The sequence below is a fragment of the Urocitellus parryii genome, chromosome 7, assembly GCF_045843805.1.
Source record: "Urocitellus parryii isolate mUroPar1 chromosome 7, mUroPar1.hap1, whole genome shotgun sequence".
NCBI lineage: Eukaryota > Metazoa > Chordata > Mammalia > Rodentia > Sciuridae > Urocitellus > Urocitellus parryii.
In genome coordinates, this window is record NC_135537.1 from 6,910,967 (window position 1) to 7,199,324 (window position 288,358).

At 43.7% G+C, this 288,358-nt stretch overlaps 1 protein-coding gene across 1 annotated transcript; it reads right to left on the bottom strand.

Moving 5' to 3' along the window:
* Positions 1 to 49,482: 49,482 nt before the first annotated feature.
* Positions 49,483 to 215,265, bottom strand: Khdrbs3 (KH RNA binding domain containing, signal transduction associated 3). The gene is made up of 9 exons (XM_026407458.2): positions 215,118 to 215,265; positions 165,361 to 165,479; positions 135,756 to 135,872; positions 129,559 to 129,705; positions 119,112 to 119,251; positions 112,690 to 112,885; positions 92,449 to 92,531; positions 51,517 to 51,575; positions 49,483 to 49,725 (listed from the first exon to the last, which is right to left on the bottom strand). Exons 1-9 carry the CDS (start codon positions 215,203 to 215,205, stop codon positions 49,634 to 49,636), a joined length of 1,041 nt encoding a protein of 346 aa, XP_026263243.1. The 5' UTR covers positions 215,206 to 215,265; the 3' UTR covers positions 49,483 to 49,633.
* Positions 215,266 to 288,358: the final 73,093 nt, after the last annotated feature.

Sequence of the window (288,358 nt, forward strand, 5' to 3'; positions counted from 1 at the left end):
TGTTACAGCAGCCCGAGAAGCTAAGACAGGGGAAAGAACGACTTCCCTGGGAAAATGCAGGCGCTGCCCCATCCTTGAAGACACGAAGGCCAGCATCACCAGTGGCCTCTCCCATATGATGCCAGAAGAGCCACGTCACCACTGCTTCCCCTGAACCCATGAGAAACCACTAGATAAACCCAAGTTGGGGACAGTGTGTGGAATGCCTGACTGCTGCTCTTCAAAAGCCCCAGGTTGTGGAAATGAAGGATGGCCCAGAAATTGCCAGAAACTGGAAGGACCGACAGAGGCATGATGACCAAACCAGTGTGGGGACAGAAGAGGGACATCAGTGGACAAGCTATCCAGCTCTGAATGAAACCTGTAGTTGGTAAGAGAGTTGCATCAATGTCAGTTTTTCAGATGGACAGATGGGCCATGGCTATGTAGGATGTCCACAGGGAGAGCAGCCAGGGAAGGGCAGATGGAAGTCTGCACCGTCATTTCAACTTTTCCATAAACTTAAACTTATTTCAAAATAAGTTGTTTTTCCCCAACATCAAAAGCTTCCTCTTGCACTGAGAATATAGCCAAAACTCCTAACCATGGCCCACATCTCCCCTGCCTCCTTTGTGCAGCTCCATGTACCCACCCGCAGTGTCACACGGAAGCCCTGTTCTTCAGACAGCGAAGCCGGTTCCCACACGAGGATCCCATGCTGTCTGATCCTTCCAACCCACGTGCTCACCCTCCAGATTTCAGGAGGACTGGTGCATTTCTCTTATTCAATCTGAATGCTTTCACCTGTATCATTTCATTGTCCATTGCTAAGACAAAATTCCTGAAGCAGGGTAATGTGTAAAGAAAAGAAATTTTCAGCTCAGTTTTAGACATTGGAGAGTCAGGTGCTGATATCTTCTCAGCTCTGCTGAGGCCCTCCTTGGCTGTACCACATGGAGAAAGGAATCCTGTGGAAGCATGTGTGGGAGGAAGAGATCAGTAGTGAGGCAGAAAACCAAAAAGGGCAAACAGTCTCATTCTCCTAACACCTTAGTGTCTCAAGAACTGACTAGCATCCCACAAGAACCATCTCCATCTCTCCCAAGGGCAGCAAACCCTGTGGCCTTAAAGTTTCCACCACCACAGAAGCATCAGGCTTCCAACACATGAGCCCCTGGGGGACACACTCAAGCCATATGCACACCACAGCACTGATTCCTGCACCACTCAGCCATTCTGTGTCCCATCAACCAATTTTAATTGCCTGGGTCATATGAGTTCCTGACTCCATGCTGGTGAACTCATCAATTATTCATCTCTCTTCCCTAGAACACAAACTTGATAGTGACAGGGATATTCTCTAACTGGTCCACATTGGTCTCTCCATCAGTGAAGAAGGTATATGGTTCATAGTAGGGGAGCAACAAATAACTTTCGAGTGGGTGAAAACATGATTGATTCTGGGGAGCCTATAGGCTCTCTGAGACCACACTCTCATCTGCAAAGAAAGGCAGTGAAGATTTTTACTTCCAGGACTTCTTTTATGACTGACCAGTACAAAACATGGCAAAACCCAAAGCATAGAGCCAGCACACCCTTGGCCCGCTCCTTTTGCCAGTCCAGACAGGAGACAGTCGGCTGAGGATAATAAGGAGAGCTGAGACCAATGATCTCAGAGCACAGCAGACAGCAGAGGCTTCTCGTGCAGGATTGGAGCAGTCAGAAGCCTGTGTAGAGAAAAACAGGGCTCTCCTGGAAGAGAACCCCAGAAAATTGCCAAGGTGTCAGACAGAATGCAGGAGACCCACGTGGAAGTGCCAATCATCAAGGACATGCTGACTCTAGCAGTGGTCCCGGTATCACTTACTCACGACCCACAACACAGATCCTGGGGTTCTAGTCACATTTTCATCCCAGGGCGCAGGGAAGAGGATGGGAGAGAACAAGGGAGATTCCCTAGCAGAATCCAGTCCTTGGCAGGAGAACTTCAGGAAGCCTATCGCAGGACTTCCGCTCTGTCTCCTTGGCTGAACCTAGTCACATGGCCTAACCCGACCCAGGGTAGCTGCAAAATGGAATCTCCTAACAGGCCATCACTCCCTTTAACAAAATGAGGATTTTATGATTCTGTTGTTAGGGAAGAACTGACATGTGTGAGTGACCAGCAGCCTCTGTCCCGGGCAGCTTCTGCCCAGGCAGATCTTGCCAGTTGTCATCCTGCCTCTGATGAGCAGGGCCAAAGATGACCAGGACCCAGGCAGAAGGAAGAAATGCACCAGGGCTTGGCAGGGCCTGAGCCGGGGAGAGGGGACCAGCACAGGAGTCCAGGGCCTAAGAGGGGCCATCATCTGGGCAAAGGAGGTCTGTGCAGGACCCCAGCGGGGCTGAGCTGCAGGCTGATGGACAGACAGGCCTGTGTGGCAGCAGCGTGCTGGCTGAAACCGCTTATTAGAAAAGGGGACTAGGATTTATGTATGATGTGTCAAAATGCTTTCTACTGTCATGTACAACTAACTAGAGCAAATTAGAAGAAGAACTGTGAAAAAAAAAGAATGAGAGAAAAGCGGCCAGGGAAACAGCAACCCTGAGCACAGGCTAGCAGCCTGGAGCCCCAACACAGTGACCCCACAGCTAGAGGACGCGCATCCCATCAAGAGCTGGGGACAGCTCCAGCCCTAGGCCCAGCACAGGGGCAGAGTGGCCTGAGCCCGGAGAGCCACTATGCCAGGGACAGAAAGCAGCATGCATTACACTCCAGCACTTTCAAACAGAGTTCCCTCCATTTTGAAATAAGCTAACCATAAGCACAGCTGAGCCAGGCAGATGCCACTAAGTGTCCGGTCCCTAAAGGGAATCCAAGCATCAGAAACCTGGATGCCAAGAAATGCGTGGCTCAGACTCCTCCTGCTGTCCGCCTGCTCCATCTTGGTCTGGCCATGGTTTCTGTGTCCCTGGGTCGTACCTACTGCCTCCCAGCTGCCCTGCCTGCCTCGTCCTCACCCACCAGGTGATCTCCAACTGAGGCCCTAAAGCCAAGGGTACTGCAACTCCTGGGAGCTTGTCAGAGATGCCAGGGAATCTCCAGCTGAAACGCCACACTGTCCCCAGCTGTTTTCAAATGCAGCATGACCCTAACCCAGCCAACCACGCTGTCTCCACAGCTTCAAGGGCTGGAGCCCAGACACCTGCACAAGACCCCCAGCCCGTGCACCTGCTCTCAGTCGCTCCTCCCGCCACTCCTCCTGACAGTGGGCTGCTGACCATTGCTGCCTGTCTCCACACTGGGGCCCTCATTCACTCAGCTGGATGGATTCATTCCTCCCACAAAGATGCTCTGGGCTCAGAGTGCGATGTCCCTCCTCATGGACCTTAGACTCTGCACGGGAAGACACACGTTGATTGATTCATTATGCAAATGCTGTGAAGGTGTTCTGGGTGAGAAGAACACGCTTCCAGGCCCCTCAGCCCAGGATAAACCTCTGCTGAGGGGTGTAAGAGGAAGCCGGCAGAATAGACACGGGCCAGGCAGAGGACGGCATGCACGAAGGACTGATGGAAAAAGTCAAGGAAGCACAGAGGGGTGTGGCCCGGGAGGCTCTCTTGGTCACCCTGTGAGGCCTCAGAGGCCACAGAAGAAATCCAGCCTGAGAGATTCAGTTGCTTCCCAGAGGCCCCACGCCCAGTTTTCCCATCTTCGACATGACTGGACTAAGGTTTCTGAAATGCGTCTTTCCAGGGAAGTCCCTTGGCTCTCCACCCCTCACGGAGGAGACTCCAAGTGCCCTGGGAGATATCTCTGGGTTTCCCAGTGGTGTCTACAAAATAGCAGCCATTGCACCTGTCACTTGGGTGAAAATATGGCCATATCTCTGGAATTGATTTACTACCAGAGACAGGGGCATTAATCCAGCTGAAAATTCTCTCTGCTGGGACAAGAGGTGGTAAATTTCAGCTTGCTGGCTGCAGCTCTGATTCAGCATGAAATATGGTGCTTATGCTGTGTGTGTTTTAATAAAGGGAATTCTCCCTCAGATTCTTAATTGACAATCACATTTTCTCATCTAAAAACCGCACCAGATGATGAGATCATAAAAACCTGAAGCAAAGAAATGCCTCTTCCCTGCCCTTATTGACACTTCAAAACACAGAGTTAATTGAGTGAGCCCTTTCGCCTATAGTCAGGACATTCCTGTGTTTTTTTTCTGTATCAAAAAGAAATTAACTCAGCCAGAATAATTTATTGAGCACTTATTAAATCCAAGGTTGCTTTGTAAGAATGAATAATAATAATGATAGCCATTATTAGTAGTATGATGATTACCACTATAATTTATTCAGTTCCTACAATGCCCAGATCATGTCATTCAGCTTGCTCCTCTAAATTCTGAACCCTGAAGTCAGAGTATTGTTATCCTCTACTTATTGATGGTGACCCCTGTGCTCAGAAGGGGTCAGTGGTTCATCATGATTATACAATCAGATTTGAACCCAACTCTATGTTTTCCACTAGGTTCACATAAATTAGACAGATTTCAAATTTGACACATTGACTGATATGCTAAGGTGCCATGGGCATGGTGGGAAGTCCTGGCCTCACCTCAGATGGTTCTGCACCCACAAACCCACTACTGCTACCAGATTTCAGGGAAGATTTGGTAAAGCTTCTGCCTGAAGTCCCCTCTCTACTCTTGTCATTTTATGTGTCAGCTTGACTGGGTTAAGGGGTCCCCAGGTTGCTGCTAAAACATTTTTCTGAGTATGTCCATGGAGGTGTTTATCGAAGAGATTCACACCCGGATCAGTAGACTCCACAAAGCAGAGCACCCTGGAGGCCACCCTGGAGGAAGGGTCTTCTCGGGACAGTTTCAACCCACTCACCTCCGGGGGTGGCCATTGCCATGGATGGGACTTCACACGCCCTTGCTGCACCAATGACAGGGATCAGCTGCTCTGGATTCAAGGCTTTCTCCTCTCCCAGAACTGTGGAGGGAGGTGGGCACAAACCATCAGTGCCCCAGCCCACCAGGAACAAGTGTCAAGCTCTCCAAGGGGCCCCCTTACAGACCCTCTAACTAGGGTTGAGGGGAAGGGGAAGGAATCCCTCCTCTTCTTCCCTTTATTCTGGAAGTGGGTGGAGATGCCAGAGAATCCCCATTGCTGGCCAAATGCTGGCGTGCACCCCCCTCCCTCCCTGTCCTCTCTGCCTCAGCTTTTCCTGCTTTATCATCTGTCTCTGGAATTCTTAGGCAAGTCTGAGCTGAGGGTGCGGTTACAGGTTGAATTGTGTCCCCCGAAGGACACACTGACTCTGCAATGCTCAGTCTCTCAGAACATGGAAATAGGGTCTTTTCATGGGAAATCAAGTTAGAATTGAATCATTGAGGCAGGTCTTTATCCAATAGGACGGATGTCCTTTCCAAGAGGATTCAGACACAGACATGCACAAAAGAAAGAAGCCACCTATGGGTGGGAGGGTGGAGGGAGGCGTCCACAGGCCCAGGAAGGCCAAGGATCACCAGCAAGCCAGCGGGAGCTGTCGGGAAGCAAGGAAGGACCTTCCCAGGACTCGAGGGCAGTTTGGTTTGGACCTCTAACCTCCTGACCTGGTGTGGCCAGGCCCTTCTGTCTTAAGCCACTCGGTTGGGGCACCTGCTGCACCAGCCCAGGAAGCTGGTGCAGGCCACAAAAGCAGTTTTAAGGGCCCTCCTCCTTAGCTCCAAGCGTCTGGTATGTCATCTCTGTCTGGAATTTGGAAATGCCAGCCACCATTGGGATTCCAGACCGTTGGGACATTTTGTTATCTATCAATCCATTCAAAATAGATTTGTCTGCTGGATATTGAGATAGATGCCAGGACACACAGGGAACAAAGGACACAGTCTTGTCCTTGTGAAGCTCACGATTTCTTAGGAAGGCAGACTCTGAACCATAAGTAAAGGGGCCTCGCCTAGTCCAGGGTTGGGGGACAGTCTGAAGTAGGCAATGTCATTTCCTTCTTCCTCTGTCCTCAGCATGGGGGTCCAGCAGCTCATGGTCACCTCTGTGCAGGTGGAGACATCTACACCTGCCTGAAGACCAGGGCTGGGAGGGGGCTGAGAGGAGAATGGAGTGGGCCCCAGCCCAGGGACTCTGCCTCATTGGCTCAGGCTTCCTACACATCACACAGGTGGGTGGATTACGCCCTGGAAGTCTATGTCTCACAGATCTGGGGACTGGAAATCGGAGGTCAGGGAGCCCGTGTGGTCAGGACCTAGAGGGTTTTACACGTGGCTGTGCTGTGCCTCATGTGGCAGAGGACAGAGACGGGAAGAAGCCCTCCCAGCCCTGCATAAGGGCACACCTCTCACCGAGAGGGCGCTACCCCCAGACCTCGTCTCCTCCCAATGGCACCATCTCCAAACACCAGCCCACAAGGGGTAGGGCTTCGGCACAACTGGGGCACAGTCAGTCCAGTGCAGTTCACTCTGAGACAGCCCGCAGCTCACATACCCCAGCTTTCCAGTCCCGAGGGGGGGCTCCCCCATCCACGGCCCAGGTGCTTCTGCCTAGCGGGGAAGACCACTCCCTGACATCCACTCAGCTTGGGAGAAGGGGGAAACGGAGAGCAGGGACGGAGATGGGCAGGAGGCCCTCGGGGCCTCAGCTCCTCTCTCTGAAACTTCTCGGGCAGACATTGTCCACTCACCTGCCCAGAAGGATGTGCGGCTGGCTCTGTCACCCATCGGGTATGACAACAAAATAGTGACAGGTGCTGGCATAGGCAGGTGCCAGGCTTGGAAATGCTTGGGGACAGCCCTGGTGAGCGAAGATGCACAGGCCACAGGTGCAAGCAGGGTCCTGGACAAAGCTTGGGGACAAGGGAGTTGGTAATAACCACAGCCCCCCAGGAGCTTGGCAGAGAGCATGAGCCGTGCCAAGTTCATAAAGACTATATTACATTCAATCTTCAGGCGATCAAGCCAGCCCATCATGTCCTAGGTGCCAGGGGACCCAGGACTGACGAAACCTCCCACCCAACAGAGCAGACATCCCAGAGGGTCACAGCCAATATGTGGCCAACACACACAAGGCGGGCTTTTGAAGCCTGTTAGGCAGTCGTAAGTGACATGGTGAAGTGCTGAGTGGCATGAGGGGACTTGAGGTGCTGGGGGCACAGGGGGCAGTCTTGCACTGGGTTGGGGGCGTCTCAGGGAAGGGGAGTTGAAGCTGCATGCAAATGTGGGGGAAAGTGCTCCAGGCAGAGAAGACACGAGTGAGGAGGAAATCATTTTCCCAATTCACAAATGAGCAGGCTGGTGCCAGGGACACAGAGCCACTTCTCCCATGTCTCACTAGCTCGTAAGTGGCAGAGCTGCTTGCTGAACATAGGAGAGTTCTGGCCTCCTCCTGAAACACCATGTCAGAGTCTTTGGGCTCCAAATTCACTCTCATAACTCTAAAAGTTGCCATCCACTGTTCCATAGGACTAGGTGGCAGACGGCAGGAGACTCGTCCAGCCCAGGTCTGACTTACGAGCTGTCTGAGGTTACTTCACAGCTCAGCTTCCTCTCCCATGAAGTGTTGGGGGAGATGCCAGCGAGTGCAGCTGTCGTCCAGGGCAACCAGACGACAAGGCAAGATCAGGAAAAGAAAACGATACCCACTGCTCTGCAGAGGACGACGTTGGACTATCAGAAGGGACAAATGTCCACAGCACATGGCATTACACGGTCCACAGTGTGAGCACAGCAACCGTTAGCTTTCACCCAAGTTTTTTTTCTCTTCTTTCTTTTTTCTAATTTTTTTGGGGGGGCGGCGTACCAGGGATTCAGCCACCAAGTCACATCCCCAGCCCTATTTTGTTTTATATTTAGAGACAGAGTCTCACGGAGTTGCTTAGTGCCTCACCATTGCTGAGTCTGGCTTTGAACTCACGATCCTCCTGCCTCAGCCTCCTGAGCCACTGGGATTACAGGTGTGCACCACCGTGCCCAGCCCCAAGTTTTCTTCTAAAAGTTCCATGATCAACACTGAAACTGACAAGCCAGGACACTGTGGGGGATCCCGAACAGACCCCAGAGTCTGCCCCCCACTTTCAGTACCACATTCCACAGATGCTGCCGATTTCAAAAAGGAGAGAGGGAGAGGAGCAAGAGGGAAACCCAGCCCCTCACTGCTTTCCCTCAGCAGCCAGCCCAGGAGGAGAGAATCAAGCAATCCATCAAGGAGGAAATTAGAACACCGAAGTCGGGAATTGAAAATGAAACCGAGACTGACAAGAAAGCAGATGAAGTATGAAAAGAATCTCTCTTTTTTATGCATTTATACATGAGAACATCAAAACTATCACTTCTGAAAGAGGCCACATTTCCATTTGCACAGTAGCTGCAGGACTAAAAGTCAGGGATGAAAGGTCACTAGGGCACCAATGATGAGACCTGAGCCCCTCTGCAGGTATGTCTGTGTGCACGCATACACACACACACACACACACACACACACACACACACACACACACAGTGATGGCCTGATTCCTGGGCTCCTCTGTGGCCCTCTGGTTTTCTGTTCCCGCTCCTCACTGCATCCTCTGTGGGCTCTTCCAACACACAGGTCTGGCCCGTCCGTCTCAGGACGACAGGCAGCTGTTAGCCCTCCATTGTCCCAAGGACAGTATGGGACCTGCACTTGGCCTCCTCTCCAGCACCCTCCCCTGGCTCCTTTCTGCTCATCCGTGTGACCCACTCCAGCTCCCATCCTCCTCCCTCCCTCCCTCCTCAGTACCTTCCCTGTGCTGTCCTTCCTTCATTTACACAGCAAGTATTTATTGAGTGACCTCTGTGCACCTGGCCCATGGGGGCCTGTTTGCAGGGAGCCTGGGGTGAGAAGCTGAGGCCCTGTCAGGGAGAGGAGGGCAGCCATGCATGGGAACAGGCTGGGGAGTCACAGCCACAGAGGCTCTGAGGGCATCTGGGGGTGGCAACTGACATGGGGGAGGCTTTGCATGCAGAAGGGCTGATCCAATAGATGACATGTTTCAGGGTGGAAGCCAGAGTTCTCATAATCAGAGAAGGACTCACAAGCACAGGTGTGACAGCTAGAATAAGCCCTCTGTGGACTGGAAAGGGACACATCAGCACACATCTGACACACTCAGTTAGAGACAGAAGCAAATTTACAAACATGCCACCACACTTCATCAACCCTGAGCACCCTGCACCCTGACTTGGCTTCCAGAACATTCTCTTTTCTTTGACAATTGACTGTCTCTAGGGCTGAGACATAAAACACTTGTGCCAGAGACCAGGCAGTGATGGAAGGATGATAGGGACACGTCCAAAAGGCACAGAATCCTACATAAAGGGGCTTTCTGGCCAGGTCAGAGAGACCAGCACTTTCAGACCAGTGTTGACCACATGCCCCCAAATCTACACTCACCAATTGTTATGGGGTAGACTGCTCAGAAAACGTACCAAGTCCATTGTGTCCAAATTGGAGGGTCTTTATTGAGCTGGCCTACCGTCAACTACTCCCAACAGAACCCTTGACTGTCTCTGCAAGAACAGCCCAGTGCCTGAGCATTTCAGGGTCTTTAAAGGCAAAAACTGCAAAACCCACATCTGGGTTGGCATAGCTGCAAGCAAGCAGGGGTCCAGAAGCTGAATTGAGCAGTTAGTGAGACAATGCAGTGGGCACATTGGTATTTCCCACGGGACTTTCCAGGTTGGCATAGCAGCAAGCAAACAGAAGGAAAGTGGGTCAGAATGACCCTAGCTGAGTCTAAGTTATAGAATGGCTACTAACATTGGAACATCAATCTCTGATAGGGTACATTGCCCAAGAAAAATGGGAACCAAAGAGAGAACACTTTTACATTGTATCAGAATTGCCATTTTGTGTGGCCAAACATACTATGCTAAGCAACCATTGATAGGTCCAGAGAGGGGTGTTCCCATAGGAGAGGCTTTTCTTATATGACATGGAGTCTCCAGGTAAAATGGAATCTGTTTGGTCATGGCCCATACAGCCTGGCTCATAACACAATGAACGAAAGAACTCACTGGGGCTTCTCCAGGAAGACCACGGTTTGCCTCTGCCTCTCTGCTTGCAAAGGGAAAGAGGTTTCACAGTGGAGCATCTATGCAGGACGCACGACTTTACTCAAAGGCGATGGCGGACACGTTGAAGCTCCCAACACAGCATCGCCTCAGGGATACTGCTGCCCAAAGTCCGTGGCCTAGATGTGACCTTGGAGAAACACCAAGGAAACCTCAGGCCACAGGGAGGGGTATCCCACAGAAGGTGTGGCCTGACACTCTGAAGAGTGACAAGGCCACCAATGTCTGGGAAAGAAGGAATCTCAAGGGACATGGCACTGAAGCATGGGTGACCCCTTTTCTACCAGGATGTACTGGGATGATAAAACCAAGGGGGCACCAGGGCCCACCAGCTGGTTTTGATGGGTGTGCCGTGACTCTGCAGGGGAAGGTCCTTGTTCGTAGGGAGTACATGCCCCAGTGCGCACAGGTGGTGACTCTCATCTAGGACAGACCCCCACATGGTTCCAGAAGTGCACCCTGGACGCTCAACCTTCTGTGAACTTGCAGGTGTGGATTAGAAGAAGCCTGAAGAGCTGCACCGATGGGCTGGGCAGAGCCTGGTGGGAGGTGAGGCCAGAAGTGCAGCTGGCAGTGTGACTGGGAAGTCTGAGATGCCACTGTGGGCCAGCTGCTCCCTCAGCTTCCTAGGGCCCCAGGAAGTACACCAGCTCTGAGTCCCAGAGGCCCAAGGCCCGAGAAGGCCACCTGGTGAGTCATCAGGGACAGCATGGGCATGGGCACACCAAGGAGCCTTCTTTCAGGGCCACACGGCTGCTCGCCTCCCTTACAGTGACTCCAGCCAGCCTCACCTCCCCAGATCTCGTGTGCTTGGAGCTCTGGGATGGCCCCCTACAACTGTCCACTTTCCCTTCCCTTCATCTTCCCTCCCTTCCTCCTTCCACTCCTTCCCACCCTGATCAATTCATTCATTCATTCATGCCCCAAGTGGTCATGCCAGGATGGCATTAGGTGCTGAGCCACAATGATGACCAGGGACCTCCCTGTCTTCAAGGCCCATGGGAAAGCTAGAGGCCGAAAATGAATGCAAAGTAACCTTGAGAGCACCAGAGAGAAGGATGTGGAGACAAGAGGGCACATGATAGAGAACCGACTTGGTCAGGAAGGATAACAGCAGAACTCCCGAGGAGAGGAAGACTTCAGTGAGTAAACTGAGCTCAGAGGATTTCAAGTGAAACCTTTTCAAGCCCTAAACATGAACTGGTCAGGAGCAGGCTGGGCTGCTATAACAAAAAGGCCAAGTCAAGCAAGGGTGTGTTCTCTCTTGTACTGGAGGTGAGTGGTCTAAGTCATTGTTCAGCTCCACATAGAATTCCAGGGCCCAGAGACCATCCCTCCTGTTGCTTTGTCTTTTTTCCCACTATTGTCATCACTCCTCTGGTGGGAGATAGTTCACTATGTCCCACCTGAGTCCCAGCTGGAGGACAGAGGTCTCAGAAGGCAAGCAATTTCCTTTTTTAAAGAAAATTGTGTACCCCAGTGGTCACACAGTCCGGTCATGCCCACTGGCTGTGCTTTGTCCTGTGGCCCATGGGAAATGAGGCTCAAGGTGGGGACCGTGGGGTTCTGTGAGTCTGGTTGCTGGTCTGTTTCCAGGAGGCAGGAGGAAGGTTACACCAAGAGAGGCCTGTGTCCTGCTAGGAGGCACCCTACCCTGCAGCCAGGCCTGTCAGCAGATGGTAGCTCACATGGGGTTGGTGGCTGCTCTGAGAACAGGAGTAGCAGGAGGGAAGAAGAGTGGCAGATGGCAGCAATGGAGACAGAGCTCCAGCCCCAGGTCCCTGAGGAGTATAGGAACACCTGTCACCTACATCCTCCTTCCTCCACCCCACCATGAAGAGACGCCATGGGCTGGGAGCCAGACAGCCTGGGCTCCCACCCTTTCCACGCCCTACCCACCTGACCCTGGGTCAGGAACCTCATCTCTCTGAGACCAGTTGGGTCATCGTGAGATGGGGCAGAAGCATCTCCCTCCCTGGTCTGCAGAGCACCACCTGCCATGACCCGGGGACACCATAGCAGCTGGTAAACACCATCCAAGCTGATGAACACCTGTGGGCCTGTCTGCTCACTGCAGCGAGCCTGGGGACCGACTTCTGTCTCTTCTCTCTCTAACATGGGCCCTACATTGTGTTTTTGCTTTTTTGTTAGTAAATTTTTTTGTCTGGGGATCTCACCATCTCACCCAATCCTCACCTTCCTCCTGCCATTCACATAGGGCTTTATGCCCTGCTATGCCATGTGCTTCCCTGGTCAAAGGCACCAGCCTGGCTTGGAAGCTTGGTAGATAGATAGGCAGGGTCTCAGGCCTGCCCAGACCTCCTGGTTCAGAATCCTCATGGTGACAAGAGCCCTGTGATCAGGGGCACGCTGACATTGGAGAAGCCTGCACCGTTTACAGCTGCCCTTCCCTGTCACTTCATAAACACTCCCACTCCCAGGGGTAGCAGTTGTCATTACCATTTTAAGGCTGGGGAAGAGTCAACGAAGTCCAAGGGGTGGAACAGGGACTCAGATCTGGGACTCCTGCCTGTCAACCAGGCCCCTGGCCCACCTTGGCCTGCCCTTCCCTCTTGGTGGTTCAGAAAGCTCTGCTGTGGACCCATCTGTGTCCCAATCCACCTCCTAGGGCCCCTGAGACATACTTATCACTTTGGGTCATCTGGTTTCTACCTCAAACTAGGTCACCAGGGGGAACAGAGACATTAAAGAGGCCAGCAAGGAAATAATTGCCAGGCAGAGAGAATGGGTAATTGCCAGGTGACTGACATGTGTGGAGAGCAGGAGCTATGGAGATTGGCTAATTGATCTTCTTGAGACGGTTAAAAAAACAACATCTCCACATGTAGCAATGATTGCTAGGATTTGCCATCCCAAGGGGAAGCCAAATGAGGTGCAGAAGTACAGGGCGTCCTCCTCCACGCCCAGCGGTGCAGCGGGAGGCTCAGGAAAAGGCTCAGGTGCTTCATTCAACCCTGTGAAAGTGCTTGCTCATTCCGAGTCCCACCTCTTTTTCTATAAAATATGTTTAGTGATACAAATGTCAGGTCCTTTGCCCATTTTTGACTGAATGGTTTTATTTTACTTTCATTTTTGCTATTGAGTTGCCTGAGTTCCTTATGAACTTTGCTCATTGCAGCTTTTATCCCATAACAGCTAAGATATGGAAACAACCAAACGTCCATTAACAAATGGTTAAGGGAACCGTGGTGTATGTTCAACAGAATATCATTCATCACAAAGAAATCAAAAAAGAATACCCTGCCATTTGTGACAACACAGATGAACCCGGGAGACCTTGCATTAAGGGTAACGACGTTGACACAGAAAGATAGGATGGTGTTCGCAGGTGGAATCAGAAGTAGTGAGACCTGTAGAGACAGAACAGGAGGGAGGGAGCCAGGGCTGGGGAGGAAGTTGGAGGATTCTGGTCAAAGGGTGTGAGCTGGCCCTTGTGAGGTGAATAGGCTCTGAGATCAGGAGTGCAGCTCTGTGACCATAGTTGGTGACATTGTATTGTGTAAACACATTTCTCTGGAAGAGTAGATTTTAAGGGTCTCACCAAAACCAAGGTACCTAGGCGAGCTCATGGACACCTTAATAGTGATTAATTAGTAATTAGTGATTGATTGGTAATTAATAGCTTCACAATGTTTCCATAGATCGGAACACATTGTACACCTTAGATATACAGAGTTTTTTGGTCTATTTTATTGCAATAAAGCTGGAGATGTTTACAAATTAAAAAATCACAAATATCATAGGAAAGTAGAAGCGTCAGACTACAGGCTGTGGGCACTGTTGCAGGGTGGGACGGCCCCTCCGCTCCTCTGTGGCCCTCTGTCTGTTTGCTCATGAGCAGAGGTGATGAAGAGCACAGTGGGGGAGATGAGTCCAGCGAGGAATAGCTTGCTGATAGGGACCACGCAAGAGTCCAGCTTCTCCATGAACCCCCCCTGGCTTCTCACACACTAGCCCCACTTACCCGCCGTCTTTCTTCTGCTGCTGGGGGGCTGGCTGCATCCAGACCCCGGCTCACCGTCACCATACCACTCACCTCCTCCTGCTGCCCAGTCCTTCTTGCTGTCCCTACTCCTGGGACATGACCTCCAGAGCACTCCCTGATAAAACTCCTGCATGCTCACTTCCACTCTAGATCTGCTTCCTCGAGAGCTGCCCTGCAGTCCCCACATGTCTCTCTGAGATGCTGACTGTTGCCCCCTCTGTCCTGCAGCCCCTGGCTGTGGCTCCCCTTCCTTGGGTGGTCCTGTACTCTTCTGACAGCCTCGTTAGCAAGCAGTTACGATTTATCAGAAGCCCTGCTAGTTTCAGTAAAAAAAAAGCACAGATGTTGTTCTTGTCACCATGAAGCTTTCAGATCAGCACAGGAAACAAACATTAATCAAGTACTCACACGTAAAGTATCTTAGTTTGAATCATACGAAAATGCCAATAGCAGGTCCACACTTTTGTTTTGTTCAAGCTAAAAATCATAAATTATAATAAAGCCCCAATATTGACTTCCCCAGCATAAGCAAAAACCAATACCGAGACTTCACCCCATTCATTATGAACACAGGTGCCCAATGCTCAATCCCAAGTCCTACTTTGTTTTGTTGTTGTTGTTGTTGTTTCACTTTTACCCTTGCCACTTTTTTAAAAAATAAAGTCACATGTCCCTAGGAAACCTGAATGGAACATTGACTCTCCCTTTGCTTACCCACATCCCATATATTGCGACCAACACTGAGATTAAAATTGAAAAGACAACTTGGAAATTCAAACCAGAGCTGAGCAAAAGAGGAAATAAATAAATCCCAGACGGTGCCCGGTGGCTCCTGCTGGTGGGACTTTCTCCTGACACTAACAACTAGCTTTTGAAGGCTTTTCTCTCGGCCTGCCCCCGCCCTGCTCCAGCGTCAACCAGCTTAAGGATGACGCAGGGAAACCCTTGCTGACACAAGCAGGTGGGACTCTGTGGGGGCCAGTCCAGGGCCAAAGTAGCTTTCTAACCAAGACAAGCGATTGCAGAGTTCTCAGGGGACCACCCATGGCACGCTTGGGTGGGGAGACGTGGGCATTCCCAGGATTTGTACCACAACAGGCTGGATGAATGGACTAGGCGGCCGCTGACTGGCTGTGGGATTCTTGGGAGAACAGCTGGTTCTCTTCCAGGATGGGCTTGTGCATCCTGGTCTGTGAACACTTTCCAAGTGTTTGCCAAAATTCTGGTACCCTCCAAGACAGAGAGGCCTCAGAATCCAAGGAATTGAGCTCATCTGGGGCCTCAGAGGAGCTGATGATGTGTCCTAGACCTTAAGTTCCTGTGGCGTGGGGCAGGTCCTGACATAGATAGAGGCAGGGAACACAGGCTGGGCCTCTGCTGTGGTCTTTCCCCCTAGCAGACCTGAGAGCGCTTCCCTCTTCATGATTTCCCTTGAATGTGACTAAAACATTCATCATGCCTCTGGTGAGACGGATGCCATGGAGCAAGAAGGAGCAAGGAGACTGAATCCCCAATCCTGCCTGTGACCAGAGTGACTGTCACCAAACCCCAAGAGAGACCTGCCAGGAGCTATGGAAGCCACAGTTACTTTTACTTCCTTTCTTAGATACATGCATCATGGCTTACTCACCCAATGAAGATTAAAAGAGGGTACAGAAGAGACGACGATGGTAGGACAGTGAAACAGGAAAACTCAGGTGAGACCCAGGAACGAATGGTTGAGCCAAAGAAGCCAGTGAACGAAGGATCCATCTAGGATGGTCACATTTATGTAAAGCTTTTAAAAGGCAAAATCAGGCCGTATATTGTTGGGAGATGTATGAACAAGTTATAGGAAGTACAGAGTAAAGGAAGGAGGTGTTTCTCGTGGGCACCTGTGCACATTCACACACTCATGATCAAAGCCTCCTCTGGGCAGAAGGCATGTGGTGTGAACTGGACGGGCAGGCAAGAGCTTGGTAGCCAGGATCACTCCATCATGAGTCTGGGAAGGAGGAGGAGAATGAGCCACTCAAAACCACCACCAAAACTCCTAGTTCCCTTCTGTTCTTCTCAAGCATGTCAGGAGTTACTGGAGCAAAACACACTGATCTTCCTTGGGATTAACTGGGAGTCCTCCTCCCTCTTCCTGTGGCAGTCCGACTTCTAAGATGGCCAAGGTGCCTGCTTCTGTACACACCCTGAGGTTCTCCTGGTACCAAGCAAAGCCGGGCTATTTCCAGTTTGTGACACGCTGTGCAATTGTGGGTATGATTGTCCCGGACTGCTCATGTTGGCTTTTAAATGCTGTTCACAGGTTGGCATTAACCTGCTGACCATCATATTTTTAACTTTTTAAAGTAAAACAAGGCCTTTGTGAAGGTCTGACTTAAGTAACTACAGAAATGTCAGAACTCGATGAGTGCTTGGGCCTGGTAGGTGATGTTATGCACAGGCTCAGTCGTGTTTGTCCAGCACCTACCACTTGCTAGACACCATCAGGGGCATGGGGAAATCTCAGTGAACCCAAAAGACAAGGTTCTGCTCCTCTAAGAGCCAACGGGCAATGGGAGAGAGAGAAGTACCTCCAGAGGGAATGCAGGACATTAATACCAGAGAAGGACCAGCACAAGGGACCCCAAGGCTTGAAATAGCCGCAGTGGTGTGAAGGGAAAGTTTACAGAGAACTGGGGAAGGCTGTGAGGAATGGCATTTAGAGGGGGCTTAGCTTTGGCAAAGGCCAAGAGGTGCAAAGATTTCAGTGTTCGGGGAACTACACGTATGCAGGTTGGTAGGCCTGAAACTCAAGGTAGAAGATACCAGTGAGACCAGCTCAGGAAGAAGAGTCACCTATGAAATGCACTGTGGCTAAGTTAACTATGTCTCCTAGAATAAGGGTCAGCAAAATTTTTCTGTAAAATAGTACACTAGTCCCCTCTTATCCACAGGGGATATGTCCCAAGACCTTAACAAAGGCCTGAAAATGCAGTTAGTCCTGAACCCTACATCCACAGCCATGCTCTACATAGCCATGTTTTTGTTCAGCAATGGACCACACACACAATCGTGGTCCTTTAAGATTAGGTCCCCTGATGAAGTTGTAGCCGTCTTGGTTTATGTCATGTGTCCATGATGTTCTCACAAGGACAGAATCACCTAATAACACTTCTCAGAACATATCCCTGTCATTAAGCAATGTGTGGCTATACTACGTTTTTTCTTATATGTACACACCTATGAAATCATACATTAGCCACAATAAGATATTAGCAATAGCTAATGATAAAATAGAACAATTACAATGGTATATGTAATAAAATTGCCAGCATCACCTCTCTTAAACTGAGATGTTCACTAAGTGATTACTGGGCAGATAGCAAATACAGAGTGGATGTACTGGAGAAAGGGATGAGCCACATCCTGGGTGGGATGGAATGGGATAGCAGAAGATGTCATCATGTTACTCAGAAAGGTGCACAATTCAGCACTTAAGAATTGTTCATTTCTGGAATTTTCCAATTAGTATTTTCAAACTGCTGTTACCACATGTAACTGAAACTGTGAAAGCAAAACTGGATAAAGGTGGACGACTATAATATTTCAAGATAGTACGTACTTTAGGTTTTTCAGCCTCCAGGGACTTGGTCTCAGCCACTGAGCTGGCAACAGGAAGGAAGATACTGACAGTAGGTGGACAAACAGCTGTGGCTGTGGGGCCCACACACTCCATCGGGCACCATGTGGACCAGCTCAAGGCAGGCCATTGTTTGCTGACCTCTATTCTAGAAGAGTCAAATTGTTTGAGAGCTTTGTATTCTCTAAGCGGCCCCAATTTGTGGCAATGAGAGGCCATTTACCTGAACATGCTGCAAGCAGTTCGAGATTTTACGGTGATCTTCAATTGTGATGACTGCAATTACCCGAGGGCAACTCCACCTTGCCCGGCTGGACTTTCGTTGTCACAGGGACGATGGAGTCTCACTGGACAGAGCAGACCATCAGACGTTGGGGCCAGAGCAGTATAGGCACCGTCCAGTCTCATCTATTTTAAAGATGAGGAAATGGGGATCCAGATAGGTGAAAGGACAACCCTTAGGTGAAAGAACCGGCATGGCCCACACAAGGTGCCATCCAAGCTTGTGCTAGTAGAATGCCCACCTGGTGCCAGGGCCCGGGATAGGCGCTGTAGAAACATCATTTCAACCCATATCCCAGGCATGGCCTCTCATTGAGGCCTTAGAGAGGGGACCTCAAGGGCACTCGGGGTTCTGAGACTGTATTGACCATGTCATTGATCATCCTAGTTCTGACATTTCCTGGGTGTGTGACCCTCTGTAAGGCACTGAACCTCTCTCAGCCTGATGCCCTTCCTCTGTGACCTGGGGATAATGGCATCTGTCATGCACTCTTGCTCTGATAGTTAAAGAAGGTCATTGCACAAGTCTCTTCTGCTGAGCATGACACCCTGGAATCAGTCACCCAGAGATGGAGCCTAGCCATGGCCTTGCTGGCTCTCCAGCACCATGATAGTCGCAGCACCTTCCATGCAGGATGGATCGACAACTGGAGATCCTAGGAATCGCCCACTGTTGATGGAGGCCTTCAGGAGCTCAAACTCCATCTGAGTCAAGTGATTTAAGAAGACTCTGTTCACCCATGAGAGTCTTCAGAGCACACCCAATGAATGTCGGCCTGGCTCAGGAGTCCCCACACTTGACTGTTCTGTAAGATTGCACCCACAGGGGGTGCCTGTGTGGTGTGGGCCTCGGTGCCTGTCCATTGGTATCAGCTGGAGCTGGAGCTCAGCCTGGAAGGACTTCACTCACCTCTCTTGGGCTAGCTTGGAGCAGCTCCAAGTTGCCTTCCATGTGCTGAGAGTTTTGCAAACATTATCCCCCATGGTCCTCGTCATCTGCTGAGGGTCAGTGTGGTGATTGAGGTTAGATGTCAACTTGGCTGGATTAAGGGACACTGAGATAGCTGGTAAAGCCACACTTGTGAGGGTGTCTTTGCAGCTATTTCCAGGAGAGATTGACTGTGAGTTAGTGGTACCTGGGGAAGACCTGACTCCCCCCAGTCAATCTGCTGGGGGCCCAGAAGGAACAAAGACAGAAGGAGGTGAATTCTCGGTCTCTTTCTTCCTAAGTGGTGACTTCTCCTCTCCTGCTGGACTTCAGAACTCCGGCCTCTCCAGAGTTTGAGCTCTGGGATTCAGACCAGTGGTCCCCAGCTTCCCAGGCCTCCAGGCTTTAACTAGAGTTTCGCCTCCCTGGTTCTGAGGCCTGTGGGCTTGGATGGAGCTGAGCTCCCTTTCCTTGGTTCTCATGCTCTGGATGGCCTCTCACGGGACTTCTCAGCCTCCACATCTCACTAGCAATTCCCCCCAAATCCCCTCTCATCCAGCCATCAGATCTATCTATAAAACCATCTTTCTCTCTCCCTCTACTCAGTCCCATCAGAGAGGCCCAGCAACTTGCCCTGTGTTATAATGAACACCACCGAGGCCAGCTTTGCAGGCAGGAAGCCAGACCCAGACACAGGCCTCTTCCCAGAGGAACTCTCAGCTGATGGGAGAAATAGACAGCTGAGGGGCTCCTGTCATCACAATGGAGCAAACTGGAACTGAGGAGAGACCCCGCTCCACCTGTGGGTTCAAGAGACCTTCCTGGAGCAGGAGGCGCTGGGCTATACCCTGGAGAGAAAGGGGTTGGCCTGGTGCCTCATATCTGTGCTTCCATTGCCTCGTCCCTGTAATGTGCTGGTAATACCACCTGCTTCAGGGGACTGTCACAATGACTAAGTGCTCTGAGACCGCAGAAGGGTCAGTACATGCTCACTGTTCCTGGAGAGTGGTGGCACAGTCAAATGAAGTAGGGCAGAGCCAGGCGCCTGAGTAGGTGGTTCATCCTGCCTGGGGAAAAGGTATGAGGTGGGTTTCCGGCAGGCACTGGAGGAAGGGAGGCCATTCCCACTCACAGGCACATCTACCGCAGTGTCCCCGAGCTCAAGTCTTTCCCCCTCCACCAGGGGACCATGGCTGGCCAGCATACCATGGCCGTGTTTGTGCCTGAACACCACCCTGCCAGAGGCAGGTAGGTGCATAGCTGCTGGATGTGGAGTGACCCAGGGATCCTCCCCATCACTCAGTCGGAATCTTCACCTTAGGCTCTAGAAAGCCTCCCTTGTACAGATGCCCCGTGCGGGTGGGTCTTTGTGGTCAGCATCTCACTGAGCCTCAAGAACCTCCAGACCCCGCGCCGCCCCCAGCTCGGAGCTGCAGGCCTGGTCATCCTTCATCATTACGGCCTGGTTGTCCTGCCCTCGAGACCCTGCCCGGGAAGCTTCTGAACGGAGCCAGACTCCGACTCCTGGATCGATTCCACAGCCTTGCCTGTACTTTCTAATCAGAGCAACACTGCCTGACACCAAGTCCAACTCTCTTAAAACACCTGGGGCTTTCTGAAAGGTGTGCAGATGATGATGAATCGGGGCTTGGGCCCAGCCTAATCAAGCCCATGCGTCTTCATAACCTAGGAACGGAGCAGTGGCTGCAGAGAGATCGGGGCAGGAGCGTGGCTGTTGTGAGATGCAGGTCCATCTGTTCTGCTCTGTGCTGAGCTCACAGTTTGGAATTTGGTGAGGAGTTTCCTGCACAGGTCCCAGTACATAACCAGGCAGGAGGGCGGGACCACTGGAGTGTTGCGGGGAGGGGACCTGAGTGTGACTCTGGGCTCCCCTTTGCCAACTTTGAGACCATGGCTATCTTTCACATGAAAAGGGTGATAGAGATTGTGCTTAACCCATAAAAAAATCAGGATCGAGTGAGGTAATCAAGGACAGCCCTTAGCTCAGCACCTGGCTGGCAGTCAGGACTGAACAAGTTTAATCTGAGAAAGAAAACAAAAGTGTAGTGCCCACACAGCCCTGTGGCACATGCCATCTTGAGTCCCATGTCCCCTGTTCAGGTGTCCATTTGAAAATAAACAACAGTAAATATTGATGGTTGTAGTTATCATAGATCATGTGTTTCCAACAAAATAATTATGATTGCCATGTTACATGTACACAAATGCTTATTGGTAAAGTCAACCTGAAGCCCTGACATGGTTCCTGGGGCACATGTGGGCACCGCCTGCATCTGGGAGCCTCATTCACCTGGCCACTGTGTGTGGGAAGAATGTCTGTGAGTTCCACTCCCAAGTTCATGCCAAGTGTCCAGCTGAGCTGTTGTGGAGGGCCCTGGGGTATGTGGCCTTGTTGCACTTCTGTTTGGGGGAGGCTAGAAGCCACTTTGTGACATAAGTACCAGCAGTTTGTCTCAGTGCCAAGCACTGCTGACCTTGTCCACTTCTGAGCGGGTGCCCAGCCCCACCACTCTGCTGCTATTTTGGAGAGGGGGCAGCTCTCCATGGGAACATGCAGAACTTATCTGCAGAAAAACCTGCAGGAATTGTCCTTTATGGGCAAATTCTCATTTTTCTCTCCTCTTCTTACTCTCCAAGCTCCTTTTAAAAAATCCCAGGAGGCGACTTCAGTGTGAAGGTGGGAAAGGGAGCTGCCGTGGGTGTCAGCATACTGCTGAGGCAGGTTTTGAGACCTTTCCTCTTGCAAGAATCAAGCGCTGGCAGAGCCCTGAGCCTTATTTGAAGTCCAGCCTTACTTTACAGGTGAGGAAACTGAGGCTTGGAAGTGAGGGAACTTCTCCAATATCACACTTCTATTTAGCACCTGATACACCAGGCTGCTCGGCCCTTCTTTCTCTCTCCCTATTTTCTCTCCCCTCTGTTTGTGCTGAGTGGGCACAAAGGTAACCCACTGTCTGCCAGTATCCATACCCATCTTCCAATGCTTTCAGAATCTTGATGCTAGATCTGCGGCCTCAGCATCCCCTGGGGTTTATCAGGCCTGCGGATGCTCAGCTCCTCCCCTGACCCACTAAATCTGAAGCTCTGGATGGCCCAGAAATCCCTGATTCCAAGCTCAGATAATGCTGCCTCAGGGAGGGCTTGAGAACCACTCCTGACAAGGGTTCTTGGGTTTCCACTGCAGCTGTGCCAGATGTGTCCTGGCACCTTCTCGGCATGTCTGCCTGGGGTGTGTTCAAAGTCCGCAGTGTGGAGGGGCTTAGGCTCCTGCAGCCAGGGGTACGGGATCCCACTGCACATGCCCTCTCCGTGGTGGGGTGCCATCTGCCAGGTTCATAGCAGCAGCTCAGGGACATGTCTGTACTGTTCTTTTTCTGTCCACAACTATTGGGCGGCAGACAGGCGATGGCCGTAGGTGCTGTGGACTTCTTCTAACCATGGGAATGGGACCCATCTGCTGAAGTGCCAAGGGCTGGAGAGCAGAAAGTAGAAGATGCTGAGGTTCCTCGCGTGCGGTGGGACTGCCGCACCACCGAGCGCATTCTGGACCCTGGAAACCCACTTCACCTTGGCTCTGCTGTGAAATGCTGGGAGTTCCCTGAACTCCATGGCTCCATCTCCTCATCTGCACCCTGGAGCTGTGAGCAGCTCCTTCCTAGACAGTTGCTCTGAGGATTAAAAGCAGTGATTAGACCTGGGATGCTCCGCCCCGGCTGGGCTTAGTTGGTGCCTGCAAGGGCTTGTCATTGAGACTGGCAGGCCATCTCGGGACCAGAGACCCCCCAGGTCCAGAACTAGGAGACAATAGAAGATTAGCTTGTCTAAATCGATTGCTCAGGGTTCTGCAAGGCTAAAAGGCACAACATGTGTCCCCAGTTCTTAAAGGAGCCTATTCCAACTATGAAAGGATGACGGCAGCTCCTTCCAGGTGCCTTCTGAGCTGTAGGTTTTGAAGTTACTGTTGGGTGTTCATCTTCCAGGAGGCGGGGCCCTGAGCTGCCCGTTAAACTGGGGCTGACCTGGCCTTCTGAGGTCGCAAGGCAGAGTGCAGTCAGCAGGGCAGGCTCCTTGTGGGCAGAAGCCTGTCCAGGGGCACAGTGGCCATCCTCCAATTGAGGGGCTGCAGAGAGATGGACGAGACCCTAGCCTCACGAGAAGGACTGTGGGATGAGAGCTCCAAGGAGACAGGTTCAGGTTTTCTGCTCGTGACACTCAAAAGGCCTAGTCTAAAATAGAGGGGGTATGGGCAGAGACCTGGGCCCTGTAGAGGAACTGGCATGGGCTGCCAATCTCTGGGCACCAGCAGTATGGAAGCACTGGCCTCAGCGGCCAGTCCAGCCTGCGGAGGCTAGTGAGGGGGTCTGCAGACCTGGGAGGGAGCTACAGCCATGTAGGAGGAGGTGAGCCAGGTAGGAGCAGGTGAAGGTAGAGGACAGTGGCCAGGAGGGAGGGGGACCTGCATGCCCAGAGGACCTCCCAATCAATGGACTCAACCAGGAGGCCTAGAGGTCAGCTTTCCAGGGAGCATGCTGAGCCAAGGAGGGTGGGGGGTATCTCCAGGGCAGAAGGAGCATAGCTAACATGTAGGATCAGTGGGGCAAGACCCTCAGGGATGGATGGTTCTGTGGTTTGAGAAAAGCAAGTTCCCTGCCACCGGGGGTCTTGGTGCAGACTGGAGGGGCACATCAAAGGGTGCCACTGGGGGATTCCCAGCCCAGTAGGATGGATTCTCAAGTTAATGGAATCATATAGGAGACTTTTGAAGATTCCAGATGGCTGGGCCTTAGCCCAGACCTACTGAATCGGAGCCTTCCAGGCAGAACCCAGGTCTGTGCCAGCTCCTGGGGTGACGGGATGGAACACTGGGCCAGAGACTGGGTGAGGGCTTTGGTTGAAGCACAAGCCCTGCCCAGGGCCAGGAAAGTGGAGTTCCCAGTCTGCCATGCCAAGGCTTGGGAAAGGTCGTAGGCTTAGACCCCCATCCCTCTCCTTCAGAAAGAGGGTTCTCCACTCACCCCAAGCCGTCAAGTGTGGAAGGAACCAGCCGAGTGTCTGGCACCAGGAGCAACATCTGCCCACCACTTCCCTAACCCGGCCTCTGGGCTCAAGCCTGCTCTGACCCTTACTCGCTGTGGCCAATGTGCTGCCCACCCTCTCTGCCTCATTTTCTCATCCATTACTTGGCGGTGTGTAAGGTCATCCAGCCTGCAGGCTGGAGCTCCCACGATGTCATTCTGTAGAACATTCAGACCAACACAGGGAGGGGTGTCGGCTAGTGTGGCTGCTGCTGTCCCCACAGCCCCCTGAGCAGAAGGAGCACAGGCAGAACTCCACACACCAGGACAACCAAGGGCCTGCAGATAGCAAAGCTGGAACATACTTTGAGGGTCAGAGGGAGATTGTTGCCTTCAAATCCTGGGATGATTGTCCGGTGGAAGGGATGAGCAAAGGTCGGGGTGAGAGCAACAGGAAAGCAATTTGGGGGGCAAAATGAGATGCACTCATTGTCCTCCATCCCTGCTTCTCCTTGTCCCCGCCTTGCCTCCAGCCACACACGTGAGGTGCAGGCCAACACCTGGCCAAATGCACACCCCACACTCCAACTGCCACAGCCCAGCAGAGGAAGGCAGAACCCAGAGAGCCCTTGCCCAGTCGGCCTCCGTCTTGACACTGTTCAACTGTCCTGCCCGAGCTGCACAAGAGGGACCGAGCACCTGGGGGAGATGGTCATCTCCCCGTCCACAGACTAGAGAAGGCCTCTGTGGTGCTGGTTTAGAGAGGGGACACTATGGCCACTCTGAGGGAGAGGCTGTGGCTGGAGATGGACAGCGTTCCCTGCACCTCTCAGGTCCTCATCCCGTGATGGCAAGCAGCCCTGTGCCACAGGTCCAGAGAGCCCCACCTATTCCTCGCCTTGGGGCCCTTCATCCCATCTTCATGGCTTTCTAGGGTCGATATCTTCCCTTGGCCACATGCCCAAGACCCACTGAAGGGCCATTCCTCAGGGGGCTTCTCCTCACCACTCCCCACCCTTCCTCCTCCATATAACCAGACACTCATGCCCTCCCTCCTGGGCTCAGGATTAAAGCCTGCACTTGGGAACAGCTCTCCAGTGGCCAGCGTGCCCAGGGGTGCTGGGAGGAGGAGGCCTTGGGCACCCTGCACTCCCCACGTGGCTCCACCAAACAAAGAGCCACTGGGACAAAAGAGCCATCTGCTCTTGCTCAGAGCCCTGTGGGTGACACTCCTGACACCATTCTCCATCACGGTAACAAGGTCAATCAATCTGCAAACTTCTATATGAAAACTGCGGACAGTCACACATGTTCTGGGACATGTGCTCCCCACAGCCCTTTGTGGCAACAGCTGGGGACCGCTGGACCAAACATTTCCCACGTTCTTCGTGAGCCCACCTTAAGCAACCCACGCTGCAGACGAGGACACCCTGCAGAGTGGAGAAGGAGGCGCTGAGCTTGGGTCCCACCTGTCAGCTGCAGCCCAGGCGCCTGACTGCCTTCCCCTCCGGCTTCAGCTCCAGGCACCTCGCAGCTAAACGAGCAGCTCAGAGGCAGGAACAACTTCAGACCAAGTGCTGGGTGCATAGATATTTTTTCAGCTTTAAAGTGATCTTTATTTTGTGCAGGTTTTTTCCTGCTCCTTTTATATGTGTTTTAATATTGCAAGATTTCTCAAAGCCTTTCTAAGGGTAGACAGACTATAAATGATAAATGAATAAACACATAAATAAATAAGGATGATGTAAACATCTTTTCCAAAGAGATTTTTCATTCCTTCATGGTGTCAGGCCCTCAAGGCAAATGTTATGCTCATCTTCTGGCCCCAACCATGCCTCCCTCCCAGGTCATTGCTCACCCAGTGTGCAATAAGCACCTACTATGTGCTGGTGTGCCAGGCCCTGGGACACACTGGCACCCAGAGACAGCAGGAGACAGGGGAGATGGGAGGGAGACTTTGCGTCTGTGATGAACCCTCACCTGATGGTGTTGGGGCCATCAGTGACCCCTGGAGTCAGGCTTTAATGATGTCCCATTTGGCAATAGTGACTTTCCAAGTTCAAAGCAAAGCCTATAGCATCTCCTAATTTCAAGCAGGGAAAGAACCTTCCAGAACAAATCTTCCAGAAAGTTGGTAGAACTGTACCTGAGAGAACATCAGAGAAGGGAGACCCTGTGGTCACAAGCCTGATGTGACCCACAAGCAGGAAGAGACCACAAGTGGGCTTGTCTAGTACTTGGCCGACTACTCTTTGCAGCCAGGAAGCCCAGTCTTTCCCAGAGTGGCCTGGTTTCACCAGTTTTTCACATTGGTCAGATTTTCTTAGGAGAAAGTGTTAGAAAACTGCTGGCCTTGCACAGCTAGCACGAGAGGCAGGAATCCCTGCCCTGCCAGAGGGCACATCTGGCTCCTGCTTAACTCTAAGGTGGTCAGGAATTGGTACAAAACCCTCAGCTTGCCCCATCCAAGCTCAGAGTTGATGGAGGACTCAGAAGCCAGTTGCATGGAGACCCGGATGGCTCCTTCTTTCACTTGCCTTCCTCCCAGTAAAATACTATTTCATGCAGATTACTCCATGGAAAGATTACGTTGTCCAGCCTCCCTTGCAGCCAGGAGTGGTTGTTAAGTATTGGCCAAGAAGATCTAAATGAAAATATTACGCTAGACTTCTAAGTGGGTTGCAAGAGGAGCTGATTTTGCTGGGTGGGTACCACATTTGACCTTCACAATGCCAGCAAGCAATGTGGAAGCAACTTTAGCAGCCATCTGGGCCTGTGAGGGGACTTTCAAGATGAAATCCTGCATTTTAAGTGATAACAGGGAGGCTCGGTGACTGAGGCCCTGTGGACTCATGACACCAGTCCTATGGTATCTGACATATTTGTGGACATCCTTTATGAGAGAAACAAATTTAGATCATAATTACTTGGGATTTTCTGCCACATGCAACTAAGTCTGTCCTCGTTGGTAGGCATGCTTAAAAGGACATGTGACTTTCTCAGGTATGTGGTTAAAAGAGCTTGTTAACACTCTTGCCTTCCCCATGACCCACGTTCAGAGCTTGAGACAGCCACTCCTTGCAAGGACCGCTTGCTCTTCCAGGTCACAGCTTCCCTTGCATCCTGACTGGAAAGGGAAGAAAAGACAGAGGGCTCCAGCTGAGAGTGCAGAAGGGACCTTCTCCTGGGGTTCCAGGAGGACACTGTGTTCCACTGTGACTTGGGTCTGTCCCTGGTGAGGGACTGACTCATTCAGACCCTGGACAACCCTGACCGCAGTCAGGCTGTTCCTCATCCTGAGCTGGAGAATCTCGGTCCAGGGGGTGATGCCCAGGAGCTCCACCCACATCTGCACAGAACCGTGCTCTCTCCTGTTAGAGGGTCTGAGGAGGCTTCAGAACCAAGGGAGAGCCTGGATCATAGGACTGTCCAGTCAAACATAGTGCTTCCTACTAAATCTGAGTTTTAGATAAACCGTGAATAATGTTTTTATACAATATGTCCCAAATATTGCAAAGGACATATTTATACTCAAAGACTTATTTGCTGCCTAGCTGAAATTCAAATTAAGCTGGGCATCCTATATTTTTATTTCTAAATCTGGCAATCCTAGCCTGGAGGCCCTGGATATCCACTCCCAGATGAGCTGTACTCATTGTTGAGAAAGAGTGTGAGGCCAAGTGAAGGCAGAAGTGGCTTATCTGGGGCCTCCACCTGGGAGGCCCTCCCCTCCCTGCACTTATTCTCTGGGCTAGTTCTACCTGGGCCTTGCTCAGCAATCCGTGGCCTCCACCAAGCTTTCCCTGTGGACTCAAGCCCACAGGGGTCCCTGATGTGCCCTGTTGTTGCCTCCAGTGCATGAGTGCCCCTGACATCAGCCCTGACCCAGGGTTGGAGGGGAGAACTGGGCTGAGCTCCTCAGTCTTCACTCTCCAGCAAAAGTGATTGGCTGGGAACCTGGCATGTGACCCAGAGCTGCCCAATCAGAATGGACCTCGAAGTGGGCTGGAGAAGATGTCCAGATGGCACCCTGGAAGGACACAGCTGTCTTGAGGCCTTGGGGGGACAGCCATTTCAGGAATGGCGCCTGCCTCCAGGGACCAGATCCAAGACAAAAAGCTAGCTTTATTCTCTGCACTTTTCTGCTTACTTGAATCAATAATTCCCCTCTGGCAGCAAGCCAGCTTGTTCTGGGTTGTTCGAACAGTAGCAAACAAAAGACAATTGACCTCTATTAATGTTGATCTTCTTCTCCTGTTCTTCGTCCCTACTCTGTCCTTAGTTACTTCGGGAAAGGGAGAGAGAAGGGAAATTGCATGGAATGGGATGGTGATCCTCAGGGTTATACAAAATTACATACAAGAGGAAGTGAGGGGTAAGGAAAGAATAATACAAGTGGAAGAAGTGTTTTACAGTAAAGGGGGTTGAGAGAGAAGAGGGGAGGGGAGGGGAGGGGAGGGGGGATAGTAGAGGATAGGATAGAGAGCAGAATTCATCAGACACTAGAATGGCAATATGTAAATCAATGGAAATGTAACTGATGTAACTGATGTGATTCAGCAATCTGTATACGGGGTAAAAATGGGAGTTCATAACCCTTTTGAATCAAACTGTGAAATATATCAAAATAGATGTAATGTTTTGAACTACCAACAATAAAAAAAAAAAGACAATTGACCGATACAAATCTAAAAAACTGGGGCCGAAACTGAAGGAGGTAAGAAAATCTGCCCCTCCCCACCATAGGCACCATGCTGGGTTTGTTGTCAGCCCCTAAAGACTCTGGCTCCCCTGCCTGGTTCAGGGCTGGCTCCCGCCCGGGTGCCTCCACTTCAGCCTCACCGCAGCTCTCACTGGTCCCACAGACCAGGAAACAACAGTGAGCGCACTGCCCAGCCCCAGCCTGTGTGCCAGGACCAAGGCTGAGCATCTGCTGCTTGTGGTCTCCCTTGATCCTCACTCTGACTCTGCATTTGCTGCTATTCCATCTGCTCTACAGATGAGGACATGGAGGTCCCCAGTCATGACAGCACCGTCCAAGCACCCTGGCTAGCCCGGAGCTGAAGTGGGACTGGAGCCTGAGCAGTCCAGCTCTAGGGCCTGTGCTCATCCTCAGAAGGGGTCCGTGTTCGGGTGCCAGGGCTGGCTAGGACAGTGGCAGAGGCTGTTGGCTGGAAGGCAAAGAGAACTCACTCTAGAAGCTGGGTCAGACCCTGGCCCCGACCCACACTTGCCTGGGAAGGAAGAGGCGGCTCACCCACCTCTCCTCATCCCAGTGTGTTGCTGACCACCGGCTTTCCCTGGGCCAGCAGCACGCTGTATGGGGAAGAGGCCGAGGGCTGTCAGGAGCTAGGGCTGATGCTGCCCATGCTCAGGAGAAGGGAAGGTGGGCAATGAGTGGGCAGTACTACAGCCAGCCAGCAGTTTGACTGTCTTATAGCAGTGCCTATGGCAGTCCTTTCCAGGGATGAGAAGGCTGTGGTTTCTGGGTCTGGGGTCTCTTCCTGGGCTTTCTGAACTGACTATTGCTGGACAAAGGGTCCCTCCATATTGTGGGGAACATGCACCTACTGCCTGGGGCTGGGGCTCTGGCAACCAAGGGAGTCGGATAAAATGATAAAAGTTCACCAACTTCTATAGGGTTCAGGAGAACCTGATGCCTCCCTGGCTTCTGTCCTCCAGCTCGCCCAGCAGACAACTTCCACGTGGCCTGGGACAGCGGGACAGCCCTGAGCCGCAGGTTCTGATGAACGCATCTCTGGCAGGCCTGCGCTAAGGGCCTTCCTGGAGTGCCTCTGAGACCTGGGTCCCGTGCCGTCATGGCCCAGACTGAACCCCAAGGGCCCTTGGCTCCCAGCAGGGTTCAGCTCTAACTCCTGGCAAGGTGGTGTGGTGCTCCTGGACTTCCTCCCGGGGACTCCCCTTACCTTCTTACTACTGTGAGTCTCTGCCTGTGCGCACTGCCTGCCCATCTCCCTTTTTCCACCTGACATGGCTCCTGCTGTGTCCCTAGCCTCCCTCTTCCTTGCTCACTCTCCTTAGAGAAGCTCAAGCTCAGAACTTGCCTCCAGGAAGCCTCCTAGGCCCTACGCTCCTGCCCTGCCCCAGGCCGGTGGGTCCTCCTGTGGGCTCTTCTCTGCACTTGGAAGGATCTAACTGGTGAAGACCAAGCTTTACTGTCAGTCCTTTGTACCTTGGCTGATAGAATGCTCCAGGGCCCATTTAAGTGAGGCAAAGCACAAAAAAGAAGAAAATTAAAAATGATAAAAATCCACCAACTTCTATGAATTCAATTAAGTAACTAACAGGAACGCTACATGTCTCTGGAGAGGTCCAGAGATGGTATGTTTTCTTCACTCACAATGTAAAATGTTGTTAGAATTCAAGGGAAATGAAAAATAAATCACTCGCTTCTTCCTGCCATTCACCTCCTGTTGAATCTTCTCTTAAGCAACTTTAGGAATCACCATGAAATGCAAGTCAGGAAATCAACAGAGAGGTTGTGTAATGAACATCTGCCTTCCAGCTAGTTGGCAAAGCCAGGAAGTTTAAAGCAGGACAGACTAACTCCTGAACTTGAACTCTCCCTCTCACACCAAAGGTCTGCCTGTGTGGTCTCAGATGGGTGTATTATCTTCCGATTGCTGCTATAACAAATCACCACATGCCTAGTGACTTAAAGAAAGTGATTGTGTCTTAAAGTTCTGCAGGCTAGACATTCACACGGGTCTCATTATCTAGGATCATGGTGTTGGTGGGTTCCGCTGCTTCCTGAGGCTCTGGGGAGGTTCGTTTCCCAGCCTTTGCCAGCTTCCAGAGGCTGCCGCGTTTCCTGGCTGTGGCCTTCCTTCATCACAGCACACCACTGCAGCCCCGGATCTGCCCTTGTGTCTCTGCTCTGCACTGGACTCCATTGCCTTCCTCTTATGGCGACCCCTGTTTATAACCCTGGCTCACAAAGATAATCCCAAATGACTTCTCCATGGAAAAATCCTTAATTCATCTATATCTGCAAAATCCCTTTTGCTGTGAAAGCAAAATATTGCAGCTTCTAGAGATTATGACATGGACAACTTTAGGGGGCATTATTCTGTCTACGATGGCTTGTGTTCACCTGAAAGCAGATCCTAAGACAAGGACTGGGAAACACACAGTCGATGTGGGAGGTGTTGGCTGGATGTCTGGCCAGAGAAGCTGGGGGTGCACGAGGCAGGAGCAACGCAGAGACAAGGTGTGTTCACTAGCCGTGTCTGCTGGGGGTGCCTGGGCTCAGCTCTCTGGGTCCTTCTGAGAAACTGGGTAATCATGCTTCTGAATTTTTGCAGCAAAAGGCAAGGGACATGATGAACTCTCCTAGCAGCTGCCATCCCTTCTTGGCTGAGAACTTCTCCTGGGGTATCCACCGCGGGCCCTCTGCTGAGCCTCCAAGCTCGTGGTGTAAAGGGGTCATCTAAGGGACCCTCTGGGGACCTCAAGTGACTGAGGGATGTTCTGGTGGGGTCCTTGAAGTGCCTGTTAGGTTGGTGCTGGGGTGACTGAGCCTGAAGAGGTCCAGCGAGTGCTGGGAAAGGTGAGGGAGGGGAGCTGGAACTGCAGAGATGACGTGGAGAGGGGAAGGAGCCCTGCCTGTTTCCCTGCCCCCCGCCGGCTCCAAGCCCTTCGGCTGAGTGGTCCCGAGACTCCCAGAGTCCACAGGCCATCAGTTTGGATGGGTTCATAGCAATCCCTCCAGTTTCCACCAGACGACGGGACTCAGGGTGGACCTGGCTCACCCAGGCCTTTCGTAGAAGCTGTTCAGTGTCATTAACCACAGACCATGGAGGGCGCACTGATGAGCCCAGGTGCCGGAAAAGATAAACCAGGCAAGAAATCCTCATGAAGGCCTTTTCGCTCGCACTGGTTGAAGTGGGTTGTGGACATCCTGGTAGCCACCCAGGCTCCCCCAAGCATGTGGCTTTGTCCTCCTGGCCTCTGCCCACTGGCAGAGAGGAAAGATGGCACATCTTCCTGAAGTGCCTTGTCATAGGCACCTGTCACTTCCCCTCACTGGCCATGGTGACAAGTTCCAGGGACAGGACACATAATGCAGCCCATCAGGAATAAGAGGGTCCCAGGAGGTGAAGCAGCACCCATCCCAGCCTGGGGCCACACAGTGGGGCCTCCAGTCTCCATTCACTCTCCCAGGGATCTTGGACTGGCCATTAACATCTCAGAAGGTTGGGTCCCTCAGGAATCAAACATGACCACGTTTAGGCCACTAGGGTTACTGTGGGTCACACCTAAGGCCTATGCCGTGTGTGCAGCAGGTGGCCAGCTCAGCACCTGCCCTCAGCAGGTGTCCAAGGAGACTAGGTCCCTTTCTGCTCCTCATGGATCTGTCCTGGTCTCTGTGTATCCTGCTGGGATGGAAGTGACCAGTTTCTTTCCTCTTTTATGGCTACATTTACTGCAATTTTGACAAAACTGGGCAAATAGCTTTTGTGCAGAGACGTTTTCAAAATGGCCATAGGAAAGGAGACAGACCGGGGCTGCCACCCCACAACACGCCTCCATTAGCTGATTTTCTCCAACTCTACACTCAAGGCCAAGTGCTCCAGAGGCAGGAGGCTGAGGCCCTGCTATCTCCTCTGCCCCGCCCCTCCTCTGGTCCCCCAGGATGGCTCCATCTATTTCTGTGAAGCGTCTATTTACAAAGCAGGTCACAAACAGAGCGCTGCCATCTAAAGATAGAAAGTCATTTCAGAGCAAACGTCCGCACTTGCCCTGCGGCTGCTAGGCTGCCGTCCCCGCTCCCTTCCTGCTTCTCTGCACTCCACCAGGTCTCTTCTGCCTCGACTGCCTGCAGCTCGAGGGGACCCAGGGCCACTTTTCAGAGACAGGTCTGGACCACAGGTAGTGCCTCCTACCCTGGCCTGCGCACGTGAGGGCCCGCGCCTGCCCTGCCCAGGTTCCTTTCTTTCCTTCCACACACCCTGCTAGGTCACTGCTAATATTCCAACTTTTCAGTTGAGAAGACTGAGGCTAGAGGGCCACGGGGCTGGCCCCAAATCACAGAGGCAGGATGTTAGAGCCAGTGGGGTGGCAGTGGCAGGCTTAACACATGATGGCACTCTGTGTCACATCCACCAGAGCATCTCCTCCTGCCCTGTCCTGTACAGCCAGTCCTGAGGTGCTGCCCAGTGGCTCCTGTACTGAGATGTGACACCCACATACTAGCACCTGCAGGGCACTGCTCTTAGCAGAAGGAGGTCTGAATGCCTGGGAGATGGAAGACAGGCCATCCCGAATGCATGCGTGCCACCACACTGTGGCTCCAGGCCTCATCTTGCCTCTCTCTTCACAGTTTCCCGCCCAGGCTCTTCCCCACCAATAACATCTGAGCACCACCTGAGTTCTGGAGTGCCCCACTGCAGGCCCAGCTATTCCCAGGTTCATGGTGAATCCTGGACCCAGGTGGAGGCAGTGCTCTGCAAGTGGTTCAAAGAACCATCCTGCTGTGGTAGTCAAAAGACTCTGGGGTGTGACTTCTTGCTAGTTGTCCCTCCACCTTCGTGCTGCAAGACAGAAAGCATAGAGCAAGGCCTCACTGCTTGGGCCCAAGCAAATGGAAATACAAATGTGGCCCAAAAGCTCCCAGGAAATTAGTGAAGTAGATTCGGTGGAGGGTAATAAAGGACAGCAGGGCACCTGCAAGATGCCACCAGCAGACCAGCTCATGCAGAAAACAGTCCTCCGGTGCAGATTATCTGCTTTATCAGGAGAAGACATAAATCCAGTTGTTTGTGTGGGGTTTTGGGCAATCAGTGAAAATAAGCTAAAGCACACTGTGGGCCGAAGGAAACAAGTCTTTCACACGTGGAAGGAGAAAAATAGACACCTTGTTTAATACTGTTTAATGAAAAAGGAAACTTCTTTCTAAAGTAGCTACAATTTGACCTCAATTGTTCGGTATAATAGATTGGTAGGAAAAGGCCCTGAGGGAAACAACTATCCTGTAACGTGGCTGCACTCCTTGGTTCAGATGGAGGCATTCAGGATGGAAGGAAACAGCTTGTTTCAACTAAGCCTGCGTGGTCCAAGGGGTGATGCCTGCAGCAGGTTTTCCAATTTGAAATAGCTGGTGGTGCCCATTGGGAATGCTGGACCCTCACAATCTGGAGTGTCCCAGTGCAGCGCCCTGCCCAGAATTCAAGTGGCTTCGCCCTGACCTTCACAGCCAGCACCGCATCCCCAGCATCCCCCTGGCCGTGCCGCCCTGCCCTCCTCTCTTTTGAAGGCGTGTGCTCTGTGACTGTCTTTCCATAGCACACACAGGGGTGGCTCCTGTCCAAACAGGGGGTCCGGGGCAGTCCCTTGTCTGCACACTGTTCAGTTACAAAAATGAGTTGACCCTGGGCTTGGACACTGGTCTCCCCTTGACCCTGTGGGATGCTTCCTGGGGCATGGTTTTAGAAGTTGGGGTGGAAAGTTAATTAGCAGATCAGTGTTTGGTTTGAGATGGTCCCGGGTTTTGTTCGGCTGAAACATCCTATTAGAGTGGAAATCTAAATGCTCTTTCTTTGATTTCTGGTTTTGGGAAAGAGTGTGTGTGTGTGATTTTTTCTGCTCCAGCTTCTGCCCTGCTGAGTCTGCCCAGCTCAGAGCAGGTGCTCCAGCAGCAGTTGGTGAACAGAGAAGCACAGTGGTGCCATCCCGTCTGTCCACACTGGCCATCTGAGAGTCTCTCCAGTGTTCTAGAGTCATTAGCAAGGCACGCCCCTTTTATAGATGAAAAAAATGAGCTCAGAGATGGAACTTCCGCATTGCTTAGCTGATGCAGAATGAAAGTTGAAAACAACCTGGCTCTGCAGAACCAGGGGATAGAACACCAGGGGCCAAGACATACTCGGTGTTGGAATCTAAGGCAGAAGAGCTCTTGGGGTGGCCAGTGGCTCCTATTGATTAGAGGAGCCTGGCAAACAGCAGAAGAGGAGGTAGGCATCCTGGGAAAAAGAAAGGCAGAAAGAGGGCCAGGCCCGGGGAGTCAGGGCTCACAGCCAGCAGGAGGAAAGATGGAGAGCAGAAGGACTCCTAGCCAAAGCCCAGCAGAATTCGAGCCTCAGGGAAGGCTGGGAGTCCCATGGTGTGCAGTGGCCAAGGCTGCCCCAGCCATACCAACGAAGGCAGGTGGCCATGGGGCAGACTCTGGGCTACACCTGCTGGAGGGGGGAAAGGCTGCTGAGCAGCCCAGATCACAGAGGGAGGGCGGGTTCTGGGGACAGCGTTCAACCCAGGAAGCCACCTTGCTGTGGAGGAGGCAGTACAGGGCGGGGTGTGTGTGGGGCCTATGGGCTACTTCCACAAGAGAGGAGCATGGGATACGGAAAGCCACCTCTGAGGGATACAGGGGTTTTTCCAAAAGGACAAGAGTCCTGGGCAAGCCAAAGGGATCCATGCACACAGTAGGGTGAGGAGGGAGACAGCCCCTCTGCAGAACGGCAGCCAGAGGCCCTCTGCCCACCCTGCCTCCTGGACAGACAGTGGCTTCCACAGCAGCCACCACAGCGCCAGGGAGCAGATCTCCCCTTGCAGCCCTGTGTGTTTGCTGGGTCTACAAAAACCCTGACCACAAAGATGGAGCTACTAAAATGTACATGGCTTAGAAGTGGCTTTGGAGAAACCCCTGGCAGTGTGGCATACAGATGCCCAACGTGTTTTTATCTTATGTATGTACCTATTTTATTTCTCCACTCCTATTTGTCTATTATCCCCATAGAATCCAAACACAAATAATGCCTCCAAACAGATCAGACTTCCACTTCCAATGTCCAACAGCAGATGTCTGGGCTTGGCTGGCAAGCTCACTATCTTGTCCTGGCATCCTAAGCAGCCCCCTGTGCTGGCCGTGGGCATGTGGGAGCTTGAAAGGGATTCAGAGCAGTCCAAGCATCACCCATCCCCAAAGCTTCAACGTTTTCTGTTCTAAAATGATCTGAATGATCCAGGGAACATAGGAATCATTTCTGTTGTCAAAATAGCTGCTTCTATTAAAAGAGTACTTCTTTGTGCTCTAAAAATGCATCTAGTCTGCATGGCTGTTGACACCCCAAAAGAGTGCACGGTGCTCCTCCTGGTCCCGGCTCCACCTCACCTCCGCGGCCAGCCCTGGGGCCTTCGGGGAGGGAGCTTCGCCTGAGTCTGTTTTGCCTTCTTCAAGTTCAGGCCTACCCAGTGTGGTTCTAGGGGGATGCTCCTGCTTCAGTGGGGTTTGGAAGGAGCTTATCAATACAAATCCTTTCTGCTTACACACCCTGCAGCCAGCTCTCCCTACCTGGGCCAGGGGAGGGACCTGCCGAACAGATGCTGAGGCTCCTGTGGGGCATACGGCCGACTCCACATGCTTGGCTGGGGCAGGGTGGACAAGCAAGGCAAGCACCTCAGGGCAGAGGAACAGCCCTCTAGACGGTGGGGAGCAGGGAGGAAGGCGCACCTCTAAGGGTCCAAGGAACGCGGACTGCAGTGGACCCGGCATGTGTTGTGACAGGAGCAGGCTGTTTGCACAGGCGAGTCCAGCGGGACTGGAATGCAGGTGCCCAGGGGAGCAGCAGAGGGAGAGGGAGATGATCCAGAGGGAAGGGCCTGCAGGGCTGACTAGGGGGCTCGAACAGGACCCTGGAGGCAACTAGACAGCAGCAAAGGGGTGCGAGTGGGTGAAGGGTGGCTCCTCAGGGAGTTCACTCCATCGCAGGGCGAAGGAAAGTGCAGCCAGGTTGAGAGGGGCTGGGAACCGAGGAGCCTCCGCAAGGATGCTTCTGCCGCAGCCACCCGCAGAAAGGTCTGAGCTCCCCCTGAAACACGAGGGGCAGGAGGTCATGATGGGAAGACCCAGGGTCAGTGGAGCGGGGGACTGCGCAGGGGCGGAGTGGCTGCACTGAAGATGGGTGGGAGAAGAGGTGCCCGAGGGTGGCAGAGCAAGAGCACTGAGGTCGCCACGTCAGGCCCCATCTGAAGGCCTGGGACATTGCCACGTCCCTAGGATGTGGCTCCGTCACCCACATTTGTAGGTGAGGGCTCTAAGGCACAGAGGCATGGAGGACCCTCCTGCCCTCCAGGAAGAGCCCCCAGGGCTGTGCTTCTCCTGCTCCTGGCAGAAGTGAGGGAAGGCACTTCTGCAGCCAGGATGTGAAAGTCTGTGCCTTCTGCCTTGTGTCCCCCACTCGCGGACTCGCTCTTACACCAGTGGCTCTAGGGAGGCCACTGTCCTGCTGTGAGGACGGTCAGGGGGGTTGGATTTGGAGAAGCCCTTGAGGCAAGGTGTGGAGAGCTGTGGCAGCTGCCATGGGGGTGAGCCCTGTAGATGCACCCCGCCCTGGGCCAGACGGCAGCCCCACTGACAGCCCGACTCCGCCCCTGAGACTGGCCAGGCCCAGGCCTTAAGGAAGTGGACGCCGTAACAAACCTTCATTCTCTTAACTGTGGAGGTCTGCCATCACTGTCACATGGCATTGGTGGCTCACACACCAGGCACGAGCCTTCAGGGGACCAGTGACGCCAGAGCTGCCCTGGGAAACACCGTCTCTGTGACCTCCAGGAGCTACAGTGAGGAGCACATTTTGAGGATGAGCATTTGGGGGCCAGGGCAGGACAGTGAGAGTGAGCGGCCGGGGGCTGCAGGGCACTGACAATACACATTTGTTTAGGTGCTGTCTGTGGGCAGGTGGGTGGGGACAGGTGGGCCTTCAGGGAAGCCCTCAGAAGCCCCGGTGCGGGCTGCCAGAACACGTGCACTGCAATTCACACGGGGAGGAGCTGCGGGGCCGCAAAGCACGGCTCTGCCAGAGCCCCTGCGTACTCAGAGCAGCCTGGCCACTCTGCAGAAGACTGGTCACGCTGAGGCCAGAATCCTTAGGTTGCAGTAAGGAGACAATCTCTTGGTGTGGTAGCAACAATAATTCCACAACTTCACGAAGGCGTCACCTTGAACGTGGCTGTAGAGTCTGATATAGTTAAATAGACACTGAAAAAAGTCTTCAGCTACTATTTTTAAAACTATTTGAGTCTCTCAGATCCTTTAAGTCCAAATACGGGAGTGGTTATTTTCAGCCTGTGGAGATTGAAAACTGTTAATAAGAAGGAGAGAGGATGTCAAGGAGGAACCCTGGTGCTCTTGGACCGACCGAAATCAACTTAGCCAGGAAGCCGGGCTCAGACGCGACTCAGAGGCTCTTTCCATAGTTTTCTTCTGGCTGAACAACTCCTCACCCACCCTCAGCTGCAGGTGGTGGACTGTGTGTTCCTGCAGCTATTCAAAGAGCACTTGCCAGGGTGGAGGCCCTGAGCTGAGAGCTGGGGATGCAGTTGCCTAAGGCAGTTTGTCTTGAAGGCTGCTGTGGCCCGGATGTCGATATCCCTTCAAAACTCATTTCCTGGAGCCCAGTACTCAGGGAGACAGCAGCAAGAGGAGGACCCCCTTGGTAGTGGGGTTCCTGTTATAATGAGATGCAAGAGGAGGTTCCCCTTCACTATGTGAGGACACAGAAGGGGCTGTTTAGGAAGCACAGAACCCCCAGACACCACATCTGCAGTTCTCTTGATTCTGGACTTTGCAGTCTCCTAGAAGGTGAACAATAATAAATAAATTACCAGTTGATGATGATTCTGTCATCTTAGAACCAGAGGATGCACACAGACTGTGAAGGTCAGTGGTGGGACAGAGAAGAAAAACAAGAAAACCAGTGATCAGCAGCAATGTATGATGGTGTGGGCCTGTGGCAGGCCCAGGTAAGCGTGTGACTCCAACGCATGGATGTCCTCATGGGCTGGGTGTGGGTTAGAGCTTCTGGGGGTGTCATAAAGGATGACATGAATTCCCTGGAAATTTGGAGTGTTCCAAGATAGTGATGGGGCTTTGGGTGGGTCACAGGTACACAGAGACTGATTCCTCCAGCTTTGGGTGCATCCCTGCCGGGCTGGAGAGCCTTGGCCCCCCTCCACGTAACCGAGCAAGCTGTGAGTGTATCTTCATTCCGTGTGTGGCTTGTCCTGACTGGCTCAAAGGATGCATGTAAGAGGTACCTAGGAAGATGCAGTCTATGTGAAGAGCTATGCAGAGCTCCTGGGCCCTAAGGAATGTTCTGGCTAAGTGGAGAGGCAGGACTTTCATATCCACTTGGTGGCAATGACACCCACTGTGGTGGTAGTGAAGCTAGTGGGGAGCTGGGATGCAGGTGCTCCACTGCTCCCCTCTGGGGCTGGCTCAGGGAGGCTGAGTGGAGACAGGATTTTTATCTACCACTGCTCAGCTATACGCAGGCTACTAGGCCTTCACTGTGCCTGTGGAGTCAGGGCAGTATCAGCAGAGGCTCCTGAAGCCAGAGCAGCCCTGCTCAGCAGTAACGAGGGACCTCCTCACCAGCAACAGTGTCAAAAGAGCCCAGGGTGGAACCAGAACCAGCTTCCCCCTAATCCACACCCCAACAGCAACAGGCTGCACCTCCTTTCCCTTGCTGAAGCAATGCCTAAGGAGACTAGCTAAAACAGGTTTCCCTTAAGGGCAAGGAGACCTGCTGGCACAGAACATGCCCATCTGCTGACCTCTGTCCCATGCACCCACCTCTTGCACCTCCCCTTGCTGTGTGGGCCCCACACTCAGTTCTGCAGCCTCCTCTAAAACTTTGCAGAGCAGGACCTTGGGAGAGCTGGCTGAACAGCTCTTCTCAACCCCTTCTCCACTCTGCTCCAATCCTTCACTCTAGAGGTCAGTCAAGGCCACCAGCCATCTCAGTCCTTGCTCACTCGACCCACTTACAGCAGAGGATTACATCCTTCCCCCTAGACACCCTTCCCTCAGGAGCCTCCTCCCAGGGCACTCCCTTGGTCTTGTCCTCACCCTGTGGCAGCTCCTACTTGGTGTCCTGTTTCGGTTCCCCTTCATCTCACTGGCTTGGGAGTGCTGTAACATCCCAGGGGTATGTTCTCTGATCTCCACACTCACAGTATAACTTCAAAGGACATCAACATTCTAATGGCTCTCGGACTTCTATCTCCCATTGAGAAATCACCCTGCAGATGTGTACCTCCCACTTGATGTATCACCGGCTTCCCATCATCTTTTCTGCTCAGGAAGAGGCAATTCTATATTTTAAGTGGCTCTGGAATAAAACCTCTGCATCACCCTGGATTCCTACCCCTCTGGGCCTCTTAACAGGTCTCTCCCCCTTGCTCCACCACAGCCTCTTCTCATGCCACTGCCAGTGATCCTGGGTCATGTTGCTCTTCAGTCTAGCTCCTCCATCCCTCAGCAGCGGCCACAAAATCCCCAGAGCGCTGGGCTGCAGCCAGCATGTCCACTCCCTTTTACTCTTCTTGGTCCCTGCTCATCCACCCCTCCTGCACCGGCTGCTTTGCTGTTTCTCAAGCTCCTGAGCACGCTGCTACCTCAGGACCTCAGCACTTGCCAGGGTCTGGACTCAGCTCACTTCTCCACTCTTTAAGGTTCCTGCTAAAAATGTCACCTTATACCACCTCCGTTAGGTTTGTCCTGATGCTCTCCATGCCTTTGAGGCTGATGGCCTTTCCTACCACAGGCATGTACGTGTCCCCAGGAGGGACTCCCTCTGGGTGCTCAGTTTTCCCTCTCCTATGCAAGACAGCCCCCAACAGAAGAGAGGTTCTTGAAAAATGTGTGTTTAATGCATGAAGTCATGTGGGCAGTAAAATAAGGGGCCAAATCCAGGTATGAAGAGTGAGATGGAGGGGACAGACAGTTGGTGCACTGGCCCTTCAAGTCCAGGGGCTTTCTCATAGGCTGATACTATTTCAGTGACTGGGCAGGTGAAAAGGTGTCATTCACAACAGTCCATCCCTAAAGTTCCTTTTCATTAAAAGTTAATCCAAGCAAAAGGGGCACTGTGTGCTCTCACAGCCCTCCTGAGCCAGCCCTCTCCGTCTGCTCACTGCAGGCAGCGACGGTGCCCCTTCCAACAGGCAGCCTTCCCAGGAGAAGAACTGCACCTCTGGCAAATCTCAGGGTGCAGACTGCAGGGGCAGCGAGCTGCTTTCTGGATGCATCATGAGACAATAAGAGAAAGACCATTCCAAGTGGTCTTGTGGTTAACCAACGGTAGCCATGTGGTTCACTGTAAAAGGGAAAGCTTTGAGGAGCCAGGTCTTTGAGGCAAGAAAGTGACAATGTACCAATGCGCAAGTCTGTTCTCAAAATTCCAAGATCAGGCAGCATGTTGAGTGAGCCTCCAGCAAGAGAAATCAAGCTGATTCTCTGGGGTGCACTGAATTAAAACCACAACCCACCAGTGAATGCCCAAAGCTCATACAGAGTGACTCCATCCACAGGGAATGCGACCTGTGTGTCCCTAACAAACCAGAGAGGCTTGGAAACCAGGCTCCTCTCTGACCCCGCCACTCTGCTTCCCACAGCAGCCTCTGTAATGAACCTTTCATGTGACAGGAGATTTTGGCCAAATGCTTTCATATTTATTGGCTCATAACTGAGATGGACAAATGGTTTTCAAGTCTGGAGTCTGTGTGGCCTCCCGCCTCGGGCAGTGGGTGGCGGCTATTCACAGCTCTCCCGAGCGAGCGCGAGGCTGCGCTGTGTTGGAACGACAAGACGGCTTTCTGTGTTTACATGAAAGCAGGAGAGACTTCCGAGGGCAGCCTTTATTAACTACTATACAAATCATTCTTTTCTTTTGGTTCTGAGGAGACCACAAAATAGGATTTCCTTTCCTTTTTTTTTTTTTTTAAAAAAAAAAAAAACCAGCCCTTACAAATTAAAAAGCTTACTATTTCATTAAAAACATCTAATAGGACACATATTTGTGCAAAAATCATAATAAATCAGGACGATTTTCAAGTTTCCAAGTGGATTCATTTACTGAGTAGGCACGGTGGTGAGTTGACTATTCTTAAACAGTCCAGAAATAGAAGGGAAGCTCCTGAAAGAGAGAAAACAAAATGTATTTGTAAACATCGAAAAACTACTAATAATTATATGCTGTCTAGAAACTGCAGAATTTAGGCAGAGCAATTAGGTAAGGAGAAATTTAACATTATTTCTGCTAAATTTGGGAAACAGTGCAAAACAGAATCATTGGAACTAAGGACACAGAACACATGTTCACAGTGAGTACCAGTGGGTGACCCACAGCACGGTGATGAGCACACCACTCTCCATGTGACGCATGGGGCCTGACTTGGGACAGCAATGCCTGTCACATGGAAACTCAGATATTAAAGTATGAAATAAATTCTCCTGAGTCCACCTTGCCCTCCCATCACTGTTATCTGTCAAGAGGCTAAACTTTCAGGCATGTATAAAAATCTTTCATTAACTGACACTGGAAGACTTATTTTTATGTACCATACAAAGCAAAATTCCATTATTTTGCAAACCACGTGGCAATCAGAAGATCAATCCCCCCACATGGAGAAGTGTCCCTGCTAGGCTTGCTTCCAGCCTGTTCCCAGACACCACACTGGGGGCCCACAGAAAGCTCGGCCTGCAGCCACCTGTCGCAGTGTTCACGGCTCCCAGAACCAGCCCCTTCCTGTCTCTCCAGATGCACATCCCTCCCTCAGTCTCCTGAACTTGTAGTCCAGCAACTGTTTCCAGGTGCCAAGCACTGCCATTCCATGTCCTGGTCACCACCCCATAGCCCCACAGCCCGTCAGTCATGTCTAGTGTTTTTCTCTTCCCTGGCTGCTGGAAAGATGGTAACTTCCAAAACACCATTCCGGTTTCATCTTGCCCTTCCTCAGACCAGGCCCATCCCCTTCCCCTGCACCATCTCTGCCTCATCTAGCCTTCTATTTCTGCAAAGATACCATGAACATCTTGGGTCCACATGCAGAAAGCAGCAGTACTGCTAGGAAGAATCAGATGTGAACTGATACTTTAAAGACTAAAACCTTAAAAAGTCAAACCCCTAGTATAGTAAATCTATTGATCCTTAATTAATCAATGGATATTTCTTGAATGGCTTGTGGCTCTGTTCTTTAAGGTTTATAAAATGTAACCGACTCCTTTGTGACCTTACTGAGGGAGGAAGGACAACTCACAGCTAGCAGCTCAAAATCAGGCAGTCCCCAATTGAGTGCTGTCAGTCAGTAAATGCAGGCAGAGACAGGAGGCTATTTTGACTGAGGAGAGAGGGCAGACCTTTGAGAACCAGCAGGATTTAGATAAGCAGAAATGAAGAAAAGGTGACAAAGATACTGTGGAGGGCAGTGCCAGTGGGGGTCTCCTCCGTCTCCTTCACCTGGTGCATCCAGAGCTCAGCAGGAAGCCGGCCCCTACAGAGGCCAGTCTTCCCAACACCCCTGCTGACCCCTGTGTGCTCACCCCTGGTGAACAGGCCCAGGAGAGGCGTGGGCCAGGAAGAGTGGGGGCTTGAGCTCTTCCTGTGAGACACGCAGAACAGGGCCTGTGCTGCACCTCACACCCTGCCTCTCCTGCTCAGTCACACAGGCACCGGGCCCGCCCCATGCCAGATGTAGTGGACCCAGTTCTGAGCAGAGGAGTTTTCTGATGGCCATAAGTACTGAGCACTGTAAAAGACATACATGCTTTGCCTACCCATAGACCATTTCTGAAAAGGAAGGAAAAAAAAAAAAAAGACATGAACAGCCAGCTGTGGGTGTCTGGAGGTGAGCGGGGATTAAAAGCAATTTTTCTTGGTTTAAAACCTCTTCTGGAGGTTTTGAATTTCAAACACATGCATTACCTTAAAAAAGGGCATATTTTGGTTTTCTCCTTTTTCTATTGAGAAAGTCAATGGTTACAGAAGTAAATATGTCATTTCCACTAAGAAAGGAAACTAATCCCAAGAAGTACCCACTATTAGTGTTTTAGGAATTTCAGGTCCACTTTTTCACTCCTTCCCTCCTCCAGGAGCACTTGGTCAGCACTGTGTGTGTGTGTGTGTGTGTGTGTGTGTGTGTGTGTGTGTGATGCAAGGATTTGAAGGTCAAAATAAATGAGATATGTTTGCTTCCTGTAGGAATAAGATAATCAAGTAGAGCGGAGGTCTAGTCCAGCACAACGCTGCCCTGGGTACCTCACGAGGCTCATCTCTCCATCTCCCTGTTTTGAGTGTCAGACACCAGAACTATTAGGTAGCAGACACATAGATCCTGCCAGTAGTGGTCAAATGTCACATGCATAATAGAACTTAATAACCTGTGACACAGTAAGGCCAAAGACGTCCCAGTCCATTTCTTTGTACCACAGGACACTGTGTCACCTCACAGAGTGACCTTCTTCACCACTTTGATTGCTGTTTCACTCTCTACTTACAGTCACATGATAAGGTATGTTTATATTATATTATATAAAAGTTCTGATGAGGGGAGAAGAGGGAATGGAGCCAGTGACAGGACCCTTGGGGTTGAAGTCGTACAGCTCTCTGAGGGTCCTTGATTTGGGACTCCATGTGGAGACAAGGGGCCAGGGAGGGGCTTCTGAGTGAGGGATGTTTCAAGTTTCAATTGCAAGTGTGGATGGGCCAAATGACTAGCCAGACCCAGAGAGGACAGGTAAGGCCCAGGATGCCTGGCACGGAGTGCTGTGCCGAGCCTTCCTTGGGGGCAGGCCTGGGTCACAGGGAGGAGTCCCGGAGAGGCAGGCAGCAAGCGCACACAGGGCCTCCACCCAGAGCCCAGGTCTGTGAGCCACGTCCTGAACACCACTGAGGCTCATCACATGAAGAGCCAATAAACAACGTCGTCAGTAGTGCATGCCAATCACTGAAACGGACAGCTGAGGTTCTCGACACAGGAGCTGATTCAGAATCAACCTCAACTGGACAGGGGTTTCCATTAGATGAGGGAGGGTGAAATTCAGATTGGAAAATGACCCACAGCCTTTTCCAGTCAAAGATAGAAACAGTGAAGAAGGAAACACGTTAATTTACATAAAATGATGGATTTATTCCTTTTTATTCCCCAAACACTGATCAGCTATATAAACAGTATATAGTATTTGCCTAGAAAGAAAGTAACATTTTATTATTTATATTCATCACATATATTCTATAAAATGACTTATAGTGTGGTTAACTTTTAATTCTATGATTTTTCTTTCAATCATCAGTTCTATATGGGACCTGTCTCCATACAGTGACCAGCACATCTAACTTTGAGGTGAAATGGGGGAGTGAGACTTCTGAACTGTAACAATGGCCACAGGCTGTGTCAGTCAACTGCATGCTGCCATCAGGAATCGCACTGGTCATGTGACCACGTCTTCTCCCTGGGAGGGTGGAAGAGTTAGGGCCCCTGCCTTTGTCTCTCAAGTCACTCACTGACAGGTGGGCTGTAGGTCCACTAACCAAAGTAACTGATGGGTTTGCACTCAGTCTAAGGGGGCACTGCCTCTGCCTGCAGGAATAGAGCAGGGCAAGCTTCAAGGCACAGGGAACATTATTACACAAGGCAACGGCCGCATGTTATTTAAGCTTCTTAGCAGGACCTGTGAGACCCTTCACTATGTGTCCCTTGTCGACCCAGTTACAGCATCTTACTGTCTCTATCTAGTATAACTGAAGTTCCCTAGATGACCATGTTTTAATTCCAAAAATATTTATGGAGAGCAACAAATTAAAGCGAACACCTTTATTTGTGTTGTCAGGCATGCTTCTAATTTTCACAGCAATGCTGAAGTAGGTGCCACCTCTGTGCCCATTCTATGGCTGGGAAAATTGCAGTTCAGGGAGGTGGAGTCACCCAGGCTACAAAGCCAATGACTGACAGCTGGAATGTGAATGCTCCATGTGGTCATCTTCTCTCCCTGGATTCTAATACTCTGCTTGGCACCTTCTGGACCTCTAACCACCCTGCCTGGGGTATGCTTCCCTTTTCCATGCACCTACAGAGCACCAAATATGTACCCGTCACAGCCCTGTGGACTGGACGCCTCCCTCCTACATGTTTCATGGCAGACTGTGGCACCTTCAAGGACAGGAACCAGGACTTACTAACTGTACTCCTACTACCTGCAGCAGGGCAGAGACTCAGCAAATGTTCTCAGTGAGTGCTGACGCACTGATCTGACTCAGAACTCCTTGAGCACAAACAAAAACCTAAGTTAAACCAAAGACTCTCCATGAAGGGACCTGGGCAGCTGCAGGGCAGGGGCAGAGAGGGGCGGTTATCAGTCATGATGTCAGCTGATGCAATGTGTGAGAGACTCCCAGGGATGCCAGCTATCGGGAGTGAAAGCACCTCCTCTTAAGAAGCTTTGAACAGGGGCCAGTGCAGCCAGACCCCACAGTGGAGTTCGAGCACTCTGGGTCAAGGCAGACAAATCTCAGCTCCCCTAGTCACCAGGTATGAGGGCTGTAAGAGTGGTTTCACCTTTGAAGGTTACACCTGGGAAGAGAGGGCACCAGGCTGAGGATCCCTTCAGGTCGGGGTAGTTTCTATGAGCAAAGGAATAGGGTTTGTTAGTCCATCACCTCCATGAGGTCGTGAATAGAGGGTCCCATTTCTTGTACATCTATGTATTGCCAATGCCTCCTTTGGTATTGAATTCATATTTAATTTAATAATTGCTGTCATATGATAAAAAATGGATTTGGGGTGGGAAGCAATGGCAAGGAGAGAGAAGGGGACTTGGGAGGAATTCTATGTTCCCCTAGGGACCCGAGAGGACTGGCTCCCACAGAGGGTCTTCCTGCGGCAGAAATCAGGCAAGGCAAAAGTCTTTTCTAAATCAGAGGAGACTGTCACAGGAGAGCAGGAGGGAGGGCTCCTACTCCACAGTGCTTGGGACCTTCCTGGGCTGATGACAGGCTGAGGAAGCAGGGAAGTCTTCTAAAAACCGAGAATAAGCACAGAGATGTATGATGGGCACTGGCCCTCTGCCTATCTCTAATTCCTGATTTACGAAACCGACATTCATGGAACAACAGAGGTGGCAATAAGAGAGGATCAGATCAGTCCTGGCTGGCTCAATGGGTGGAGGAAGGGCTCATGAGCCAAGGAATGAAGGTGGCCTCCAGAGGTAAGAACAGGGCACTGATGCTATTTTGATTGCAGTCAGGATTATATTTCTGACCCACAGATCTCTAAGATGTATTTTCACTGTACAAAACACAAAAAAGATGCCTCCATTTAATATTTGATAAAAGTCGATTCCTAAAGCAACATGAAGAACAATAAAAACTACCCTTCCCGGGCTCAGGAGATGTGGCACAGGCTGCATTCCCTTTCTGTGCAAGGAGAGAAGTCCAAACCCAACAAGGACAATGACTGACTTCTTGTGGTCTAAGAGAATGATGAAGAGGATTACTTTCATTTGAAAGTTCATCTAATTGTTTCAGTTAAATTTGGCCCATATATTTCTCATTTATATCAAATATGTGAATCCCATCTGGCAAGTGACCTTGAGCTGCATCATTTCAAGTCACACAGCTCTCACATTATCACCTCACTTAGACTTATAAGGATGATGGGAGATGCAAGCGCCCTTCCTACTGCACTGATGCAGAATCTAGCAAGATTTGCCCAGAGTCACGCAGGAGGAATCACAGAGCCCAAAAAGCAACACTTAGAAAGCAAAACTGTCAACAAGATCAGGGGCTGCACAGTGTTTTTGATGGTTCAGAACCAAGCAAGAATATCTGACAAAACCAAATTAATAATCCCTTTCCTTTATCAACCTTTCCTTTACTATCTCTGGATTCTGTTAAAGAATTTTGAAATAATTTTATGAAGCACCTTTTATAACACTCATGCTATGAAAGTGATACATTTTTTTGCAAAATTCAGAAGCATAAAAAGAATCATACTTTCATGAGACTAGGATAATTATTGACAAAAACTTCCTGCAGATCTGATTTTTTTGCATGTGCGTATATATGTACAAAAATAAAATTGGGATCATATTATACACTAGGTTAGAAAAATAGCTTCTGTACAACTTAATAATATGGAAAACCTTTTCATGTTATTGGCCAGTCTGCTATGTTTACTGAAGAAATTGATCTGCATATCTAAATACTGTGAGGGCCTGAGCCTCCAGTCTCCTTAGCCTATAACACAGCTTCCTGGGCCTGACTGGTTTAGATGCGGGCAGCTTCTTTTCTGGCCTGCAGAGTCAATCTGCTAGGTCCCTGGTGTGGCAGTGGGAACCAGCATGGGGAAGACCGCCCTTCCCTGCAGCTCGGGATCACGCTGCCAAGGACTCTTACCTCGGTTTGCTCCAGGTCATGACGGGTTCCTCTGATATTCCAAGGCAGCTGATATTTCCTAACAAAAGAAAAGATCTTTTTACTCAAAATAAAGAGAAGAAAACCTCTTGAAAATAAAAATTAACATTTTATATAATCTACAAACAAAAACTTAAGCCAAATGATTTAAAGAATAACTTTATAAATCTGTCAGTTTTAAGAATGCCCTCAACTACTAACCAAATAATGTATTACAATAACTAGTTATGAGGTTTTACATTTATTTAATAGGGAATAATTGGCCCCAATTAAACTGACTAAACTAAGGCTTTTTAGATTACTAAAACAAATTAAACTTTTTAAAATGAGAATTTAGGTGATCTTAAAGCCTTTCTAAAATGGATACTGAAACTTGCTAAGTTGTAATCTCCCTGGTTTTATTAGTTATATTAAGATAAATTAAGTGAGATTAAAATCTTATTTGATTTATTTACCTTTGAAAATGAAGACCGTTTAAGGGTTACACATCCTCAGCCTTGGCGAGTGGACCTCAATTAGTCCAGTCAGAATGTCTTTAAAAGCTTTGTGCTTATTGCTTCCAGCATGGAGCGAGGTGTTCATTAAGGAACCAAAAGTTTCATAAAAAATCCAAAGTTGCACTAGTGAAAAAACGCTCAACAAGATGAAAACTGATCACATCTTTTCCAGAAAATCCAGTAGTTATTTTAAAACCAGTTTTTAAACAAGATTTGGTTTTGCGTAGTTTTAACGTGCCACTCAAGCAGCTTGATACCATTTGGACTCTTTAAACAGCATTTAGATCTACGGTGAGCATATAATGGTACATTTAATTTTATACCATTTTTTAAAGTAAGTTGTACAATATTTAGTGTGACCCTTTTATGACAAGCATTGTTAAAGGAATTCTTTCCCTGTTTACAACTATTTATGAAGGCCTTTTTAAATAAGAAAAACATGAAATTGTTAGCTCACACACACGAAATTTCTTTCAAAAGTTTATTTAGTATCAAGCAAGAGGAGACTTTGCTTAACACTACAGAACATTTCAAGACTTGAGTTACAAAAGAATACCACATTATTTGCACTTATAATTGGCTTCCCTTTTTACGCATGTTGGCAAGAGAAAAAAAAAAACTAGCATATGGCTAAAAGATAAAATAACTAAATTCTATGGAAACCTTTAAAATGAAAGGTGAGGCTTATGTTAAAAGAATGGATTAACATATTTAGTAAACCTATTTGTTTTAACACTAGTTAATCAAAGTTATTTTTTTTCCTTTTGATGACCTATTTTTTTTTCATATACAGACTGGAAATAACAAAATTTTACATGTCTTTTTTTTCCTGCCCAAGTTGATGTTTCAACAAAGTAGTTTTAAGTTCCATCCATTCATATTTTAAGCATTTGATTTATTTAAAAAGGGATTGTTCATAGAAAAAAATTACTTTGAACAGTATACAGGATGGGTGGAGATTGGCTATTTCACAACATCAGACAGTACAATCAGTATCTGCCATATGGCTGGTCTCTGTAGATGCCCTTCGCTGTCCTCGATGAAGGTGCCTTGTGTCTTGAGTTAGTCCACTCCTCTTGCCCTGTAATCGGGAAGATGAGTCACAATTAGTCACTGCCATGGACCTAGTGGCCTCATCTGTCAGAATGTGACTTTGCCCTAAACCAGTGGCAGATGTCACAATCAAGAGACACACTTCTGAGGCACCCATAGAAGCAGCGCCAGGGTCTCGCCTTAGGAAAACCACACACACTGGAAAACAAGCATCTCGCTAGAAAACCAGCACCTGGGGAGGAAAAGGGCTTGCACCTGATCTGCCCACCGCCTCGGCAACCACAACCACAGCTCACAAACCATGCAAGACGCGACTGCCCTTGGCCGAACACGGAGACATCTATGAGCGGGAAACAGAGGGGTGAGGATCACTGGAGCTTCTTTTAACAGTGAAAATGAAGAGAGAGATCACAGATAATGTGTGAAAACAGAAGGAGAAAAACTGGAGAATGAAATGGGAGCAGGAAGATTGAGGGAGAGAAAGGGAGTCTCGCTCCTCTTTGGCCCTTTCATAGAAAGACTGAAGGAAAGCTGCCCTGGTAGGAGGTAGGCCTCCAGAGGACCCCTGGGCTCAGAACAGGCCCGACACCCACAAAACCCCACTCACTCGTGGATAACCAAAGACATTCTATGATCTTTTCTCTTGGAAATAAACACCTGTTCCTCCTCGGGATTCTCAGCACATTATCTACAGGCCTTTGGCATCAAACAGTTAACTTCCTGCTGCAACACACAGCCATTTAAAAGCCATGTGTCCACAGAGACCAATTTAAAAAGCTGTGAAAGAAAAATGCTTAAAATGACCTCTTCTTTTGATAGGAACATGCAATCAACGTCATTCCCCCAAGCTAACTCGCATCAATTTAAGTAGACAGCAGTCAGCAAGCTAATGTATTTCTCTTAAGTGTTTGTTACAAATAAGAAGGAAAAAAAGGAAAAGAAAGAAAGAGAAAGGAAAAAAAACCAAAAGAGGCCCAGATGCGGTGACCACAGCTCTGGGCAGGTGACACAACAAAACCTACTTCAAAAGGAACACTGGAAATGGCTTTTCAGTTACGTTCAGAGAAATGTCATAACATCCATTAGCCAGGATTTTGACTCACCTGCACCGGTACAGCTTCTCAGAGCCCTGCAGCCGAGAAAGCCCGGCTTCTCTGATCTCTTTGCCCTGCTGCAAAGGCGCTTCTTACTATCATTTTGTTGCTGCCACCAATTCTTTTAATTAAACCTGTCATCTTTCTGCATATTGAGTCTTAGGACAAGAATTCCCCAGCAGCTCTACTAGCTCCCACTGAATTAGAAGGACTTGAGGAGTTTCCCTACAAGCTTGATAACTCTCATCTCTCCTTCCTGGACCAGAGCTTTTGTAACCTTTAGGAACAACTCCCAGTGGGATTTTTTGAGGCCTTGAACTAGGAATGAATGAAAACATACAGATGGGGTGGGAGAGTTACTTTAGAGATGCAGCCTCAGCGGCTTCATTTCAAGAAGCAAAAGACACTTCCAAAAGACCCACAACACCAAATGTCCACAGTTCAGTTCACTACTCTATGGAACCGGATCAGCACGTGGCTATGGACCCTACAGAAATCTAAGCTCAGAATCTGAATTCATGCAACTTTCTGTAAGTCTTTAGTTCTCTTTAAATGTCACATTTAAATGCGAAAGGAGCCTCTGAAAATAGATATGCACAGAGGAACTGTGAGGAGGCCCTGGTTCCACAGTCAAGACAAGTCCGGATTCATGCCCGAGTTATGATCTCCAAGGCCTTGATAGCCACCTGCCCTATCTCTATACTGCTCCCCTGGCCCTTACTCACCATAGGAATCATAGGTCTCCTCACTGAGTCCGTGTCCATAATCATAGTAATCAGCACCACTGCACAAACAAAAGAAAACACAGTTAGCACAAAATGATCTGGCAGCTTTAAGTCATGTCCAATGAAGTATCCTAAAAACTAATAAAGACCAGGGCTGAAAAGTAAAAGAAATTCCCCCTGAGATGACAGTCCTAGGACAGAGCTTAGGATTATCAAAGGTCCCTCTCTTAATTCCCAAATTTTAATATCCAATAAAAGTGTTTGGCATTTTAACTATGATATCTGGTCAATCAACACAGAGTGTATGCGAAACCAGAGGTGGTACTTGCCCTGGAAGTGTTGGGGTCTGCAGCAAATAGGCTGCCTGGGTTGTGTGGACAGCTCTGGTCCCCTGTGCTAGGTGCTGTGGGGGTGGGGCAGGCAGCCAGCACCTCTTATCTCCAACAGATGAGAGCTCCAGTTTTTCTTTGACCCTTAGTTTCCTACTCTACAACTTGCTGCTGTGTGAATTGTGGGCACTTCCCTTTGTAAGATATTACAAACAAGGACCAAGATTAAATGTTTTATTTCATCAGTGCTATTATATTATCATCAGAATGGTGGACAAAAGGTGCCTGGTGTCAATGACTATGTGCAGTAGGACAGCAACATGGTCATGAATCTGCCGTCACACAGGCTGAGGATCTGTTCCAAGTACAGGAAAATCTACGTTCTGATCTACGATGTCCCTGAGCTAGCAAGAGGGAGAGCGCCTGCCACCACTGCCATTCTGTGTATGCAAAAACACATACACAAAGCTGAAGTACCATAAGCATCTGGGTATCTGAGGAAGAGCTTCCAATCACATCTCCAGGCTTCACTCTTTTCTACTCAGTTTTGTAGGAAAACAATCATTTCTACCGTTTCAGCTTCAAAATAACAAATAAGGAGTATTCAACATGGAAAGTAACCCGGTTGTTTCACACCTGGGACAGCTAGGTTAGGAAGATGCACTCCATGCCGACTTCTCCTGGGCAGTGTGGGAGCATCCCAGCCCCAGACGATCTCCATCCATCTCACAGCTAGGATATTCCTCCACTGGAAGGCTGGGCACCCAGCCCAGGATCTCACTGAGAACAGGACACCAAGTCTACTTGATGACAAACACCCTGACCCTGGGTTGAACCTAACCTGCTGCTGCCTCATGCTTCCTTTCTCAGGTAAACGACTGATTTCCAATTCCGACCACCATGTACGGTATGGGACTCCTACCAGTGAGTGGGGATCAGCCCTCCCACATAATGGTCTTCTGCCAGCAGGACTCTCCTCCTGTCCTCCAGGCTGTCTCCTGCTTGGACTTTGGCCCACTGCTACCTGCAGAGAAGCCTCCCGGTCAGGGCTGGCCGGCGCCCATGACAGCAGGCTTTCCCTCTTTCTCAGCCCCCAAGCCTGCCACAGGCCCTTCCAGGCATGTGTGGAGGAATGGTGCACAGAGAAGGGGCTCTTCCTCCGTTCCAATGTGCCCTGGGCAGCGGCTTAGAGAAAGCAGTGCTGGGGCAAGTTCTGAAAGGCCAGGAGGGTTTAGGTGAAGAGAGGCCAAGGCGAAGGAGGGAGAGAGGCAGTGCCGCAAGGGCTGGCTAGGCAGAAGCAAGAGTACGCACAGAAAGCAGAGGCTGGAAACAGGCTGAAGTATCTGTGTGTCTGAGTAGTTCTATCAAACAGAGCTAGTAAGCTGACAGAGTGCCTAGTCCTGAATAGTCCTGGCACAGTGTGCTTCCTCCAGGTGCAGAGCACAGGGCGCACCTTGTTATCCTGGTTCAGCTGCATCCTTACAAGTGAATTAAGTACACACAACGTAACACACTACAAAGTCCTACTTCTCCCTAAGCGAAGCTGGCTGGAATGTGCCACTGGCTCTTTAATACTGCCCAGGCATGGAAGAGTCACCGCTACCACTGATTATCATACTAAGTGGCAATGTGCAATTTTTCCACAGAGCCACATGTAGCTACAGAATTTTTTTTTTTTAAAAATGGTCTTTGAATTGAGGGTGGCATTCCCAGAAAATTCAGAAGCGAGGAGGGGAGTGTGAGAGGACCTGGCCTGCACCACCACGCCCACCGCCTCTACTGGACAGACCCTCACTCCATCTACAAGCAGGGATTGGTCTGTGTGTGGAAAAATGACAGAGGTGAACGAGGACATGAACTTGAGAGTTATTTTTGAGGTCAAACTGCCAGGACTTGCTGACCAAATAAATATTAGGATGAAAAAGACTTCAAGGCTTTTTATTGCAACAGATGATCAAACACAACGTCCTTAAGTGAGAAGAGAATGATGGGGGACTGTGGGCCCGTTGCAGCATTCATTCACTGACTTCACGAGAACATCTGTTCTCACACACTCAGCCCTGAGGCTCAGGCACACGGCTCCCACAGCTCGGGAAGGAGCCCCTGCCTTGTGCCGGACCTGTGCCGGAGGGGCCTGCTGTTCACTGGGGCGGACAACATATGAGATGTCCTACTGTCCTCTGCTCTGCCCTGTCACTCTTCCAGAAGTTTCTTCTTTGCTCCTCTGGGGCTCATGCTCAGGGCAGAAGTCAGAGCCCAACAGTATCGCCTGATTACAGCAACTTGTATCAGTTCTCACTGGCCCCAAATCCCTCCTCTCCCTTTCTGTGGTCCTAATTTTCTTTAGGGATAGGAAACACAAGTGAGAAAAAAGGGTCTCACTAAAAAAAGAGCAGAAAAATTTTTTTCAGACATCTCTAGCAATTAGAGAAATGCCTATCAAAACTACTCTAAGGTTTCACCTCACTCCCGTCAAGAGTGGCGATCATCAGGAATACAGGCAACAATAAAGTTGGTGAGGATGTGGGGAAAAAGGCACACTCATACATTGCTGGTGGGACTGAAAATTGGTGCAAACATTATGGAAAGCAGTATGGAGATTCCTCAGAAAACTTAGAATGGAACCACCATTTGACCCAGCTATCCCACTCCTTGGGACTTAAAAACAGCACACTACAAGAACACAGCCACATCAATGTCTATAGCAGCTCAATCCACAATAGCTAGACTATGGAACCAACACAGACATCCCTCAATAGGCGAATGGATACAGAAAATGTAGTATATATACTCAATGGAATATCACTCAGCATTGAAGAAGAGTGAATTTATGGCATTTGTAAATGGTTAAAGTTGGAGAATATCATGCTAAGCGAAATATGCCAATCCCACAAAACCAGAGGCCAAATGTTTTCTCTAATATGCAGATGCTAATTGACAATAGGGTAGGGGGGCACCAGGGAAGAATAGCATTACCTTACATTAGGTAGAGGGAAATGATGTGAGGGGAAGGGAGGAGATGTGGGGATAGGAAAGAGTGGAATGAAACAGACAATATTATTGTATGTATATATGTGACTGCATGACCAATGTGATTCTGCAACATGTACATTCAGAAAAATGAGAAATTATATCCCTTCTATGTATGACATATCAAAGTGCATAAACGCATTCTACCGTTATGTATAACAAAAAATAAATAAAAAAGATAATCCAACAACAACAACAATATGGTTTTCCTACATAAGACACCATAGCCTTAAACATGAGGATGCTTTTATAGAGTATTTTTCTTGTCCTGAAAACAGAAATTCAGATTCTGTCCAGTCTTTTGATACAATGTTGATGGTAAACATCAGTCAAGACACCTGAGTCCAAGCTCCAGCCTCTGCAGGACCACCTGGGGAAGGTGGCTCCTGCTCACCAGGTCCTGTGTGTACACATCCAGGTGAGGGGCCATCTAGATGCCCCCACCCTCTAACAGCTCCAGCATCCTGCATGGCTCACCCATAGCATCTGTTACTAAAGTAGTCAAATAACATCTAGTATTGTTGAAAATAAATTGGCTCATGCTTTTTAGAAACCCAATACTAAATTAAATAAAGCTTGGTATTATTTCCAAAGGTCAGAATAACATCATAAATAGCACCTTTGGCAAAGAAAACTGATATGCTTGAGAATTTTATCTCTGTTGCAGGTTTGAGAATAACCTCTTCATAAAGCTGAAAAGAACTTCCTTTACTAAGTTCTCAACTGTTTAACCTGGAACTACAAAAGCACGTTATAGAGATCAATAATCAGAAGTGTCTAACAATAACTTGTGGACATAACTAAGCCTCCTTTAATAAATGAAGTAAGCAGTAGTGAACATCTGCATACACTGGAAATTTGTCTGTGAAATGCTTTACCAGAGCTCAGCATAAAAAAGTGGGGGAGGCGAAGCAGGCTTTCTGATGAACAGGAAGATAAAAGGTGGTGTAATTTGGTCTAGCAATGGTTCGGTGATAAGACAATCTTAGTTTTGACAAGTGAAAACTTGAAACTGACATTTGCTATCATTTCACCCAGTTTCTGATTATTTATTGCAAGACTGTCATCAAGCCAAGAAGCTGGGAGCAGCTGAGCCCCATTCTCCCACCTGTCAGTTCCATCTGAATTGCTTCCACAGCATTTCATTTCCTGCACCTCAAATGTCTATTAACCAAAGATGTGTCCTATTTCCCAAGGATAAGCTAAAAACCCAAGCTATGGCAAAGGAGAAAAAAACTCTAAAAATCTCTCCATTAAAGGGTATCCTTACAATAGTATGAATAGGTAACAGAAAGTGAGGCTGAATGCTCCTCAACTCTATCAAAAGGGACTGAGGGGCAGCCCCTCCCTCAGGAGGTCAAGGGTGGCCTTCTCTTACATGTGCTATGGCCATACCCCAAGCTTTTCTTCCTCCTTCCACATATCTGACGTGATCAGGGGTCAGGGGAAGCCTGAGGGCTCGGCACGATGGCAGGCTGCAGTGGCTCTTGATTCTATCAACCTGAATTAAGAAACAGCCCTGAGCATTAGAAGATGATGTGTCCCTCTGATCCTCTCCTGCAAGGAGTCAGGTACAAGCTGTAGCACTGGGAGTAAGCCCACATCTCCCGAGGCCTTGTCCCTCTATCCAGGGAGGAAGCAGGAAGACCACAAACTGAGCACGAATCCCCTCCTCCCAAGATCACCCCTTCAGAAAGTCAACAAGAAACTGCTGACAGTGACCTCCATCTACCCAACCTCTCTGCACCTCCCCACCAACTTCTACTTGAAAGCCAGCGGAACCAACCTCACCAAGCGCCTCACTCCCATTCATGTCAGTTCAGGGGCTCCTGACCATCAGGTCACTTCCCTGCAGCGTGCCTGCAGTTCTCCACATCCCCTGGCTATCCTTATCCTCTGCCCAACTCTGCAACTTCTTCCTCCATGCCTCTGAAATGTATGGCTCCTTAATGTCCAATCCTTATATTCCGTCTCTGAAATCTTCTTGGTCAATGGAAACTTGATTTACCTCTAGTGACCACTCTTCCTGGCAGCCCTATCTAGGTCTCCGCCTCCCAAACCAAAAGTACCTCGGGGCCTAGAGGAGGGTGAGCAGTCTCCTCACTAAGCCCTCCCCTCCTCCCACCCATGTACACCACCACCACTTCCAGAGCACCAAGACGCGTGCCTCCGGCAATACCTAACTGTCAATCTGCCAACAGCAGCACCATCCTGAGTCTAGAGAGTTTGGCATATGGCAGACGATCCTTCCAGCAGGCAGGCCTCTTAACCCCAGGTACTCTTCTTGTTCACTGATCTTGCTTCCTGTTTCCATCTGTTCCCACAGTATACCCTAGGATCATATCATCAACAAAAACTTGAATTTTCAATTTCATGTATGTTACTTCCTGTGATTTTTCTTTTAGTTTCTAATATTATTTTGTTCTTTCAAATCCATTGCAATCTCATCCTTACTCCTCCCCTTAATCTTCCTATCCCTTGTCAAGGTAACCAATCCCGAGTGCTCAGGGCACAGGACTACTTGGAAATTTTAAGACAGACAGGATGACTCCTTTTGACACGTGGCCTCCGGGACAGTCCAGCGCTTGGCTTCCTTTCCTTGTCACTGGCTTCCTGAATCAGTCCATCTGCTCATTCCTCTTCTCCCTGGAGTCGGAGTGTTCCAGAGTTTAGACCCTGGAGCTTTTTCCTTCGTTATTCACAACACAAATTCCTTGGTGTTGTAACAAATCTTTTGACTTGAAATAAACCTAAACAGCACAAACTCCAAATGTATGGCTTCTGTATTAGGTATTTCTCCTGAGCTTTACATTCATGTTCTAACTGCCTACTTAATATCTCAACTTCTAAGTCTAACAAACAGCTCAAATTTAACAAGGCCAAAACTATACTGAGCCTCTGACCTTATCCCTAAGTCTGCTCCACTCAAGTCTTCCTACATTTCAGTTGACAACAAATTTATCTTGTGTGCTGAGGGCACCAAGTTTGTAGTCATTCTTATTACCAGCTGTTATCTTTGCCAGGAACACTTTAACCTGCAAATATATGCACGGCTAACTTCACCTTTCTCACCTGTGTTCCAAAGATGCTATTTCAGCAAGGTCTGCTTGGATGAAACAGTCCCCTACCCTGGTGATCCTGATCCACTGCATGTGCCTCCTTCCAAACACACCATACATCCGTGTATGATGTGTATTCTCTAAGGCAGGGGTTTGTGTCTGTTGCTTTCACAGATACACCTCAACTCCCTCAGAACAGCCTGGAGTACAACAGACACACTCAGTAAACACTTGTTTAGTACACTGACTGGAATACAACATAATTGTTGAAAAACTATGCACCTGTCTCAATTTAGAAAAGACAAAATATTAGTGGGCCAAGTTGAACAAGGGGCATCTCCTTCTCCTCCAATTCTCAATGGACTAAGATGGGAGGGCTGAAAGGCAGTTACTTTTGGAATGCTGCATAGACTTAAAATAAAAAAGCATAATGAAGTCCTGAGCTAAAGTTCCATCATGTGTTCAGCAAATATTTCTGGGTTCTTACTATGTGCAAAAAATACTGTGTTGGAAAGTGCAGATGCAGAAAAAAATATGGTGTTGATCTCTGGTATCAAGAATCCACTGAAGGTGTGCAAACACCCTTCAGTAGGACAGATGAAGGCATCAGCGCAGAGGCATGCCCAGCACCCAGGTGTGCCTGGGGTCAGAGTCTGATTCTGCTGGGAGGCAGGAAGAAGGTATGAGGGAGGAAGATTTCTAACCAAGGTGACCAGAGTAGTTGAGCAAATGAAAGAGGACAGCCATTGAGAGGTAAATGGGTCAGACTGCAAAGTGTCTTGTGAACTCTTAAAGAAGGCACATTACTAACTCGGCTGACACACAGAAGGCACTAGTATATTACTAACTCGTCTGACACACAGAAGCCACTAGTATATAGTTCACAAATATACCTATAGTTCATAACTATAACATCTTAATAATGCAAACATTTCATATGCAAGAATTTCATTTAACCTGAGGACAATTCTATTAAGTGGATATTATTCCAGCTCCTTTACACACAAGAAAACAAAGCCCTCAGAGGTTTGAGGACTCTCCATAGATGAACTCTCCATAGATTGGACCAAGGTTATAAGGACAATCAGGCCTGTTTAACACCCAAACCAGGCTGCCTCCTCACTGGAATGTTAAGGAGTCAGAGGATTATCTTTTTTTTTGTTTGTTTGATCCTGGGGATTTAACCCAGGGGTCCTCTACCACTGAGCCATTCCCATCTCTTTTTGAGATGGGGTCTTGCTAAGCCTCCCGAATGGCTGGGATCACAGGGGTGTGGCACCATGTCAGGTGCATTTATCCTCTTGACGAGAAAGCTGGGCAATCTGTTCCCAGCACTGGTCTCCTCTCACCTCCCCTGTCCTCCCCAGTATACCACTGGGTGGGAGATGCACCCACGGCAGTCCCACCTCTTCTGGCAGAAACTAATGCCCTTTCAGTGTGATTGATGAACTCTCTTTCTTTAGTTTATGAATGTCTCTGTAAAAGTCCTCTCTCCTCCCTGAGTTAGCTTTGTGTTCCTGTTCTAGTAATCCAGTGGCTCCTGTCTGGAGTTCCGGCTCCGCCTTCCCCATGCTCCTCTGTCCCTCCCTCCCAGCTCCCCATCCACAGCCAAGTTCCCAACTGGTTGGGCCTTTATAGGTGCTCTGTCTTCTCATCCATCTGGAGGATGGCTTCTTTTGTAGTCTGTCATTTATTTCTGCTTTTAGAATCTTCTGTGAGGTCTGTTCACTCGAGGTATCAATTTTTTAAACACTTTGTAAATTCTGGATATATATTAATTCTTGCTCATGAGATTCTCATCTGCTTGTCTGTGGATGCTACCCCTTGTTTTAAATGCCTTTTCTGGTGGCTATGGTCAGGGACAGGGTACACCACTGGGTGGGAGATGTTAGTAACGTGTCTGTATTTGGGGCTCCTGGCTCCCCCTCGAGGGCGGTGCCCTGTGAGGTGTGGCCCTGCGTGGCCACAGCTCTCTTCTGGGCACACTCTGCCTGCACTGCCCCAGGGGCAGCTCTTCACTGGCCGGGAGCAGGACGCCCCGGGCCATGACACTGGGGTGTGGCCACCTGTGTGAAGCTGTCTTCCCTCAACTACACTGTGGCTGTGGCTGCGGCACCCTCCTCCTGAAGAGGCTTCGTCTGATTCTGTTTGCTCATCGATCTGGTTTTACCTGCTTCCCTTTTCTCAGGGATCTTTCTCACTTTTCCCTGATACTCCAGAGATTTCAAGGAGGCTGGGTGGAGCACCTCAGCCCTTTCCTGCAGCTCCTCACCCAGGAGTTCCGGCCTGGCAGTCCGCAGAGGTGGCTGCGCTTCCCAGGCACAGGGAGCAGCCCTCTGTCAGGAGATGCACCTGGGAACTCCATAACTGGGGCAGAGAAGTCAGTGACGGCTTCAGGGCGTCAAAGGACAGGCTGAGCTTTGCCAGGTGCTAAGGCAGTAGGTGGAAGTCAGTGCCCACCGACCATTCCCCAAACCCTGGGGCCCTGAAGGATTTCTCTACACCTGCTCTGCCTGTGCTCTGTGGAACGCCACAGCCTAGATGACAGCACATCTGCTACAGCGGGGTGTACTGAGTACTTTAAGTCCACTCCTGAGACTGAGAGATTCCGTTCAAAGTAGGACTGCTCACAGACAATGCACCTGGTCATCTAAGAGCCTGGGGTGGAGGGGTACAAGACTAATGTTTTCATGTCTGCTAACACTGCATCCATCCTGCACCCAGGGATCAGGGAGTGATTTCAGCTTTCAAGTCTTATTGTTTAAGAAATTCATTTTATAAAGCTACCGTTCTGCCATAGAGATTCCTCTGATGAATTCTAATGCCATTAGGGACACCTGCGAGGAGGAGGTGACAATATCGACATTTTAATAGGGGTGGACGACTTTGAGGGGCTCAAGACTTCAGATGACCACTGACGACAAATGTGAAGAGAACTGGAATGAGAAGAGGGGCCTAGGGAGGCGGCTGAGTTGCTGCCCTCTCATGACAAGACTTAACGGACCAGGAGTAGCTTCTTATGGATAAAAAAGCAAAGGGAATGGTTTCCCGAATTCAGTCCTGGTGAAGATGCTTTGAACACCGCTGAAATGGCAACAAAGGTCTTAGGATATCACAGAAACTTAATTCATAGAGCAGCAGGCGAGTTTAGGAATATTAATTCCAATTTGGGGAGACATTCTACTATGGTTAGGCCATCAAACAGCATCATGTGATACAGAGCACTCTTTCAAGAAGACTTCAAGTCTTATTACTCAAGAAATCCATTTTGTAAGGCTATGGCTGCCACAGGTAAGGTGCTGCTTCTTGTGGATGCAAACTGCATGCTGTCTCATTTGAAGAGACTGCCACAGCTACCCCGCCCCTCAGCAACCACCACCCTGGGCAGCCAGCAGCTTCCACCAGCTGAAAGATTATGACTTACTGATGGTTCAAATGATCGTCAGCATTTTTTAGCAATAAAGTATTTTTAATTAAGGAATGTATGTTGCTTTTTTAGGCACGATGCTACTGCACACTGAATAGAGTACACTATAGTGTAAACATAACTTTTATATGCCCGGGAAACCAAAAGTCTGAATGATCTGCTTTATTGAAGTATTCATGTTACTGGGATACTATGGAACTAAATCCACAGTTATCTCCAAGGTACGCCTATAACTGGAATATTTAAATATTTTTCTATTTAAAAGGTTTGTACTCCAACCTGGAGATCCCTGTCTTTATTAGGCACAGGCAGGGTGGTCTGAAATTCCAGTTACAGAACTTTCAAACTGGCACTGAGAGCCTGGCTGTAACTGTGAGGTGCCATTTGGTTAGAACACCCATCATAAAGGCATCCAGGGACAGGGTGAGAGAAGAAAACCTGTAAAATAATTATGCCATGTTTCTTAAGCTATAAAATAAGATTTGGTCAAAGGAATATATGAAAAGTAGGGTCTAAAACAATAAGGAATTATATCCACTCTCCACTCAATTAATCAGAAATTAACAGAAATTCTAGTTCACTGCAGGACAGGACATGTAAAGGAATTCTCTGTATTTTCCTCTTTATTTTGCTGTGAATTGAAAATTCTACAAATGCAAAGTCTTTAAAAATTATAACTAAAAATATATCCCTCATTTTTTTCAGAAATAAAATAATTTTAAAATGACAGATGAGAAACACGTCCTTTCCTTTCTCATTTATAAATTAGTAACTGAAAAATGATAATATATTTAAATAATTAATAGCCACCTTGTTTTGTAAAACTAAGGAGTATTAAAATCTGAATTTTATTATAGCATTATTATTAGTTTTCCTGTATATGTTTCTCTAAGGGAAGTATACTTGCCTCTTAGGTTCTATGATAAGAGAAAGTGAGCACACACAGGGGGTCCCCCCGTACCTGTGGGGTGGGTTTTGAGGCTCCCATCAGATGCTTGGACTGCGGTTAGTTCCAAACCCTGTGGTATACCCTTTCCTGCTTAACTGACCACCATTATCATGACCTGTGGCCACCTCTCATACAGTTTGGGATGCAGCTGCAAAAGTAACAGGGATCTCTATCTCCGGGACAGTTTCATGGTAGGAGGCACAGTCCTGCTGGGGTTCAGCAAGCTCAGCAGGTGCATTTTTTTTCCTCATTACTTTTGAACTCTCACCTTTTCACTAAAAGGAGCTGCTTTATGTCTTCTCTAGGGCATATCCTGCCTTCTCTAGGCAAGCATCACTACTCTCACATTTCAGGGTCATTTTCGGGTACCAAAAGCGTCACTGGGACACAAGGAGAGAGGATCTGATAACAGAGACAGCCACAAAGTGACATCAGCATGGACAGTGCGGAGGCACCAGGCAAAGGTGCCGGAGGAGACAGGGCTGCATGGCTGGACCACACACAGCAGTGCACAATTTGAAATGCATAAATTGTTCTTTTATGCAATTTTTCATTCAAAATTTTCAGACCATGGCTGATAGCAGGTAAGTAAAAATGCATAAAGACAAACTGTGTACACACACAAGCACACATACGTACCTAGGCACACATATCCTCATGACTCTGAAGTAGATCTTATAATTCCCATTTCACAAATGAGAAAAAGAAACTCCCTGGCAGTGAGCTTCCTAACACCCAGGGAAAGGGAAGCACAGTCCGCTCTCCTCCACACGCCCGCCCTGTGGGGCTCTGGTGACAATGGCACGTGCTCTGCACCAGATATGCCTCATCCTCCGCGACACAGCACCTGGAGGCTCCCCATCTCATGGAGGCCACCTCTTAGCAGCCTGAGTCCCGAAACACATGGGCCCCTGCTGCCCAAATCAGTGTCTGCCCACTGCTACCTGATCACAGCCAGGATCTCGCCACGATGCTGCCTTTCCCAGGTCTCACTCGAGACCTTTCCAAAACCTTCCCCAAAGCCGTCATCTGGGTAGGTGCACTGCAGTGTGACATCAGAAGCCTGACGGGGGTGGGGGGGGGGACAGGAGGACACAGTGCTCTATGGGGGATAGCACCTGTTCTCACAGCACTTCCAGGACTCAGGTGCAGATACTGCGTGGGCTCATGTGGTCCAGGCCTTCCAAAGGGCCTATTTCAGCCAGCCCTCTGCCCCCTGGCACTTCAAACAGATGACTCTCCTTTCACATGCCATCTGTTTCAACGGCTGTGGGAGGATCAGGTAAGACTATATACGAAAGCATTTTATGAACAGAATCCATTATGATCATAGACACCCAGTAGAGCTAATGATCAAGAGCCTGGAGTTTGGATTAAAGGTCAATTAGTCTGGAGTCCTCTCCTTTCTTTTTAAAGCAGTGTAATTTGGGTAGGCAGTTAAATCTTGAGTTCCATCTTCCAGAAGTGTCTCAGATATAAGTGGGGATCAATAAAAAAAGTAAAAGAAGGGATAAATAAATGAAGTATGCGGCTTACAGTTACTGCTCGATGAGTAATTCCTGTAGCTATGTCTTCTGAGATAGGGTGATGAGGAATGAGTGATAATTCAATGAGTTCACATACACATAACACTTTCATTGGCCTATTCTCAACTCTATTGTTAGTATTTTGCAAAACCCAATTTTAGATGTTAATAATCACTTCGTCCATAAAGTGTTTTAAATGTGGACACAGGTTGGCCAGAGAGCTGGAGACTCATTGGCCTTTTACAATTTTTCTTTTCCTCTCTACTATAAATCGCTTCTAAATTTTACCTCAGTGACAAAGTGCAGAACTTACTGGTACTTTGCTTCATCAGAGGGAAGAAATTCATCTTGAGAGGTCATGTGGCCCATCTGCTGGCCTTCAGGCTACACTGTCTTGAGTTCAGGGTCATGTGTAACTTGGGAGATTTAATACATCACGTGACAGTTATCCATGTCTCTCATGAGTCATGTATTTTGCTAAGTATTCCACACAAATTATCATTCATATTTAAAACAAATGTGCAATGTAGCTATTACATCTATTTATAAACATAGGTTGAAAAACTCCTTTCTACCACATAAGAAGAGAGAAACTCTATCCTCTTACATTATCTTTTGTGAGATGATCATGGCAGGAACTTACCCACCCCCTCTTCATTCAATACTGTTCAACTGGTATTTGTAAAGTACCTACGAGGTGGCCTTGGGAGTGTGGTCTTTGTGATGAAACATGATGGGTCTTGTGTGCAAGTCAGCCCAGAGGAACCAGCGAATGGAATACGATGATGCTGAGGATCTGGAATTCACGGAACCCAGAAGTGGGCTGCCTGGATCAGTTTTAGGGGACAGGGAGAGGTTTCTTGGAGGAAGAGAAGTCTAAAATAACAACTAAAAGAAAAACCAAGGTGAAAGAGAAAAGCACTCAGTCTGATGTGGCAAAAAGGAACGAGCTAATAAAAGACAGAAAATGATTCTAAAGGCGGCTGTGGAGTGAGGACAAAAGCCGACTCACTCTGACTTCCTACCAGAGATTCTTTCCACCTCCTTTTCACTATCATCTAATTTAACTATCCGTAGCTATAATCTCAGACTAAGAAGAGATATGGTCTGGGTACTTTTCAAAAAGCCATATAATTCAGAGAGACAAAAGGAGATCACTGGAACCAATATATCTCATAATCAGGATCTAAGAAAAAAAATAGAGAACCTTCTGAAGTTGGGAATGTTCTCCTCCTTATGTGGGTGTACACATGTGGGTGTATGTGTATGTAAAGATGCTGAACTATTTGTTTCAAAGAGGTGTGAATATCTTTCCTGTATGTACATTGTATTTTAGTAAAATAAAAAAAACCCACAACAACCCTATTTTATATGTAACAGGGGAGAACAAGCAACAGCTATTTGTTGCCTATTTAACAGGCACTTTCTCCTTCTTCCTACCAACAGATCCCTGACAAGATGGGGAGGGTGCCAGTGATAACACATTAATCCAGAACACTCTGTTTCTTAGCCTGTTTTGCAGACTAGATAGTCAATGAGACATAGGAAAATTAAGGAGTGAACTTCCAGGAAATTTCCTAGCAGAAGATCAGGCATGGAGGAGGTGCGGCTTTCCACTCTTCCTCTTCCCTCCAACCTGAACTCCAACTCAGCAATGAGAGCACTAGCCAGTGTGATTGAGAAGAGCCTGAACAGAGAGGGGCAGGAGAAGCTGGGACTCTAGGATCCACCCAGAGTCGTCACACTGGCCCAGAGCTGCTTATAATGCTGCAGGAAAGAAATACAGGCTTCTGACTTGACTGATTTTAGGTTAACTCAGCATTTAACCCAGTCCTAAAAGACAAGATACTGCACTGTGAGCTAAGAGTGCTGGGTATCACTGTATTTTTCTGATGGAGACCTCTAACCATGCTTCCTTATTGGAACAAAAAATAGCTGTCCTGCTACTACTTCCCATCAAAAGGTTGCAATGGTTCTACATACTTAAAAAAAACAAAACTATGCATTTTTATTAAATTCCGAGAAAACCCAGAGTAAACAGAAAGGAATGTTGTATTTACAAAAACCTCCCTAGTGCACAATGTGCCTTTCTTCTTCCTCCAGTCACATGGTCACCCGTGCAAAGCAGTCTTGGGGATGCTCGGCGTGTGGGCTTCACAGTGCCTGTCATGGTGTGGCCTGTGCTGTACACACCTGCCATGCCTGCCTCCCTCCCTCGTATACTCACCTTCGCCTAAGCAGGCTTCCCCATCTCACTGTGACCTCTGAGAAGACAGACGGGACAGAATTAGCAGTCAAAGGGAGCAGACCTTGGAGCCACGCACACCTCAGCACATACTCTGGGCTACCTTAGGCAAAGCTGAGTCCATGTTCTCATCTGCAAAACTGTTTTAAAATAACATCTTTCTTAGGACTGCTGTCAGGCTTCAGTGAAACTGTGTGGGTGTGCTACCTCTGCATATCCAGCTTGTATTCGAGAACAGCTATTGATGATGGCATTAAGAGTAGAAGTCCCCAGCAGGATCATTGATGCCACCCATTCCATTCTGCCAACATTCAGTATTTGCCTAAAGAGTAAGGGCTCCCATTAGTGGCACTCGCCTAGCAAAATACAGCAAGAGCTTCCTTGTGTTTACACAGTACTCTGCAATTTCACAGAATCCCAGGAAGGTGGGCAACACTCTGTCTACTCCAATCAAGGTTTCACAGGGGTAACTAGCTTCTCAAGGTCACCAAACAAATAACAGAGCTGGGATTTAAGTCCAGACCTGGCTTTTGGTTCAAGCGTCATTATTTCTTCTATGATTGTCTGTTATTTTCAACGATAAATCAATTTCTCAGAAACTCTATCCTAAATAAGATTTCTTATATGGAAAGATATCCACTGATTATAACTTATTTTTTCTGGCAAAGGATGATTTCATTGTCATTAGACACCACAATTAAGTTTACTAAGAATTTCTTGCACAAAGTGTTGACACTGCATATTAGAATTTTCAGGTGGGACAATGAGAAGACATGATGGCATAGACGGGTCTTGTGGAAAGTCCTAAAGTTGGGAAAGGGACGGAGGAGGCTTGGATGTTGTTCTGAATGAGTTTCAGGAGAAATAAATACAACTCAAGTCCAAAAAGTATAAAAACATTTTGGGGGAGAGAAGGTCAAGCTTAACTGAGCCTGTGTACTTGTCTGTCTGGTTTGTTTCCCGAGTCCAACTGAGCTGGGTGCCAAGGAACCTATGCTGGCCACGCTGGAGTCTCTGGCTCTTCCAATAGCTTCAGAAATGATCTGTTGGTGTTTTATGAGCTGTTTTGCAGCATTTCATCGAATCACTCATTAATCTTGAATTTGGTTTTATAGCCAATCCTTCCATCTGCTATACTGAAGTACCTTTTGGAGATTTATGATAAATACATGCATTTGATATTTGGTTTCAAGGTCATATCTATTATTCTTTAAGAGATCATTGATTGTGATCTATAATATTTACATATGTGAAATAAGTCTGGAAGAAAGCCTCATGAATTTTTTTTTTTTAAAGGGAATGTCAGGATCCTCATAAGAAAATTTTAGGCAAGCAAATACTTTTCAATAATTCTGTGGAATCTTGTGGCAAACTAACTTGTTCCAATTTGCATATCTAATTATTCAGGCCCACTCTTCAAATACACAGAATTAAAATAATTTTAACTTGACTACCCGTAGCATTGTATTTAAATTCCTCAAGAAATCGAGACAAGAATATCTATGATACGAAGTAAAGCTCTGCCTCTCCATATTTACTCCACAAGCATCTTCTGAGCTCTCTATCTGTCAGCACTGGGCCAGGCGTGGTGAACAGATTCGAAGGAGATGGACATCTATCAAAGACTCACTTCAATATAAAAATGCAGTGGTAAAGGGAAATTGTTTGGCATTATGAAACCATGATCATATAGGAAAAATCGTTTTGGCTTCATTATGGAGAAATGATAGGGAAGAGTTCAAGTGGAAGCAGGGTAGGCAGCCAGTGGGCTCCTGGGGCTCAGAGCAGGATGGCGCGAGCTTCGACCGGCATGTGGTCCCGGGTACGAGAGCACACTGGTTTATAAGAAGCAGACAATTGTGTGGACCTCTTGGGCATGGTGTTTAGGCCCACCACACAAATGGCCTCTGCTGATCCTTCTCTAGACACTGCTTGCACCTTCTTCTGAAGCATGCCAGGGTGATGCCGTCTGTCACGTCAAGCCCTCCACAGGAACACTGCACATGCTGTCTGTGTTTCTGGTTTGCCTGGTAAAATGGTCACTATCATTTGATAGTTTATCTATCTATATTAGAAGTACCTCAGTGTCTGCATCACTGTGTTCTGTTAACTCTGGAAAGCAGCAGAGCATTCCCATTTTGCTCATCTTTATTAAGATTATGTTGAATATTCTAGGTCCTCTGAATTTCCAAATATTTTAGAACCAGCTTGTCATTTTCTAATCAACAATAACAGTACCACCACCATCAAAAAGCAGGCTGAAATCTGATTGGAAATATGATTTTACAGATCATTCAGCGGGAGAACTGATGTTTTAACAATATTGAATCTTCTAATGCAAAAACATGGGCTGTCTCCACTTAGTTGCCACACTGTTCTCCATATGCAATGTCTTAACAGTTGTCCGTCCAGAGGAGTTGCACTTCTTTTGTTAAAATTATCCCTAGCAATCTTTATATTTTGTGAGTGGGATGTAAAACAGTATATCCACTTTGGAAAACAGTTGGGCACTTCTTAAAAAAGGGAAATTCAAGTTTACCATTTGATCCAGCAATTCAAATTCCTAGTCATCTACAGGCATGTCCACACAGAGGCGCGCACAGACATTCATAGCAGCATTATGCAGTAAGAGCTAAGAAGCAGAGACAAGCCCAATGCCCACTGTCCAAAAGTGGTACATCCCAAACAGAGTCACGCAGCAGTGAAGGCTCCGTGCTGCTGAGGGAATGAGCCCCAAGGACCAGGCCAAATGGGACGCACCTCAAGCAAAAGACCATGTGGTGTGAGTGCATGCCTATGCCCAAAGGCGTCTAGAAGAGGAGACTTCCAGAAACAAAGGGGGCTAAGCCTTGCTTAGGGCAGTGGCTAGGAAAAGGGAGCCAACAGGAGGGATGAAATGTCCCCAAAGAAAATCATGTAAGTTGCACAACTCTGTCATTCACTAAAGGTCCCTAAAGATTTAATTTAAATGAATTTCATGGTATTTTTTTTTTAAATCCTTAAGTATTTTTTTTTTTTATGTCTTTCAATGCTATTTACATGAACTCTTTCAAAGATTTTCTTCCAGGTATTAATTGCTAAAATATAGAAAAAACTGACTTTCATACTGACTGTGTATTAGTAACTGTTAACTTATTGCAGTAATTTTTCAGTAGATCCTTTAGGATTTTTTTTTTTTTTTTTGAGGTGGGATCTTTTTCTGTTGTTGTTCTTTTCGGGACACATGACATTAGACTGTATTTGACATATCATACATACATGAAGTGTGAGTATTCCATTAGGATCCCATTCTTAGGGTGAATTCTCAGTTCTGGGAACATAAGCACAGGGTCTCCTGTCCCCTTCTCTGCCTGTGCCTCTGGCTTCGTCCTGCTCACCTTGCTGCACTGATTGTGTTTCTCAGAGTGATGCTTAATGTAGGTGGTACGGGCAAAGACTGCCTGCTCCCACTCCTGGCAGAAAGGCGCGCAATGCTTTAGGCAATACGAACAAGCTGGACGTTTTTCATAGTTTCTGTATTTTCTTGTAGCTGCCTTTTATCAAATGGAGAAAAATTGCCCTATTAATCAGTTTGCTCGGATTTCTGATTGTTAATCTACATTGCTTTATCAAATGTTTTTCTCCTTCAAATGAGCATGTGATTACTTAATGTGGTGAACTGCATTAACTTTCTTGTAATGTAAATCCTTTCATTAATGAGGCAAACTGTACCTGATAATGATGACTTATACTTGTCACACGTCACTGCATTGGATCTGATACTTTGGTGGAGTTCTGTGTCTGTGGCTGTCAGAGATACTGCTCTGGAGGTCTATGGCTGTCTCCTGGCCACATCTGGGTCGTGACGGCCCTGTCAAGGAGTCAGGGAGTGTCTCCCTCCTCTATTTCATCAAGGACGGTGTGATGCTGCCGCCAGCCACCAACAAAGACGTCCGATCTGCAGTTTTCTTCAGCCAAAGGAGTCTTCTTTCTACTTCCACTTCATCCTGGATGTTAAATTGCGCAGGTTTTCCATTCCTTCTCATGAAGGTTTTCATGAACAACTGAACAATGCCTTTAAAGGAACTAGCTGACGTCTTCTCAGTTGACAGTTACACAGGCACAGAGATGTTCACAGCATTCTCTGTCACATCTACTTGGAAGAGGTATCTGCAGTGATGCTGATATTGATAATCTGAACGTTTTCTTTTTTGATTAGTCTTATTCAATTTATCAATTATAATTGTGTGTTAAAATGAATCATGTGTTAAAATGAATTTTGCTTTAATGAATTTCTTTCCTGTTACTTTTCTATTTCATTAACTTCTAGTCCTATCTTTATTATCTTGTTTCTGCTACTGACTGGCTTAACTTGATCTGCCATGGAACTTAAGATGGAAAAGCAGACTCATGATCGTATGTCTCCCTCTTTCCCACTGAATGCTGAAATTTCCCTTCTACGCACTGCGTGGCTGTATCCTACAGAGTCAGACATTCGTTCTTACACCACCACTCAGTAAGCAAAATACTTTCTAACTTTCCTTGGGATTAATTGTTTGACACATGGATCATTTAATAGTGCATTCCTTAAACATGAGATTTTCTACAAGTATCACTAGTTTCAAATTTAGTCTGATGTAGTCAAAGATCATAGTCTGTACTATTACTATTATGTGAAGTCTGTTCATTTCTTTAGTTTTTATCTAATAGTTTTTCCCTGTTCTAGGATGTCCAAGGACACCACAGAGCTGATGGGAGCTCTGGAGGAAGGCTTTAGAGAAAGCAGCCTGTCCCTCAGAATACATCAGCAGAATGTCACCAAGGGGAAGTGCCAGTGCTGAGGTAAGCCTGCCCTGGCTGAGGTTCTGCTTGTCAGCCTTCTCCCCTGTAGAGATGTTTGCTTTTTCCTATTTAAAATACTATATTCCTTGAAAGGAGAAATGCGCCAATTCCTCAAAGTGAGAAAAATTCAAAATAGTTTCTCCAGCTGGGTGTGGGGCACATACCTGTGATCTCAGAAAATCAGGAGGCTGAGACAGGAGGATCACAAGTTTGAGGCAAGATTCAGCAACTTAATGAGGCCCTAAGCAACTTAAAAAATAAAAAAAAAACAAAACTCAGTAGTAAAGTACTCCTGGGTTCAATCCCCAGTAACCCTCCAAAAAATTTATGCAGGATACTCCTTGAGGGAATAAGTAAATTATTTGGAATTCTTCTGCATGAGAGATTTGTCAGAACCCCTCTATTTATTTACTGAAGTGTTTATCTTTATCAGAATTTCATGGATATTTATTTTGTAAACTGCATTATAATCAATAGGCCAGAATCTCCAAAAGACAGAAACCCCAAGTGCCATAATCCCAAATGTTGAAATCCTAAAAGATTAAAATCTCTAATGTCTGAATTCTCCCAAAGTCTAAAGAGTCTTCAAGGATCGAAATCCCAAATCTACAATTGTGGAAAAAAAATTGAAAGTATTCTTTAAAAGACATTTATTTGCATTTTTATAGGAGGATTTGAGAAACAAATAAAAATCGACGAACACTGGGTTTACAGGAAGACAGGTGATGAGAACACACATATTTTTTGCAACACTCAACTACATTAACACTTGCATGGGTGTAATACGCATTAGCAGGTGAACCATAACAGAATGAAATATGTAAAAAGCAAAATGTTTGGACACATCTCTCCATGGTTAGTAACACAGTTGGTAACATAGCCTTATAACTGCAGTTACAGGTGGAGCACAATGGGCACCCTAAGTCCTTCAAAAAGATGGAATAAAATGTGTGATGGGCCATCGCTGCAAATGCAGCTGCCCGAAATTCCGCAAGTACAAACTACAAAAAGGACATCTCTTCATTTTTGGAGGAGGTTTCCATGTTTTACGTACGCCCACAGCACTTGCTCATGAAGGCAGCGCTGTCGCAGTGCACTTTCCCAGAGCATGTTTGCAAACAATGCAGAGAGTGAATGAGAACTCTCTGAAGGTCCTTGTGGGATGGAAATGACGTGAAGATGAAGCACAGGGCACAGTGAGTTACACGATCTAATGCTGACAACTCAAAACAGTGGGAAAAAGTGAAAAACAAAACTCTGTGGAGGAGAAAAAACATATGAAACGGTATCACAGGGATGGAGTATGGGTGCTGCACAGAGTGGGCCCCAGTATGGGTTTCATGGCCAGTAAGTATTTTTGAGGTACTGCATCATGATGAGGATTATTGGTTTTTCTTTTTCTTTGAGGGCATGGCTTTCTTCAGAGAATACATTCATATTCTCTTTCTAGGTGGCATGCTCCTTTTGAAATTCTTCTAAAATTCAAACTGAACTGACATGAGCTCTTCCCATCTTCTGTGCTGAGCTTCTGGCCCAAATGCAGTCCCTTGCAGGCCTCTGCGTGTTTCTCATTCCACTGTGCACATCACTAACTTGTCCACCTACAAACTGCAGGGGCTTCCTCAGCCAATACAGCTCCTGGACTTCATCGGCTGGAATGTCGGTGCAGACAGATAATGATTCTCTGCTGAAAGCCCTGGGCTGAATGGACAAAACAGACTTAACTGGTAACAACTTGAAACTCATTTTTAGATTGATCACACCTAATTCTAAATCCATCATTATAGTTTGGGGATTCAAGTGAAATCCATTTTTGGGGGGAAAGTCCAGTAAATCTTCAAATAAACATTTACAGGGTATTTTTTCCAGTCATTAATATATAAGTAAGAGAACAAGTTCTAGAATTTTCAGAACCAACAAGTATGTGGTTTATATAATTTGGCAGTTATGAAACTATCGTGAGTGCTGAGAGTGAAGCATGGGAAATAACAGTGAAGCACAGAAGTTTTCCTATGTTGTAGCAAATATGAAAAGTCTGTGCTCTCAGACAGCCAGCTCTCTAGCCAGGATTAGTTCACTACCTAATGAGGAACCTACCTCAGCAAGTGTCTGTTTCAGAAGGTCTCCCAGCTGGGCTGAATTCTTATTATTCTCTCATCAAGGCTGCTTTCTGAAGACAAGCTCAGTGCTACCAACACACAACTGAATCAAATGACCACTGTCCTCCAAACAGAAAATGCTGGCCATTTCTAGCCCTCTTACCCAGTCTTTCGGGAACACAGTAGGTGGAATTCAGTTTCCAGGATTTTATCATTCAGGACTGTGCTTTTGTTGAGACGGTAACACTTGGGATGATGGACTCTGGACTGGTACTGATGATCAAGAACTGCTGCTGCTGCTACTCCAAAGTTCTGGTTGTGGCCACTGGGAGCCCTTTAGGTTGGCTCGATGCGGAGGTGACATGCCCTCAGCATTTGTTTCTTTCCTTAGCACTGATCTCTGCCACCAGGAGAGGCCTCAGGCTCATCTCGTCCATTCCCGACTCCCTGGGACCAGCCACCCTCTACTGACAGCAGGGTCAGAGGCCGCAGCCTGGGCTCCGGGTGCTTCCTTGTTATTTTGATCCTCAGATATTTGCCGAGACTCGTTTTCCTGCCGAGCTCTTACCCACGTGATGAACACTCGACACACACTCCTCTTTTCTTGAGTGCAGAGGTCTACTGCCATTAGGTCAAAGGACTCCTGGTGCCTTTCAACATCTCTATGCTTATGGTTTGTTATTTCTTTTCTATGCTCACTTGTTGATCACTTCTATTAACCTCTGACAGAGAGGTCTTAAAAAATTAACTATTACTGTGAATTTGTCTATATTGCATCTTTTGCTCTTCCTCTTACTCAATTTTGTGGTTATAAGTACACACACATTTTATCAATCTGGTTTTAGTTACTAATAACACAATACCACAGCCTGGGAGAGGGATAAATGAAGTTTATTTTGGCTCACAATTCTGTCCAAAGATGAGGGGATACCACTGGATGGCATACACCACTGCACCCAGCCAAGTATCTATCTTCTAAACAATACGTAGTTAGATGGTTCTTTCCTTTTATTCAGTTTGACAGAATTTGCTTTTCAATTTTGGTTTTTACTCCACTGATTACTGATACATTTTTATCCAAGTCTACTGTCTTAATATTAGATCTCTAATGCTCTACACTGCTCTGTCTTGTTCTATTTCTCTTTCTGTTCTTATTTTTTGCTGAGGGTAAGCTGAATAATTTTTTAGAGTTTTATTTTTGATTTAATTATTTTTTTCAGTGCTGGGAATCAAACCCAGAGCCTCATGCACATCAAGCAAGGACTCAACCACTGAGCCACATTCCCAGCTAGTATTTTATTTTTGTCTCTTCTATTGACTTTTTTAGTTATTCTCTATTTTTTTCAGAGTTTACTCTAAAAGTTATAATGTGTACCTTTAACTTATTCTATCTTCAATACATGTTTATTATTATTATTTTTTGCTACTGAGGATTGAAGCCAGGGGCAGTCTTTCACTGGGCTAAATCCCTAACCCTTTTCATTTTTGGTTTTGAGACAGGGTCTCACTAAGTTGCCTAGGTTGGCACTGAACTTGCGATTCCCCTGCCTCTGCCTCCAGGGTTGCCAGGAATTCAGCCATGTGCCCTGCACCCAGCTTGTCTTCAATGCATGTTTAAATGCTAAAAAAACAAACACTGCAAGAATTTTCAACAGTATGCTGTCAATTACCCCATCTCTACTGCCTTACCCGGCCTTCCTCTGCTACCTTGATATCAATACTACTCTATGAATTCCACATAAATCACTATCACTTTTACTTTCAACAGATAATAATCTGTAGAGGTTTAAATATAAATAAATGCATATGAGCACTTCCTAAAAAGGTCTCATGTCTTCTGTGCTTACTTCACCAGGTGTTCTTCACCTGGGACGAGCCTCCACCTTGTATCACTCCCTGGCAGAGCAGGGCAGCTGGATGTGCACCTCCTTTCAACCTTTGATTCATTTTCTTCTTTGAAAGATATTTTTTCCACATAAAATTCTAAGATGACAAGTGTTTCCAGTGTCTGCTGGCCTCAATGCTCTGAGACAGAAGCCCCCTGTCCTTCTTATTACCCTTCTGCATGGAGCACCTCTGCTTCCATTAGGTGCTCTCAGGGTTCTCTTTCTAGGTGTTTTTCTTTTAAAGCAGTTGGCATATGTTGGGCCTCGGTATATATATTTTTTTGTATTCATTCTATTTAGGAATCTGAGATTTGTGAATTTGTTTTAATTTTGGAAAATGGTCATGTATTTCTTCTATTCCAAGATTTCTCCCTTCTTACCATGGGACTTCAACGACACAAGCTATGACTATTTTATATTGTCTCGAGGTGCTCACACACAGTGTTCCCTTTTCTCTTGCTGTATCTTTTTGGATAATTTCTGTTTGTCTGTTTTTTTCATTACTTCCTCTACTGCACACAATCTGCTAAGAAGTCCATATGCAATAATTATTCATCTCTGATATTATGATTTGTTCACCTCTAGCACTTGGCTCTTTTAAATTCATTTTTTATTCAACATTACAGTTATACATAGTAGTTGGGTTCATTTGGACAAAACCACACATGTGGAATTTGAGTCCCATCCCCATTTCTTCTCCTTATTCTGATTTCTCTATCCATCTTCCTTTCACTCATTTATTTTTGAATGGTCATTTCCACATATAATAAAATTCCCTGCAGTATATTCATATATGCATATTAAACGACTTCGCTGAATTCATTCCATATCTTCTCCTCTCCCCAGTCCCTCTTCCTTGTTCTTGGTCTCCTCCTGCTATACTGGACCTTCCCTAACTTTGTGGTATCTGATCCCACCATTCTTTCCCTTATTTTGCTCTAGCTTCCACATAAGAGAAAAAACATTCAGCCCTTGATGTTCTAAGTCTGATTTGTTTTACATAGCATTATGTTCTCCATTCTATCCATTTACTGACAAATGCCATAATTTCATTCTTCTTCATGGCTGAATAAAACTCCATTGTGCATACATACCACATTTTCTGAATCTTTTCACCTATTGGTGGCATTGGGGCTGATTCCAGAACTTGGTTATGGTGAATCACGCTGCCATAAACATTAAAGTGGCTGTATCACTATATAATGCTGATTTTCACCATTTGGATAAATACCAAGGAGCTGGGTCATATGATGGGTGGCTCCATTCCTAGCTTTATGAGTAATCTCCATACCACTTTCCAAAGTGGTTTTACTAATTTGCAGTTCAATAAAAAATGTATGAATCCACCTTGTCACCCACATCCTATTATTAGTTGTGTTCTTAATAACTGCCATTCTAACTGGAATAAAATAAAATCTCAGGGTTGCTTTGATTTGCATTCTTCTGTTGCCAGAGATGTCAACTGTTTTTTCATGAATTTGTTGGCCATTTGTGTTTCTTCTTTTGAGAAATGTCTGTTTAGTTCTTATTGATTGGATTTTTTGGTGTTTTTTGAGAGTTTTATACATTTTGGATATTAATCCCCTGCCAGAGGAGCAGGTGGCAAAGATTTCTCCCTTCTGTAGGCTCTCTTTCACGCTCTTGATCACTTCCTCTGTGGTATGGGTTTTAATCTGATGGCATCCACTTCTTGATGCTTGACTTTTCTTGAGCGTCTGAAGTCTTGCTGAGGAAGCTGGTGCCTGCCCCAAGATGATGATGCGTTCACCCTACATTTTCTCCTGGCAACCCCAGGTTTCTGTTCTAATTACTAAGTCTTTGGTCATTTTATGTGTCATTTGTGCAGTGTTGAGAGAGAGGGATATAATTTCTTTCTTTGACTTATGGATTTCCAGTTTTCCCAACACCATCTTTTCTCCAACATATATTTTCGACTTTTGTCACCTATTAGGTTCATTTTTTAGAATTTCCATCTCAGCAATACTCCCATTTGTTCAGTCTGCCATTGTGTAATATCTTTGAACATATCCATTTTATCAGTTTTTAAATTCTTGCTTGGAAATTCTAGTACCTAGGCTACCTCTATCTGGTTCTTTTACTCTTTTTAATTTTTAAAAATTTTTTTGGTACCAGGTATTGAGCCCACATTTTCAGTCCTTTTTATTTTTTATTTTGAGATGGGATCTCATTAACTTGCTTAGGGCCTCATTAAGTTGCTGGCACTGGCTTTGAACTTGTGATCCTCCTGCCTCAGCCTCCCAAGCTGCAGGGATTACAAGTGGCAGCACCATGCCTAGATGTCTGGTTCTACTGATTATTTTCTTAGTTGACTATTACATTTTCTTATCATAATTTTTATTGAATATCAAGTATCTTATGAAAAAGAACAGAGAATTTAAGAAGACATTTACACCTGCGAAGGATGTATCTCTTCTTCTGCCTGTTAGCTGTGTTATTCTCTATTTTGCGGGAGAGGGGATACTGGGGATTGAATTCAGGGGCACTCAACCACTGGGCGACATCCCCAGCCCTATTTTCTGTTTTATTTAGAAACAGGGTCTCACTGAGTTGTTTAGTGCCTCGCTTTTGCTGAGGCTGGCTACAAACCTGCAATCCTCCTGCCCCAGCCTCCTGAGCTGCTGGGGTTGCTCAGGTGAGTGCCACTGCACCCCGCTATATTTTCTAGTTTTGCTATAACAAATTATAAAGTTTAGCAATTTAACACACATTACTCATCTTCAGTTCTGTGGGTCAGAAGTCTGGCATGTGCCTTGCTGGAGGCTAGAAGGAAGAACCTATTTTTCTGCCCTCCTCAGCACGGTTCTGTCCAGTCTGTGGCCATTCCCTCCATCTTCAAAGCCAACAGGATTGAATTTCTGTGGGCCTTTTTTCACAGCCACTTATTTTCTGACTCTCCTCTGCTGTCACAAGCCGCCAAGCCCGAGAGCCTGCCTGGATCCCGGCCTGTCATATCTGGACACCCAGCCCCACAAGACATAAGTAAAGGGTGCCCAAGAAAACTGAAGTTCATGTGCTTCATCCGACTGAGGAGAAGAAGCTGGGGTATTTCTCTTTGGGCCCTACAGAAGCAGAGGTTTCAATTCATAGAAGAGAAGCCAGGTGAAAGGTACTGGTAGATCCATTTAGCCAGGGAATGGCTTTTCCCTGACCAGGGGCCAGTTTTGTATCTTCATATCAGTATGAAGAATTTGGGGAGTTTTTCTTCTCACTTCCTCTCTCACTTTTATGATTACAAATGGCCTCTCATACATTCCAGGATAATCTGCCCAATGTATGTCCTTACTTAAACACACCTGTAACGTATCATCTACAAAGTAAGCTGACATATCCACCGATCTGGGAATCAGGGTGAGGACAACTTTGAGAGCCACTGGTCACAGGCCTAGAGCAGGTCAGTTGTCTTCAATGCCACAACTTTAAGTTCACACACTCTTCCAATCATGCTAGTATTAATGTCAAGTAGAAAATTATTATAACATATTCTTTGAAAGTTGATGTTTTACTAAATATTGTTACAAAATTTATTCTAAAGGGAAACAAAAATTTCTACTCAGAAGACCTGAAATGATGGGTTCAAACAGAAGGAGATTGTAAATTTAAGGATGACAGAATACTGCAGACATACTCCCATCAATGGGCTTTACAGGGACCACTGCGCCCACAGATGTCCCCTTCAGGAAAACTCTGAAACCTCCTTCAAATATTAAATCATCCTGTCCATGAAGCTGAACATGTCCAACATAATTACAAGTGTCCGAATCAGAACTGAAGCTTCCTTAGGACAGGGATCGTTTTCCTATTTGTTTATCAATACTTCTTAAGCAACTAGGATAATTTTTGGTACACAGTAGGTATTCTGTAAGTTGCCAACTGAACCAATGAATGGAAGACACTATAGAAATGCCAATAATGTATATATTGTTTTTTGGAAAACAAATATTTAGCAACTATCTGCTAGGCTTTATATATGTTCCCTCATTTATAAAGTACTTACTAGTCAAGAGGAATGGTTCTCAACCCTCACTGCCTATCAAAATTACTGTGGAGTTTAATAAACTCTACAGATAGCTGATCAAGATACAGCTTGAAAATTAAAAAGTACAGGATGCTTTAAAGGCTGCAAAAGTTTTCATGTAGTCACAAGGAGGACACCTGCTTTTCAATCTGCCACACTTCTCCCTGTAGCTTCCCACAGAGGCTTCAAAGACAAATGCAGATCCAGAAATCATCAATTCAACTGAAACACAATTGCTTTCCTGGTCAGTACTATACTAGGTGTTGGGGACAGAATTTAGTACAGAAGGCACCCTGTCACTGAGGGAATCTTTACTCAAAGAGGACACATTCTCAGTCATCTAGTAGGTCCTACTGGAGAGTAGCAGCAAGTTCAGAGTAAAGACAGGCTTGTGCAACATGGTGGTGGAGGGGATGTGAGGTGAGCAGAATCAGGAGGGGTTTGGATGATGTAACCACCAACCCTAGGAACTACAGCTCTGCTGCAAGCAATCTGGCAAGGTCTGAAATACACAGGAAAGCCTGTGACCTGTGCAAACCACGCTGGGAAATTCTAAAAGCCATATTAACTTTTACAATGGCATGTAAGCCAAGTGCAATAGCACATGCCTGTAGTCCCAGTGACTTGGAAGGTTGAGGCAGGGAAGTCTCAAGTTCGAGGGAGACCCTCAGGAACTTAGTGAACCCTGTCTCCAAATAAAAAATTTAAAAAGCATGTGGCTTAGTAGTAATGCACCCTGGGTTCAGTTTCCAAGCACTTACTAAATAAATAAATAACAAATAAAAAAGGTATGTGAGGAAAATAACAGGAGGGTCCATGAATTTTTTGTGTTAGTAATATTGTTACACAGGATAACACCCCAAGACTGCATGCCATTCTCCTTGCCCCCAACCCCCGTTTTTGAAATCACCACACATACTTGCATCCTTTTACAGTCCAATTTTCCATGACGACACTGCAAATCATCCAAGGGGCAATCACTGTCTTAGAGAAGAGGCACAAACAGTCTCCACTGAAGTTGTATTACCGTAGATATGTGCCAACTGTCTCCACATTCTGAATCTAAGACTTTTACCTAGGGGGGTTTTAGATGAAGATCTCAGAACTTGAATGACAGCTATTAATTACAGCATCTACAGTAAGTGAGGCCCCATTCTGTAATTTTAAGGAGTTCTGTGTATGAACTCCTTAAAATGCATAACAACCTATGATGCAGTCACTATTATCACCATGCCAGTTTACAACCCAGGCGAAGTGAGTTGCCCACAGTGACACTATAGTCGGAAGGCTGACCTGTGATTCTGATCCAGGCAGACCAGCTCAGACAGGCCAAACTCTGCATTTCTATTAACTAAGCCTCAATTCAGCCATAACTCAGAGACTCTTTTATTTCTAATGCTATGGCTAAGTTTTTCCAATACCTAAAATGCTTTATCAGGCTATATATCTACATGTGTTCTTTGTGATTTTTACATTAAATGTCTCTAAAATTCAGCAATACCTAAGACTACATCCAATTAAAAAGATTGCAACTGGATTTGAGAAATATTCTATTTTGCAAACTTTCTAATCAACAAGGATTCATCTTTATGTTGTATAGCACCCCTTCTAAGTCGTAAGGTTTAAGGAACATGGGGACATTTTGATGACTGATTCCTGACTTTCCCATATATATGTCTACTCTTTGATCCTTTATAGAACACGAAACAAAAGCATTAGAAAAAGAAGTGACCAACTTAAAAGTAGAAACCATTACTGCTTTTAAACACACAGTGGAGCATGATCAGACAAGGTGGGTGCATCCCGCCACCGTCACTACTGCTAAGCACCAAGCAACTGTCCAGCAGTTACAGGTGAGTGACCCCAGACACCACCGATGCTTGTGTGATGTGCCAGCCTCTGTTCTCAGCTGCTCAACTGTATTCTCTCATTTAAGCCTCACACACATCCTATGAGGTAATAGGCATGCTACTGTTCCCATAGTATAGATGGGAATCTGAGGGTTAGTGAAATATCACAAGCACAGCTACTAACTGGAGAGGTCTGGTCTGCCTGACTCCTAAGTGTGTGCATTTTCATTCTAACTCATTATGTATACCTGGGAGACTGAGCATCCTATCCTCATTTCTAGGAGATCAACTGGGTAAAAACATTGGGTACATATACTTTTGGACACTAACAAGAGAATAGCAAAAAATAAATATACAACTTGGTTACATTAAAAAGTTGGAGGTAAAAATTTAACCATGATACTATATTGGTAACTAATGAGAAAAATGGGGATAGAATAACAGCTACTATTTGGATAGCCACTTATCAGTATCAAACATTTCCACATCAATCATTTAATGTAATTGTTACAATTCCATAGACATCCCCAATTCAACATGCCCGAGAATTACTTTTCCCTAAATCGCATTACCCCTTTTAATTGATTACATCACAATTTACTCAAAGGTAAATAAGAAAATAGTTCCAACATCTATTTCTCTTGCCCTCAAATCTTCAAAAGCTCTTAAATGTACTTACTGTAGTACTGTGAGTTCAGCCACTTCCGGTGGAAACACTGAGTCACAGGTTAGAGACATTGTTAAGGCCTCTGAGGTAAACTCACTCATCATCTTCCAAAAGAAATGTCCCTTCACAATGGAAAGTAAGAGGGGAAAATACAATCTGTACCATGTCAGAGCTATTTCCGTTTCTATAGTTGTGAGTTCAATACAGGAGGTATGAACAGACTAAAACCTTCAAGCACTGGTGTTCTCTATCACAGACCATCCCTCAAAAGTAACTTCAGGCTTTACATCAAATCTATGCTTCCAACACATCTCGGGACTCTAAATAATTCATTACTACTGGGGACTGGATGCAAGGGTACGTTACCCCTGGGGATGTAGCTTTTTAATTTTTAATTTTGAGATAGGGCCTTGCCAAGCTGCCCGGGCTTTGTGATCTTCCTGCCTCAGTCTCCCTAGTGGCTGGGATCACAAGCTCGTGCCATTGTGCCTGGCTGACCAAATTAATCTAAATGAGCCTTTGACCACTTTTTGTTTCACAAATAAGGATCAAAATGACATGTTATAAATACATTTCTTCAGATTATTGGTTGGGATTTTTTTGAACTGAAATCTTTCTCAGGAAAGACGAGTAGTTTCTAGGTTCAACAGCTGACCTCTTGCAGCAAGAGTTACTCAGAGGTAGTGTAGCAGAGTGCTGAGGAGGCTCCAGGCCTCAATTTCCTCACCAGTAACATGCCATGATAATAGAATCAACCTGAAGAGGCTGTGAAGGGCTGGGAAAGCGTGTGCTATTATGTTCATGACATTTGCCACCTCAATCACAATTTTGCATGTCAAATATTATTGTTACCACTCTACAGATGAGGAGAGACTCAAGTGACCTGATTAAAATCATATTGTCATGTATATCTGAAAAGAACAAATAAAAAAAATGTATAACTTGAGTTAAAAAAAAATCATCAGCCAATGAACTAATGGGACAAGGCTTCGAATTCAGTTTTGCATGGGTTTATCACCACTGTTTTCTCTGTCATGCCACCCATGTTGAAGCATCAGAAATTCTTTAAAAAGTTACAAATAAAATAATTATTTCACCAACAAAAAAATTGTTAGGAAAATTGTTTTAGAAAACAATACACATTTTAAGAAGGCTTCAAACATAGAGGAAGAAAACATGGAGAGACGTATTGAGTGAACTTTATTTTAGACCTTAAACCAGGGTTTGGTCACCAACAAATGCACTCTTCTCAGAAACCCTGTCACACAATCTGCAATTGCTAACAAGCCTCTCTTCCTGGTGCTCACTCTGCACGGCATCTGTCACTGCTGTGAGTGGATGATCACAAGTGCCACTGTAGTCTTCTCCATGCTATTAAGCAGATGGCAGCGCTAAATCCAAGTGATGTAGTACATCCCCCGGTGGACGCTGTTTTCATACACTGCCATTACTTGACAATGCCTCAGTGATAGATCTCATGTCTCCTCAGGAACATTGAGGGGTGAGCCGACAGCAGCAGAAGCTGACGTATTGCCACTAGCCTGCCTCCGCCCGTCCGTCGGTGCTCCTGGACACGCCTGGAGATCCAACACAGAATCCGTGTGGCCAGGCCAGCACTTCTGGTGCTCCCTACACTGAGAGCATCCCAATTCTGCATGTTTTACTGCTTGCCTTCAAGTGAAGCAGAAGAACAGGGAGGACAGCTGGTCACGAAGCCCACCTCTTCTCAACTGCGGGGCTTTGGTCAAGTACAAGTTCATCACCTTCCTTAATCATAACACTAAGGACTGACAGTCCTACCAAGGGACTGGAAATTAAATGAAAGGACAGGCATGAGAGCACCCGGTGAGTACTCACAGACATTTGATTCCGTCAACATTTATTAACAAGTCTTGAAAAAAAATCCCTTTCTTTTCCACAAGCCTAATTCTAAGGGATTCCCTGATGAAGCTACAAGGTTTCTTTGATGAATTCCAGGACAATAGAGTATCAAGTGTCATGGTGGGGGCACAGGGTGGTCCTCAAATTGATTTAGTAAGCTTTCAGGAGAAGCAGCAGTCCCTCATCTGGGTGTGGTGTTCGACAAACCTCAGCGTTCGTGGACCACTCGTAGGACCTCTGCCATCCATGTCTGAATATTACTCTCTATTCTGACTTTCTTTACTTTTAATAAATTTACTATGATTCAGTTATAGCAATAATATTCATAAAATCACATACTTAAAAATGAAATTCACTTTTTCAATAAAAAGTCTGACATTTTAAAAGAAGTGACTGTGTACATCTAAAATCACATTGTGAGACAGCAGTGATATGTGTACTGCTCTTTGGAACACACTGCCGTAGCAGGTTTGCCTGCAATCCCAGCAACTCAGGAGGCTGACAGGAAGATTGCAAACTCAAGGTTGGCCTCAGCAACTTAGATTCTCAACACCTTGGTGAGACCCTATCTCAAAACAAAAAATAAATGAAAAGAATTGGGGATGAAGTTCAGAGGTAAAGCATACCTGGGTGCATTCCTAGTATCCTCACCTTGCCCCACCCTGAACCCTTGCAAACAGAAGAAAAACACTAGCATAAAGGAAAGAAAGAGAAGCTTGAAGTCCAGAGTGTCACTAAATGTGTAACTCGAGCAACTTGTTTACTCCGTATTTTCTCAAGAATAAAATGTGATATTAATATATACCTCTTAGGGTTAAAATCAAAAGCAGAGGAGACACTTCATTCTTAAAGTGACTGATACATTACAGGAGATGGTCAGTGCAGGGTAATAAAGACTGTTAACATCAGCTTTAGGCTGCTCCTTCACTTTCCACCGTCAGTCCTCAGCATCTCCTAAGCCCATCTGCAGAGTTCCTCATAACCTCAGTATCAGCACTCCACACCTCTGACAGGGTTGGCTCCCTGTACCCATCCTCCGCAGGGACCGCATGCTGGCCTGGTCTGCCCTCAATACTAGTCCTCCCGAGTCATTAGACTGGATCCTGTGCACTGTGACATTTCCATCCATGGACATCCCCGGGTTCCTGGTTGTGAATTCCCTCGTGCCCATGTTGTACTCGCACTTGAGCCAATCTGTCTCCATTGTCAGGTCCCTACATCCCTCACAAGGGTACCAACAGAGTCTTCTTGCCATGCTTTGACAGCGTTATTGGAAGCTTTCTTCCTTAAAGCAACGAAGCGTCAGGTTTTCACCACTGACCTCTATTTTTACTTTCTATAGTTTTTCTACTGAGAAGGAATTTATAGGTCTATGGTATAATTCGGTGGTATCTCTGCTTTTTGACACTAACTAGTATTGTGTTAGAAATATGTTTGTTGATAGCTTATAAGGCTCAGCTTGTGTCAAGAAGTTCCTTCAGTAGTTGTGCAGCCAGCTGCCAAAGATCCAAATGATCAGATTCTGTAAAAGTACGTTTGATGGGCTGGGGATGCCCCTGTGGTACAGTGTGTGGTCGGAATGTGTGAAGCCCTGGGCTGGCTCACGAGAAGGGGAAAAAAAGTTGACTTGACAAAAATTTTACAAGGATGATTGACAAAAGTTTTAATCTAGACCAAATCAATATATACTGCTTTTAAAAGTCCTAAACAGCTAATCCCTAATACAAAGAGTATTATTTTCCAAAAGACAGTTTTACTAATGTTTAAACAGTAACATCTTCAGTAACACAATAGGTCATCACTTCCAAAGTAGAAAATCCCAGTTATCTTTAGACCTCCATAGGCAAGCTCTTGGGAAGACCTAATTGGATCCACAGCGCTGCAGCTGCCAACAGAAACAGCCAAAAAGGAGAGAGCGGCACGTGGTGACACTGATCTCTGTCTCATTGCTCTCCTGGACCCGTCTGAAAATACACCCAGAGTATTCTCAGCTACTGACAACTTCCATTACTCTATTCTATTTGTATAAAGGAACTTTATCCAAAAAATGGTGTTGCTTTGTCACAAAACAAGTCAATGATTTTAAAATATAAAAATTTTTCTTAAGTGGCTAATCAAAAAACACAGACTCAAGTACTTTTCTGTTGTGTACTCTTGAGAAAGCTGTTAAAACTCTCAATTCTCAGTTTTCTCATAGGAAAAAACCAGCCAGGCAGGGTCATTATGAAAACTGCAGATAACACATATAAAGGACATGAGATAGCTGGGCACTAAGTTCCACAAGCTTAATAAATTCTCCTACATAATAGCTATTGTTTTTTCAGGAATTTAAAATATTTTCATGGGGCGAAGGGCTACGGAGTGATATTGACCAAATTGTATTGTGTGCATGTATAAATAGGTAACGAAAAATCCCATCAGTATGTACAACTGTAATGGACCGATAAAAAATGTGGGGTGGGGGAGGAGAGAAAAAAATAAACAACAAAAAAGTATTTTTCATGAAAACCACATAGATGTAATTTAGAAGGACAACATCCTTAGAGATCCCGTGGAGCCCCAGAGTGCTAAGGGAAACACATGGCGTAGAAGTAAACCAGTCCAGCAGCTCATGAATCACACCCACATGCCCTCAGGGACGTTGGACACTTTCTACTTACTTTATGATCATTATACGAGCCAAACACTGCTTTGGAGACTTTACAATTACTCAAAAACAGACTAAAATATTGTGAGTGTTCCTAGAAATTCAAAGAAAACATCGAATGCAAGCTAATGCCACCGAGTTTAGAATGAAATGGATGCATTTATAGGCCCTTTCCAGGTGTCAAAGCCATGCTATCATGAAGGTTCAGTCAGGAAGGAAGGCCAGGGAGGGCCCTGAGGGCTGAGGACATTTATCACTTGCTCCTCCTTATCCACTGAAGCTGTGTATCCATAGAAAGTAGTCAATGACTATGTTTGAACCAGTGTGTATTAGAACAATTCCAATATTGTAAAGACCTTTATATTCCTATTCACAGTAAGTGTGTCAACGTCTTGTTACTCACTAAATGTGTGAAATCAGATAAACAATGTTTTATTTTACACAACAATATCAGCCTTATCAAGGTCATTACAAAAATCAATGGGGAAATGCAGCTGAACTATAGTAGATTTTTTATCATTCTGTTAAGACTGTCATCTGTATTCTAACACATGGCACTTGAAAATTTGGAGAAAAAACATCAAATTTGTAAAACCACCTGCAAGAAACTTTCTACATCATGCAGTGTCATGAGATGATTAGAAAGTGAATTCTGGCTGAACGTAGTGGCACAAGCCTATAATCCCAGCAACTCAGAAGGCTGTGGCAGGAGGATCACAAGTTTAAGAATAGACTGAGCAATTAATGAAATCCTGCCTCATAATAAAAAAACAAAAAGGGCTGGAGTGTAGCTCATTGGTAAAGCACCCCTGGTTCAATCTCCAGAACCAAAAAAAAAAAAAGTCATTTCTGAAAGGAACCCACTTCCACACTACAGGTAATAGACATCCGGGAGCCCTTCCCTGCTGTCAGGTGGGTTATCCTAACTCTCAGTTTATAGCAAATATGGAGATGACCACATGTGTGGGAAGCAGTCCCCTTGGTCTCACGCAGCCCTTGCGAGTCACGACATGCATGCTCTGTGTGGCTATCTGATCTGAAATGGAAGCAGAAGCCACGAGGAGCTGTGGCAGGGGGCAAGGCTGGCTCACACAGCTTCCAGTGTGCTACTGACATCACCTGACTCATTTAGAGAAAGGACAGCGGCGACGTACCTCCCAGACAACAGGCTTTCCTAACTCTTTCAACCTCTGGGTCGACCCTCAAGTAGAAACCAGTAGTCAGGCTGGAGTGTAGCTCACTGGTTCCGTGCTTATGTAGCATGCACAAGACCCAGGTTCAATCCTCAGCACCCCAAATAGCCCCCCAAAATAAAACAAAAAACTAATAGGTAAACATTGTATAAATTGAAGCAAAAAGGTCAGATAGCTTGCCCCAAATTACAGTCAGTAAATGTTAAAGTTGGGGTCTGAAACCATGTCTGTGGAGTCTTAACCACTGTGGCCAAAAATACGTCTCCAGATGTTAATAATATACCTCTATATGGAAGAAAAATATCTTTGAACTTGTAACTCTTCAGGGCCTATGTGCACTGGATTGGTACTGTGACACCTTGGAGTATAAAACAGCAAAATGGAAATCTGAAGAATATGAACATGAGTGGAGACTCTCCACTTCTCTGTACCCAGCAGGTCATCTGCCTACTCTGAGTGGATGTGCCCAGCCTAGGGAGCACTCTGCTACGCCGGAGTGCCAGAAGTGGGCTCATTCAACCCAGTCCTATCTAAGAGAAAATAGCAGTCACATCTGTCATTGAAAACTTTCTACTAGCCACATTTTAAAAACAGTAAAAATAAATGGGTAAAATCAATTTTAATGAATACATCTATTTAATGATACATCTATCTTTTTCTTCACATGAAGTCTCTAGGATCTGGTGTGCTTTATACTTGCTACACATTGTATCTGGGCCATATGCTGGGTGCCCCACATTCATGCTACTGGAACCCACGGGGGACAGTGCAGGGCCAACATCTGCTCAGTGCTGCCCTATAGCAGTCGATGTCAGGTGACTCCACAACAGCCTTGCCTCTAAAAGGTAGGACCAACTAGGAAGTCCTCAACTACACCCATAACATAGGAGGCACTTCCACATTTTGAACAAGGAGAATTATTAAAGTATGAGACCAATTTTATAGACAATGAGTGTCAAAATCAAGACTACAGATATCAAGTGTTACAGGGTATTACATGGTATTAACTACCACTTAACCCCCTGGACCGCATATTCCTTAGAGCAGGGGCAGGAAATGTTACCTGTTGAAAGGATCTAATATAAAGTGGGAAAAACAAAGCTCTTAATTTCACTAGTTTAGCCTACAACTTTAACATGCAGTGTGAATGAAATTCTATGTTTGATTAAGACAGTCCATGTCTGATAAGGCCAAACTTCCAGTTTGGGTTAAAGCATAATGCCTAAAAGATTTAAAAGCATCATAAAATATTAGGTTCTTTAGTACCATGAGGGAAATGCAAGTAGGAATTAGCTGCAGCAACTGAAATCAAAACTATGGTGAGGGGGAAAGGAGGCGAAGGAAAAGAGCACTCAGGAGAACGCTGGGGCAGACAGATTTGCACCCTGCTCGGCCTCATGAGTTTTTATAAGCAACATGACCTCGCTTAACTTAATGACATGGAGTGACATGTTCGGACTGAAGAGAGAGACAATTTACAGAAGTCCATGAAATAGCGCCAGTCACAAAGTAAACACCCCATGACTAAAGATGACAGAGGTGCTGAATTCCTTGTTAGTGCCTACTCAAAAATACTAGGGATAATTTGCGAGGCATTTACACAGGTGATTTACATTGAAATGAGGTCCTTAGGGGTGGATTCTAACCCAATTCCACTCTCTCTTTTTTTTTTTTTTTTTTTGAGATTAGAGTCTATCTTGCCCGGATGGGTCTTAAACCCTCCTTCTTCCTGTCTCAGTCTCAGTCTCAGTCTCAGTCTCTCCAGCAGTTGGGACTACAGATGTGAGCCACCACCCCCAGTTTCTGACTGGAGTCCTTGTAGGAGAACATGTGGATAATAGACATAGATGCTAGGAATGCACACAAAGAGGAAAGACAACGTGAGGACACTGGGCAAAGGCAACTGTGTGTAAGCCAAGGAGAAAATCTCCAAAGAAACATACCTACCAACACTTTGATTTTGGACCTCTCAGCTCAAGAACCATGGGAAAATAAATCTCTGTTATTGAAGCCACCCAGACTTAGCACGGTTTGTTACGGCAACACTAGCAAGCTAATAATACTACAGGAAGCCACTTCTTCACCCAGCTCCATAATGAGGGTACTTGCCTTCAGTTATCACACAGTTGTCTGGATCAAGCCGAGAGCACTACACAGAAGAGTTGTGTGCTGTGTGCTCACGGCCCGACAGACCTACTTCAGAGCTGCTCCTTTGCTTATAAGCAAATGATTTCAAGGAAATTATGCAACTTAAAAAAAGAGCAATGTCTATTGTACATATTAATTGGATTAATGAGCGAACAGAGTGCCCCGCCAACAGTGGTCTCTGTGCTGCTCATGCATGCAATGACCACGTGATTTCCTCTCCTTCAGGTAGGACAAGCTGCAGGCCTGAAAAGATCGGTCTAAAATGGCAGATGAGATATCATGCAGGAAACTTCTTCTAGTGAGTCATTTCTGATACTTAAAGGTCTTATAATTTATAATGCACACGCTTCTTCACTGGTCTTAGCCTCTAGGCTCACATCTGCCAGTCCAAGCTCTACAATGTCAGCTAGTTAATTTATCTAAATTCAAATCTAAGCACATCATTTGCTTGCATGTAACTCTTCAGGGCCTCTTATGACAGCCTTGAGTAGGGCACACTTCCCCTCTGGCCTCCTCTCACTCTCCCCACTCCTCCTGGGCCCCACATGCTCTAGGGAACATGCCCCCTTCTCCTTCCATGCAGGCACACTTTGGTCATAATGAAATGACGAGTACTTCCCACATAAGACATTTCATTCCATGTCTCTATGCTGCCTAGACTTGCTCTGTGGAACTCGCTTCTATGTTTGTCATTTGGGAACTTCTACTTATCCTTTCACCTTCTCAGAGACATGCCCCCAAATTCCAAGTCAGAATTCAGCATTGTCTTTTAATGGAAATACTAAATTTCTCCTCAGAACTTAAGTACTGATTACCATACTATATTGCATTTAAATATTTGTACTTGTTTCCTACTAGCCAGTGAGCTTTTCAAGGATAAGGTCTCTGTCTTAATCTTTACACTCCAATCATCAAGCATATGCCTAACACAAAATGCACATTCAACAAATACTGACTGAATGAATGACCAAAGGAAAGGGAATGGATGCTTATAATTAACCATGTTACCATATTATCACAGATTAAGTGAAAAGACCACGAGCTTTATAGGTCCGGTTTCCATTTGAGATTAGTTATTTACTTCCCTGAGCCCTGGTTCCTCGTGTGCATTAATTCTTGCTATTGCCATTTGGATTAAGCAAAACACTTCACATTCTATGCTTGAGAACAGGCCCCGAGTAAACACGGCTCCGTCTTGTTCTCTGTTCGCTCACTGTTAACACTGTGGCGTCTCTCCTGGACAGATCACAGCACTCAACAGGGCAAATGCTATAACCCTGGTTCTTTATGTCAAATACCAAAACACAAAAGACCACCGCGAGGAACTATACTCCTGCCCTGCACATGCACTTCATTAAATGCTGCCCCTCAGCGTTCAGCTTCTCAACCACAGCTGATCCTTGTTACTGCACAGGACAGGACTGGAGCTCATGGGGGTCAAACTGAAATCAAATAAAGCACCAGCATAGCATCTGGAATTCACCAGGTCCTTAAACCACACATACAGTTCAACCAATGACATGCACTTGAACCTGAAAGTCAGTGCACTGAATGCTAGAGGGACATGGGGACAGGCTAATGGAGAGCCTGGCGATATGCAAGGAAGGAGGCGGAATTAGGAAGGGGCTCTTGGAAGCCACAGAGAGTTAGTTACCTCTTCTCAGCTTTAGTCACAAGTCCTGGAACCCCTCTGTCATTCAGCTTCCTTGTCTACAGGCGTGAATATGCCTTACAGAACCACGGTCAGGAGTGCCATGTGCATGTGAACTAGACTGCATCCTTTATGAAACTTAATAGTACCAGAAATGCACTATGCACGTAGCATAGTTATGAAGGAGAATACTTGTTTTGCCAGGATATTTAGACAAAAATTAAAATACTTGTGAATACTTACATTATTAAACAAAATCTGAGGATGACCTTACAAGAGTACAAACCTCTGAGTTAAAAGATCTGACTTAGAATTTCATCTTTGCACTCACTGTGGATTTTTAGCAAATGACCTAATTTAGTGCTGCTTTCATCCTCTACACAATGGGAGGGGCACCCCACCCTCTACAAAGGTGTTGGATACTCAGATACAATGCTGTGGGGAGTGTTTCCTCCAGTGCGCATGATGTGCCAGCCAAGGGGTTGCCAGGCCCTGGGAGGGCTGCTAACCAGCACACTGCAGGGGGCAAATGTGATGCCAGACTTGCACCAGAAAGAGCAGCTGTCGGCCAAAGCCCGCCTCGAGGCTGCGGCATTATCCTAAGTTACAGAGGAAATGCTTTGTTGGGCACAAAAACAACAACAACAACAAAAAAAAAAACTATAAATATCCCTGTCTGCTTGAGCATTACAGTGAACAAGTAAGAGAACCTGGGTGTTTCCAGCTTGAGTGCCATCATGTAAGTTCAAATGGGAATTTTTCATTCATCAAAATAACCACATGGTCCATGTTATTTATATTTTGTAATAACTGTAAACCAATATTTTGTTTTATGTATGACTATCTTTGCCCTCCTCTCAGAATTGTAAATTTGAAGTAAAAGGTTTCTAGGCATTTAGGAAAATGTTCTGCACAGAATAAACATTGGTTTCGCCTACCAATGAACACCAAGGGATGTCTCCAGGAGCGGCAACTACAAAACCTATTCTAATTCTGATGATACTTATTTCTGGGTAAATACTTCTTTATAAAAGCAATCAAAACATACTCACTAGGCACAAAGGGGAATTTGAAGTTGTTAGGAAACACGAGCATTGCTGCTAAGAAATTAAAAAGTTCTATGACTAGGAAACAAAATGTTAGGCACCTTCATCTTCAGGCACAAAGATAGGACATTTCCCACATTATTTCAGCCTTATGGCTGAAGAGTCACATCCTTTGAGGCTGTTCCTTCTCATCAGAATACACTGAACACTGAAGTCAAATTTTTATAATAAATAAATTTTATTTCCCAAGCAAGAATGCTTTCACAGAAAAGTAAATGTGGGTGGGTCAACACATGCTAGTTGGTAAAATTCTCTGATTATCAGAAATAAAAATAAAACACAGCAAGTCAAATCACCCTTACCAGCTGCCCGTGACACTGGCCCAGAGTACACCCAGGTGGAGGGCACGTGTCTGTGGCACTGGTAGTGAGGACTGACTTACCTTTGAGCTGGTGCACTGTAGCTGTTATCATAAGAATCATAACTCTGCTCATCATATGCAGTGCTGTATCCATCATCATAGTCCTAAAACACAACAGAAGCACAAAGACATTCAAAGAACTTTCTGGAAAAAATCATTATGCTTTTAGTTAATTTTAGTTAAATCAGCTAATGCATGTCTAATTTTACTGTAAAATATAATATAGGAATGGGCTGGGGATGTGGCTCAAGCGGTAGCACGCTCGCCTGGCATGCGTGCGGCCCGGGTACCAACAAAGATGTTGTGTCCGCCAAGAACTAAAAAATAAATATTAAAAATTCTCTCTCTCTCTCTCTCTCTCTCTCTCTCTCTCCTCTCTCTCTCTCTCTTTAAAAAAAAAATATATATATATATAAATATAAAATATAGGAATGACTTCAGCACAGATGGTAGAGTAAGAGGCTCCAAAGTACCAAAGCAAAGAGTTAAAAAAAAAAAAAAAAAGTCAGGATCACCACTTTCAGGATGATGAAAATTAATCATTAGACTGTATAGATTTAGGGAGCATTTTCTTTCTTTCTTTCTTTCTTTTTTTTTTAACAAATGGCTGAATGTTGTTGAGAACAGCAGTGAGCTTTATGATGCTCTAACCTGTGCCCCACTTGGAGGAGCCTTGTATACCCACAGGCCAGAGTGGGAGCAGTATGGAGGCCAGTGGAGGGTAAAACATGGAGCGTGGCTGGAGTTCCTCCAAAGTGACACCCAGAGAACTGTCCTTATGGGACCCAACTCAGAGCTCACGCTGTGCAAAAAAGCCTACCCTCTAGGGGTATCTGAAGCAAACAGAGGCAATTGTTTTTAGATGTCGGCTGTCTATGGCAGTGAAGAAGAAGTGGAAAAGCAGGCTAATCCAAAAACTTAAAAGTAAAAGAGGGGAATGAAATATCCACACAGACTTTAAAAAGCTCTGCAATGATCCCAAGAATCTAGAAGGCCACATCCACACCCAGGGAAGACCTGACAAAACCCAGAGGTCTCTCTCCTGACTGATGCTGAGATTCAGCACCAGCAGGAAATGAAGGCTGAGCCAGAGCCAGCTGTAGACTGAGTAGGGAGAACTGGGTACAAGGGCCAATGGATATCCACAGGCCCTTGGCAAAAATCAGGAAGTTTTTATGCATTTAATGAAATCTCCCTCCACTCAGCAGTTGTGCACTAAACTTCAGAGGCAATACATGATAAATATTTTACAAAATCGGTTTGGAGAAGGCATTAATAACAAAAATAATAAGAAACCCTGTAAGAACTTAATTTTAGAATTGATAAATTATATTGAACAGTTTTAAACAACAACAAAAACGAGATGTGAAGAAACATGAAAAAATAGTTTCTACAAAAAATTCAATGAAAATTGTCCCCCAAATGCTTGGACTGAATTTATGAGAATTTAATGTAGCTATCTTAAATTGAGAAGATTTATCACCTGCAGCTATGCTTTGAAAAAGATACTGAAGGGAGTCCTTTGAGGAAAAGGCAAGGTCAGTCAGCAGCTTGCACTGACATGAAAAAACGAAGAATACTCGAAAAGGTAAATACTTAGGTAAACAGAAAAGAGAATATGAATGAATTTTTTTTTATTATAATTCTTCTACCTTATTTAAAATACACCTGTATGAAGATATAACTGCATGACAGTACTAAAACAATTGTTGGAGAGAATGGAAGTGTACGGAAGCAAGCTTTCATGTAGTGTTAAAAATTAAGTTGGTACAAGCCTAAAATCTCCATCATTCTGTTAGTTCAGATGTAAATTATAATCCCCAATGCATGTTTAGGAAATAATTAGAAAACAAAAATTCAGAAAAGTAACAAGGGAAGTAAAGTGATGCAGTAAAAGAACAAAACAAATAAAAAACAAAACAATAACTAGCATAAAAGAAATCAACAGGCTACAAAAAGAAGACACAGAACACAAAGAGCAAGATGACAGATATAAATCCTATCTTATTGGTAATTGCAGCAAATATATCTATATCTATGTATGTATATATATATGGTATGAGTGTGTGTGTGTGTGTGTGTGTGTGTGTGTGTGTGTGTGTGTATGATTAGATTAGCTAAAAGGCACGTGGAAAAAATTATCCAACTACACATTGCCTACAAAAGGCATGTTTTGAATTCAAAGATAAAAACAGGCTGAAAGAAGGAGAGTGGAAGAAGATATACGATGGAAATATTAACTTCCCAAAAGAGCTTGTGTAGCTATAATACTAAACATCAGACAGAACAGATATTAGGATTAAAAATTGTCACTAAATTTTCTAAATGATAGAAAAGTTTACTCATCAAGAAGATAAAACAATTAGCACAGATATGTAATAACATAAGAGTATTAAAATGCATTAGGTAAAACCTAGCAATTCTGAATAACAACAGAAACAATCACAGCTGAGAGGCATCTACAGAACACTACACTCAATATAAGGCAGAATATGCATTCATCTCAATTGTACATGGAACATTCTTAAGGACAGACTACATTTTTCCCATTTTCAAAATTTATAATAAACTAAATTTGTAAAATACAAGGTAGTATTGGCAGAAACATACAGATCAGTAGAATAAAATTCATAATTTAAAATATATAATATAAAATATATTTAAGCGTGCGTACACTTTCCAGCAAAATGCCTGACATATATGAAGAGTCTGTAAAGGAGAGCTGATTTTATTATTCATTCCAGTGCAGTGTCACCCATGCAGACCTCTCCCCTGGATTTCTCTACAGGTCCCAGATGAATATCTGCACCCACTGCTGCAAGGGTATCAGCCAAAAAACTAGTTTTGAGGGATTACCTTACTTAGTTTCAAAATTTTAAAAAAATTTAGCTGAGATACAATAATTGTATAGATTTTAGGATACAATGTAAATATTCAATATATGTTTGAGGAGATAGACATGCTAATTGTCCTGATTTGAACATCACACATATTCTCTTTAAGAAGCATTTATTAAATATTATTTGCTTTAGGAAAACATAAATATCTAAACAGAAAGTTAAACTGTAATCCTTCCAATTTTATAAAACAAATACTAATGCGAAGGGGTAGTGCTATCTTTGTAGGATTAAGACATAATTTATAACTGATGCCCATATGTTAAATATATTTTATAGCAAAATGTAAACATGAATTCTGACAAATTAATAAAATTAAAGAAATTTGGCATCTCCTAACAAAAGGAACATTACTATTAAAAAAAAAAAATGAAGTCCTCATGTAGCACCCTCACCAGTTTCTGGCAGTCAGACCCTGGATGGAAAGCAACTTCACAGTCAGTGAATTCTCTGGCATGAGATGGGGTGGGACAGAGATGACAGACAACTAAAGAGAAAACTCTAATTCAACATGTCAAAGGTAAGCACTGAGGTGGGACACACCAGCCTGGCTGGGGGAAGGGGAACACGGGAAGAAAATTTCCTAGAAACGTCAACGCTAGAGTTTAATTCAAAGTACAGAAAGCAAAAGCCGCAGGGGAAGTCATTAAAGATTAAAGTTAAGCAGAAGGAACAGCCGGTGTGAAACATGGTGGTACAGAGCAAACCCTTCTCAAACATGGAGGTACACAGCTTGTCATAGGTACGTGGTGAGACACAAGTGGACGAGAGGAGGAAGAAGAGAAACCACAGACAATGCCATGAAGGACCACTTAAAGAAGGCAGGTCTGGATTCTCAAGGACATAATTCACTTGTGTTTTAGAAATTTCTCTCAATGGTATGTGGGCCTGGAGCAGAAAGGGCATCTAGAAGGCAAACTTCCAAGGAGGTCACTGCATCTAGCATTCAGGCTGGCAAAGTGTGTAGATGATGGCTTCTTCAGTAATTTGTTGGTAGTTTGGAAATATGCTTATTAAAAGAAATAAGACTGTAAATGACTATAATTTCAAAAATTCATTAAAATACTAAGCACTACATGATTTTAACTCTACAGTTAAATCATTTATTATCTGCTCAATGAATCTGCTATAATGCCAACAATTTGTTTAAAATTTTGATTTAAGTCACTGACTTACTAACTTCAGTATTTTATATTGAAAGTATTTTTTAAATTTATTTACTTCAGTTTATTGATTACTTGTGAACAGATATAGACACTTGTTGAATTTGCTTTTTTTGTTTGTTTTTTAGTTGTAGTTGAACAAAGTACCCTTTTATTTCATTTTTATGTGGTGCTGAGGATCGAAGCCAGCATCCCGGTACGTGCTAGGTGAGTGCTCTACCGCTGAGCCACAACCCCAGTCCCTGAAAGTATTTTTTATTAAAAGATTAATCTGCAGTTTTCACCGGATTTCTTTCATCATGATTTTGCAGTTGGACTGGCCATGGGGGGTGAATATTTTGCAATCCCTTCCATTATAACAAGTATTATTTGTTCAAAGGACAACACAGGAGAAATTTAGGGAAGCATTAAGAAGAACTGTGAAAGGAGAAAAGGAACAAAAGCTAGCTGACTGCAAATAAATGTAAGTGTCTAGGCAGGGGATGGAGGAAGTTTTTCTTGACTTTCTACTGTTGTTACTGCAAGGCAGGAGATGAAGTCACTGGCCGAGAACAGGGCAAGACTAAGAGAAGTGTAGGAACCTGGTATTTACCTTATAGGAGCCAGGAGAAAAAGAGCAGATAGTTTGAGCACAGAGCAACAAGTTCAGACTTCACTGTGATAGAAGAGCTGGAGGGATGTTCAGAGGGGGAAGCACCAGATGGCCCATGTGCCAGCTGGGATGCCATGATGGTCCAAGGGAGAAGCTCTCAAGGACACTAATGAGCCTGATAATCCCAAATGAACCCAATGATTCGCCTTGGGCATGAAGAGGAAGGGATGGGTGTGAGAGATTTAGGAGGTAAAACGTAGACTTTTGGGCTGGTTGGAAGGATAGAGGGGTGGTGAGGCAGCAAGAGCTGGTTCTGTGCTTACAGAAGGGCCTCGGTTGTGCCATGGATCCTGAGCAGTGCCTTGCTCACGGGTTCAAGACACAGTTCCAGAAGTGCAGGGGGCAGGTGGTGGCAAAAAGGACTGCCTGCATCCCGACAGCAAGGCAGCTCTGTAGGCTTTTTCCAGAGGAACCTGAGTGGGCAGCTTACCATAACTGACATGCCCAGTTTCCTGTTTCCATCACGTGAGGGATGGCTAGAGCTCTGGAGAAGCAAAAAAAAAAAAAAAAAATCCTCAAGACAGAGGAGGAGGACTGGGTGGAGAGGACACGGTGAAGACAGGCGTGCAGTCTCACTGAGCATGATCAGACACAACACACTGCCTCCTGGGAGGTGGGCCACAAGCCAGCCAGGTGCACACAGCACGGGAAGGCAAAACATGTGTCAGGTCCACTGCTGGCATCATGCAGGTGCCACAGCCTGTCTGGGGGCACTAAGAAGCTATGACAGAACTGAAGGTTCTCATTTGAGCTTCATCCCTAAAAATCCACTGGCCAGACAGGGCAAGTACCTCGGGAAGCAGCACGTGAACTGAAGAGGCACAGGCCACTTGGCAAAAAGGAAGCTGAGGCGTATGACAGGTAGATCGGTCACCACATCATAACCAGGAGTTCTCCAAGAGAACATATGGAAATGTGAGAAGTGACTCTAGATTTCCAGTGTAAAGAAAATCTTTTAGCATACTGGAGCAGTGTCCGCAGTGAAATGAAGTCAGTTCCCATGCCAGGCTCTGGCAGGCTTCTTGAAGAACAGATTCTAAACTTAGATGAGTTTTTGAACTAAATCTTTTAACATCCCCTTCTATACTGTATTTTATTATTTCACTTGGTTATATGTTAAATTATAACAATACTCTATTTTTTAAAATTCCTCCATTAGCCATGGAAGAATCTAAAGAGGAATTTTTAAAATGTTATAAAATAAGAAAAAAATCGTCTCTTTTGTTTCTGACTACCCAGGGCCCATGTCAGCTCTGCTGCCTGCATGCCAGGACACAGCACCTTGCACAAGGCCTGGACAGCTCTGAGTGCCTCGACCCACCTCTTTTGCACCTGTCTGCCCTCCCTCATCATCTTATTTCAGCCAACCAGGACTCAAAGTTGAATTAGTCCCCTTCTTTGTGCCCACCTAATAACTGGCAATGTGCATTCCATGGCACCTGCAGTTGTTTTATGCATTGTTTCCATCTCACTACTCCAGGTCCTTAAGGGGGTAGAGACCAGACTGTGCTCCTCTGTCTGGCACACAGGAAGCACATAGTCATGTCTCTTGAATGAATGAAGAGAAAAACTAATTAACAACCCAATGGCAGGAGATAATTCTTGGAGATGATTGTGAAGTAAGGAACTACTACATAAGAGCAGCACTTATTAAAATACTGTACATTTTGGTAAGGAGATCTCTCCTATGAAACATTAAATATCAATCTTACATTCTCTTCCCCGAGGAAAAAAATTTCCCTGCAGAACTCTGTGTTCTCTTTCTGAAAATCAACAACATTATTAAAAGTAGTGAATAACCAGATATGGTGGGGCACGCCTATAATCCCAGCGGCTCAGGAAGCTGAGGCAGGAGGATCGCAAGTTCAAAGCCAGACTAAGGTGAAAGCAAGGAGCTAAGCAACTCAGTGAGACCCTGTCTTTAAATAAAATACAAAATAGGGCTGGGGATGTGGCTCAGTGATTGAGTGCTCCTGAGTTCAGTCCCTGGTAACCCCCGCCCCCCAAAAAACTGAATAGCAAGATGTAGTGGCACACACCTGTAACCCCAGTGACCCAGAAGGCCAAGGTAGAATGATCACAAGTTGCTGACCAGTCTAGGCAAATAAGCAAGACCTGATTTCAAATTAAAAAATAATAATAAAAAAAACTTTGTTGTAAAGTGCCCTGGGTTCCATCCCTAATACTACTCCTCTATGCTGCCACACACAAAATATAGAATACTCGTGCACTAGGAATTAGTACTACGGGTTCTCACCTTATTACAAGGACCAAGCTTAAGAGGAAGCTACACATCTAAGTTTTCAGCTTAGAAATGATACTGAACTGGCAGTGGTAACCTGGACAGAGGGCGGATGCCATGCTACAGGAAGGGCAGACATATTCTAACCCACGTAGAGTCTTCAGGTGCCATCCCTGACCATAAAACTGAAACCAGTCCATGACCAGAGAAATCCTGAATTGAAAAGAAGAGCTCTTCTGGGATGAAGGAAACATCGTGACCTATTTAACTCTATTTTAGTCACAAGAAAAATCAAGCACAATAACTAAACCAAGGGAAAATCATTTTCATGTATTTTAAAGTCATATATAAAAATGTGATTTCAGTGTTGAATACTTTTAAAAAGAGGTAATCATGCTATGTGATATAAAACTTCACCTTAATTAGGGTAATAAGTGGTTATTTCAAAATGTAATAAGTTTTCATATACAATACACTGTTAAAAGCTTAGTTAAGTCTTATAAGTATTATTTTGAGTTTACAAAACAAAAAGCTAAAAAAGTCTTCAGAAATTTATTTTAGCTGGGGTTCTGTGTAATATCATCTTTGTCAATGTAGTATAAATTATGAATATCATTAGTGACTATAAACATATACACCAAGCTATTTTAATAATTAAAACATCATCCATTAATGTTTCTAAGTAAGAACTCTTTCCCATGTCACTCTAATTCAACATGGTTAATTTTACTGAATCATATGCCCAGGAGCTTATTATGGCTGTTAGGAATGGACTAGTGGATTCTGAACGAATGTCACTGCTTCACGTCATTCTTTGGAGTAGGTGACTGTAGCCTAAGTCCAACTCTGCCACTTACTAGCTGCACAACTTTGAGAAAGGTCACTAACCTCTCTAAACCACAATTTTACAATTTCAAAATGGGAATCAAAATGTATGTTTCAAATGGTTGTGGGAAGATCAACAGACAAAAAAGAGTAAACTATTTATTTCTTCATCTGTGTCTAATCTGCTATTATACTCATCAATTTAGTTTTCTTTTTTCTCAATTTTTCAGTTCAAAATGTCTGCCTTTTGTCTTTTATCATACTGAGAACTGAACCTAGGGGCACTTTACCATTAAGCTACATCCCAAGAACTCTTTATTTTTTGTTTGGAGATAGGGTATTTTGTCAGGTTCCTGAGGTTGGACTCAAACTTGAGATCCTCCTGCTTCAACCTCTGGAGAAAATGTTTATTTTTTTTTCTATATTTTATAATCTCTGCTTAAACAATCTATCCTATTTTTAACTTTCTTACTTATGATATGCATAGTTAAAAAGATTAGTTACTATTTGATTCTACTATGGTTTTCTATTCTTTTTCTTTTCTTTGCCAATGTAGTATAAATTATGAATACCATTAGTGACTATAAACATATACACCAAGCTATTTTAATAATTAAAAAATCATCCATTAATGATTCTAAGTAAGAACTCTTTCCCATGTCACTGTGATTTCTTACGTGCCTATAATTTTGGATTGTTTAAAACTATGCATGAAATTATTTTGAGATCCATGTAGTTGTATTTCACTAGAGTAAATTTATATGTATTTTCTGAGTATCAGATAAATCAACAATTCTAGACTACCCCTCATCCCATACAGAACAGAGAGATGGAGCAGATGAGTGGCTTCCTCTGAGAGTATAGCATTTTGGGTTCCAACCCAAAGCCTAGGGGACATCAGCCACTTATACCAAACTTGCTGGACCTTAAAGGACATTTTTCTTTTCCACTTTCCTGAGCTCTAAATTTCTTCCAAGACTATCTTCAGCTTCTCTGCTACCTTCTTTAGGAACTGAGAGACCCATAGCCACCTTTCTCAATCAGGGTTCAAAAGAGAAACAAGCCTGATGTCCAAAGGCAGCCCTGTGTACAAAATGAGAGTATCTGGTCTACCAGAATAATTCTTTTACTTACAAAGTGATCATTTTGTCAACCTTCTTATTCAAGCATAAAATAAGTCAGAAACAGGTATGAACGTGAAGCTCACAGCTTAAGAGATTTTCACCAAGTGAGCATGGCTGGTTACCACAGGTGTGGCTAACACCAGGATCAAGAATAGACCATTGACAGTCCCCATAGCACTTCTTGCATCTTTCCTGTTAATATCTGCTTCCAAAAGTAAGCACTATCCTGCGATAGCACTGGTGAGTTCTACTTGCCTTTCAGTTTCATGTAAATGGAACCAGAGTACCCACTGTTCTGATGTCAGCTCTCTCTCATTCAACCTTGTTTGTGGGATCCATACTTGCTATTACATACAGAAACAACTGCTTTTTCCTCACTGCTTTAAAACTTGCTGTCTGTGATGTTTTATATCCCTTCTACCATTGAAAGACATTTTGGCCACCCCACGCTGATACAAGTGCCCCGACACATGTGCAGCTCTGCGAGGCCCTGGGAAAGGGTGTGCTGGCCTGTAAGAGAGGGCGGCAGACACGCACTCTGCCCAAGTGCTGTGTGAACTGTTTTCTTACATAGTGTATGGAGAGCCTCCTGGGCTTTCCCCCAGCCAAATCCTCTCTTAATACAGATTAAAATCCTCTCTCCAGTACCAGCCCTTCTGTCAGGTGGGGTGTGAATAGTCCCTGATGTCATGCTTTTCACATGCTAACATCTGAGGACCAGTAAGGATTCTCCTTGAAAGACAGAGCTCCACTGGTAAACAAAATTAGATTTCTGGTTTTACTTTTTAAATATTTTTGTTGCATTAGGAATCGAACCCAGGGTCTCACACATGCTAGGTAAGCAGTGTACCTCTAAGCTACACCCCAGCATGCAGAATTAGATTGCTGAGCCAATGATAACAAAAATACTCCTTTATTACTTTTATGGGTCAGGTACTATTCTAAGTGCTTTCCATATGTCAATTCATTTAACTTCATAACAACCCCATGAGATAAGTACTGATGTTCCCATTTGTAGACTAGAAACTGAGGCACTGAACAGTTATGCAATTTGATTGAGGTTATACAGCAATTAAAGGCAGGGCAAAGACTTGAAAAGAGTCAGTGTGAATCTCCAATCTGCCCGTTACCACCAGGAACAGCTTGTCTACATGGAGCAGACTTAGGCCTGTGCTGCAGTGACTTCCATGTCGTGCCAAGCCACAAAGACACACTGCTGGCCAGCGGGCCTTCCTCGCTACTGCACAACACAGCTAGGTGCCTGCATCTTACTGCTTCATTTTACTTTGTTCATTTTAAACCACGATAGTCCCTAAGGATCTTTTAAGAGTCCATGTCCTTTTATGTACCTCACACTCCAATCTACCTATAAATAAATAAAAATAAATGTGTAAGGATAAAGATGATAATGTCTCATCAATAATTTACAACTACCAACATTCTCCCGGTGGGCTGCAGTGCAGCAGAGCCTTCCATGGGTGTGCACTTGTGAGTGTCCACGGGGGACATCCCACCAGCCCTTTCTGCCTCAGTGCCACAGTCCTCTCACCTGCTGGGTTCAATGGCACATGTTCTTTGGTCCCTCTAAGTATTCTTTGCAAGTAACTCAATTACATGGGTTCTTATCTTGAAGGTTCAGTGGGTTCTGCCTCTGTATTGAGACATCTAACACTTGAGTTCTTCTTATACATTGGGCCCTGCAGATAAAAAGACATACCCTATACCATCAATGACTTAAAATCCAAGGGGAAGCGATGAGACAAGGAGTAACTACATTGTTCTAAGACAAGTACTCTGAAGAAGACATGTACACCTGGATCCAGAAAATGGACCACCCACCTAAAATTGACAGGGGGCTCTTCAGAGGATCCAGAGGAAGGGGGAAGACCATGGCAGGAGACCACATATGTCACCACATTAGCATAAGAATTATTTTGAGCTGAGGGCAAATGAGAACAAAAAGATCTGAGCAAACCTCTCTGCCCTACCCCATCTGGAAGTTAGACATGAGTCTACACGTGTCCCTCCTCTCTCTATCAGCAGGGACAAAGGTTATCACTAAAGACAACTCAGAGCCTTTTGAGCCTGAGATGGCACCAGAGGAATTTACATCACTCTACTCCCACTTATTTGCCTTGCCCCAAGTTGCTGCTCTCAAGACTCAAAGTCCTTCTCTTTTGTCTGGTTGCTTCTTAAAAATGCACTGTTGCTTATTGAAGTGCTATATATAAGCCACCTCTTCAACAGTCGCTCATCCCTGGGTATTTCCTATGGAGACAAGAAGAAGACATGCTATTGAAGTCCACTGCTCTTCTTTAGTTACATAGGTCCACCCCCTGCTAAGAACGCGGGGCAGGATGGGGGGGACGATCTTTCCTTCCCTGACTCTGTTCCTCTCTAGACTCTGTTTCACTTGAGGTCAGAGACTGAGTTCTGTGAATACTATTTAAATGCAAAAGAAAAATGATAAAATCAGGATGCCTGGTTCCTGCAGAAAACCAAAAATTATGCCACTAGAGGTTCTCAAGTGCCCCTGCATGCCCAGGTCTGATTTACCTGATGGATGTGAGCCACTGTCACATTAGCTTAAATGCACCACTGCCACCTGGCTAGATGGAAATGGGGAACCTGATCGTGAGGGCAGACAGTGTTTCCATGCTGCAGTGACAATGTCATTTTAGAGCCCTGCACTCCCTCCCTACATGAGACACTTTTTGATGTTGATTTTGCTTAAGGTGAAAGGGGTGGGGGTGGGGAAGCACCTTTATACTCATATATTTAAAATATGGAATTATTTCCTACAGTTTATTTGAATTATTCCCCAAATAAGTCAACCATTCAAGAAATTTAGGAAAAGGATTGACTCATGAGGCTCTTGGTAGACATTTCCAGTAAACTACATCCTGCTGCTCTTCCCCTTGCTTTTGGTAAAGTGAAAGTAAAAAATTATAAAACCTTCATCTTTTTTATCTAAAATAAAAAGGTGTCTCTAGGCTTTTCAATTCACATTTAAAATGCATTTTCATAAATAACCTTTTCACAATCTGCACTGTTTTAATTAAATTTCTCACTATGGAAAACAAGATAATTGAAGCAGTTTAGAGATTAGTTAACTGTCAAAAATTATGCCAGTAGTCACTGTACTGGGAAAATCAGCTGGGGGTACAGCCCTCATCTTTATAAAAATCCCTGAACTGGTCATATAATTAAAACTTCAGGTGAGCTCTGCGTTTGTAAAAAAGAACAAGGAGGATTATGAACTCACTGAGTCTACACAAAACCCACATGAAAGAATAACACACACATTTAAAAACGACACTTGGTTTTCCCTGAAGGCCACCTCCCATGTCCCTTGTCACCAACATTTCGGAGTCACAATGGAGGCAGTGATGGCCCCTGTGTTCCCACAGGCAAAGCTCCCCTGGTGACTCCTCTCACAGTGCCTAGGTATCATGAAGCCAGAAGGCACAGGGAGGTACACCTGCTCCGGGTGCACAAGGCTCAGATCTCTGCTTCTGTCCCCAGTGGTCCGTGACTCTGTGAACCTAGATGAAGTCCATTCTCAAGGGTGTACCGTCCCTTTATGATGAAGCTCTGTCTGCTCCTCATACCAAGGTGTCTTTAAACTCTTTCGTGGGGCATATCAAGAGCCTAGAAGTCCCAGTGTGGGTCTCTTCTGCCTCCCTGAAGCCCTTATCATGACAATAGTCACTCTTACCTGTTTCTATCATTATTAAAATGCTCTCTTTGTTTATTCTATGATGTTCTTCTCAATAACAAGGTTTCTATTTGATTAAAATAGTTTTTGGTATAAAAACCATCCTTAGATTCACAGTTTCAGCAGAAAACACTCAATCCATTACAGAATTTTCAAGTTGGAAAGAACTTCGTCGAATATAACCTGCAGACCTACTGAGCTCGAAAAAACTAAAGCCCCCAAAGGCTAAATAATTTGTGTTAAGAATGTATGAATCTAGATAATGAACATGTCACCCTGAAGAGAACCATCAGAAACCATGCACTGTGACTCTCAGAATGACAGCCTCTTAACTAAGTATACTGTCTCTCATTTATTAGCGCACTCTGTGAAGGTGTTTTGGATGAGAGTCCACAGGAGGACCCAGCAGACCAGTCGTCACACTGAAGGTCTGCCTGACTGGAGAGAAGTGAGCCTCAGAAGCAGCTGAGTACCCCCAAACAGGCCAGTTCCTGCAGAACGAACTCCATGCCCTGAATGGCTGTGAGCCTGAAAGCCTCCCCTGGCTGACCTCAGTGACCACCGCAGTGACCCTGCTCTTCTGCCTGCTCTCTGCCTTTGCTCCCAGTGCTGCCTCTTGAAGCCCTCTCCTGGATTCTCTGTAACGCACACTCCAGCGTGTAAGACACAACGCTCAGCTTGAAAGTTACAGACACCAGTGCTTATGACTGGAATGAGATAAAAGAACTTGCAGTTGCCTCAGTCATGATGCCAAGGGAACCATTCGCATTTTTAGTGAATTAAAGTGAAGGAAAGGAATGTAGCTTGTGAATTTATTATTATTCAATAAATTCTGACAATGTGGAAAGGCACACCCAAACATGTCTAGTCTATGTTAACAGCATAGCTGGCTCACAATCATGGACAAAGTAAGAGAGGCAATTCAGAGAATTCCAAGAGCACCCGGAGAGAGACAAAGTATGGAAGTAAGTCCTGCTCCTGTGTAAGTGCTGAGGGTAGGAGAGGAGTAGAGAGAAAACTGGAGTTCTCCTTGTAGTCATTACTAGCATGCATGTTTGGGTTGTAAAAAACAGAAAAATTACACTGAAAATGATATCAAAATCACCTTTCAAAATGGGGTGTGTGTGTGCTAAAAAGGGCTTGTGTGAGATTCTAGATGCTGCCGGAAATGTATACTCTGGGCCCCTTTGCCTGTGACCTCAGACACCTGCAGCAACCTAATCACATATATAAGCACCGGGCACCTAGAGTTTCCACATGTACCGAGGTCACAGGACACTTCCATTCCTCTCATGCAGTCTTTCTTGACCTTCTTTGGCATCTTGGCCTCTGCTCCTTCTCACCACACAAGCTCCCACACTTTCTGCCCTCCTGTGATTGACAACTAGAGCTATCCCGAAGATCCCACCTCTGCAGTTTGAGATTTAACTGACTGACAGGGTTCTTCAGAGACGTGAATACAGCTATGAGGAGAGTGTTGGAGGGACACACATGTACTCTGATTGCACATCTGTTTTACATGCTGACCCTATAGAATGCACCAAAAACTGTTCCGCTTTAGACATCTATACATGTGTCTTTCTATATAATTCCACCACTGTTTAACTCTGAAAGTACTCTTAGTGAATGCATTCTGGGCTACACTAATTTTCCAGTTATCTAATTTCCAGTTATCTAATTATCTGTATTTAAGTAATAAATCAATGTCATTTTGGGAAATGGATGCTTCTTGTTCTCAAAGAGAGATGAGTTACTGTAATTATGTCCAATTTTTCTAAGTTAAAAGTAGACCACAGGCCCCAATTTGTACTTGAATGATTAAAAAACACATCCATTGCCTATTTTCTTCTTTTGGGGGAAAAAAAAAACCAATCATGCTGAATTACCTCGTTTTCTTACTTTTAGATGACAAGTGCTCACAAGAAGAGGATTTGGTCTTGCAATGGTTAGCCTGCTCTAGTCAAGTGAGTACTGTGGAAGCCAAACACTCTTAGAACAAGCATCCCATGGTCAGATACACTTATCTGCCAATCGGTGTTCTTCTCCATGACCAGCACTCAGGGAGTCTTTCGTGACAGTGACTGATACAAAATGACTAGTTCAGATGACATTATGAAGGATCACATATCTCTACAACTTACTTTGAGAAAAATCAGTTCACCTTCCAAAGGCCCACTGCCTGCGAATGGCCAGACATCTCAGCTGGGCTAAGGAAGCACTTGCTTTCAGTGGTTGTTAACTATTTGCCAAAAAGAAGAACGCATCCTGTCAGCTGTGTCTTTCCTGGGCCTAGGCCTGCACAAGGATGCTTTCCACTTCAGGAGGGGTGATGTGAAGAGCAGGATCTTCAGCCCCGACATGCACACTTTCTCACAAAGTAGCACTTGTTCCATGAGTTCAAAGAACAGAATTCCTTCCCCACTTTTCTGTTTTAAATAAGCAACTATGAGATTTATTTTTCATCTTTTATTTTGGAAATAATGGCTTTGGACAGATGTTATATCAATGTTTAAAAGGACAGCAAATGGAGTTGTGAAATATAATTATACATGTTCTATAGACGTAAAATTTTTACTACTATGAATGTAGTTCAAGAACCTCTTTTTTGGCAGTGCTGGAGTTAAAATCTAACTTAGAGCCTGCCACAGTTATGCAGAACTAAGCCCCCAGCCTCAAAGACATTATTAAAATTTGCATTTCTGAGTTACAAAGAAATGACAAGCCCTTCTCAGAGACGAGGATGCGCTGAAATTTATTGGTTTTCAATGTGATCCTGGGATCAAACTCAGGGCCTGGCACACGCTATGTGAGACAAAATAAATGTAACTCACCAACTGAGCTACATTTCAGTCCTTTTTTCTTCTTAATTTTACTTCTGAGACAGAGTCTTGCTAAGCTGCTCAAGCTGGCCTTGAACTTGTGATCCTCCTGCTACAGCCTCCCAAGTAATTGGGATTACGGGCATGTACTACTGGCTGAAATTCTTAAATAGTGAAAATGTTATTTTTATTTTTGCTGATATGTGTAGTGATAATTCTTTGTTGTTGTTGTTTTTTAGTCCTAATCCCATCCCCTTCTTTCTAATAGTTCTCTCATCTATGTACTTAATTAAGGTAGTTTAAGCAGAGAATCCTGGTGACCCTCATGAGGAAGATGTACTAAGTCTCTGTATAAGGCTGCTTACCCTGAGAACATTACTAGTGGGCCAGGAACTGCTCAGAGCTGGTGAGCTGGTTGATGAGGGACTCGAACCAATGCTCTAGAGAACGGGCAAGTGCAGTGACTCGCCACCCAGCTGGACTCTGCACAGAAGACACTGGGAGGACAAGGGACTCGCACAGCAGGCACCTGGCCAGCTCTGCAGTAGCCGCGGTAAAGCTCAGAGCTGAGGGTGCTCCATCCTTCCTTCCCTCACAAACACCCACTGAAGACCTACATGGTTCGGTGTTCTCTGTGTCCCTTGCAATTCAAGAATTCCTAGCTTAAACAATGTCCTGGACATTGTATTAGCTGTTGTAAACGAAATGGTGATGCGGGGAGAAGGCTCCACCCTAACAGAGTTTAGAATCTAATTTATGATGAGTCTGGTTCAGTGTAATACTTTCCTAAATTCTTTTTTTATTGATTAAAAAAATGACAGCAGAATGCATTACAATTCTTATTACACGTATACAGCACAACTTTTCATATCTCTGGTTGTATATAAAGTACATTGACACCAATTCGTGTCTTCAGACATGTTCTTTGGATAATGATGTCCACCACATTCCACCATCCTTGCTAATCCCCTGCAGCCTTTCTCTCCTTAGCTAGAGTTCACTAATTCCTCCCGTGCTCCTCCTCCCTACCCCATTATGAGTCAGCCTCCTTAAATCAGAGAAAACATTCGGCATTTGTTTTTTTGGGATTGACTAACTTCACTTAGCATTATCTTCTCCAGCGCCATCCATTTCCCTGAAAATGCCATGATTTTATTCTCTTTTATTACCAACCACTTGGTATAGTCACTTCTTTGTGTCATAGGATCCTTTTGTTTTTCTCGTGGTACTGGGGATTGGACCCTGGGGCACTTAACCACTGGGTGCACCTCTATCCCTTTTTATTTTATATTTTGAGACAGGGTCTCATTAAATTGCTGAGGCTGCCCTCAAATTTATGATCCTCCTGCCTCAGCCTCCTGAGTTGCTGGGATTACAGGTGTGTGCCACCATGCCTGGCTAGGTTCCTTGGCTTTCCAAATTGGTTTCTTTTTGCATACCCACCCTATCCACAGAAAACATAGCAACAAAATAAATACTTTTCTAAGTCTTATTCCTGCCCCTCATCCACCTTCCCAGGTGGCAAAGCTAAGTGTGTTGTGTCAGTACCTCTAGGAGTTCAAACAGTTTAGACCAATGTCTGGAGGTATGCCAGAGACTGAGAAGCCGTCTTAGAGGGGCTGGGAGGAAGAAATCCTAACAAAGTTTGGTCAGGAGAGGAAGATGAAGCCAGCAGGGTACAGGGGACAAACGATGTTGCTGAGGGCAGGCAACTGTGAGTGGGGTGAGGGGTCTGTCTACTCCTGACACAAGTTCCTAAGATACAGTGTTCAGCTCCTGAAGCTTTCACAACTGTGCACGAGGGCTGACAAAACGCTAGACTGAATGGTGAAAACCCTTCTTCTTGGATATTAATCTCAAAAAGTGTTCTCAGGAATACCAGGCACTACCCTGAGTGCGTCAGTGATAATGTTCACCATCAGAACCCCCGTGGCAGAGGTTCACCCACCAGTGAGGGCTGTGATAGTGTCTGCCTTCTGTGTCCCACAATGCCACCTAAAGCACACATGGAAAAGTGAACACCATGGTTTAAAGTGCGGCAAACACTGTCAGTTGTGTGAGCTTGTGAAACTGCCCCTGTTGCATACCAGCCAAAGTAAGGTAAGGAGGGGTGATACGGCGGCCTGTGTCAAGGGACACCAAGGTGGGGCAGCAAGAATGCGGGCCCTAAGCTGAAATTGCAGGTGCACTGACAATCAGTGCCTAGAAGTGTCAGCTGTGAGTTCAGGACTCAAAACATGAGGACTTCCTTGTTCAGAGCTCTTTGTCTGCTCAGCTCAAGTGCTCTTCTTCAGGGCAACTCCCTGGTAGCAGATGGGAAGGGGAGCACAGCAACTCAGGAGAATATTTTGCAATTCAATTTTTTCAAGGTCTTTCCTATTATTTATCCAAAATAAATAAATAAATGGACAAAAAAACCATGAGGCATGGTAGTGCAAGCCTGTCATCCTAACTGTTCAGGAGGCTGGGGCAGGAGGATACAAGTTCATGGCCAACCTGAGCAACTCATCGAGACCTGTCTTAAAATAAAATGAAAAAACCTGGGGATGTGGCTCAGTGGTAGAGAATTTGCCTAGTATGCCCAATTCCCTGAGTGCAGTCCCTAATCCTGCAAATAAGAGAACAAATATTTAAAAATCTGAGATATTTTAAATCAACAGCAAAACCAAATCTTTTTGAGTTTCATTTGCTTTTCCTTTCCTGGACAATAAAACTTTGAATTTATTCATTTAATTTATTTATAAACTGAGTGCAGAGGCTAAGACAGGGAATATGAGATATCCAGGAGTCCTCACTGAGTAGAAGGGTCAGTTAATCCATGTAAAGAAGGCAACGCTATTCCTTCTGCAATACGTGAAGTAGGAAGCCACATGTTCAATCAAATTGCCTCACACCAAATTCATGGCAAAATGTGGCCCAGTCTGGCTTCCAGACACTTCTACTACCTGCTACACTTCTATCTGCTACCAGGAAGTTGCCCTGTAGGAAGAAACAGCCAAGCCAAGATGACAACGGGTCTGCCTGAGGGGCTCAGAGAGCAGCAGCCCTCTATCAAAAGCACTTACTGCTTTTGGAAACTCAAAATCTGGGGGAAAATGTGAAATATGATTACTGTCAGATAAGAATATTAGGAAGAACATGTTCAATTGTAGGATATAAAAAGAGAAGAGTTAGGGACCCCATTCTTCTGCAACTGAATAACAAAATGATGAAACTGTGTATTACAGACTTTGTTAAATATAAGTCACTGAGCTCTCAGTATGATGTCTGTTAAGTATAAAGAAATAAAAGCTATCCACCCCTGCACTACCAGAAGTTCAGTCTAGGTATGAGAGAGACATCATGTAATAACCGTCGTAATGCCCAGTAGGCTAGCTACTACCACTTTTGAATTTCTCTAGCAACAGCTGGCCTAAGTCTAGAAGGAGAAAGAAGAGACAGTCAGAATAGAATTTTTTTTTTTTTAGAGAGAAAGAGAGAGAGAGAGAGAGAGAGAGAGAGAGAGAGAGAGAGAGAGAGAGAGAGAGAATTTTTTAATATTTATTTTTTTAGTTTCCGGTGGATATAACATCTTTATTTTTTATTTTTATGTGCTGCTGAGGATCGAACCCAGCGCCCCGCACATGCCAGGCGAGCGCGCTACCGCTTGAGCCACATCCCCAGCCCTAGGAGAATTTCTTCCAGGCTGAGCAGGCAGCATGAGCCAGATCTGGAGGCCTAGGAGGACGTAGCATGTTTGGGGAATTATAATACCTTCAGTGTGTGCAAGACAAATTGGTTACAGATAAAGCTCAAGAGGTTGTTGGAGGCCAGGGAATTACTAAAACTTTCTGGAAACCATGTAAAAGGTGCTAAGGACCTAGGAAGAGATCTACAAAGAGTCAAAATGGAGAATCTGCCTATCACGACTTGGTTCTCAGTGACCCCACTTCTCAGCGTCTCCCTTCAATAACTTCAATTAACGATACCAGCCATCCATCTAGTTCCTGTTTTCCATGTATGTATGAGAAACTAGGATGCTACAATAAGAATCCCAAGGGGTGTATATTCTTTAAGAATTCCTATTAGGCATGGTGGCTCATGTTTGTAATCCCAGCTCCTGGGGAGGCTGAGGCAAGATTGCAAGTTAGAGGCCAGCCCACACAATTCAACAAGACCCTGTCTCAAAATAAAAAATAAAAAGGGTGGGGACATGGCTCCTTGGTTATGTGAACCTGAGTTTAATCCCCAGTACCAAAAATAGTCTTTCCTGTTTCCTTGCTTTTCATAGATATATTTTTTCATGGTTATATTTTTTTTTTCTCTTATGTTAAGGCTATGAACTACAATAAAGAATTAACAGATAAATAAGTTAAAAATTGATTTGCATCAATTTTAAAAATAGGGAATTTTTGTTTTCTTCATGGAAAACAACTGAGTCTCTAACTAGCAGACACCTAAGGGAGACCTGAGGGCAGGACCATTGCAGAGTCTTTGGGCAATATTCTTTCTAATGACTGACCTGCTCAGAGGCACATTCACGGTGGAATAGGAAGGCCTTTTACCCTGAACTTAGGTCAGGGCTGAGGACCCCTCTGCTGGACACAAGTGCTGCAGCTCCCACACTCAGTTCCTTCCCAGGCTTAGGATGAGGCACAGGCCAGGCTGTGTCTGTGTCTCTAGTACCAGGGGCCTACTCAGCCTCCATGAATGTTTGCTGCACTAAAGCACAGTATTCAAGAACTAAATAAGGTGAGGGTCTCCACTTAGCTATGCCATCCAGAGCCATGTCTAGACCGAGTCATCCTGACCAACAAAGCTGTCATTTAACACTGCCACTCACATACTCTCCGTAGGTCTCTTGTGTCGGGGGTGGTGGTGGAGGTCTGTACCCAGTGGGGGGCACCCCTCTTGCCCTGGGAGTGAGAAGGCCTCTTCCCCGATTCACTGGCCCCCGCGTAGACAGCACTCCTCTGGGAGCTGGAGTGCCACGGGGCACACCAACACCAACTGGCCGGGCGGTGACTCCTCCTCTTCCCCTGCAAATGAGAGGTCAGATTAGCAGCACTTATTATATTTTCTGAGAGTCTATTCTTCACATATGTTCATGGATGAAACAAATTACCCTTCTATATTTCCATAAAAGGTAAAAAGGAAATCATAGAAAAGAAAGAACCAAAACAAATAAGAAGCAAATATCCACCCAAAGGAAATCCAGCTACTTGGGCAATCCAGCACAACATGGTCACATCAAAGAGATGGAGACACAGACTCCGGTTCATAGAAAGAGCAGGCCACTGTGACTTCTAGGGAGGCCATGACTTCAGTTTGATGTCATGCCAAGACCCAAATGTCACTCCAACACGAGGTAAGCCTCACCTTGCTGATCTCTGGACAAGGAAACTGAGATTTCCAAACTGCCTGAAAACAGGTAGCAGAGCCAGGGGCCAAGACATATGCCACAGTTACACCAGGGAGGACACACAACCAACCAGGGGTTTCTCAGGGAGAAACAAGAGGGAGAATCCCTGAGGGTGCAAAGCCACCTGGTGCCAACCGCCACACGAGCAGGAGAGCACAGGGCAGCACGCACGGCCTGCGGGGGGAGCCTGTGACACTGCCCATGGCTGCACCCAGGGCACTCCATCCCACCTGCGTGCTGGAGCAGGGAAGGAGTCAGGAGGCACTGCCAGGCACGCAGTGGGCAAAGAAGCCTCCTGGTGGCCCATACTGAGGCAGAAGTTCAGTGCTCTTATTTGGAACTCAAGTGAGAAGGTTTCACTAGAGACTTGTGTTACCTTTCACTGTGGGATTTAATTTTCAATTGTTTACACCCTGAATCAGAAACGCATGCTAAAGTGAACGGTGGGCCCACTCGTGAAGACTGCATGCAGTAAAAACATTCCACCACGAAATTCCCAAGCAGCGACATCTACGTGAACACTCCCACAAGGCCCATGCCCAGGCAATCGGTCATAAACAGAACAAGAACTGCACTAACGAAAGGATATTTAAAATGGCCAACACTCGATCAGAAAGCGTACAGAAAAGTGCTACTGTATCTTCTCATTTACTAAGCGATTATCACATGCCAGGTCTGAGGGACACAATGGCTTTTGCAGATTAACATTTTAATAAGGAATAACCCAAGTGAATAAAATGCTACAAAGTGACTGAGACAGGGTGTTGAGATGGCTACCAAAGCAGACCACCAAAGCCTTCTTTAACAAGGGAACACGGTGCTGAGGACGGAGCCAGACCACTGGCAAGCAAGCCTGCCAGGGAGAAGGAAGAGAGAGCAAAGACGTGGGAAGAGTGAGCAGGGCCTGTTTACAGAACAGGAGGAGACCAGCGTGACCGGAGCAAGGAGAGTAAAAAAGTGGAATGAGACACAGGGAGGGAGAAGAGCGGCCGGATCATTCAAGTACAGACCAGAAAATGTGAATTTTCTCATAGCTGGAACATGAGGACATTTAAAATTGTCCTCATATTTTAAGTGAGGACAAGATATAATCAAATTTAATATGAAATGGTCATTATGACTGTAAATAAAAAATAGAGGACTAGTGTAGGTTAGATTAGGAAGGATGGCAAAGGTGATTACAGAAAAATAAAATCGAGGTTTATTTTACATGTAAAATCAAAATGACTTAATGAGGAAGTGGATATGAAGAACTTTATTGAAAATAAATTTTTTAAAAGTCTGGTGCAGGGGTGCAAACCCATAATCCCAGCAACTTGGCAGGCTGAGACAGGAGGATTGCAAGTTCAAGGTTAGCCTCAGCAACTTAGCAAGGCCCTAAGCAACTTGGCAATCCTGTCTCAAAACAAAAAATAAAAACAACAGGGGATACAGCTCATTGGCAAACTCCAGTACTTCGCCCACCTCCAGAAATTTTAAGTCATAGGAAGACTCGTTTATGAGTATCTCCAGAAGATTCTTCATACATCTCAGGATTAGAAAGTGCTAGGCTTTGATGGTGTATATTTGTTATTTGTTTGTTTCTCTATTGTCAATGTTTTTGACATTTAGGTACCATGAACTCTGTACCCAGCTTTGGCCACAGGAAATACAAAGTATAAACTAAAGACCAATCCACAAATTCTACAGAATGTCACAACACGTACTTACCTTTCCCGAGGAGTCTATATGAGATTTTCTACCCTAATTTCAACATCAACATATTTTATTTTCTTATTCTATAGGATGGACCACATTTTTGCAAGTTACACACGTGATTTCCTCTTCATCATAGTTGGTATTAACATGTGCCATAATGAAAACATAACAACAGTGCCAGAATCAAAGCTCTACAGAAAAAGTGGTGGGAGAATGGAGGGAGGAAAAGTATTTTCCTCCAGGCGAAAAACACAAGGGAAGGATCACACCCAGGGGAGCAGGTTGGATTGTGGAACCAGAGGGCCTCGCTTAGAGGCTGTCTTTGCCAATCACAAGCTGTGTGACCTCTGGCAAACAACTGACCTCTCTGGCCTCCCTTTCCTTGTCTGGTGGTGTTAGCAAACCCATGCCACCTCAAAGATCATCAGGAGGCCTAAGGAGTTAACACCTCTGAAATGCTTAGAAAAATGCATAACCCACAGCAGGTGCTCTGCGCTTGTTAAGGTAAGTTCCAGGTTGGGAAGAAAAGGTAAGTAGGATTTAAACACTTGAGAGGAGCAGAGGGAAGAAAAACAATTGCAGACAAAAGAAATCAGGTAAACAGAGACCTGTGAGGGTGCAGCACAAGCTTCCCGAGGCAGAGCTTGGAGCCCAGAGTGGGTTGGAGGCACAGGAAACAGGGCAAAATAATCAACAAAGAGTGACTTGGAGACAGATTTTGAGCAAAAAAATACACAGGGGCTTTAAATGTCCCTTTTAAGAAAATAAACTTTAAAAACAGGGAATTTAAAATGTTTGGAACCAAGGAAGACCAGAATCAAATGGAAAAATGGAAGCACAGAGTGTGTCCTGAGGGTGCCAAGCGCACGAGCCACATGGTTTCAAGCAAATGTGGGGTGTCTTAAGTACACGAACCCCTTTAAGGCCAGCTCTACCCACCAGCACCCCATGAACTGAAAACCAGGGTCTGAGACGTGAAGGTGAAACGAGTCTCATCAGGAATTTTAGCAGCTTTAAACACAAGCAAGGTAAGGCCACCATCAAGGAAATGGTTTCCCACGTGGGCAGGTGAAAGGCATTTCCCCAGGCTTGCATTCCAAAATGAAAAAAGCTCTTGTGGCGTCAGCTCTTGATATTTTCAACTTGACAGAAAGTGACAACTAACTTAGGACCTGTCTTCAGGCACAGAGGTTGCCTGAGGCTGACACACTCCACGGCGACTCTGGTGAGGATACCATTCTGCACTTGCATTTTGAAAAAGGAATGGACAAAAACAACCTAAGTGAGACAAGTAACACTGGTTGATTTTACTGTATATGTATATAAACACAGAGAGATATAAATATTGAAACAGATTATTTTTTAATTTTAATTTTTTTGGTACTTGAGCTTGAACTCAGGGACAGTTTATTGCTGCTGAGCTACATCTTCAACCCTTTTTGTTCCTTTATTTTGAGAGAGTCTCTCACCAAGTTTCTGAGGATCTCACTAAGTTGCCCAATCGCACCTCAAACTTGAGATCCTCCTGCCTCAGTCTCCCAAATTGCTGGGTAACAGCTGTGCACCACTGTGCCTGGCCACAGAACATTTTTAACATTTTTACTACTTACTTCAACAAGCTACACATCATGAAAATGAGAGCTTCTATAGAGACCCTTAGATATAGAAACATCTACCCAACTACATACAGTCACATCATCACTTAATGACAGATGCATTCTGAGGAATTCATGTGTAGAGGGTTGTGTCAGTGTCTACACACTGAAGAGTGCACTCACACGAACCTGGATGGTAGGACCTACAACAAGCCTCCGTGTAGAACTGGCAATGCAATAAGGTTGTTTAGATTAGCACTGCCACAGACAGATGAGCAGTGAGTCACATTATCCTGTTACCATGGCTACTACATTGATAGCTCCAGGCTTTTTCCAGCTGCATTACGGTCTAATGGGATCACCATTGTAAATGTGGTCAGTCCCGGACTGAGGAGTTCTATGCTCAGAGACTATCTCTGTACCTACCTACCTACCTACCTGCCTACCTTCCTATGTCAATAAAAAGAAAAGAATGCTGGCATTGTGTAAGTGTCAAGTCTGGAAGGCTGTCTCTCCTTGTATGCTTCTACATGTATTTTCTGTTCTCTTTTGAGAAGATTTGAATACGATGAATGATGTGAGTTTGACTACCTTGCAGGGATGCAGAGACAGTTGCTTGGCAGGGCGTTATGTGTGTGCCACTCCCAAAGGGAAAGCTCCTAGCCCATGAGCACAAACCACATGCTCCACACCTGGACAAACAAGCAAAGACAGTGGCAGAGGGAAGGTACAAGTCTTCAGACATTGAGAATGTTTACATATATTATTTGACACGTTACGTATTTTGGGAAAACGTGCAAGCTTACATCATAACAAAGTTGAGACTAAGGAGTCAAACCTGTATGCTAAATAATATCAGGCAATTAACCACTATGTGATCCCCATCCTGGTGACCTGCACAGGTTACCTGAATCAGAAAAAGGGCCCTTGCAGCTGAAGAAGGATCTTGAGATGGAGGTCTCCCTGCATTATCCTGCCTGGGACTACCCTATATAACCACATGAATCCTATAAAATCAGCAGAGGGAGGTCAGGAAAGAGAAGGCAGTGTGAAGAAGTGGGAGGGATCATTGTGATGTGGCCACAGATCCAGGCATGCTGGGGTCACCAGAAACTGAAGGAGCAAGAAAAGAACTTGCCCTCAGAGCCTCTAGAGGGAACACAGCCCTGCCAACACCCTGCCTTTGAACAAATGATAACTGGTTTTAGTCATGTGGCTTCCATAGCTACAAGAGAATACATTTTTGTATTTTTTTAATTTTCAGTCACCAAATTTGTGGTAATTTGTCATAGCAGCTAGCAGTAAACTAATATAGTACATAAGTAACTTCTTATGATTTTAGGTAAATTTAATGTTGGAAGAAATAGAAATTAAAGAGGCAGTTAGGGTTTGCCGAGTACCTACGTGTACCATTCCATGAAATCATCAATTAAACCTCTTTTTGACACAGAAATCCCACAGGCTCCAGGCCTATTGCTGACTTGATATCATAGCAGCACACACCTGCTCTGACATTGCTACAGCTGGCAACTCTCAATAGAAGAAGGAACTTCTTGTTCTCCCAGAGGAACTTGGAGATTTATAAGAACAATATATTTAATAGTTTTATCCAAACTTCTACCTGAAAAAAAATCTATATAGTCACATGATTAAAAGAAAACTCTATTTCTTTATTCCACTGATTTCTTTCAGAACAAAAATGGGAAAACTAAAAATAATTTCCAAATGAAATTGAGAAAGTCATATCAAATTTTTGATTCTCTTTAAAACATTTCCTCTTAGACGTAATCATAGCCGATAGTGGCATATACCTGTAATCCTAGCATCTTGGGAGTGAGGCTAGAAGATTACAAATTCAAGGCCACCCTCAGCAACTTAGTGGGGCCTTAAGCAACTTAACAAGACCCTGTCTCAAAATTTAAAAATAAAAAACAATTTTAAAAAGGAGTAGGGAGGCTGGGGATGTGATTGAGTGGCTAAGTGACCCTGGGTTCAATCCCTGGTACCAAAACAAACAAACAAACAAACAAATGTAATCACAAAACAAAGACAGAAACAACAAACAAACAAGCAATCAATACATGTGTGTCTGGTTCAGCCCAAGGATTTCGCACATGCTATAGCACTTGTAAAGAGCAAACTGACAACAGACCTTAGGACACCCACTGGATGCTGGACATGTCTGAGCACTGGAGGTGTGTCCAAGAACTAGGCTCCAGAAGGGGGAGGATCAGGGCAAGGCACAAGGAGCCATGGCTCCAATCTGCATATCGATGATATTACTTACACATCAAAAAACTGTCGTTTTAAAGAATGATCCTTAGAGTGAGTAATAATTTGCCTGAAGTGATCAGGTGGTAAGTGATAAGGTGATAACAGTTAAGCCTAGGAATATCTCCCTCCAAGGTGAATTCACTTTCAAAGTCTGAGCAGTGGCTTCCTACAGATATACTGATAGAGGGGTTTCTGGCTACTAAGATAAAACACGTTGAAACTGTTGCCAAGGCTCGCAAACCTTAAGGAAAAGTAAGCCAATTAATAAACACCTACCTGGTAATCGCTGGGGCTGGCACACCTCTTGTCCGTAGGGTGGGTTTCCCCCTAACCACTGGGACATCTGCATTTTCTGAACCACCATTCAAATATGTTAATTCCTGGAGCTGGGCTTGTCTGATTTCATCATTGTAGTCCTACACAGGAAAGAGAAGACGGCATAATCTGTCTCATGTTAAAAATTCTAAAGTGCTTAGTGCAAATAGTGAAAAATATCAATAAAAAAGATTGGGAAAATAGTTGAATTCACAAAACAAGATATGAATTTCTTAAAATTAAAACATATTAATGAATTTCTCTAAGAAGGGAAAAGAGAAAAACACAGTACTTTTCCCCAAGCTAAAATTTCCTGCAATCAACCATCTTTCCTTTCCCTCGGCATGGTTTCCAGGTGAAACGCCCAGGATAAGGTGAAAGCACCAAAATCACTGTCTGGTGGCTCTGCTCCTTACAGCTCAACTCCGCTAGTGGTCAGTGAGCATCTGAGGCGCCTCAGGGACAGGAAAAGAAAGAGGAGTCAGCCACTGTCCTACAGCCAAGGAACTCACTCCAGCAAAGGAGAAAGACACACCCAACATGGCAGCTTCTCTGGTGCACATTCCTTTGTACATTTCCCCTGGGATACTGCAGGAGCTGCCAGAGTCGGCATTTTGAAAATGTGATACATAATCTTATTCCTGAAAACCTGCACTTTGATTTCACCTTACATGACTATCAAATGCTCAATGGGAGTCAGCCTTGATCCCTCCCTCTTCCTGACCGCCCTCACTCCACACAAGAGCCAACAGTAACATGTACAAATACGTCAAATTGTCTCTCTCGTGTTTTACAATAAAGGAAGTTCAGGGCCAAAAGTGGAAAAAGAAAGCTCACTGAAGGCGCTGTTGCTAGAAGAGTGGACTCTCTACAAGAGGTGTTATCTCAGATGAGTGAGGACTAAGCCAGAAGGGCCACAGCAAAGGACAAAATGATTAAAGGCTCAAGCAACATTAAATACAGGAAATCAAGAGTGTTGTGAGTACTATTTGGATGAAATATGAAAACACTAAAGGGAAAGGGAGAGCAGACACAAAATCATATGAGGCTTTAAGTCGATTTAGAGGCAACTTGGAACGTTCAGAAGGGTACTGAGAAGTCCTTAATGATTTTAAGGAGGTAATTTGCATATTTAGGTTTGTAAACTGTAAAGATTAGTCTAGTATTAGTGAGTACAAATAACATAGGTTTGAAAACACAGTAGATAAAACACTGTGCCCACAGATGAAGCATGTGCTTAAGTACAAATGGAATAGTTCCAAAGACAGACTCTAAGCCAGGACATCTCATAGGCCTCAATAATTTTCAAAGGTCTAAAATCATTCAAAGTATATTTTCTGCTGATATGGAATAAATTAGAATCCACTGAAGAAAGAAATTTGGGGAATTCACAAATATGAAGAAATTAAAGAACGTAATTTTAAAAAAGATCCAACAGTATGTTGGCTTCAAGAGATTCATCTCACAGGAAAAGACATCCACAGACTGAAAGTGAAAGGGTGGGAAAAAATCTACCACTAACAACAAGCAGGGATTTCCATCCTCGTAAAGAACTTAATTAAAAGTAACTTAATAATCATTAGATCAAACTAGAAATGAAAAGAAAAATTAGAAAATATTCTGAGACAAATACTAATGAAAACAGAGCATATTAAGACATATAAGGGTATCTAAAGCAGTACTATGAAGGAAATTTATAGCTTTAAATGATTATGTTAAAAATACAAGATTTCAAATCAATAACCTAAGCTTTCACCTTTACTAAATATGAAATAAAAACAAACACAAAATAAGAAAAATAATAAAAATTAGAGCAGAATAAACAAAAAATGAGAGTAAAATAAAAAAAAACTCAAAAGTTGACTTGTTTATAAGATTAATAAATAAAATGATGAACTTTTAGCTATATTAACCAACGATAAAAGACGACTCAGGTTTCTGAAATGAGAAATGAAAATGGGGTATCACCTGAACATCAGGAGTGACAAGGGGAAGCCAGACATGGTGGCAGACACCTGTAATCCCAGCAACTGGGGAGGCTGAGGCAGGAGGATCAAAGTTCAAGGACACCTCAGCAATTCAGAGAGACTCTCAGCAATAAACAAAAACTACAAACGTTTATCAATATAGATGATAAAGTTATCAAAAAATACAAAGCCAAATCCAGTAAAAAAAATCATATAAAAGAACCAAATTAATTTATCCCAGAAGTGCAAAGTTCACTGAACATTTGAAAATCAGTTAATGTAAGTTCACAAAAATAAGGACAAAACCACATCATCTCAACAGATAGAGAAGACAACTGTAAGAAAAGTCCATCACTCTTTAATATTAAAAACACTCAAATACGAAAACCCACAGTTAAAATCTTACTTAAAAAGCAAAGGATGAAAAATTTCATCATAAGGTCAGGAATGAGACCAAGAGGACTTCTCTTACCATTTTACTTGAGGTTCTGGCCAGAACAATTATACAACAAAAACAAACAGCATTCAGACTGGAAAGGAGAAACTAAAAAATATTCTGTTCAGAAATGGCTTAAATCTGTATACAGAAAATACTAAGGAATAACACACACACACACACACACACACACACACACAATTAACAGAGCCAGCTAATCAATGAGTTTTAGCAAGGCTACAGAATACAAGATCAATATATGAAAATAACTTCCATGTCTTTAGATCAGCAACGAATAATCAAAAAATAGAAATTAGAAAAACAATTCCATTTACAATAACATCAAAACAATAACACACTTGGGAGTAAATGAATAAAAGATGTGTACATTGAAAACTATAAAACACTATTAAAACAAACTTCAAAGATATAAATAAATGGAATGATATCCAATGCTCCTAGATAGACTCAGGGTTGTTACAATGACCATTTTTTCTAAACTGATCTTTTCAATAAAGGAAATAATACCAGCTGACTACTTACAAAAACGAAAAAGTTGAGTAAAATTAGGAGAACAGAAATAGCAAGAACAATCTTTAAAATAAAAAGCAAAATTGTATAAATGTATGTTTTCCTATTGTAAGACTTAACTACAAAGCTATAAGCAATAAAAACTGTGTGGTGGTGGTATAGACATAAGCATCAATGGAATGGAAATGCAAGTTCATACATAAGTTGCAGTGAACTAATTTTCAAGTAGTCTGTTTTACAAATGGTGTTGTAGCAACTTGATATCCAAATCAAAAATAAATAAATAAATAAAGTGGGACAGGACCCTTCCTTCAACATCATATGTAAAAATTAGACCAAAATGGGTCAGATACCTAAAGGTGAGGGCTAAAATTATAGAATTGTTAGACGCAAACACAAGAAGTTAGTTTTCTCAGTAGACAGCAAAAGTTTGTTAAGAAACTGAATGACAAGGAGATAATACAAAGTCACAGGAAGTGAGTATAGCATTCACATTCCCTCACTCATCCAAGTGTGTAGAATTTACTAATAATAAAGCCACTAGTAACATCAGAAGTTGTAGTTCTGGGGAAAGGTGAAGTTTGAATCCATTTCAGTGGAATAAAGAGTAAGTACAAATCACAGCACAGAGAAGAAGTTCCTCCTAAGTAGCATGGCTATAAAAAGAAGAGTAAGGTTCAGAGCTTGCAGGGAGGAAGGGAGAATTTCAAGACAGAAGAAATATAAGGATATTTGTGCATGAACAGAAGGTTCAGAGGAGAGTTTTTCCTGAATTATTTATAATTTTGAATTAAAAATCTGAAAGATATTTAGTAGAATTATAACAAAAACACACTGTCTCTTCATTACTATTCAAAAGTTTAATGCAAAAAAATGTGAAACTTGTAGAAGGCATTATGAAATAAGAAAACTAATATGAACATCAATCAAAAGGGAGGTTGAAATCTAATACTTGCAAAAACAAATGACAACTAATTCAAGTTATTTTGATTAGCATAAAGAGTTTAGGATTAGGGGCTCTATAATTTACTGTAAATAGAAACTCTTCCCCGGTCTCAGAAGTCCTCTGAATCTTTCGATTGTAATTTCAACTTCTCTATCAGAAGCCCATTAATATGTTCCTAATGATTCTAAAATAGCTAAAGATTAATAAATTATTTGCAAATCACATAAATAAAATGTAGATATTTGAGCTAGGTACTTGTGCAGTTAAAAACTGTTGAGAAATTTGATATTTGGTCACATGCAGCTAAACACAGATAGGAAAAAAGAATACGGCTGACTCCCTGTCCCAAAACACAGTAAAAAATTTAACAGTAAAAACGAAGCACTGCTTTAAGTAAGGGTGAGGTCACTATAATGGTGTCATTGTTATTACAATTTTCTTGGTCTTAGAAATAATGCTTTTAAATTAATAAAGAAACCAAATCATGCATGATGGCTTACAGGCTAATTTCCCCATTGAAAAACAAAACCATCAACATTTTCATCAACTGTAAAGAGCAAAGGTACCACAATTCTAATCATACACACACACACACACACACACACACACACACATGTAGGATTTTCCTCCTCAGTGAATTTAGAATCTATTTAACTATATGTTAATGTGGAGACTGGAAAAATGTTTTTAAATTAAATCATTAAAAGAAACTTATTGAAATTCAGTGGGTTCTCTGTTTAAGCCTTTACATTTCAGATACATTTTCTAAAATATGACAGTATTTAAGGTTAATGTAGGGATCACTGTTTACATTATAATCCATAAGAGACCATGGGAACATTTATAATTTGGAGGTGTAGCTAAATAATGAAATGTGCATTATGATATTATATAAATATTAAAAATAATTAAATAAAACGGCTTATGTTCATAAGGACAAAAGGTGAACACTACCTAAGTCTAAAACGTCAGGTACAGACTGGACATGGGACTTCTGGAAAAGTAGGGGCCCAGCACAGCCCCCCTGCAAACACCAGTAACAGTCAAGAGTGGTGGGGGGCATATCCCGAAATCCCACTGGCTCAGGGGTCCTGGGCAGAAGAAGAGCAAATTCAAAGCCAGCCTCAGCAACTTAGTGAAGCCCTAAGCAACTCAGTGAGACCCTGCCTCTAAATAAAACATTAAAAAAAAAAAGTGGTTGGAGATGTGGTTCAGTGCTTAAGTGCCCATGGGTTCAACCCCCAGGAGTAAAACAACAAAAAAGGAATAAGAAAAACTGACAGAATTGTGGGGGAAAAAACAGAGTCTGGAGCCTCATGGAAGGTATACAACAAACTGAAAAGAAATAAATTTACTCATGAAAAACAGCTAACATGAAGGTAACAAGAGGAAGAGTCTATGGCATTCCTGCCTGGGCATTCATCCCTAGTAGATCACTGGCTGACCACTAAGCAATATAGACACTCCTGACAGAATAGGCTTAAAAATACGTGCAGAAAGAAAAAGGATTACAAGAGACAGACGACACTGAATTAGTTCAACTAAAAAAAAAAAAAAATTTTTTTTTGGTACTGGGGATTTAATCCAGTAGTGCTTTACCACTGAGCTACATTGCCAACCCTTTTGGTCAATTCTGAGGCAGGGTCTCACTCTCTAAGTTACTAAGGGTCTTACTTGTGGCTGAGGCTGGCCTTGAACTTGTGATTCTCCTTTCCCAGTCTCCTAAATAACTGGGATTACAGGCATGGACCACCATACCTTGGTCCAACTAAATTATTAAAGAAATGGACCACAAAATAGAAGCAATAACAAGCTCTGGGAAGTAAACAAATCTGAATTCAAATTTGCCACAATATGTTGTGTAAAGTCCAGTTTTCAAAATAAATAAATAAGAGACATGGAACATGTGGCTCACTCTGTGGGACCACTATTAAGAAACCATCTTGGAGAGGGCCAGATAGTGGATGTACAAATGAAGAGAAGAAAGCCAAGTGCAGTCAATGGCACTTAACAGAGGAGCTCAAGGCAGATGTGAGACAGTTACACTGGTGAACCTGAAGACTGTCAATCAGAATGGTCCTGTCTAGAACACAGAGAAGACAGGGGAAGAGAAGCCAACCTGAGACTTAGGAGCCAGCAGCAGCTGTGCCAACAGCCACGTCAAAGGAAGCCCAGGTGGACAGGAGGGAGAGACTAAAAGATTCCCTCATTTAAAGAAAGTCATAAATCAATAGATCCAAAAACCTAGCCTAAAAGTAGAATAAATGTATATATCAAAATCCAGTTACTGAAAACCAAGACCACAAAATCTTGACAGCAGCAAGAGATAACAAGAGATCATGTGCAGAAACAATTAAATGGTTAGTGACTCTCTCATCCAAAGTAACAGAGCCAGAAGGCCACAAAGAGGCACATTCCAAGTGCTGGGGAAACTTTCAACTAGAATTACACAACCTGCTGTTGGCAAAATAGGTGGAATAAAGCTGTTCTCAGAAAAACAAAACAAAAATTTTTGCTAGCAGATCCAGTTTACAAGAAATGCAAAAAGAAGCCCTTCAGGTTCAAAAGAAATAGTACTATTTAAATATCAGAAATTGCAAATGTTTGGGTTAATGTAAGAATGTAAAAAAAAAAACATAAATAAAAGAAAAACTATTCTACACCATGTCTTCTTCATGATTATAGATGCAAAAGTCCTTAACAAACTATTGGTCAACTATATTCAGCAACAAATAAACAAGGAGAATTATACATCATGACCAAGTGAAAGGCAAGTTTGGATTCACATATAAAAGTCAATAATGTAATATATAATTAGTGATAGAAATGAAAGAGGGGAAAACTTGTGACCATCTCAATGGGAGGATGAAGCATTTGGCAAAATTCAACACCCCTGTTTACAACATTTATTCAGGATTAAAAACTCAAGAACTAGGAATAAAAAAGAAGTTCTTTAACATGATAAAGAATAGCAATAAAAATCTGGCAGTTAATGCTGAAAGGCTGAATGCTCTCCTTTTGATTTCAGCAATATTATCTCATAGAAGGTTCTAGTCAGTGAAAAGACGAAAGGTTCCAGTTCAGGGGATGAAAAGGAAAGGGAAGGGAACTACTAAAGGCACATATCCTGTATATGCCTTTAGAGGAAAAGTAAAACCATCTTCATTATCAGATGACAGGATTCTGTATGTCAAGAAATCCTAATAATTGTGTTAATTAGGATTTCATTTAATCATGCTAATGTTTGTATTATAAAACAATGCACTTGATCTAATAAACATGTTCAACAAGGTCATAAGATGGAAGATCAAAATGTAAAAATCAACTGCATTTCAGGGCTGTGAACATACTAGTATCTAACATGTTAGCCTAGTATCTAACATACTAGGCTGTGGCTCATAAGCACTCGCCTAGTATGTTAGAGAAGCTGGGTTTGATCCTCAGCACCACATAAAAATAAATAAAAATAAAATAAAGGTATTGTGTCCAACTACAACTAAAAAATAAAATTAAAAAAATTATTTAAAAAATCAACATAAGTGACCATCTGAAAATCAAATCTAGGAACAATTCTACTGCCAGGCATGGCAGCATAAGCCTTTAATCCCAGCCACTTGGCAGACTATAAGGCACAGAAGGATCACAAGTTCAAGGTCAGCCTCAGCAACTTATCAAAGACCTAAGCAACTAAATAAGACTCTGTCTGAAACTAAAAAATAAAAAAGAGCTGATATTTTGGCTCAGTGGTTAAGTGACCCTGGGTTCAATCCCTGGTATCCCCTCACCAAAAAAAAAAAAAAAAGAAAAAAGGAGGAGAAGAACAATTCTACTCAAAGAAGCTTCAAAACACACATAACATTTAGAAATTAATTTTACAAAATAAATGCAAGTCTGGTACCCTGAAAATCAAAATATTGCTCAGATATTGAATAATACATTTATTATGGTTCAGATTCGGAATGTTGTCCAAAGGTTCATGTATTGAAGGTCTGGTCCCCAACCAGCAGTGCTTAGAGTTGGGCTCTTGGGACATGATTAGGTCCCCAAGGCTCTGAACAGGAGATTCATCCACTGAGGGTTTCTTAGCTGATGGCATTACTGGGAGGCGGCTGGAACTGCCACTGGGCCTACCAGGAGGAGGTAGGTGGCAGGAGCATGCCCTGGGAGAGTATTTCCCTCCCTGGCCGCTTTCTCTTCCTGGCCACTGAGAGGTGAGCAGCTGGCCTCTGCTCCACACCTTCATAATGATATTCTGCCTTGCCTCAGGCACAAAGCACTGGAGGCAGCCAAGAAAGGACTGCAATCCCGAGCCAAAACAAGTCTGTCCTCCTCTGAGTTGTTTTCTCAGGTACTTGTCCCGACAAGGAAAAGCTGATTAACACAATCTTTAAAAAAATGTGGAGAAAAGTTTCATATTCATGAATCTGAAGAATTAAAGATAACTTGATCTACAGTTTGAATACAGCCTCTATTAAAATCACACTACGCCTTTTTATGGAAATTGACAAACTGATCCTAAATTATATATGGAAATACAAAGGAGCCAGAATATCCAAAACAAATTTGATACAGAAGAAAAAAGATGGAGAACATATGATTCCAGATTTACTAAAAGTATAAAGTAAACTATAATGTAAGCTATTGTAGAGCTGGGAATGGTGGTGCACTCCTGTAACCCCAGTGGCTCAGGAGGATGAGGCAGGAAGACCATAAATTTGAGGTCAGCCTGGGCATCTCAGCAAGACCCTGTCTCAAAATAAAATACGAAAGAATGGACTAGGAATGTAGCTCAGCAGTAGAGCACCTCTAGGTTAAATCCCCAGGCCTGAAAAAAAAAAAAAAAGAGTAGGCTGCTGTAGTAAGGATAGGAGGGTAAGTCAAAGGAACAGAAGTGAGAATCCAGAAATAAACCCTTACTTTATTTTTAGTTTATTTTCAATAATGGTACCAAGGCCATGCAGTGAGGAAAAGGATAGTCTTTACACTGTCTGGTGCTAGGACAACTGGATATCTATATGAAAAAACACAAATTTAGATCACAACCTCACACAATATTCAAAAACAAAAAGTAATTCAAAAGAGACTATAATTTCAAATGAAACAACACTATAAACACTATAAAACATTTAGAAGAAGCCTGCAGAAAACCTTTGCAATCTTGAGTTAGACAAAGACTTAGTTTGGCCAGCCCAGATTCACGGTAGGGAAATCAGACCCCATGTCTTGGCGGAAGACTGCAAAGGTCATAAGATGGAAGGTTTATTGTAGACAGCTCTGCCACCTCTTTCCCAGCAAGGTCACAGTCTTGCCATAGTTGTGTTTTACAGTCATTTATATGAATACATGATTAATGCCTCTTTTCTCATCACACTATAAACTCTATCAGGGCAGAGATCAGATCATGTCTTTATCAGTTCACATGTGTCTACACAAAGTAAGCACTGTTCATAAACTAAATGAAGAAATAAGCTGTCATATTTGCTTGTGGGAACTAGGCAGAATAATCATTTTCAGGTTCCAGGTTATTAAAGAATGGAACTTCATATCATGACCTTCTGAAAACAATCAGGACTTAAAACAGTCTTCCTCTATAAATGCAATCCTTCTTTTCCTCACAAATGGCATCATCACAATTCATACGCCTCAGTACATAAGTCAATCTACCAGCTCAGGATCACTGAGGACCCAGTCCAACCCAGTAAACTGTTCAGCAGATGTGTCAAGCTTTTCCAAAATAAATTGTCTGGAGAGACAAAATGTCAAATGCTCTAGTTTTGTGGAGGTTTTTTCTGTTTTGTTCTGTTTTTCAATCATGAGCATGCAAATTACACAAAAGTTCTCTTCATCACTGAGATACAAATCACATGAAAGACATTAACGTTTGCAACAAAGGTAGAGATGTATTCTCTTTAAAGAATGACTTTACTAGCAATGTGAGGGTGTCTGAGGGTTAAAACAGACTACCAATTGTTCACAGGAGAGGAAACGCCTGGCCAAAGCCAGCTACACATGTGCACAGTGTGCTTGCCATCTGCTCACTGTGGTCACATCTGTCATCATATTTGCCATGTGCTGGCATTATCTGTGGGTGTTTCTGCCTCCCCTAAACTACATATTCCTTGAGTGCAGAGGCTACTTTTATTCATGTTTACAGGCCCAACACCAGCACAAGGCTATGTCGTGGAAGGCACCAATGGACCTGGGGAGAACAGTGCCCTTGGGAGGTGGTCTCAGGGTCATATAAAAGCTTACAGCTTGGAGTGGTTACCCCTGAACTAGTGGCTGTGCTCTTCACACTCTCCAGCCATATAAACTTAGCAGTGCTGTTCTCTCAAATGCCCTAGCCCACATATAAAGAAGAGAGAATCCCAAGTAATTCACAAAGGCACCTACTTGACATGAACAGTTTGAAGCTTTTTAACAGATAAAGAGCAATGCAAATAACAACCACTGGCAAGAATTATCAAGGACTATAATAAAGAAACAACTTCAAAGTACCAGTGAATCATCAATAAAATTTGTACTAACAGGAATGAGGAACTTTTTGATTTCTTCCAAGGCATGGCCCATCCGGGCATAGGCTTCTGCTGGTGGGGCAAAGACTTCAATGAGGACGTGGAGATCATCATTGAGGTGGAAGTACTTTGCTTCTCCACTTTTCCTCAATTCTTCTTCCTGAAGAAAGAATATCAGGTTTAAAAATGTGTCATTATAAAAGGAAAAAAAGGTGAAAACTCCCACAGCTTATCAGCACGTGGCTGTCACAGAAGATTCACTTAACAGTAAACACTGTCCCCAAGACAGAACCTTTACACTGCAAATCTGATCCTGCCACCCCAGGACCCAGCCCAGGCCTTCTCCGTGTTCCTCAACCTGGCTGGACTCCCACTCCCTTCCACCCTGGCTGTGCTCTGTGCCCCACAGCATCTCGAAGCCTTGATGTTTCTTCATTCCTTTCTTCCTCCCCTCCCTAGAAGGTGATACCTATGGGACAGAAACCATGACTGATTGTCTGATGATGAATTTCTCATGTCTAGAAAAGTGTGTAGAACCGGGAGGTGTTCAACAAGTGTTTGCTGAGTGAATGGCTAAACATTAGCATTCATTCTGAATTCATGTGCACATTCATCTCCATGCCAGGTACGATGAGAAAAAAATAGTAAAATGTATGAAATGCAATTTTATACTAAGACAAGATTTGAAAACTTTTAAAATTTTATACAATTATGAGAATATTTGCTTAAATTTTCGTTTACATAATGAAGTTCAAGGAATATTAAGGTGGAGGAACAGCTGTTTAAGGGACTACTGATTTGGTTCTATTACCCACCTTTTCCTAACTGTCTATTACAGTTCCTGATTCTAGAATTACACTTCCAGATTTCTAGAATCTGTGTCTTCCATTAGTCTTTCTTTAGTGTATCTTTTTTTCAAAAAAAAATCTATCCCATAAGAGAATCCCAGGAGTTTCTGCAACAGTTCCTTTTAATTCCAACAGGAGCTCAGGGGCCAATGATGCAAATGCTAGAGGAACATGATTTTATTCCTTGATTCTGCCTTTTAAGGTTTTAACTTTGCTTAACTAATTTAAATTATTATGAAGAAAACAAAGATTGAAAACTAGAATATGAAAAAAGACATGAGATTTAATCAGATGCTCCTGAATCTTTGCTATCCTAGTCACCAGCTAGGTGAGGTTAGACAGATTATATGTAATCCAACACCTAATTCACAAAATGAGTTTGGTGGTGGTAACACTTGTACATCAATGTAGAGCCATTGAGAACACAAGGATACCATTATATAAATGCCTGTAGAAAGAAGATAGTATGTGTACTGTCTAATACATTGCATTATATACAGTGGGCACTCATTCATTCTAGTTTCCTTCCCATTTTATGGAAACTGAATTTGAAGTTGAAAAAAATGGAGAATAAATATAAGCTACCATAATATTCAAAACACTTCCTTGGAAATCTGTCTTCAGTTTATGAAGACCCTATTCCTTTATGTCAACTCTTGGTTGTTTTAATCAGAACATTCCAAACATTTGACCAGAAACTCTTCTGTTTCATAGCTCCAACTTCAAAACTTGGATTCTGTCCACTGCAGTTCATTTCTCCTAACACAAACTTCTGGGAAAAAAATTATCTTTTCCTAATATGATAGCAAAAAATGATTTAATTAGAGATTATAACTGTTGGTTTTATATTCTCGTTTTTGTCACACACTCAAGCTGTAACAGGAAGGATGTCTTAAAACTATATTCATTCCTCAATCCCACAGTAAAGAGTTCTCACAGACCGTTCTGTGGACAGAAAGCAGGGTATTGTTTAGGGAAGAACACAGACTCTGTAAAGACCTGCATTTAAAGCCCAAATACATCATTTACTGTATGATGCTGGTCAGTCACTTTTCCTCATCTGACAGGAGTGACTTTAAATGGGGGTAAGCATAGTGTAGTATCTATCTCACAGGGTTGTTAAAATAAGGAGCAAACACACACAAAAAAAAACCCTGAGAATCCTGCCTAGCAGATCAGCCTCCAGTAAGTGGACATGGAGAAGTACAGCAGGTGATGTGGGCAGAACATCCAGCAGGATGCTTGGCACAGACAGAATCCCAACAGACCCCAGCACTGCTGTGCTCTCAGGCTACACAGTCAGCTGAAGCCTGTCCATTGAGACTCATTCAATTTTTATCAATGTAGCAAAATAAATAAAAGAGGGAAATAAATTAAGTTCTGCTTAGACTTTTTAAAATAGTGATCACTCTGAGAATGTAAAGGGATGAGATACTTTAGAATGAGATTTTGATAGTAATGTGATTCTCATTAGAAATAAACATATTATTAAGTGAATCTAATTTCTGCAAATGAAAATTAAACCAGTAAAAAGGACCAACTGAAATCAATATTGAAGAGTCTAAGCAGTAAGTATCTCATTATAATATAGCAGACGGAATACTGGTAATATCCATTTAAGTAGTACACCTGTTACTTAAGCCCTGTGGTCATATTCAGTGAAATGCTTTCAAAGGCTGAAATATGTGCAACCGTAGAGTGTGACAGGCCAGAGGAAAAAGTGCTGGGGTGGAGTGAAGTGGGATGTTTCTTTCTGTATTCAAGAGTTTAAAGGAGGAAATAAGAGACTTGGGCTTGCTATGATTTGGATCTTAAGTGTCCCCAAAAGCCTGTGCGTCCAAGACTTAGTGTCCAGGGAGAAGCTACTGAGAAGCAGTGGAACCTTCAGGAGGTGGGCCTGGTTGGACACCTTCAGGATACTGTGTGTATGCTTAAAGGACAGAAGAGAACACAGCCCCTACTACTCTGTTTTCCTGGCCTCGAGGTGAGTGGTTTTTCTCTGCTACCACCACTAGTCATGATGTGTGTCTGGTCACAGAGCCCAAATGAACAGGGCCAATCATGGACTGATACCTCCAAAACTGTGAGCCCAAAATAAACTTTTCCTATTTTTAAGGTGATAATTTAAAGTATTTGCTATAGTGATGGAAAACTGACTACTACAGGGCTTTATTTTATCATTCTAAGATCAGGAAAATCTTAGAAGGTCTTAGTACTCATAGCTGAAGGCTGACGGAGCCCTCACTGTAGAGTCCAATCTTGCATAATGTGAAATACGACACAAGGACCAGTCTCTTCTCTTCTGTGAGATTAGACCATCCAAAGCCTAAGAACCCACAGAGCTCCACACAGCAGAAGCGTATCTGGTAAGGCTCTTCCTACACTGCCTGAACAGAAGGGACAGTCCTTGAAGGGAGAGGGCCATTCCCAGGCTTCATTCCCACTACTCCTTACTACCTCCTGGCCTGCAATAAGCTCCTACCTACCATACTCTTGCTCCATGGTTCCAGAAAAGAATAACTGAGTTAAATCCAGAGCCACTAGATGTGGTACTAGTAACTGCCACATCTCCTAGTGAGTGACACTTCTTCCTAGTCTTCCCAACAAGGTCTGAAACTTTTTACTAGAGTAAGTATATAATGAGAACAAATAGACAGTGTGAGTATTAACAGAACTGAGTCTGACCAAATGTTGCTTCACCAAGGGCCACAGGTCAGAGTGGGGAGTGTGAAGTCAAGAGACAGATGGATTTCTGGTCCTGGTCCATTGACAGTGGGCAGAGTGGACTGTAAATCCACAATATATGCTATTCCTCTCGTTGCTGGGTGTCTTGATGGAGTTAAGAATGATCAGCTAATGGAATCCTCTTTTTGATCTGGTGACCCATGTGGTCAAAAACACAGAAATGAAGGGATTAACAAATGAGTGATAGGTGATGTGGAAAAGAGGTCCAATGTGTAAAAACAGGGTGTCCCAAGCAGATGCAGAGCTGGTCCTCAGTGACCACACACTCTAGAGGACTCACTTGGCATATGCTCAAGTGTTTCACTTTCGATCCATCTCAGTACTGTTCAGGGTATTCATAAACAAAGGGATCACAGAGACAGGGATGGTGTTTATATACTATTTCACTACCAACTGTCTTTTTAAGGATGACTGGCTACTGACATTACGGAGTGCTCTATATGCCAACAGCACAGAAGAGCCACAGCCCTTGATATGACAACATAATTGAAAGGACCACTAAATCCTGACAGCAAGCTGAAAATGTTTAGGGTCCCATTTGTATGGGAATAGCCAGGTACTAACTGTAAATTGGACCTACAATCTAGATAAAGATTCACCTCCCTCACTTCACACAAAATAGTGCTTCTGACACAGATGTCCCTCAACCACAAAAATGTGGAACAATGGACTCCCAGGTCTACGGGCTTCGCTGCTCATGTTATATACTCATGACCAGACGGCCTCGCTGGGAACTGAATCAGGGTACCAGCAAGTGTGGAGTGTTTTCCTATAAGACATACACATTTTCTCATAAACTGGCCAAAATATGGTTACATTTTCTCCTACTGCAACAAAAGATGATTTAGGGGAATTGCAGTACCATCATTCAGGACAGCAAGGCCCAGTGAATAGTGAAGAAAGCTTAGGCATGCATTAGGATCATTCCAAACAATTTTTTCTTTTTTTAGTTTCTACCCTAAATATGTCTGGGAATCTTTACTTTTTTTTCCCCTAAAATCTTGAGAAGTTTAATGAGGTAGAAGTTTAACAATAGTGAAAACACTCTCCTTATGAATCTAAAAAAAAGTATCTACAAACTATTGGTCATTTCCTTGAACTGTTAATTTTTTTTTTAATTTTTAATTTTAATTTGTTATACATGACAACAGAATGCATTACAATCATGTTACAGATAATGAGCACAATTTTTCATATCTTTGGCTGTACACGAAAGTAGAGTCACATCCTTGGTGTCTTCATACATGTACTCAGGGTAAGATGGCCATCACATTCCAGCGTCTTTGCTATTCCTACACCTGCTCCCTTCTCCTCTCTCCCCCTTTCCCCTTTGCCCTATCTAGAGTTCATTAAACTGTTTTCCCATGGGTCTGACACATTTTCCATTACTGTGGTGGAAAAACTGGCATAATGGAGTCAGAAGAACATGGTTTTATTACCTGTGAGGCAAATAATATAATGAATGTCTCTGATTAAGCTAGATAATAACTTGAGTTCTCTTTGTTTTTTTATATGTGAAATAAGAAAAATGTTGTCTTCTTATATTTTTCCCAAAGCAAACAAAGACTGATATATACATATATAAAATGTCTCATGCTGTGCCTGACCCTCAGTGGCTGTTCAAAAAGCACATAGTGGCTGTAGTTATTATAAAAACTATTACTTTAGATGGACTTTGTGTGTGTGTGTGTGAAGAGACTGGATTTCATCTAAAAACCTTTCACATCTAATTCTCTCATTGCCTGACATTTCATGGTAGGTGATCGTGGAATGTGGATTTGGTTCTTGGTAATATAAATCTTTTAATCAGAAGAAAACAAGTGACAAGAGAGATCAATGTAAGTGGCACAGATTATGGTCTGTGGAAATACCTTTCAAATTTTTAAGAAAGCGATCAATAAAAATAACTCAGTAACTTTTAGGTTTGTTGAGAACAATTATGTTTTAGAATAGTAAACAATAATAGAAACAATTCAAATCAATTTTAGTGACTTCATAAAATACATAGGATATCAATTAAAGGTCAAAAAGAAAAAAAGAAAGCTATATACACTATAGACTCAACTATACTTAACTAAACTCATGCATTACTTAGCCCAGGGGTAAATTCTTAGAAATGCATGGTTAGACTTTTTCCTTATGCAAATGCACAAAGACAACCACAATATCACTAGGGAATATAATCTCATAGGACCACTGTCACATGTGTGGTTCATCATTAACAAAACATCATTATGCAGTATGTGACTGTGAAAAAGTCCTAAAGGAACCAGTCTAAGCTGCAGTGATGGACAGACCACAGGTAACATTTATTTCTCTTCATGGTAATTCTAGTGCTATCATACTACCTTCAAGGTGACATAGTACTCTTGAATAAAAAAAAAAAAAAAGCATTATCATTGTTACAAATACAGGTTTAAGATACCACCTATTTTTAAATTGGACAGAGTGACTTCACTTTCTAAAGAGCATCACAAATCACGTCACATAAAATTTTCATATAGTTCCAGCTGAGACCCCTGGTTAGCTATTGCAGACCAGGTATTAACACGATGGATGATCTAAAGGCCCGTGACACCTGCCTAGGAAAGTGGCCACTGTATATGATGCACATTACCTTTGACTTGTCTCTCATGGAGCCTTTTCCCAGGATGGACATTTTTGTCAAAGTTTCTTCTTGTAAACGCTTCAGAGAATTGCCACGAGGACCCAAAAGTTTCCCCACAAAGTTGAACTAGGAAAAACAAATCAACCAACCATATTTGTAACATTCATATCTTAAAGCAATTACCAAACTTGAACATTAGGAAACACTATATAGTATGTGACATATCACTCATTAATAACCAGTACTTACTTCCTACTATGTGCATCATACTGTGATGTTGTCTACAAACCATATAAAGTGGTACTGAAAACTGTAAAATTTTAAGGGATATAATTTATGTCCATCGCTTTAAGTGATGCCTTTATTTCATAAATTGTGAATGGACTTAATTCCCCAGAATTTCTGAATCACTATCCTGACTTTCAGAGATGAACAGTGCTAGGAATGCAGACGAAGAAAATGATATCAGATTCACTGTGATATGCACTAGCCTGGTCACTATATAAATTCAGTTATCCAACCAATGTGTGGATGCATCTAGATGAGTTCTTAGGCATTCAGTGGCAACAGAAGCTTTACAACAAAATCCATTAATCTCTTCCAAAATAACTAGATATGAGAAGGTGGGCAATTTATTCAACGTCGTTGCCTACAGTTTACTTAACAAGCAGAGTAGAAATAAATTAAGAGGATAACCTCTGAGGTTAAAATGTTATGCCTTAAAACTGGCTTTTCCACTTACCAGCTGAGTAACCCTGGGCAGGTCACCTAAACCTGTCTGTGTCAGTTCCCTCATGGGAAATATAGGAATGACAACAAGACTGACTTATCCTCCTAGGGCTGTTCTGAGGACTAAGTGTGCCAATATAAATCAATCAATTTCCCTTAGAACAATACTTGGCAGATAAATACATGCTGAATGATAAATGAACTTACTGTTTTTATTATACCAGGGATTTAACTGAGGGGTGCTTTACCAGTGAGGCACAGTCCTAGCCCTTTTTATTCAATTTTTTTTTTTTTTTTTTTAATTTTGAGACAGGGTCTTGCTAAATTTCTTAGGGCCTCACTAAGAGGCTGGCCATGAGCTTGCAATCCTCTGTCTCAGCCTCTAGAGTTGCTAGGATTATAGGCATGAGTCACCACACCCAGCTTTACTCAATATATCTTGAATAAAATAATTTTTATTAGGAATTACATAAAAATTTTAAATACTTTACTATAATCAAGGTAAATCACAAATGCTTCTGGGTCCCAAATAGAAACTCAATCTGTTTATCAGGAGAAAACTGTTCCTGTTGCAAGATTCTTGATTGTAAACTCAAATACAGTTGCCACTTCTTCAATGACCTATGCCACTGTTGTGTTTTGTTTTCAAAAAATATTTAAAAAATAGTTCCCCAGTATATCTAATTATGACACTTGAAATAATTTTCTTGAAATTAATTAATACTTTAAAAAATCAAAATGCTATTTTTCCTTACCTACTTTTAGTTTTTTTATTTTCAACCAAAATTCAAATATATGTTTTTAACCTTCACATAAAAATTTTTTTTACCCCTTTCAATGCTTTATTCACTCAATTACTCAATACAATTTTACTCTGTAGGTTCTTTTTATTTATTTTTTTATTATTAGTTGTTCAAAACATTACATAGCTCTTGACATATCATATTTCATACTTTAGATTCAAGTGGGTTATGAACTCCCACTTTTACCCCGTATACAGCATGCAGAATCACATCGGTTACACATCCACGTTTTTACATACTGCCATACTAGTGTCTGTTGTATTCTGCTGCCCTTCCTATCCTCTACTATCCCCCCTCCCCTCCCCTGCCTTCCCATCTTCTCTCTCTACCCCATCTACAGTAGTTTATTTCTCTCTCTCGTTTTTTTTTTCTCCTTTCCCCTCACTTCCTCACACTTCAGATAGAGGCCTAATATCCAGAGTATACAAAGAACTCAAAAAATTAAACAATAAGAAAACAAATAACCCAATCAACAAATGGGCCAAGGACCTGAACAGACACTTCTCAGAGGAGGGTATACAATCAATCAATAAGTACATGAAAAAATGCTCACCATCTCTAGCAGTCAGAGAAATGCAAATCAAAACCACCCTAAGATACCATCTCACTCCAGTAAGATTGGCAGCCACTATGAAGTCAAACAACAACAAGTGCTGGCGAGGATGTGGAGAAAAGGGTACACTTGTACATTGCTGGTGGGACTGCAAATTGGTGCGGCCAATTTGGAAAGCAGTATGGAGATACCTCGGAAAGCTGGGAATGGAACCACCATTTGACCCAGCTATTCCCCTTCTCGGTCTATTCCCTAAAGACCTAAAAAGAGCATGCTACAGGGACACTGCTACATCGATGTTCATAGCAGCATGAGTCACAATAGCTACACTTCCCTGTCCTGGATAATGCATTTCACTGAAGGGGATCCCCCAGTCTTCTGAGAGGAGGCATTTACCTGGCTGCCAGATCCTGGGAAGCCATCCTTCAGCCTGCAAGCTATGAAGGATGCCATCCCCCTGCACTCTCCGTGACATCTCACCTAAGCCCTCTGTCCTTCTCTTCCTCAACCTCTTCAGGAAACCCACTCTGTCCTTTATAGGGTGTGGAAGGGCAGACAGCTGGCTTCAGAGATGGGAAGATGTCTGGCAGCACTCCTTGTTCCAGTGCTGTCCTCTAAATCCACCTTGTAGACTGAAATCTAAAGTTCCTGAGTCTCTGCAAGGTTCCCCCAAACAGGGAGCATGCTCTAGGGCTGCACACCGCAAGCTGAGGGCACCCAGTTCTCTATCATTGTGAGACGTGACCATCTACCACAGGTTTGCAGGTACCAAAATTTTACTGACCTTATCTTTTGTTGTCTCACTTGTCCTTTCCATCTTCACAGATTCATCTTTTTTATTCATTCATATTAATTTTAGAAGGTTCAAGAATGGAGTAAAAATAAATTTCTGTGATTATATAGTCATATTCACATTATGTCCTAAATGGCCAAACTTTATTAACTGATAAAAATTAAGAGGCATTAGAAAACATTCAGTCTACACATCTAAGTTGATAATGAAGAAACTGGTATATACAAAACAGTATGATTTAATCCAGGTAACTTGAAAAAACATAGGATTCTGGTTGAACATACAGAAATCAGTAAACATGATATACCACATCAACAGAATGAAGGATAGAGCCTTATGACCATCTCAAAGATGCAGAAAGGCATTCAATGAAATTCAACATTGTTCACGATAAAATCATTGCAGAAACCAGGTGCAGGAAGATTATCTCTCAGCGTAACAGAGGCCATGCATAAGAAGCTAACCTTACACTGGATTGAAAAAAAAAGCTAAACAATTTCTCTCTAAGATCTGCAATAAGACAAGGAGGTTCACTTTTGCCACTTTCATTTAACATTGCATGGAAATCCTAGCCAGAGCAACAAGGCAAGAGAAAGAAAGAGTCAAACTGCCACTGTTTGTAAATGACATGATCTTATGGAGCAAATCCCAAAGAATCCACCAAAAAACTATTAGAATAAAAAGGATTTAGCAAAGTTGTAGGACACAAAACCACTATACAAAAATCAGTAGCATTGCCCTAAGCCAACAGACAATTATCTGAGATAGAAATCAAGAAAGCAATCTCATTTATAATAGGTACAATAAATAAATAAAATTCCTAAGAATGAATTTGATCAAAGAAGTGAATGATCTCTATAATGAAACTACAAAACATTGATGAAAGAAACTGTAGAAGGCACATAAAACCAAAAGTTCATCCTGTTTATGGATTGGAAGAAACCATATTGTTAAAATGTCCGTAGCACCAGAGCAATCTACAGATTCCTGCATTCCTGTTAAAACACCAATGACATTCTGCACAGAAAAAGGAAAAAAAAATCCCCAAACTTGTATGAAACTTCAAAGATCCCCAAATAGCCAAACAGCCAAAGCCATCTTGAGCAAAAAGAACAAAAACATGATGTATGACATTACCGTCTTCAAAATTTACTACAAAGCTATAGCAATCCAACAGCATGGCTATGGCATAAAGGCAGAAATAGGAACAAAGTGAACAGAACAATGAGGCTAGCAGTAAACCCACATCTCCAGCCAGCTGGTCTTCACCAAGGTGCAAACCCCACCCAACAGAGGAAGGACAGTCTTTCTAATAATTGGTGCTGGGAAAGTCGGGTATCTAGCTGCAGAAGGAAGAAACTAGACCCCTACCCTTTACAGCTACAAAACCAACTCAGATGGACTAAAGACTGGAGTGGAAGACCTGGAACTTGGACAGCATTACATGAAAACAAGGAAAAGCTTCGGGATGTTAAAATGGGCACAGGAAACAAAGCAAAATACCAAATGGATTATATCAGAAACCTTCTGCGGAGTAAGGAAAACGATGATTGATGATCAGAATGCAGAGACAAACTAAAGGACTGGAGAAAATATTTGCAAACTATACCTCTGATAAGGGTTAATACCCAGAATATATAAGGAACTCAAAAAACTCAATGGCAAAAACACCTGATTAGAAAATATTTCTTAAAAAAAACACATAAAAATGGCTAATAAGAAAATGAAAAAATTTCAACATCACTAATCAAAGTCAAATTAACCCACTTTGGTAAAAATAACACTGCATACTGTTGGTGAAAATGCAAACTGGTACAGCCACGGGGTACTGAAGGTTCTTAAAATGCTGAAAATAAACCACATAAGATCCCCTACTGGTTCATATCCAAAGGAAATGAAATCAGTATTCAGAAAAGACATGTGTGCTTCCATGTTCACTGCAGCACTGTTGACGACAACCCAAGTGTGCATCAACTGATGAGCGGATAAATGCGGTGCATTTATACAAAGAAATACCAATGGGCCCTCACAAAGAAGGAAATGCCACTGTTTCGTCAACATGGATGGAAAGAAGTACATTTTGTTAGGTAAAACAAGCCAGGAACAGAAAGACAATGCTTCATGAGGTCACTACTGAGGAACAAAGGCCAAGGGATGGGAAAGGTTCATTATTTACTGGTTAACTAAGTTAAGAACAAGACTATGTGATTTTTTTTTTTTTTTTTTTTTTTTTTTTGCTACCAGGGATTGAAACCAGTGACGCTTAACCACTGAGCCACATCCCCAGCCCTTTTCTATATTTTATTTAAATATAGGGACTAATTGACCTGCTTAGGGCCTTGCTAAGTTCCTGAAGCTGGCTTTGAACTCACAATCTTCCTGCTTCAGATTCCCGAGCAGCTGGGAGTATAGGTATGTGACACCAACACTGCACCTGGTGTGATGCATGTTTAGAATAAAGGATATTTTGTTTATAACCATAAACAAACAATAAGTGTTTGAGGAGATACATTTAACCTGACTTGAACATTATACAATGTATACATGTATCAATGTATCACCTGGTACCACCCCATTAATACAAACAACTGTTAGGGTTTTACTACGGACAAATAAATTAATTTTTAAAAAACACCTTTCAAGAATTGATTGTCCTCCAGTTTGGGCCATTATCAAGATGTCTACAAAAGTTTTGATGAATAAAGTTATATACTGATGGAGCAGAGAGTAGGGAGAACATTGGGCTAAGTATAAAACTAATGATGAGTCAACTGTATTTCATTTGTTGCTGTAATAAATTTTTTACATAATAAAAAAGCCATAGGAATCTATGTATTAAAGACATAAAATCATTTTATATGATTTTATAAACCCTTAGGATTTCTTTCTTCATTTAACTACTAGCCTTTGTTTACAAAAAAAAAAAAAAAAAAAAAAAAAAAAAAACCTAAATGAGAACTTTCACTATCAGAAACATTAATCCTTTCTTTGTTCTTATCTCTACTCAACCCTACACTGTGTGTCAGCTGGAGCTCTAAACCTCAGATCTTCAGTCTTCAGCACAGGGATCATGTATGTACCATGGATGTTTGTTGTATGAACTAAGTAAGAAAATATATAAAAAAAAATACCTACAAGAATAGCCACCAGATTATCTAAACTTAAAATGTAACAGACCAATGAATTTAACTACTGTGGACATGTGGAATCTTCTCTGAAGACACCACCTTATACTGAGCTGACTTCCCTCCATCCATAAAGCTACTTAGGGAGCCAGCACACCAACCAAAAGGACCAGGCCCAAGCCACTCAGGTGGGCCAAGGACTCGATGTCTACTTGGATGCTTGGGATTCTGAGACTCAGATTTTTTATGTAAATTTTTTATTAATATAAGATAGCAGAATGCATTACAATTCTTATTACACATATAGAGCACAATTATTCATATCTCTGTTTGTATATATAGTATATTCACACTAATTTGTGTCTTCATACATGTACTCTGGATAGTAATGATCATCACTTTCCACCATCATTAATTATCCCATGCCCTCTCTTTTTCCCTCCAACCCCTCTGCCCTATCTAGAATTCATCTAATCCTCCCATGCTCCCCCTCCCTACCACACTATGAATCAGCCTCCTTACATCAAAGAAAACATTTGGCATTTGTTTTTTGGGAATTGGCCAACTACACTTAGCATTATCTTCTCTAACTCCAACCATTTACCTGCAAATGCTATGATTTTATTCTCTTTTATTGCTGAGTAATATCCATTGTGTATATATGTCACATTTTTTTTTATCCATTCATCTATTGAAGGGATCTTACTGTGCCCACGTCCTCTGAGCTGGGCCACACTGATGGCAATGTACTCAACTGCTCACTCATCCCTCAAGCTACAGGTTGCATCACCTCCCTTGGGCATTTGCGAATAAGTAAGTTTGTCTGGCTAACAACAACTGGGGTCGCTATTGGGATTTAGTGTACACCACAGCAAAGGCCTTGATGTCACACATCAGAAATGATGAGCTGCCCTGCACAAGGGAGCAGGGCCCTGTATAAAATGCCAGCTGTGCCCACAGAAGACTCACCAATAAGGGTCACCTCCTATTAGATTGGAAGCTCTCACTACTGTCCTCTTGGTTCATAAGTTCAGTTCCTCAGTGGATTCTATAAAATACCCTAATATAGTTAAAAACAAAACAAAATAAAACAAACAAACAAACAAAAAAAAAAACAAGATTAAACTTGGTCTGTGAAGCAAGCCTGTAAACCCAGAGACCTAAGAGGCTAAGGCAGGAGGCTTCCAAGTTTGAAGGCAGCCTAATCAACTTAGCAAGACCCTGGAAATGGAACTCAGTGACAGAGAGCAGCAGGGTATAATGGCCAATACTGCAAAACAAAGGAACATCTAAAACCAAAAACCAAACTAACAAAAAACCTTGAGAATAAAAAACTTTACAAAATCCCTTGAGGTAGCCACAGTCAGCATTCTCAAGAAAAGTCATAAGCAATAGTTGGACCAAGAGAATATTCTAAACTCTTTAGGTGTCATCTCCCCAGCCATGGGTCCTGCAAGCCCTCCTCAGGGCCCGTTGCTCTGGACTTCTGAGCAAGTCGCTGGGATATGTTCTCCCTCTAACCAAGGAGCACGTAGTAGTTACAGGCCTCAGTTTCACCACATTTACTGGTGTGGTGGCTTGTGAAAGCCATTAGACTTCAGGTTGCTGGGGAGATGAAAACATCAGGCAATGTGCTGAATGTCACCTGAATTCAGTCTGTACAGCAATGATGGTTCAGAGAGCTCTTTGTGTTCCTGGAAACAGCTTACTGCAAAAGACCTCTTCCCCAGATGATGGGACTCACAGCCATGGATTTACTTATGACAAGGTGAGACACAGACCCTCTAAATTCCTATTCTTTGTCCCACAGAAAAGTAGATACAGAAAAAGCTATATTCTGTGGCTTGACTAAACTTTAGTTTGGCTTCTCTGCCCAGTTCCCTGAACTATGATTTACCCACAACTTGAGCCAGCTGAAAAGCCCCTTGGAAAAAGGGCCAAGTTCAGGATAAAAGACTGACTGCTGCTGCATCCTGCCTCAGCTATCCATTCATCCGGCCTGCCCACACCTGGCAGCCTCCTTCACTTCTCCCCATAAAAGCCCTGTCTGCTTGCCTCTGAGAGGTGCCCTATAGTCTCACCCTCAGTCAGGTCTCCCACTGTATTAACCTCCTTCGCCGAGTGCAGAGATCCTCTCTATGTTCTAGCAATAATCCTTTCAAATAAAGGCTCTCCTTATTTAATTCCAGATTTATGTATTTGACAACTATATCTGCAAGATAGATTGTAACAACTTAATACATTTCAACATTCATTTTTATAAATAATTTCATGTGTCTAAGTAAATTCATCACTCCATTAGTCAATATGCATTTACTAATAATTTCATTTGTTCATCTGTATTGAAAGTGAAATGTTATCATTTCTAAGACCAATGGTTTTCTCCAGATGCCAATTACTAAACAATATAATCATACACAACAAAACTAAAATTGTAAATAGAAAATTTTTTTAGTCATTTCAAAAACAGTAAACTAACAACTATAAGCATATTTGAATTTCACTACAAAATCAGACTGCCCTGTATATATAAGCCGTGATTGTGATATTTTTCATTGGCAAAGACCAAGTGCCTTTCTGAACTATTCTTAATTGAGCTAAACTCTATTTGTGGCTTGACAATGTTCCCTGGGGAACAATTAAGTTAAGCTGTCATTTCACAAACAACTCAACCTGAAGAACATGGCATGGTCTTCACTAAAAGATTCCCCTTTCCCTTAACTGGGTGCTCATCAAAAACCCACTTGAATCAAACTGTGAAATATGATGTATTAAGAACTATGTAACGTTTTGAACGACCAACAATAAAAAAAAAAAAAAGCTAATAGTGGAACAAAGGGATGTTTTACTGATCTCTAACTAGTTAAACACCCAAGGCAAAATGTAACCCTCTCCACCCCAGCTTCAAATCTGTTCTTCCAGAGTTCAGCGGCCAGCAAAGGTGCCCTCCACACAGTAACTCATACCCAGACCAACGTCCTCTCGGAGCAATGGCCTGGCCTTCCATGTTCATGGCTCTACTCTAACACCTGGCAGGAAGGCTACTAATTCATGCTCAGTGAACTAACTGGTTTAAATCTTAACAAGTTTACCTATGAATTATCACTAAAAATTATCCATTTTTCTCTTCCCTACACCACCACCCTAGTCCAGGCCACCACCTCCTTTCCGGCAGACCACTGTAGAGTCCTCTCTGCATCATTGCTGTCTCCTTCTACCAGCAGAGGTCTTTCTGAAACACAAGGCTGACCTTACTCTTGGCTTAGACCATGTCTGTCCTGCCCTCTGATGTCCTGTTCTGGCGCTGAAGCCCTCCCTGAGCAAGCTTGCTCACCTTCCAGTCACCACTCCTGCCTCTGACTTAAGCCATTCCAGACTGTTTTCAGTTTTTCAAAACCACCCTGCTCCAGGAACAGACATTCAGTTCAGATGTAAAGGGCTGGAAAGAATGTCAAGTCACTCCCACCTCAAAACAGTAAAACAAACAAACCAAAAAAGGCTACATAGAATACAAATTAATGCTAAGTCCTAGGGCAAATACTAACCCCACATATCTCCAAAAGATATCCTGCGGGGCTAGCGTGAAAGCATGAAGTCCTAAAGGCCCTGAATTAGGAGGGCTGCACCATTTTTTTTTTATTGGTTGTTCACAACATTACAAAGCTCTTGACATATCATATTTCATACATTAGAATCAAGTGGGTTATGAACTCCCATTTTTACCCTAAATACAGATTGCAGAATCACATCGCTGCAGCATTTTTAAGGTGTTCTCTGCAGGACTCCCTTGAGCTGCAGATGCTCCAGGGAAGATCAGGAAGCATACTGAAACCCTTCCCTGTGAGCTGGTGGGCCAGAGGAAAGCACCACTGCTGATGTTCCCCTGGACCCATCCATTCTGCCTCCCTCCTGAAAAAAATAAAATAAAAAGCCTTAGTCTACAAAAGCAACAACTGTTTCATTTTATTCTTTGTAATATTAACAAATTCAACAGAACTCTCCTCAGGCCAGTGCACAGCCCTCAGCAAGTGTCATTACAGTCATAGGGGGAATATGCTCTAGGAGCTGAGTAGAAACAAAGGCAAGAACTTGTTCTTAGGACCTATGTGAGCTGTAGTGAGAGGAGGCAGATGATAAGTAAAACGTGCTTTGCAGTAACAATGCCTGCTAACTAGAGAAGGGAAGCAACTACAGAGTGCAGGACCCCCGGACTGCAGGGACAGTTACAGAAAGCTGGCCTCTGTGAGGCGATCAGGAGTGGTGCCCATGCCAGGATCTGGAAACAGAGTTTCCCTGCAAGGTGAAGGCAAAAGCCCTCCACACAGAGGACCTTCTGAGCAACACAGTGACAAGGCTGGACTGAGTGGAGGAGAACGGAGGAGCAGAGACTAGGGAAGAGCAGGAGACACACACCCAGGGGGCTGCGTGGCACCAGGGTCAGTCTGGATTAAAACACAGATGCAGTGGCTTCATTCTCTTTGTATTTGGTCACAGCTAATATGTTCCACATTGATATGAATTTTAACAATGGCAGAAATTTACATTAAAAAAAGAACAAAATCAATTGCTTAAGTTCATGTGCGGCTCCTTCCCTGCAGCGCCCTCCCCATCAGACTGCCCTGAGACCTTCTCCAGACACCTCTGCTCACATTCTGAACCTGCACTCAGGCTCCTCCAGGCAACAGCCAGGAGAGGTGCCTAGGACCCACAAGCTGGAGCACGGGGAGTTCCACAAGGCAGACCCGCTGAGGCGCGTTCCCAGTCGCAGTGATCTGGGTGGGAAGGGAGAATGTTTTGGCACCACACACCACCCACAGACAGTCCACAACCACAGGTCCCACCCTCACAGACAGCCACCAGGCTCTCTGCCACTCTGAAGAGGACCCTGTGGAAGGAGCAAGTATAGTCAGAGTGATAGTCCGGAGTCTACATCCTGTGCTTCTGCACACCACAGAAACAGCCAACAGACACAGCACATGCCTGAGAGTATCCAGCCTCAGGCCCCTGGGCTGACTGACCTAGAACCAGCTGTTGGGAAGTCCACAACAATCAGGGCAGTTGTTGGGGGGACCCAAAGGTGAAGAGTGACGGACATCTTCTAAAGGCTTTTGGAGGGACCCAAAGCTGAAGGCTCCAAATCCCGATGAAATCCAAACCGAGACTCAGTAAGAATTTTCTTCAACTTGGCATGGCTTACTCTAAATAGCTCTACTGTCAACTGTGATTGTGTATATATTACTCTCCATTTTTATTCCATAGTTGTTACCCTAGCATTCAATACTGTGCTCTGAACCCATTTACTTGTATTTCTTGTAATGTTTTAAAGCATGAAATGAAATCATGCTGTGTTTGTTTTCCTAGCCTGGCTTACACATGCTCCTCTTTCCTCCTGTCTCCTCTCACATTACCCACTACTGCCTGAACCCCGCCCTCATCCATCTTCTTCATTTTACCCTGGTGTGTATTAGTTTTTTCACCTTTTCATCTCTCTTCTTTTGCCCAAAATTTCTCTTTTCCCCTTTTCAGTTCCTATTTAATGTTATGGCAATTTTTTATATCTAAACTAACTCTTCAACCTATTGCAGAACATTATTCCAAGTTTATACCTAGACTAAAGGAACTATGGAGAACAGAATCAACAAGTTTTTGATTTTCCCTAAGACTGAATAGTATGTGGCTTTGCTTTGAAATGATTGTAGTAAAGAGAGTTTAGAGTCTTTTCTCTAAGTGAGACAGATAATGGGAATAGTAGAGAGCACAGACTGCATGAAAAGTATCAATACCTGGATATTCACCCAATCACGGCACTTAAGAAGCTCAGTACCAAGTCTGCTGCATAAAGAAGAAGTGATAATCATCCCAAGAGATGGATAAACATACAAACAGTATGCAATACCAAGTGAAAAGACCAAAAACAACCCCCAACACAGCAAATATTGACCCCATTGACACCACAGTGGAGGAAGTAAATGTTGGAGAAAAAATTTAGAAAGTTCATAGTTAAAATGTTCAATGAGCTAAAAGAAAATGTCACCAATTATCATATAATATATATATATATATATATATATATATATATATATATATATATCATTTGAATAAAGAGAGATTTTTTAAAAAGTACCAAACAGAAGTGCTGAATATGAATTACTCAATAAGTTAAATTAAAATTCAATGAAAAGCATCACCAATAGATTCAACCACTTTAAAGATAGATTCTCAGGCCCTGAAGCAAATCATATAATCTTGAAAATAAGTTAATCATAAAGAAAAGATTGTAAGAGACTATGACCACAATGTTCAAGAAACCCAGGATAACATTAAGAGACCAAACGAACAAATCACTGGGGTAGTAGATGACTCTGAAATATACACTATGGGAATGCAAAATTTTTATCAATGAAATAATATAATATTTTCCAGATCTTGGAATTAGATGGAAATCCAAACACAAGAGGCATAATGAACACTAAATAGGTAAGATCAAGAAAGATCCTTGGGCTGGGATTGTGGCTCAGTGGTAGAGAGCTCGCCTAGCATGTGCTAGGCCCCGGGTTCGATCCTCAGCACCACATAAAAATAAATCAAATAAAGATATCGTGTCCAACTACAACTAAAAAATAAATATTTTCTTTTTTATAAAAAGATCCTCTGCAAGACTCACTATAATGAAAATGCCTAATATACATAAAGAGAATAGAATTTTAAAAGGTAAAAGAGAAAACTGGAAGGTCACATTTAGAAGTAAGCCAATTCAAATTTCAAAAAATTTATTAATTCAGACCTTAAAAGTCAGCACTGACAAAAAACAGGTGTCAAAACCAAGATGATGTTGATGATGATGATGGGTGATGATGATGGTGATAATGATGATGATGATAATAATAATTATACCCAGCAAAACTATCCTTCGGAATTACAATGGAAATTAAAACTTACCATGATAAACATAAACTAAGAATTCATAACAACTATGCTTGTACTACAAAACATACTCAATGAAATATTTCATGTAAAAAAATATTTCAGGTAGAAGAAATGAAAAATAAAACAAAAACCAGCACAGGAATGAAGTGAACTGGAACAACAGTGAATTAAAGGAGAATCAAGCCAGAATTAAGCATTAGAAATAAATCGAAATGTCAGAAAAATCAACTTTCTAAAACCACAATGAATGCAAATGATCTAAATGTTAATCAAAAGGCATAGATTGGCATATTAGATTTAAAAACAAGACTCAACTGCATCTCCTTTACCAAAGCTTCACGTTACAGGCAAAAACATCCATAGCCTGAAGGTGAAGGAATGGGAAACAATATATCATGCACATGGAAACAAAAAGCAAGCAGGGGTAGCTACTCTTACAGCAGAAAAGTAGACTCTGTGCTAAAATTAATCAGAAGAGACAAAGAAGATCAATCATCTAAAAACAAGCTATAATGATTATATATATTTATGCCCTAAAGAACAGTGCATTTACCTACATAAAACAATTTCTTCTCAATATAAAAAATCAAATAGACCACAATAATATTTGCTGATTTCAACACACTTCTCTCACCATTACATAGGTTTTTATTTACTTTATGTCTGTATGACCTAACAGATATCTTTATAATATTTCATTCACTAACAACAGAATTCACTTTATTCTCAGTGACACATGGAACTGTCTCTAAAATAGATCATGTTTTAGAGCACAATCTTAACAAACACAAAATAGAGAGAGGAGAAAGAGAAAGGGAAAGATAATCCCTGTGTCCTATCAAATCATAATGAAATAAAAGTAGAAATTAATGACAAAAAGCATTATAGCACCTGGACATTATATAACACACTTTTGAATGAGGAATAGATGACAGAATTAATTAGAAGAGAAATAAAAAAATTCTTAGAAATAAAATCTCAGGGATCAGTATATAGGCATTTCTAAGAGGAGAGTTATAGCACTGAGTCTTTACACTAACAATAGAAAGATACTAAATAAATAAACCTAATGTTACAACTAAAGACCCTAGAAAATGAAGAACTAATACTGATAATTAAAAATGGACTATAATCAATGGAATTGAAAACAAAAAAAAAGTACAAAGGACCAGTGAAACAGAGTTGGTTCTTTGAAAAAATAAACAAGACAGATAAAGCCTTATCCAAACTATCTAAAAGAAAAACATAACTTAACCTAAATCAACAAAATTAGAAATGAAAAAAGAAGATATCAACACAGCTACTTCTGAAATCCAGAGGATCATTAGAAACTTCTTTGAAAATTTATATTCTAATAAGCCAGAAAATACTAAATTCCTAGACATATGTCCTACTTGGGATGAACCAGCACAATACAGAAAACTTAAAAAGACCAATGTCAAGTAATGAAATTGAAACAATCATTAAAAGCCTACCCACAAAAAAATCCAAGGACCAGATAAATCCTCACCCAAGTTCTAGCAGATTGTTAAAGAAGAAATAATGTCCATCCTCCTCAAATTATTCCATGATATAGAAAAGGAGGGAACACAAATTCATTTTATGAAGTCAGTCACCCAAATACCAATACAATTCAAAGACATCAAGGAAAGAAAACTTCAGACCAGTTATCACTGATGAACACAAATGTAAAAATACTTAATAAAAAATTGGCAAATTACATTCAACAACACATAAAGAAGATAGTACACCATGATCAAGTGGCTTTCATCTCAGAGAGGCCAGGATGATTTAACATAAAGAAATCAATCAACACAATTCATCATATAAGTAGGAAAAAAAATCACATGATGACATAAATAGATGCAGAATATGCATTTGAAAAAGTCCAGCACCCATTGAAAACACTAGAGAAACTACAGATAGAAGGAACTTATCTCCACCATGCAAAGGCAATCTATCTATATTCATATATATAATGACAAACCTAAGGCCAACATCATACTTAATGGAGAAAAACTGAAAGCATTTCCTCTAAAATCATGAACAAGATAAGGATGTTGACTCTCACCACTACTATTTAACAGAGTCCATGAAACTCTAGTGAGAACAATCAGGCAAGAGAAGGAAATTAAAGGGATACAAATAGGCAAAGAAGTCAAATTACCTGTTTGCTGATGATATGATCTTTTACTTAGAAGACTTTACAAACTCTACCAGAAGACTTTTAGAAGATAAACAATTTAGCAAAGTAGAAGGATATATGATCCACATAAATAAATCTATTTTTATATATAAATAAATCTTTCCCATACTACCAAAAAAGAATCTACCAAAAAAGAAATTAGGAAAACCATCCCCATCACAATAATCTCAAAAAAATTAAGTAAAATACTAGAAAATAATCTAATGAATCAGGTGAAAAACTGATACAACAAAATACTGAAGAAATAAATTGAAGAAGACTTTAAAAAATGGGAAAAAAATTCCCAAGTATTTTCACAGACAGAATTAATACTATCAAAATGAACATAATATCAAATGCAATATATAGATTCAATGAAATTCCCATTAAAGCACCAAAGATGTTTCTGACAGAACTAGAGACAAACAAACAAAAAAAAAAAGTTCTAAAATTCATTTGGAAGAATCAGAGACTCAGAATAGCAAAAGCATTTTGGAGCAAAAAGAGTAATGCTGAAAGCATGATGATACTGGACCTCAAATAATGCTGTAGAGCTATACTAACAAAAACAGCATGCCACTGACACCAGAATAGACAGGAAGACACAGAGACACACCCACACGGACACAGTCATCTGATACCTGACAAAGATGCCCAAAATATACATGGACTTTAAAAGACAGCCTTTTTAACAAATGGTGGTGGGAAATGGATATACTGATGAGAATGAAAATTGATTCCTCTCTCTCATCCTGAACAAAGTCAAGTCAAAATGGATCAAAACCTAGGAATTAGACCAGAAACTATATAACTGCTAAGAAGAACATGTAGGCTCAGCAAGCCAATATATTGGCAGAAGCAATGATTTAACAAGACTCCTAATGTGAAAGAAACAAAAACAGAAATCAACAAGTAGGACACCAACAAATTTAAAATATATACATATATGTACATCAAAGGAAACAAAAATACAGAATAAGTGATCTTTGCTACCTGGTAGTCAGACAGGGGATTAATATCCAGAATATATGAAGAACTCAAAAAGCGCAACACCAAAACCAAAATAACTCAATAAATAAATGAGCAAAAGAATGAGCGACACTTCTCAAAAGAAGAAATACATATGGCTAACAAATATATTAAAAAAACATTGAACATCTCTGGCAATTGGGATATTGCAAATCAAAAACTACATTGAGATTTCATCTCATTCCAGTCAGAATGGCAATTATCAAAAATAAGAAATAATTACAAATGCTGGAGAGGATGTGGAGAAAAGGTATACTTATTATACATTGTTGGTGGAACACTGTGCAAATTAGTATAACCCCTATGGAAAGTATGGGAATTTATCAAAACCTAAGCATGGAACCACCATATGATCCATCTATCTCACCCCTTGGTATATATTCAAAAGATTTAAAATCCTTACACTACAGTCACAGAGCTGCCTCAATGTGTACAGCAGCACAATTTACAACAGCCAAGTTATGGAACCTTCCCAGATGCCTGTCAACAGATGAAAGATTTCAGAAAATTGTGGTTTATATACACACAATGGTGTTTTATTCAGCCATAAAATGAATTATGACATTTGGTGGTAATTGGATGGAACTGGAAAATATTATGCTAAGTGAAATAAGCCAATGCAAGAAGTCAAGGTTTGAATGGTTTCTCATATACAAGGAAGCTAGACCAAATTAGGGTGTAGAGGGGAGACACAGGGGATGGGGTGAATTTCATGAAAATAGAAAAGAGATGAGTGGAGCAGAGTATATGAATCAAGGGAGAGGGGTGAGTAAAGGAAGGAATGATAGGATTGTTGGGTCAGATTTATTCTATGTACAAATATGCATATACCAGAATGAATTTCAACTTTATGTATATCTGTACTGCATTCACAGAAAAATTAAACTAAAATAAACAGAAGAAGAAACAATGGAGTAGAGGAAAGAGAACAGGGGGAGAGAGGAGGAAAGGGTAAGTACTGGGTACTGAATTGGAGCAAATTATATTCCATGCTTGATGAACAGAATGATGAACCTCAACATTATTTATAATTAGAACACCCTAATACAAATTGAAAAAAAAAACCTATGCAATATTTCCTGACTTAAGGATTTCAACACAGTGTTCATGAAGAGAAATGTTAAAATGCATCCTACAATTAAAAATGAATTAAAGAAATATGTGTGAAAATATGTTTAAAAAGTCATCCAAAACAACTGTAAAATAATGGAGTAATGTATTAGATAGTATTAAATTTCTCTATAGATGGTCTGAAGTCAGTTGATAAAAACAAAAGAGAGTGTATAATTTTTTTTTAAATGTTTCTAGTATTGTGCATTGAACCCAGGAATGCTTTACCAATGAGCCACATCCCCTACCCTTTTATTTTGAGACAGGGTCTTGCTAAGGTGCTGAGGCTGGCCTCAAATTTGTGATCTTCCAGCCTCAGCCTCCCAAGTCCCTGGGATTACAGGCATATGCCACCATGACTGGCTAAGAATTTAAAAATATACATATTGGTTACAGTATAAAGTATATATTGCAAACTAATTTAAGAACTAAGAACTTGTGAGAAAGGAAGGAGACCAGAGGGAAGCAGGTTCATCAGTGCATTCCACAGCAAGGGCAGGAGTAAATGTTCCCTTCACTAAGTTACAACTTCAAATGTTCCTGGGCCTTACATTAGTCTTCTCGCCATACTGGCCTTGCTCCTTCAGTGTGACCCTGTGTATACAAGCACATCTGTCTGTCTGTCTTCCGTCTAAAATCCTATACCCCTTCAATCACAAGTTAATAGAGCACCACCTCCAACCAAGGCAAGAGACTCCCCACTTAACAGATGGGTGTAAAGACACAGTTCCCAGTGAGAAGAGTGTTCTCAACGTATTTATGATTACACCTAGGATTCTTTCTCTAGAAATAACTCTCCTCACTTCCCTAAATTCTGCCTGCCTACCTCTCTTACTCTAATTCAATCTTTACCTTATATAACTTAGTAACTAACTCATGGTTTCCCGGGTAAGTTGATTAATTCTCTGGAAATAAACAGATACATATGATTCATTATTTTCCCTATATAAGGGTTTCTCAGTAAAAGCTTGTGGAATTAAAATCATTTCCCCCAAATAGCACTATTCAATAAAGTTTCCATTTATTTTCTTTGCTGCAGAGATTACTGTATATATTAAAACTATACATAAATACTATTATTTATTAAATGTATTAATTTTCCCATCACAAATCACTAAGTTTTATTAGTGGCTGAAATTAAGAGTTCCTCCCTTGAGTGTAATTTTAGCATGCTGTGTGTTTCTAAGTGGTGAAGAGGCCAAGTAATATAGACATTATCAATTTTAAAAATTAATCAAGTAGACAAGCACCTTTTTCCAAGAGAGATTATATGGGCAAAACAGACAGACAGACACACACTCCAAGTAATACACAATCTTCTTTGTTTTCACCTCCATTTGCTCAAGGATGGATATGCCAGTGGAGAAAGAAGGAAGACAAAAAAATTGAAATTGTTAATCCAGAAAATCCCAGATGACAACAGTCTGAGGAAGAATATGGAGAATGAATTGGATGAGTTAAAACCAAAGGCAAAAAATTTGTATATGAAAGAGGCTCCTACAATAGACTGGGTGAGGTATCAAAGTGTTCTCTGGCAATGTGACAAGGGACGCACAGAGCCTGGAGTCCATGTAGGAAGCCCATGCATGTTCTCTGAAGGACAGCAGGGAGCAGCAAGGAGGCAAAACCATGATGTCCTTGTTTCTGGACAGACACTCGAGTATACTGTGCTGCTCGTCACTTACTGAGGGAAGAAGCACAGGAAAGGATCTCGATGGGCTAGAAGAGCAGGCGAGAAGTTCAGACACATCCACTCTGCCATGCCTGAGGGCATCCAGACAGAAGTGTCCAGTAGTGGTGTGTGTAATGGGAAAGGAGACACACACAGTAGGTCCACAGAAGAGCTGAACACCACATTAAGTCAGGCTAGACCTAAACCAACCAGACTCTGTCCACTCTGCCACCAAGCTGCTGGAGTGCCCTTTACAGGGTGTGGCCCTTGCTTTACATATCAGTTATTTGTTCTGACAAAAGTTCAGTCTAGTCCATGGTATGAATTTCTCTCCTTTTCTTCCAAAAGACTGAGAGGTGTTTTGATACATTTTCTGTTGCTACACCAGCATAACCCGAGCAGGGGTGATTTATAAAGAATGCATGTTTACTGGCTCATGGTTCTGGAGGTTGGGAAGTCCAAAAGCGTAGCATCAGCATATGTTCGGCATCTGGAGGCAGGCTTCCTGCTGGCTGCGGCATGACATGGTACCAGAAGTACTTGACCCAATCGGAGCACCAGCTCAGGTCCTGCCTCCTCTTCTCAGGAAGCCCTTATGCCACCTGACCTCATCTAATCCAAACCGACTCCCCAAGGCCCCGACTCCCATCACCATTAACATGAATTTGGGGGTACACATTCAAACCATGACAAGAAGGACTAAGTTCTGTCCATATTTCCTATCTCCAATGCCAGCACAGATATGTAAATTTCAGTAAATCTACTCAGGTGGTATTTATGAGGTCAAGAGCCAAAATAAATGTATAGCAACACTTAAACGTATTTAAGCCAGTAATGTGGGCTTAACAACTTACTCTGAGACAAATTCTCTACCCTTCCCCAACAAGTAAACAAAACATATCTACAGTTTATATACAACAATATTTACCAAAGAAGTTAGTAATTCCTAAATTTAGTTCGTTGTAATCATCTATGGAGAATTTGTGGGTTTTTGAATATAAGAAGTCTCTATGGGACATATAGGAAGATTGTATATCGGCAAATTTTGTAATTTCTCATTTAGTTCAGAAAAATTATTGCAACAATAATAATAAATCTCCAAAAGAATGTGAGTAGATTCTTTCAGGAGTGCCTTGTTAAATGGCTCTTTGGGGATTCCGCTTTACAAATCTAAGTTCTGAAGGTGACTTCTGATGGGGAAAACTCAAAAGTATAAAGTAATATTTGAAATACTACCAAAATATTTCTCAAATGTGATCCAATTTATGGAAAACAACTTTCTCATTATTATGATAGGCATCATATGTACAAGAACCTAGGAGCTGAAAGACTTCTGAGAAGGAAACAAATCAATTTCTGAAGATGCCTCCTCCCATAGCGACTGACATTACCCCGGCCCCAGTTCCTGCTACCCCCTGTAGGCTGCCAAAATAAGTGGAGAGCTAAAGTGGAAGGGGCCATGCATTTTAAAACAGCGGCCACTGTGGGCCAAGAGTGTCCCTGAACTCCTCTCACTCAGGATGGCCTTCCTACTTCACCCCAGGATGCCTAGATTTAGTGAACATGAGGAAAGACACTCCAAATGACTCCATGTGACTGACAAAAATACATTTAAGTATCTTAGGTAATTGCTTTTTGAATTGGGCTTCCCTGACACCAACAAGTTTCCAGACCCCTAACGGCCAGCTGCTGCGGTTTGAATGTGTGCCTGGCACTGTGGTGTTGGTAAGAGGTGGGGCCCCATAGAGCAAGTGCCAGAGTGTGGTAGTGCCATTTTACAGGGCCGGAGGGAGTGAAGTCAGTGTCCCCCTTCTACCTCTGCCAGGAAAATGCAACAGCAGCAGAGTCCTCCCCAGACACCAGAAGCTGGCTCCTGGACCTTGGGCCTCCCAGCTTCTAGAACTGAAAGAAACAGATTACTGCTCTTTATATCTAAAACAATTCCACCAAAGTGCACATCTGAAGGAAGGAAACGGTGTCTGCCAGCACACACCCACTGCAGCCTTGTCCACAGCAACCAAGATATGCAAACAATCAAAACACCCCTCACCCACCAAAAAAGTTTCAAAAACCTGATATCTGTGCAGAATGAAATACTACACAGCATTAAAGAAGCAGGAAATCCAGCTGCCTGTGACAACGGGAATGAGACTGGAGGATATCATTCTAATGAAACACATGGGTATGCAATGCGGACAAATTCGACTCAGAACGAGTACCATGGATCTTACAGAGCATGGCTGGAGTCGGGGGAAGGTAGACAAGGAAGAGAGATGCTGACCAAAAACGGAAAAGCTTTGGTTAGGCAGGGGCAATAAGTTTTTGTGATTTATTCCACAGAATGTATCACAGCTAATAATGTGTATTTCAAATTAGCTAAATGGAAGGATTTTAAATGTTCTTACCATAAATAAATGTAAATATTTGAGGTGATGCACTGTTAAGTGGCCTGATTCAATCACTCATTGTCTGCTATGTCATGCTGTGACCCCACATGGGGGCCTGGGGTACAGCTCAGCAGTAGAGCCACTCTTGTCATGTGTCCCCACATAAACAAATTAGCAAATGAACACTTAAAATAATGATCATTTGCACACAAATCCTTGGGAAAAAAATTATGTATCTGAAATCAAGCAGTAGCTATAAAAAGGGCATTTTAACACACCTATATGTCCATGAAATATCTATTATCATAGGGACCCTTTAAGCTCATGATTTCCATGGAATAGGTTTCCACCAAGTAGCAAATTTATGGATTTTAAATTGTCTGTAACATGCTAGAAAAGAAAAAAAACGCAAGACAACTATTAAAAAAAAAAAAAAAGCAATCCTGACACTCCAGGAGCAAATGGGTTCCAAAAGCACTTCTTTCTGTTCTCGTGATCTTTAGCCCAAAAGCCAAAACACACTACATTTCAGCACTCACACCGCAGGAAAACTTGATGCAGGGAACCAGGCTAGTCAAGACAAAGCTGCTACACACAGAGGATACCAGGATGCTCAGAAGTATTGAGAACTACCACCAAATCATCAAGAAATGTAATAAACTATATCAAACCTACAGCTTTTAACTCAGAATTCTACACTAAACCTTGAAAACCATAACCACACTACAACATCTCAAATTACACATTCACATAGCTTCTGCCCCCAAAATAAAAACCTTTTTTTTAATTCTAAATTTGTACTCATTAACTGTTTAGAAACTGAAGTGCAGAAACATGTAAAGTAGAAAATCCTGCATAAAATAAATCTCCAGAAGATAACTGCTCTTAAAAAGAGTCTGAAAGGTTTTTCCAGAAAATTTTCTGTTTTATGCCTTCTGATATGGTTTAGATAGTAAGTGTCCCCCAAAAGTTAATGTGTTAAAGACTTAGTCTTCAAAGCAGCAATTTCCATAGATGGGCTCTTGGGAAATGAGTGGGTCGGGGGCTCTAACTCTCCAGTGGATTAGCCAACTGAATGGATTAATAATGTGACTACAATCCTGGGAGGAGGTAGAAACTGTAGTGGATGGGGCACGGCTTCAGGAAGTAGGTCACTGGGGACACTGGACTCTTTCTTCCCCTGGTTCCTTCCTCCCCTCTCCCCAGCCTGCCCCGTCCTGGCTGCCAGGAGCTGAGCAGCTTTCCTCTGCCACCTTCTTCCTTGTGATGCTCTCCCTCACCTCAGGCCCACAGCAATGGAGCCAGCCTGCTATGGACTAGGACATCTGTAACCAGAAACAAAAATAAATCATTCCTCCTCGAAGGTGTTTGTGGCAGGCATTTTGGTCACAACAATGAAAGCTGACTCACACGCCTTCCTTTTTCTTTTTTTCCACTTGATAACATATAATACCACCCATTTATCCTCAGTTTCTCTTGCTGAGAGTTCAGGTGCCCATAATCAATCCTGAACCAAAACAGTAACAGGAAAAGTCCAGAAATAAACAATTAGTAAGTCTTAAGTAACTTTTATCACGGTATATTGTATGATTATTCTATTCCACTAGCTATTACAATTATTCTCTGTACTTAATTTGTAAATTAAACTTTATCACAGGTATGTATGAATATGTGTATACACACACACACACATACACACACGAAAAACATCTTTCTAATGGTGCCCTTTATAAGAAGTTTGGCACTACATGTATTTTTAGGCTTCTCCAGAACATCTTGGAACACTTGCTCCAAGCACAAGGCGGCCACTTTGTACATGTTCTTACAGAGCATCATACACAGAGCCCGTGACATTTAATGTCACACCTCAGCTTCTACAATGGTCAATATGTCACTTGGGTGCCACTGCTTCTCCTGAAACGGTTCAACTACTGACCTGGAGAACCCACACATCCTCCAAGAGATGTACCACTCTCCACTCTAACCTTGCACCTCCATTGACAGGCCCCCTCATACTCTCTTAACACTTTTACGTGTGGCATTTATTAAAACCTGATATTTTACTGAAACTCCTCTGTTTAGCCAAAGGAAATGGTTTTAATGTCTCCAATAGCTCTGGCACACATATGGTGCTCCTCTGTTGTGAGGAATTCCTCAGCTTCTCCCCGTCTTCCTCCGGCCATGACCCAGCTGGCCTCTTCAGAGACGGCCTCCTCCGAGCAGCACTCTTCCAGAAGGTCAAAACGATCTTCCTCCCTGACCTTCCAGAACACTCTATAATTACTGTTCACATCCCCCACAAAACTGCGAGTTTCTTGAGACCAAAGACTGAATCTTAATCACACTGGTTTGTCTACGATGACGCCTGGCCAAGCAAGATCCTCATCACCATCGGGTATGTGCTTGGACAGACAGACACATGGATGAATGAACAGCAAATGAAGCACAAACAAAAACCTGACCGCAGTGCCCCTGAGTTCCTCACAGAGACCTGCACCCAAGGTTGACATGGCATCTACGGGACTCTGTTTCATCTAGACACTGCTCAGCACAGAGATCAGGGTTTATTATCAGGAAAACTACGAGAAACAATTCCCACGGTTTAGAAACTGGAAAAAATAAAAAAAGACTCCAGAACAGAGTGCCTGTGCTCACTGTGAGTTTCACACCTTACAAGCTCAGATACATAAGAGAGCAAATGCACTCTCAGCTTTGAGCACTGAACAATCCATATGTTAACACTATCCTACTGATGGTTCCTTAAAAGAAATTGTTCCCCAGGAGTGGTGGCATATGCCTGTAATCCCAGCCAGCGGCTCCGGAGGCTGAGGCAGGAGGACTGCAAATTGAAAATCTGCCTCAACAACTTAGTGAGATCCTGTCTCAAAATTTAAAAAATAATAAAAAGAGCAGGGTATGGGGATGTGGCTCAGTAGGTAAGTGCCCCTGAGTTCAATCCCTGGTACCCAAAAAAAAAAAAAAAAAAGAGAGAGAGAGAGAGAGAGAGAGAGAGAGAGAGAGAGAAATTATTTAATGCATGAAAATCATTCTTTAATGGAATATTACAAGTAGCAGTTCTCTCCTCCCTGGCAGCTGAACATGGACAGCATGGACACCACAGCAAGCTGCATTCCATGAGCCACTGCATAGGCCGGTGCAGCCTCCACTAGCCCAGCCTGCCAACTGACACAGCAGGAATGCTTCCCCAGGAACTCAGAGCCACAAAGCAGGCTTGAAATGTGCATGTCTTATGGTCCTTCACCAAACTGTCCTTCTTCAGTATTCTGAAAGCAGTGGCTCCGAAGCAAACTGCCCCAGATACCGCCAGTGCTCACATGGCCTCTGAGATTCTAAACACAGAGATGATGATGTGTCGTCCTCTACTACATCAAGGTCAACACTGGAAAACTGCATTTTTTATTTCACACACTGTATTCATCTACTTTATTTCATATAGTAGCTTAAATACAACAAAGTATTAATTTCAGATTAATCATCATCTAGTAGAATAACCCAATTAAAGAGGGGCTCTATCTGAAGATGTTTCTACCTACTGCACAATGAACATACAGAACCTACTGAGCATAAAGAATCAATTTGCAAAAGTTCCCATGGGCCATACTTTGTTTAATAATGACTCTATAAAATGTTCATCACTAGTTTTCTGTTTACAAAAAAGTACATACTCAGTTCTGTAGGGGAGGGTGATGACTCACCCTTACCTAGAAGTGTCCACTGTAAACTCTTAGGCTCCAAACACAATATTAAAGCCAACAATCGGAAGCCTGGAGTGGTCAAAAATAAGGCAGATTCTGAGAGTCAAGACTGAAAACAAACATCCTAGGACAAACTAATTTTTGAGCTTTTTAAAAAAGACTGAGTAGCAGGGTTCAAAGCAACCATAATGCTAAAATTTGAGGAAGAAATCCTAGAAAAGAAACAGAGTTGAGGATTCCCAAATTTGGTACAGAAAACTGATTAAAATCTCCAGCTGACCCCAGAATTATGTATGTCAAAAATTAAATGCAAAAGTCAGACTAAGGAGAGATTTGAATTCCTACCAAAAAACAAAGTCGAAACACAGCTTAACAAAGTTAAGTAGATGTTAAAACAAAGATACCTACATCCTTCAGAGAAATAAAACAAAATCCAGGGTTCCCACAGTATACATTCATAAAATCCAGTAACGCAATCCAAAATGAGTAGAATGTGAAGAACGAGAACAGAAAGGCTCCCTGTCAAGGCAAGAGAACGTCAATGCCTCATAAAACCAACACGGCCTGGACTTCAGAACTGAAGGACAGACATTTAAGCACCTATTTTAACTGTACTCAGTAAAATAAAGGCAAACTTGCAATAAATGAAAAAACAAAATTTCAAACAGAAGGAAAATGTCTCCTTCACTTCTCATACCCCCCCAATAAAATATCAATACTGAAATAGAAAATTATGAAACAATAATTATGACACATGACATAAAAAACTTCACTGATAGATTTAATAACAAAATGAACATAACTTATGAAAAAAAAAAAAAAACAAGCTTAAGATCTAGCAGTAGGAAGTGGGCACATGCCTATAATCCCAGTCGCTTGGGGGCCTTAAGGCACAAGGATCTCAAGTTCAAGGCCCGCCTAGTCAACCTAGTGAGACTCTGTCTCAATGTAAAATTTGTAACAATGCTACTGGAGGTAACAGAGCTCTCCCCCAGCGTGTGGGAGGGCCTGGGTTCACTACAGTACAGCAAAACTGAATAAATAAAAGATGAGCAGCAGAGCAGCAATAGAAATCATCCAACCTGAAGAACCAAAATATAAAAATAAAAAACAAAATCAATAAAGAAACAGAGGCCCAGAAACCCAAGTGTTCTCATCAAAAGTTCAAATATGTGTATAATTAAAGTTTTCTAGACAGAAGGAGAGAAAAGGGGTCAGAAGACATATTTGAAGAAACAACAGCCAAAATCTTGTGAAGATCTGAGAGATCCATTAAAAAAATAAAATTTTGTTGTGAACAACCAATAAAAATAAATAAATAAATAAAATTTGCACAAAAATTGAAAGAGAAAATCTGACTAGTGTTCTATCAATCAAAAGCACTGAATACGTCATCAAATTCCAGGTGGCTTCACTGGTGACATCTATCAAACGGTTTGAGGGAAAAAACCACAATATGACATACCTTGTCTGAAAAAAAAGGAAAAGAACACTTCTTCCCTCAGTTTATGTGACCAACCTAACACTAGTCCCAAGACTGTCACAGAAGGCCTTAGGCCCATGCCAGGCAGGACTCAGATGCCAGGGATCAGCACCACGTAAGGACAACATGCTGCTGCCGAGCAGTGTCCAAGGAGAGGCACAAAGGCCACCCAGAAGATCACGACCAAGACTCCCTCAGTAAAAGGAAGCTACACCTGTGTGCCTTTGACAGCGCAGAAAAACAGTCAGGAAACCTCACCATCCAGTCAGACAAAAGGCTCAGAGAGGAACAGCAGGGGACTTCCACCCAATGACTGGCAGTGGAAAGCATGCAGCTGGTGTCAATCTGATGACAAAATACTAGGAGCCCCAATGAGGAAGCAAAAGGGCAAAGGGGGAAGAGGGAGGAAGGAGTAGGAAAGAGACATTTAAAAAAAAAAAATAATACTAGGAGCCCTCCTCCTCCACTGGGAATGAGGGAAGGGCTCCTCTGTCACCATGTACTCAGCGTCACACTGGAGATGCCAGCCAATACATTACTGTCAGCAAAATAAATATAAAGGCATAAAAATTGTAATGGAAGAATTAAACTTATAAAGCAGATGATATGATTACGTACACAGAAATCATAAGAAGTCTACAAAAATCTAAAAAGACTAATGATTTCACAAAGCAGCTCATATTGACAATGTGCTAAATTTTATATTAGAAACAAACACTTGGAAAATGAAAATTTGAAAATATTCATTATTCAATAGTGTCAAAACATAAAATAACTAGGGTAAGTTTAACATAACATGTAAGACCCACACCCTACAAGAACCCATATCCTACAAGTACTCATACTCTACAATGCTGTCAGTAGAAAATAAAGAATATCTAAATAAATGAAGACATATGCCATATTCAGGAAAATGCTCAACAGACTCATTGCAACTGCAATCATAATCCCAGTAAGTCATTTTGTTGAAATTAACAAATGGATTCTTAACTTTGTTTTGAACTATAAAGGACCTACAGTAGCTAAGCAATCATGAAAAAGGAGGACACAATTGGAGGAGCACTACATTATCTAACTTTCAGGCCTCACTACACAAAGATACAGAAAATAAATCAGAATAAAAAGCTCAGAAATACACCTTCATTTACTCAGCCATCTGATTACCATCAAAGGTGCTAAAAAATTAGAGGAGAGACAACACCTTTCAATAAGCAGTTCTGAGAAAAATAGATGCTCACGTGGGAAAAAATGAACCTGAGCCAGGAGCAGCAGTACACACCTATAATCCCAGTGACTCTGGAGGCTGAAGCAGGAGGATTGCAAGTTCAAAGCCAGCCTCAGCAACTTAGCAAGACCCTGTCTCAAAACTAAAATAAAAATAAAAAGGGCTGAGGATGTGGCTCAGTGGTTAAGCACTCGTGGCGTCAATCTCTGGTACCAAAAAAAAAAAAAAAAGAAACTGACCTTTGTCTTAATACATTTTCTGTTGATATAATAAAATAACCAAAACTGGGTAATTCATAAAAAAAAAACTGAAGTGTTTTTTTTTGGCTAATAGTTCTGGAGACTGGAAAGTCAAAGAGTATGGTATCAGCATCTGCTTGGAATTCAGTGAGGGCCTTCTTGCTGCCTCATAACATGGAGCAAGACATTTTGGATGTCACTTATTATACAGTTACTCAATGCCATCAAGGTGCCCCACCCTCATACACTAATCTAACCCTGACTACCTCCCAAAGACCTTATCTCCAAACACCATTAATTATGAACGGAGCGATTAAATTCCCAGCCCATGAATTTTTGGAAGATGCATTCAAACCACAGCAAAACTCTATGTCATATCATATACAAAAATTCATCTGAAATGCATCACAAAACAGTAAGAGCTAAATGATAAAAAGCTTTCAGAGAAAACACAGAATATATTCATAACTTCCCAAGAACTCTAATATTTCCATAAGGTTTGCAAAGATTTTTCAGTGCACAGAAGGCAATAACCATAAAAGAAAATACTGATGAATCTGGCCCAATCAAAATTGAGAATGTGGGCTTATCACAAAGCCATCAAAGAAACAATAGACAAGCCACAGACTGAGCCAAACATGTGCAAAGAGCATATCTAACAAAAGACTAATCTCTGTGTTATGTACAAAACTCCTACCAATCAGTGATAAAGACACACAACTCATTTACAAACAGGTAAAAGGTATAAACCTCACAAAAGAAGATATGTGAATGGTCAATTAGTATATGAAAAATTGCACAAAATTATGAGTTGCAAGTTGACATTAAAAAAGGATACTGACATACCATAAAAATAACTCAAATAAATTTTAAAATGACAGCACCAAATTTTTTTGATAATATAGGGCAATCACAACTTGCATGCTTTATTTGTAGACATGTGACAAGTTATGGCCACTTAAGGAGGAAAAAAAAAAGCACGTGTCTTTCAAAAATAAATACACAGAAGTGATGACACCGGTACTTTACCCAGGAGAAGTGAGAAAATGTGTCTCAAAATTATTTATATAGAAATGCCCACAGCAATTCAACTTTTAACAATCCAAAGTGAAAACTATCTAGGCAAACAGACAAGATAAAACTGTGGTAATACTCAGCAACAACAACAAAAAAAAAATTACTGACAAGTGCAACAGCATGCACCAATCATGTATAGAAAAAGACAAAACAGAAGAAATTAAAATAACAATAGAATACATGACATTTTGAACATATATGCACTAAGCCTTATTCTAAGCATTTAACAGGGATGATCATTTTAAGTTCTCACTGTCCAACTTCATATTGCCAATGAGAAAACAAGTCTGACCTCACACTGCCCACGCTGACAGCAGGACTCATAGGTAATTTCCTTGGGGGCTCCACAACTCACACAAGAGTCAAACAGAAAGGAGAGAACCACTGAACCCGCTAAGTTTGCTGTTACACTACTTATTAACTTAAAAACAAGTTTCTAATTATATATACATGGGGGGTGTTGAGAGAAACATCTCTAGAAAACACCCAACAGCATATAAACCAACCACCCACTCCCCGGGTTGAGTCAATGCATCTGCAGCGTAGACCTCAGGGTCTTACCTTAGGAAACTGTTTTACAGGAATCAACACCTTCTGTCCCAGCTTCATGTTCTTATTAATCACCACGTCAATGTACTTTTCTTCATCCTTGCCTTCTCCTTTTTGAAACTTTTCTATTTCTGCAGAGGCAAAAAGATAACCATGAAGCACATGACCCAGAATGGCAGAGGATGGAATTTATGGTTCAATGAAGTGACATGAAATCAAGTGCAAAAATGTAGACTCTTAGATCCCCATGATTTTTCAAGTAATGACACATTGCCTATGTTATCAATGAATCCTCACAAATAGAAGACATTCATATACAGAGGTTCTACAAAGTCAATCCCCACTGCCCGTGCTAATAGAGGGGAATAGCAGGCTAGATAACAAACACAAAACAATAAAGACACCCCTGGGGCCTTCTGGAATTCAGAGAGAAGCTGATCAAACAAGGAAAAGGCAGACGTGATCTCAAGTCAGCACTGCAAACTGGCTTTCCGTTTCTACAGCAGACTTGCCTGGCTTCTGAAGCGTGGGCCTTCAAGGGCTCACTCTGCGATGGCACTCAAGGCCCAGCCTGACCTCCTCACAGGGCAAGCAACTGCAGGCAGTGTTCTATGTGGCACTCTGAAGACTGCACCTCCATGCTCTTCCAACACTCATCTCAGTAAATCTCACTTTGTCTGAGCAAATGAGTTTTTCCTCAGTGGAGCAGCAAGAATGTAAGAGTGGCTCTTTCTTTCCCAGGTTGAGGCTCACAAAGCGCATCACGTTCAACTCTACGCTGCCCTTATGTAAGAGAGAACATCATACCTCTCCCACCAGAACAGACTTCTCAGTGGGATCTGTCTTCCTTCAACAAACATCAACTACCAGTGACTTTCTATGTGCAAGTTTCAGAGCCTAAAATATGTCAGTACACTCTTCATTCACCCCACGGCCTGGAGCAGGTGGTTGTACAAGAGGCACCCATCAGATGCTCCGGCCACTGCTGAAATGAGGGTATGGACTGCCACCTCCAAGCTACAACTGCAAAACACCAGGTGCAAAGAAGGGCCATGGCCTGCTGGAGAAGAACCCAAGGGTGGCATCAACTGAACAAAGTGGTTCTTAAATTGATCCATTTTGCTTATTAAGCTAGAAGCAGTTCAGAAATCCACACATATCATCCCTGGACCAGGCACCTCAGACTCTTGACATTATTCCATCCTCAGGACAAGAGGTTCAGAGAGGTGACTTGACCAAGGCAGCCAGGAGAGGTGGCACACACCTGTAATCCCAGCAGCTCAGGAGGCTGAGGCAGGAGGGTTGTGAGTTCAAAGCCAGCCTTAGCAACTTAGTGAGGCCCTAAACAACTCAATGAGACCCTGTCTCTAAAATAAAATATAAACAAAGTCTGGAGATGTGGCTCCATGGTTAAGTGCCACTGGGTGACTGAAGCAAAGGCAGGACTTACACCCCAGTTCTGTCTGACGCGGAACACAGTGTGCCACCGCAGTCTCCCGCACTGCTTTGTAGTGTAAGGAACATAAGATTGCCATGGGCAGCCTGGGAGAAGTGGAGGACCTGTTAAAAGCTGGAGGCTCCAGATTTGGGACTTCCATCACCACTAAGAAGCCAACGCGCCTCATAAAACCACTAGGGGAAGGTCGCTACACCCACTGTTGTACCTAGTTGTTGTCTATGATAAAAAAAAAAATTGTTATGATTCAAAAGACATAAACATTTCGGGATCCCAGTCCTAGAATGATTCTATAACAGGACACCTCTTGGGACTCGGCTTCTTAATGTGTAAAACCAGAGTATCTAGGACTTGCTTCTAAAATGCTAGGATCTTTTGTGAATCAGGGAAGCTCAAAGAGACTCTCTGCTTGACAAACTGCAGCCACGGTCACCCAGCAGTCCTCCTGAGTTCTGTGGGTCCTCACAGCACACACCAACCTGAGGCAGTGGAGGGTGCCTGAGGAAGGGGAGGAGGAAAGGGTCGGAAGAAAGAGAAGCCTGCCCAGCAAGGGCCACAGCCACCTAATCGGCAGCTCCTGTTTTCTTGACACTCACTGTGTGTTCGCTGCAGAAAGCACAGCAACAACATGCGCAGAAAAAGAAAAGCACACTTAACTTACTGATGTTTTCTTCTATGAGAGTACATGCCTGCACGTGGTAAGAATCTGAAGCACTATGACGGGAAGTGCTCCTTGTATTTCAGCCCATCATCCGTACCCACACTGAGGGAGTGTATGCACACAGTCACAGATACATGCACACACTGGTTGATCCACATATATGATCTCAGGATTGTCTATAAACAAATACCCAGAGTCTGAAAACTATAGAAATAATGGTATAAATGAGCCAAATTTGTTTTTTTGTTTTTCTCAATAAAGAGCAATAAGTCACACATCAGTTGCTTTGGCAATTATAATAATTCATGACTTCAGCTTAATTAGTAAAAGAAAGTAAATCCCATCTTTCATTATCTACTTATTCAATCCTTGGAAATACTTTGGGTACAGCTAAAAGAGTCAATGAAATTAGGAACACCAAAACTACTTCTTCAGGGAAAAAAAAAAAAAAAAGATTAATGTGTGTGTGGACTTCCATCAAAATAGTTTTAACTGCCTATTTTCTTTTCAAATGACAAAGAAATTTTTAAAAATCTAGAAATCACAATAGATGCTCAATTTAACATTTAATTCCATAAAATCAGAATTTAAAATACTCCTTTTATACATTAGTGACATTTAACATTTGAAGTAATAAATAGTCACACAGGCAAGTTGTAAAAATTAGAAAAATTATATATTCTACCTTATATTAATGTTTGAGCATACCTATGATTTTAAAGAGGAAAATAAAAGAATATCTAAAACAAATACCTTTTGTCTCTTTATACACACATAGCTATTTTACAAATCACTGTTTTGGCTTAAATAAGCTTTGAATTAATCTGGGGATTAATATTCATTACTTAAGATTTATTTTTTAAAAATGATTTGAGTCTGAGGGTATGATTTACTGTTCCTAAGGCACCGCAAGGCAATGAACCCACGCCCTGCCACAGCAGTCAACCAGCCCTGGTCTGAATTAAGGCTGCTCTACTTTCCTCAGGCCCTTGGGCCTTTCAGTTATTGAAGCCAAAACTGATCAAAAGTTATTTTAGGGCTGGGCTTGTAGCCACCTGCTTTGCACTGGGTCAATCCTCAGTACCACATAAAAGTAAATAAACAAACAAAAAAAGATATTGTGTCCACCTATAACTAAAAAAATTTCTTAAAGATTAAAAAAACTTGGTTTATAGACACTATTCAATCAACAATTTCACATTAATAACTAGTACATTTGTTTTCTGGTATTTTTCATATTTTTAATTGGTTCAGTATAATTGTTCATAATGATGGGATTCTCTGTTACACATCTGTAAAGGCACGTGATATAACAACAGAATTGGGCCAAAATCATTCCCAAGCGTTTCCTCCCCCCAGGGTTCCTTTCCTCTACCCTACTGATCTCCCCTGATTTCCCTGAGATTCCCCACCACATACACATACACACATACCCCTTTCTTTTCCTTTTTCCTTTCCAGCTTCCATATTTAAAAGAAAACGTATGACCCTTGATCTTCTCAATATGGTTTATTTCAATTAATGTTATATTCTCAAGTTCCATCCATTTTCCTGCAAATACAGAATTTCATTCTTATTTTGGGCTGAATAAAACTCCATTGCATACATATACCATATCTTCTTTATCCATTCATCCAATGACAGACATATAGGCTGGTTCCATTGTGAATTGTGCTGCTTTAACAAGGATATTCATTTATCTCTACACTAGGTTGAATTTAATTCTGTAGGATAAATACTGAGGAGTGGTATAGCTAAGTCATTTGGTGGTTTTATTCCTGGTCATTTTAAGAACCTCCAAACTGATTTCCAAAGTAGTTGTGCTAATTTACAATCCCATCAACAGGGGCGTTCCTTTTCCTCCACATCCTCTCTAGCATTTATTACTGTTGGTATTCTTGACAGATGCCAGTCTGACTGGAATAAGATGAAATTTCAGTGTAGTTTTGATCTGCATTTAAATTAAACTTTTTTTAAGTTTTAAAGAATTTTTTTAAATACTAAAACTAAATAAAACAAAAATTTATACTAAGCTAGCCAGGCTTATATTTACACATTGTTGGGAGAAAAATCTATAAAAGTTTCACTCTCTTTGGATAATTCATTCAAGTTCTTCATCACCCTTTCATTGAAATTATGATGGAGAATTTACCTGACATTCATGTCTCACTTAAAGAACAGATATGTTTGAAAGTTAGATATAAAACATTTTGATATTTAAATACAATGGGGTTTCCCGTGATGGGGAAATGCTGGTATCTACCCCCAAAAAAAGAGTGAGTTCTGATACATGCAGGAATTATACTAGCTGCTGAAATAGAATACAGAATGTGAACCACATAAACAAATGAAATATTATGTACAGAGTGCTGCAGAAAAGGGACTAAGAGGTCCAGAATTTAAAAATTACTTTAAAAGCTGGTAAATCTGAAATATGTGCTAAATTCCTCAAATATAAGGAATGAAAACTGCCAGGCTTCAGGAACATAAATAGTCCTCTGCAACACTAGTTCACATTCACTCGTCTGCACAGTTAATAACTAGAGTTTTACGAAGCTATTATAATCTACCTTTTCCCCCCTTTACTCTTGTTATCAAGACAAGATGGAAAAAAATCGGGCAGTAGTAATGATAAAATTTTCACTTACAAAGTCAGTAAATGAATAGGCTTAAACATGAATTGATTTTTTGACCCCAAGTTCTGGGCTCCTGCAGAAAGACTGGACAGACTCAAAGGAGAAGGGGGGTGTCAGTCAGGCCAACAGGGAGGAAAACTAAGGACAAGTAAATAGAGGTCCTAGCACTGACATAGGAAGGAACCTAGGTTAAGTAAGTCAATAATTATTAAGAATGCTTTAAAATAATTGGAACAACTGCATAACGTTTATAAAGAGCTGCTCCTCACTGCTGAAAAGTGCTCTTCTAGAAGCCATAAGTTGTTTTCCTAAAGAAACACTGAATAAAATTCATAAAAGGTCCAGAAAAGGATGGTTGACTGATGGAGACCAGCCTGCACCATGAAGCACCAGTGTGAGGGCCCTCCTGATGCAGAGCCCCTTCACCAGGTACTTTGGCTCTTCTCAGCTTTAAGAAAAGGCAGGGCTTAGCCATTCACTACAATAAAGTGAATGGTAATACCTCCATGTGGCATGTCATATCAAAATCTGCAACAGTCCAGCTGTGGATTAGAATAGATCCCAAAAGATATATAAACAGCATTCATAACCTTTATAAATTTATTTGACAGACTACTAAAATGCTCCTGTAGCTGCTGGTATGAAAGAGATTTTTAAACTTTCAACATGACAAATGCTTTCACTAAGAAATTGTTTCATATAAGCAATTCAAACCTAACCCTATTACATTCAAACCAGAGACAAATACACTAAAACCTATCCAAACTAGATTTGAATCATTAAGCTCATAATCTTGCAAACAGTGTACCTAAGCAGAAGTAAATGGCCCAGCAGAGGAGAGAGGCATATCAGTGTCTAATAAGAATAAGCTCATCATAAATACATAAACACACACACACACACACAACACACATATACACACACCATCAAAGGAGAACAAAATAATACTCTAAATATTAAGAATTCTGAAAGTAAACTATTTTCATAAACACGGGGTATATCATTATACAAGATGCCTTTAACTATGCATACAACATATTGAAACACACATAAGTACATGGCAAATTCCTTCAAGAAAGAGGATAAGGAATAAGCAGAGGAGGATGAAATTAATTGATTAGTTGTACCCATTATGAATAATTAATAAAGATATAGCAATGGTATTTGCAGCTAGAACTTATTCAATGACTATGTTCAGGTATTAATCCCTGCATGGTGCCACCAGGCAGATAAAATCTTCATTGCTCAGGAAGTAAGTGCCCACTTAAAGACACTCAGTAACTTGGCTACATTCCCACATCTACCAGGACCTAGGATTCTAACCTGTGTTTATCTGATTCCTTAAGTCCATGGTACTTCCATTTTCTTGGTATTACTGTATAAGTGGGATCTTAATTTTGAGTTAGGAAAAGAAAAAGTGCTTTGGATTATTATAATATTTGGAAAAAAACTCACAAAGTTATTACAAATACTAAAACAAATGTCTGTCAAAATGCTTTGAAAATTGTAACACATAATGAAAATATAGGTTGTTATTACTGTTCACTTATTAAAATATCTAATTTGTACTGGCTTATGTATTCTCTCAAAAAAAAAATTAACTACTCAGCCATTTGCAGAGATGCCTCCAGGGCCTTAGGCACTACAGGAAAAAGTAACCCAGACCAGACTGCGAGGTCCTCACCCAGGTAGTGGGGATGATGCTCAGCTGGGAGGGACCCTTTCCTGGGTCCACAAGCATCTCTACCATGCTGCCCTCCAGCCACTCAGGATCCTGTCCTCAGGTCTGGGGCCCCCTGAGTACACACCACACATTCTCTTCACACACTCATCTGTTGATGGATGTGTGAGCCCAAATCCTAGTTGCTATTAACAGTCATGCAACAAACAGTAGCCTGCAGCCACCTCTCTCACCTGCTGACCTCACTTCCTTCAGATAAACAGCAAGCAGTGGGGAAGTACTAGGTCACATGGTAGTGCTATTTTTAATTTTCTGCTTTTCATAGTGGCTATACTAATTTCTATTCCTCCAACAGAGTGCCAAGGTTTCCATTCCCCACTTCCTTGCTAACACTTAAGTCTTCTTTTTGTACCATCACCTTAATTTCTCCTAACTATATACAGTTATTCACCAAACAACAGATACCATGGCAGAACATCAAGATATGATGTGGTCATCTGAAGCCTCAGCGAAATATGAATGTGACCCCTGAACAAGGGCAAATACTCTAAGGCCTTCAGCAATGAGCAGGTCACTAAATTCTGGAGCTGAATTCTAACCATTTTAATATAAACAAATTTTAAAAGTTTGTTGGCATTTTAAAACAAAACCAAAAACTAGAAATCAGAGATGAGATGCTCCTTAAAACTGGCAGAAGAAATCTAATTAATAAGTAAGTACAGTATTCTAGAGGTACACTGTAGGCTCTACATATACTCAGTCCTTGTAATTTCTTAGACAGGACAAAAGTATCAGCTCCAATTTTCTTATACCTAATAAGTGACAGGACTCAAAGCTGGACTCAGGATTATCTGACTCAAAGTTTTGCTTGTTTCCCAAGTTATCAGCCAACAAAATGTTGACTCTAAGACAAAAGGAAACTTTCCAACCAACAAGTAAACAAAATAGGTTAAGCATCACCTCCAATAAGTATAAGGACATCTATAGGGATGAGCCACTGCATATACTGTTTGCTGAGAAGTGCAACAGAACCAAAGGAGGAAGTTAAAAACACTGTGAGTGAAAAAAGAGCAGGTTATATGCACATGGTGAGGAGGAGGAGGAATGACTGAACTCAGGTTTACCTATGCTTTATGGGTCCCAATGGTGAACACTAGCACATTCTTCTTCCATTGGCCCATTTTCACCTGGTAGTAAGAAATGTTCTGAAATTAATATTTACTGAAACACTTGGGAAGACTGGTAAAGTGTCTACTTAAATAACACAAAAGGACAAGCAGGAAGACAGACCTAGACATCAGGAATAAAAAGGACGGGACATTTGTGTTCCTAAAGAAAACAATCCCTTGGCTATTCCAAATGACTGATGATTGTTCCTTAAAAATCCAATGCCCTGCTCAAATTAATATCCTGCAAACCCACACATGAAATGAAGTAACCAAGGCACTAAGTTAATTCATGCTAATAGGACTTAAGTCAGTAACTACTGGGAAGAGAGGATAAGGTAACTATTAGAGACCAAAAAACAGAAAATGCACTTTTTAATTATACCTAAGGGTTAAATCACATTTCTCACTTTTAATTGAAAACACAATTAATATAATGCAAAAGACCAGTTATCTTATACAATTATCAGGCTCCAGAGGTCACCAATTAGAGCCCTGCCAGGATTTGAATTTAAAAAGGTTTTATGATTAGGTGAAGTAATGACCCAAGGAGAAATGAGCTCTGTTCAGGCTGCACTCATTATCAAGCCCATTTCCTCAGTGTGCCCCTCCTCCATCCCGCGGGCATCACCACACTGAGAATCATGGCTGCACTCACAGAGTTCTACGGCAGCCGGAGGACAGGAGCATTCGACTCTTTATTACTTTCATATCCAATAAGATTGTAAATGAACATTTTCTATTGGTTAGATGTACAATAATACTGTAGCACACTACTTAAAACAATATCCAAGTAGAATTGCCAAACATTTTTAGGTTGGTTTCATAATCAGTCCCTATTTATACAGCAAAGAGAAAGACCAAATGGGTGGCACGGGGAGTTCGAAACACCAAGACGTATTTCTGTGTGATTATTTAGAAGGGTCACTAAAAAAATAAAGAAAAACAGCATGATCAAGGACTGCAAGAACATCCCAAAGAACACATCTCTGGCCATACGCCAGCACAATAAAAACAGCTAAAAATCTCAACCAGAAACACAGCTTAATGGTAAACATACACAAATGCCTAAAAATACCATATTTCCCTCCTACTCAGTGTTCTTCCTTGTCACCTGAAAACTGCCAAGCAGGCATAAGACATTTGTTAAAGGCAAAATGCAATTGCAGCAGGAACATACATCCTATCACTCAGATTTAATCGTGATGTAAAATTAAGACTTGGATGAAAAATATATTCATATTTAATAGTCACAGCCTCTGAGGACATGAAATGTCTCAGCGCAGACTTACATAATGAAAATTAAGGCTATCTTCCCATGTCAAATTAAAGCCAGGAGAGCTACCCTACTAGGTCATCCCCAGTCATACTTTATGTCGCTTAGTTTATGCTTTAGAGGCTCGCTCTCACAGTGGACATGCTCATGGGGTGGGGAAGGGGCTCTTTAAGGGATGTTGTCAAGTTAGGTACAGATCTCCACATTCTAAACCAAGTCATACACTGAAGTTATTTAGGGATGCTATAAAAAAAATAATTACACCAAGGCCAGTCAGTGGCACTCAGTTGTTTCCACCATGTCCTTCCACAGTGGAATAGTTAGTTCAGTGAGTGTGCACACTAGGGGTTCCACAAGACAGTAGGAGTTCCACTTCTCAGATCTACTGACAATGGACTTACTTTTAGGCTGAATACAGAGGCCACAAGTTGGTTGACAGAACAGTGCCACATGGCCTGTCTGGGCAAATGAGACAGAACCAAAGACTCCTGCAGAGGTTTGATTCTACTCATGCTAACAATAAATACCTTAGGTGGACAGCTGACTGTCTTTTATGTCCTTGTCTTAAACACGGAAGGTGGGGTAACTGGATCTGTGCTCCGAATGAATGGCCAACCAAGATGACTCGCTAAGATTAAAAACATGGCCAGGAATCCAGAGAACTCCATGAGATCAGTTTTAAGAATTTACTGATAATTGCAGCGACCATCATTGCCGGCTCTCCAAAAGCTAAAGACACACACTGTCTGAGGTATTGCTATTTTTTCTTAAGGGGAAGAACTAAAGGAATGACAGTGAGGGAATAAAGTCTACAAAGGCTCTGGAGAGGAGGTAATGATAGAAAAAGTTGATCAGCCCTGTCTAGCAAAGCAGCCAAAATCACTGAAAAGGATTATCTTAAAGGAGAAATGACAGACACAAATATTTCTGTACATCATGTAACATGGGAATAAATTTAGACAGTGAAAACCCAGGGCAAAATTAGGACCAAAAGGAAGAAAGCACAGAAAAAGGAGCTCCTACTCAAATTATACAGATGAAGGTTCCCATATGTAACAGGATTTGCCAGAGCTGGACCTGGTTATTCATCAGTAGAGCCCTGACCAGCACAGTCTGGCAGGAATGGCCAAATCGGAAGGTTCCTTTCAACCCTGAGCTTTACCCACATCTTCATCATCTGTCTCACTGACCTGTTCTTAGACATATAAAGCTGTTTTCATCACCGGAAGTCCAGCACCTGGTTCTGTATCCTGAACAGAATATGCACTCAAAAGATACTTGTTGAGTGAATGAGTGAATAAATGGTGATATTCTTCGTGGGAGGCACCATGAGACCTGATAAACATTTAATAGCCAGGGTTTGAATAAACAAAAATGGAAGTCACCTGTATCTTTCATGGCCACAAACCAACACCTCCACCAGTTATGAAACCACGGTCACTTAGCTCCATACCTACCCTTCTACACTGTGCTCTAGAATGCTGGCGGGATTCTGACACCTGTTTTCCAGCCCAGTCTCCCTCAGGTTCTGACAATGGAAATGCTAGGGCGGGGAAGACTGATGGACTGGTTCCTTCCTGTTTTGTTTCCAGTTCCTGGCAGCATAGAAAAACCATGATTCTAACTTCCGGATTTTGCCCCATATTTCCAGACTACAATCATGGTACCGCCTCAGCAAGGCAGGACCCTTTTGCTCAGAGGTTTTAGTCCTAGCCCTTAAGGTCTCTCTTCAAGTTCCTAAGGTAACAATGCTAAGTGGGTGGTAGAACATTTTCTGCAAAGTACTAGTTCCCCTAGTCAAGGAGGATGGTTTTCTACAGTCCTGCGGCACTTTTTTTTTTTATATATATATTTTAAAGACTTAGCATCCCTCAGTCACCCAGCACCTATCTAACCAATCCTTTATGTTAAATCCTCCCAGCTAGTGTGATTTCTGTTTACCTGATTCTGTCTACCTGACTGATCTTCCCTCTTGGTAAATTCCTGAGGAAATCCATAGAAGGAAGGTCTTATGTTTTGTGGCAGGCACAATGCTATGCACTGTGGAGGGCACTCAAGGGTCCCAATGTCCACAGTCAGAACACTAGAGTGTCAGAGAGGACATAGGCTTGGGAAGGGCAGACTGAGTTCAAGCAGGAGAGAACCAAGAGAAAACAGCTGGAAAAGCACTTTGCCTTGATGAGCTTAGTTTCCCTCTGCCTAAAAAGGGGAGGAAGCCCCCAAACTGTGTGACCCTTCCACCCTGCAGGACAGGAGTCACTAATCTAATAACATCAAGGCCCTTCTGATTTGTTTCTTCTAGTCCAGTACTGCTTGAAACACTAAATAACAATGTGTTTAGTCCTAGGATTTATTAATGGTAATAAGGCCAGACAGGTGTTCCTGGGCAGACAGCCTGTTTTTGCAGCATCTCTCTGAGCAGCTGAGAGTACTTTCCTACTGAGTCCTCAATCTCAACCACACTTTGGAGGCACAGGAGTAGAGCCAGCCGAAGTGTTGCTGCAGTGGTGCGTCTGCTTGTCACCCACTCCACCCCACCATCTATCACAGTGATCACCAGCAGTCTGGGAAAATGGTGACCATGTAGTGACACTAGCACAGGTGGCACGGGTGTTCTCTACACAATGGATCCATAATGAATATTCCTGGAGGCTAAATTATCTAAGCTAAATTTCTGATTTCCCCTGTGAAAAGCACAGGAAGACAATATAATCTGGGAATATGCAACTGCAGGTGATGTTTACCTTTAGAAGCTTACCTATCGGCATTCTGATTTGAGAAGCATGGAGTAAATTTCTATAAATATATAACCATTCAACACATTATTCAAAGGAAAAGTGTTTATCATCTTCAAAACATTTGCTATTCCAAGAAGCTAATTAAGTTTACAAACTGAGTTGTGAATACCAGAAGGCAGTAGATGTACAAATCATATTGTTAATTATGCCTCTGACAAAGAAACTGTACTGCAGGTATTACATACAAATGCTCCAACAGCCAAGTCCTTTAAATTCTTCCATCTCAAGCTCAGGAGCGGATGAAGCCAAAACAGAAGCATAAGATGAATGTAAAATTAAGCTGCTAGAGGAAAATTCAAAAATAGCCCTAAGTGAATGTTAAATCTTGTGTTTTGTCCCCTGTTTTTGCTCGTGGCATTCCCAGAACAGCATATTAACCTATAGCCTCCAGACAAGCACAACTGTCTGGCTTCTTGACACCTGCAGTAATATAAATTAATGAAAATATGGAAAAGAAGCTTAATTTTACAAGATTTGAAGTTAATAAAAATGTGTGTTCAAATCACAGACCAGAAACTTACAGTATAACACTGAAACAAAAAGAAAAGTCAGAGGGCTCTTGGGCACCTTGACTCTCGTTCAGCATGCTGATACCTACCTCGCAAAGCCATGAGGCTTAATGGAGTATACCTCAAGTGCAAAGCCCAGAAACCACACAAACTAACTCTAACTTCCTGCACCCCGTGTTTCTTCATATTAATAAGAAAAGAATACATAAAAAGGTCAATAAAAATTTAATTAAAACTTTAAACACTAGTCTAATTAGAATTGACAATAAAAATCCCAGACATAGGTTAAGGAAGAATCATAGTAAGTCCAAATTTTCTGGAACTCAGAAAACCAACCAACTATATAGTCCTATCACTGATAAGGACATCAGCACGGTAAAATCAGAAATATGTCTTGAAGATGGAAGGTTCTAGATGCTTTTGTTATAACTCACTCCTCTCAAAGGTGTGTTTGGTGAGTTATTTAACTTCTGTGAATGTCAGTTTCATTAAGCGTAATATGGCAATCATCTTCTACCTCACTCTAGGTGAAGTGGAAATTAAATGAGACCATGTACAGATAATGTTGAGAACTTCAAAGAAATCCTCGAATGTCTGTGTGGCCCCAGCTCGGGTCTCAGGAAGGGAACCTGAACAACCCCAGGACATTATAGAAAGAACTGTGCTTGCAGGGAAGTTCTGCAACCAGAGTCAACTAGGACACAGCGCACAGCCTTGCACTGGCAGAGACAGCATGGCTAGGTCTCACAAGCTCAGAGCTCTCAGAGAAAGAGGCCTGCTCCCTCCACGACCAGTCATGGTGGCAAGCTGGACAAGCAAAGCTGTGCTGAAGCAACTGAGAGAATGACATATGCACACTGTCCACAGAAAATTGCTTCTGGAATCATCTACCAGATTGCAATCAAAGCCATTTGCACCAGCACTGTCCAGAACTATCTGTGGTGACATAAATGTACTCTACAGGGCAGTTCAAAATAGTGGTCACTAGCCACACATGGTCACTGAGCACAAGAAACATGGCCAGTGTGAGCACAGAACAGAAGTTTTAGTTTTACTTCATTATGAGCGATTTAAATTAAAATTACCTCCAATGGCTGGAAGTTTCCTCAGCATATATCTAGAATGCAGTTAAAGAACAGAAAGGCATGTGAAAAAGGCATGTGACCAGCAGAAAGAGGTGCCATGAAGTACAGTACAGACACTGATTCTTTTGTTTAACAAGAATGTACTGAGTCCCCACAACACGCTCTCAACATCAACATTCCTGAACCATACTGATTCCAGGCAGCACCTTGATGAGGTGGAAAATGGACACACAGATGCACAGGAAGGCAGCCTGGGCTCAAAAGAGCAGTTACTATATAACTACTACACTGGCCTATCTCAAAAAATGTGTATGCAGTCAAGACCACAGGTGCAGACTTACAATGCAAAGTATAAATTGGAACATTAAGTACAAACGAAATATTACAAAACTCATAGGAGACAACAAACAGTCCTAATATATATATATATATGTATATATATATATATATATATATATATATATATGGAGGCAGAAAAATGCAGGGAGGGTCTCTTCTTGACTATCAAGCTAATAAGTGAAAGAAATAGGTACCAAACCTATATCTGATTAAAGATCCATATTTTTATGGCTATTACGTCCTTGTGTGGGAATATTTAATACAAGATATATAATACATACTTCTACTCATTCCTAGCTAGTCATGTTACTCATTTTTCAAAAGCGTTCACCCCATGCTACTTTGTAGCATTTACCATAAATCATCTAGATTGTCTTACTCTGTTCTCAGGTGAGTGCCTTGAGTGTAGTGAGCATTAAATAAATATTCGAGTACAGAAAAAATATCTTGAAACCATCACAAGAGTTCCTTTCTGTTTCGCCATGCACTTGACAAGGAACCTTAACTAAATCACAAGGTTTGTGGCACTTACTAGTTGATATTTACTAGGCTTCCCACCTCATCCCATGCACAGCCAGCCAAGGGTGTACAGTGGCCAGCCAGCTGCCTTCTAAGGAAAGGGTGGGGTGGACAACTCCTCTTCCAAGTGGCCCTTATTTCTGCCTATTTCAAACCTCCCTGCTAAGATAGCCAAGTTTCATTCCTTTAGCCAAAGTGGTTTCTACTCTTTGGAAACAAAGAACTCACAACAGGAAGTGCAGTTTCTGTCACGCAGGAACTGCTCCACTATTATTTCCAACCTCTTTAAAAATAAAAATAAATAAATAAATAATTATAATCAGACTACCATGTCCTGGCTTACAACACCTCATGATGACCCAAGTTTTCTCTCCCTGGCTACTCTAGTAAACATTCATCTCATTCTGAAATCCTCTTGGGGCTAAGACAGCCTGTCAGCAGTTGCAGTGATTTTCTGAGATCAGTAGTGTACTTTCCTCAATTCCAAAATGAGATGTAGTATCAGAAAATATAGAACATGATTTTCTTTTTAAAAAACAAGAAAGAATCTCGTCTTTATTTGCATGTGTGTATACATACAATATTTGTTTAAAGGCATGAATATTACATGCTTATATACATATACATACATAGATACATATACATACATATCACAGATAATACACATGAAAGTGCATTACAAATACATGCATATGAATTGGGTAAAAACCTCAGAAAACATTTCCAACAAAGACATCATTCAGGAAGTGGCTGGTCTGCTCCTCATGCTCTGTTTCATGTTTTGTCTCAGTTTCCAAAGAGCAGCTGTGCTCATGCAAAACCAATTTGTAGAAGTGGAAGTGAAGAGCATCTTCCATCTGAAAGACAGGTTATCCTTCTTGGCATTACAAACCCTACCCATGAAAAAGGTGGGAACAGGAGTTGTAAATGTGGGATGCTACCTGCCAAGGTCTGAAGAGCAAGGTGAAACATGAAAGGACGTGTCTCAGGGCCGGGAGAGTTGTGTGAGCCAAAAGTGTGAGAGGAGTGCACTGGCTAGCTGGGCTTCTCTGCGGAAGGAGTAGAACTCATTTGGATGCAGTTAGAATTCACAGCATCATACCCATGAGCCACGTTCTCCTCGCTTCTCAGGAGGTTAGAGAGAGGTGCAAATAGACACCATTACAGCTCCTATCAACTGGCTGCCCAGAGCTGGCCATTAGGAGAGCATCAGATGTAAACTGCACAAACACAGGCACAAAATTCACAGTGGAATGTGGGGTTGCTCGCCTCTCCCGCCCGCCTTCTCCCCTTCCTTTTCCTTCTCCCCTTCCTTTTCCTTCTCTGCCATTCTAGGGATGGAACCCAGGACTCACATGTGCTAAGCAAGCACTCCACTGCTGAGTAGCACCCAGCCCAGTGCGGGGTTTTCTTTAGCTGGTGAAGAGTGCTCTAAAGGTTGGCAACTGCTGGCCCAACCACCTGGACACTGACATTGCCAGGTGAAAGGCCAGTGCTCCACTGGAGTGTGGGACCCTTGGCTCCCACAGAAAAGTCTGCTTTCACTGTTCCCTTGTAGTCCTCCCGTTTCCCCTCCTTGCTCAGACTCCTAATTCCCAGTGTGTCCTCTTAACTCTGCCTTTCCTCTTTCAGAGATGGCCAATGCTTACCTGAAGGATTGTTCTCATGAACAAGAGCATTTTAACACAGGATTCAGGGAAATGCAAACATATTTTGCACCCAACAGGCAGAGAGAGCTTAAATGGAATCTACCCGAGACTGGACAAGAGAGAGGTCACGCCAGGTCCTCTATCCTACAGGCCTTCTTCCCATCCATCCTCTCATCCCTTTGGGATACCATTTTCACACCATTCTACAAAGGTCATAACTGAGATACTGAGAATAAGGTGAGTAGCTGTCTGTGGCACTTAGTAAGAGGCAGATCTTGTACTCAGATTAATGCTGCTCTAACTCTCCCTGGAGAATATGATTTCCTATTTAAAAATTGTGAAGGTTTTAATTGTAGCCATTATATAATATTATCTCCATGACAGGACTGATGGTAAATGTTACCCTAAATGTAACAAAGCAAGTACTTTTCTGCTTCATTTCAATTTTTTGGTAGAAGGGGTAAGAAACTCCAGCCTAAGGAGGACCACATAAAAGGAAAGTGAAATTGTTAAAAATTAATCTTTCACTGCTACTTAATACAAAATCTCTTTGATCAAATATACATTCAGAGCAAATCTCTTCCTGACAAAGTTTACAATTCAGAAAGAGAAAATAAATTTGATAAATGAATATAAAACAAGCTGATGTTTCTAGAGTGAAAATTAATAAATTAAAAATTACAATACGAAGAAACTAAGAAATGAAGATAATATAACAAAAAAAAACCCGCTGGCTATATTCCATACCTAAGATTTAATATCTTCAAAAAAAGGAAACTATATTGAGAGATCAGGTTCCAGATGAGAAAAGAGTTGCAATCTATATTTTGTATAGATAAAAGAACACAAATACATATAGCTGGGTCTGAAAGTTACTAGTTTTAATAACAATAAGATGAATCACTAGAAAGATTAAGAATAGGCAGAAGTAAATTTAAATCACAGCCCTGTTACTTAGCAGCTTCATGACTTTAACCAAACTACTCAATCTCTGAAGCTTCTTTTTTTTTATTGACAAAATACAGATTATAATGTCTAACATACAGGACTGTTTCAAGGAACTAAAACAGTAGCATATATACAATGCCTGCTAGCTAGTACATACGGGTATTAACTATTAATATTGTCATAACATTTTATGTATGCACTTTGAAGTGGGGGAAAAAAGAGAAAGAAAGGAGGTACCATGGAAAGGAAGAGAGAGGAAGATCCTGAAAATAAGTCCCATAAATACCATCTATCTCCTGCGTTCTTTTTTTTTTTTTTTTTTTTTTTGGAGAGAGAGAGAGAGAGAGAGAGAGAGAAAGAGAAAGAATTTTTTTTAATATTTATTTCTTAGTTTTTGGCGGACACAACATCTTTGTTTGTATGTGGTGCTGAGGATCGAACCCGGGCCGCACGCATGCCAGGCGAGCGCGCTACTGCTTGAGCCACATCCCTAGCCCCTCTCCTGCGTTCTTAACTATTTTCCACCTTTCACCTGTATGATCAGATGCTTGCCCACTAGAACGAACACCAAAAGTGCCTGTGATTGTAGGGTAAGAGAAATATGGAGAGCAAATCAATTCTTAGAGTACATATAATGAGAAAAACCACTTAAAATAGACTTAACCCAAATATATAATAATGAAATTTTTTAAAAAATGTAAAAACCATACTACTCAGCTCTGTCCAGGACTGGTACACTACTAGTCCAATGCTTTGATAGCATTCACAACAAGTACTTGAGCCTCAAAAGCAGATCAGTCTCTTTACTTCCATATCCTGTGTGCTTTAGAGCACAAACTCCACATATTTTAGTTGACTAATCATGATTACTCTGTGTGTGTATATTAAAAAAAAAATAACAGCTAACCCTTGACCAATATTTGAAAGCCATTTGCATCTGTCCATTAATCGAATTCCTTTCAATATTGTCAGTGACTGACATGGAACTAGGATTCATCCAGAAAAAAGAAAAGCACAGTTCTGGTGATCAAGTAGAGCAAGGAGGTTGGACATCAGGGAGCAGACCAAGGGTGGAGAATGCTGACAGGAGGGTGAACTGCGTGTGAAAAGAATAAGCAGGAGGACGCAACTCATGCACTTCAGGCCAAAACGGGCGTGGCAAGGCTTCCTCCACTGGAACCAGGTGGTCAGCGGTGCCAGCAAGAACACCCCAGAAGGGTGGTGCACGACTAAGGGGCGACCCCTAAGCAAGGATAACTATGGCCAAGACTCTCCTACCTGCCACCCAACAGTTCCCCACAGAAAGTGTGTCTTCTGCAAGACAGCTTCAATCCTGGGGAGCAGTGCAATACAGGTAGAAATAACTGGTTTCCCCTACTATCCATTCCTTTCATGCAGATCATGAAATATCCTTAAATGAATAATAAGCACAAGAATCAAACTACACACCACGTTTTCCCAGGCAGTGTAAAGCCAAGGAAGTACAATGTAATCATGCCATGATGATTTGGTGCCAACAGTCAGGACTGCTTGCTGTTTTATCACCACATATAAACCCCCTGATAGTGCTCTAGTTATTAGCAGAATAAGGAAACATTCTTGAGAAGTCAGACGGGAAAGTACAAAAACAATGTCCAATTTCTAGCTGTATGATCTCACAAAAGCAACTTGCACATTTGGTTCAAACTTTCCTCATCAGTAAAAGGGGAGAAAATATTATTTATTTCTCACAGTTACTGAAAAAATTAAGTTTGGTGCATAAAGAGCGGCAGCGAAGCATGGTACTGGACACAGAGCACACACTGATCACTTCCTGCTGCTCTAGATGCATTTACATAAAACAGACTCTTGATTTATTTTGTTATGGTACTTTATTTGTCCTGATGACCCTACAAGCTAGGCCTGTGAATCCCCTTCCTGCCAAGAAGAAAAGCTCTCAGGTATGTCACTTTCTACTAGTAACAGGCCACAAGAGAGGCTTATGTTAAAAGGTAACAGGTGAATTCATGCAGAAAGTCAACATTTACAAACCCTGGAAGGCTTGAAAATACCCATGAAAATGTAGCAATAAGAAAGAGAAAAGACATGTACAAGGCGGGTGTTGATGTAATACCTCCCTCCTCCCCAGAAATATTCTTCTAAAACTACCTACAGGACCTGAGGAGATTTCTGGTGTATCTACAGTTTTCAGATCAGTTGATATTCTGAAGCCCCCAAATGGCACTCAGAGCTAAGCCTAGGAGTAAAGTATGGAATATAGAACTGGAAAACCCACTGTGCTCTAAAGGCCAGGGTGGCTGAGAAAAGAGGAAAACCTCATCTGAGTTCATCACAATTCAAATAATAAAGATGGCTACAATTTCTCTGTTGCTTCTCCCAAGATATGAGGGCTTCTGATTCACTTTCCTTTCGATCTGGTCTCACTTCAGAGCCCAGGGTAGCATAAAGAAAGGGAAGAAGTCACAATCGTGTCATGTTGACTTAGTGCAAATGTGCAGGGCTGGTTCCCATTTTATCATCTCAGAATGTGTTGACAGTGGCATCATGGGACTTTTTCCAGACAAGGTCTTAAGAAGCACTTCATTCCCACCTAGCCTCTTCAAGTGCCCGCTCCCAGGCCAATCCCTCTGGAAAGCATCTGCCTGTGGCTCTAAGAAGCCCAAGCCAAGATGAGGCTATAGGCAGGCAACTGGCCCACAACTCCAGCTTGGCCCTAGCTGAGTTGCCAGCCACTGACAGCCAGCATCGCCTGGCAGCCACGGGCGTGAGCCAGGTGGGCCTCCAGACACGGACTGTCGTTCATCCAAGACTCCACGTGAGAACTTCTGAGTGAGTCCTGCCAGCCACAGAACTGTGCCAATCAACCACACACTGACTCCGGCACTTTGAGTTCAGGTACTTTACGACACGGCAGCAGACAAAATGTGGATTTAAGTACCAAGCCAGTCACTCGCCTGAGCATTACCCATCCTCCCCAGGTTCAGGGTGGATACTTACTTTCTGACCAAACCAGGTGCTTGTTTTAAAAGATGTTTCTAAAGAGCTTTCTTTAATTTATTATCGTTCTATTTGCCAGGTTCTAGGTATGTATGCACTTATTTATCTCAGGGCCTGCCCATTCCTCTACAGTTTCTTCCTATTTCTGCCCTCTACTACCCCCTCCTGTCCATACAGTTCTCTATCTGCAGTTAAATGGGCCCCTTGCTCAAGGTTAAATGCCTTGTGTGGCCCTCCGCCCCTCTGCAAAGACTATTTTTCACTCATTTCACTTTAGCACATACTTACAGGTCACAGGGAATTTTGACTTCCTTAAACTATACTTTGCAAAATGTTAAAAAAAAAATGTCACACATCTGCACTTATACTTCTGCCTCTCAGAGAATCATCTCCACATTCTCTCTAAGCATCTCCTTGGAGGTGGACATTAGCTTCCAAAGCTGCTCTTCTCACCCTTTAGTCATCTATTTACCTAGCTCCAGTGGCTGCACCAGGTGCCCCACCATCTTGCAGCCATGGGAACATGATCAAGACCACTCCTGTCCTTAATAAATTCAGATTTTGGTAGAACAAACAGACTTGTCAAGAAAAAGGTCATGAAATTATATGACCAATGGCATAAGAATCGCAAAAGGCCAACATATTCTACGGCAGACAAGGAGTAAATCTGCTCTTCATTGGCACGAATTCAGACCATCTCACCTGACTCATGTGGTGTGCCAAACTCAAGTCCTCCATGATGTACCTCCACTACTTTAAGTCAGCTAAAGTATTAACTTCTGGTTCTTAAAAGTTTAGTAGACTGATATTCAACCTCTACTTAGAATCCAGAAAACAACAAGAGAGTATTGCTTGCCCCTTGGCAATAAAAAACATTAGATATCTACAAAATATTTTTTGAGCCCATCCAATTTCTGAGGTCACAAAACAAGGTGAACTGAGCTCCTGAGGGCAATATGTCTCCCCAAAGACAGCAGGGATGTAGTTAATACTTCACCTTTAGCCTAGCATAGATGTGAACAAAACAGCTAAAATTTTAACACATTCTTTGACATTGAATGTGTCCTTGACAAGCTCACTCATCAATTATTTTCCACAAGCCCCCACTTGGATGATCACAGTAATATTGGGGAGGGAGCAGGAGAATAAAGAGAGCTCGTTGAGGTAGTACATTAGATGCCAATGGGAGACGGAATGAACAAAAATTCTACTTGTATCCCAGGCCCTCTCTTATACAAAGCAAAAACCAACTGCCATTTGGGCAGAATAATCAGTCCTCACCAATGCCTTCCTCCATCTTCCCTGGTTCCAGCAGAAAGAAGGAAGCAAACTCAAAGTGGAAGGTTACTTAAGGGAGCTCTGGTGGTAGGTATGAGAACACGGCCCGCTGATCCACTGGGGAAGAAAGGAACCTCCAAGCCCATGCACATACTCCACTCACAAAAGAGGAACTCGCTCAGGATCCTTCACCAATACAAATAATGTATTAGAAAGAAGAAAGGTCTCCATACAATAATTAAAGCTTTCAGTTGAAGAAACTAGCAAAGAGCAAACTAGGCACAAGAAAAAAGAGCAGCTATCAATGGAATTATAAACATAAAAAATAGAGAAAAACCAATAAAACCAAAAGCTGGTTAAAGATCAATAAAGCCAGATTTATCAAGAAAACATAGGTCTTTATATCAGAATAAGAGGAAAGCAATACATTTATCTTATGTTCATTATAAGAATAACAGTAAAAAATAAATATTTTTTAAAAAAAGAATAGTATTGACATTTTCACACCAATAAATTAAGGAATTCAGGGGAGACATAATTTTCTTCATTAAAAAAAAAATACCAAAGGCCACACAAGTAGAAAAAGATGGCATAAACAACCCTCTATTTTTAATTAATACCAGAATTTACAGTTTAAAAACTCTTAAAGAAAATCTTAGGCCAACATAACTTCGCCGGTGACTTCCACCAGTCGTGGAGGGCAGAAGCACACCAGTTCCACACAGTGTCCCAGAAGAGAGAAGGTGAGCAATCCCAGCTTGTTTCGTTAGCCTAACACCAAATCAAAGAGTTTACAAGAAAACTATCCACCAGCATTCCTTATGAACATGATGAAAAAGTCCTAAACAAAATTCTAGCAAACGGAATCTTGTAATATCCAAATAGGGTGATGCATGGTCACCACGTGTGGATTATTCCTGTAAGCTAAGTTCATTACCATTTGAAAACAATTCAATGCAGTTCACTATATTAACAAACTAAAACAAAATAGTAAGGTCATCTGAATAGATACAGAATAGCATTTTAAAATAGTAAGAGTTCATTATATTTTAAAACTCCCAGCAAAACAGGAGAAAAGGAAACTTCCTCAGCTGATAGAGTACATCTATGAAAGATCTATAACAACCTCACAACTAATGGTGACGCACTGAGTGACCTTAATGGTCAGCAACAGACAGAAACATCCTCTTCCACATCTACTCTCTGCAGGTCCTGAGCAGCACTGTAAAAGGTAACAAAGAAACAAAAAAGTTATTCAGATCAGAGAAGAAAAACTGTCCTCAACCACAGATAAATGTAGAAAATCACAACGAATCTGTCACAAAGCCACGAAAAATAGCAAGAGGGGAGAAGGTGCTGGATATAATAAGGGTACTAGACAACAATCATGTAAATTTCTTTGTAGTAACAATAAGAAATTAGAAAGTGAAACTTAAAAAATAACATTTCAACAGTATCAAAAATAAAAAATGATGATAAATTTAACAAAATATGTGCAAAACCTATACACTGAAAACTGCTAAACACTGCTGGCCAAAGCTTCAAAGACCTGAGTAAACAGTGATATATAACACTGTCCATGAATCAGAAAACTCAATAATTTTAAAATAACAATTCTCCAAGAATTGATTCATAAATGTTTTGCAACCCCTAAAGGCCCAATAGATTTTTATAGAAAGGCATAAGCTGCTTCCAAAATATATATGCATATGCAAAAGAACTTATGTGAGTCACACTACCAAATGTCAGGGCCTGACCATGAAGTCAGTGATCAATACAAAGTGGCACATAGAGGGCAACAGAAGAGTGACCAGAACTAGACTGATTCTGGCAAAGATCCAAAGGCAATTCCAGAAGGAAAGGAGGCATTTCAACACCAGCGCCGAGCACTTGGTATGTACATGTGAACCAAGGAATCTGGTCCTTAGCATGGAACACTAGCCCGAAGTGGAAACTGATCTCTATTCCCTTTCTGCTTCCCATCTTCTTCAACACATCTTAACTTTTTCTCTAGACATAAAGCTCCAAAGTGGATAAATTCCACAAATACACAAGTATTTTAATTACTGTCATGAAGTAAATGTAAAATGCATTTTGCTTTAAGATACACAAAGTTCAGCAAAAAAAAAAAATTATATATATATATATATATATATATATATATATATATATATGAATGAATGAAGTGGAGCCAAGCCCTACAATGCACATTTCTAGTGCCACTAATCCTGGTATCTGATCAGCATCATTTATTACTCAAATTGCTTTCATATCCATTATCTCACAAGTACTGTATTAGAAGAATCCTTAGCTGCTGGCAAATAATTACCAGCATTGTAGTTGATACTTTCCTTGAGACAACTAACTACCATGGCATCCCGAATGCAAGCTATATGGACTTCCCTTTCTGCCATGGGAAAAAAAAATTTTAAATGCACTGAAAGAGTTACATGCAATAACATCAATGATTTCAACTGTTCTATCAAGGATTTTCTTAAGTGAAACCAGCTTTGTTTTTCTCTTTGTTTTTGTGTTTTGGGCACCGGGAATTGAACTCAGGGGAACTCAACCACTAGGCCACATCCCCAGCCCTAATCTAATTTGTATTTTATTTAGAGACAGGATCTCACCGAGTTGCTTAGTGCCTTGTTTTTTTGCTGAGGCTGGCTTTGAACTCATGATCCTCCTGCCTCATCCTCCCGAGCCGTTTTTTTTTTTTTTTTTTTTTTTTAAGCTATCAGCACCTTGGAGTGAAAAATATAATTACTTAGTGCCTTGATTTCTGCTAAGGGTCCATAAGTTTTACCTGCCATTGGCTTTTGCATCATCAATAAGAATGTTAACACAGACAAAAATGCAAAAACAATACCTTCTTAGAAAGCATCAGGTTGGTTGTGAGGGTTCATGGCCCACATTGATCTACAGCACTAATCTACTCCTGCAACCCTGTCAGTTCTCCCTGACTTACCAACCAGGGCAACGAGTGCCCCTTATCTGATGGGGCTCTATGGACCTCAGCTTTATAAACTAATGCAGTTTCCTTCTACCTTAAGTTCAAAATGAAATGGGAGTGGGTTGGGCTCCATGCTTTAGTGATCATGTCAAGGTGTAACCTGGTGTTGTATCATAACTAAAAAGAAATAATTTAAAAAAAAATTCAAACTGAAGTTCTCTCTCACACATACACACACACATAATAAAAATGTTTGCCTTTAACAAGTACTACTTATTTAGCCAAATGGAATAAAGCTTATCTAACAGAATGCACAAATTTCAGATTATTTTCTTCATCTCTTTTCTTTTTTTGATGAGAAGAGGATGTTTGTTTTCCTTAAAGTCTAAAGAGATCTACTCTTAGGCACATTAATTGTGGTCAGAGAATAGGGATCATACACACACAAATAGACATACTTAGAGATATAAAATAAAATTGCAGATATTGCCTATTAATCTTCCTCTAAATAAAGGTAACAGGAAACTAGAGAGACATAGAGATACACACTCAAAAACCCAAAACTCCAAGAGCTCACAGACTACTGGGGAAAAGCAGCAGAGGGAATCAAAAGCCTTGGTATTAACCCATCAATGTACCAAAATTAAATAAGCAAGAAGGTAAAATTCTCATTCTCAGCAGCACAAAGATACAGACACCTAAATCTCTATTTAACAAACACACACACACTCAGACTATGACATATAAACAGGCAGAGTTGAAGAAAATAATGCCAGATAAGAATTCCTAGTTTCTAAATTAAATGTATTATAAATTTAGAAACGGAGTACCCAATGCAGACTGGAAGTTCTACCCAGAGCAGCTTCAGATCTGGCCAGAAACATTTTACAAGCATGTTGCTCCATAACTCCCTATTAAAACTTCTGTCCCCTATGCTTTGGTCATCTAACCCTTACAGTGTCCCATTAATTACCAAAAAAAAACCAAAAAATCAGAAACTGGTCTTATGATTCATATCACATATGGAAGCTTCAGAAACTGAAAGAAAATTGTGCTTAAAGTTCAAAGAGAAACTTTTAGTTTCTTTTTTTATAAGTCATATTATTATTCTTTTCATTTATTAGTTTTATCTGAAATAATATTTTATATTAAGTCAGAAAATATAGCTGTTAATATTGTCCACACTATATCATCCTACTGTTTCCTACTGAATTTTAAACTTGAGGATAAAACCTGGTTCCAAGCTTTAATATGCACAAGCAGCGGGCAAACACGAAAAAGTGGCTTTGGAACCACAGAGACCCCACTACAGGAACTTCCCTCTGCCAAACAGGGGATGGGTAAGCAGGAAGACAAAGCTAGCAATCACGTGCTGGGTTCTAAACACAGGGTTTGCTGGGCATGAACGCTCAGAGATGTTTATTAAGCGTCAGCTCTGAGCAGGAACTCCGAGTATGCTGAGTCCACAGTAACAATCAAGACGTGTCCTTTTCCACCTACTTTATACCGATACACTGTGCAAAACGAGACTTTGAGTAGTCTCAAATTGAACATAAGCTCTTTTTGTTTCTGGCAATAGCTAGGCTTCCAATCACATAAAGAAACCCATACTATAAATATTAATTCTGCTTTTTCTTCTTGGTATACTTCTCAACTATACCCGATGTTGAGAATAGCATGACTTCAAAAGGGCACCTGCTAGGAGTCTGATAAGATTTGCTATCCTAAACTTTCATCTCTAGATGCTCAATCCAAATATAAACTTGTACAGCTAAAGGTATAAATTAAGCTGTTGTTAAAAGTGTTTTTCCTAGTCGGGCACAGTGGCACACACCTGTAATCCCAGTGACTCAGGAGGCTAAGACAGGAGGGTCACGAGTTCAAAGCCAGCCTCAGCAACTTATTGAGGCACTAAGCAACTCCGTGAGACCCTGTCTCTAAATAAAATATAAAATAGGGCTGGGGATGTGGCTCAGTGGTTGAGTGTCCCTGAGTTCAATTCCCCGTACCCTCCCCCCACCCCCCCAAAAAAGAGTGTTTTTCCTAATAAGCTGAATTTGGAGTAGGCCTCCAAATTTCTTATCTCTGCCAGGCTACAGTATCTATTCAAAATAAGAAAGTTCTTTTAACAGCTCATTAATGGAAATAAACTGGGTCCTTCAGAAGCCTGTCATCTATACCTGATAGAGCTATTTGTTCAATAATTGGGTAAGAACAAATTAAATGATATAAAAACTTTTTATTACCTCTTTAATTCTGTTTCTGAGACCAATATGGTACTAATCTCCCCTTCATCACAGAGCAACATCAGCATGTGAATAGGTTAAAAACAAATATATATATATATATATGCACATAAATGTAAATAACTTTAAAATCAAATACAAATAACCATGATATAATCTAGAACCACATACTCAACTTCTATGTAAACCTATTCATATGCCACAGAGACATGTCCCTTCTGAAGATTGACAGCCTACACATGTGTGTATCTACCTATGCACACACACTAACAATTTCTGAAAACGTATGACAAATTCAAGATAATATGTGAACACAGAGTTTTTAAAATGAGTTTTGAAGCACTACCATGTACACTAAGGTCCACTAATGTTCAAATCCTTTAACTCTAACTTTTAAAGAGTGAAAGTTCTCATAATTCTGGGATCCACCATGGTCTGTCAGGCTCCATGACTTTGCAGGGCTGTGATCTTTCCTCTCTTAATCCCACTGAAGTCTAGAACTTGATCTCCATTGTGCCACAGAGAGACCTGCAAGGCACACTTTCAAAGGCTCTTCTAGCACTTAGGCCCATTCCCACCAGGACAGTGTCACATGAATAACACTTTACTTGCCTAGTGTCTTTTTCATGTCTAATTGCATCTTGAAAGCGGAGGGTATCGTCTTATTCCTCTCTCCTCTATCTATCATTATGCTTAACATGATGTGCAAGTGATAAATTTATTCCACAGACATCTAAAGCCCACTATGTGTTAGGAAATGGAGAAAGAGAAAGACAACATTGACCCTCTTCGATCTTAAATATTAATAACAAATATGTTAATGACCATTGGCAAATGATGTCAAAGTGAAAAAAGGTGGAAAGGTTCAAAATCAAAGCCCCAACTATTTGGGAGACTAAGGCAGAAAATCTGCAAATTAGAATCCAGTCTCAATTCTTAGCAAAAACCTGTCTTAAAAAAACAAAAACAAAAACAAAAAAAGACTAGGGCTGTAGCCCAATGATAGAGCTCCCTTGGGTTCAGTCTCCAGTACCACACAAAAAAAGAAAAAGAAAAAAAACAAAACCCAAAACCCAAAACCCAAAAAGTAGAAGAGAAGCCACTTTGATTCTTCCTCATCAGAGACACTTCTGAAAATAAGTAATTGTGTTAAGTATGATTCATGTTTGGTCAGATCTGATAATGGTATTTCTGCAAGTCAATTTCTGTCACAATTAAGTACACCAATTTTAGATCAATGCATGCCACATAGATAAACACTACCATTGTTATTCAAACTGTGTTAATGCATTGAAAGCATCTGGAAGAGGACATACAAGCCCTGCATATCTAAACATGCACAGATTTCATGGAAACGACAACTACTAATAGTCCTTTCTGATGAAGATGAAGAAGCATTCTATAGACCTGGGTTCTGAAAGCATTTCTGCCACTTACCTGCCTCTCTGAACCCTCGTCTTCTCATTTAGAAAATGAAGACAATATCTGCCCTGCCTCCTAGCAAAGCTCTGATTTTTGGAGATGTCAGTAAACCTCCCTCATCTTCCCTCTATCCACAAACAGGAACTCATTAAGGGTCAAGGAAAATGGACTACTATAAATAAAATCAGACCTATTTAGTTCTTTCACACAAAAGGTTTGTTGAGTATTTGGGGCATGTCCAGCAATGTTTTGGTAGCCTGGGATCAAAAGTAAATAACACAAGGTTTGTGTCCTCATAGAGCTTCCATCTGGAGAAGGGATCGTGCCTGAAGAAAGGAAAACAAAGGTTTGCAGACGGTCCTGGAAAGGGACTTGGGCTCACAGACCACCACTCCATTGACCTGTTTTCAATTCTGCTTCTCAGTCCTTGAGGGAGTCAGGCTGAGAGCACCCCCTGCCCATGAGTACCACCCCTCTCAGAAAACTAAGAGGGTTCAGGCCTAATACCCAGGGTGCTATTCTGTATCTTCTGGACCCAGGCCTAGCTAAGTCATAACAAAGAGGAGCCAAGGTCTTTAATGAAGTAAGTGCCCTACCTCTGAGCTATACCCTCAGTCCTAAACTATGTGTTTTCAAGGCTTAGGCAAAATGAAAAATATATAGAAACAAGAGATGCCAATCAATCCCAAATACCAAATAGTGCATTAAGAGGGTCAAGTACAATACCATGCGAGAGCACTCTGGTGGAAGCCCTATAAAGTGCCTGTAAATACCATCACCATCATCTGCATTATCTTTATCACTATTTCATCCTATTTATGCTTAAATATAGCTCCAAGCAATACCTGGTATTTTAAAAATCAATTTATGCAAAAAGTTGAAGCTATTATATGAAATCTTCCATTTTTAAAAAATAAGTTTCCTGCAAAAAGCAAAGCAAGAGTCTAGATGAAATATAAGATTGATAAAAAGAGACCAAAACAAAGAGTTCCTGCAAGCTCTGTGTAAATGAGCCCCCACAGGATCTTTGTGGGCAGGCACAACCCTTCCCCTCAGGCCTGCCAGACTTGTGTCTCTCCCTCTGCTCTTCTCGCTGCAGACAGTCCAAGGTGAGCAGCCCACTCGCCCTCAGGAGCTCTCCAGTCTTCTCCTCAGTGACCCAGAGCACTGTCAGCATTGCCTCACGCAGTGTCTTTTAAAACACCTCTTACATGTGGGTCACTGTTTCAGTTACTGGGGACACAGCAATAAGAAAGCACTGTTTCCATAGAGTGTATGGTCTCTGGGGACAGATGATTAATGGATTATATGTCAGATGACCACAGAGTCCTTCCTGAGGAGAAGTGAGCTGAGCACAGAGGGCAGCGGAGGAGGAGGGCAGGGGTGTGGTGCACACGGCACTTTCTACCCGCACATGCAAGTCTTGTGCACACTCCCCAGTGACTGGAGTTTCTCCAGTCAGGAACCAACTGCATGTTACCGTCTTCAGGCTCCCAGCACAGCATGAACAAATCCCAACCGGAGGACAGTGGTGATGGCTGACTGTACTGACTGCTACCTCCTGGTGTCAGTGAGTGCTTCACAGCAACACTTTGAGGTGATTATTTTTACTACAGGCCACATTTTACCTCAAATGAGGAAATTAAGACAAGGAGGGCTAAAGTTATATGCATCAGGACACACAGCTAATAAAGTGGGGATGATGAGACCGTTTTAAGCCCCATTCTTAATCACCTGCAGTACCATCTTCCCCAAACAGTGGACATTCAAAGTCGTCTTACATCAACACAAACTGCAGTCCCACATTTATGCCCCAAAATATGTCTACAAGTGTCCAGTCAGGCCCGGAGTCAGAATCCTGGCAGCTCCGGGTATGGAGCGAGTGAGCTTGCCGTGACGTCTTCACACGTCCACTATTCCGAGGCCTCGGGCGTCTGGAAGAACACGCCCAGCTCTGGAGGCAGCATGAGGCAAGTGCAGGAGGGTGGCAGAGGCAGGGCAGGCACAGTCACATAGGAAAAGCCAAGCAGTGGCTGAACTCAGAATGTGGCTCCAACTCAGTGCTGCAGACTACTCACTTCCAAAGACTGACTAGTTTCAAAGGAACCAAAGTACAGATAATCCCTCTACCCAGCAGCCTGGACAGCGCTTTACCACTAACAGCAAGGCAACCTCAGCCAGCACAGCAGCTCAGACCCACCAGGAACTGCCTTCCCCGCCACCCTGCCATCCCTCAGATGCTGCTGGGCTTCCTGCTGCACCGCAAGCCAACCACAACAATCACTGGCTTCAGAAGGTGTTATCAGACAGGTCTGACCATTGTGCCACATGCTTACCTGTAAAAGAAGAGCTGGCCCATAAAAACAACAACATCTTGCAGACCTGGGCCAGGGCTGAGATACTTAACTAGTAAATACAACACTGCAGTACAGAAACCCACCAAGTTTGGTCCTTCTTTTATTTGGGATGGGGGTTACAGACAGGAGGAGAGAAGAGAAGGTCTTGATGTCTAAAATGCTACGGGAGGGGGGAAATCACCAAAACATGAACAAGCCCAAATCAGAAAATAAGAGACACCCTTCAGGGCTAAAGAACACAAGTCTTGAGGTCAAAACAGCTTGGTTTTAATTTGATCTGCTGCATATTAGTAAACCCTAAAGCTTCATTCATAAAATGGGAGTATTGATATCTCTCTGAATAAACCTGTGGCACAGATTAAATAAAATATTGTACTAAAAACAGAAAAACAGATTTTGGAATTTTATGTGCAATAAATAGTAGCTACCAATGTCATCACTGTATGTTTTATTTCTTATGGTGGAATATCCCAGGACAAGAGACGTGAACATCAGTACACAATGTCTTCTCCTTTGTAAGTCACAGCTTACTGCCACAGCCTAACACAATCATCCTCTCCTCAACTTCCACTTTACTGACCACTGGTGTAAGTCACCTGGCAAACAGTTCCTGACTTCCAACCCTTGATCTACAGTCATCTTTAAATGCCATCTACCATCTTATTCTTTTTATAGCTTGTTTACCCATTTAATGTAAGAAATTATTAAAGCCACGAACCACACAGCTTTAAAGCAAAATGAATACAAACTGAAGTTCTCAGCCATCTTTACACTAGGTAGCCTGAGGAAGTCTTAGCACTTCTGATGCTCAGGGTCCCGTCTACTCAGTGGAGACAGTGATGTTACCTAAAAGGGCTGAGAAAGCCAAGTGCCATGCCCCAGCACCACACAGAGAGCAGGGCAGAAATGGAGAGCTGGTTTGTCAGGCAAGCTTTCAACTTTCAGTATTTCATAGATGAGATTCTCCTTGAAGTTAAGGATGCCGATTTACTCTTCATAGACAGCAGCACATTAAGAGTAGATGAGAATATTTGGGGGGAAAACAAGAGCAGTAACTAAGGATAAGCAGTATAAATATTCACTAAGGCTGATATGGTCTATCAGCATCTAAAAAATAGAATGGCGGCTGGGGTCATAGCTCAGTAGTAGAGTTCTTGTCTAATATGTGTGAAGCATAGGGTTTGATTCTCAGCACCACATATAAATAAATAAAGATCCATTGACAACTAAAAAAAATTTAAAAACAAAAAGAAGAAATGATAAAGGGTAGGAAAAAAGGAGAAAAGCAACCCAGTTGGCTGATAAACTACCTGACACTTTAGCCCTTCAACAAATTCTCTGACAGATACTCAGAACATTATCCAGACAAAACCTCACTGTGAAATAGGAGGCAAGAGAAATTACCTCTTAATCCCCTGTAATTTAACAGAAAGAATGTGGATCTGGAAATGGGACTGATCGTGTCCACATATTCGGTTACAAGCTAGCCCAGTGACATCAGGCCAGTCACACCTTCCAGGAGAGCCTGTTTTCTCATCTGTAAATGAAGTTTACGTCATTCACCTCAGAGGGCTATACTGAGGATTGGAAAAAAACACAGTCTATAAACCCCCTGGCACAGTGTATGATGCTCAGCAAAAACTCCACAAATCATAGCTCATTATTAGTAGTGATTATGTGACAGTGACAAATCATTTAATGTCTCCAAGACCCCTGATGTATAATTTGAAATATCATAGCGCAAGAAAATCTCCAAAACCAGGCTGCAGATACAGCAGACACTGGACAAACACAGGTTCTGCTCTGTGATCAGCAGAACAATGGCTCCCCTCAAAGACATGTGTGCCCTAACCCCCAGAGCCCAGGAATATCAAGTTGCAGGGCAGAAAGGAGCTAAACCTGCTGGCCAGCTGGCCCTGAGATGGAAAGATCATCCAGAATTACCCAGGTGAGCCCAGGGTAGTCACTGGACCTCAAAAATGGGAGAGAAAGAGCAGACGGAATAGAGAGGTGCAGCCCAGGAAGGACGCAGCAGTCGGCATTTCAGCTCTGCAGAGAGGAAGGGCCACAGGCCCACTCCTGTGGGCAGCTTCCAGAAGCAGGGAGAGCCCAGGGAAAATGCTCCCCAGAGCCTCCAGAGAGGAACAGAGCTGTGTCTGCACCTTGATGCTCCGCAGACTTCTTACATCCCGGACTATAAGATGATAAAGCTACTAGACTTGAGACAATTTGTGATGGTGTGCAAAGAAACCAGTCGCTCTCCCAGCATTTTAGTCTCTTATTTATTTATTTGTATTGGGACTGGGGATTGAACTCAGGAGTGCTCTACTACTGAGTTTCATCTCCATCCCTTTTTATTTTTTTATTTTGAGACAGGGTCTCACTAAGTTGCCCAGGCTGGCCTCAAACTTGCCATATTCCTGTCTCAGCCTCCTGAGTCACTGGGATTACAAGTATGCACCACACACCTGACTTCAGTTCCATTTATTTTAATGGGTATCAAAGAACATCTGAATATGAAAATTTTTTTTAAAAAAAGAAATGTTCCCTCTGGATCGATGCTTGATCTTCTTGAGAAGATCACTTCTTACTCAACTGAAATTAAGGTGTGATTTTTTTTTTTTCTTAACGGTGCTTGATTCCAGGTCTTTGCCATAAACAACTTAGAGGATGTAATATGATATATAAACTGAGTCATAAACATTCTGGAACAACAGTGTTAAATAATTACAGCCCAGAATTTCCTGATACTATGGGTTATCAGAAGCTACATGAGACACCCACATGGACATCAGGCAGCTTGAAGCACACTACAAGTCAGGTTTATTGCATCTTGGGTATGTTTTTGTCTTCCAAAGGCTCAAGTTCTAGAACTTAGGCCCCAATGTGGGAGTACTGATGTTGTAGAAACCTTTTTCTTTTTTTCTTGGTAGCGGGGTAGTGGAAGATGATTGACTAGATCATGGGCTCCACTACGAAGGGATTCACACCACCTCTCTGGAGTGCACTCGGCGCACTGCGATTTTATTAGTTCTCTTAAGCTAAGCGTGGTCCGTTCTAAAGCAAGGCCACCGCAAGCACTTAGCCCTCGGCCTGTAGTGGATTCCCTCTCTACTTCCCCATGTTGTGTGACATCGTCAAGAGATCCTCAGCAGGATGCTGGCACCAGGCTGCTTAGGTTCTCCAGCTACCAGAGTCATGAGCCATATATCTCTTTACTTCATAGGTTATTCAGTCTCAAATATTTTGATATAGCAGCACAAAATGACCATTAAAGGACTCAAAGCAAAGTCTGAAGTTCGGAATCTATTCTGAATATCATGACTTTGATTAATCAAAAACATACTGTTTTCTTTATATGAATGTGAAAACAGTTAAGACCAGTAATTTCTGAGTAAGGACTCCAAGTCAAGGTAGGTAGAAAAGTTTATTATTGATGTTTCTCAAACAGATGGCAAAAGTAGCCTGAAAAGGCATCTTTTACAACCTTTTCAAGCAGAAACTGTCAACCTGAAACTGCATTAAATGAACTATGAGACTGTGAACTCTGAACTAACAATTTACTAACTCCTATGGTCTAAAGGCAAAGGAACTAAAAACTCATCAGTAATTTGGTCAAGTCTATTAAAGACATCAAGAATCCCTGCTGTTCCCCTCCTCCCCAAAACCTAACATCACCACAAATAAGAAGGAACTAAAGACACACTCATGGACGCTTCTAGACCACCACACGCTGGGCCAGGATACTACAGAGTGGCTTCCACATCAGAGTAGACAAGAGGCTAAAAAGCTATCTTCTGAAAAGTGACCTAGAACAGGGAAGCAACCCTAGAGAGCAGCAGCGTGAAGCAGACAGTGGGTTCTGCTCCCTCGCTGAGCCCTACCTGAAGGGAGCTGCGGAGTCTTCTGCTGCAATTGAACTTCAAAAGGCTTGCAGCCAAAAGACCTTCGACAATGACAAGTGTCTACCAGCCTAGAATGCTGTCCCTACACTCTATACACACTGTCAGTGTCAATCATGACACGGCCCTTGTTCCAGGACCTGGAGATATGGGGCCAACACAATCAGCTGAGATGCAACCAACCAATCAACAACATTCACAAGGAACGAATCAATTTCTCCAGGGACACGCTAGTGAGGACCAGCAGCCACAGAGCATGTCATTTTAGTGTCCAGGAATGTGTGAACCCAACTCCAAGTCAGACTGGAAGGCCTGTGGTCACTGGTGAAGAGAAGCTGTCAGAAGCCATTAAGCCCATGAGAAGTCTCCCCCATATCCTGAGCTCTTTGTATCAAAGGATGGGGAAGAAATAGAGGGTGGATGCAGTTCGGTGCAGAGTATATATGTGCATGGAAACATCACAGTGAAACCCACTAACTGCACAATTTATGTGACTGGATAATCATGATAAAAAAAAGAGCATGCAGAGATCCTACTTTGCCTCAGCATAACTGGAATCATAAAATTCAAGTTTCCTACTTAAAAAGAGAAATATATCAGCAAAAGAGAAAGAAAAAAACTTTTAAAAACAAACAATTTTTAGTGTAATTTACACTGGCAGGGTCACATACTTTTGTTCAATTGCTTTTTATTTTGCAGTACTAAGGACTGAACCCAGGGCCTTGTGCATGCTACACCAGCACTTTATCACTGAGCCACATCCCCGCACTTCCTATTTTACTAAATTGAGACAGGGTTTTGCTAAATTGCTGAGGCTGCCTCAAACTTGCAATCCTCTTGCCTCAGTCTCCCAAGTACCTGGGAGTCCAGGTGTGTGCTACCACGCTGGGGTCACACACTCTTTATGAAGTCACTTAACTCACTAAAAAAATGACTAAGGATTTCTTTTCCTTTGCCCAACAAACACTTCAACGTTCATATGGCTGCAAGGATTCTTTCCCTTGAACTTTTCTCTTTTGACCCCATGTGCTCCCTGGGTGAGCTCATCCTTAACCAGGGCTTCAAATACAGGATGGTGCCTTTCAGTGAAAGTAAATTCTAGAAAGACCACATATGTATCTGAACTCACACATTTTAAAACCTTTTCAACCTGATTGTTCAGAATCCCAAATGATATTTCAAAAACCCAAAGCTGACCATATCAGTCCCCTTCACTGCACTCTTCAACCATGTTTCCAGATCCTAAACTACACTCTCACTCCTTAGCCATCCACAAGGCCCTTTGCATTCTGGCTCCTGCCTACTTCTCTTGCCCATTTCTCAACCTCTTCCTGCTTTCACCTTATACTCCAAACGAAGGTGCCCTCACATACATTGCTCATTCAACAAATACTGAGCATCTATGTAGTTCTGGGCACAGGAGATCTAGCAGCCCGTCCAAGTCCAGCTCTCAGGAGCTGAGAATGTGGTTAATGTCTTTAAGCATGTTGCTAAATGCTCACCACAGTTCTGGGAGGTAGTTGGAATCATGCCTGCTTTACGAGCTAGGACGTGGGAGCTCAGAGAGGCAGCAGGGGTGACCACCCACAAAGTTTGGGGCTCAGATCCACAGCCCAGCACACTTGTCTGAGAATGGCAGATCTCTCCTCAAAGTCAATAGATTGGAAACCCAAATAAAAAGCAAATATTCTTTTTCAGTTTTGCTTCACCAAACCATCCAAAGAGAATGAATTCATTGCCCTAATCCAAAGGAAGAAACTTAGATTAACTTGCTATTCGTTCCACAAACACTGGGGGAGTGCCCACTAACTCCCAGGCTGACTCTAAGTACTAAGCACTGCAGAGTGAACCAAAGATTACAAGTCAAAGTTCCAGCCTGTCGGGGGCCGGGGTTTCCATGGGAGAAGCAGCTCCCAGCAAAGCACCATGGTGGAGTGGGACAAATGCAAAGATGGAGGCCAAGAGGACGGCACTGCACCAGGCCCTGGGAATGCAGAGGTGGACAAGAGCAGCACAGGCACCACACATTCTGCCCCAGGACCCACAGTCCTGCAGTCTCAGCAATGCTGGGAGAGGGGCTCTGAGAAGTGAACCTCCTCAGATCACAGCTGCATCACTCTGGTGCCCAGGGTGTTTCACTACGACATCAGGAGTCATTCCTAAGTCCCCCTTCCTCCCCCAATCGGAATAGCGCACAGCTCTTAAGCAGGGCCATAGAACCCTGTGGGCTTGTCTTTGTGACAGCACTTACCACTCTGCAATAAAAATGTCTTTTAATTTGGCTGCTTCATGCTGAGAACACTTTAACCCAGCCCTGTGTTCCAGCACTACCCAGGATGAGCACGTGGTCCTCACCAAGAGCCCAACACTGCTCCAGTCTGAGGGGCCTGGAGAAACATCCACCCTAAAGCTATCCTCCCAGAGGCACCCCAGGAATCTGAAGTCGTAACCACAGATCATGCTCCCTTCCACCTTAGGGCTCACTCTCGACCGCACAAAACTCCTTTCTGCCACCAGCCCTTTTATTGGGAGTAAAACTGTGCGGACAAGTGGGGAATTCATATGCACTCTTCCAAGTGCCCAAGCACCTGAGGAGCATCCGCTCTGTGGCCAGTGCTCTGTGCTGGGCTCCAAGAGGAGGGAAGCAAACATGTGTCCTCTGGCCTAATGCCCTGGGGAAAGGAAGTGACCAGCTTTTGAGTACTGAACAATATGTCAGGCACTTTGCACATATCCCCTGATGTGTGCAGGCAAAGGACCTGAAGCCTGCTGAGCTCATCACCCAAGTCACACACCATTTGAGGATGGGGACCCTGCCCAGGGCAGAAAAGGAAGCTCTGACAGAACCATCCAGAATCCTACAGAGCATTACCAAATTACGTAACTTCTTTCTTCTTGCCCCGTTCTAAATTATTGTAGACTGCATAAATACAGGGTGGGGAATTCAAGTCCCTCTTGCCTGAATTAGGGGTATACTAAGTGGTAAGCCTTGTGTTCAAAAGTGGAGAAACTCCTTTCTCCATGTCTCTCAGAGGGAGACAGATGCTGAAGAATAAGTTCCTTAGTACTTTACATAAACACAAGACCCCTGGGGTCCTTGTGTTGCTCCCTCAGTCCAGCCACACTTGCTGTGATTTGTGTGGGTGGCATCCAGTGCACCAAGCCACGTGGGGCACCTGTGTAGCCTGCTTGGGTTCTGCTGAGGAAAGGCTGATGTGAAATTTATGGCACATGCCTGTGCTTTGTCTACATAAATCATTATTACCAGCAAGTTTTGCAACTTCCCTGTTTTCAAAATTAAATAGTAAAAATTAAAAAAAAAAACAGTAAAACTTACCAAACAAGGCAAAATTTCATAAGGCACCTCAAGACCTAGAAGACAAAATCCAAGCAGAAGAAGGAGCCTGCTCTCTCTCCCCCCAGGAACATGAATTGTCCTGCCACACAGACCTTTGAGACCACTTCTCTGGATTTTAGAGGAAGGGCCAAAGACGCATCCTGCTGTCTCCAGTATGCACCACAGCCCGTGACACACAGAAACACTGCTCACCAAAAGTTTCAAACAGCCCCACATTTTTGGAATTAAAGAAAATATATATAAGTGACCATTAAAAGCCTAACTTGCTTTTGAATCACAGGAGACCCCGAGCTGGCACAGCTGCACAACTGCATCTTGACGCGGCACTGCAGCCATCTGCTGCAACGCACCAGGTCTTGGTTTCTTTGTCCGTGTCCATCAGCACCTCAAGGGCTGGTAGCAGGCATCACCAAGAGGTGGCCATTCCCAGGGACACTCTTCTCTGAGAACAGGAGTACTTCCTGATGAAATCCATCTGCCACTGCTGTAAAGGAGTCCTTTTCTGAATAAGTTAGAGCAAGAAATTACATGAGAAAAATCATGAAGAAACAAATCTATCCTGTGACAATAAAAGGAGTATGATTTTGACATTTTTCACACAGTCACTTGACTGATGCTGGAGCCCGGTCTTCCAGCTGAGGCTGCAGGAAAGCGCCTGATACCAGACCCCAGGAGGGGGAGGTGCCAGTCTGCACACACAGCTCTTCCTCCAGACAGGCATTCCGAACAAGGGGCAACAAAAATGCCTTCGTGAGTTTATGAACTTATTTTCTTCTCATTATCACTTTGCATATTATACTTTTAAAAGATTTTCATCTTATAAATAAGGACCTTAGTAAAATGACAAGTCACAAGAAACTGACGACCAAAACACCTTTAAAAGATAAATGAATGGTCCATACTAGAAAGAGCTCATAATTACCATTATAGTATTTTTATTATGCCCCTATTGTAGACAGCACTGATAAAACAAAATTTTACCAATTTGGTACTCAAACCTGGTTCTTAGTCTCTGAGAGCAGGGTGGGATAGGCAGGCTCAGTCAGGGCCAAAGCCAGCATGCTGCTTGTTTAGGTTCAAATTTTGTCAGAACACAAACACTCATTCATTTACATACTGTCTACAGCTCATTTTCCACTATACAGGTAGATACTGAATACGGTGTACACCCCCAGAATATTTACTCCTTAACCTCTAGGCTAAGAGCTGAGCACAGAGACAGAGAAGACCTGCCAGTCATACCCCTGCTATCTGACATCCGAATAAACAGCCTGGAATCAGACATACTCCAGCCGCCCAGACCTTGTGTATAAACAATATTCCATTGTAAAATAACCTGGCGTCCACCGAGGAAGAAAGAGTTGACTCTAGAGCCTGGGCAGAGCAGAGAGCCCTGGAACAAAATGCTCTTAGAAAGCAAAACAAAATCTGAGAAATTAAAAATACAGAACTCGCTGGTATCCTTAAAGATGGCTTCCTGAACTGCCCCAAGATACCAGACTCCGCAGACACTCAGTTCTTGTATAAGACGGCGTCTGTATTTACACAGGACCTGTGCAACCTCCCACATCCTTTAAATCATCTCTGTTACTTACAAAACCTCATAAAATGTAAATATTACATAGATATTGTCATACTTTGTTGTTCAGAAAATAAAAATAAAGTCTGTACATGTTTAATAAAGACCTAATTTTTCCCCAAGTACTTTGGATCTACTGTTGGTTGAATGCACAGATGCAGAACCCATTCATCCAGAAGACTAACTGTGCTCAAGTGTGTGAGGTGATCCTGTCAAAGAACCCAGGAGCCAGGGAAAGGCCCCAGTGGCCAAATCTGGGACAATCTGAGCATCCACTTATATAGTGATAATAAAGGATTATAACCCATTGAATTAAAACGAGGATCCATGAATTCCTAATACACACAAGACAGGTGATCGATAAACAGGAGGAAGGGAAGGAAGGAGAGAGAGTAGAGAAAAGAGAAAGAGGTCTCCTGTCAGCAGAAAGCCAACCAGTAAAAATGAAGGGAGGTGAAATGAATGAGTTAGAAACTGCGATGTTTCAGGGAAGGAGCGGTGACTAAGAGCTGATAGGATTTGTGAGAGACTTTAACGAGGAACAGAGTTTTCTCTGTCTCAAGATATCTCTCCAAGAAAGTGCTAATTCACCACTAAAGAAACCAGCTACTTTAGAGTGGAGCTATTCTGGCACCACAGTGACCAACTGACCAAACTGACCACCACTAACAGGAGAAGTGACACTGACACCATGTGCCCTGGTAGGTGTTCTGAGAAGGACCATCTCCTCTGCAGCATCCCTGCCCAGAGTGCAGAACAGGAGACATCAGACCACCCGACCCGAGAGACATGCCACAAAACCTGGCCTGGGTTCTTCTGAAATGCCTGCCATGGAAGGCAAAGGACAACAGAGGTCGTTCACGGAAACCCAAGGGGACCTGACAACTGCGTACAACACGTGGCCTGCACTGGACCTGAAAGGGCAGGGAATGGCAGGTAACCTCGGCATGCGGACAGTACCTAATGGTGCTTTGTTGCTGCTCAACTTCTTAATTTGATAGTCACACTGTGGTTATGAAGAAAAAGGCCCTTAGTTTTAGGAAATAAACACTGTGGTATGTAAGTACGTAGTGGGTAAAGAAACCTAATACTTGTTCCCTCCTCTCACCCAAGTCATGAGAATACACACACACACTGAGGGATGCCAAGGCAGATGTGGCCGTGTAAACTGGCAAATCCGACAGACGGCTGTGAGGGGTGCTGAGCACTGCTCTTCTGATTCTTCTCTAAGTTTAAAATTATAAGACTTTCAATGCCTCCAAGTGCAATGGCACACTCCTGTAATCCCAGCAGCTAGGGAGGCTGAGGCAGGAGGATCACGAGTTCAAACCAGCCTCAGCAATTTAGTGAGGCCCTCAGAAACTCAGTGAGACCCTGTCTCAAAATAAAAAATGAAAAGGCTAGGGATGTGGCTCAGTGGTTAAGAGCCCCTGGGTTCAATCCCTGGTTCCACTTCCCCCCAAAAATCAACACCAAGAAGAAATACAGAATAAAGGTCTTAAAAGTGGGAGGGAAGGAAGGAAACAGATGAATACCTACAATACACCACAAGAAGCAGGACCTTGAAGAGTCATGGAGACAGGAGAGACAAAGCCAGGGTTCTGCAGGAGGCAGCGAGTGACCTGCTGCTGCCCTGCAGAAGTTCTGCCTCCAGGTGACTCTCGCTGAAGAAGAAAGCCATCTTGCTCCTGACAGGCCCAGAGCCCACTCTGAGCCCCCACTCTCCACGTCTCTTGTAGCTCGGCACTTAACACTCTTAAAACTGTCCTGCAGGCATGTTTGTGTCCACTGCTGGATCACGGTTTTTTTTGATAAAACATGCTGAAGAAAACAACAGCAGCAGCTCTTCACCACGTAGCCATTACATGCCAGGCATGTCACCAAACTACCCTGCACACCACTGAATGGCATGAAAATCCAAAGGAATGCACTCTTTGTTAAAACTAACTTTTTATCACTATTTTGCAGACATGAAACAGGCTGAAAAGGGTTAATGCAACCAACATCACGATGCCAAGACGTGGCAGAGCTGAAATACAAACTCATGTTTTCTATCATATAACTGTATTATTATTCTTTTTTAGTAAAGAGTCTGAATCTGAGTTCAGTATCATTTTCAATTAACCATGGCTTGCACATAGTAGGCAAGCAAATGGTAAAAGGGATGTTTCTAAGTGTTAGATTTGTTTGTATTCTGAGTCACTCGAACTGAAAACAAAGTACAGAGGACAGAGGAGGCATAGATGGTAGAGAAACCAAGCCTAAAAAGAAGAGAAAAACAAAACAGATAATCTATGGCACTGGTAGATAACCATGAGCTGAAGTATGAAATTGAGATATAAAAGAGGACATGAGGAAGAGAAATGTGTGATAATCTCATATTCTCATTAGATATCAGTGTCACTTCACCTCAATGGCAAGCCATGAGGTGGGCATCAGTGCCATGTGCAGCGGTGGGAAAGCAGCTTAGAGAAGTAAAGTCACTGATGAAGAAGTAAAGTGACAGTTAAAGTTGGAAGTGTTAAATATTCAAGTTCAACAAGTAACAGTTGCATAAATGAATGAAACTTTTAAAGTCCTGTGGACTCTTGATCCAGTGATCCCTTCTTCTTCCCTGGTAAAAAATGAATGCAAACAGAATGATGGCTCTATCCAAACTTTTTCCTGGTTTAGACACAGACAAGTCCTTTAGCCCACTAGCAGTCAAGTCAGCAGACAACAGAAGGCAGGAAGCAGGGCTTTCCACACCAGCTGACAAAACTTTTGTTACTACTGTTGCACCCTTAAACAAACAAAAGATTTTGACATACAGTCTAATGCAAATTAACAGTGAGTATTATAATTTTCCCTCCAAAAATCATATTACAAAGCTGGTAGCCATAAGTTAGACTACCCTAACATCTTTGAGAATGTTTTTTCTTTAGGTAACAGTGACCCCTCTAAGTTAGCTCCATGGCCTTGAACAAGTTATATAACCCTCTAAGCACCATTTCTTTATCAATAGAATGAAAACAACAAAAGTAACTTCACATGACTGTCACAAGAATTAAACTGCAGAAATGGGTGAAAAGGAACAGTGCACAGCACATCTCAGGAACTCAAGTCAGTACTTACAAAATAAAAATGTCATGGCTTTCCACAACTAATATGAAAGATGAGTACAATGCATGGAAACTCAACACAAGGCAAGCTGGCTGATCAGGATCAGCTTCTATACAGGAGCAGCTCCTGCAGTGGATGGAGAGGGTCTCCTGGCTATGAGGAGCGCCATCTAGTGGAGGAAAGGCAGAGCACCGGGCGTGAACAGCATGGCAAGCAGAGGAGGAAAGCATGCCAAAGTCCCCTTCTCCTCTCCTTTGGAGGAATTTCTCAGTGGGCACTCAAGCCAACAGTGACCCCAAGTGTAAGTCTTATACCAAAAAGAAAGTTCAAAAGGTTGCTGTCTCATACTCACCCCCTTTATCAAATTAAGGAAAACCATCAATAATTGCCAGGCACACCTTTAAAATCCCTCAAAGAGTAGCAGAGGCTGATTGGTGAAAAATAAAGAAATATTTTTTTAAAAAAAAGTATAGAAATTTACAGCTTAAAAATTCAGAGTAAGACACCCTGTGCTTGTAGAGGCTGCTAAGTGTCCAGACAGGCTTTGAGCTCTGTAGTCACAAAACTGCTGATGAAACTCCACTTGCTAATTGAAGCTTCAGGTGCTGTCTCTTTAGCGGGATAATAAAAATCAATCAGTGATGCTGCTCATTTTGATATAAATGAAACAAACTTCCTAAATAAGGGATTTGTTCTTCAATATTTCCAGGATAGGAAAATAAAATTATTCTAACATCATAAAATTACTCCAAGAATTACAACTAGATGATTTCTGTATTATTAAAATACACTTTATGTCTGGAAAGTGGTGCCAATACTCCTAACACTCTATAAAATAGCAAGTAATGTTCACTAAATACCTATGATGTGTTGGATGCTGTGCATATGTCAGAAAAGCAGCCTCAGAAATAGACACCAGACCCTCAATCTTACTCATGGTAAAACTAAGGCTCCAAGAAACTAACTTGCACAGACTAGAAAGTTGTCACCTCCTACAATTACGTGGCACTTCTTACAATTTATTCCTTGTTAAGCAAGGCTGTTCCCCCAAGTGAATTCCATTCCCCAGATTCTCCATATGGGCCCTGGTCAAAAAGTTTCTGTCCCTTGCCAGGCTAGGGTCTGTCCCTCTGTACAATATGCAATCTCTACTGCTCACCAGTCCATTACTAAGAAGTTAACCTGAAGAACTGTGTTATCAGAATTCCCCACAAAAACCAAACACATGAAACCAGAAAGTTTCCACCACTACCTGGTGCTCACAGGTATATTGCATAAAGTTAAGCAGGTGAGGATCTGAATCCTGGTTCACCCCTTGCTAGCTGTGTGATGTTGGGTGAATTATTTGATCTTTCTGACCTTAGTTCTCTCATCTGCAAAATAAGATAAAATGATTTACACTTTTAAGAGTGCTGAAAGAATTAAATGAAAGACTATACATAGAGCATGCAAAGCTCTTGATAAATGGTAGCTAATATTATTAGCAATTATAAAGCAAGTACATTTAAGCCTAATGTCCCTTCTAGAGAGCCAAAAACCATTATTTGCAGGAATTATTTGTTCTTGTATGTTGACAGTTTTTTGAGACTATTTTCAGAGGATGGAGAATTTCTAAATATACCATAAACTGACTATAAATCTCTGATATACTCTCAACCATTTCCGTGATAAGGTATTAAACTACAAAGGGTTCTGTGCCTCTGAGAGATTCCCTCAAGGTAAACAGATCCTTAGCAAGAATTTCACTCACAAACATTCTATACAGGATGTTTTTCTATTTTTCTCTTTGACCACTGAAATACATACATAATTAAAAACCATTACCTGGCAGGCCCACTGAAGACTGAAAAATATTGCTGGAGAGCACAGGAAAAACAGTGAGCTTGCCTTTTTGGTAAAACACATTTTCAGAAACCTTTTTTAAAGATTCATCATGAACTGTGGAAATTCCTAATGGCTTTCTACTACAATGAAACTTTCATTTAAAAACAAACAATGTTGAGTAAAGTCCTTTCATCTCTTTTGTTAAAGTATCCTATCAGAACACTCTAGAATTGATTTAAAATCTCAGCCTGACTACTGTGCACCTTGACTAAGCTGTGCACCTTGACTAAGCAAGTTACCTTACATTTCTGAGCCTTAGATGCCTCATTTGAAAAAAAAAATAAATAAAGGAAGCTGGCAGGAACTGAAGCCACCTACCTTGCAAGACAACACCTAGCACAGGAGAGGCCCTCCCTGTGATAGCTTTTATTATAATCATTATCCCCAATGCTGAGAAAGACCCTACTTTTACTTTTACTAAAAAATGGAAGCCATTCTCTCTTTACTCAGTGGGGACTGGATAACAAGCAAAGGGGTCTTTTGATATCCAAATTGCCCTTGGCATTAAACTTCCAATTTCAATTGTTTCTCTGGCTTTGGGTTTCTGTTTAGCATCTGACATTGCAGATTAACTCCTTCAATTCATAAAAAGTCTTACTTAGCATGTGACAAGGGCTTCCAAAATCTGGCTTTACTCTGTCAAATAAATAAATACATGGATAAATAAAATTTCACTATGGGGTTAAAAGGGAAGAAGAGCTAATTGTACTAGAGGGCAATGGCTTAACAAGTTCCTCAAGAAAGAATAAAGGTATAATTAAAACAATTTTTTTAAAAATTGTTTAAAGAATAAAAGTAAATAAACAGGTCTGACAATATCTTCTCATTATCTTATAGAAAAGGACCCCTATGGTTGTACCACAGTTAAGTGCCTTTCACTCAAATCCTTTCACTGATATATGTGCACAGCCGTTAAATACTACATTCCAGCCCCAGTTCCGGTGCTCTAAAATGTTCTGGCATAAGGCTCTTGACTGATTGCTGAATCCCATATAGACTCTAATTCCCCTATGTTTGTGACAATTAAGAACAACAGAGGAATGAAGACTGGAGTTCCATTCACAAGACTAGGCTTTCACACAGAAATGTTAGGCCAGGCGCTTCCTCCCAGTGCAGACAGAGAGATCCAAACAGTGTGTCAAGAACTGTACCACAGGAGACTTAAGCCCTGGGTGCCAGGCGACACCAGAAAATAGGCAGTGCAACCCATTACAGAGAAAAGGAAGTGGTCAGAAGAAAAGCAGCAATGTGAGGAGCTAAGTATAAATATGGATGCTGTATCATTTACCTTGCAATCTGGCAAGACCACGGAGCAAAGAACAAACTGCTCATCATAAAGCGCCCAAGGTTTTCATTCTCCTCCTGTGGCTAACTCCATCACCAAGATCTGACTAGTAACTTCACATGTAGACCTCCCTGGGTCGGACGGCACAGGGAAATGACAACAGAGACTGCACCTGTGCGCTGACGTTTTATAAGCACGCCACCTTGGGCATGTCACTCTAATGTCAGTCTTGTTTTCTACCACTGAAACGCTGGCCAAACGCCTCTCCATTCTGGGCTGTTACAAGTATTAAGATTAGAAACATGACAGGGTTAGAAAAGTGCTCAGAAATGTCCATAAACTATCTCAGTTAAATACAAATTATCTGGTCACTAAATATTTCAGAAGGGCAATTTGACGGACATAAAAAAAAAATTCAACACAGAATTTAACAAGAATTCCCACATCACACCAATTTCTCATATAAACAATTAAAGGATTAATACGATATTCCTTAGGAAAGAGAGTACCTATAAACGTGAAGCTCTCCTCTCTCACAGAGAGGACGACACTTTCTCAGAAGCAGAGACTGCTTTCCCTCTCTACCTCCAGGACCAGCACAAAAGCCCAGCATGGAAAGCTATCCATAAACACATAATTTATGTCCAAATGCCAAAACATTGTAACTCACAATCACTAATAATACACTATATAAAACTCAGAAATGGACTACCTAAAACTGAGTCATCATATCTATTTTCTTACAAAAACATAGCAAAAAATTAAAAATATAAAACTGATAACAGAAGAAAAACAATTAACATCTAACCACATCCCCCTCTGGATGCAGCACAGAATCACACATCATAGCATGAAGGCATCCCACTCAAACACAATTGGGAGATTCTCCTTGCTTTACGAGGCTGACAACATTCAGGCAAATCAAAATTGTTTTCCAAAGGGATCTCCCAAAATAAAATGTTAAGCCACTGTGTCTTATAGCATGTGCATTCCTATGTTTATACATTTCCCCTTTATACATCTGAATGCCCCACATATATCCTAGGTAATGCTAAGCACCCTAGCACTTGAGATGTAAGGAAAAAAAAAAAAAACACTTATTTTGAAAGAACTTTATGAATCTGAACAAAAACAGACCACACTTCCTCCTGTAACCAAAACTAAATGTGACTTGGCAGGGAATGAGCCACCAACCATATATTACATCAGATAATTAAAACAGTGTTATGTCATCTTATTTAATGGTTACTTGGCTTGGACTGAAAACCATCCAAACCAATACTGAAGAGTTGGATTAAATTACAATGCATAGACATTTCTTCAGATGTTTTTTAGTAAGAGTCAGCACAACTCCTACTAGCAGACAATACTCCTACGCAACAATATTCTCATCTCCAATGAACCTCCTTAGCAAGAGACACAATGTCAATTCACCCTATAGGCACCTGGGCCAGGGGTGCCCTGGGAGTCAGGCAGTGGACACAGAATACCAAAACCTATTTGCTTTGATTCCATTTTAGCATCAGGTAAACATTAAATTTTTGTTAGAGAAACAAATTCAATATTTAAGGGAGGTAGAAGAGAACCAGTTATCCTGAGAAATAAAAATAAAATCAGTAACTAATGCCCATCATGAAACACGAATCTGGGAAAAGTAAAAAGGTCAACCTGTACTGAATAAGAGCACATCTCTTGATGTCATCCATCATCCAGCTCAAGTCTTACGTAAAGATTATTAGGAAAAAATAATTTAGCCACAAAGTTGATCGATGTTTATGAATACTGACTATCAAAACAGGATAACTCATTTGTTATCGCATTACATCTAATTTATTATTTTCATTACCATAATTTGCTGATTTGTAAACAAAAATACTGGTAACAGGCAGGCTTTAATTTAAAAGTGCCTGTTGACCTGATATTAAAATCCTGTGCTCTAATGAACATTTGTTTTGTCAAAGAAGACAAGTACAGAAAAAAATTTTTAAAACTCAGGATAAGTTTTCCTAAAGACACACATTATTTACCTTATGTTAAGTCTACCAGGAACAATCATATTAATTTCACTGATTTCTACAGGGTTTTTAATTAGCATGGGCAAAGTGCTTCATTATGTCTTTGGAGGAAGACACAAGGACAATGACCTCAGAGAAAGACAGTTTGGGAACAAATTGGGGGTAGTCTAAAGCTATATAGCTGTCTCCCTGGGAGACACCAATATCTTGACTAACAGAAATGTTAAGTGTGAGATGGAATAGATGCATGTGTCAAAGTGCCTTGGAAATTTTAAAACACTAAACAAACATAATCTTGTGTCACCATTTGGAGATGTTAACTAAATATATCTATTACATGTCACAACACAGTAAAATAAAAGTTCAGAAGGCTGACCAATCAGCACTTCAAGATTTTTAGTGCCAGCATAAGATTTAATGCTGGGATAAGAATAACTTCTGAGAAAAAAAAAAAAAAAGACTTTCCTTAGGGGAAAACACATAAAAACACAGCTAAATGAGAATAAAAGTACTTTCATATAGGCAATAACAGGATGCTCATCAGATATAAAATCAAACTTTCCTAACTAACATTCAAAGTCTGTCTTCAGACACTATGCTTTAGAAAGGCACTTGTAATTTTGGAGTTATGTAACAGCATAATTAATATTTTAAATGACAGAGCTTTGCATTCTGGATAGCGGCCTAGAATTTAAAGGAAAACATTTAGTTCAAAGCCATCTAAATTAACAGCATTAACAGGAACATCTCTCCCTTCAAATGGGAGAGATGCACTTCTTACAAGAATTACACTTGTGATGAAAAGTAAGGTAATCAAGCCTAACACCCCAAAATCACCAAATGGCAACATTTCCCCAATATCAGTTTAAAGTAAGTAGAAGCCATTATCACTAGTAAGAAGAAGAGAAACCAAAAGAAGTGTGAACCATATTACCAACAAAATACTGTGGCAACATGGCACAGAAAATAATGCTGACTTTTGCAGTAAGAAAATTCATTACACTTTTAGTTAAACTGGTTCCTTAATTGAGCATACTGTAACTTTGATTCAGCTTCTTTATTAGGAAAACTGCACTTGATGCCACTGTCCAGAATATTTTTAATGCTAATGATCTCACACAATGTACAAAGAAATTTCTTTCACAGGGCTGACAGCCCAGCAGGCAACAAAAGATATATGTAAATCATAAAGAGCAAGGAGTACAAACCTAACTGCAGAACTGCTCAGAAGGGCATGGGAATAAAACTCACATTCTTTTTCTCTTAATTCAGGAACTTGTGCCCATTGCTTTTTTCAAAAGCCCATTTTATTAAAGAAATAAGAATAAACATTCAATGAAAATAAAATGGGAGAGCTCTATGAACCTATTTCTGTTCTACAATCCAAATATGCTTAAATTGTTGGAGACGGGCAGAGTCTCTCCATGAGCCCCACCAGTCAACAACAGCTCAAGCGCTACTTCTACTTCGTAGAACTGGCTTCCATAGGTACCGGAGGTCGTAGTTTCAAAATCTAGTGCCCATATACAAGAATATGTCTGCCTTGTCTTTCACTTCCAACAACAAAAAAGGCAGGGCCAACAATAGGAGCAGAAGCCCTGATTTAAATAGGGAACCATAGACTGTCACAGCACAGAGTGATTCATGCAAATGGTGACAGATCTGACCAGATAATATTTCTGTCATTTCCCAGAGAAAAGCAGCCCAGTGTCGCCAGCCCATCTTCATCTGAAGGGCAATGCCAGATACAGGAGCAGTGGACTGCCCCCGGCAAGGAAGGCTAAGTTACCGTCCATCCCTGCAGAGGATTCAGGGCGCCAGAGCAGGAGCAGAGGAACCCTGTCCCGGTAGGCGTGCCCCGTAAGCCCAGGATCCCGTGCTCCGGCGCTTCCCCGAGCCGGTCACACCGCGCTGTGTGGCGGAGTGTGCGAAAGGCACAGGCGGCACAGGCTCCTCCGCCTGAACCCCAAGACAGCCGCCAAGGAGGTCGCCCACCCGGCGCTTCCCAAAGACTGGAGGACAAGCCCAGAAGGGCTCCCGCCGCCCGATGTGGCTCCGCCGCCGAGGGCCGCCTGCGAGCCGGCTGAGCGCGCGGCCCGGGAGCGCAGCCTGCCCCGCCAGGGCAGCCACCTGCGCCGGGCCATCCGGAGGGCGGGCCGGGCACTGAGCTTCCCCTGGGACCCGGCCTCTTTCCTCCCCCGCGCGGGAGGTCTGACCCGAAGCCTCTTCCGAGGTCCCCAAACTTCACTAACAACCCAAGCACCTGTTCCCTTCGCTCCTCTGCATCTGCTCCCCTCACGTCCTTCCATTTTCCTGAAGCTCTTTCTCCAGCTCCCAGACAAGCCGAGCGCCGGTTCCGAGTCCCCCCTCCCCTCCAATGAGATCATTCAACCTCCTCCCCACTGAGCCCCCACCCAGAAGTTTCCCCTGGGTCTCCCCGAGTCCCCAAAGATTCCCCGCAAGTCCTGTCCCGACGCCCCAGCCTCCCGCGTCCTCCCCGAGCCCCAGGTGCGCCGCGGCTCTCCCCCAGGCGTCCCGCCTTCGCCCGGGCCCCGCCCAAATGCCCGGAGACCGGGTCACCGCGGCGCCCCGAATCCTCGCACGGCAGCCCCGGCCGCTGCCCAGGCGACCCGCAGCCCCGCGGGCAGCTGACAGCCGGCGCCCTCACCTTGGTTCACCAGGCGCAGGGCGTGCGTGAAGGAAGGGTCCAGCGAGTCCTTCTCCGCCATCAGCTCCGGCAGGTACTTCTCCTCCATGCTCGCCGGCCACCCGGGCCCGGGACGCGGCCCCGCAGCCCGACCCGCGCGCGCCCCAGGGGCGCGGACCCGGCCAGACGCCGCGGCGGCGGCCGAGCCCGGCGGGCGGGCGGAGGCGCGGGGCGGGCACCGGCCGCTCAGCCCGGTCCCCAGGCGCCCGAGAGCCCGCGCGGGCGGCCGCCGCCTCCGGGACGCGCCCCGCGCTGCGGGCACCGGCGCGGTCAGGCGGGCCTCGGGCCGGGCGCGCGGCGCGCGGAGACCCCGACGCAGGCAGCCCCGCTCGCCTGCCAGCGGCGCCGGCCCCGAGCTCCGCCGCGACCCGCTCCGCGCGCCGCCCCGCGCACTCTGAGCCGCCGCGCGAGCGCCCCGCGCCCGCGCCCCGCCCGCTGCGCCGCGCCTGCGCGCTGTCGCCCAACCGCCTGGCGCGCGCCGCCTCGCGGGCCGCCCGGGCTGCAAGGCGGGCTGGGCCGGCGGGGAGCGCAGGCCGCTGCCCGCCCCAGGTCGTGGGCGCGTGGAGCCCCTGGACACTCTCAAGGCCTCGCCAGCCACGCAGGCCGGGAGACCGAGGCCCGGAGAGGTCAGGTGGCGCGCCCAAGGTCACCCAGCCAGCGATCCCAGGCGGTGGGACAAGGGCCGAGCCGGGAAGGGAGCCCCGGGTTCGCCGCAGCGGCTTTGGGGAAAGACAGAGGACACCCTGCTCTTTACAGCTCGCTGGACTTCCCCAACTTATGTCGCTTTGCTGTCCACCGATATTTGCCAGAAAATGACGCCCCGTCCTTCCCCCATGCCCGGGCTCTGAGCGCCATCCTCCTGAGACCCGTGGCGCCGAGGTCGGTTACATAAACGCGCGCGCCCTTCAGTGCGCCTTTGTCATCCACGACTCGCTCCGCGTGGTCATTCTCTTCCGCCAAAACAGCTGTGCCTGAATTTGGATGGGCGAGCAGCGCCAAACTGTCCCCAAGTGGACACGCCGCACGTGGGTGGTGGAGTCCTCAGTCGCTGTCTGCTTACCCACCCAACAGCCAGCAAAGGCTCCCCCAGCCCGCTGCAGTTTTTCCGAGGGGTGTGGAGTAAATGTCTACAGCCTCTCAAGGACTCCACAGTCCCTGTGCAGACTCTTTCTTGCCCTTAAATCCCCACCTCAAGTCCCCCCGTCCTCAATGTCATCTCTGGACAGCATTCCAGGACTTCCCAAGTACAGCTGGTCACGTCTCTATCCTACAGAGGTCATTCCACAGAGAGCTACAAATTCTCTACTTTCATTAAACCAAGAACATCTCAGGGGCAGAGGTAGTTTTAGGGTTTGGGGGTTGAAGGTCCCCAATGCCTGGTGCTTGAGACAGGTGTGGGGGACACCACAAATGTTTGTGGAAAGAGGTGGGGCGTGCTGCTCTAGCCAGTGGCCTGGGGCCAAACCTCATGGCACTGAGACAGCCCCTGTGCTCTGAATCTCTAAGGAGTCCAAGGTGCTCAATTCCACCACCAGCCCCAGCCAGCTGTGGCGTTTCAAGTACCTGATGCCCTGCTCCAGCCTTGGTCTGACCTGATTCTAGGTGAGGTGCCACTTCAAGGTCCCTAATAAGAATAAGCCTCATGCATCTCTTTGGTCTGAACTTCCAGAGAAAGTCAAAGGAGAAGGTTAAATGCATGGTGATTGGTGCTGCTCAGCTGATTCATGAGTAAGTTACGTCACCTGTGCCTCAGTTCCCTCATGTGTCAAGTGGAGAGGACAACCTTTTTAACAAAAGGGTCATAATGATCAAATATGTTAACTCATGATGAAATACCCCAGTATCCAACACATAATGAATGTTTAGCTGTTCTTTTCTTTTTCCTCTTAATGTCTGCTCTCGGGATCTGCACTCATCTTTCCTCCAGCTGTAGCTCTCAGAAGCACTGGGCAAACATCTCTTGTGGTATCCTCTCTGCTGAACTGCTGGATGTGGAGCATGATCCCAGCAGACTAAGGGAGAATTCAGGACACCCGTTTCTGTCCCTGAACCTAGAGGCTGGTAAGGCAGGAGGGTGGGTGACTGCTGCCCAGCTCCACCCTGATGCTGTGCCAGCTTGCCAGCTTTGTTGATTAGCCTGCGGTCAGAGTGTTAGATGTACACCTCCAATACTCAGGTTGTGCCAGGAGTTCAGGAAGGCAGCTGGAAGATTCACAGGGAAATGTTTTCTCCTTTTACAACTGAATGGAATGCCATACCTCTGGCTTATATTACTCTCACAGAACTTGCATTCTAGAGTGTGATTCCCTGACAGCTGCTTGGAAAGGGAGGAAGGGGGGTGTTGGAGAGTGTATAGGATGAGCCCCAGGAGAGGAAAATGGGGACCAGATGCTCAGCCTCTCCCCTGTGCACACTGGTCTGAGACTCTTTTCATACAGCTCTTCTCCCTCTACATCTTCCAATTAGACCTTCTGCCCCCCTGACAGTCCAAACCTTGAGTAATCACTGTTTTTATGAAGCATTTACTAAGTGCCAGGCACTGGGCTAGCAGCTTTGCACACAGTTCTCTTGACATCCTGCAGGAAAGATTCTGTTTATCACCTCTTACATATCAAGGAACCAAGGCTGGGAGAAGTTTAATATTTTGCTTAATGTCCCACAGCTGTCAACTGGTGATCCCAGGACTGCCTGATGCTAACTCCCTCCTTCTCTCCCTTCCTAGTTCTGCCTTCCCAGGTGGCAATCAGGCACACTTGAGACTGGCTCTCCATCCCACCCCCATGCAAGCAGTTGGCAGAGTTGTCCTGCCAGCAGCTGGGGAGGAGGGTTGTATACCAGGAAGCTGACAGCAAAGGCATTGAATCTTTTGCTCCAGACCCTCCTTCTCACAGAACCTTCCAAAAGGGCAGGTGCCCAGCACTGTGAATGCCCATACTAGGTCCTCCAGGGAGGAAGGAGACGGATGTCTCTGTGAGATGATCAGGAAATTGTCTCCACCTACCAACCTGGCTGAACCATTAGATGCAGGGCACCTGCACGCCTTGCTGCACACTCTGCTGGTGTGAGATTGCCACCCTGCAGGCTCTAGCCCTGTGGTCCTCTTGAAAATGAGAAAATTGAGTCTTGGGGAAAGTGATTTTCTTGTGAGCAGCTGTTGGTAGTCAAATGCAGGTCCTTGGCTTCCAGGCCAGAGATTTGTCCAGAGTATACCAGTGCTCACTGAGCACCTACTGTGTTCGAAGTCTGCTCTGGAAACAGGGGAGGTAGCATGAACATAAAAGCCAGTTCAGGCCTAGGACACTGGGCCATGGCAGTTTCTGTCTATATACTTGGTATCTGCCCTGAACTCTATAGACCTTAAACTGCCATAAGGAACTCAGGCTGCCTTGTCCTCAGATCCATGTCAGCAGGAGCCTTTCAGTCCCTGCAAGAGAAGGGGCACTTCCCAAAATAAACTCACCCATCATCTCCAGGCCACCTCAGGACCACAGCAAACCCCCAGCCCTAACCAGCCACCACCACAGTGCTGTCTTTCAGAATTCCCAGCTGCCTCTGTCTCCCACACTCTTAGGGAAAGACACCAAGCATAGTCAGTCACCAACTGCAGCAACAACTAGGAGTGGTCAGAGGGCACACCAAATGCCAGGCATGTGCCTATGAGGTGGTTTTCCTCACTCTACAGGTTGCTGCTCACACCACAAGCTTCCCATTCCTCTGGTAAACCTGACTCCAGTACTTCCACACCTGCAGCACCAGGGTGGGGAAGTCCAATTCCAACTGTGCCAAGGACCCAAGAAACTCAATTCATCTTGCTTCCTGGCTGTGCAAGCTTGCATTAGCCATCACATCTCTGGGCACAGGGAGAGGACAAGGAGAGATCTCTCAGGATCACTGAGTTTGAAGCTGAAGCTGAAGCCTACTTGCCATAGGCTCTAAGTCCTTTTTAAAGCTTTTTCACTTTCCTTCCTCTTGGCTCAATAATCTCTGAAAACTTACATTCAAAATACAGAACTATATATGGAAGGAAACTCAGAGATCAGACAGCTCACAACCACCAGTTTTTCCCGCATGTGCACACGCAGACACACGCACTGACACACACTTACATATCACTCTCAATCTAAGGATGGGTGGAACCAGACCTTTAGGCCTAGTCACTCACACACCTGGAGACACCTAGCCTCTTGTCTCTCATGTGCCCTCCTCTCCTGATTTGATGCATGGCAAGTCCAGCTCCTCTTGTGACTGACCAGAGCCGGAGCCATCCTTCTGTTCAGCACTAAGAAACCACAGGTATTGCGCATACACCCCCTTGTGGCCAAGTTTGGAAGCGCATGTCCCGGAAAGTGTCAGCAGATAACCTCTGGGTTTGTGCTGTTTGTACTCCAAGGAAAAGGAGCCCCAGTAGGACTGTGATGCACCCCCAGGGGGAAGGATAGTGAAATGTGATCTTAAGTCAAAGAGAGTGAAAAAGGGATATGGTAAAGACAAACGGGAAAACAAAAAACTAGAAGGAAAAAAGAGAACAAAAGAAGTAAAAGATACAGAGGAGTAGAGAGATCACGAGAATAAGGAAAGCTGAGAGGTGCAGTGTTTTTTAGTGGCAAGCCTTTCTCTGTTTCAAAGATAAACACACAAAAATAATAATGAGAAGCTTCTGACATGTCCAGAGTTAGCTGGCTGCCCTGCAGCAGCCAGGTAGGCACAGAAGAGCCAGGCAGGAGAGGGGAGAGGGACCCCAAATTTGACCCCATCACTGCCTGACCTGGTGATCTTTCCAGATCCAAACCTGTGTCTGTATTTCTGAGCTTGTAAAGGGTAGCTAACAACAGTTACTCTCTCTCTCTGTTTTATTGAGATCTGATGAGAACAATGAAGACTTGCACAGAAAATCCTGAGAACTGCTCTGAGCTCTCAGATATAACCACCATAGAAATATATTTTATTATTTTCCTTGATGCAGCAGCCACCCCGATCCTTTGCTTCCTAGTCTAAAAGTTGATATGTGCTGCCGGACTGCTGAAGCACTTGCTGTATTTCAACAATGCATCAGGTTATCACCACCTCTGGTGCTGTGATTTGAAAAGCACTGTTGAAATGTAAAACATTATTGCCAGAGTAGTAAAAAATACCCATGTCCATCTCCTAACCCACTATTTCTTGTCAGGAAGCACAGAGAGATACACAATACAATTCCATCCGCATTAGTAGATTTTTTTTAACGGTAAAACTGCACATATCTGAGTTTGACAAAATAATCAGAAACAAAATATCTCTGGCAGTATCAGGTTACCCTCCATATCTGAACAGCTACCAAGGAGGTGATAAAGTTTTTAAAGTCCATTGCTAAAGTGAACACATCCGGGTCTCATATAAAAATGCTGGCTTGTGCTTGTGTTTTTCTTTAGTTAAAACATGAAGAGATAAACCTAATAAAAATGGTTGTGGAAAAACAACAGATATAAAATTGAAGTTGTGTACTCTTGCAAGATCATTGAATTATAAAACAGTATTCCAAAACGAAAGTGAACCTACCAGTGACCATCTGTGGACTCCCTGTCACTGTAGATATCATTCACTTTGTGTTCTTTTTTTTAATATTTATTTATTTATTTTTTAATTTTTATTGTTGGTTGTTCGTTCTCTAACATGACACTAGCCTTCTCAATAATCTCAGCCATTAACCCTACTCTCCCTGTATTTATGCCAGGGCAATATATAACCCCTCATTTGTTGTTAGTGGGGAGAGAGGGAGGGTACTTTGCATATTTAGGCAACCTTGCCAGCTGCTTCTCCTCTCAGATGGAGCAATGCAGGAATGTGCAGGCTCACTTGGTAAACCTTATCCTCAGAATCAACCCCTTTAGCTCTCCCTCCCTCCCTATTCTCACTGGAAACTGCTGCCTACTAACAGCAGCAACTTTCATTTATAAAAACCACAGTGGTCTATGCAAAATTCCACATGGTAAGTTATCCCTGAATAATAAGGTAAGTTCTTCTGAACAATGGTACTCAGCAGGTGAAGAGGGAATTCATTTTGCCACCCTAAGTCGGTGAGGCAGAAAGATGGAAGGAGTCTGGCATGGTAGTGACATCTTGCAGCCACACACAAGCCCTGGGCACTTACTTTTGGGATAAGACAAGAACACATTCATTCAGTTAAGCACAGACAACTTCTCTTCCCATGAATCTCTTCATCTCAGTACAGTTCAATACAATAGCCATCGGCTACATGTGGCTAGTGTGTTTTAAGTGGGGATAGCATTAGTGAGGAACTATTTTAAATAACTAATGTTATTTAATTTTAGTCAATTGAATTTAAATTTTAAAAAATAAGCAGCTTCAGATTTTTTTCATTAAATAAAATTTAAAACTTTTGCACTGGGTTAAGATGTGCTGTAGGTACAAAATACCAGTTTACAAAGACTTGCTGTAAAAAAAGTAAGTTCTTATTAATATTTTTAAGTTACTGATTACCTGGCTCTTTTCAAAGTGTTAACTGGCTTCTTAAAAACTTAGTTATCCAGGTGGCTCTCATTGTTTTTCTTTGGGACAGTGCCATTTTACTGACACTCTTCCTAGGCTCTGCCCATCCAGGGCTGGCCTCCCACTGTGCTGACATGGAACTCCTGGAGATGGGAACGACACCATCAATGGGGAGTGGTGCTACCTTCACTTAACAAGTGGGGAAACAGAGGCCTGAAAGTGGGGACTGGCCCCAAGGCACTCAGCTGGCTAGGGGCAGGCTGTGTGGCTCCAATAAGTGGCCTTAGCCCTAGGTGCTCAAAGGATCTCCACTGTGGCACCACATCTTAGAATGTAGCTGACTATGGTCCATGGAATAGGACAGATAGGGACAGTGGGAGGGGACCAGACTGCCTTCCCGCACAGGCTGTGGGTGCAGGGAGAAGTCAAGTTCTCTGGCAAGAACAGGGAGTGGTTCTGCCTCCCTCCCATACCTCCTATGTCTCAAGTTAGTGGTGGATGTGGGAGAACAGCCCCACCCCACAGAGGTGGGTCCCCAAAACACCCAACCTCACTCTTCTACCCTCAGTCCACCTTCAGGTGCCTCTCATTGGCTGAGTCCAAAGGAAGCCTGTGCTCAGGGGAAGCTGACTGATGTGTTCCATCGTGATTAACCTCCCATACCACGGGATTGGGCTGACGGGTGGAGAGAGGATTCAGAGGGGCAAGAGGACGGTGGGCACACCACTGTGCAGTGAGCCACAGAAAACCATGTCGCCTTAAATATCCAGCTCTGACTGCTGGATTGCTGATCGGGTTCTCTTTTCTCCTTTTGATGTTTGATGTCATATACACATGGCTTCTGGCTAAGTGGGCACACACCTGTATTCTCAGCAACTAGGGAGGCTGAGGCAGGAGGATTGCAAGTTTGAGGCTAGCCTGGGCAAGTTAGTAAGGCCCTAAGTGACATAGCCATACCCTGTCTCAAAAATAAAAAGAAAATTAAAACGCCTAAGGATGTAGCTCAATGGTTAAACACCCCTGGATTCAATCCCCAGCACCGAAACAAACAAACAAACCCCCCCCCAAAAAAAGGAAAGCATAGAGGTCCTTGAGTCGCCCAGAATTTCACACCATGCCTCTCTGGCTCAGTGACCACATGACTTAGGCAAGCTCCAGGCTGCTCTGAACCTGCTCCCTAAGCCCTGTCCTGGGGGAAACGGCTGCCTTGCTGGCTGGTTGTGAACACTGAATCAAGTGGTGTGTTCCCTATGCCTTTACTACCCCCTGGAAGCTGGAGACACCAAGCAGAGACTTCAGGTTTTCCAGGGAACAGGTATGGGTTCAGATCTCAGCACTGACTCTTGATTTTTTATGTCTCTGCACTAATTAATTTTTCAGTTTCTTGGTTTCTTCATCTACAAATGAAAGGAAGTGGTCCCCACCATGTAAGGCAGTTATGAGCACTGAATGAGCTGGGACATGAACAGCACTCACCGTCCCCCACTGTGGTGAAGGCTGAGTGCACAGGTGAGCTCAGTCCATGCGTGATCTCTTCCTCCTTCCCCCTAGGGAAGGGCAGGAATGGTCAGCACCCAGCCCATGGACAGCGCCCTCCTCACCTCCCCAAAGCCTGGCTAGGGATTTCTTCTTTCCCCTTTATACATGAGAGGCAAGTACTTTGGACATAGCAGCAGGTACAAAGGAGACAACAGGGTCCATCCTGGGGGCTCTGTGTCCTCAGAAGGAAATCACAGAAACCACACCCCCAGGCTTTACCCAAGAAATAATGGGGCTTAGTCTAAGGATCGTGCCACTTGGTAGTTTAGATCACAGCCTAAAGAGCCTGCTTCTGGGCTGTGTGACCTTGAGCCAGTTACTTAATGTCTCCACCCCTCAGTTTCCTCAATTGTACAAAGAGAAAACTGTGCAACCTCCTCACTGGGTTACTATGAGGATGATTTTTAGTTAAAATCCGAAAGTGTTTAGGATAGGATGAGGCACATAGGAAGTGTTTTATAAAGGTTTCTTAAATAAACAAAACAATCTCAATTCAGTAAACAATTTTTCCCAGTTGATTGATTTCCTTAGAGTTGGGTTCTGGTTTAAGAGCCAAGGTCAAATCAGAACTGCATTTGTCCAGGAAAGAGAAAGAGTTTAAGTCAGCAAAATCAAGAGGTCATTTATTGATACAATTCACTCAGATCCACTATTTAGCATTCCATAGCCAAAGAAGACTTTGTTTTGTTTTTTTAATCTCAGACAAAACAAAGCCCTGCCAAGACTCCCTGATCATGGACAACAGCATCTGTACCCTGGAAATGGAATTCTGTGTCTCTTACATGTGACGTCGTCAGGTTATTTCGCCTTTCATGAGCCCCCATTTCTCTCTAGGAAGTGGGGTGATTCCTGTATTAGATATCCCTATGGCCACAGCAGCCACTCAGTAAGTGGAGTGGTTTCCTTCTGCCTTTCATCCTGAGACTCCCTGAATGACAAGGACTAGTTTGGGGACTGGATTCCAGGATGGTATCATCAGTTAATGAAGCATCAATGAATGTGAAACCACGTGTCCAGCAGGTCTCTTTTTTCTAGCTAAGCAATGTGCAATGATGCTTCTTGCATGTGTAAGAAAGAAGGCTCTTGTTCTACTTTGAAAGAAGGGCTAATACCTAAGAGCCTGTATAAGCTGTATTAGACCTCTTTCTGTTGCTGGACCTAATACCTGAGAGTTTGTAAAGAAAAGAGGCTTACTTGGTTTATAGTTTGGAAATTAAAAGTCTCTGATCAGGTAGTTCCACCAGTTGAGCGTCTGGTGAGAGCCTGAGCAGATGCCATCATGTGTGCATGCAAAAGAGATCAAAAGCAGACAGAAAGTCAGAGGGTGGGGAGAGGTAGTTGTGTTCCTTTATAGCAACCATCTTGCAAGACATAACCAGGGTTCCTTAAGAACTGCCCCAGTCCCTTCCAAGGGTTGTGCCCACCATGACCTAAAGACCTCCCACTTGGCCCCACTTCCTAAGGGTTCCACCACCCCTTAATACCACTCGACCAGGGACCAAGCTTCCAACACATGGCGTGGCACACTCAAGCAGAGGCGTAGCAGAACAAACATCGACTTTAGAGCCCAGCTTTCCAGTTCCAAGATGTGTGACAGCCTGTATCATATGACTTCACTTTACTAAGCCTCAGTTTCCTCAACTGTAAATACTATACCACAAAAATAGGGACGTTAAGTAATATCGTATTTAAAAAATCGCTTGCCTGCAGTAGGTGCTTAGCACATGATAACTGCTATGGTAAGTTCATGTGCTCCTTGAGAAAAAGTAGGCTTCTCATCAAATCAAATAGCCATGCAGAGTGGGTTTAGAAAATCCATATAAATTGCTCTTGCACTGATGATTTATTTTCTAGATTTCCTGAAACATAAGGAGGAATAAAACATCATACTCCAAAGAAATAGTGGCACTTCTGCTGAAGGGCTTTTAAGTTTTAATGACCTGAGGGCAATTTACTTCAAGTGAAGTCCACGCTGAACCCCAGTGCTGTGGAAGTTGCTTCTAAACAGTCCTTAAAACACACTGTGAGGCACAAGGTGAGTGGCTGTTGCTGTCATTGAATAGTTTCTCCAAGGTGTTAAATTTGCCTTTTTTTGCTTTTGTTTTTTGGTACCAGAGATTGCACTCAGAGGTGCTTAACCACTGAGCCACATCCCCAGCCCTTTTTATTTTTCTTTTTTATTTTGAGACAGAGTCTCACTATGTTGCTGAGGGCCTCACTAAGTTGCTGAGGCTGGCTTTAAACTTTCAATCCTCCTGCCTCAGCCTCCCAAGCTGCTGGGATCACAGGTGCGGGCCACCGCAGCTGTCTCACATTTGCTTTTATAACAGACCTCTCAATTATTCTGAATCCTTAAAACTTCCCCTGATAAAACATTCATTGTGTTATGATGAAGTCCTCGTTTCCTGGTCCCTAGCCTAGGGACTGGGGGCTTTGTGAATGTTTGTCGGCTTTGAGTTTGACTCCACCATCGGGGACAGCCACATTTTTCTGCCCTGGATGAAGTGGCCTCTCCAGGGCTCCTAGAGTTTCCTCGTGCACATTGCTGTCCATCCTACCACAGGGCTATGTTTTTCTGGAGCCAAAGTCCATAGGCATGCAGGAAGTGTCATATGAATACCTAAACAAGTGACTCCTCACTGTCATAGTCATGAGTCAGTGCCAGTTCTTTTCATGTCATAGGATAAAAGTGTCCCTTAAACATGAGCTATTTAAACCCTGCATGCTTTCATATCCAACATATTTATACTGGTCTTTTATTTTCTGAGCTCTGGTAGTTTTAAATACCAAGAAAAGGAAAACTAGTTGTAAGTAACTAGTTTCAGCATTTAGAAAAAAGTACTTTATAGCTAATAGAGAACTTTTACGGGGGTGGATGTGGGGCAGGCTTTACGACAGGGCATTCTTTCCCTGAACTCTAGAGAAGCATCAAGTCTCGGGGCTTTAACAACTATGAGTGTGAATTACTTAGTAGTGTGTTTTATATGTCAGGTCCAGAAAGGCAATTACTTTATAAAAAACTCCACATCTATTTGAGTAAAATTGAAATCCACGGGTAGTGTTTTTTATCCTCCAGCAGCTGATACTTAGGAAGTTCAGGTCGTTGTCTCTTCCTCCACTACGATTAGAATTTGTTCAGTCATTCACAAACTATTGAGGACCACGTGCTGAGCACCTAGGAGCATGTGGGGTCACCTCCTCTCCTCCCCTGGGGAAGACGTGCTAAATGACTAAGCTCACGGGCCAGTATGGGAGTTACTAATGGTGACAAACGCCCTGAGTGAGGAACAGCGGTGACGCGCTTCCATCAGGTGGTCAGGAAAGTGAGAGGCTAGACAGAGGTCACTTGGGCCCGAGTCCTCATTGCATAGGTGGGCAAGTGTGGCCGGTCTCACAGCTCTCGGAGGGAGGCCGGGAGCAGACAGCAGGTGCAGTCTTCCCTGCCCCACTACAGGCTGCTCCTCTCACTTGCTGTGTGCGCTATGCGCCTGTCCCCCTTGGCCAGCTCATCGTCACAGAGAACGGCTGAGCCAGGGTGCTGCTAAGGTCTTTCTGTCTCAGGCAGTGTGCATGGACTTATTTTTTAAATCTAATACCTACCCCTCAAATATTTTCCTTTTTCTTCTGATGCAATTATAAATCGTGGTGACTTCCTTGGGGAATTACTTTTATCCTTTACATCCATCTACCCATCTGTGTGTACACACACACACATATATGTTTTCTTGTAATATTTAAGAAACTCCATTCTTCTTCCACCACATGATTGATTCCTGAAATAGAACATCATGTTCACAGGTGCAGCTGCAAGACAAAACAATTGATTGAAGACCCATGGGGGTGAGATTGTGGAGAAGAAAAATACAGCCAGGTGCGCCATGCTTATCTTCATATCTATGTAACCTGTATCTATATGCAGAAGAGCTTTCTGAAATAGTCTAAAATAATCCATATTTCATGAGGTAGCAGTGTCAATAGAATGGTATTGTCAATGGTCTGGTCACAGAGTAAGTTCTCTGCAGTCTGCAAGTAATTAATCAAAATTACACTTGAAGGTCTGTTGGCAGGGGCTCAACACCATTATTCTTGTAACATGAAGTGCCTTTCTCATCATGCATCTGATCCTTCGGCCCCCGCCCTGTAGTGTGCCTGCAGAGAGACCCCCTCGATGGGCCGAGTCATTGTGCCACAGCTGTCCCCATCTCTGCCATGAGCCTCAGATCCCCCAACGCTGTCTTCTTGCCCTGGCGGTCTTCTGAGATGTCCCCGTGGTGGCCTCACCACCTTTCCCTCCCTCCCTCTCTTTTTCTTTCTTTCCTCCTTTCCTTCTGTTCTCCCTCCCTTCCTTCCATTCCTTCCACTTCTTTCTTTTGTTCCTTCCCTCTCTCTCTACACCCGTCCATCCTCGTCTCCCTCCAACCTCAAGTAGCAGAGCACTTCAGCATTTCAGGGGGACGCAGGAGCAGGGAAGCATTGCCACTTCTGTCCTTCCCTCTCCTCTCGAGCTGGCAGGGCTACAGAGCTCTGGACAGGATGACTCTCGGGCTCCACTCACCCAGACTGCAGTACCACAGAGGCTGACTCCTCTCCCCGTCGCTCCGGCACGGTGCCTGCATCAGCTCCTGGTGCCCTCCAGCCACTTAGACAACCAAGACGTGGAGCCCGATTTGAGCCAGGCTCTCTGCTGGAATTAGGACTCTGATCTGCTCCTGCTGCTCTGTCTGGCAGCTGAGGAAATAATCATTTTGGTGGAGATGAGGCTTCTCCTCTCTTGATGCGATGGGAAGTGTCAGGCAAACACGGCTCAAATCGTGACTTTTCATTCATAGGAACGGAGCAAAGTGGGACAAATCATTTCACGCTCATTCCTCCATGTCTTTATCTTAAAGGCGGGGTGCCAGTACCTCCTTGGGTTGCTGGGGGATGGAGATGGGCGCACACCCTGGTCTCTCTAGGCTCTGACACGTCAGGTGTTGCCCTTTGCAATTGCTGCATGGCCTCCACCTGGAAGTGGAGGCTGTGGGTGGGACCCAGAGTCTTGCATTGCTTCTGACAGGTTCCTTCCCTGCATTTGTTAAGCACCTGCTCCACCTACAGGCTCTCTGCTCCATGGGATACAAGAACAATCTACAGCAGGGCGGGAGCCCTTAAGGAAGCAACCCTCTACTGTTTGGATAGATCATTTAATCCATCTCATTATTTGGTCACAAACTGGGCCAGCTGTAAGCTCCCCTGGATGCCGATGGAAGGAAGGGTAGAAACAGTTTAGTTCAACAACCTGCCTTCGTTTTCCTGGAACATTGGTTAAGAAATAAAAACAACTGCTGCCTCATCTTCATGGCCCATCACCATACTAGGTAAGATAAGAAGCCCACCAACTCTTTCCCACTTTCCCACAGAAATCTAGAATCCTAGAATCTGCCATCAAAGCCACACACCCATGTGCAGAATGTTGGCTGAACAGGAATCCCAGCTTCCTGCCAAAGTCCCGCTTCTGAACGCACAGAGTGAGTGACCACACAGGGTGACCGCTCTGGCCTTTCCTATTTCACTGTCATCACTTATTCCCACATGCTTTGATTGACACACTCATTCAGCTGACATTAATCAGCTTCTCCCTTGTTCTGGGTACCATTCAAGATGCTTCGCCAAATTACTGTCAACCCAGACAGCAAACCCGTAAGACAGTTACTATCACTCCCATAGTACAGAGGAAGAAATGGAGTCTCAGGTGGTTAGATGATAGGATCAGATCTACACCATTAGTGAGAAGCAGAGTCCTGCTGCAATTCCCAAGTAATACTCCTGTAAATAATAGATGGCTTCCTCAGGATAACACACCTGTTATCCTAGCTACTCAGGAGGCCGAGGCAGGAGGATCAGAAATTCAAGGCCTGTCTCAGCAACTTAGTGAGACTATCTCAAAATGAACAGTCACAAGGGCTGGGGTTGTATGTAGCTCAGTGGCAGAGTACCCTGGGTTGGATCCTGAGTACTGCAAACACACACACACACACACACACACACACACACACACACACACACACAAACATTGGTTTATTTATGGTGAGATGAGGGGCTGCCCTCCAAACCTGCACACCCTGCAGTTTTTCCCATCCCAGTCCACATGAAGTTGTTTTTTGTCATACTGTTCCCCCTTTCCTTCACAAGACCATGTGGCCTTTGCCTTCTAAGTGAAGTCCAGAGTTGAGGCCTCCTCCTCACCCACCGCGGATTCAGCAATCTGCCATTCCCTCACCTACCTGCTTTGGCCTCTGCTCTGGCCTCTGCCCCCTAGAGCATGTTCTCAACTCTGCAGCCAGGGGGCACTGTTGTAAACAGACACAGGCTGTGTCCATCTCCAAAGTCCCCCAACTCCGTCAGAGTAAAGGTCAATCCAGTCAAGGTCTGCAAGTCCTCTCTGGTCCCAGCTCCTATCATCAGGCCTGTCCTGCCCCAGCCTTCGCCTTGGCCCTTCCTTCTGTCCCGACTTCTCCTTTGCTAGAGCCCCCTTGGCCTGTACTCCGCCTCTCAAACCCTTGCTTCGGTGCCATTTCCAAGTGCTCTAGAGAAATCGAATGAGGCTGGCAGTTTTTGTCTTCTGTACTCTCAGATGTATTCCCAGTGCCCGCTGCATAATAGGTGCTTAATAAACAGGTGCTGAATAAAGGAATAAAGCTGAGATGGGTGCTATTCAGTGTCATCAGCACGATATTGTGCCCAAGAGATGCAGGAACATCTGAATGTCAGATCATGGGCATTCTCCGCGGGGGAGATGTGCACACAGGAGCTGTGGAAGGCAAGAGTTAACATGATACTGTATTACCAGCTGATGTGGCTCCAAACCCCTCAGCTTGGTCATCACCTGCAAGTCAAGGAAAGGCGCCTATTACTGCCTCTGCTGCAGGCATAAGGGAGGAAAGGGAGAGAGAATTCATTCAGTCAGGAAAAGAGAAAGAAGCGGTAGGGTCACAGTTGGGTCTGACTCTTAGAGTGCAGCGCATCAGCAACCTTGAATCTGACTGACCCCGTTAGCAGACCTCCCTGCTGAAGAGGAGCGGGCACAGGAGACGCCGTCCCCATGGGCTTTAGACGTCACACTGAATCTACACAATTTCATTGCTTCTTAATACTTCATTGAAATATAAGCATGATCCTGTATCACTAAAGATTAATAAACCTCACTTAACATTCCATCCTACTGGCTGAGGGACTTCCTGTCACTGGCTGCCAATACGCACGCCTCTGCTTCAACCCACAACCCTGTGGAAGAATGTAATGGTGATGGTTGGCTGTATTCTTGTTCTTTTGGATCTGGTGTGTGTGTGTGTGTGTGTGTGTGTGTGTGTGTGTGTGTGTGTGTGTTAAAGGTCAGTATCATAAGATCCAGTAATTCTTCTGGGAACATACCCAGAATGGTTGAAAGCAAGGACGTGAACAGATACTGCACCCGCATGCTCACAGCAGCACTATTCACAATAGCCAAAGGTGGAAGCCACCAAATGTCCATTGGCAGATGAATGGATAGACGAAATGCGGTAGCTGTCATGAACTGTCAGTGTCTCCAAGAAGAAGGTGATTCTGACACTTGCTATGCCATGGAGGAGCATTGAAGACGCCAGGCTAAGTGAGCTAAGTCAGGCGCGGAAGGGCAAGCGCTGCATGATTCCACACATGAGGTCCCAGACAGAGAATAGGGTGGTGGGAAACGAGTGTCAGTGTGTAAAGGGGTCAGAGTTTCAGCCTGGAAGGACGATCCGTGTGTTAGCCAGCTCTCATTGCTGTGATCAAAAGACTGACAAGAGCAAGATAGAGAAGGGAAAGTTCTTTTTGGCTCATGGCTTCAGAGGTTTACTCCAGGGTCCACAGAGTCCATGACCTTGGGACCAAGATGAGGCAGGACATCGTGCGGGAAGGGCATGGCAGAGGAGTGCTGCTCGGCTCAGGGCAGTCAGGTCAAGAAAAGGCATGGAACCACACCTCTGGATGTGAGAGGCTACCTTCATAGACAGGGAGGGACGGGACTGAGGCAGACTGTCAGAGAGAGTGCCTCTGGATGATTTAAAAAAAAAGTGCAGGCTGGGGTGTGGCTCAGTGGCAGAGGGCCTCCCCGCACGTGTGAGGCACCGGGTTCAATCCTCAGCACCCCATAAAAATAAATAAATAAAATAAAGCTCTTGTGTCCATCTACAGCTAAATTTTTTTTTTAAGTGCAAGATGTCCTTGCATAGATATCTTGAGAGAGCCATAAAGCCCAGGAAGAGGGTGATGTCAAATATTTAAATCTTTGTGTGTCAATATAACTGGGCCTCCACATTAAGGCAGTGAATCTAGGAGAGGAATAATAGGAACGGGCTGGAGTTGGGGTCACCATGCATATCAGGAGATGGGGATTTGGGGTCCTGTGCCTCCAGTCTCGTTGCCTGGGGCTTTGCTCTCATTAGTGGCTGAAACAGTAGGGGACAGGGTCAAATGAAAACGTAGCTCTGGTGCGGGTTGATTCTGAAGTGTTTCATCCCACAGTTCATTGAAGTAGCTTCATGCAGGGCTGAAGAATAAAGGACGTCTGTGGGCAGAAGCCTGTTAGAACACACCCCTCAAAATTAAGGAGGTTGATGGCTAGTGTGATCAGTGCAGACAAGCCAAGAGAAAGACATTCATTTCAAAGGTAATCCAGGCACCCTATGTATCAAGTCCCTCTGTGGCTGCTGTCCTCTGGGGGAACTCAGCATGTGCAGGGCAGGACACAGGGCATCCTCCCGGGGTATAGATGTGTTTAATATTAGTGAATTTAGCATAACTGTAAGGCAAACACTGAGATATGCTTGTCTATTGTACAAACTGAATTATTAAGATAAACTTAACAATTCCAAATGGTTCGCTCTTTGGTGGCTCATTTGTCTTAAGTGCCCACCCTGGTCAGTCTGACTCCTTGGTTGATGGTTCCCTGGCTGCTACTTGCTTGCTATCCCCGCTCCACCAAGCCAGTTCAGTTCTGCGCATTTTTTGTGACTAGCTGGAGGCAGTACTGAGAGTGGGTAAGAGCACAGGCTCTGGGCTGCTTCCTTTACCAGCCAAGGGACTTTGGAGTGGCCCTACTCCTGGCTGGCTTAATTACCATCTCTGAACCTCAGCTTCAGGTCTCATCTTTCCTAAAACTAGGGTGAATACTGGTAGCCCTTTCATAGGTTGTGATGAAGACTGAATTGTAAGTGGTTCATATTTTTATATATAAATTAGCGTCATTATCATCTAGGAATACAGCATTTTGCTCTCATGTCTCTGAGTCTTTGAACATGCTAATTTTCTGTCTAGACTCATTTCCCTATGTTGCCACCAACCTTCCCTAAAAGCTCAATCTCCCTGTCACAACCCTGGGAAACTTGACCTAACCTCCTTCTACATGACCTATCTCCCTGGTGACATTGAGGTCAGGGATTCTCTTGGCAGCCCTCTGCTCCATTCTCTCCTAGCATGTAGCCCACTGAACTCAGAGAAGTAATTGCTTCAAATGCTACACACACACACACACACACACACACACACACACAATTATCTTGAGCCCTTGAGCTTTGGGAGGCAGGGGACTCAGTCTTGGAGAGTCAGTCCAGTATAACGATGAAGAGTCTTGGGGAAAAGACCACCTGAGTTTAAATACTATGGATGCCTTTTCTTTGAGAGCTTGGGCAAGTTACTCAACCTTTCTGTGCCTTGGTTTGCTCATCTGTGAGAAAGGAGGCAATGACAGTGACCTGTACTGACTGAACCCAGGGCAATGTGGACCCTGTGCTGTAAAGAGCCCTGTGTGACGACAGACTAGGACAGGAAGAGAAGGGAAGGTGTTTCCTTTGAATGTGGGTCTCAGCAGCCTCTTAGGTTATTGTACTAAATGGATTCATGCTCACCATATGCTAATGACCATAAGCGTTCACTGAATTTGTTAAGTGAATGAATCAATGACGATAGCAGGAGAAAAAATTCTCAGTGTAAAATTACAAGGGCAGTGTTGGAAGGGGAGGGTCAAGTGGGAGGCCCTTGTGCTCCGCTGGATGGGTTTTAGGGTACAGACTGATGAGGACATGCAGGGATCAGGGCTGAATTGCTCTGCGTAACAGCACAGGAGAATTGGGGGTGCCCTGGGGCAATCCTGGGGGATGTAGTAGGGAGGAGAGAGGGCAGAAAGGAAGAGTGATGGGGAAGTAAGAGAGCAAAGAGCCACATGTGTGGTGCCACCTCGTGCAGCCACCAAATCTCACCAAACCCATGGACGCTACCCGTGAGCAGAATGGGTGCTTATGTGTGCATTAGTCTTGGTTCTCAGGGAAACAGAACCTGTAGAATAGATTAGAGGAGATTCAACAGAGTTGGTGCACGTGATTATGGAGACCCAGAAGTCTCACCTCCAGCAGCGGCAGGCTGCAGACCCAGGAGAGCTGGTGGTACAATCCTATCTGAGGCCAAAGCCTGAAAAATTCAAAGCCACTCAAATTCTATTTGAGGTTAAAGCCCAGAGACTATGAGCTTTAAGGCTAAGGGCAAGAAAAGGGTACTTCCTCACCAGAGGCTAAAAGAGAACTTCCCCTTCTTCCTCCTTTATGCTCTAGCTGGGCCCTCAAGGGATTAAGTGATGGCCCGCAATGTTGGTGAGGGTGGAACTTCTGCAGTCTACTGATTCAAATGATAATCTCTTCCAAAAATGCTCTCATAGACAGGTCAAAAATAATATTTTACCAGCTATTTGGGCACCCTTGAGACCAATCAATTGACCCTTAAAGAAACCACCCTCGTGCCTGCATACCTGACTAAATCTGTTCTCTGTTGCTATGGCAGAATGCCACAGGCCGGGTAATTTATAAATAATCAAACTTTATTTGGTTCATACTTCTGGAGTCTGGAAAGTCCAAAAGCATGGTGCCAAAAGCATCTGGCGAGGGCCAGCATCCTAAGGTGGCAGAGGGCAAGTGGGCACGTGCGAAAGGGAAAAGAAAACCTCACTTTAAAGGGGGCTCTCCTGTGATAACTGCATTTGTGGGGCAGAGCTCCCATGATCCGATCACCTCCTAAAGGCTCCATGCCTAAAACTGCTGCACGGGCAATTCAACTAATATTGAACTTCCACATGAGTCTTGGAGGGAACATTCAAGCCACAGCTGTACCTGTGTGCACACACAAGGTGTGAGGAACAGCTGGCTTTCATGCTGGTCAGCAGGGTGTAGAACAGGTTCCACACACAAGTGAAGCCAAAGAGGATGAAGCAGCTCAGAAAAGGGGCACCCTGGACTTGGCCAAAGTTGCACAGGTCGGTGTCCAATTTCAAGAAAGTAGCAGGGACAAATGTGACACCATCTCACCTGGGTTTCCCAGGTGCAACGACCATAGCTGACATCTGGGTTTCTGGAGTAGAGAATCCAACACTGATGTTCAGGGTCAGTCTGGAGCAGAGGACATGAGAACTGGCCAGGAGCTCACTGAGCCACAATCTCAGGGCAGTGTGGACTGAAGGGACACCACCAGGGAACCAGAAAGAACTGCTGATGGCCCTGGGCTTGGAGCCTGGCGAGAAGTGTAGTTGAGGGTGTGCAGAGAATGAGGAGGTGCCTCCTTATTACTTGACTTCCTTGGTTATCATCCCTCGCAAAGATCTCTCTTCTCAAGACAGATACAAGATCACCTTCATCTCTGTGCTCCTGGGGTCTATTAGGATGCAGGCTGGCCTTGAGACACTAATAAGTGTTTGTGGAATGAACAAATTAATGGAGATGTTTTTGTACATAAAACAAGATATGTTTCTTAAAAATTCAATTTGTGCTCAGGTTCACAGATGCACATCTGTTTCAATAGTTGGCTATTTTAATTACATTCAGCTTTTTCTTGTGGTATTCGTGAAATGGATGGTGGCAGTAATATAATTAGGCTGATGAGTGTAGAAAGCTAAATAGGATCATCCAAGGTAGATTGTGACCCTGAATCATATGACATGACTGTCATCCTTCAAAACATATTAAGAGGCAGTGTGGTCCAATAGGAGAACCGGGTCCTTCGGAACAAACTATCTTGGTTCAAATCCTGGTTCTCCCTTTCCTATCTTCCTGAACTTGAACAAGAATCAAATTCTCCCTTATCAGATGAGGACACCTCCTAGGATGTGGGGCAGAAGTGACGATGGGGGAGTATGAAGGTGAGACGGTCAGCAGGAATTCTCCATTCAGGTAACATTGCTCTGGAATCCAAATCTTTAGTGGTGGTGAACTTGTGTTGGAGACAGGCAAGTTGCTTTTGGAAACAGCTCCCACCTCAGATTCCAAGTACCACAAATGACAGGTTGGTGAGGGTGGAGCCTTCACTCTGCCTGGATTTAATTCAAATCCCATGCCCCAGTGTTCATCTAGATTCAGTATGAAGTTTGATCCCAAGCACTGAAACAACATTTAACATCAGCCCTTTGTGCCATGGGTTCTGCCGTAATCTGCTTTCAGATCTGCTGAAGTTTTCTTTCTGATTTTATCAGCAATTATTTCAGATGAAATCAGCACAAGGCAATTGGATTATTGGATCATTGACGCTCACTCATATCCTGGTAGTCGGTGAAAAGTAAATGCAATTTCACAGTGGTGTGTCAACTCCTCCACGTCACCACAGGGAGACGCAGCTCTGGCCTAGAGAGGGGCTGTGGGAAAGGATCCCTGGATCCCAGCTCTCGCTTCATGCATTGCTTTATGTTTGTAAGACTTAAAAACCAGAGAGTTTTATGAATCAGCTCTTTATTGTTTTTGCAGTGAGGATTCATACAAACTTCCCACCACTAATGAAAATGTGTTCTTACACATGAACGCCAGCCCTTTGAGCTGACATTTTATCCTCCCTGTAATTCTCCAGGATCAGAAAAGTGGTGATCTGATCACCAGAGAGAACTGGACTTAATATTCACTTCAGCACACGCTTACCTCCTTTGTAAAGTGAAAACTACCTCCTCCCTGGCAAACTAGCCATGAAGACTAAAAGAGGCAGCCATGGACAGAGCCTGTCCCATCACTCCCACTCTTCCTCCTTGTACAGATGCAGCTCATCTATTCAATAAATAATATTCACGTCAGACATTAGCCTAGGTGAAATAGATTGGATTATTCTCAATTATTTGCTTTTTTTCCTATGGAAGGGTTCTATATCATTTTTTCCCATACTGGGGATTGAACCTTGGGGTATTTTACCTCTGAGCCACATCCCCAGCCCTTTTTATTTATGTATTTATTTTTGAGACAGGGTCTTGCTATGTTGCTGAAGGCTTCACTAAATTGCTAAGGCTGACCTCAAATATGTAATCCTCTTGCCTCGGCCCCCAGAGTTGCTGGAATTCAGGTGTATGCCACTGCACCAGGTTAAAGAATCTATATCTTGCCCTCCTCTGGACCTTTGAATATGAAAACATGTGGAAGAGACCTTAATCCAATCTGCAGCATGCCTTAAGGCATTTTAACTCACTGATGTTTGGGGTTGTTGATACCATAGCAAATGCAGACTAACACACTTTCTGCTTCATGAAAGCTATAATCACATGAGAAACACAGATATTAGACAATTAATTATTGTTTAATTATTTCTGGTTTGTATGAGACCGAAATCTCTAGAGAAATAAAAGCAATAGGATGGGTGTTTATGCATGTGTGTATGTGAATCAAGAAATTTATTGCAAGGTATTGACTCATGCAGATATGGAGACGTGGTGAGTCCAAAATCCAAAGGGGGAGGAAAGAACTAAAGTTCAAGTCTAAAGGCAACCTGCTAGTGAATCAGGAAGAGCTGATGTTGTAGTTTAAGTCAGAGTGCAGTTTGCTGGAGAATCCCCTGTTGCCTCTCATTCAACTCAAACCTTCAAGTGACCTGATGTGGACAACCTGCTTTAGTCAAAATCCACTGACTTAAATGTGAATCTCATCCAAACACAGCCTCACAGAAACATCTAAGATACTGTTGGGCCACATATCTGGGTCCCTAGGTCCAGCCAAACCAACACACAAACCCTGACCAGTCACAGGGTTCCATGAGGGGCCAGGGAGGGCTGTGGGAGTGCACAGCAGGGGCCCTCCCCCAGCCCAGTGGGCCAGTGGCCACACATGAAGCTGCTGTCGGTCTTGACCTGTCCAACACACAGCCTGAGCTGGGATCTGTAGGGTGGGTAGAACAATGACCCTTCCAGGATGCCCACGTCCTAGTCTCTGAAGTCTGAGGCTACGTTATGTTACAGGCCAAGGGAATGGAGTGAGCAAGTAGTTAGCATTGTTAATCAGCAGACCTTAGAGAAATAATCCTGGATTAGCTAGGTGGGCCCCATGTGGTCACAGCATGCTTTAAAGCAAAGAGGAGGGGCCCAGGGTGACCTCAGAGTCCAGATAGAGCCTAGAAGACACCACACTGCTGGCTTTGAAAATGAGGAAGCAGCAGGAGCCCAGGTATGTAGGAGCCCAGTGGCGAGGCTGGGAGGACAAGGAAACAGTGCCCCCTGGAGCCTCTGGAAGGAGCCCAGCTCTGCCAACACCTTCACTTCAGCTCCGTGAGACCCTGGAGGATTTCTGACACTTCCAAGTTGTGAAATAATAAATGTTGTTGTTTCAGGCAACTTAGTCTGGGTTGCCTCCTTACAGCAGCAATAGCAAACTAATACAGTCCATCTCTATCTCCACAGCTCCTCACTTCAGGTTCTTTGAGAAAATACTTCCTATTTTTGCTACAGTGTGCTTTCATTTGCTCTGAGCCCTTCCAGAGTCATGACTTAATGTGAACACCAAGCCTCCAGGATCAGAGGAGCCACGCTGCGTAGAACCCACCAGCCCACTGCCCAGTTATTGGTTCTGTGAGCAGCAAGAAAGACTCACCCCAATGACGTCCACCAGGATCACCCCAATCAGGATCACTCAGCACCTCACATCTCACAGATGGTCAAGGAGGGTTCAAAGAGAGGAGGAGCTTGCCCACAGTGGCAGAGATGGGCAGCTGGGCCGGACCCCAGCCACTGGACCCCAGACAGAAGTGCCTTCCTGCAAACCCCACTGGGGCCCTCAAGCAGGTCTCCCTTCCAAGCCAAGTATGGGGCACCAGGACGCTGGTCCTCTGGAGGCCACAGAGTGCTGGGGCAGGCAGGGAGGTGGGCACACTGACTCCATCTGTCTGAAGGGCTGTGCGAGTTCCCGGGGGGCCTTGGAAGCCCCAGAGGCAGCTTTTCCCCTGTAAGGGCCCCCGCAGGGATGTGGCAGGGTGGGTGAGAGGAGGCCTGCCCAGCAACTCAAGGTCCCTTGCCCTCACCTACAGGTGGATTGGGTGCCGGAAGGTCAGCCTCCCTGAAGGGTCTTTAAAGCCCAGGGTTGTCTCTTTCCCCAGACCTCCCCAGCCCTCCCTTTGGTCAAACCAGCAGGACAAGCCCTCAACTTTGTGCCCTGTCACTTCAGTCTTTGAACCTTTTCCTCCTTTATTCCAGCTGCGGGGAGATATATTTGTCTCGCTTCAAAGGCCCCGAGCAGCCAGTTGCTTTGGGGTGTCGGGCGCCACGCCGGGGCCAACCTCATTTGCCAGCAGCCCTCCCTGAGGTTCAGGTCGGCTCGCTGGCCCCAGCCGGAGCCCCTGTGGCTTCCGCTGTGCTGTCCCCACCCTTCCCTGTCATCACCACCTTTCTCTCCTGCAGAAGAAAGGCTCCGGTGGCCCTGCGAGCCGGGCGACTGGACAAACCCCAGCTATCATCAGGCCCTGGCTCCACGGGGCCATCTCCACGCCACTGCAAAAGGCTCAGAGCAACCAGGAGACCCCCTTGATGTTCCGCGGGGCAGGGGGGCCTGGAGGGTTAACCCAGAACATCCAATTAACACGAGCCTCCAGCCAAACCTCCCAGGGCCTCAGATACCACTAATGCCCTTCACATGTTTTACTTATCAAGGAAAATAACAATCATGGCCACATTGTCTTGTTTTTCCACACGAGAAATTCTTTTGTAGGGTGGTGAGAAGACGGGCAGGAGTCCTCTGTTAACTCCTGGCTCCCAGAGGCCAGCGCATATTTCAGTAAAGCAGCTGCCTTGATTTGCAGCCTCCTTCAAAGACCCAGTTTGCAAAGAAGGCCGCGGGCCCCGGGTTTGGTTTCATGGGTCTGTTTTCTGTTTTGCATGTGGGGCCTTGCTCCATGTGTAATTTTCTTTCTTCTCTTTTTTGTCGCCTGCGCAAGAGGAAAGAAGACAGAGACAGAAGGAGGACACAGCAGGGCCCTCGTTCCCTCTTGTTCCTAAACAAAGTCTCTGGTGGAGAGTCAGTCGGGTGGGGCATTTTTCACATTTGTAAATTGCAAAAAAAAAAAAAAAAAAGAAAGGAAGAAAAATCCTGATGGGTAGGGATGTGAATATGGTTCAGAAATAAAAAGAGAAGGAAAGGAGATTTTTTTTTTTTCTCCTAGATGTTTTGAGAAAAAAATAAAAAGGAATTAACCTGGGCTTCGTAGTTGTTTATGTAAGATGCAGAAATCACCTGAGACCTGCGTGTTTTAAATTTTATTTAGAGATTGCTTTTTATTTTAGGACATTGTCCTTTTCAAGGCATTATTTGGACAAGGATAAGGTAAACAGCCATCTTCTCTGCCTCATCAACACCCCTGGGAGGAGGGTCTTCCTGTCAGTCTGCGGTGCTGTGGGCTGCTTCCTGGAGGGAGGGGAAGGAAGCAGGGACCAGGCATTCCCTGGCTAGTGCAGCACTGGTTCTCTGTGCACAAGCCCTCTCTGGTATCTAAGAGAGGAGAGCGAGGCTCTGAGAGGTTAAATCTCTCACCCGGCCCACCCTGTGAATGCATGAGCTTGGTGAACCGGATGCCAGGGTCCATCTCCTGTGTGAGCCAGCGGGCTCCCGCCTCTCTATTCGCCTGGTCAACATTAATCTCAAGTTTAACTGGTTCACAAGTGACTTGATTTTCTCTCCCCAGTCATCCCGTCTCCACTATCTATCCCACTCGAGTTATCTATCCCTACTGTTTAACAAACCATCCAAAAATTGAGTGACTTAAAATAGCCATCATTTCATTATATCATGCCATTGTGTGGCCCAGGAATCCAGGCAGAACTCAGCTGAGTGATTCTCCTCTCTATGGGGCTTCCACGGCAGTCATAGGTGGTATTCAGTTGGACAGGCTGTCCTGGAGGGTCCCAGATGGCTGGATGGAATGGGGCATGGGGTGCTCCTATGTCTGGTGCTGGGCTGGGGCTAGCTGAAAGCTGGGCTCCTGCACTCCTGACTGGAGTATTATGGCCTGCCTCTCCAGCAGGGCTCTAGGAAGCTCATCAGGCTTCTTACCTGGCCATAGCTGAGTCCTCCTAACCAGAGGCCTTAAGAGGTCTTCCAAGGCAACTGTATTCAGAGGTGGGGCCTTGGGGAGTGATTAGCCTTAAAGGCTCATCATCCTGGATGGTATTAGCACCTTGTTAAAGAGGCTTGGGAGAACCTTGGGCTCTTGTGCCATGTGAGGATGCAGCAAGGGGCGCCATGTTGGAAACAGAGAACAAGCCCTCACCAGACCTGACCCTGCTGGCACCTGGGTCTTAGACTGCCCAACTTCCAGAGCTGTGAGAAATAGTTGTCTATGGTCTATAAGTCACCCATGCCCAGGTATTTTGTTATGGCAACACAAATGGACTCAGACAATGCCCACATATATGGGCTGGCCTTATGCCTGGCTTCTAATGAATACGGTGAAGCTCTGTGACTTCCAGGGCTTCTTAGAAACAGGGATTCAATTTAGACCTAATTCACTTTCCCAGAGCACAGCTGGGAGGACTGGACTGATACACACATGTTTGGTGACACTGAGGCTGTCCTGCTACAAAAAAGCCTTGAAGAACTCCATAGAATCAGAGATGCCCAAGGACCCCAGCTGCTTGAGCCCCAGATGTTTCAGTCCTCCCAGCCCAGGCATGAGCCGTGAGTGAAAATGATCAGCCCCGGTCCCAGCTGCTGAGCCATCGGGTTTGCCCAGGGGTGGTGAGGATTCTTCCTTGTGTCCTTTGTGAATTTCTTCGGAATTCCTAAGCGTCACACATGGCTCCTGGATACCACTGGGATTTTGTGTCATTTTCTTTGTAGCCATGACCAGCAGAACAGTGGCAAGTCAGAAATCCAAGAGTATGCTCTCCTGTGGAGAAGAGGGAGTGTTCCTAGTCTGCTATGACCTGGCCTTGGAAATCTGTCACTTCTGCTGTACTTTATAAGTGACAAGAAACAAGGGGACATGAGACAGAATCCATCTCTTTATGTGGGGGAGGTGAGAGTGTGCCGTGGTTTTAAGATCCTCACAACCAGGACAGCAGCTCTTCAAGCCGGAAGACTCAGGGACCACTCTTGAGTCCTCCCTCTCCCTCATCCCCACATCCAATCCACCAAAATCGGCAAAACTGGGTGAATTTCCTCCGTAGCTTTGGCAAATTCATCCACATTTTTCTGTTTCTTTTCTACTTCCCTGCTCAGAGCCACTGTCACCTCCTGCATGGTGTATGGTCATCGCCTCCTGACAGACCTTCTGCTCCTCTCAATCCCCGACAGTATTCACCACGCAGCATCAGAGGGATATTTTTAAAAATACTAATTGTGTCCTTCAGTGCCTTTCCACTCTAGTGAGAGGTCATCTAAGCTCACTGTGGCTGCAAGGATTTAAGTGATCACTCCTTGTTTACCTCTCTAATCCCGTGCCATGTCTCTGTCTTCCTTTCATCTCCTGTCTCTCATGTTAAGCTCTTTCCCACCCCAGGCACGTTTTGCATGTTATTCTTTTTTCCTATAATTTCTCTATATTAGATTTTTTTTGTGTGTATCTGGCTAGTATTTTGGCCTTAAGGTCACAGCTTAAATGTTCCCATCTCAGTAAGAACTGTCCTGACCATACTAGCTAATATCTGCTCCTTTTTTTTCATTATTCTCTCCCTCAAATCTTGGTCTTGCTATTGTTTATACAATGAAATTAAAATTTACACACTATATCTCAGATGTGCAAAATGATGGCTCAATTTTTTATCTGTAGATAGGACCCTCTTGTCCTTAGGACCCTCCTTGTTACAGCTGTTGGAGATCATAATGGGTAGTCAGCAGGGTGGAAAGTATACACTCAATGTCTTCCAATGTAAAAAAAAGTCCAGTCCCATTTTAGGCAAATTCTTTCCCTTTGGGGAAAATACTCCATTAATTCTAAGACCAAACTCACCAACGGAACAATTCCTTCCCTCTTTTAGGTGTCTCCTTGCTCCATGTATTTGGCCATACACTGTCTCCATGTATTTGGCCATACACCATACAGGTGCTCAAGGAAGCTTTTTTCTTCCCCAGTGTCAGGAGAAGGAAACTCTCTGGACTTCCTGCCTTGGTGTGGTCCGTTAGGTCTAGTGCTGGGTTACCAGTCTTGGCCCTTGTGTCCTCTGAGGTCTGGCTATTTCTGCCTGGACCTCACAGTGGAACTGCTCCAAAAAGGTCACATTACTAAGACCAAAACGACAACTCCATCCCAGATGTGGATCCTCCAGACCTCTTTCTTGCCTCCTGCCATGGAAAGCAAGTGTCCTGCTTTCCCCATGGGCACATCCCTTGCTGACAACATCCAGGCTCTTTATATTCTTGGTGCCTTTGGGGGAACCATGAGTTCCTTGTAGATTCCCTCTCAGGGTTCCTGTTTTTAGTGTTCTGATCTTCCATAAGACAGTGGGTTTCTCTGGGTGCATGGGGTAAAGATAACTAAAGGAATTATCTTTCAGTTCATATCTGAAGTTTGATGTGAGTTTGAGTTTGTATGTGAGTGTGTGTGTAACTGTGTATGTGCACGGATATGTGTGCACTTGTATGTACTGATGTGTGTAGATGTGTAAAATTGTCCCTGCTGTATCCACTTCAAAACACTTAACATGTTTCTGTCTTGTTTGTTGCTATATTTCTATTTGCTGGAGACAGTACCCAACCTTTCAGTGGTTCTCAGAAAGTATTTATTTAATGAATGTGAATGAGTCTGGATCCATATGGCTGGAGATAATTTGGAACATTTCATGTGTGTATTTTACCCTTGTTACATGGGTGTTATGGTTTGAATATAAAATGTCCTCCAAATGCTCCTGTTAATATTGGAACATACAGAGGTGAATCAATTCAATTATAAGATGTATAACCTAATTTGTGGATTAATCCCTTTATTGGATTAATAATCTGAATGGACTAATGGTGGTAAGTGTAGGAGGTGGGAAATGGCTGGAGGAAGTAGTCAGTAGTAGCATGACTTTGGGGTTTATATTTATCCCTGGTACCTTGCTCTTTCTCTGCTTCCAGCTATCATGAGCTGAATAGCTTTCCTCTACCACACCCTTCCTCCATGATGTCCTGCCTCACCTCGGGTCCAGAGCAATAAAGCCATCCAAACATGGACTGAATCACTGAAACCAGGAGCCAAAGGAAACTTTTCTTCCTCTAAATTAATATTGTCAGGTAATTTGGTCAGAGATGAAAAGCCAACCAACACAGAAATGGGTACTGAGAAGTGGGGTTGTTGCTGTGACTAACCTGACCACGTGGTCCAGAAGCCTTTGGAACTAGTTTGTGGAAGGAGTTTGGAAAAGTCTGGAGATGCAGACTGGAAAAGCCATAGAATGTTGTAAGTAGAGTGTAATGGACAAGTATGGTGGGTATTCAGAAGACCAGAATGCCAATAGGAACGCTGATAGTAAAGATTGTGTTCATGGGGTTCCAGAAGGCAATAGGGACTCTATTGAAAACCGGAGTAGAAACATCTATGCTACATTCTGGCAAAGAAGTTGTCCATATTTGGTCTATGTCCTGCGACTTTGGAAGGCTGAATTTAAAGGTGATGGACTAATCAACAAGGTGGAGGAAATTTCAAGGCAGCACAACATCCGTGTGGCATGGGTGTTGTTGGCAACTTTTAGCAAGGTTAAAGTCAGGAACAAAAAAGCAGGGAGGAATATTTGAAAAACTTGCAGTTTGGCCAAAGTAGAAGCACATGTAATAATGGGACCAAGGAATTTGTGGCTGCTGAATAGATTACCACCATCAAAGAGAAGCTAAGTACTTTGCACAGAAACAATAAGGAAGATGCCTTGAGGACATCTCGGGAATCCGCCAGCCGACAGCCATCACAGGCTCAAGGGTGTAGAAGTGAAAGTCTTTAAGAGAGCCTGGGGATGTCCTTCTTGCCCAAGGGTGCTTTGAAAACATTTCCCCCACAATTTTTTTTTCACTCAACTGAGTGTTCAACTCCCCAAGCTCTCAGAAGCCACTGCAGCCATGATTCAAGAGGGCTACCTACTGACCAAGCTGGCAGTGGAACTTGGCATTGTCCAAGTGGTTCTGCAGGAATGCAGGATGCTCGAGTTACGGAGTCACACACAGAGACTTCCATGGAGATCTGGGAAAGGCCTGGGAGGCCAGGCAAAGTGTAGCAGCACAATTGTAGTTTTCCTTCAGACTGACTCTGAGAGGGTGGTGAATAAGGCTGTGAGGATGAAGCTGAAGTCAGACTGGAGACCCCAGGGATTAAGAAATGCCAGGATTGTGGAACTTCTGCAAAGGAAAGCTGCTGACCACAGGCAGAGCAGCCTAAGAGAAAGGCCATGATGGGGGGCTTCCCAATCCCTTTGGAAATCACACCTCACCACCATGTGCTCTAGAGGCTGAACTTTGCCCAGATAGATTCTGGTTTTGCTTGGTTCCGTCCTTTCTTTCTATGCTCCTATTTCTAATGAAAATTTTTACTCTGTGTTTTAGATATATCTTGTCTTTGATTTTTACAGGGGCTCACAGCCTGGAGTTTGCCCTGAGACTCAGATGTGACTTTGGACTTACACTACTGAGCAGTGTTGAAACTGTTAAGATTTTGGGAACTCTTGGAATTGGAGTAAATATATTTTTTTATTGTGACATATGTACAAGCTTTTGGGGGTCCGGGGCAGAATGCTATGGTTTGGATATGTGGTAATCCCCAAGAAAGCTCCTGTGGGAACAGAATATTTGGAGCAGAAATGATTACATTATGAGAGCTGTAACCTGTCAGGGGTTTGATCCATTTGACGGATTGATCATTACTAGGTGGTAATTATAAGCAGGTTTCTGCTTATGATTATGGTTGGGAGAACTGCATCCCTGGGGTTGTCTTGGGCATCATGTTTTGCCCTTGGCTCCTCCCCTTCTTTCTCTGCTTCCTGGCTGCTGTGACACACCCTTCAGCTATGCTGCCCTGCCTCACCCTGGGCCCAGAGTGATGGAGTCGGCCCACCATGCACTGATCCTCTGAAACCAAAAATGTTTGTTTTCAATTGTTCTTGTCAAATATTCTGTTCACCGCAATGAAAAGTTGACTAACACATTGGTTTTATTAACTTCTATAGTACTCAGGTATTTAATAAATTTATGAACAAAGGAAATACCAGTGCTTATTGATTATGTCTTATACTGTGCTAAACATTTATATGAAAATCTCCTTTAACCCTTACAACTATCCTACAAGATTTTTTTTAACACTGATTCCCATTGTACATGTAAGAAAACAGAGGCTTAGGGAAGTGAAGAGACTTATCCAAGATCCAAGGGCCCCAAAATGACGGAGCTGAACTTGAGTCCATGTTGGTCTTACACAAGGAAGGTCCGAATACATGACCTTGAGAAAAGAAGGTGTTTGAGATCTTAGCAGCACCTGCCTTGTAGTGAACACATGTGGACAGAACCATCTTGGCACTTTAAAGCAGCCTCTTCCTGTCCCCCGCCCCCCGCTGTTCTCCCACGTCTTGCAGACAGAGTCGAGAAGAACCCAGTGAGAGCCTGACCTCAGGAACCACAGTTAGAACTGGAGGTGACCTGACACTTTCAGAAGCTTATTATAGACTAGAGAAGGAGGCTATTGTTCCCTGAAGTCAAGGTCACGGTCATACAGCGTCTTCTTGTACTGCAGGCAGAGCTTCAATAGCCAAGGGAGCTCAGGGCAAGGTAGAGGTCAGGGCCAGGGTCAACAGTGCCTGCAGGCAGTAACTGCAACCCCAGTTTACGTGGTGCCAGAATGAGCATGGCCGCCTTGGGAAGAGCAGGGCCAGATCTGGCTCGTTCTCTACGAAAGCAATGACTCTCCTCTCTGAAGCAGCTGCCAGAGAGAAGAATCAGGGAAGAGGTAGAGGTGCAGGTGGGGTTCAGAGAGGAGGCCGGTGATGTGCCGGGGGAGGGGCCTTGTCAGGCTCAGGAGCCCCAAGTGGTTCTCCCAGGGGCATCTGTGGACCTTCCTGCAGGTAAAGAGAGGAGACCACACCTTTCCTCCTCCTTTTCCATATTCTAAACTGTGTCAGGGATTTAAACTTATTTATTCAGCTCCATACAGGGAATGGTTCATATTATTATCTCCTTCTGCAAGCGGGAAAGAAAGTGGGTTCCATCTGCAGCCACAGGACTGGTCCCGAGTCATTAAAATGGTCTGTTTCCAGGCCCTTCAAAGAAAAGGGTCTCATCTTTTGATGTGAGTGAAACCAGAGACAAACTGACCATCGCAGAGCAAGGGCCTCCGGAGCAGGCGGCCCCAGGCTGCCACCAGTGGGAAATGCACATCAAAGAGCCTGTGGATGTCACAGAAGAGCAGCCTTCGGAGGACCTGAGACATCTGCGCCTGAAGATCTGCAAACAAAGCTGCACAGCGAGGGCATGTGGAGCTGCCTGGGGGCTGCTGGGGCCTGTTTCAACCTTGTCATTTCTACTTTTATTTTATTTTATTTTTTTAAATTGGTTGTTCAAAACATTACAAAGCTCATGACATATCATCTTTCATACATTTGATTCAAGTGGGTTCTGAACTCCCATTTTTAGACTTTTCAGTTGGATTTCTGCTCAAGAGTTTGCTTGCCAAGTGGATTGTGCCATGGCCATGGGAAATGTGCAGACACCCTCTGCTTGGCTCTGCCTGTGTGTGAGAGAAAAGTCCTGGACAGCACAACTTCCCCAAGACAAGCTGTTCTGAGGTAGAAGAGAGCCCAGAGCCAGAGCCTTAGGGTTCAGAAGGGAACAAGGCAGCTGACTCCCTCCCAGCAACAACCCGGTTCCCTCTGTGGCCACGCAGTCATTTCCTGAGTCAGAGCCAGTGGCTTGCTAGGACCTCCTGGGCTGTCTCTGCCCCCAGCCACTCCACCTCTGATGAATGCCCTTTCTGATTTCGGGCCCTGGGGGAGGACCAGGAGGTTTCAGGAGTTGATTATCTCAATGAAGGATGGAGGAGCAGGGAAAAGCACCTCTTCACACATTTGCCTCAAAAGGCTCTCCAACCCGTGGGCACAGAGGTGCTCTGATTAGTCCCAGGTCTCTCTGACAGCTAAAATCAAACTCATTTGCTGACCCCAGGACTGATTCTTTCCTCCTTTCCCTGGTCCTGTGTATACGAGATAGTAATAATTCCCATACTAATCCAACTATTGTCCTATTTCTTGGGAAGTAATACAGTAGCCTTAGGGGAATGTAATCCAGCCCCCTCCCACCCAGCCTCAGGTCATGAAGCATTCTGCACTGTGACAGGAGTCTGAGAACATCAGGGAGTTCCTTCTTCCTAATCCCTCACTCTACCCAACCACAAGAGCAGCTGCTTCGTAAACAGCGACAATACTGATTTCATTCCCTACAAACTGGGGAACTAAGAAACAAACACTTGAGACGCCAATTAAGAGGTTTAGTAGGTTTGGTAAAACTTTCATTATTAGCCATAAACAATCAGGTTTAATGAAGCAATGCATCTCCTCATAAAAATTTAAGTGATTATTAGAACTGTAGACAAAACATTCCTACTCACAAAAGGCCCAATGGTATGAAAACAGTAATTACAATGCCAAAAATATTACTAAGTGTTAAATTTGACACCCGGAAAATGAAACACTTGGCTTAATTTTTGATAACATCACATGTGGAGACAAGACATGCCTGGCATCTCGATTGACACAAAACCTTGTTGTATTTTTTTTCCCCTCAAACACATCTTGTGCTTTCACACTCTGCTTTGCAATAGGATTTCACCAATTTTGGCCTGGCTCCAGTTGGTCTGCAAAGCTTCACAAGCTGAAGTTATCTTCCCTTTTCCCCTGTGCATTACCTAAACTCCGGAGTTTGGTTTTGCCGTTATGCTTGTTTTCCTTTTAAATGCAAGTCTAATGCTCTGATCCGAAATACTGTTGCTTACTAGTGTCAGCTCCTTGCCCAGGAGAATCACCACGTTAAGGACAGAAGCGGGGATCTGCCACCCACTGAGATTAGTTGAATCCTGCACCCTATACCCACGTGCATGGACACTAAGCAAAATGCAAAGTGAGAGTGATTTTATCTCTTGTCTGACATTTTTGGACAATCAAAAGATTACCTGGGAATGGTTTACCATTTCTATTTTAATACACCTCCTGTAATATATGCAGGTTTCTACAAACAAAAGGAACCCCACAAATTTCAGCCGGTCGACAGTCTGAAAGGGCCATCTCCTTGGAGCGCTGAAATCAGCAGCATTTGAACAAAGCAGCCTGTCCTTTTAAGAAAAACCCCTCTCTAGAAATGCTATAATTTCCCTGTTACAAAGGAGCCTTTTTCCAGGCACGTAAAGTGCCAGTTTGTTCAGTGTGACCTCCGCTTTCATTCTATCAAGGTTGTATCTGATTACAATGTAAGACAGATGAAGGGGATGCCGTTCCAGGCAAAGAAGAAAAAAAAAAGTTTCAGTCTTGGGTCACTTGCAAAAGTGGTTCATCACTTTTATTGGCAATGTTTTCAATATCATTCTGGGGTGGGTCTGCTGTGTTAGTCTCAAAAGATCTGTCTGGGATATACTTTCAGGCGCTTTGATGTGCTTATTGAAGGTTCACCTGCACAGGTGAACGCTGGGCTGTGTTGCTGGGTTCCTCCTGGAGAGCAAGGTACAGAACCAGCCAGATTCAGCAGATGTGGGTGTCAGCACTGCCTGCTCCTAGCCACAGGGCGATTGGTTCCTGAGCCTGTGCTGGTCCACAGTCCAAATCCTCCAGGAGTTGCTGTGACTTCTGTAAAAGCTCTAGAACTTAATAAAGAGCAATGCACATTTTATTGGTGTTATCACTGGAGACAGAAAACGATGATGGTAAAGAGTCCAACAGCGCTGGGTTTGAAAACCTGGTTCAAATACCTAGTGATCATTGCTCTTCTGTATAATCTGTATTATGCAACGTCACTTGTAAGTGACCTTGGGCAAGTTAATTAGCTCTCTGAGTCTCCGCTTTGGCATCTACTGCACAGGATAGATGCTAAGGGTTGTCAAAAGTTAAATGAGATAATATATATGATTCCCTAGGCACAGTGTCCGGGACTTAGTCAGTGTTTAGGAAATGTCAGGTATGGTTACTACTTGCAGTTTTAGTAGTTTTAAGAAGGAGGGAAAGACCTGGGAGTTTCTATCTCATTGAGGGTCATGAGAAGGAACAGAGTTTCGAGTTTAGTGCAATCAAGTGGCATGATCACTAGTGTTGGGCTTGTATCCTGTTCTGTGCAGACTTTACCTAAACCCACTTGTGACATGGAGTTTCTCAAGTACCAAAGTGGAGACAATCCTTCTACTTGCCTGAACTGTAGGACGACGTGTCTGATGAGGGCAAGGACGAGATGACGCACACAGAGCCCGTGGCGGGGAGCAGGTGCTCTGCAAGGGGCTCTCAGTGTTGGGGGCTGGATTAGTTCCATCTCAGTGAGAAGCAGCACTTTGGTCAGCTCTACTGGAAAGCACACCCCAGTCCCCCATTGTGCCCTCATCCAACCCTCAGCCCCACTGGGAGCAGCAAATTCCTCCCTGGGGTCCTGTGGCGGCTCTGAACACCACCAGCCATTCCCCACCCTGCAGTGTGGATCGTCCTAAAAATAGGGGTCAAATCATGTGGCTTCCTGCTTGGACCCTCCTGTGGCTTCCCCTGTCCCAGAAAGAACTTGTGGCTCCCGACCTGGGCTGGCCCTGGCCTGTCTGGCCTGGCCCCTGCCCGCCTCCCCAGGCTCATGGCACTCCATGTTCTTCTCACCTGTCGAGGCCTTGCTGGGCCTCTACCTGGGCTCCTCCACCCCGTCTTACCTGCTCCCTTTCCTCTTCATTCAGCTGTCCACTCACACGTCCTCTCAGAGAGGCTCCTAGACCGTCTGCTGTCCCCTCCACTCTGTCACCTCTGACCATCACCACGTCCTGGTCTCCATGACCCATGTCACTCCTGGATGTTCTCCTTTTTAGTTTTCAATGTATTTCTCATCTCTCCCCCTCCCCCAATTAAACCACTCCGGGATCAGGAGCTCTCAGGTACCCTTCAACCTTGTATCACTCCTGCCCACCACAGGCCCTGGCATATGGCAGGTGCTCAGTCAGTGCTAGATTAATGAATATTGATTGCTTGCTATGTGCAGGGCACTGGTTAAGGTGTCTGGGATTCAGAGATGAATGGCTGTTTTGTTCTCAGAGCAGATAAATATTGCAAGAGAGATAAGCTTTGCATATTACAGGAGAACAAAGGAGAGACAAAGACACCTAAATAAAATGCGGAGGATGCTGGGGACAGAAAAGCGGCCCGTCAAGACTGGATCTCGCAGACCACGTACCTCTTCACATGGCCACCTCCTCAATCTGTTGTACCAGCTAGAAATGGGTGGTCCATGAAAGTGCTTTGTAACCAATGTCATTATTCTTGTGGTACGACATCTTTTTGTAAGGATATATACATTTGCTCTTGCTCCTCTGAACCTCAAAGCCTGTGTCAGTCTGGTTCCTTTCTTTTCTCTACTCATGCAAAGAAAGCCCCAGGCCCTCAAACTCCAAATTCAAGCCACGGGTGGTGAGTTTAAAAGAGCAGAGAAGCCGGCTGGGGGTCCTGCTCTGGGAAACAGCTTCAGCTGCTGCAGGAAGGTGATTCCTGCAGCCAGAGCCTGCCCACCCCTCACGGTGTCATCAGGGAGCTGCTGGTGGGAAGCTCCCACAGACACACACGAGAAGAATTGCCGTTAAAAATATTGTGACAAGTTATATGGCACACCAAGGGACACTCCTGAGTTCTCAGGAGTGAGGCAATCGTCCCCACAGCCATAAAAGTGCCTTAGAAGGGAGGACAGCAAGTGTAATAAAAGGGGGCATGTTGTCTGAGCCCATAAAAGAGACGGGTGATTGTGTAGTTACAGTCCTTCATAAAACCCTTCTGCACAGCAGAGGGAGAGAGAGTGGGCCAGCGGGCGGGACCGCCATGGTGCTTGCTAACCTGGACAAGATCAGCTGGCTGAAAAACAACAGGACCATGTCATTATTCTAGAGAATAAAGGCTGGCCTTGGGGAAGTGACCTGTCATTTTAGATTCAGCACCAGACACAGTTCAAGAGTAGAAAACTTGCTGGACTATCGTCAAGAGACCTGAGCTCATGGCCTGTTTTATCGGAGTTGCTGTGTGGCTTGAGATAAGCCACTCAATGAGTTGGAGTGGTTAACTAGTTGCTATAACAGATGGTTCCATAATTTTGGAATCCTAATATATTAAACATTGATTTTTCTCTCACATCCCCATTCAGCATGGGTCAACAGAGGACTCTCCCCATGGTCATCAGGAACTCAACAATGCATGCTGCCTTCAAGGTCATCTTGGGTATCACCCTCCAATCTGCAGGTGGGAAAGAGGGAGAGGACATGGAGGATCACAAGGGATATCTTAGGGATCCAGGACTTAGAAACTAGAATTATCAATCTTTCTTTCCTTCTGAGTACAAATGTGGAGAAGGGGCATAAATCCCACAGTAAGATCTCTCATGACTAGAAGGAGAGAAAACCCATGCAGCAGCTATGGATGCATGGGGACAGGGACTCCGCAGGGCTGACACTGTGGGGCTTCCTCCCCTGGCAGAGCAGAGGGTCCCCAGACTTCCTTCTCTTTAGACTGAGGTACTGCTCCCATGCTCCTCGATGGCCCAGGCTCCGACCTCTTGGGAGAGGGTTTTTCTTGATCATTGTCTTCCATGAAGACATCTGCAGTCAGCACTGGGAGAAGGTCTTCTTGGGACCTGTGCACTGTCTGGAGCCTGCCCTTTGCCCTTGGACCATAGGAAGACCCATGGTTCTTCTGTCTCAAATCATCAAGGATCTCTCAGTCTGAGCTTATGGGTTTTGCGGGGTAATAAAGTGCTCTGCAAACCTCAGAGACTTCTGATCTTTTTTGCTTTCAGTCAGTTCCATATACCAATAACCATAACCAAAGCTGTTTCTGGGACATGCTTTCCATCTATTATATTTCTTTCCTTCCTCACCCCACTTCCTTTGTCTCTCAACATCAGGGCACATTCAGGCTGCTGCCAGAATTAAATGAAGTGGCCACAATATTAATCTGATCTTTGTGGCAGGGTTTGCTCTGACGGCTTATTTAGATCAAAGATATTCTCGGTTTTATTTCTGCCATTTGGAGTGTCTAGAATCAGCTCTTCTGATCCTCTGAAGTCCCACATTTCTATAGTCTCTCTTCTTTCTTTCATTTTTGCTCATAAAACCAGCTAATGGTCTCCTGAGTACATCTTGTTTTTGCAATGCCTCGTCAAACAACTGGTATGAGCCAAGCACTCCCAACATTTGATTTTCTACCAAAGATGCGGCCTTTGTAATTTTCCATCTAGTCCACACAAGGTGCTCTAATAAAACAAGGGTTTCAGGAGAGGATAAATCCCTCCGGGTATTTTGAGCAGTAAGGGACTCAATAAAAGCAATTGGGATCTTGCTCAGTCTTTGGAAGGTCAGGGAATCCGCTGTGCCCTCTTTTGAACCCTCAGAGATGGAGATGGACACACCAGCTGCTACGCATGTCCCATCAGGAGTGGTTCTGAGTACAATGAGTACACAGCTGCATAGCTTGACATGACCCAGGGAATGAGAATACAGGCTGCCTAGTGTCATAGCAGGAGTGCTACACAGTTCCAGGCACCTGGGTGTGGTGATGGTTGGCATCTGCAGGCCACGCTATTAGATGGTTGTCAGCAAAACTTACAGATAACAACAGTGCTCTGATTGAACGACAGCTCTGGATTCAAAGCTAGTAAGCAGAATGTCTCCTTTTCCATTACTTCCAAATGAAGCCTGGACCCCTTGGCATGGCACAAGTTCTTCATGATCTGTCGTTTACCTTTCAGCCTCTCTCATTGGATACTCCTCCCATGTTTTGCTGCTATCAGACAAAATTAATCTGTTTTTTTAGATATGGTTCACACTCTCCCTGCCTGGTTGTTGGCGGCCCACCATGCCCTTGCCTCGAGAGCTCTCCTCATCTGAACAAAATGTAAGACATGTTTTGAACTAAAATAAAAATGAAAATCCAATTTATCAAAAATGTTTTAATGCCTTGAAAGCAGTGTTACGAGAGATCTATTGTATTGTGTTCTTCAATCAATAATCTAAGTTTACACCAGAAGATACGGGAGAAGGGAAAGCCACTTAAGCTTAAAGTAGAAGAAAAGAGATAATGAAAATTAGAACAAAAATCAAGGAAATTGAAGGCAGGAAACCAATAGGAGAAAAAATATAGTTTGTTGGAAAGATCAATAAGATTAATGAATTTCTCTATTCATCCTAACCAAAGGGAAAAGAGAGGGAGTAAGATAGAGAGAGATAGATACATAGATAAAGAGAGACAGAGAATACACATTACCAGTATCAGACATGAGAGGTCATCACTACTGATCCGATGAATGTCAAAGGATAGAAAGAAATACTGTGAATATGTTAATTTGACGATTTAGACCAAATAGACCAACTTCTTAAAAATACATAAATTACCAAAATTCACACAAAGAGAAATAGATAATCTGAATTTGAATCAATAACTAATAACCTTCAAAAAGGGAAAAGAAAGCACCCAGACTTTACTGGTGAATTGTACAAATGTTGAAGGAAGAATTGACACCAATTCTCCATAGTCTCCTCCAGAAAATAGAAGTAGAATAACCACTGTCTAGCTCATTCCATGAGGCAAGCATGACCCCAAACCAAAACTAGATTAAGAAGTTACAACAAATGTACAGACCATTCACACATGCAAAAATCCTCAACGAAAAAATTAGCAAATAGAGTTCAACAATGTAGAAGCAGAATTATCCAGAGTTATATAGTTTGACCAAGTGAGACTTATTCTAGTTGTGAAAGGATAGTTCCACATTCGAAAAAGCATCATTATAAACTACCATGTCAACAGGTTAAAGAAGAAAAAAAATCATACAATCTTATCAATTGATGCAAGAAAAGCTTTTGACAATACCTATTCATGATAAAACTCTTAGCAAGCCAGGAATCTAAAGAAATTTCTGAACTTCAGAAAAAACAGCTGCAAAAGAAATGCAGCCAATGTGGTACTTAATGGAGGGACAGTTGGTGCTTTTCTGCTAAGGTGAGGAAGTAGGCAAGGATATTCTCTGTCAACACTATTCAGCTTCACACCAGAAGTCTGAGGCAGTGCAACAAGACACTGACAAATAATCATAATAACAAATGTTATTGTGGAAGAGAGAGAAAAGAAAGGGAATAAAAGGGGTACAGATTGAGAAAGGAGGAAAAATGTTTTTGTTCACAGATAAAGAATAGCCAAACAATTCCTGGAAATCATAAATGATTATAGAAAGAATGCAATCGATTAATATAAAAAGTCAATTGCTTTCCTACATAGCAATAATGAACAATTGGACTTTGAAATTTAAAAATTAGTGCCACTTGTAGTAGCACCCCCAAAAAGAATTATTTAGGTATAAAACTGACAAAATACCTACAGGACCACAAACAGGATACAATGGAGAATGACAAAACTTTAATGAAAGGAATAAGAATATAAATTAAATGAAGAGACTGGGTTGCTCAGCTTTTTATTGGTGGGACCAAAATACCCAACAAGAACAGCCTATTGGAGGGGAGTTTATTTTGGTTCATGGTTCAGAGGTGAGTCCGTGGCTGAGTGACTGCATTACTCTGAGCCCAAGGTGAAGCAGAACATCATGTTGAAGGGTATGTTGGAGCAGTACTGCTCCATTCATGGCAGCCAGGAAGCAGAGATAGGGAAAAGGCCACAAGAAAGAGGCCCACATACAATGTAGCTCTCAATGACCCACCTCCTCCAGCCATGCCCCACCTGCCTACACTTACCACCCAGTCCATTCAAACTAGGGTGGACTGATTAGGTTACAGTCTCACAGTCCAACCATTTTACTTTTGAACTTACTTGCATTAATACAATAACCTTTGGGGTTCACCTCATATCCAAACCCAAACAGAAATATTCAGTCCCCTAGTTGGAGAAATCAATATTGTTAAAATGTCAGTCCTTCCCAACCTGATCTATAGATTTAATGCAACCTGATCAAAATCCCAAAAGGGCATTTTGTACCTGTCTACAAAATGACTCTGAAGTTTATATGAAAAGGCAAAAAACTAGTAAGAGTCAACATAATACTAAAGAAGAAAGATAAGATAGTTGGAGGGCATATAGTACCCAATTTCAAGATGTAATTTCTTGTGGATAACTTTTTAGATATAATACGAAAAAATGATCCATGAAAGGAATGATGGATAAATTGGATTTATCAAAATTAAACACTCCCACTCATGTATAATACTTCTAGGAAATTGTAAACCCATACAATGAAGGAAAATACTTACAAAACACATATTTAATTTAAAAACTTGTATCCAAGATAGGCAAAGACCTCTTTTAACTCAACAAACAAAATCAAACAACTCAACTTTTAAAAATGGGCCAATAACCCAGCAATGAACAACTCAATTAAAAATGTAAAGTATTTGAATAGATGTCTCCAAAGAAGGTATATAAGTGCCAAGAAACTCATTAAAAGATGTCTCAAATCACTAATCATCAGGGAAATAGCGATGAGATATTACCTCTCACCCACTTGGTCATTTACTCACACACACACACACACACACACACACACACACATAACAAGGGTTAGTGAAGATGTGATGGAGGGAAAACTTCTTTAGTGTTAATGTGAACTTAATAGCACAAGTCACTATGGAAAATAGTATGGTGGATTCTCAAAAAGTTAAACATGGAATTACCTTAGTATCTAGCAATTCCACTCCTGGGTGTATACCCAAGGCAACTGAAAACAGAGCCCCAAAGAGATCTCTATGCACCCATGCACACAGCAGTATGATTTGCAATAACCAAAATGGGAAATCAACTGGAGTGTTCCTCAACACTGATTGGATAAACAAACTGTGGCACATATACACAATGAAATAACATTCAGCCTTCAACATGAAGAAAATTCCGAAACCTGCTACAACACGATGAACTGGGAAGGCATCACGTTAGTGAGATAAGCCAGACGCTCAAGGCCAAATAGCGTTTGGCTCCGCTCACGGAGTTTCCTGCATAGTCAGATTCACAGAGAAAGTGGAATGGTGCTCATCAGAAACCAGGAGCGGGAGGGAAAGGGAAGTTATTGTTAAATGTTGTTATGGTTTGGATGTGAGGTAAGCCTCCAAAGGGTCATGTGAGACAATGCAGGGAGATTTAGAGGAGAAACTATGGGTCATGCGAGCCTTCACCCAGTCAGTGAATGAGCCCCCTGGTGAGATTGATTGAGTGGTAACTGAAGGTGGGTAAGGTGTCGCTGGAGGAGGTGGGCTTTGGGCATGTGCCTTTGGGGTATATATGTGGTACTTGGCAAGTGGAGTCTCTCTCTCTGCTTCCTGATCATCATGTGAGCCACATCCCTCCACCACACTCTTCTGCCATGATATTCCGCCTCATCGGGAGCCTCACGGAATGGAGCTGGCTGTCTAGGGACTGAGACCCCTGAAACCGTGAGCCCCCAAATAAACTATTTTTCCTCTAAAATTGTTCTTTTCTGGACAGCAGCGAAAAATCTGACTACAACAAATGGGTACAGAGTTTTAATTTGGCAATACTAAAAACATACTGGAGTTAGATGTTGGTTAAATGTGATGTAATTAGTGCCACTGAACCTATGCTTAAAATAGTTAAAATGGTGAATTTTATGCCATGTATTTTCTTCCTACAATAACAATGGACAAACACTTCACAAAAGAAAATATCCAAATGGGAATTAATCTTATGAAAAATGTTCAACATCATTTGTTTTTTTGGAAATTACAAATTCAAGTAATCAATTATTATTATATGTCTACTACAGTGGTTTTTAAAAAGAACTGATAATACCAATTGTTGGCAGACCTGTGAAACCACAGGAACTCTTCTTCATTATTAATTAGAATACAAAACAATACAGCTACTTCTGCAGTTTCTTACAAAGTGAAAGTCAGTCTTACCATATGATCTAGCAATTGTGCACATAGATAAGTAACAAAACTTATCTGAAAATGTATGTGCACATAGCAACCTACACATGGAGGTTCACAGCAGCTATATTCTTACTTACCACAAGCTGAAAGCAGCCATGATGTTCTTCAATAGGTAGATGGATAATCAAACTGGGATACAACAATGATGTGGAATATTATTTAGCAATGAACAGAAATGGAGCAGAAATGAACCATCAAGGCATGGAAAGAAATGGAGGAACCTTAAATGTATTTTGATAAATGAAAGAAGTCCGTCTGGAAAGGCTAAATATTGTGTGGCTCTGTGTAGAGAGAAGATTAAATGATCAATAGTTGCCAGGAATTTCAGGAGGCACAGAAAAGTGATGATGGTTTACATAAGAAAAACACAAATTTGGGGGAGCTACTCTGTGGTGTTATAATGGTGGGTACATGAAATTATGCATTTTTCAAAACACATAGAACTTTACAGCACAAAAAGGAAACCCTAATATATGAAACTAGAAGTCATTTAGAAGGACAGCGGAAGACAGGGTGGAATGTGAATGCAGTGTTCCCCAAAGACTGTGTGTGGAAGGCTGGTCCCCAACACAGCAACGTTCAAAGGCGAGGCTTTGGGGAGATCAATGGCTCAGGAGGGCTCTAACCTTATCACTGGATTAATTCATGTGATGGATTAATAATTTGAATGGATTATTGAGAGGTGGTAGAAACTGCAGGAGGGGGTCCTGGTTCAGGAAGTGTGTCTCTAGGGACATACTCTAGAAGGTATTTCTTGTCCCTGGCCCCTTCCTCCCGCCCTCCTTCCCATCGGCCACGGGCTGAGCAGCTTCCTTCACCAGGCCCTTCTGCCCTGAAGTTCCTGCCTGCAGTCAGCGGATCATGGACTACACCTCTGAAATCATGAGCCAAAATAAATCTTTCCTCCTCTAAGTTATTTTTCTCAGGTATTTGACGGAATGCCAAAAAAGCCAACCAGCACAGAAAAACTGTCTTACAAATATATGAGACAACCTCCCTGAAGGGGTAGGGGAAAAGTTGCTGACCTGGGGCTTTAGAAACACTGGAGTCTGTAAGGCTGAGGACCAAGGAAACTGCACCAAGCGCTGCATTTTAGTCGATGGCGCTGTTTTCTATAGGGACACAGGCTAAAACCCCCAATGCCACCATCATGAAGATCAGGATTTAACAATTAGGGAAGACATGGAGTTATGAACCTAGATCTAAATCTTCATGAGCTAATACTGATATAAATAAGGGATTAGGTAAACAAGGTGGGGGGATATAAACACTGTGAATCACTTCTGTAGATGAACCTGCCCTTGAGGAAGCAGAGCATGTCCCCCTTCCGTAGGCGTGGACTGGGCATAGTGACTTCCTTCCAGAGGAGATGCATGGAAGGGGAAGCGACAACATTACAGTGCAGAGCCTCCTAACGCCCCTTCAGCCGGTGACCCAGGTCAGCCCCAGGTGTGGTGTCCTGTTGGTAATGCACGCTCTGGCATGTGACGGCCTTCTATCTCTGCAGTCTCCACAGCCCTGGTCTAATAGTGAAACAAATACCAAAGAAATTCAAATTAAAGGAAACTCTTGTGGGGTGTGGTGGCACACTCCTGTAATCCCAGCATCTCGGGAGGCTGAGACAGGAGAATTGCAGGTTCAACGTGAGCCTGGACAATGTGGCAAGATATTGTCTCAAAATTTAAAAAAATGAAAAGGTTGGGGTGTATCTCAGTGGTAGAGCACCAGTCTAGCATGCAGGAGTTGCTGGCTTCCGTCCCTAGAACCGCACACTTACACACACACACAAAAGAAGTTCTACCAGACACCTGACCAGTCCTCTTCAAAACTGTCAAAGTCATCAAACACCAGGCCAATGGAAGGACCCCTCCCAGCTGAGCGGAGCCTGAGGAGGCATCCTGGGGCGAGTCCTGGGAGGGACGAGGGTGCTGGGTGAAAACAAAGAAATCTGGGGAGCATGTGGACCTCAGCTGACACTGAGGTGTCCCTGCACACCCTTTCTCCCGCAGGCAAAGGCTCAGAAGGATGCCACATTAGAAGGAGCTAAGGCAATGCTCTGTTTAGGTCACGTGGCCCTTGAGAAGACTCGTGGATTCCTTGGGATCCTCAAAGACAACTTGAAGGTACTGGTCCAGATGGTTCAGATGATAGGACGGACAGGTTAGAAGAACTTCAGTCTGCCAGCCAATCTCCTAAACACATCTTCTCTGGTTTCTATGGAAAGGAGAAGGTAAGGGAAAGATGAGTGTGGTCTCTGGGAACCACACCCCAACACTGGCATTGTGCAGTGTACAACCTGAAGAGTCATGCACAACAGCCCTGAATGAGATATGCATCCAATTTAAGTCCTCACCTTGCTTTTCTTACAAAGAATGTTCTTTATCTCAAATTGAGTCTTTCTACTTTTGGGGGTTGTGGGGGGAAATTCTGAAAAATCCTCTTTGTAGTATTACCTAGCAGAGGTTTTCTTCATTGTTTGATTTTTATGTTCTCACTTTGCCAAAGCACAACGCTGGCATTCCTATGTTCGTTTTGAAAATATTCTTTGAAATGTTGAAGATCCACCAAATACCAGAGTCCCTGGGCCCCTGATCTAGTGGAGCCCATGTGCGGGGTCCATCTACTTCAGTGGCACAGATGGGGTGTTCTCCTTTTCAAGTCAAACCTGAGCTTGCCTGGCCACTGTCTGTAGTTCAGGAACAGTTGGAGGAGGGGGAGGTAGATTTATAGTGGAAGATCTCTGGCTTGAGCAGAAGAGAGTCTTGATTAGGATTCTACATTTGACACTAAGAAGGTCAATAAGACAGGAAAAATCACAACAGCTTCCACAAGGGCTTGGTGAGGTTCAAATAAACTAACAGGTATAAGTGCCCACCGGATGTAAAGCAACTTAGAAATGCAAGGATTCCCCCCACCCTCAAATTGTCAAAAGTAGCAATGACGATATTGTGCTCATCTCTACTGGGGGCTTTCCTGTGGATTTCAGGGACACCTGCCAATCTTTACCCACCGTGATCCCACCAAGGTTCTCCTAGGCTGAATCTTACTCTGAAACCCACTCCACGTCCTTGTCTCTCCTTCCACAAAGTCAAATGTTAATATGCTGAGCTCCTTTGTGCTCCTTGTTAATAGAAGTCCTTGTCTTTCAGCAGTGGCCTTGCTGTCATCGGAAGGGACAAGTGGGGACGTTTTGCATTACTCCAAGTGACAGACTGGAAGCACATCCCTCCCTTCACTAGCCTTGGGTTCACTTTCTGGCAAGAAAATCTCAGAAGGAGAGCTTCGGGGCTCACCTCTCAGCTCCGTCCTTGAGCGATGAGCACACTGAGCCTAAGCAAATGCATGAACCAGCGGTGGTGGTGAGGGGTGACGGGCACCTCCCACATCCCAGCACCGTTCCCGAATCTCCGCACGTGCCAACGTGGCCAATGAGGAGGGCGCATCATCAGCCCCACTGTGCTGATGTGATCCAGGTTCACAGCTAAGAAGCTTCGGGGCGGAACTTTGAGCCCAGTAGTCCTTGGTCCAGAACCCAGGCAAGAAGCCTCTGTGTTCTGCTGCCTCTTAAAGAAAGGATTTTGAAGTGGCTTGATCCCACGTAGGATGTCTGCTTGGTCGTCCCAACTTTCCTCCTTCGATCCTTCTGTTCTGGCCTCAAGGCACAGGGCACAGCTCACAGCGTTCTGAAGGTGCACCTGCCCTTACCCAGAGGCTTTGCGCATGCTCTTCCTTTAGTCTGGGGGGCGACTGTCCAGATCACCTGGCTGAGGTTTAACAGCCTCAGGACAGCTCACAGTTTCTTCCTCCAGACCGCCTTCCCTGGGTGTTCCCCATCTGCCTCTCACAGATCTTTGTGTATGTTCTGGGGATATGAGCCATGGGTAGGCTCTGGAACTTGCTCCCTGAGTTCAGATCCTGACTCTGGCCCTCGCTGGCTGGCTGATCTTGGAAGTGTCTCTACATCCCTTTGCCTCGTGTTGTTGTTGTTGTTGTTTTAATCTGTAAAATAGAACTGATAAGGCTGAGGGAACAGTGCTGGGAACACAGTAAGAGCTTTAGAGTCCTCACCACTCACCCCCAAACACCCTGAGGGTGGAGACCACGCATCTCTCCCCGTCCTGGCGCAGTGTCTGGAATGCAGTGGACACGCCACAAACGTTCGTGGGCTAAATGAAAATATGTGCAAGCAGCTCTTGGGAGAAGGCCTAAATACTCACAGGCTCCCCAGGAGACTGAATGGAGCTCTGAGTGCAGCAGCATCCCGGGGCTTTCGGAAAAGCTGTGCATTGGCTGACTGCTGCTTACCAGACAGAGCCCAGGAAGGACACTGCTTGGGAAGGACGCTGCTTGGGAAGGAGAGTCATGGCTAATGCAAAGGCCTGTGCCTCCAGCTCTGCCTTATTGCCATGCTTCAAGCCGTCCTCGCTTCTCGGTGCCTGGGAGGCCTTTGTTTTCATTGAGCCGTGGTGCTGTGTGGAGTGGAAGGGGCAGCTCGTCAGCTGAACACGAGCACCAGGGGAATCACAGATGGCGTCCTTCTCTGGGTCTCTTCCCAGGTCTCCTGCTAGGATTCATAGATGAGCTAGAAGTGTGGAGTGCAGGTTGCTGACCTGAGAGTGGCTCCTCAAAGAAGCCGTGGGAACCGCGGGCTCTTCTGCCTCTCCACCCCACCATCAGTCTCTCCACTCCATGCTGCTCTGTTCGTGGTTGCAATGTGGTTGCAAGGACTTGCTCCTTGTTTAAGGCAACAAGGAGCCAGTAGGATCAGTTCCAAATGGCGAGGTCCCTTTCATCTAGAAAGCATAAGCTTTTCCAGCCCCCCTTCCCCGCTGTCTTCTCTTTATACCCCACTGACCAACACCTCATCTCGAGTCGCTCCTCCATGCAAGGGAGGCTGAGCAAGTGTTGGGCTTCCCAGTCTCCAGATTGGGATCCACTGTGGGCCAGCCAGTTCACAGTGCCAGTCCTATGTGTTCTAACGGCTTCCAAACCACTCCTCCGCACACCTACTGCAAAAGAATTTAGAAATGATTTGCGTTAATATTTCCAATGTGGATTTACATTTTTAAATGCTCCATGAGGGCAGAATTGGCTCCACACATGCACACTTCCCAGCACAGTGCATGGTCAACTCATCCGGTTAATGAACCTCTTCTCAGACTAATAGTACGCTTCCCAAGTTTGCTCATTTTCAGATTCCACAATCCGCTTATTCCCTGCTTAGTTAGGTCATTCTCACTAGTGCCCACTTGAGCTCCCTCCAAGGTCCACTGCTCTTCTCCCCTCTCCCACTGTCCCTCCACCCGAGGTTATGTGGGAACAACAGCCTCCTGTGTCCCCATCATGGAGCAGAATTGCAAATGGGCTGGTCTAGCAGGACATGGTCTGAGGAGCTGGAAGTCGGTTTGTTTTCCCTGTGCTTGGCTGAGTCAGAGGGCGAGCTGGGAGCTGCAAGGTGCAGGGGGAGGTGAGGTCTGGAGTTGGAATGTGCAGGCTCCAACTGTTTTCTCAGGATGGGAAGAGGGGATCTAGGTGGTGGTTATAGTCAGAAGTTTAATTCTATCAAGGGACCAGGGTAAATACAAGCTTTAGGTTTAACCTGGAGGTTTGGGGCAGGTTGTATGGAACACTGTCCTACCCCTGTGGACCAGTGAGTATTTGGAGCAAGTGGGGATCAATCTGGTTAGAGAGAGCCAGGAACCATCCCGAGGATACTTGACATGGCCTCTGCCCTCATGGGCTCTGGTAAATGAGGAAAAGATTAACCAAGGATAATAGTACAGGGAGGGACATGACAGGCAACCACAGTGTGCTCTGGGGACCCAAGGTAGTCACTGGCATCTCTCCTTGGACACAGATTCAGGAAGGGTAGAAACCTTGGAAACTCAGGAAACAGAAGCTCTTCATGTGGGACTAAGGGCAAGGAGTTCTGCGTGAACAACGTGGGTTCCCATGCCCCCAGCTTATTCCAGCTTTTCTGTAGTTTTTCCTAGAGAAAGAACTGGTTTTGAACAAACTCAGGGTTCTGATAGGGCTCCCTAACACCCTGTTATACTTCAAGACTTGAATCAATTCCTATTCGGAAATATCCACACCTATAGCAAAGCTTCAGCAAGATAGTGCCAGGCAGAAATAATGAGCCAAATCTAAAATTTACAGGGAAAAACAAAGTCTGTCCAGAACATTCACAAGGAATTATAAAGACTATCCAGAGAAATCTCCAAGAGAAACAAAGTTGAAGAACTCACACTTTCTGATCTCAAAACCTACTAGAAATGTAAGGTAGTTAAGACCAGGTGCTATCAACAATAAAGATAAAATATAGATCAATAGAATAGAATTGAGAGTACAGAAATAAGCCAGTACATTTATGCTCCATTGATTATTGACAAGAACACCAAAACAATTTAGAGGGAAAGAATAGTCATTTGAAAACAATGATGCTGGGACAACCTTTTATTCATATGTAAAATTAAGTCCTTTACTTCACACAGAAAATTAACTCATAATGGGTCATAGACAAAAATGAATCAAAGATCAAAGTGTAAGAGTTAAGGCTATACAAATTTTAGGAGAAAACATGGGTATAAATCTTTGTGATGTTGAATTAGGCAATGATTTCTTAAATATGCACCAAAAGCATAGTAAGAAAATAAGAGAGATAAATTAAACTCCATCAAAATTAAAGACTTGTATATATCAAGGGGCCATTGTCAATAAAATTAGAATGTAACCCAAAGAAAGAGAGAACAATTTTCAAATATTATATCTGATGAGGAATTAGTATCAAGAATATATGAAGAACTCTTATAAGTGAACAAAGAGAAGGGAAACAAAAATTGGTAAAGTCTTTAAATAGGCATTTCTCTAAAGAAGACATAGAAATGGTCAAAAAGCACATGAATCCTGGAGTGGTGGTATACATCTGTAATCCCAGCGACTGGGAGACTGAGGCAGGAGGATTGCAAGTTTGAGGTGGGCCTAAGCAACTTAGCAGGATGCTACCTCAAACTAGAAAGTAAAAAAGATTTAGGATGAAGCTCAATGGTAAAGTTCCCCTGGGTTCAATCGCACACACACACACACACACACACACACATATGAAAGATGCTTAACATAATTAGCCATTAGGGAAATGTACATCAAAATTATAATGAAATACTGCATAGCCACTAGGATGGTTGTAAGATAATATAAAACATTGGTGAGGATGTGTAGAAATTGGGACATCATACATTGCTGGTGGAATGTAAAAGTGAGACTCTGTTTTGGAAGCAAATTTGGCAGTTCTCCAAATAATTAAACATAGATTATTTAAAATCACCCAACAATTCTACTCCTAGGTACATACCAAAAAGGATTTAAAAGAGGCCATCCAACAAAAACTTACCCATGAATGTTCATAGGAGCATTATGTATGATAGCCAAAAGGTGAAAACAAAGCAATTTGTAAGTAGATAAATAAATGTAATATATTTACACAATGAAATATTGAACTTCTGGTACATGGTACAACATAGATGAACTTTGATAACATTATAGTAAAGAGAGAAGCCAGAAAAAAAAGACTAGATAGTTCATGATTTAATTTATCTAAAATACCCATAGTAATCAAATTTGGAGAGATAGAATGTAGATTGGTGGTTGCCAGGGGGTGAGGGGAGAGGGAGAAACTGGGTCTACTAAGAGGCTCCAAGATTCATGGGGGGTGGGGGGGTGGACGTGTTCTGGAATTAGGAAGTAGTGATGGTTGCACAACTCCTAGAATACATTAAAACCCAGTAAACTCTGCATTAAAGGGTAAACTTTGTGTTATGTGAATTATATTTTAATAATAATGATAGTGAAAGATATTGTAGGACAGAGCCTCTCTGAATTTTGGATTTGATGAACTCAACTTCAAGATTATTTTGATAGTGTCATCATTTCTTTTATAAATAAGATGTTAAAGGGGGAAAAATAAATCCCTACTATCTATTGCCACCATCATTTTTTGAGTGTTTTGGCATCATAGAGTGGGAAAGGCACTTTCAGAATAAAGTTTTTAAATCGACTGAACTTAAAAAGCAAAAAAATAAAAAAGAATAGGGATGAAGCTCAATGGTAAAGTGCCCCTGGGTTTTAGAAAAACTCTCTGCATTGATTCATTCATTCCAAACAAACTTGCTCAGGTCGTTAGCATGTATCAGGCAGAGTGCTTGGCTTTGGGCAAGGCTGGTGCAGAGCTGCTCTCCGTGGGCACCCTGTGCTGGCCAGAACCACGGCCATGCCAGCTGTGAAGTATTTTGAAGCCTGCCTTTCACACTGGACTCACAGAAATGAACAAACTGAATGTAGGCCTTTCCCTGTGGAAAGGACAGTCTCCGAGGGCAGGAAGCTTAGGAAATGGGGGAACTTACACATAAATTTATAACCAAAGATTTTGATGAGGGCCCCGAGGCACAAGGATGGGGATGACTGGAGACGCTTAAGTGGCAGAAACAGGAAACTGCTGCCGGAGACTTCCTCTCATTTCACCTTGGACTGGGAAAACGTCACAGGTCCTCTCTGCTCCAGACCTGGGTAACGCTGGGATGGGCATAAGGACTTCAGGACAAAGGCACCACGTGCCGCATGTTAGATGAGTGTGGGTGTGTGGCTGAAGCTGCTTGCACTCAAGGTGGACTGTCCCTTTGTTCTGCACTGCCTGCCTGTGGACTCTTCCAGAGTGAGAAGCTGGTCTGGTGGGAGCAGCTGGACAAGAGAGAGCCATCTGTGTCTTGTCACCATTCTCGTCACCCTTTCCCTCACTCTCCCAGGGAAGCCAAGAGACCTGGCCTAGCACCTCCCTGTCCTCCACCCAGCAGGCGCGGGGATCCTGCAGCTGAGGATGGGAGGAGGAGACGGGAAGGAGGACAGCACCCCTGCCAGGCGCCTGTGCCCTCTGTGTGCAATCTGTCCTCGACTCGGTGACTCTCCTAAACGGCAAGGCTGGGGCTGGGCTGGGCTGAGGACTCCTCAGGGGGATTTGGCTTCTCTGAGATGAAGGCTCATCTGGAGTTGGAGGAAGGCTGAGAGTAGCAACGTAAACCAAGGCCATGTCTGCAGGGAAAGCCAAGGTCTCGGCTTGGTTACATGCAGAGGACTCCACTCTCTTGGAGGTGTGTGTGTGTGAGGCTGAATTAGGAGGCTTAAAGTAGACAGCCTCACCACAATCACAGAGGATCAAGTAAATTACACTCCCGTCCAGGAACCATGCAGGCCTGACATGATTCAGCAAAATTACTGGTTGACACTTAAATGTGAACGACAAATACCCAAGTCCATCCACATTAACAAGATAACCTGTTAGGCTGGGGTGGCCCTCAGATCTGATCCAACCTGTGGCCGGCTTTGTGAACAGTGTGATGGGAAACCAGCCACACCACTCACATAGGGACTGTCTGACTGCCTGTGTCACCCTGGCTGATGAGCAGTTGTGGCAGAGATCATATGGCTACAAGGCCTCAAAATGTGCCACCCGAGCTTTCTCAGTACAAGTGTGCGGACTGATGCTCTCGACATTTGATGCACCCAGTTTCATCACTCAGCGCCCGCGGGGCCCTCACTCACGCAGCACATCCTAACTGAAAGCTTGCTGTCGAGTGTAGCGGAAGGCGAGTGCTGGAAGGTCCAGTTCTTGTCCTCTGGGAGCTCTGTGTTTAGGGAGGTGGGGCAGATGATTGCTTTGGGGTGGTGGTTACCAGGGAAATAGTAAGCAGAGCAGGCTGATAGCCCAGGTGGAGTGGGTGAGAAGTTGGGGAGCGCATCAGATTCTGTGACCTGGGTAAGTGCTCCCCAAAGGCCCATGTGTGGAAGGCTTACTGGCCAGACTGTGGTGCTATTGGGAGGTGGTGGGATCTTTAAGAGACAGTCCCACCTCTGCCCAGAAGGCAGGACATGGGCAGGTTGGGACCTTCAACAGCCAACACTTGCTATGGACTTGGGAGAGCCAAAGGGTGTCTTTGGGCCAAACCCAGACACAGAACACCATCCACACTAGGTATCCCCATGATCTGTTGCGTAACAAACCACTCCCTGAACACAGAAGCTTGAAACCACCACCTCCATTCTCTCACAATTCTTTGTTTGACCTGAACTCAGCGAGAAGGTTCTTCTCCATGTGGTAGCAGCTGGGATGCCACCAACAAGAGGGCTCACGGGGGACAGAACCCAAGATACCCCTGGAGCCTTAGCAGCCGGTGTGGGCACTGACGGGGAGCTCAGCTGGACTATCGAGGGCAGGGCCTTGGTGCTCTGCCCGGTGGCCTCTGTACATGGCTTGGGATCCTCCCGGGTGGCAAGAGGGAAACTGCAGGCATCTGCAAGGCCTGCTGGGAAGTCACAGGGCTTCATACCCGCTCCGAGCTCTGGTCAGCCCCAGTGCAAGCCCAGATTCAGTTCTGAAGGGGGCTTGCACAGGCATGGAAACGGGGGGACACAGAATACATCAGGGACCCTCTGTGGAGACCTGCTGTTTCCCAGGGCAATGACCTGGGCTGGGAGGGGGAAGTCGTGAGGATCTTCACGTGGGGCATTCACATGGCCGTCAGGAATGGGGTCCTGGATCCTGTGGGCATTGAGGTGGGTTCCATTTGGCCATGCCTCCAGGAGGGAGGGCTGTATATATTTCTTATCCTTATTTCCTTCTCTCTGCTTGGCATACGATGAAAACAAATTCCACACATCGTTAGATTCCACACATCATTGAACTCCATACATCATTGTTGCATGAGCGACTGAATGCACCATCTCCAACACATCAAACTGGCTTTCAAGTTTTTTCATGAACGCCTTTCCAGACTGAATGAAAACCAAGTCTTCAAAAAGTGTATTTTTAAGAGAATATATATGGTTCCCACTCTTTCCCAGAGACAGGTCTCTACTCATCTAAATAAAGTTTCCATCTAGCTTTACACCCTGCATGGAAATGAATCCAAATGCTAATTTTGGGACTGGCCTATGTGCTTCTACCTGTAAAAAGAAATTAGTGCATCCTACTAAGAAATAAGTCTGTGGCCCAACTGGAATAATCACGCAGACTTCACAGCATGCTGGTCTGCTTGATGACTTTTTTATTTTGTTTTCATCTTGTTATTCCAGTTTATTTTCTCCTTGCCCCAGTTTTCTAATTTATTTTTATTTTTTATCTTGCTGTGCTACGTGTAAGAACTAACCTCAAATTATTTTCAGAACGAGGTTGAGTTTAAACAAACACACAATAAACAAATGTGTCCTCTTGGATTCACAGTGCCATGCACTGAGGGTCACTGTGTTCCTCAGCCTTTCTAGCCATGGTCCTCTCTCCACCCCTACAAAGACATTAATTACCTGCCCTTGGAGATCCTGGTGAGTTCTTCACACCAGTGACTGTCATTGTAAAGTACAAGGTCCTGTGACTTTACAGGAGCCATGAACTGGCTTTGCACCACGCCAGAAAGTGTCAACTGGCATCTGTGTTCCTGACTTCCAAGCTTCTAGTCCCAGAAACCTGAAGAAATTATTCAGCTGTAAACGCAAACTCTGGGGCTCTGATTTATCAGTAATTCTTTCACTGAGTTAAGATGATGAACCTTTATTCAATGATAATTCCATAATTTATTGGTATTTTCTGCAAAACAAATATATCATTTTTATCTCTTTTTGAAAATTTCTTTGGAACTGAGGTAATAAGTGTTATTTATAAAAGTTGAAGTTTTTTAAGATTAGTTTTTCTATTTCTTTGGCAACTGCAGTCTCCTATCCTATCCCCTCTCCTGGAAGAAAAGGTAGTGTGTCCCGTGATGAGTGTTCCCGTCGAGCACTAGAGGGAGGACAGTTCTTTCCTGGTCTGGAGAGGTCTCTTCCTGCTCTCTCTCCCTCTCTTTAGTCCTTTTACCTCCTTGTCATCTCCAACCCTCCAGGCACTCAACTGGTCATTTAGCAAGTTGAAAGTGGGTCAGGTATCCACAGCCCCAGGGTATCGGAGGGTGTGCCCAGCCTGGGTTGGTTCTGGATTGACCTGTGAATAAGCAAGGGGACTTCCACAGCACCCCAATAACCTCCTGCAGCAATGGCCTTTATACACCGAAAGGTTTCCGTCCCACCCTCCTGCCCTCCTGTTCATCAGGGTGCCTGATGCATCCTGCTGCAGCATGGGTTCTCTCATTCCCACGGGGATGGGCACCTCTGTGCACCTGGCTTTTCCTGAAGACATCTTTGCAGCTCTGGAAGCACCAACCTTTTTGACTCAGAGCTTCTCCTCGGTGAGAAGGAAGGATAGATATGGTTATCTTTAACCCAGCCACCATCCCAAGATGTGTGGCTCTGTGTGGTTTGACAGACCTGCCTGCAGGCTCCAACATGACAGGAATTGCAACTCCGAGGCACTTATGCCCCAAGAAGCCACTCTTACGTTGCACTCGCAGAGCCTCTCCCCAGGTCCCATTGATACTGGTCTGGTGCAGATTGGGAGCAGCTCTTCTTCCCTGAGAATTGCCAAGGCAAGCGTAGCAAGCACGTTTCATTTAAGAAAGTGATAGAGAGCAGACTCCCCTGGAGAGGAGGCGGCCTCGGAGCCAAAAGCCCATGGGAGGGGTGCCACTTGCTGTCCTATAGACCCCAGAACCTCCTTTTTAATCACTGTCTTCTCTTTCTTTCCTATATATGTGACTAGGAGCAGGAGTGTGGAGGTTAATTCTTAGCAACCCAGAGTGCCCAGGAGCACAGTCTCAGAAGTTAGCCATAGCAACCCATGGCTCTCTCTCTGATAACCAGCGGACCCCATCATTCATTACCTACACTGACTGCCTGACCTTTGCCTCTGTGTCACCATCCTGTCCTGTCCTAAGTGCCTTGTGACCACTCTGGGTCCCTCTCAGGAGCTGAAGCCCACTATCCTCTCCACGCCACCTGAGAGAGATATTGAGATCACCTCTGACCCTCCTTGGGACCAAATTCCTCTTCTTCCCCATCTCAGGTCTGCCTGCTGATGCCTCCCCTCTGACTTCAGACCGGATCCTGGCAGTCCTGACCCATTCCTCGTGGGTTGGACCTGTACTGTTGTCTTCCAGGCAGAAGGATCCCAGCAGAATTCACTCCGCCCAAAGCAGTTCAGGCCTCTTGTCGGCCATTCTCCGGGAGCTGGCTGACTCTGGCACTAAGGTGAGGCCTCACCTACAGAAGCCTGGTGCACTGTGGGTTCTCTGCCAGATGGAGACGGTGGTGAGGCCCCAGGGCACCTGCCCCTCCTGGATCATCAGGTTCTCAATTCCTCACCTACAAGAACACGCACACACCTAGGAGCGGATCAACAGGTCCATAGAAAGACACTAAAAGGGATTCAAATAGGAAAAGAAGAGCTAAAACTAGCTCTGTTGGCCAATGACATAATTCTATATTTAGAAGACCCCCAAACTCCCCTAGAAAACTTCTAGAACTTACAAATGAATTCAACAAAGTAGAAGGATGCAAAATTAACACTCATAAATCACACTCTTATTCTCCAATGTCAAGTCAGCAGAAAGAGAAATTAAGAAAACCATTTCAAAAAAAAAAAAAAAACCTTAGGAATCAATCTAAAACATAGAGGTGAAAGACAACTACAATGAAAATTACAGAAGATGTAAGAAAGAAATTGAGGAAGACCTTAGAAGATAGAAAGACCTTTCATGTTCTTGGGTAAACAGAATTAATATTGTCAAAATGGCCATACTACCAAAAGCATTATACAGATTCAATGCAATTCCCATCAAAATTCCAAAGGCATTCTTCATGGAAATAGAAAAAGCACAGTCATGAAATTAATATGGAAAAACAAGAGTCCCAGAATAGCCAAAAGAATCCTTAGCAAAAAAAGTGAAGCAGAAGGCATCACAATAACAGATCTAAAATTATACTATATATCTATAGGCATAGAAACAGCATGGTATTGGCACCAAAACAGGCAGGAAGACTAATGGAACAGAAGAGAAGATACAGAGACAACCCCCCAAAGATCCAGTCACCTTATATTAGAAAAAGAGCCATAAACATACATTGGAAAAAAGACAGCCTCTTCAACAAATGCTACTGGGAAAACTGGAAATCCGTAGATAACAAAATGAAATTAGATCCCTCTCTCTTATCCTGCACAAAACTCAGCCCAAAGTGGATCAAGAATGTAGGTATTAGACCAGAACCCTGTACACGGTAGAACAAAAGATAGGCCCAACACTCCAACATATCGGCTTAGAAACTGACTTCCTTAATAAGACCCCTAAAGCACAAAAACTCACGTATATAAAACAACACACACACACACAAACAACTAAAAAACTTAACACCTAAAAAAAAAAAAGCAAATAACCCAATCAATAAATGGGCAAAGGAACTGAACAGGCACTTAGGTACTTTACAGAAGAAGAAATATGAATGGTCAACAAATATATGAAAAAATGTTCAACATCTCTAGCAATTACAGAAAAGCAAATTAAAACTATACCAAGATTCCATCTCACTCCAGTTAGAATGGCAATTTATCAAGAATACAAATAACAATAAATGTTGGTGAGGATGTAGGGGAAAAGGTATGCTTATACATTGCTGGTAGGACTGCAAATTGGTGCAACCACTCTGGAAGGAAGTATGCAGATTCCTCAAGAAACTTGGAATGGAACCATCATTTGACCTAGTCATCCCACTCCTTGGGATATGTCTTAAGAGTTAAAGTCAGCATACTATGGTGATGCAACCACATTAATGTTTATAGCAGCTCACTTCACAATAGCTAAGCTATGAAACCAACCTAAGCGCCCTTCAATGGATGAATGGATAAAGAAAATGTGGTATAAATACAAAGTGGAGTATTACTGAGCCATAAATCATGCTAAGTGAAGTAAAGAAAGTTTGAATGTTTTCTCTGATAGGTGGAAGCTAACCCATAATAAGTGGAGGTGGGGAGGCAAAGAATAGAGAAGTCCATTGGATTAGACAATGGGGGATGGAGGCAAGGAGTGGAGGATGAGCAAAGGAAAGACAGTGGAATGAGTCTGACATAGAAACAACACAACAAATCCTACCACCACGTACATACATAAGAATGAGATCCTAACTAGAATAAGGTACATTCCATGCTTGTGTAATTATATGAAATGGATTCTACTGTCATTTACAACTAAAAAGAACCAATAAAAGAAAAACACCTTTTTTTCTGGAAAACACAGGTTATATGCACTTGTTTCTTCCCAGGATAGGTTCGTTGAGCTGCCAGGATGCAGAGCACTGTAAAACTCTCCACTGAGAAGAGGGTCTTAGCTGCACATGCACAGCTGTGGGTGGCAGGGAAGGGAGGGTCGGAAGGCTGCTGCTCCTCTCTTCCACCTGCAAGTAAGTTTCCCTGCGACAAGGGCCGTCTGCAAAGGTGAACTCGGTTTTTCCTCTCTTATAACAAAGACGTTCTCAAAGTTTGAATCAGAGGCTTCAAAGACACAGGACAATGAATTCGTTAAAGTCAATGCATAGATGCCCGTCTGCTCTGTCCCAGGGCCAGAGATACTCAAGAGCACTGGCCTGGGAGTGGGAGTGGACAGGAGCTGATGGGGTGATGGAGGAGAAACTTCCCCTTCCCTAGTGTAGTTCACGGCTCCTGCTCACTCTCCTTGGCCCCCTTACTCCCTCAGGGTGCATGTGTGTGAGCGCACAGACAAATGAATCTGAGTCTCATCCAGCACCAGATGTTTTCAGAGACCTGTCCGCACATACTTTATTGAAAGGCACTTTCCCTCAGCACCTGGGTTTTGCTCTGTATCCACTTGGGGTAAGACCAAGGACTGGAAGGGAGCATGTGGCTCCAAACAGTCCAAGCCAGTCCAAGAGGATTCCTGATGTAATGGTCAGACTCGCCCTCACCTGGCTCGAGTCCCCTCTGCCCTGGCTGTGGTGGGTGGGCGTGCTGTGAAGGACTGAATGTCCCTCGTGCTTGTGCTTCTCCTGACGAGCTCAGGTGTCCCAGGCTCTGGTTAGGGGACATGGGGGTTAAACTGAAAGAGGTGGTCCTGGAAGTGGCCTTAGAAGCAGACTCTCAGGATGAGACCCTTGAACTGGGTAGCTTGCTGATGAGAAGGAAATACAGTGGGAGGGGCGTGTGGCCAGCGATGACCACTGGTCTGCAGTAGCATCCTGATTCTGGAGACTCGCTCTGGTGGTGGACGGAAATGAGGGACAGGTGGAAGCTGAGTTGCGGCCTGTGTGGCAGTGAAGCAATGGTGATCTAATTTAAGAGCTGGGAATTGGCTGCTTTTCTTAATGGCTTTGTGACCTGGGAAAAAAAGGAAATGACAGGCTTTGGACCATCACCTGTTACCCGGGGCTCCCTGTGAAAACAAGAGTCTCTACTTCCATTGAAAGACGCCCTTATATCTTGCATCTATAAGGGACATTGAAACAAAAAAAAAAAAATAGACTCAGGATTGAATTCTAAGGGTGAAAGTCTCCAGGTTGATCCCCACTCAGTCTTAACGGGTCTCCTGTGCTGATTTAATAACCTTGAGACCTCAGTCAGGTGGATGAATCTGGGAACTTCATTTGGATTTCCATGAAGGTTCTGAGCTGGTAGAAGCAGCCCCCTCTCCCTGTTAAAAGAGAAAAAACTTTTCTTTTTGTCTAGAAATCCTGGAAACATTACCTTCGAGACGGGTGTCTCACAAAATGATTGTCATTCTCTTCAAGACCCATGAGGCTCTCATTGTTGCCCCCAAGTTAATAACTGAAAGAATTTAGTCTAATATCAGGGAAAGTGGAAATTTCACACATATAAAAAGAAGGGGAAGAGCTAGCCAATATATACCAGTTGACAGAAACTGGGAAGGCATGTGGGATGGGCTTGGGGTGGGTGCAGAATGTAAAGAGCTGGACAAGGGAAGTTCATTGAAATGGGAGAACTCTTAGGACTCAGGGGTCAGCATCCCAGAAGATACTTGGAGCTGGTCCTAACCCATTGCTGGGAAGGTCTGTCAGGTTCGGACACCACAATGAGCTCTAGTAAACAGGTAGGGAATATTGAGGAAGGAGATAGATGGCAGCTCTCAGAGTGGGAGTATTGGAATGGACTATTTTGTAGGAATATGGAACCCACCACCTGACTATATTCCTTTAGAGAACCTAGAGGTACATCTTTTATTTAGGCAAGAATTGGGACAGTGGTTTTATTGAGAATCTCCGTGGTGGCTACACTCCATGCTGGGGTCCACCACAAAGATGTTATTATACAACTAAGTTCCCTTATGTCAATGGGAATGGTCAAATTCTGAAACAGCAGAAATCAAACGGCAGCACCTAGACATCAGAGGCAAAGCAGTCCTAACCCCCACCCCTGGCAGAGTGCACCAGGGAGGCCTGGCTCCTGGGGACACGGGGGAATGGTTATCCCATGGAGGTATTCCTGGTGGCCAGAGAGATGGTTGCTTGTTCCCGGGGCCAGAAGAAACTGAATGTTGGCAAATACAATGGGGAAAGCACGATCCCCCACCTGATCCAGAGCTCAGTCAGTGCATAGCTCCAGGCCCTCTCTCCCTCTCTCATTCTGTGATGTCATCACAAGTAAACAGAACCAACTCTGCCTGAGCCTTCCTCAGAAGGACTTGTACCAGAGTACTGCACAGGGGACAGGAAAGTCGTTTTGAGGCCTGTTGGTGTGAGCGGGCACTCATTTCAGAACAAAAAGCCCATCATATCCACTCCCTAGTTAAGTTGGAGACTCACGGAGGTCAAGTACTAAAGGTTTGAAGTCATAACCTCTTTCTCAGTACAAGAGCCAGTTAGAAGCAGTGTCACACTCCGGGTGAACTGCAACATTTGTGCCACCACCAGAAGCATCAAGCATGCAGAGGTAGCCCTCTGTCCCCGGTGTCCTACGTTCCACTGACCAGCAAGATCTCTGTGGGGAAGCACACGGATTGCATGACAAAGGACACTAAATTTAAGCAAGAACAGCCCCAGGTACAGCTTCCAAACCAGACATGGTGTCCTTACCAGAACCGGGCAGCCCTGGCACTTGGTGTGAGCACGTAAGGAGGATCCAGAGCACTTTGTCAGGGTATATTCTGAGTGAACTTCTGTCACCTTGGTGGTCCTTAGGCCAACCCATCAAACTCAGGATTCCTCTTCCAGTGCAGTGCTTTTCCTACGGTACCATTGGCAGAAACCAAGAAGGATTGATGTTCATGATCTTAACTCCTCTGACCATACACCTGGCTCTATGCTTGACACTTTCTATATATTATTACTTTAATTATCATAGGACCCCCAGGAAGAGGATTTTAATGAACCTGTTTAAAGCCCTGAGTATAAAGATGGGGCAGTTTTCAAAATTGAAACATAAACATATGTGGCCCAAACCCAGGTGTGTATATCTGCAGAATCCTGAGTTTTCTTTTTTTCAGCCAGAAAGTCAATTTTTTGATCTTACGAAGTGCTAGTTTGAGCACTACTAAGAACCAAAATATGGTCCTGTTGTTTCTCTTGCTGTAAACTATGGTCTCATTATATACTCCTTATTTTATGCTTGTATATTGTAATAACAGCATATTTTACTACACAGTGCAAGATATTTTTCTTAGTGTTTTTCCTGAAATTTTTGAGCCCCGTGCAATTTTAAGTGATCAGTGCTATTATTAGATTAGCAGCTGAGAAGATAAGTTCAGACTGTTCCAGTCCCATGCCTCCTTGGTGAGTCTAAACCCTATCTTCTTACCCACTTGGCTACACTGTGCTATTTAGAAGCTGTTTACATTGAAAGGAGCCCCAGGAGCAGAGTCTCTGGGAGTCAGTGTGGACCAGGAGCACGTCAACTCTCTGAGCACAGAGCCGTGTGGCTATGACTTATCCACCACCATAGGATAAATCGTGCTTTCTATGTCACCCTGGTGGCCTTCTCGGTTCCACCAGGGGCTCTGCTTTCAGTTCCCTCTTTCCATTTTCCTAAGTCTCAGGTTTGAGTCTGAACAGATCTGAGCAGGGGGAGAGTTATAGAGGATACACAGTACCTTCCGTTATGTAGACAGTGATAGTTGAAAGTGACATCTATTAGAAGAGAAAAATATTTTCTGGATGGAGTATTTTTGTTATTGTTGTTCAAAGAGAATTACCAAATTGTGAAAATAAGACATCTGCCTATTTCACTGTGTTGACAGGTGTTCAGGCATGATTGATGGCTCTAGCTCAGTCCCCAGCACGCACATGTGCCAATACTGTAAATTCTTTTGTTGTTGTTGTTGTCGTTCATACACCTCAATTAATTCCCAACATTGTTGATACACTTGGGGAACAATATCTCAGCGGGGGTGGGGCAAGCCTAGGGAAGTAAACTGAGCTGACATACTTGAATTAGGCAAATACTTCAAGAAACGGACTGTGATAGGTTCATCTCAACTGGAAGATGAAACATGGATCGGGGTCCCCAGGGCCTCAGAAGACTTAAGAGGTGAGTAAAGCTGCGCATTCAAGGAGTACATGCTAAGTGGGGGTGTTTGTTCCAACAAGTCTCACCTTAGCACTGGTTGTCATTCTTCTGTGCCCCAACCAACCATGAGCACCCATCCTGATGTCATGCAAGGCCTGGGAGAGCAGGTATGGATGAGTCACTCTCTCTGTCCCTAAGCAGGGAAAGATCCAGAAACAAAGACCATTCCAAAATTCTCTCACAGGGGCACAATCGAGGTACTTGTGGGAAAACTAAGACAGCTTCTCTCAGGTAGTGAGGTCTGTGTCTTGAAAACCAAACACGATCGTCCACATCAGAGAGTAGGAAGGGAGTTCTGGGCAGAGGAGACCACACGAAATGATCAGGGACACATGTGTCCAGAGCTTTGGGACTCCTCCAGAAATGGGCAGATGAGGCTGAGAGATGGAAAGGCAACACCCAGGTCATGCTTAGGAGACATCCTGAGGAATGTGGACTTTATCCAACAGAACTGTAAAAAAAAAAAAAAAAAAAAAAAAACCTCTTTTATATTCACAGACATTAAAATAACATGCCTTCTTTCAACATTGTTGAAAATTGCAAGATGAATTATGAATTGTTTCTAAAATAAAATGGAAACAATGGTGCAAAACACTTTTTTTTTCCTCCCGGGCATTCTTTTGGAAAGCACTGTGCGAGACCACAGGGAGCTCTCTGAACAGCACCGCAGGAAGCACTTACCTTCAGGGTCCAGCCAACAAACGTGATGATAACTGTGGAAACCAAATAAATTGAAAAGGTTGAGTCCAGCTTGGTGCATCCTGGTGGGGAGAGAGGAACTGAGCAGAGGTCCTCTGCCACGCACCAAAGGCTGATCTCAGGCCAGCTCCATTCTTAAACTTACCAGGAACTCTATCCTGCATGTTTACAGAGCTCATCCATCCTTAGGGTCTAGTGCACAGTGAATAAATCATAGTCACAGACAAATAGACCCCACCCATGAAGTTGTAATAAGAAGGCTCATTTCCCATTCAGAAGCCCAAGTTGCAAGTGAATTTTTAAGTCCTGGCCTTTGTTTTCTTTCTCCATAAGGAAGATGATCATGGAAAAATGAATTAATCCCAAGAATTTGGTTAATGGACATTCAGGACATTTCATCCATTCAGCCAAAGTTCATTGAATTGAACTAGGAAGTCTGGACTCTATGTGTGTGTGTGTGTGTGTGTGTGTGTGTGTGTGTGTGTGTGAGAGAGAGAGAGAGAGAAAGAGAGAGAGAGAGAGAGAGAGAGAAGCACAGCACACTCAATGGCTAGAAGGACACTTGCATTGAAATGCTCATGAGCTACTGGGAAGATGAACAAATGCATCGATATAAATTCAAGGAGTTATGAGCCCAGTAGAATATGAGCAGATCAAAGATCCCTCCTTCCATTTCTGTAAGCCCTATGTCTTCCAGGAATTGGTCCCATCTGATTCCTGGTACAGCCCTTGGCAGGAAGTGGTAGTGTTTTCCAATGAAGTCATTAATAAAAACCTAGAACTGAGGATTTCCCTTGAAGGTGGTAATAGGAGAGGTCCTTTGGCCAGATGACTAAGCATTTTGCACAGTACTGCAGCCTACATTAGTTCCATAACAAAATGCCACAGCTGGGCAGCTTCAACAATGGATACTTGTTTTCTCACAGTTCTGGAGGCTAGAATTCTAACATTAATGTATTGTATTTGCTGATTCAATTTCTTCTGAGGCATCTCTCTTGTGCTTGGAGATGACCATCTTCTCCCTATATCCTTCCATGGGCTTTCAGAGAGTGTCCTCTGTATCCAAATTTACTCTTTGTGTGAGGATATCCGTTATTGTTAAGGTCTGTAAATAAGTCAAAAATAACACCTGGTATTTTGCCAGACAAATGTTAGAGTTCGTAAACAAGTCTGGATGGTGCCTGGCAAAATGTCAGAGGGAGTGGTTTGAGAAGTAACAAAAGTGAGCCATTAAGTGTGGAGATTCCTTATTGGTTGATTGATGTATCTAGTTTATGCTAATTAAGATAAGCTGTGCAAAATGTAGAAATAGCTCTGTTGCCCTACAATAAATGGCTCCCATTCCTGCTGTATCAACGTACACAAGTTATTCGTCACCCCCTGGTTATTTTGCTGCAGCCGGACTGCGGCACGTTATATTGATTAGGGCTCATTCCATGACCATCTCATTGAATCTTAATTTCCTTTTTAAAGACTTCAAATACGTCAACATTCTGAGTTACTGGGGGTTAGGCCTTCAGCGTGTGAGTTGAGAGGACACCAGTCAGCTCATGGTAGAGCTCCGTGGCATTCATGCTGAGGTGGAGACTGGTGAAATGTGAAAGGGCATCACTGCTCCAACTCAACTAGGTCAGGGTGTTTGTGACAGGACAAGTGGACATGGAGATCCAGGGGAAAGCAGGGTGATGGTGGGCCTGCTGAAGCTCCCGTAGCCTGGACCCAGGGCAGTGACTTGGAGGGTTAGCTCTGGAGCATCAAGCTCCCAACCTTGCTCACAGACAACCTTGCCCACAGCCAGCTGTTGCTGTTTCGAGACCTGAGATCTCGCAGTAGTTGGCCATGTCATAGTCCTAGACATCAGAGTGAAAACCTATCAAGTGCACACAGATGCCTTACCAGCAAAGCTGTCTTCCCTGCTTCCTGAATGGGGAGTAAATTAAATCAGAGAGTTGCTTTCCCTGCTTATATCTGCTAAGTCATACCTCTCCGAGGCTTTACAATCATATTCAGAATTCCAAATGAAGATCTTATATTTGTCCCAGTTCAATTTATCTATATTGTTATATTTAGCCCACAATCTGAGAATGCTATTTTCCATCAACCCCAAGCTGTGTGTCCTTGGCCAAGTCATTTAAATATTCTTATATTTGGCTTTCTCATGTGAAAAATTAAGGTTAAAATGTTTTTTACATAAGGTTGCAGAGGGGAATAAATGAAATGTCACAGATGACTATGACTCTTCTCATTGCACACTTTCAAGGTCATAATGAAATAATACCTAATCACTTAGGATCCCAAATTCAGGGGAATACTTGGGGAGGAAGAGACCCCTAGAGATGAGAACAGATCTTCAAAGACCTCTGTCCTGTTACTAGACATTCAATCTCTGGAGACTTACTGTGTGTCCAGCCTGGATTTAGAGTGGTCCATCATCTGGATTACACCCTACTCCAGCCACCTGGGCTTGGTATCCCTTGGCCTTGTTCAAATTGAATCTCCATGCACTCTTTCATTCATAATGTGCTGTGTCTTGATTATATCTCAGGCAACCTAGTCTTTTTGCCTACCTAGCTGATCCTGCACAGTGAATGGGTGTTTGAAAAGTGCTCTGTGTTTCTCCACTGGCAGGACAAGAGCTGAGACTGGAGCCACCTGGAGGAGGCCATGCCGAAGCTTACTGCTGCAGGAGCCCAGGAGATGGTAGAGAATGTGGCCGTACTGTCTCAGGAAGCACCTACCCTGTGCCTTACGGTGTACCTAACAGAACTCGAGTGAAACAGGCTTAGAGAAGATCATACCCAGAGGGATTCAAGGCAGAAAAACAAAGGGAGTGCCACTCACCGTCCGTTTGAGTCTGGTAGCTCATATGACCAGCTGAACAGGCTTGGGAAACTGAACGGGCAGGTGTGAATACAATCAGGGACTAAGCCTTGGTATTATGGTTTAGGTGTTAGGTGTCTCCCAAAAGCTCATATGTGAGACAATGCAGGAAGATTTAGAGGTGAAATGATTGGGTTATGAGAGCCTAAACTCCATAAGTGAATGAATCCCCTGATAGGAATTAAGTGAGTGGTAACTGAAGGCAGGTAAGGTGCGGCTGGGGGAGGCAGGTCATTGGGGGGGTGTGCCTTTGGGGAATATATTTTGTATCTGGCAAGTGGAGTGTCTCTCTCCCCCTTTCTGCTTCTTGGTACGATGCCTTAAGCCACTTTCCTCAACCACACCCTTCCACCATGATGTCCTGCCTCACCTCAAGCCCCAAGGAATGGAGTCAGCCATCTATGAACTAAGACCTCTCAAACTATGAGCCCCCCATCTCACCCCGAAATAAACTTTTCCTCCTTTAAAATTTATCAGGTTTTTTTTTTGTTGTTGTTGTTAACAGTAGTAAAAAAGCTGACTTAAACACTGGAAAGCCATATTCATAGGCAGCAGACTGTGTGGAGCATTATAATAAATACCTGGTGCTCTGCCAGAGAAAGCTCTGCCCCCAGCCCTTGAATAGAGTTCTTGAGAGAATCCTGAGATCCAGAGATTCAACAGAGATGAGCATCTGCCCGGCCCTAGGGGGGTGTTGATGTAATTGCTTAAGAACAGATTGCACCCACCAAAGCCCACGGGCCTGATTAGAGATAGACCCCAGCATCTGGAACGCCCCTCATAGAACTCTGCGACAGTTCCTCCCTGGGAGCATGTTGACGGATCTGCACAGACAAAACCCTTATCCACAGTGCTTCCTCTCTCATCCTAACTTATAATGGTGAGAAGGAAAGCTGAGAGGTATCTCAACCAGCTTTAGTTTTAGGTTACTCCAGCTGGTAGTTTGGTGAGCAACACAAAAATATTGGAATGGTTTAAGAATCCCCAGTCCTTACTTTCTCTTTTTTTTGGACATAATCCAAGAAAAAAACGGAAAGAAGAACAGTTGAGCATAGACAGTCACCACACTCATTGACTGTTTCCACCACTCCATTGGGGAAAATTCTTCCATTTTTCATTAAGAATCTTTTCTAATTTATTTCTTTGGTTATTTGGGTGTCCTTCCTACATTGATTAGTTTGCTGATATATACACATTTATATATTTTTTTCACATTTTAAGCATTTTTTTATAATACCTTTTTTCCCTTGTATTTTGAGGGTTAGAGTTTTTGGTTTGTTTATTTTTTAAATTTATTTTTATTGTTTCTCTTTCTTTCCTTGCGTTTCCCACTAACAGTCAAATTCTCTTATTCTTTCTTTCCTCTCTCTCTCTCTCTCTCTCTCTCTCTCTCTCTCTCTCTCTCTCTCTTTACTTTGTTTTTCCTGTTTTTCTCCTCCTTCAAATAATAACGATCACTTATTATATCTCTTCTGCTTTCTTTTTGCCCCTATTTTTGAACATTATAAACTTTCTTCCACGTTCCTATCACAGTTTTTCACTTAATGAATTGTATTTTGCCATCATTTGGGATGATTTTGTCTAACTTCTGTCCCCCCATGCATGTTGTTACAATTATCAGTGCTGTTGATGACACCTGCTGTTTCCTTTAGTGCCAGATCTAGTTCACAGTTGTTTATTGTTTTTGCTTTGGACAATTGCTGACCCCACCATTCCTGTGTTGGTGGTAGTTTTTTAGATGTCCTAGTAGCACCAGGTATTTATTATAATGCTCTATATTGTTTGTTTCAATTGTTGCTGTTGTTTGTTTCTCCTTTTCCTGTGAGTTTCTGGGGACGACAGGGAAACTAAAAGTTCAGGGTAAAGACCCTTTTGCTGCACTAAACCCAGGGAAAAGAGAGTGTACCTTGCTCAACACACCATCACATTCAAACTTCAGCTATATTTGAATACAAAGAATAGAAGAGACAAAAACTCCAAACCAACAACCAGGCTCCAAGTGGGAATGGGCAGGGGTGGGTCCTCGTTCCCTCTCATGGACATCCACTCTGTGGATACCACCCATATCAAGATTCTCAATTGATATCACTCTTGGACACATTGACAAGAGAAAGCTCTGCCCCAAAAAGGTTCACATGGAAGAGTGGAAGAGAAAGCCATCATAATAGATGTATAAAAGAAAACAGGAATATAAGAAATAAAAGGTAACGTGACACCTCCTGAAGTTCGTAATTCACTGACTGACTCCAAACATAGTAAAGTGGATGGAATATCAGGTAAATAATTTAAAAGCATGATTATAAAGAATTAATCTTATTCCAAGAGAATACAGAAAAAAAGTGAAAGAATTAAGGAAGATAGTACAGGACATGGATGAGAAATTCAATAAAGAGCAATCTTTTTGGTTCTATTGAAAGGGAACCAAATAGAAATTTTGGAAATTAAAGACACAAAAAAGTCAAATAAAATATTTAGTTGAAAATATCTTTAGTAGAGTAGATCATGCCAAAGACAGAACCTTAGAGCTGCAAGACAAAGTGGCTAGCCTTGAACATTTAGATGGCTTTAAAGAAAATACCTGACAATGACCAGAAGGTACAAAAACTCTTGGATAACATTAAGAGACCATATTTAAGAATCACTGGAATTGAACAAGGTTGTTAAATATAGGCTAATAAAATCGATAACTCTAAAGAGAAATAATACCAGAAAAATTTCCAAACCTTGAGAAATGGAAATCCAGATAAGGAGATATTCAGAACCCCAAATAGGGTAAAAAAAAAAATAACTTCTCCATGCTACATTTTAAGTAAAAATGCTTAACATTACAGAACAAGTAGAGAATTTTAAAAGTCTTAAGACAGAAATGTGAAGTCATATTTAAGGCAAGCCAATTGGAATTACTTTTGATTTTTAAGCACAAACTCTAAAATCCAGGAGTGTTTGGAATGATGTGTTTCAAATCCTGAAAGAAAATGACTGTCAACCAATATTGCAAAATCCAGCAAGACTATTCTCCAGAATCATAGAGTAAATAAAATATTACAAGATAAGCAGAAACTAAAAGAATTTATGACTACTAATCCATCACTTCAGAAAGCACTTGAAGAAATCCTTCACCTTGAATAAATAAAAGACAAACCCCAGAGCTCACAAATAAACAAATCTCATTTGAAGAGTAGCTAAGCAAATGAGAAACAGGACCAAATCAAACATTAGAAATAAATAAAATGACAGGAATTAATAAGCATCTCTACATAATAACATTGACTATAGATGATATCAACTCTCTAATTAAAAGACATAGACTGGAAGAATAGATTAAAAAATAAGACCCAAATATATGTTGTTTGCAGGAGGCTCACCCCATGGGCAAAGTCAGACATAGACCAAAAGTTAAAGCATGGAACTTGATATACCATGTGAATGGAGCCTCAAAACAATATATGATAAACCCCAAATTAACATCGGAGTGAAGGAGAAAAAAACTGAATGCATTTCTTTTGAAATCTGGAACAAGACAAGGGTGCCCACTGTCACTACTCCTGTTCAATATAGTACTAGATATTCTAGCCAAAGCAATTAGGCAAAGAAAAGGAACAAAATGAATAAAAACAGGAAAGGAAAAATGTCAAATTATTACTGTTTGCAGATGATATGACTTTATACTTAGAAGATCCAAAAACTTCCACCAGAAGACCATTAGAACTAATAAATAAATTTAGCAAATTAGAAGGTTACAGAATCAACACACAAAAATCAATGGTTTTCCTACACCAATAATGAATCAGTTGAGAAAGACTTCAGGAAATCAATCCCAGTCGCAAAGTTTAAGAAACAAACAAAACCCAACCAAACAAACAAAATCTTAAAAATAAATCTAAGGCGGTAAAAGACCTCTACAATGAAACTGTAGAACATTGAGGAAAAATATTGAAGAAAACACAGGAAGATGGAAAGTTCTCCCGTGGTCGTGGTTAGGCAGAATTAAAATTGTTCAAATCGCCATACTACCAAAAGCAATATGCAGGTTCCTGAAATCCCCATCAAACTACCAACAATATTCTTCACAGAATCAGAAAAAAAAATAGTCCTAAGTTTCATTTGGAAGAATAAAAGATCCAGAATAGCCAAAATAATTCTAAGCCAAAAAATCAATGCTGAGAGCATCATAATATATGACTTCAAATTATACTACAGAGCTGTGGTATTAAAAACTGTATGGTACTGGCATAAAAACAGATCCATAGGCCAATGTTACAGAATAAAAGACAGAAAAAAACCCACACATCTGCAGTCATCTGATCCTTAACAAAAATGTCAAAAACACTGGATAAAAGACAGCCTTTTAAAAAAAACTGTACCGGGGAAAACGGGTTGTCCATAAGTAGAAGAATTTGACTAGAGTGTTATCTCTCACCCTACACAAAAGTCAACTCAAAATGGATCAAATACCTAGGAATTAGATCAGAAACTATGCAACTCCTAGAAGAAAATAGGATTATTACTCCAGCACATAGGCAGACAAAATGACTTTCTCATTAGGACCCCCAAGGTGCAGGAAAATATGCCAAGAGTTAAAAAACGGGGTGGCATCCAATTAAAAATCTCCTGGACATCAAAGTAAATAATAAAGAACATGAAGAAAGAACCTATAGAATGGGAGCAATCCTTTTCAACCTACTCTTCTAACAAGGACTAATACCCAGAATACATATAGAACTCAAAAATCTTAACACCCAAAACAAAAGCTCAATTAATAAATGGGCAAATGAACTAAAGTCATAGTTCTCAAAAGAAGAGCTAAAGTGGCAACAAATATATGAACAAATGCCCAACATTGTTACCCATTAGAGAAAAACAAATCAAAACTACACAAATTTTATCTTATTCCTATTATACTGGCAGATATCGAGAATAAAAACAGTGATAAATGCCCGAGAGGATTTGGAGAGAAAGAAACACTTTCACACTGTTGGTGGCATTGTAAATTAGTACAATGACTAGGAAAATTGGTATGGAGGCTCCCTCAAAGACTAGATATGGACCCATCATATGACCCTCAAAGACTAGATATGGACCCATCATATGACCCAGCTATACCACTCCTCAGTATTTATCCTCAATAATTAAAGTCATCATACTATAGTGACACATGCATTCCTGTGTTTATGGCAGCACAGTTCTGGATAGCCAAACTATAGGACCACTCTAGGCTTCCAACCATGAATACAGAAAATGTGATATATATACACAATAGAGTATTTTTTGGTCATAAAAATGAAATTATGTCATTTTCAGGAAAATCAGTGGAACTTGAGAGCATTATGTTAAGCAAAATAAGCCAAACTCAGAAAGTCAAGGGTTATATGTTTTCTCTCATATGTGGAAGCTATGGAGAAAAAAAAATGGAAAGGAAAAGTGAGGTTGAGGGAAGATCACATGAAAATCAAAAGGAGATAAGTAGGAATGGGACCAGAAGGTGGGAGGATAAGGGGGAATTGGGAAATACAAGGGGAGTGATATTGGCCAAATTATATTTTTATGTTGTATGCATGTACTAATATGTAACAACCAATCTCACCATTATGTAAACTGTAATGCCCCAATAAAAGGTATGGAAAAACTACATTATTGCTCATCATTAAATGAGGTTAAGGGAACGCAATTAAGGGGATCATTTTGGCCTGGGGTGTTAGTGTGAGCTTCTCAGAGGCGGTTGACAAATGTCTTCAAGGCTACATCTCAATGTCAAGGTCTCTATGCACCCATCCATTTGCCCTTTCATCCATTCAATGTGGCCGAATGACCAAGGTGGGGATCCATTTATTTCATCCCATCATCTAAAATGGTCCTGTGCAGGGGCACAGCCTCGCCAGACGACACCTCCCTCCCTCAGATAGCTCTGTGAGTGCAGGAGTATCTATAACAAAGGATCAAAGTGACTTTGGCGACCAGCCTGGGCCCGTGAGCAGAGATCCCTTGTGCTTATCCTAGTGGGGCGTCATTCCAGTTACCCCTGGGCAGTGTCATGAGTGGCTCATTTTAGGTAAAACACCTGTTCTTTTCCTTCCTGTAATTCTCCTTTCTTCCAGAACTCGCTAGCCTAGGCAGGCATTGGGCTAGACAATCTTCTGTTATTCACAGCATTCCTGCCTACACACTGCATAGCTTCTTCCTCTTTCTACATCCCTTGATAAGTGACAGGGACTTCCCGTTTTCCTAAAACTCCCAGCCATTGCCCCTCCTTCTTCCGTCTGGAAGTTGGAGGCCAGATGATGTTCTATGTGACCCTACTGCTTCAGCACGTGAAGTCAGGTTTCAGACTGACTGACGTTGCTCTGAACATCCTTTCAGCTTTTCCCATTTCCTCACCACCTGGACCTTCCCTTTTTTCTTTCTGACATTCCTCAAACATTTGTTAGGAAGGTTTTGTGTTGGGCACTCAGACTATGAAACCCAAGTGAAAGTCCTTGACACCACAAGTTCCCTGAGGGCAGGAGCCACAGCTGGCTTGTTTTCTACTGTCCTCAGTGGCTGGCACGGGGCCATATAGGGCTTCCTGGATCTGTGTTAATGGGTGTCAGGCCAGAAGGCAAGTAGGCAGATCATCTCTGCCCCCAAGGTACTTGCTATACAACAAAGGAACAATACGGAAATAATTTTATTCAGCATAGTAGGTCTGAGATGGAGGTGTGCATATGGAACAGTGATGTACCAAAAGAAAATAAAGACCTACCCATGGAAGTCAGAAAGGGCTTGACAGAGGAAATTATCATTGGACCAATTTGGTGGAAAGCCAGTGGTTTTCCAGAGAGAAAAAAATGATATTTCAGCTACAGAAGCAGCATGTGCAAAGGCACAGAGACCAGAGAGAACATCAAGTGACCAAGAAACCACCAGCATGTCAGCGTTCACTGATCCCCCAGCATGTGCCTGGAACGCTCCAGGGCCTGTGCTCCAAGATGTTGCAGAATGCCTATCACTGCCCGAGTTTTTCAACTCAGAAATCAAGAAAAGATCAAGAAAATCCAGGTTGTATTCCCGCACAGACTTTGATCTGTTAATGGCTTGTTATTCATCATTATTCCTCTTCGCAAGGCACAGTCAACCACACAGTACCGAGTAATGCATCATAAAATAGCGAGTGAAAAAAATAATTACATGTTCCTGAAATTGCTTGGTGGTTATCCTTGAAATATCAAATCATTCTGATGAATTACTTGGTAATGTAACTTTTCTTTTTTAATTTCATGATAATGTTTCAATTTACTAGTCACAAAACTCCCTGACATCCCTGCAGTCCTAGCAGGGTGGATATTTTAAGCAGTTTTGACAGTATAATTATGGTTATTAGGTGGATATTTGTTTCCCATCTACTAAATAATAACACCTTGTCCCATGAATCTAGGTTTCTTGGAAGAATCTCAGAGTGCTTTACCAATAAGCATTATTTGGGGAGCTGATAAGCCCCAGGTTACTGTCCCAGATATGCACAAGGTTAAAAGAGACCCCAACCTGAGCTGGGGCTCAGGAGGAGCACCTGGTAAGACCACCTCAGTTTTGCCTCACAATGGGCCTAGTGCCTGGGTATAGGAGCCTGGTCAGAGGATCTCCGAGTGCCTTATTCCCACTTCAGGGGGACCAGGGGTTTAGGTCCCTGTCTCTGGGAGGTCATTTTTTCAACCCTGGCTCTGCTGCAACAGCCAAGTGAGTCCCCAAAAGTCTGCTGCCT

What these genes read in the sequence shown, in the direction of transcription:
- Khdrbs3 (XM_026407458.2), bottom strand. Translation starts at nt 215,205, where the DNA reads ATGGAGGAGAAGTACCTGCCGGAGCTGATGGCGGAGAAGGACTCGCTG. An exon ending in CTGTAAAACAGTTTCCTAAG is followed by an intron (nt 135,873 to 165,360) that starts GTAAGACCCTGA and finishes TGTTTTTCCTAG; the next exon opens with TTCAACTTTGTGGGGAAACT. An exon ending in GGAGACCTATGATTCCTATG is followed by an intron (nt 49,726 to 51,516) that starts GTGAGTAAGGGC and finishes TCCCGATTACAG; the next exon opens with GGCAAGAGGAGTGGACTAAC.